This window comes from Dromiciops gliroides, chromosome 5 (genome assembly GCF_019393635.1).
Source record: "Dromiciops gliroides isolate mDroGli1 chromosome 5, mDroGli1.pri, whole genome shotgun sequence".
NCBI classification, from domain to species: Eukaryota; Metazoa; Chordata; class Mammalia; order Microbiotheria; family Microbiotheriidae; genus Dromiciops; species Dromiciops gliroides.
Window position 1 is genome coordinate 199,611,010 of NC_057865.1, and position 280,852 is coordinate 199,891,861.

At 41.3% G+C, this 280,852-nt stretch overlaps 2 protein-coding genes and 1 non-coding gene across 10 annotated transcripts; 1 reads left to right on the forward strand and 2 right to left on the reverse strand.

The window, feature by feature from the left end:
* The first annotated feature begins 25,134 nt into the window (after window positions 1–25,134).
* IQSEC3 (IQ motif and Sec7 domain ArfGEF 3) lies at window positions 25,135–192,891 on the forward strand. Of its 4 annotated transcripts, none has more exons than XM_043966976.1 (15): window positions 25,136–25,830; window positions 80,701–80,784; window positions 110,162–110,402; window positions 134,206–135,314; window positions 140,492–140,653; window positions 174,880–175,002; window positions 176,405–176,571; window positions 177,655–177,794; window positions 179,216–179,341; window positions 180,564–180,663; window positions 180,868–181,029; window positions 183,966–184,058; window positions 187,423–187,469; window positions 187,560–187,639; window positions 191,933–192,034. In XM_043966976.1, exons 1-14 carry the CDS (start codon window positions 25,250–25,252, stop codon window positions 187,632–187,634), a joined length of 3,210 nt encoding a protein of 1,069 aa, XP_043822911.1. In that variant the 5' UTR covers window positions 25,136–25,249; the 3' UTR covers window positions 187,635–187,639; window positions 191,933–192,034. The 4 variants fall into 4 exon arrangements, with proteins under 4 accessions (XP_043822906.1, XP_043822911.1, XP_043822910.1 ...); XM_043966975.1 differs by having other exon boundaries at window positions 191,916–192,033; XM_043966971.1 differs by lacking the exon at window positions 187,560–187,639 and having other exon boundaries at window positions 25,135–25,830; window positions 191,916–192,891.
* Window positions 192,892–214,185: 21,294 nt separating this feature from the next.
* LOC122730266 lies at window positions 214,186–214,313 on the reverse strand. The gene has a single exon (XR_006353457.1). It is a non-coding gene; the product is annotated as a U6atac minor spliceosomal RNA (small nuclear RNA).
* Window positions 214,314–226,485: 12,172 nt separating this feature from the next.
* Window positions 226,486–263,762, reverse strand: SLC6A12 (solute carrier family 6 member 12). Of its 5 annotated transcripts, none has more exons than XM_043966146.1 (15): window positions 263,739–263,762; window positions 262,553–262,805; window positions 256,346–256,480; window positions 252,026–252,166; window positions 250,833–250,920; window positions 250,228–250,360; window positions 244,232–244,366; window positions 241,072–241,175; window positions 239,814–239,938; window positions 239,384–239,496; window positions 237,293–237,430; window positions 236,866–236,968; window positions 232,540–232,640; window positions 227,447–227,617; window positions 226,486–226,929 (listed from the first exon to the last, which is right to left on the reverse strand). In XM_043966146.1, the coding sequence occupies exons 2-15, from the start codon at window positions 262,752–262,754 to the stop codon at window positions 226,792–226,794; spliced, it is 1,827 nt and encodes a 608-aa protein (XP_043822081.1). In that variant the 5' UTR covers window positions 262,755–262,805; window positions 263,739–263,762; the 3' UTR covers window positions 226,486–226,791. The 5 variants fall into 5 exon arrangements, with proteins under 5 accessions (XP_043822081.1, XP_043822077.1, XP_043822078.1 ...); XM_043966142.1 differs by lacking the exon at window positions 263,739–263,762 and adding an exon at window positions 263,414–263,505; XM_043966143.1 differs by lacking the exon at window positions 263,739–263,762 and adding an exon at window positions 263,368–263,424.
* Window positions 263,763–280,852: the final 17,090 nt, after the last annotated feature.

Consider the following 280,852-nt stretch of genomic DNA (forward strand, 5'->3'; position numbering starts at 1 on the left):
CTAAAATTCTAGCTAGTCTGTCTAAAATATCTAATGAGTGGTCACCAATAAATTATAAGCTTTAGCAAGAGTTAGACTTTTAAGCATTTATTAAGGAAAAGAAGAATTTGGTAAAGAGAGAGAGAAAGGCCTAGATTCCTATCTATTAAAGGGAGAGCACATTTCTAGCTCCGCTCTCCACCAGAGTCCAAAGGCAAGAGCGCGAGACTGAGCGCCAGTCTCTTCCTTCCTCCTCCCACTAGCCCGTGTCACTTCCTGACTCCTGGTCTTGCCCTCAAAGACCTTCCCTTCATGGGCAGAACTCTTCTACAGTAAGTATCCAGCAGGTGGCGTCATTCCAATCGTTACAGAAGTCATGGGTTTTCAGTCAGTATAGGTTGGTGTGATGTTTAGAGAAAGGTTTGAGAGACATAATTTCTGGGCAATTTAATAGTTTTATTAATGAGGTCAGCATGTTCATTAATAAAAGAATGCTCATTTGGCCATCTCTCTTAAATCGAAGACCCCTGAGAGTGATGGGCTTACAGTTTATATGCAGTTTATACATTTTATATAGGTGTTCCTCAGTCCGACTGGTTAACAATCAATGAGAAAATGAATATTACAATGAGAAGGTGGGCTATATTAGAATGAGGGTATTGGGGTATAGTGACTTGGATCACCCAATCTTAGTCAGAGACATCAATTTCCACATCATCTGACAAAAGGGAAAATCTACATTTCCCCAGACCTCTCTGAGCAAACACAATGAACAGGAATGCACCCATTAGCCTAAACTTTGATTAGAGCCCAGCCATCCTGGCTGGGTAAATCTTTTAGAAAAAATTCCCACACTGGTTGGTTTCTGAATGACACAGTAGAAAAAAGGAAAAACCTTGGTTCTAGTATGATAATTAGTTATTACATACCAGAGAGAAATAATAATTTCTCACCCCGGATTCAAGCAGAGGCTGGGTGACCTTTTGGTTCTGACTATTGTGGTCCCTTCTAACTCTAAACTATGTTTCTGAAAATTGATCGTACAACTTCTGTCATGACAGAAAAGTCAAAAGTACCTAAAGTAGTTCTTGTGACCTAGATGAACTATATCCCAGAAAAAAAACAAAGCACTAGTAGATATGATCGCTAAACTTGCTGTTGCAAGAATCATGAACTATAGGAAAGGTCCCATATGATTGAAGATAGGCAAATGCTATTCCAATTTTCACAAAGGTAGGACAAAGTCATTTTCAAACAATAGGCCAATGAGTTTGAATTTAAATCATAGCAAAATTATAGAAATGTGTTGTTAAAGGAATGGTTTGTGGTGGTTTATACAGGGAAATGGTGGTCACTAAATGCTAGCGGGGGTTAATTAAGAACAAGTCATGCCAGTCAGTCATTTTCCTTTTTTGTTTGGAGAAATGCTGTAGACATTGTATGCTTGTATTTCAGCAAAGTATTTATCAGTCTTTCATGCTATCCTTGTGGACAAAGATGAGAGATGTGTCTTAAATAATGATAGTCACTCAAAGGTCTATAACATTTTAGATGATAGTATGTTTATTGTAGATTTGGAACTGGTTGAATGACTAGAGCCAAAGTTTTGTCACTAAGAGCCTGTTGTGTAGTTATCCTAGAAACTGGAGCTAGAAGGGATCTTAAAGGTCATGTGTTCCAATTTCATAAATTCATAGGTAAGGAAATTGGGTATGTGATTGAGGTGATTTTATTCATTCATACAGGTAATAAGTGGGAAAGCTAGGATTTGAACCTACGTTGTCTGACTCTAATTCTGGTTCTTTCCATTGTGCCACAATGATGGAGGAATAGTTTAAAATAGAGAATGGGAGGAATATTTGGAAATAAAAACAAATTATGACTTCTGCCTGAAAGTGAGCATCTGGTCCTAAGTAAATTGAGAAGGTAAAGAAAACAGTGCAGGAGGATGGTCATACATATTTTTTAAATCAGTAAAATTTAAATCAGATGCCCAAAAGTTTGCCTGATGAAAATTGTATTATGCAAAAGATAATCTATCTATCAGGAATTCAGTTATCAGGAATACTCTAACTTGTATATAGCCCAATACTTATAAATAAGCTATAAAATGAAGATAATATCCACAGTACTTATCTATCACAAGGTGATGTGAAACTCAAAGGAGATGATGTATATAAACTCTAAACTTTGAAGTGCTACATACATTTCAGTTAATAACATTAGCAGCAATGATGATGATAACAATAACAATAATAGTAGAGGAAGAAGATGGAAGAAAAAGGAGGAAGAAGATAAAGGAGTAGAAAGAGGAAGAGGAATAAGAGGAGGAGAAAGAAGAATAGGAGAAAGATGAAGAAGATGGAAGAAAGAGAAGGATAAGAAGAAAGAGGAGAAAGAAGAGGAAGATAAAAGAGGAGGAGGAAGTGGAGAAGCAGATGTGACCTGGACAATTCTGTCTCAAGATATTCACATAACAAAGATAAGAAAAGAAAAACACAAAGAGGGAGAGGCAACCATGTGCTCATAGTCACTATAACCAGGTGGGAGATAGGGAAGTGTCTTTTCCCTGCTCTCTGCTCTGGTAAACAGCTGAAAGTAGTTTTCCTCCTTGCTGCCCAAAGGAAAAAGTCATAAAGGGGCAGTTCACTCCTTTTGTATGCCCACTGAGTTCTGGCTTAGCAACCCCTGAGTCATCAATTCTTTTTTTTATTGAATAGAATTTTATTTTCCAAAATATATGTAAAAACAAATTTTAACATCAATTTTTAAAAAATTTGTATTCCAACTTCTCTTCCTCCTCCATTCCCACCCCCACCCACTAGAACTCAAGCATTTCAAAGTAAGTTATACAAAAGTCAAATCATCAATTCTTTAAACTTCGGCATACAAAGCATTGAGTTGTTGACCAGAAGTAGACTCAACCCTCCCCTGCACTGGCAGCTAAATGGCACAGTAGATAGAGCACTGGCCCCAGTGGAGTCAGTAGGACCTGAGTTCAAATCTCACTTCAGACACTTACTAGCTGTGTGACCCTGGGCAAGTCACTTAACCCCAATTGCCTTAAACATCTAGGGCCATCTCCAGTCACTCTGATATACATCATACAAGATATATATCTTGCCACTGGACCTGATGGCTCTATGGAAAGAGTGAGGTTGGTGACCCTGCACAGCCCAGCTTCACTTAAATCCAATTCAGTGCAAGTCATAATATCATGTCCTCTTTGGGAATGAAGGACAAACAACAAAAACAATAAGACTCACACCAAGCTTTCATGTGATCACTTGTATTTGAATCAAGTAGAGAATATCACCTCATATTCCCTAAACTGGCTCCTCATAAGTCAGTCTATGTTTATTCCATAAGCAAAAAGGCCTCTCTTTCTAAGCAGGGAAAATAAATAAATAAATAAATAAGTTTTACATCTTTTTTTCTTAAGTAATTTTAGGTTGGGACAGACCTTTACAAGCATCAAAGCAAGCACAAGCTAAAGGAAAATATTATAAAGCTTTGTTCCTTAAATTTGTGTAACTATTTGAGGATATATCTATAGACCCATTAGTAAGGGAGGTCTGGGCCTTTATAAAAGAGTGTTTGGCCAATTTGGCTTTTCAAGCTGTTGACTTTTTTTTTTAAAGATCCCTCCTGCATCACTCTCATTTCTCTTTCCATTTTTTTCCTCTACCTCTCTTACTTTATCTTCATAGTCCTTTTTGAGCACTTCTATGTCCTGAGACCAATTAATATTTTTCTTGGAAGCTTTGGATGTAGGAGCCCTGACCTTGCTATGTCTTCTGATGGTGCACCTTGATCTTCTTTGTCACCAAAGAAACTTTCTATGGTCCACATTTTTTTTCTGACTATTAATTTTGCTAGCCTATTTCTTGACTTTTAACTCCTTCTTAAAGTGGGGCACCGCTTCCAGGATGCACTGACCCAAGCTTCAGGGAGTCCCAGGTGGATCAATTTAAGGAGAGACAGTTCTCCACTCATAAAAGACTGTTTATTTGTGGAATACCTAAGAAATATGCTTAGTGAATGGCACTAGAAGAGGTAACAAAGAATGCCTAATGGACAACTAACTGGAAATGCCATATGGGTCTAGTTTGATTCATTAGAATATCAAATTTATACTAGTGAGAGAGTGTAAGGTGGGATATGGATAACCGGGGATGTTTCTGATCAATATGAAGAGCTCTTCCACCAAACTGACAAGATTACATGGTATGACCTTTGGTTAGGTGGCACCTCCCCATTGAATGTAAGCATGGTCACTGGTGCCATATTGATTAGATTTAAGAGGCTAGAAGCTGCTTCCTGATGATTAGCTGGTATGGGAATTTATTGTGATTTGGGGACCCTGCCTTTGGGCTGAGATTAAAAAGCCTTAGGCCCTCAGGGGTTTTCTCTGTGTGAGACAGGCCTTGGAGCCTTAGGGCAAGCCAGCGGGGCTGGAAGGCTGTGAAAAGCCCCAGCTCCCTCCTCCCTGAGGGGATCTGCCCCCAAGATCCCAGGCTTGCCCCTGGCGGCCCCTAGAGTAGCCATGTGGAGGCCCTGGGTGTGCAGTGTGTGTGTGTGGGGCAGCACGGCCCCCTTTAGTCCTGGGCTGGTATGCAGGGCCCCTAGAGACCCAGGCCATGGCCCTAGGCTGCTAACCAATTAGCTTAATGTGTGTGGGAGCTTGGCCCCAGGGTTCCCAAGGAGAGAGGCCTTTTATATACCAGGGGAAGTTAGATGGTATGGGGGGACACTAGAAGGAGGATGCCATCAGAAGAGGGGGATGCTAGAAGAAGGTCGGTCGATACAGAGGAGGCTAAGGAGGTGCAAAGAGGACTAAGGAAATGGTATGGAGAGGAAGAGTATGCTAAGGAGATTCAGGGAAGGATGCCAGAGAAATGGTATGGAAAGAGAGGGGGCTTGCAGTTAGACGGTGGAGGAGGATGCTACAGAGATGCTGAGAGGTTGTATTTTACTTTTGTTGCCTTTATCCCTAAGTTTATTCACCTAAATAAATCCTTTGCTGTTAAATGGAAAGAGGCTGTTTGCTTATCAATTTGGGAGAAGCAGTTGTGGGAATTTTTAAACGGCCCTAACAGACTAGCTTAGGCAATTAATGGCAGTCAGATAGCCAGCCAATCAAAAGTCCACAGATTAGGCCCAGTTACTTAGAATAGTTTTACATTGGCTAATAATAATAATTGCCTCTTCCCCTTCTAAATTAGTATTTTACATTTCACTTTGGCTCTATCCTATCCAAACAATTCTCTTCAGATCCATTTTTTTTTTATGGCAAGCCAAGCTAGTAATTAAGCTCCTTCTTGTTGGTGCTGGTCATCCTTTTCAATCCAACACAGAATTTGATATTAGTTAGAAAGGACTTCTCAAATTCACAAAGTTGCCCACAAGGATGGACACATCCATATCTCTCTAAGTGTTTGCTCCCCTCTCATAATGCGGAAGAGACACTGAAGATCCAAGGTGCAGGCTCAGCCTACCTCAACCCACAGAAGTGCTTTAGTGCTTAAAGTTTGTTATTTCTTGGAGGTTTTGGAAAAAGGCACCTTCTTCAACTCCCTCACTGGATGTCTAAAAAGGGAGAGTTATTTTCCACAAGGGAGAGTAGAAGGAAGAGAGTGAACTGGAATCTGGTTTTCTTTTTAAAATAGATATAACTCCAGCCTGGCACTATTCTGGAGCTAAGGGGCCAATAAGGGGATTGATTTATCATTGCAAAGCACCAGATTCTGTTAGCACTGAACCAATGAAGGTCAACTGGAATCAGGCAGAGAAAGTATACATGCTCCAGAGGGTCCAAATCTGATTAGAGATTGAAATTACCCATCTTTTAAAAAATTACATTTTTTCCATGGAATAAAAATCCATTTTCTTTCCCTTCTATTTCTCCCTCAATTGAAAAATAAAAATAAACCCCTTATGACAAATATGCATAGTTAAGCAAAACTAATTCCTTGTACTGGTTATATGTACTTGGAATGCACCATTTCTCTGTCAGGAGGTGATATGTTTTATCAATGGGTCTTCTGGAATTTTAATTGGTCAATGCTTTGATCAGAGCTTTCTTTTGTTTTAAATTTTAAAGTTTTAAGAAATTGTCTTTATGATGTTGTCATTATATAAATTATTCTCCTGGTTTTACTCACTTTACTTTGCATCAGTTCACATAAGTCTTCCTAGGTTTCTCTGACACTGTTCCCTTCATCATTTCTTTTTCTTTTTTTGTGGGGCGATGAGGGTTAAGTGACTTGCCCAGGGTCACACAGCTAGTAAGTATCAAGTGTCTGAGGCCAGATTTGAACTCAGGTCCTCCTGAATCCAGGACCAGTGCTTTATCCATTAGGGCACGTAGCTGAACCCCTCCCCCTTCATCATTTCTTATGCACAATAGTATTTTTTTTTGTGGTGCATTGTGGGTTAAGTGACTTGCCCAGGGTCACACAGCTAGTAAGTGTCAAGTGTCTGAGGCCAGATTTGAACTCAGGTCTTCCTGAATCCAGGGCCAGTGCTTTATCCACTGTGCTACCTAGCTGCCCCAGCACAATAGTATTCTATTACATTCGTATACCATAATTTGTTCAGCCATTCCCTAATTGATGGGTACTCCCTTAGTTTCCAATTCTTTGCCAATGCAAAGAGAATTGCTTATTTTTTTTGCACATAAAAGTTTTCCCCCTCTTTCTTTGATGTCGTTAGGTGTGTAGGCCTAATAGTAATATATTTTTTTTAATGTATAAGGTATTTTATTTTTTCCATTACATGTAAAGATAGTTCTCAACTTTTGTTTATACAAGCTTTACAATTTCATATTTTTCTCCCTCCTTCCCCTCCCTCCCCCCTCCCCTAGACAGCAGGTAATCTGATATAGGTTATATCTATATATCTCTATACATATACATATAGATATAGATATATACACACACACACACATATATATATATATATACACATAATAACATTAATCCTGTTACAAGAGAAAAAATCCGAGCAGTGATGCAAAACCTCAAAATAGAAAAAAAAAACAACAGCACCCAAAACAAAAGAAATAATATGGTTCAATCAGCATCTATACTCCACAGTTCTTTCTTTCTTTTTTTTTCTTGAATTTGGAGATCCTCTTCTATCATGAGTTCCCTGGAACTCTTCTGTACCATTGCATTGGTGAGAAGAATATAGTCCATCACAGTAGGTCAACACTCAATGTTGATGATACTGTATACAATGTTCTTCTGGTTCTGCTCATCTCACTCATCATCAGCTCACATAAGACCCTCCAGGTTTCTCTGAACTCTTCCTGCTCATCATTTCTTACAGCACAGTAGTATTCCATTGTATTCATATACCACAACTTGTCCAGCCATTCCCCAATTGATGGGCACCCCCTCAACTTCCAATTCCTTGCTACCACGTAAAGAGCAGCTATAAATATTTTTGTACATGTGGGTCCCTTTCCCCCTTCCATGATTTCTTTGGGCAAAAGACCTAAAAGTGGAATTGCTGGGTCAAAGGGTATGCACAGCTTTATCGCCCTTTGGGCATAATTACAAATTGCTCTCCAGAATGGTTGGATCAGCCCACAGCTCCACCAACAATGCACCTAATAGTAATATTACCAGGTCAAAGGATATGAATAGTTCAGCAACTTTTAAGGCACAGTTCCAAATTGCTTTTCTAGAATGGCTGGACCAATTAACAGCTCCATCAACAATAGAATAATATGCATTTATGTATCTGTTTTTTCCTCAGGACCTCTAATATTTGTCATTTTCTGTTTTTTTTTTAGTCAACTTTGCCAAGTTGATAGATGTGAAGTAGAAACTCAGAGTCACTTCAATTTGCATTTTTCTGATTATGACTATTGATAGCTTGAAGTTCTTTCTCTGAAAACTGTCTTCCATATCCTTTAACTGGTTACCAATTGGGAAGTGTTGATGAGCAATCTTTTTAATCTTGTCCCTTTACTACTATCTTTCACAAAAGATCACTTATCTGAGCCAAACTGATTTACCTATAGTTTCTGGAATATACCAAGTACATTTCCATACTCATGCTTTTGCTTATGCCTTTAAAAAATTCATTCATTTATTTGTTTTTAATTTAAAGGATTAAAACAAGAATTTCTATAACATAGTATAATAAAAAAGATCATTGTACATGAAACTGCAAATCTATTATGTACAATTTGTTATTCCTTATAAATATATAATAAAGTTATCATGTAAATTTCTTTTGTTTCTTTTTCTCTTCTCTCCCACTTTTTCACATCCTATAATGTCCTATCCCCACTATCTAGCATCCCTCTTTTCTTCAAGGTCCATTTCAGCCTTCTCTTTTCCAAGAAACTTACCCTTACTACTGATCACTCTACCCATCAGAGATCTTTCTCTCCTCTGGATTTATAGCACTTAGGATCATATGAAATCTAGAAATGGAAGGAAACCTAGAAAGCATTTAGTTCAATACTGTCATTTTGCAGATGATGAAATAATATAATGGCTAGAATATATATATCTATATCTCAAAGTGGAGCTTTTACAAAGAGGAATATATTTACTTTAGGAGATATAATCACAAATATATAAACAGACACTCCCTACATGCCAACATGTAGGAGGAATAATCCTTTCCCCTGCTCCAGTTTCTGGGGAAGGGAAGGTTCATAGTTTAGCTTGGTTTCCATAGAGCACAGTCTCAGTTGTAAGTCCAACTCCCTAGGGGCCCGAGTCCCTGGCACCTGGCTTCTCAAGGCTTCCATGCCAGGTTAACTGCAACACCCTGCTTGCAATTCTGGCTCCATGATCATCATGTCTTGAGCTCCTGGTTCATGAAGATCACCTTTGGCAGCTGAAACTGAAGAGGACAACACAGAACAGAAATACCTCCCCTTCCTAGGCCCATTTCTCAAAGTAAAAGAGAAAGGGCGGGGGAAAGACAAGTCCATCCGCCCTCTCATCTATTCAATTCATGATCTCCATGCTGGGTGAAGAGACTAGATGCACAGCTGAAAAGATGGTGGAAAAAGGAGTGAACAGCTCAGATGCACTATTTTTAAAGATATAGATAGATAGCCAATCAAGGATTGGTAGGAGATGAGGTGAGCTCCATGCTAGGCAAACTGAGTATGCTCAAAATCTAGGTTGCATATAAATGCAAGATAATACTGTGAGGTAGATGTTATTTATTATTAGCCCCATTTTACAGATGAAGAAACTGAGAGGTTGTGACTTCCCCACAGTTACACAATGATAGTGGCTGAGACAGGATTCAAACTCTAGTCATCTTATCATATCAAAATATTTCTAAGCCTAGTGCTCTATAGACTCTCCTACTCAGCATCTCAGGTCAGAAATATTAAGTGACTTACTTATCCAAGGCAGGTAGCAAGCAGCAGAGCCAAGGTACAAAACCACATGCTATTGTTCATATAATTTATTTGTTGCTTAACCATGCCCTGTGATATCTCAAGTGTTAGTTAATAACGTTATTATCCATTATTATTAAAATTATATCTTCTAGTATTAATTTTGTCTTCCTATTTCTGTATCATGTCACTTCTACCATATTACCCTGAGTCTTATTTGCCTTTATATCTTCCCATAGCACCTTACACAGGGCTCCATACATTATAGGATTCATTTTCTATTTGGTTAAAGGAAGGAACAAGCAAAGGAATAAATCAATTGTGTTGAATAAGTCTGGGAGACAGTATATAGAAGACAGCAAATAGATTTACTTGGCTGGAAAAGAGAGTTTGAGCCAAAGAGTAATAGTAGATAAGAGAATTCAGATAAGGGGAGAGGCATTGATGAAGGACCCTGAAAACTATGATGAAGAACTGGTGTGAATAGAAGCTACTATTAACCATTTTTACTGGGGGATCCTGACTTGGACTCCTTAGAGAATCTAAGAATAAAGGCTTGGTGGCTGAACCCTTTGCTTGAAGGTTCAGGGTATTATTAATAGATCCACCTCTCTCACATCCTCTAAGAGAACCATAGGTGCCACTTCACATCCCCAGGTGCTGTGTCACCCTGGATAAAGCTTCTTCTGCAAATTATCTCAACCCAACATGATCAAATCATCTCATTTTGGCATATTGAGCTCATGTGCTTTTGGAGTAGAGGGGCTTGCAAGATTGGGTTGGTTCAAGTTGGAGTGTAATGAAAGTGTAACCCAGGATTCTGGGTAACACCTTCCAAAAGAATAACATTTTTTTTTAGTGAAGCAATTGGGGTTAAGTGACTTGCCCAGGGTCACACAGCTAGTAAGTGTTAAGTATCTGAGGCCGGATTTGAACTCAGGTACTCCTGACTCCAGGGCCGGTGTTCTATCCACTGCGCCACCTAGCTGCCCCAAGAATAACATTTTAAAAATAGAAGATATAAAACTTAGAAACTTACAAAGTGCTTTCCTTATAAAAACCTTTTGGGTATTATTATAGATGAAGACACTGAGTCTCGGGGCAGCTAGGTGGTACAGTGGATAGAGCACTGGCCCTGGAGTCAGGAGGACCTGAGTTCAAATTCGACCTCAGACACTTGACACTTATTAGCTGTGTGACCCTGGGCAAGTCACTTAACCCCAACCGCCTCACAAAAAAAAAAAAAAAGACACTGAGTCTCAGAGAGGCTCAATAGCTTGCTTTAGGTTACACAAATAGGAAATGACAGAATGAGGATCTTCAAATCCAGGTTCGCTGACTCCATATCCAGTGCTGCTCTTTCTGACTCCTCACTGTATTAGTGTCTAAGGAAGCAAAAGGCCTTTAGTAGGAAAAACCCCTGGATGTCATGAAAGCCTCCACACTCCATCTCTACGGAATCTCCAGAGGTCATTTGATCTATCACCCTGTCTCTGAATAGGATGGCAGCCAATTTGTTCCAGATGGAGGGAGTTTATCTCAGCCCACACATACTTCTTCATAATTTTGGATGTAGAATTCTGCAATCTGTTTTTTAAAAATCAGGCAGTGTGCCCAAAAGAAGTACCATGAACTATATTTTTGTGTTAGAGTATTGGTCAAGGGGAGACACAGCATGAATTTAGTATTTAGTAATCAACTACATTTTTTTTGTTGAATTTTAGTTTAGCATCCAAGACTAACTAACTGGGGCTAGTACAATATCTTCTTTATAGACAAGTTATGTTCAATCTTCTTTGAGAAATGATTAGAATAATAGCTCATATTTTGGAACTATACCCAAAGGGCTATAGAACTGTGTATACCCTTTGATCCACCAAACCACTGCTAGGTTTATATCCCACAGACATCTCCAAAAAAGAGAAAGACGTATCTGTACAAAGATATTTATAGCAGTTCTTTTTGTGGTGGCTAAGAATTGGAAAACAAAGGAATGCTCATAAATTGGGGAATGGTTAAACAAGCTGTGGTATATGATGGTGATAGAATATTATTGTGCTATAAGAAATTACAAGAAGGATGATTTCAGAAAAACCTGTAAAGAGTTGTATGAACTGATGTATGGTGAAGTGAACAGAACCAGTAGAATGTTGTGCATAGTGATAGCAATATTGTTTGATGAAGAACTGTGAATAACTTAACTATTCTCAGCAATACAATGATCCAAGACAATTCCAAAGGACCATTGGTGAACATACTATCCACCTCCAAAGAAAGAACTGATATTGATGGAACACAGACTGAAGCATGCTATTTTTCACTTTCTTTCATTTTTTCCTTTTATTCAGGTTTTCTTGTATAAAATGACTAATATGGTAATGTTTTACATAATTGTACATGTTTAACCCATATCCGATTGCTTACTGCCTCTGGGAGGGGTGAGAGGAGGGAGGGAAGGAGAGATAAAAATTGGAACTCAAAACTATAAATAAAAATGTTTATTACTTAAAAAAGAGAATAGGGGGCAGCTAGGTGGCACAGTGGATAGAGCACAGGCCCTGGAGTCAGGAGGACCTGAGTTCAAATTTGACCTCAGACACTTAACACTTACTAGCTGTGTGACCCTGGGAAAGTCACTTAACCCCAATTGCCTCACAAAAGAGAGAGAGAGAATATAGTAGTTCCTTTTTAGTCAACAACTACTGCTCTTAGAATGGTCCAAGAGGGCAGTTCCAGTACTCACCACATCCAATCACTAAGCAGCCTTGGAAGGCAGGTGATACACTCAAGAACTGGAATCCTTTTTTTCCCCAAGGGGAATGTTCTTAGATTATGGGAATCCTGGCTGGTGGTTAGTAACAGGAAACCAAGGTTCTTGATTTTCCTGGATGACTGCAAGTCTGACTTTGGCTGAACTGCCCTGCCTCTTTTATCCATGTTTGCTCTGATAACATAGCGTCACCTCGAGTTCTCTCTTGGAACAGAAATCTGGGGATATGCCAGGAGTTCTGGGGAGATACAAAGAGTAAGACAGAGAATTTTGGAGTTTAATTCACACTTAGGACATGTCTTAAGAGTGTGGGCTGAAAGGTGTTACATGATGTGTGTGCAAAATAATTGTCAAGAAAGACAGCTTATTCTTTTTCAGAGAAAGAGGACACAGTAGTCTCTTTCTCTGAGATGGCTATTGTAGGGCAGTGATCAGCCATTTACAGAACCCCTAGGGTGAGGAGATGCCTGGGAGAGAGGCCTTTGTGTTAGTCAATTACTCAAATAAATGGAGCCCCAAACCAAGTATTCTTGAGAGTAAGAAAGAGAAGAGATAAAGAAGGGGGAGGCATGATTACTGATTTCAGAAAGCTTAAACTAATAGTGAAGTGAAACTCCTATATAAATGAGATTGATATAAGACCATATATTCCCAAAACATAACCAGCACAAGCTAATTCTAACTGTATAGGCCGGTGTGACATATGTTGGCCCGCAAGATACTATAGGACATAGTAGCACTAGGACTGTTGTAATTAATCATGGAAAGCTTCATGGAGAAAGAGTTCAAGGAATTTTGAGTGCCAACAATGTCTTCCCTCTTCCTTGTCTCTGCTTATGAAAATCCTACCCATCCTTCAAGCTCTAGCTCAAAAGTTTCCTCTCTTGTGAATCCTTTGATTCTCTTAGTTGGAAGGTATGTTATTATAGAACAGTGAACACATCTTTTTTTCATATGGGCCCATTTGATCACTTCTATTTTTATTCTAAACATCTTGAAAATAAGAACAATGACTTATTTATCTTTTTGTCCCCCAGCACTTTAGATCATCCACTGGACAAAGTATGCGCATCTTAAATATTGAGTGAAGGTATGAATGAGCAAAGTTTAAGGAAAAGAGACATCATGAGACGGTGGAGAGGATGTCTCTAAAAGGGTAATAAAACTGAAAATATGCCAAATGATATGATGGTATACTTAGAGAATCTTGGAGAACCAAGTAAAAAACTACTTGAAACTATTAACAACTTTAGCAAAGTTGCAGGATATAAAATAAACCCACATAAATCATTAGCATTTCTATATAATACCAACAAAGCCCAGCAGCAAGAACTAGGAAGAGAAATCCCATTTAAAATAACTGTAGACAATAAAAAATACTTGGGATTCTACCTGACAAGACAGACACAATTATAAAACGCTTGTCACAAAAATAAAATCAGATCTAAAATTATCAGTTGCTCATGGGTAGGCTAAGCCAATATAATAAAAATGACAGTCCTACATTATTGTGCTATAAGAAATGACAAGTAAGATGACTTCAGAAAGGCCTGGAAAGACATATATGAAATGATGCATTGTGAAGTGAGCAGAACCAAGAGAACATTGTACAGAGAAAGCAATATTGTTTGATGAAGAACTGTGAACGATTTGACTATTCGCAACAATGCAATGATCCAAGACAATCCCAAAGGACTATTGATGAAACCTACTATCCACCTCCAAATAAAGAACTAATATTGATGGAACAGACTGAAGCATGCTATTTTTCACTTTCTTTCATTTTTTCCCTTTTAATAAAGTGTCCTTGTACAAAATGACAAATATGGTAATGTTTTACATAATCATACATGTATAACCTGATTTTTTGCTGCCTCAGGGAAGGGAGAGGGGAGGGAGGGTAAGAAGGATAAAAATTGGAACTCAAAAATATAAATAAAAATATTTATTATTTTTTAAAATGACAATTCTATCTAAATTAATTTACTTATTTAGTGCCATACTGATCAAACTACCAAAAAACTATTTTATAGAGCTAGGAAAAGTAATAATAAAATTCATCTGGAAGAACAAAAGTTCAAGAATACCAAGGGAATTGATGGAAAGAAATGCAAAGGAAGGTGGCCTAGCTGTACCCAATCTCAAAATACATTATAAATCATCAAATCTATCTAGTTCTGGCTAAGAAATAGGGTGGTGGATCAGTGGAATAAATAAGGTACACAAGACACAGTAGTAAATGACCATAGTAATCTAATGTTTGTTAAACCCAAAGACCCTAGCTTCTGGGATAAGAACTCACTATTTGACAAAAACTTCTGGGAGAACAGTATGGCAGAAACTAGGTATAGATCCAAATCTTACACCATATACCAAGATAAGGTCAATATGGCTACGTGATTTAGACAGAAAAGGTGATATCATAAGCAAATTAGGGTGCAAGGAATAGTTTTCCTCTCCAGATCTATGGGGAATGGAAGTATTTTTGACCAAACAAGAGATAGAAAGCATTACAAGATGTAAAATGGATAATTTTGATTATATTAAATTTAAAAGGTTTTGCAAAAACAAAACCAAGGCAACCAAGATTAGAAGGAAAGCAGAAAGCTGGGAGACAATTTTTACAGTAAGTGTCTCTGATAAAGGCCTTGTTTCTCAAATATATAGAGAACCGACTTGAATGCTTAAGAATACAAGTCATTCCTGAATTGATAAATGGTCAAAAGATATGAATAGGCAACTTTCAGATGAAGAAATCAAAGCTATCTATAGTCATATGAAAAAAATGTTTTAAATAACTTTTTTTTGGTAGGGCAATGAGGGTTAAGTGACTTGCCCAGGGTAACACAGCTAGTAAGTGTCAAGTGTCTGAGGATGGATTTGAACTCAGGTCCTCCTGAGTCCAAGGATTGTGTTTTAGCCACTGCACCACCTAGCTGCCCCCTAAATCTCTTTTGATTAGAGAAATGCAAATTAAAACAATTCTGAGGTGCCACCTCATACTTATCAGTTTGGTTAACATGATAGAAAAGGAAAATGACAAATGCTGGAGAGGATTTGGAAAAATTGGGACACTAATTACACTGTTGGTAGAGTTGTGAGCTGATCCAACTATTCTGGGGAGCAATTTGGAACTATGCTAGAAGGTCAATCATACTGTGCATACCCTTTGATCCAGCAATACCACTATTAGATCTATATTCCAAAGAGATCATAAAAGAGGGGAAAGGACCTACATGTACAAAAATATTTAGCTCTATTTGTAGTGCAAAAGAATTGGAAATTGAAGGGATGCCCATCCATTGGGGAATGGCTGGACAAGTTTGTGGCATATGAATGTAATGGAATACTGTTGTGCTATAAAAATGATGAGTAGGTGGATTTCAGAAAAACCCGGAAAGACTTACATGAACTGATGCTGAGTGAAGTGAGCAGAACCAGGAGAACATGTGTACAGTATTATTTTTTAACGAGTACTTCTTACATTGATAAATGTAAATTTTACAGTTTACAAACAATTTAATGTGATTTCATTGGATTGTAACAACCCTGTGACATATGTCATGTAATATTACTATCCTGGTTTTATAGACCAGGCAACTGAGGCTTAAACAGGGTAAATAATAGAATGTCAAAGGATCATCTGGCTCAGTCCTTTCATTTTGCAGATGTGGAAACAGAGGCTCAAAGAGGTTAAATAAGATAATCAATTTAGAGGTAGAAGAGACTTTAGAGGCCATTTAGTCCAAATCCCTCATTTTACAAATGAGAAAATGGGCCCCCAAAAGGTTAAGTGACTTGTCCAAGGTCAGACAAGTTGATAAATTCCTAGATCTGGAGTTGGAAGGAATCTTAGAGGCCATCTGATCCAACCCCTTTATTTTATTTTATTTTATTTTATTTTATTTTATTTATTTATTTATTTACTTACTTATTCATTTATTTATTTACTTACTTACTGATTTATTTATTTATTTATTGCAGGGCAATGAGGGTTAAGTGACTTGCCCAGGGTCACACAGCTAGTAAGTGTCAAGTGTCTGAGGCCGGATTTGAACTCAGGTACTCCTGAATCCAGGGCTGGTGCTTTACCACTGCGCCATCTAGCTGCCCCAACAACCCCTTTATTTTAAAAATGATGAACATGAAGCTCAGGGAAGTTGTAACTTAATCATTGTAATAGCTATCATTTATATAGCACTTATTATGTGCCAGTTACTGTGTTAAGCACTTTACCATTATTATCTCATTTGATCTTCACAACAACCCTGGTTTGGGGAAGTGCCATTATTATTCCCATTTTACAGATGGGGAAACTGAAGCAAACAGAAATTAAGTGACTTGCTCAATGTCACATGGCTGATAAATGTTTGAGCTGGATTTGAAGTCAGGGTTTCCTGAATCCAGGGCTGGCACTCAATCCATTCCACTATCTAGCTGCCTTAGTCAGAGTCTCTTAGTGCTTTGGTCACAGTTGCACAGGTATTAAGTATCAGAGATGAGTTAAACAGATCCTCTGACTCTAAAACCCGTGTTTTCTCCATTGTACTGTGCTGCTCTCTTGCACAGTGTCACAAAGCTAGAGCAGGGACCAATGCTTTGACTCTTGGTCTAGTGCTCTGTAGGAGTGAAAACAGGCAATCAATCCATAGTTGATAAAGTATATAGTGTCCATTGTGGATGAAGAAGCATGGCATGGTGAAAAAACAACCCATGGCTTTGGAATCAGAAGACTAGGCTTTGAATCCTGCCTTTTCCACTTACTATGTGTGTCCTCATTACAAGGGCAAGTGATTTCACCTTTCTGTGCCTCAGTTTCCTCATTAAAGAAGGATGAACTTGAATTAGATTATTTATTTATGCTCTATATTTGACGAATCAATGGAAGAGCATTTATTCAGTGCTTACCTTGTACCAGGTAAGTTGTACAATGCAACACATGAAATGTATAGGAAGTGCCTGTGTGCCAAGACAGTGGCTGTATTGTGCTAAGTGCTGGGGACACAAGAAAAAGATAGTCTTTGCCTTCATGGAGCTTACACTCTAACAGAGGAAGACAACAAATTAAGCTGAAATAAAAAGTAAGCTGAAAGGTGGGGGTTGGAGGGGCAAAAGAGTCCAAAGCAAGCAGTGGATCTGGTGGGGAATGAAGAGATGGCTTTAAAGAAGACTTCTGGACCCTCTTTAAAGGGAGGCTTTGCGAGGAGTTTTGTATTCCACCTTCCATCCAGCCATTGGATTAGAGGGACAGAGGCAGCTGAGGGTACTGATGAGTACGAAAGCTAAAGCTATTTCTGTAATGATGAGTTTCCTGGTGGTAAAATTATGGTGGGAGTGGAGGGTGTGGGGAGACAGGATGCTAGTGAGTTGAAACCAAGCAGTGTAGCCAGTGGGAAATGAATCAACTATGTGACAGGTACTGTTCCAGGGGATGGAGATATAAATTGAAAAGAGACACAGTTCTTGTTCTCAAGGAGGTTACATTCTAATAGGAGGTTGCAAAACATATAGAAGAGTTTGGCAGACAGGGGAGTTTGAGATGCCCAGAGTGGAGAAATAGATGTGAAGCATTGCCTAGCCTCAGATAGACATATTAGATAACACAAATTTTCACTCGCTCAGCCATTAGGACCAATCAGCTTCAGGGCTGGAATTCTGCAGTTTGGGTGAGTTAACTTCCCCAGGGAGAGGAGGGGAGGCAGGGCCAATCCATCATTCAGTCAACAAACATTTATTAAGTGCCTTTTATGTGCAAGACACTATGCTAGGTACTGGGAATACAAAAAATGCATAATATATAATAAATACATAAAAAGAAAAGGTAAAACAGTCCCTGCCCCTGAAGAGTTTACATTCTACTGTCAGGTAATGGAAACTAACCCATCACCAATAGAAGAAGGGCTTAGAATGATTTCACTGAATTTCAATTTGAAGGAACCTAAAGAGTCATCTGGTCAAAGCCATGCCTGAACAGGAATCACCGTGAAAGCATAACTAACAAATATTCAGCTTCTACTTGAAGACATCAAAAGCTGCCTATTACAGTTTGGGGTCAGCTCTAATTTGTTAGGAAGTTTTGTTTTTGTTTTTTACTTTAAGGTGAAAGCTCTCTGTCTATAATTTCCATCTAATACTGCTAGTTCTGTCCTATGGGGCTGAGCAGAATTAGTCAAATACCTTCTCAAAATGACAATGCTTCAAAGGTCCCTTTCCATTCTAAATCTGTGATTCTATGCTCCTGTCAAATCTCATTCCTCCAACCGATCTTTGCATAATGGAGCAGCTAGGTGGCACGGTTGATAGAGCACTGGCCCTCGAGTTAGGAGGACCTGATTTCAAATCCTATTTGAGACACTTACTAGTTGTGTGACCCTGGGAAAGTCACTTAATCTCAATTGCCTCAAACATCTGGGGCCATCTCCAGTCATCACTGGACCCAGAAGGCTCTGGAGGAAAGCACGACCCTTCCTCACTTAAATCTAATTCACTGCAAATCATGACATTACCTTCCAATGTCATGGTCTTCTTCAAGAAGGAAGGACAAACGACAACAGCATAATGGGAATTGTACCCATCAGAGCATGGGCAGAAGCACCCTGATTGTTTTCAACTGACTATATGTTGCTGCCTCAGCATTGAAAGAATTAGGCACTTGGAATAATGAAGCAATCCTCTTATGATGGTGTTGAGATAGGGGATAGTTTGAAAGAGAGCCAGCTTCTGATTCATTCTCTACTTTCTATTCTCCCATGTGGCAAATAGCTCCCTTTCTTTAGACTTCCCATGAGGGGGTGGAGATGATGTTCTTTCTCCCAGTGTTGAAAAAAAACCCAACAAATTTCAATCACATGGTAGTTAAATCATGTGTGGGCTTAGGAAAGTTGAGCCTGAGCCTTTGGCCCTGCAATGCCTCTTCCACTTGGTGTTTCTCTACTTGATTGTAAGCCAGTAAACAGCAGTCCTGAGAAAGATAAGTCTACCTTTGTAACTTAATGAGTTTGAGCGTTCCAGTGACACTGGCTCCCTCAGTAGGAGTTGACTAATGTCAGGGGGAGTTTCTGCACTGGAGAGCATCAACTCCTGGCCAGGTTTCCCAGAAAACTGGGACCCGGAGGGAGTTGTTTGGACAGTGCAGAGCCAAAGTGAAATGGAAAATGCCAATTTAGTAGTCCCTCAAAATGTTTTATATTTTAATAGTGTTAAGTTTCACTAGGGAATACAGAACTAATTATAAGTTACTATCTGGTTGTAAGTTTTTGTTAATGAATATGTGCAAAAGCCTTTTGTTTTTAGTATTTCTTTTGAATGGAGGAAATATGTGATTCATATTATACATTGAGCACCTCTCTATTTCCTATTTTAGGGAAATCCTAGACATGAGTCAATACTTAAGCATTAAGTAATTTTCCTTGAAGTTCTGGGATTGAATATAAGGAGTCAAAAAGTGTGAAAAAAGGAGCCCAATTCCTCTCATTAGAGGTCAGTCTCCCCCCTTCCCCCCCCAGTCCTTAACTGAATCACTGTGAGCAGAGGAAACCTTAGCAAAGAAGGAGAAGGTACAGTGCCCAAGCCTATACCTCAGGCTAGCAACAGTTTTAATTGTTAACTATTTTTGAGCATTTTCATAAATTATTCTTACTGCATTGTATGTCTTCTCCTTCTAACCAAATCCTTTCCTTCTCATAACTTTGTCCAAAACTTTCTCCAAGTCTCTCAAGACTTCTTGCTTTGTCTTTCTCCTTTCACTTTTCCTGCTCCCTTCCTTAGGCAGCAAGGTCCACATAATCAGGGATATTTTTTTTCCTTTTGATGTCTCCCACTACACTGTTCAGTCCAGAGTTCTGAACCAAGTAGGTCTTCATTATTTTTACTGGTGGTTGTTCATGTGGTGTGATGTCCTGAGGACATAAAGCTGAAGCAGATCTTAATATCCTTTTTTCAATTTGATTCAACTCAATTAAAAAAAGAATTTCTAGATGCTGATAGATATCAGGGACCAATCAAATCTTAGTTGTATAAATGTGGCAATATACTACTTCTGCCATCTGTTAGTAGAAAGACTAAAGGAATTAAAATCAGGAGACCTGGATTCTTCTTTTTGCCACTTACTTGATGCCAAAAAATTTTTGGGTGGTGGAATTAGAGGACAGAGAAAATTTAAGGACTGTGTGGCCTTGAACAAGTCACTTTTGGAACATGATCACTCTGGCCCCCACTACCTTAAGGTCAGGGTTGTTCTATTTCTCCCTTAAGGTTGTCTAGTTACTCTTAAAAGAATTGAGGGTATCTACCTATTCTCTCTGTAAAGAGCTCCAGCAGCCACCCATATTATTTCGTCAGTTGTAGGGTATGGCGCCCTGACCCCAATTTTATTAACCACTAACAGTCAGATTAGCTTTTACACAGAAATACTAACTTCAAAAGTTGATCACAAATAAATAAACTTATTTTCCCAACCCTGGAGGCATAATTCTCCTGCATTTTTTCACCACCTCAGTTTCTGGGGAGGGGAAGAGTTCATACCTTATCTCAGTTCCCAAAAAGGATGGTCCCAGTTCCAAGCCCAACCTTCTTCTTCCCTCTCTTCCCACCCTGACTTGAATCCCAAGCACCATGGCTTCTCAGGACTTCCATGCTAGGCTGGGTTCATATTCCTGAGGAGATTGCCTTGGCATATGAAACTGAGGAGGACAAACAAAATGGAACAGAAACAAACACCCCCAGGCCCATTTCTGAGAATTGGGGGTAAAAGAGGAGGAGCAAGGAAAGGAAACTCCTTCTCTCACAGGCTCTGTTCATGGTAGACAAGGACCTTCACCCTCTAGATGAAGCAATAAGAGTTGCCAAAAAGCGCCCAGAAGAAAGAGAGTGAACAGCTCAGTCTTGCCAGTTTTAAAGATGCAGGAAGCAAATCAAAAGAGGCTACCTTCATCCATGGGGACACAAAGGGTTGGGCACCTTAGGCAAACTGGCCCTTTAGGCAAAAGGTCCCTCAAGGGGATCACCATGTTAGGAGAATTGGGTATGCCCAGAGAAGCCTGGGTTATACTTTACTATTCAGTGCCTCAGTTTCCTCATCTGTAAAGTGGAGCTTGGGTTACACTTTGTTAGTCTGAGTCTCAGTTTCCTCATCTGTAAGATAGTAATACACTATCTCACATTGTTGATAAGTGCTTTGTAAAACATAAAGTTCTAGATGAGTTATCCTTATGAACAATGATCATGGGTGCTTCATGGGGCACAAAATTACGGAATCTTAGAATGAGAAATTTCAGATGATGTCTTCTAGTCAAACCGGATGGAGCAAGATTTTGGACATCCCCCTAGAATATGGTTATCCAGCTTCCAACACTTCACTCCTGGAAAAACGTTATTTTTTTATGTTGAGCTGAAATCTATATCTTGGCAACTTCTACCCAAAGACTTGTGCCCTCTAGTATCTCTCCCTTATGATAGCCCTTCAAATATTTAAAGAGAACTATCATGTCTCCCTTAAGACTTCTCTTCTCATTTATTTAGCAAACATTTATTAAGCACCTACTACATACAAGGCACAGTGCTATCTATCTACCAGGGATACAAAGATGCCCCTGCTGTCAAGAAGCTTACATTGTATTGGTGTGAAAGAGTACATACATAGACAAATAATTACAAAATACAAACAAAGTAAATGTAAGGTAAATTGAGGCAGGCAGTAGAAAAGGAAGGAAAGGCACTAACAACTGAAATAAGGATTGTTGGTATAGCATGAACTCCACAAGACTAGAATTCTTCACTATCTTAGATTGGGGGAGGGGGGAAATCATGATTATGCAAATGTGAGTCTAGCCCTTATTAGACATCTAGGTGGCTAGGCAGCATGGTAGATAGAGTGCTGGGCCTGGAGTCATGAAGATTTGAGTTCAAATTTTATGACCCTAGGCAAGCCACTTGTTTACCTCAGTTTTCTTAACTATAAAATGGGGGTAATAACAACAACTCAAAAGGGTAACTGTGAGGCTTAAATGCAAAAGTATTTGTAAAGTGCTTAGCACAGTGCCTGGCATTTAGTAGGTGCTATATAAATGCTTATTCCTTTCCCTTTATCATTGTGTTCTCTACCAATAGACCAGGACTCATAAATCAAGCCTAATATTGCATAATTAGGACAAAACAGCAAAGTTAATAATAAGGAAACAATACTTCCCCCTCCATGACCATCCCTTTACACAAACACAAAGAAGTACAATTTTCCACAGACACCAAAGTGACTGAAGGGAGAGGAAATAGTGTTTGGAGAAACTGTCAAGAATACCTCTCATAGATCTCTCAGCAACCAGAGGCTCACAGATGCTTTACTCCACTTCCAAAGCCTCCTGTTCCTCTCTGTCTCTGAAACTATCACTTACTGTTCCTCTGCTAAGCTGCTGCTGTTATATACTACTTTGTTGTTTCTTCTCCACTGACATGCTACAGTTGTCCTCTGGTAGCTAAAACTTCTTTTTAAAGAGGATATTGTTGCTCTTATGTGAGACCACCCAGTCAACTTGCCTGAGGCTGATCAACACATTTTGGGGCTCTTTTGTTAGTGAAGGACATAGTTACATCCAAATGAAGCTCAAGAGAGCCCCTGAAGTCAGTGTCTCCCCCCACTTCTGGTAATCTTTCTCCCCTCAAGGGGCAGTTTCCTAGTCTTCCAAATATTCAGATTGTGATAACTAAATTCCTTTAAATTAAACTAGTACTAAGGTCTTGTGAATTATGCTGAAGTATCTATAAACCTCAAGGGGGCACTTAGCAAAATTGGTGGGGGAATAGAAGCCCCTCTTTACTGACACCAAGCCAAAATCCCTGTCCCCCTTCATTAGTTCCCTCCCATAACCTTCCTGGACTCCCTACTTGGAGGGAGTTTACAAATAGTAACAATATAATAAATAATAAGATTTTCCCATACCAGAGAAGGGAGTTTTGGTTTGGGGAGTTGATCCAAAGGTAGACAGTTGACATTCCCTTTTTTGAAGCAAGGTCACTATCAATCTGGTTACTTTTTCCCAGAATAGGAGGTGGAATGCAGGGCAGTAGGGCAAATTGCGAGATGGTCTTGGTGGACAGCTAGAAGGGATGTGAAGCATACTCTTGTCCTCAGGCAAACTAGATATAGTGGGCTTGGTGAGTTAGCATATCCTCTCCAAACAAGGCAGCTCAGCCTCAGGGCAGGTGCTCCCAAACTGAGAACTTTAAGGGTCCCTGGGACCTCGATGAGATTTTAAGTACTTTACTCCTACAGTGTTGGAGAATACCACCATAAGGCCTTGGATAAAGATTTTATTAGAGGTTGAATGAATGAATATCAGGTATCCATTAGGAAAAAAAAAAGGTTTACTCCAATGGCTTTCTGGAAATGTTCTAGCATGTTCTGTATTTTAATAGTTATTAAATCAAATATGTGAATGAAATACATGTAATAATGAATAAAGTGCTAGACTGGAGGCCACAGAGAACCTAGGTTCAAATCTTACTTTTGACACTCTGGACAATTCACTTAACCTCTCAGTGCCTCAAGCAACTCCCTGGAATTCATCTGCTAAGTAATAGTTGGGTCACATCTAGTGGAGAGAGTTCATACACTGGGGTTCCTTCAGGCTTATGAAATCACAGATTCATCAAATATAGGCCCAATGTTGTGCTATGCCTTTACTTCCAGAAAAAAAAGTCTCATTTTCCTTGACTGTGAAAAGAAAAACTTGGACTAGATTTCTCTATGTTCCCTTCAAGCTAAAATATTCTATAATCCTAAGTAAAAGACATGATTTCTACTCTCAAAGAACTCTCAATAAGGAGCATAAAGGGAACAAAATTGAGAATAAGGGGATCTAGGTACTAGTCTTGGCTCTATCACTGATTGCTTATGTGGCCTTGAACAAGACGATTTACCCATCTCTGTTTTCTCATCATAAAACTTCAAAAGTTGAACTAATTGGGTGATCTTCTAAGATCTCTCCTAGTTCTAACATTCTAAGAATGCTAGAATTTATCTTTGGTCATGCAAAACCAGGACAGGCATTTATAGCTGTAGGATGGATTTTGGCTTCAAGGTTTTCCTTCATCCTATTATTTGTTCCTTCTCATGGGTTATAAAGTGTCCACAAGATCTTGAGGAAAGAACAAGGGTGTTTGAAGTTCTAAAAAGACCATTATTGAAGTTAAAGAAAAGTCTGAGGGGAAATTTAATATAACCTTCTTCAGTTCTTAGGAAGGGTGTAGAGGAAGTTTATTCTCATTAGCAAAAGGCATTGCTCGAGAAAATTCATTCAAATCACAGTGGGGAGTGTTTGTGAGTTGGGGTGGGTGGAGGGGAAAGGGGACAAGTCAAGATAGAGATCACCAAGAAGTCCTCACAAATATGGGTTAAGCACTAGAACAACTAACCAGGGCAAAGAATTGGATCTCCTTCCCTGGAGATATTTAAAATGTCTATGATGGTTTACAAAAAGCCAAACTTAACACCAGGGAAAGAATGGGGTGACAATATGGTACATCTCTTCTTCCCTCTCTCATTTTATACCATCCCCCTTCTTTCACTTACTCCATCTTTCCTTTTCCATAGTATCATCGTTAATTGCCCTCCCTCTTTAGTCCTTTTTTCTCTTCCCTTCTTTCCTCCCCATTCATCTCCTCTTTTCCTCTTTTAGTCCCACATTACTTTCTCCAAACCTCTTTTTCTTTCTTTTGTTTACTCCATTTCCCCCTTTCTCTCTCCTTAGGTCTATACTAGCCTGTTTCTTATCTTTAGATCATTTTTTCCTCTATTAATTCTCTGGCTTTCCTCTCCTGCTTCTTCCTTTCCCTTTCCAGCTCTGCCCTCCAGAAAGCCTATCCTCCTCAGAGAGATGGGTGGGTTTGGGGCCGGAGTCCCGCCCCTTTCGATGCGTGAGTGTGTGTGTGTGTGTGTGTGTGTGTGTGTGTGTGTGTGTTAGTGAGTGTGTGTGTGTATGTGTGTGTCCATGACGCGGCAGTGATGGGGAGGGAGGAAGGACAGGGAGGGGAGGGGCTCATTCTACCCGGGCTCCTCCGCTCTCCGCACTCCTTCGCTCTCCACCGCCACTGAGGCGCAGGCTGGGCTCAGGCGGTGGCGGGCCGGCATGGAGAGCCTGTTGGAGAACCCGGTGCGTGCTGTCCTCTATCTGAAAGAGCTCACGGCCATCGTGCAGAACCAGCAAAGCCTCATCCACACCCAGCGCCAGCGCATAGACGAACTGGAAAAGCGGCTGGACGAGTTGAGCGCGGAGAACCGCAGCCTGTGGGAACAGCAGCAGCTTCTGCAAAACCATCCTCCACCTGGGCTGGTCCCCCAGTCACAAGCCCCGCTCCAGGCTTCCCAAGCTTCTGCTACGGCCAGTTCCCCAGAGCCTCCCCAGAACCAGGGACAGCTCTCTACCATCGCTCCACTGCCACCGCGGGCAGTGGCTGTGCCGCCGCCGCAGCAACCACCACAGCCGCAGCTGCAGCAGCCAACTCAGCACCACGGACAGCTCGCAACACAACCCCAGCCGGGCCCCAGCAGAGCATTAACACCCCAAACACCCCACCAGCATACCGCGGTCTCCGGAGCTGCTGCCGATAAGGAGAAGGAGCGCCCCCCTTGTTGCGCTGCTGCTGGAACCCTCCTCCCCCACAAACCCCCTGCCGCCCTCGGCAAGGGCGTCCTAGGCAGGAGACCTGAGTGAGTGGAGAAGAGGGGACCAGGGCCACTGGGGAGGGGGACAGTACGAGGAAGGAGAGTCCAGGGAAAAAACTGGGGGAGGGCAGTGGAGAAAATGGGAAGCTGGAAACCCAGGAGAAATTTGAAGTGAAAGGGGAAAGATGGGTGCTTGGTGGTTGAAGTAGGTAGGAGTGTCTCAAGGGGATTTGGGGTGAAGAAGAAAAATATTAGTGTTCGAAAGAAATGTAGCGATTAGTGTTAGATTAAGTTGAGGTGAGGAGAATGAACGGTGAAATGGTAGAGTCATGTTTAAGTGTATTGAGAGATGGTTGAGTCGAAGGGGTAAGGTTGATTCTGTAGTTGGCAAAAGATAGGGGGTTGTTGGGGGGCATAATATTGGGGAAAGAGGATCAGTGTTAGGGGATTAAGAACTTAGGCAGAAAGATTTAGAAAGAGGTTAGGGCCATAAAGGAGTCTGATTGTGAGAAGGGTTTTTGGTGAAGAGGTAAAGTGGAGGACATTAGCAGGGGGCTAAGGAAAGTAGAATTGGGGCATAATGGGGAATGGAGTAAAGAAGACAAGGAAAGATTAGAGAAGAGAAGAGAAGAACATAGGCAAGCAAAAAGAAGGTGCTATGGTAAAGGAGTTGGGAACAGTGAAAAATGAAGGAAGCAAGCAGGAATGCCCCCAGAAGGGGAAAAAATAAATCAGCTTTCAGATTGATGCATGGAGAGCAAGAACAGGGAGCTACTCCAGTAGTAGTCAAAATCCTTTCCCCTGATTGTGTTGGCACCTTGCCCCTGAAAAAACCAATAGCCATCAAAAGAGGCTAAAGAAAATCAGCCCACCCAGCCATTTGTAAAGCTATGTTCTAGTTTTAGCTGTTTATTGCCGACCCAGAGAGCCTCCCTTTGCTCATGGAGGAAAGATGTCGAGGGAGATATTTGACAAACAAGGTTGACTTTTGCTGGTTATGCTTAACTGTGCAGTTGGCAGCTACAAATTCTGAGTTCCTCAACTTGAGTTTTCAGGTCAGAGATGCTCTCAGAGATGAAAATATTGAAGGTTACAAGCTTTCTCTGTCCCTTTCAAGGTATTCAGGAACTTCTTTAAAGTTCCCCTTTGGAAAGATGTGAAAAAAGGAACTAATTTATTCTCCTTTCTCTGTTATGAGGAAGGTACTATGGTACCATGTTTCCTCTCCTGAGTGAGGCAATGGGAGGACTTTATGGAAGGCACATTCAGGGGAGCGTCATGTTTGATCTTTCTCGGTAGTGTTGCTGAGGGAGTTTGTGCACATGTGTGTCTGTAGAGAGGTTAGGGAACGTAAGCAGTAATTCCATTTGTGTTCTGGTTAGATTCAGACACTTCATGACCAGGAGGATTTGAGGGACTTGATGTGTGTTTTCTTCCCATTCGTGCTCTAAAGTTAGGGCATTTGGAGTTTCACACAGAATCATTGTATCACAGAATATCAGAGTTGAAAAGGAGATCAGAAATCATCTAATCCTATTCCATTTTGTGGTTGAGGAAACTCAGGACTTGAGAGACTAAAAAAAGTTACCAAAGATTACATGGGTAGTAAGTAATGGCATCAGGATTCCAGCCTGGATCTTTCTATTTTAATTCCAAGGATTCACTTTTGCTCTAAAGATTAGGAATAATAAAAGAAAGACCTTTTTGGAAGTAGTGAGTGTTAAGGAGTAATGGGCATAAAGGAAGGTGAAGGATCAGTGTAAGCTATGCTGAGGCCCTAAAATGATGGGAAATAAAGGAGAAGGAAAAAAAAAAGGCAAATAGGAGAGGGAGAAAGGGAGAAGAACATGGTGTGGAAAGGAAAGCCTGAAGTTGTGGGAGGACACCATTTTCTAAGGCAACCCATTCCACTTTGGGACAGCTCTGATTTTAAGGAAATTTTCCTTTACATTGAGTCAAAATCTGCTCCATGTAATTCCAGCCATTTCTCCTAGTCCCCTGGCCTGAGTCAATTCACTTTTGAGACAGACACCCAATCCATCCTTACCTGTTGGAAGCAGACAAGCCTAGGAGATCTTAGCAATCTAAGAAGGCTGAGCAATCTGAAAAATTTTGCTCAAGTCCTTGCTAGACTCAATTTTCTGTCTCCCACTGCATCCCCCCCACTTCCCACATGGGCCTTCCAGTTTCTCCTATGTCTTTCCTTTTTCATAGGTTAGCTGAATGGTTTCTCCTCGACATTCACGGCTTGTCAGAATTTTTTTTAGAGGAGGCTCTATAAGCTAGTCCTTAGGCAGGGTGAAAGGTGAATTAATAGGGACCTGACATGCTTTACTGATTGATTTCTTGTCCCTGAAGGTTGTTATAGTTTTTGATGATTTTGATTTTTGGCCTTGTCTTTTCTCCTTACCTTTGTCTCTTATTGCCAGACCCAATCTCTACCTCCTTCTCCCACCCTATTTCTGGGAGTTGCATTGTCAGCAAGAACCCAGAGTCAGTGGCTTCCCTGGGTTAAGGACCCCTACTATTTATCCTTAGCACCTAGTCAACCTAGATAGTACAGAAAGCCCAAATTCTTCTACCCAAATACTGCTGCTAGAAACCCTGGGCTGTCAAGAAGCTTCCTGTTCTATCTTCATGTCACCCAAGAAAGAAAGAAAAAGAATACATTAGTTTCATTGAATCTCCTTTCTCTTTTCAGTTTTGAAACAAGGGGTGATTGAGGAGGGGTAGGAAGTTGCCATAGTTTTCTCTAGGAGGGATCTTGGTGTTGATTGCCCTTACCCTGCTTGTCATATACTCCATTTCTGCCCATCTGCACATAGAACCTCAAGAATCACCATTTTTTTTTTACTATTCCTCAACTCTCTCAAGGTGCCTACTCCCTACTATATCCTACTCCCACTATAATTCAACCTCTGGGTTTTAACCTTCTGCATCTTATTTGTCCAAAAGCCTATGCCCAATGGTCCAAGATCTGATTTAGCCAGGAGCACAGTGTGTGTGTGTGTGTGTGTGTGTGTGTGCGCTCATGCACGCGCTCACCCTCTTTATGAGGTTCTTCCTTGTGGTGTTCTTTGCTGCTCAGATGGTGAAAGGAAGCAAAGGCAAGTTTGTTCATATTTTCCTTTTCTGCCTGCCATCCTTGCTATCTTCCCCTTATCCTTGCTGCAGTGTCATTGGCTTTTGTGGAAGAGAATGTTGGTTAGGTAGCTGAGAGACTCTGGGAAACAACTTAGAATACAACTTATCTTCCCCCTCCCCAGGTTTCTCCCACCTGCCATATAGGCTTAGGGAAGCCTATGACTGGGGACTATAAAGGGCTTCTTCTCTCTTTCCAACTGATTAATCACCCCCATCTGTATTAACATGCAGCTTGAGCTTTCTCTTTCCTTCCTTCCTTAGGCTGTTGGAAACACAAAGGAATAAGTCTTGGAGGGGGAGAGGTCAGGCACAAAACAGTTTAAGGTGTAAGGGAGTAGAATGATGGGAGAAAGCAGAGTAGAGATGTCATGGAAGGACAGAAGCAAGTAAGAGGGGGGATCTAGAGGACATCGAGTTCTTTTTTTCTGCCTTCTGGCTTTGGCTCTCACTAAACAGGCCTCTTAACTAAAGCATGAAACACAGTTTGATCATTTTTATTTTTTCAATCAAGATTCCTAACATCCATAGAATTGATTATTCTTTCTTTTCCGGCTGGAATCAGAATCACAGCCTGACATGGCAAAGCTCTTTTCTTGCCCACTGAGCTGAAAGACTATGGCCTGTGGAAGTTGCAAATTCTCCTTCCCTATCTGCCTTGGGCACCATCATGGCTAGGTATGTACATAGAATCCATTAACACCAGGGCAGGCTTAGATGGTAAGGTCTTATTGGCAGGGTATGAGACTAGGGGATGATAAAGTAGTTGTATAATTTGAAGAAGTGGGGAAGATATACTCATCCTATTCTCCCCCTTTCCCTCTTCTTTCTCTTATTTTGTCTCTCCTTTTCCCTCTCTTCTCTCTACATTTCTTTTCTCTTTCTCTCTCTTGCTTTTTCCCTTTAGCTCCTCTTCTATCTCTCCCTCCCTTTCTCTTTCCCCCTCTTTTTTTCTATCTAGCTATCCTTTTCTCCTTCCCTTTTCCCCTTGCCTTTTCTTTTCTCTCCTTCCTTTTCTCTCTCGCCTCTTTTTTTGGTCTTCTCTTTATTTTCTCTTCTTCCTTCTCTTTTTTCTTTTAGCCTTTCCCTCCACTCCCAGGCCATTTTCTCTTTTTCTTTTAAAATATTTTTATTTATGCCTTTTGTGTCTACAACATAGCCATTTATGGAAAAAGACCACATCCTTCTAAAACCCAGCCTCAGAATGAATCCTCCTTAGTAACAAAGAAAAATAATTTAACTAAACCATCTTTAAGTATAGTATGTATGTTCCTCTTTTTTTTTTTGCAGGGCAATTAGAATTAAGTGACTTGCCCAGAGTCACACAGCTAGTAAGTGTCAAGTGTCTAAGGCCGGATTTGAACTCAGGTCCTCCTGAATCCAGGGCCGGTGCTTTATCCATTGCACCACCTAGCTCCCCCCATATATGTTCCTCTTGTGACACTAATATAACTCTATGGGAGGTAGTTTCTATATTTTATATACACTGATGTGTGTGACTAATATAGGTGATAGATATGGGAAGGATGGTGATGAGTAGGGGTGGGAGAGGGGAATCCTTCATTCTATAATATTCTCACTCATAATCAAGTCGCTGAATGGAGAAGTAGGTATATGAGAGTAACAACATGTACACTAACAAAGCAATGTAAAATGAGATTTATGTATTCCCACAGAAAGCAACTGCTTTTACTCCTTTATCATGGGCTGGCTCTCTTCTGCCCCAATGGGTTTTTCTTCTCTGGTTGAGGGAATTTTTGATTTACTTCAAGTTATTAATTTTTTCCATTTACATGCTTTTCTTTAAATCAGTTGGAAGCTGACTAATGACTATAGTTATGGAATGAACAAAATAGTTTGTGATCTCCAGGGAAGAAATCATTACTATGTCACCATCTCTTCATTCCTCTCACTAGAGACTGGATGTGTCTCCCACTTTTCCCAGACTGACCAGTTTCCCCAACTTCTATCTAAAATGCTAGCATTGATTATGCAACAAGGGTTAGTTGCCACTAATACATATATACAAGCATATGTATAAATAAACGCATTAAAAAACCAGCATATAGGTGTACTATATATGATACACACATGGCATACATATGTGATATACACATATATGTATATATGAACAGATTATTCAATAGTGAAGGAGAGAGCAAAAGATTGCAGGTAGACCATTTGTTGGGTATAACATGGACAGTGCTAGGCATTTCTGAGCCCAGGGACAGAAAATGGCTTTTTTGCATAGATTCCTTCCCCTTCATGAGAAAGAGACAGAGATAGACCTCAGAATAATTGTTCAGTTAGAGGAGTCCTTCAGTCAACAAGCACTTACAGTGTTTCAAGCATTGTGCTAAGCACTGGGGATACAAAGAAAGGCAAAATCATTGTCCCTCCTTTCAAGGAGCTCACATCCTAAAGGAGGAAACAACATGGGAAAAATGTGTTTACTAGTTGTATATCATGCTAATGGAAGGTAAAGGGGGGTACTCTTTTCTCTGACTCAGAGGCTAAGGAATGGTAATGTTTCTGAAAGGTGCTTAGGTCATTTCACCAATCATTGTCCTTATCAGCAATTGATGATAATCTTTCTAGTTGAAAACACGGGAGTATGGAGAGGAACAAAATCCCTGTGTACTCATATCTCCCCTCATGGTGCCAAGATGGAAAATGCCCCACAAACTCCAGACTTACTTCTTTACTTTCTTCTTTCCAGTGTCTTTCTCCTAGAATTTTCTGAAAAAGTCCCATAATCCCCTAGTTGTACATCAGTGCTGGCAGATTCTAGAGAAGTGTGTCTCATCTCCATGACAATTCTGATGCATGACTGCACACCCAATACAGTGATCTTATCTGACAAGATAACATTCTGCCCTTGTAGCCCACCACCTCTCTTCCTTGAAAACAGAAGTCTTTTTCCCCCCAGTTACTCAGTGCTTGGCTTCCTTTTAGTGATTCTTAAATTTGTTGTTGTAGTCATTGTGTGTACAATGTTCTTCTTTTAGTCTTGTGTATTTCACTGCATATCAATTCATCCTATGTTTCTCTGAAGTTCTTATATTCATAATTTCTTGCTATACAACAATATTCCATTACTTTCCATTCCATTCTATTCATAGACCAAAGTTTTTCTATCCACTTATTAATACAGGCACCCACTTTCTTTCCAGTTTTTTGCTAAAATGAAAAATGTTGCTATCACTATTTTGGTATATATTATGATTTCTTTGGGGGCATATGCCTAGTAGTGGGATCAATAAGTAAGGGAAATAAACAATTTTATATTTTTCTCATATAATGTCAAGTTGATATTCAGAATGATAGGACCGATTTACAATGCCACCAACAGTATATATGTATCTGTCTATGTCTTTCTTGCCACATCCCATCGGAAATATACTATTCTATTTTTTTTTGTTATCTTTCCCAATATGCAAAGTGGGAGGTAAAACCTCAGCATTGTTTAAATGTACATTTCTCTTATTATTAATGACTTAGAGCATGGCTTTCAAATGATAATTTATAATGAGATGGTGGTATGGGATAGGAACATACTTGATGGATGTCCCAGTATTGCAATAGCAATAATGATCCACACCTGGCTCATTTATCAGCTTTCTGCAGCCTTAGTTAATTAGGCAGGGAGGAGAGTGGGAGATTGGAGATGGTATTGAACAAAATTTGGCCACAATGTGGCACTATCCTCAAATCATTATCCAAATTACTTTGTCCTATGGCATTCAGTGTTCATGCACTGGCAGATAAATAATACAATGGGTAGGGCATGGACAGGACTTAGAGTGAGGAAGATTTGAGTTTAAATCCTGCCTCAGACACTTACTAGCTATGTGACCCTGGGCAACTTATTTATCTGTGCTTTATTTTCCTCATCTGTAAAATGGGTCTGATAATAGCACAATAGTACAATAGCACAGGATTGTTATGGGGATTAAATGAGTTAACAAATGTAAAGCTTTTGCAAACCTTAAAGCACAAAAAGGCTATAACATTCCCATAGGTCACCAGAGGGTTCTCAACCTGTAAACTCTTAGACAACTCCCCGCTCCTACTTCACTTACCTTACTGGGCCTGTCGCACAGTATTGGCCATATCTAAAATTGATCTAAGGGTAAGGAAACAAGAAAGTGGAAAATAACTCTGAAATGTGAAAATTATAAAATTCTTGATTTGGCTCTGAGCCCCCATTCTACATTTGGGAAATCTTCTGCTTCCAGTAGACTAACTTTATTTATAATGATTGACAGATGATTTATGAAAACATAGTAAAGTGAATAACTGTAAAAGAATCATATGTAACAAAATTATAAAGAAATTACTTCACTTTGCCAACAATCCTTTTTACAACTTTCATTTCTCCTAGGGAAAATGGAGGACTAGAGGAAAAATTATATGGTAAAAACTCATCCAGATTAGCCTTGCAAACAATTGGAGAAAACATGGGGGAACCTCTAGAAGTTGGGATTCCTTTGCCAGACCAATCTCATAAGTGACTGAGGGTTTCCAACAGCACTGTTCTTTCTCCTAGTAACATCCTGTTGGTCCTGCATTGCTTCTTTGTAACAATAGTGGTCTAGTCCCATCTCTATTCCAGGTTTCCATCTTTGTCACTTCAGCTCTCCAGGTATTGACCCAGCTCACTCTGCACCCAAATGGGGCTACGGTGACACTGGACCTGCACCAAGCAATAAGGAGCCTTTCTATCTCTAGCTGCATGGAAAGAATAGTATGGAATGGGATGGTGGACCAGCAATTTCCCTCCAGAACAAATATCTCAAAACATTCAAAAGAGGGAAGGACTGAGTTAAAAATTGACAAGAAAATTATCTCCAGTTATCTGGACCTGTCATGATGCCCCCATTCCAGTTCTTAATTCACACTCGTATGGTCATTGTAGTTACTGCTGCAGGAGTTTATTCAAGTGCAAGCCTGTTTGGAATTCAGCAAAGCTGAAAATTAGAAGGGACAAGAGATAGAGGTAATGAAATATTAAGGGGAGGCACTTTCAGATGTAAAAGCCGCACTCCATGCTTACATACTTATATGTGGGGATAAGATAGTTCAATTGCATATGGAAAGGCAAAAAGAGAAAATGAAATTGCCTCCCAGGATATTGGCTAACTAGTCCTCTCTCTAGGGTAGCTAGCTGTCAAAGTGGATAGGGTGCAGGGCCTAAAGTTAGGAAGACTCATCTTCCAGAGTTCAAATCTGGCTTCAGACACTTACTAGCTGGGTGGCTTTGGGCAAGTCACTTAACCCTGTTTGCCTCATTTGTAAGATGAACTGGAGAAGGAGATGGCAAATAGTTCTAGTATCTTTGTCAAGAAAACTCTAAATGGGGTCATGAAGAATCAGACATGACTGAACAACAAAATTCTTCTTTATCCAGTAAGTAATTTGCATAAGACCCAACAAGAACTAGATAAGTGTAACAAAGGTGTTCACCACAAGTAAAGATGAAGACCCTCTCTGAGAGAACCTTGATCTGATGCAGAAGGATTATTGAATAGGAGAGGCTAGACTCCTTTCTATCTTCTGTCAGGAGATGATAAAACAGAGCAAAGGACTTGAGGGAGTCAAAGAAGAGAGGCTTATGTCAAACCTAAGCTAAGTGTTACTGCCCTTTCTAAAAGAGTGCATTATTACTCTAGCTGAAAGGAGAATTGAAACAGTCCAGCTGAAAATAGAACCAAAACGTTCAGTCAAACTAGAGGCTGGAGGTGATGAAGACTGCAGCAAAAAGTGCATCCAGGAAGCCCAGTGAAACCAGAGAGAGGCACTGAGGCTCTGATTTTCCAGAATTGGGAGTTGAATTGGCAATACATATTCCCTATTCCCTACTCCCACCCCCTAGACTCTATGTGCATCTGTGAGCTCCAAGGGTTTTTTGGGGGGAAATGCTTTGCTGTTGTTGTATATGCTTTTTATATAAGCTAAATGAATCTACTGTCTAATTATTAGGACTTGAAGTAATAGGTATCTCTCTAGAGACTGAATCTGCCAATGACTGTATGAGTTGGGGGAGTGAATTCAGAGATGATGCTACATATTTAGTTGAATTCTTTTGAAAACTGTTCATATGCTTTACCATTTGGCTCTTAGCCTTTCCCTCTATCTGTTTTCCTCTTCTTACATTATCTTCCTATCTCCTTTTCACTATCCCACTTCCCTTCTCTATTTACTCTCTTCTCTCACTTTCTTCATCTCCCTCTATACTCCTCTATTCTTTTATAGTGAAAGCCCACAGGCCCCTTTTCGATCTCTCTGGGTCAGTCCACTAAACCCACCTGCACCAATGCTGGCAAGTTAGGATTTCCAAAAAGGAATGATAGCTGTTCTCAGCATCCAAGGATAGCCCTTGTGGATAACTCTGTTTCTACTACTGTACACTGTATTCCCTGAACTACATTGTGGCATGTTTCCCATTGAACAAATCAGCCAGCTGACATCATTAACTCTTAATCAAAATATTTGCCAGACAGAAGGCAAAGCAAGAATAATTACAACATGACATGTGTTGTTGTTTAGTGGTTCAGTCATGTCCGATTCTTTGTGACCCCATTTGGGTTTTTTTTTGGCAAAGATAATGGAGTGACTGCGATTCCCTTCCCCAGCTCATTTTGCAGTTGAGGAACTGAGGTAAACAGGCATAAGTGACTTGTCCAGGGTCAATCAGCTAGTAAGTATCTGAGGCCAGATTTGAACTCAGTAAGATGAGTCTTCTTGATTGCAGGCCAAGCACTCTATCTACTGAGCCACCTAGGTGCACACAATATAATATAACACCCATAAAACTGAGGTATCTTCTCTTACCAATACACACAGTGTCTACTGGGGAGAATGGTCATAAACTTAAAAGTATCATGAAAATGAGACACAAGTGTAGGGAGGACATATGCCTAGAGCAATTCATACCTCTGGGACTATAGGCAATTAATTTTTTTTCTTTTCCTCAGGAAGACTTCAAACATAAGTCTTTTGATGGATGTGACTTTTATGTTGGATAAGTGGCTTTGCTTCTAAGTTGGGCTGCTCCAAAGATAGAGGACTCCACTGCTAATTTGGGCTTCTTCATGGCTGGACTACTCCACCACTAAACTGGCTACCTCTCTGCTGGGTAGGAAAAACTTCTCTTCACTATTGAAGTGGAGTGAAAGGATCATAGAATTCTCTGACTTGGCTGAGTGTTACAGTGCCATTTTCAGTTGCAGTGTTACAGTGCTCCTTTCTGTTGAAATGTTATTATCCATTTACAGTTCTTTCAGCTGGAGTGCTCATTCAGAAAGGATAGCCTGGGATCTGTTGATCTTTTCCAGTTCTGTTCCCTTGGTTGGACTCAATGGTTCACACTCCCAGACAGCAGGTGGCTTTTTCACTAGGCTCTGAAGTATTTTCTTAGGTCTACTTTACTGATCCAAAGATGGATCCTTTCAGTGAGAAACCTTACTCATAGTGATCAAATTCTCACATCTGCTGACTAAGCCATAACTAGGCAATGTACATTTGTCCAATAATCACAAATACAGTTCTGAGATTCCTATTTTCCCAACTATCAATACCAAACTCCTCCAGTCAGTTATATACAAATTATTTGCCAACTAATGGGACAGTATGGCTATCTTTACCTTGTCTCTCTGTGGGCTCTTTTCTCAGACATACAAGTTTCAAATTTGCAAACATTAAAAATCTGAAAGGTGCACCCCCTAAACTTTCAATTTCTTTTTTCACTTTTTCTCTCTCCTTTTATGTTTCAATCCTCCCCTTTTTCTATTCCCTCATCCCTTTTACTCTCCCATTTCTGTCTCCCTCTTCCCTCTCCCTCTATTTTCTTCTTTTTCTACTGTTTATATTTCCTATCATTTCTCCTTCTCTCTTTCCATTTCTCCCATTCTCCTCTTTTTTAATCTCCCTTTATTATTTCCCTTTCTCATTTTATCTCCTTGTTCTTTCTTCTTCTCCTACCTTTCCCCACCCTCTTTCTGTTTTAATTTCTTTCTCTCCTTATCCCTTCCTCTGTCTTCTCCTTTCTCTCTTCCTTTCCTCCTCATTTCCTTTACAACTTTCCTTCTTTTCCTCCTTCTATTCATTCTGCAAGGGTAATATTGCTCTCCTCTTGATTCTTCAGTCTCTAAAGGGTGAATTTTAGATAGTTATTTGAACTCCTTGGCCTAATTCTAAACAGAGAAAGAAAGGGGAAGCAAGCATTTATATAGTGCCTACTATGTGCCAGTCACTGTCCTAAGTGTTGTTGTTGTTTGTTTGTTTGTTTGTTTGTTTGGTTTTTTACAAATATTGTCTCATTTGATTAAATGATTTAGAGAACTGCTGGAACTCCCTTATGAGCCTAAGAAGTTCAAGATTCTTGTGGCAATAAATGTTTCTATCCCTGCTGAATTAATATTGATTGAGTATTAACACAAAATGTCTCAAAGAAGGCACTACAGGTAGACTCAGACTGATTTATCTTGGGGGTGGAGTGGGTGCATCAAAGCAGCTATTATAGGTATATGCAGGTCATTCTGTCAGTCTGTTCTATATTTTGAGTGCCCCCTATGTGTAAGAATATGTACTGGGTATTGTAGGGAAAGGAAACAACAGACTCCCTCCCCAGAGAATGCATGTTTAATGGAGAAAACAGAAGAGGCATACATACAGACATGTAGAAGAAATGGCACATGCCCTTCAGAAACATATGTGTGAATTCATCACAGACACAAATTGCTCTACAGCATGCTTACTTGCCAAGATTTTGAAGTAGAACAGTGAAAATCATGAACAGAAACTGAGATCTCCTTCTCTGATGTAAGGGGTCTGATCCAGAGAGTCAGAACAGAGAATTAAAGGTAGTGAAGTAGAAGATAGGGCCCACTGCCTTAATATCGATGCATTGACCCTAGAGCTGTATTGCCAAACGATATAGATACCTTTACAGATATCCCCTCTTGATCAATCAATAAACAAATCAACAAGTATTTACTAGGCCTACTATGTTCCAGATACTGACAGGCACTGGGAATACAAAGACAAAATTAAGTCTTCTCTACCCTCAAGAAGCTTATGCTCCATCAGAGGAGACAATAGGCACACATGCACACACACATAATAAATACAAAATAAGTACAGGATATTTTAGAGAGAAAGGACAGTAGTAGTTATGGAGGTCAAGAAAGGATTCATGTAGAAGTTGACACCGAAACTGTGTCTTAGAGGACTTAAAGAATTCTATAAGCCTTCAAAACCTGGCTCCACAGGGGGCAGCTAGGTGGTGCAGTGGATAAAGCACTGGACCTGGATTCAGGAGGACCTGAGTTCAAATCTGGCTTCAGACACTTGACACTTACTAGCTGTGTGACCCTGAGCAAGTCACTTAACCCTCATTGCCCCACAAAAAAAACAAAACCAAACCCCAAAAACCCCAAACCTGGCTCCAACATCTCTTTCCAGCCTCATTGTACATTTTTCCCCTTTCAGCACTCTGTGATCCAGCCAAATTGGCCTTTATTCTGTTCCTCATATACTACACTTTATCTCACCTCTCTTTACCTTTTCAATGTCCACCCCCATGCCAGGAATGCACTGCTTCCTCACCTCTGCCTCATAAAATCCATCTCTTCCTTCAAGGACCACCTTCTACAAGAGGACTTTCATAATTGCTCACAACTACTGGTGTCCTCCCATGTTCATATTTAATCACCTAGTCATATATATGTATATGAATATATGTGTATATATGTACATATATACAGATTTGTATGTATGTGTGTATATGTACATCTATATCTATGTCCATATCCATACCCATACCCATACCCATATCCTATCCATCCACATCTGTATGTATGTGCTTGTGTCTCCTCTGTTAGAATATAAACTCCTTGAGAGTAAGGATCATCTTGTTCTTTGTATGTGTATTTGCATTCCCAATGCCTAACATTTAGTAATTATTCCATAAATGCTTGTTAATTGATTGGCATGAAGCAAATGTGAGGGAAGAGATTATTCCAGGCAAGAGGGCAAAGGCCCAGAGAGGGAAGATGGAATGTTGTGCATGAGGAACAGTAAAAGAGGCCAGTTTGACTGAATAATAAGGGAAGGCAGAAGAGTCACATATAACGAGGCTCTAAAAGGAGTTTGGAGCCAGGTTGTGAAGGGTTTTAAAAGTCAACAGAGGAATTTTAATTTTATCCTAGAGGAAATGGGTAGCCATTGGAATTTACTGAATAGGGGAGCCTAACATAAGGCTTGAGCTTAGGAAAAATCACTTCGGCATTTTGTGTGGGTAGATTGGGGTGGGGAGAGACTTGAGATAGGGAAAGAAATTAGGAGGTTATTGCAATACTCCAGGAGAGAAGTGAGAGGGGGAGGAGGAAAGGAATAAACATTTATATAGCACCTATTATATGCCAGGCACTCGGCTAAGGCAGAGCTTTATAATCATCTCATTTGATCCTTACAACCCTGTGAAGTAGGTGCTTTTATTACCCCCATTTTACAGTTGAGACAATTGAGGCAAATAGAAATTAAGTGGCTTGCACAGGGTCACACAGCTAATAAATGTCTGAGATCGAATCTGAACTCATGTCTTCCTAACTCCAGACCTAGTGCTGCCCCCTAGCTTGGATTTGAGAGATATTATAGAAATAGAAATGGCAAGATTTGGCAACTGATTGGATATGTGGGATTTAGGAAAGTGGAGCATCAAGAATAATGCTGAGTTTGTAAACCCAGGAGACTGGAAGGATCATGATACTCATGAAAAAAAAGAGAGAGTTTAGAAGTGGAGGCACAGCTTAGAAGTACAGTGGATAGAGCATCAGCCCTGGAATCAGGAGCACCTGAGTTCAAATCTGGCCTCAAACACTAGTGTGACCCTAGGTAAGTCACTTAACCTCGATTGCCTTAAAAAAGGAAAGAAGTGGGGCAGATTTTTGTTTGGTTTTTTTTGGGGGGGCAATGAGGGTTAAGTGACTTGCCCAGGGTTATACAATTAGTCAAGTGTCTGAGGCTGGGTTTGAACTCAGGTCCTCCTGAATCCAGGGCCAGTGCTTTATCCATTGCATCACCTAGCTGCCCCAGGGCAGATTTTTAAAGAAAGAAATTGTTTCTGTTTTGTACATGTATTTGAGATGTCTGTGGGATATCCAGATTGAAATGTCCAATAGGCAGTTGGTAATGAGGGACTGGAGCTCAGGAGAGAGCCTGGGGCTAGATATATAGATCTGGAAATCATCTGAATAAAGATGACACTTAAATCTCTGGGAGCTGTTGAGGTCATCAAATGAAAAAAGAATAATAGGCCATGTGGTATTCTTCCAGTTAGGGAGTGGGATATGGCTGTAAAGCTAGTAAAGGAGAGAGACTGAGGAGGGAATTAGACAAACAAGAGGAGATAGTGTTACAAAAACCCAAAGAAGAAAGAGTATGCAAGAAGGGGGTTACAAGTGTCAAATGCTTCAAAGAGGTCAACAGGGGTAGGGATTGAGAAAAATGTCATCAAATTTGACATTTAAGAGATCATTAGTAACTTCAGAGAGAGTAGTTTCTATTTGAAGGTGCAAAAAGTTGAGAAGTAAGTGAGAGGAATGGAAATGCAGGCAATGGTTGTTTTGGTAGCTTTTTCCTAGGAGTTGAGGAAAGGGAAGAAAGAAAAGGTATAATAACTTGAGGGGATGGTAAGAGAGAGTGAAGATTTCTTTTTAACAGCAGGGGAAATGTGGGCATATTTGTAGGAATCAGGAAAGGAACCAATAGATTAGAAAGAGTTGGGGATGATTGAAGGGCCAATCTTCTGAAGAAGATGTGAAGGAATGGGATCAAGAGTACCTGTAGAAGGGTTAGCTTGGAAAAGAAGAAAGACTCACTCATTTTTATAGACTATAACAAAGAAATAAAGAGTAAGCAATGATAACAAAGGGTTTTGAGCTGAATATTGGAGAGAATGAAGAGCCCATGGTAAATGGCTCGCATTTTTCTCAGTAAAGTATGAGATGAGGTCCTTAGCTGAGAGGGGAGGGAGAAGTTTGAAAAGGTTTGGAAACAGCCCCTGTGAAGAGTGTCATTTAACTAGTAAAAGGATTACCTTTGCTTCAGTGAGTGCCCAGTCGAGGTTAGGTGGTATAACTTGTATAGCTCCATTCATCAGTCTATGAGCAGGAGGCAGATGGTAGAAGTAATCCAGCTTCGGGGTTTTGTAAAGTCTGAACAGTGACAGTACAAGAAGATAACAGATTTGGGAATTAAGGACAGTGCAGAGTTGAACTGCACTTCTAGATAGTCTAGAACCATGTTACAGGCCATGTCCAAAAAATGTATCTTGTTCTGCATGTTAGTTCATTGTCTCTTGGTCAGGAGGTGGGTGAATTGTTCATCATTAGTACTCTGGAATCATGGTTGATTATTTTGTTGATTAGAGTCTTTAAGTCTTTCAAAACTGCTCATTTTTACATTGTTGTTATAGTATAAATCGTTCACTGGATTCAGTTCATTTCACTCTGCATCCATTCATACAAATCTCCCCAGGTTTCTCTGAAATTATCCCTTTAATCATTCTGTTGCACTCATATACCATGCTTTTTTCAGCCATTCCCCAATTGAATACCCCTTTAGTTTCCAGTTCTTTTTTTTCTTTTTGCGGGGCAATGAGGGTTAAGGGATTTGCCCAGGGTCATACAGCTAGTAAGTGTCAAGTGTCTGAGGTCAGATTTGAACTCAGGCCCTCCTGAATCCAGAGCTGGTGTTTTATCCACTGTGCCACTTAGCCGCCCCCTCCAGTTCTTTACTATCACTTTAAGAAGAGCCTCCACAAATATTTTGTACATATAAGACCTTTTCATCGTTCTTTGATCTCTTTTCCACTTTCAACACCCACATTTAGTAGACTGGCAATACTGAGGCCTACAAGAAGGAATTAACTTGCTTAAGTTCACACAGTTAGTTAATGATTCCTAGTCTATTCCTCTTTTTTTTTTTTTTTTTTGGCTAGGCAATGAGGGTTAAGTGACTTGCCGAAGGTCATACGGCTAGTAAGTGTCAAGTATTTGAGGCCAAATTTGAACTCAGGTCTTCCTGACTCCAGGGTCACTGCACCACCTAGCTGCCCCATCTATTCCTCTTTCTACCACTTTCTATCAAGTGAAGCTAGCTCAGGACTTTCTCAATATGTAAACTGGAGTAGCCTGATAGGTCAGTAGTCACCACTGTAGTATGTATTTTTTGGGTGTGCTTTTTCTCTCTCTCCCACTGACTCACTGATACCCCAAATTCCACCGTTAAGTTTTCTTTCAGAGACAGATGTATGGGGTTGGGATTTGGGAAAGGCGGGGTGTAGACTTGTGGATGCTCTTCTTTAGAGTATCTATGCAAAAGCACGTTTTTCCCATAATACCAGGAAGTAAAAGAAATTGAGCAAAGAGCCTAAGAAATGAGATAAACATTGCTTCCTTTTTAGAATTTTTATAGCATTTATTTTTATAACACTTTCTTCCTCTTGGGGACTTTTCATGAGACTTTGTCGAGGCATGAGTTAGAATATGTGCTTTTTACCAGTGGAGGCTAGTGTTCTCTGACACAACAAGATTAGAGAGGAAGAGCAATAGAAGAATCCCAGAATGGCAAGGAAGAGAAGATGGCAGACCCCTCTGAGTCATGTCATTCTAGCAAGTGGACCCTAACTCTATCTCTAAGCACCCAGCTAAAGGGGAAACTTATTGGAGCTAAAAAGGAAAAAAAGGCATTGGGCTTGGAGTCCTGAGCCCATTAGTTGTTGGGGAAAGATTTAGAGAGGCTATCATTTCAGAGCTGGGGAAGGTCATGGTGGGAAGCCTTGGGTTATGATGACAAAGTAGGGAGCTCAGACCTGAGTTACCTCACCAGGGTTCCAGGGGATGTAATATTTGAAGTGGTGGTTGTTTGATTTACCTGACACATGTAACCTTCTATTTCTCCCTCATATGCCTAGCTTTTTTCAGTTTGGCTGGATGGCCTGCTCCATTGGTAGTAGTGGGTGTGAAGTTGTTGTTGGCGAAGGGGATGATGGGCCCTTCTCCATAAGATTTGCCCCTCTAGATTATGGCTTTCCAGGGCAAGGTGGGGATTATGGCTTTCCAGGGCCAGCTGTTGTTCTGGGATGTAATGCTATTCCCTATTAACTTTAAAGAGAATGTAAGATAGTAACATGAGAAAGAATATGTAGACCAATAGGAATCTCCCTTTTTACTTTTGTGCTAATTTTTCAGTCCTTGTCTGGTGTTCAAGATTCTTGGGTTCTCATCTGTTCTCTGCCCCAGACTTACTAAGTAATTCTAGGCAAGTTCATTTTAAATCTAAAGTGCTCAAAGCCAAAGTCTGGAACTGACAAAGAAAAGAAGTATTAACATTGTCAAGACAACTTTGAAAAACTTGGGATGTTTGATCAATGCAATGATCAACCATGATTCCAGAAGATAGATAATGATCTATGTTTTCTATATCGTGACAGAGAGGTCATAACTCAAGATGCAGAATAAGACACAGATTTTTGGACATGGACAATGTGAAAATTTATCTCGACTGACTATGTATATTTGTTATGAGTTTTGTTTTTCCTTTAAATTGCAGGTTGGAGAGAAAAAATAAGTACTTATTAATGGAAAAATAAAGACAAACAAGAAAAGAGGTATTATAAGGACACTCAGAAAGAAAATAGACTTAGATTGCAGCAGGGAAAAAAACCCTAGAACTCCAAAACCACCAGAACTATGAGATACCCACAATTGATGACTAAGGGAGGTTCTTAACTCTCTTCTCTACTAAGGAGATTGAAACCACCTAGATTGAAATTCAATTTACTTCCTTCACTCCTGTAAAACTTCATCTCATTTTTTTCATTCTCAGAAGTGATCACTTCCTTACCATGGTTAATCCATCCACTTATACCTTTCATTATATCCCCCTCCTGCCTCCTCTGCAACCTTGCTCTGACAGTCATCTTCTCTCTCTTGCATCGTCAATTTTTCCTCTCTAATCCTGACTCACAAGCATGTTTGGGTCTCCTATATTCTAAAAAAAATTAAATTCTCTTTTCTAAATTTGAGTCTCCTCTATTCCCTTGAGCATGCTACTTACTATAGCTGGTTATCCCATCTTTCACTATTATTTCACTGCCAAAATCATAGAAAGAAGAGTCTACGATTGATCCATCTATTTCCTTACCACTCACTACCTCATCCCCTTTGTAATCTGTTTCCTATCCTCACCATTCTCTTTTTCCTTATTACCAAAAAATAAACCAGATTAATAAACATCACCAAATACAATGAACTCCTTTTAGAATTTATCTTCTTTAATCTTTCTTTAACATTCAGCACTATTAACCTCCTTTTTGTTTTTTTTTAAATGTATTTAAAGTTTTGCATTCCAAATTCTATCCCCCTTCCCTCCTCCCTCCCTGAGGTGGTAGGCAATCAGATATAGGTTATATATGTGCAATTATGTAAAACATTTTCATACTAGTAATTTTGTATGAGAAGACTCAAATAAAAGAAAAAATGAATGAAAGTGAAAAATAGCACACTTCGGTCTGTATCCAGACAATTTCGTTCTTTCTCTGGAGTTGGATAGTATACTTCATCATTATTTCATCTTTCTTTGAAGTGGTGTACATCAATCCTTTGGGATTGTCTTGGATTATTGTATTGCTGAGAATAGATAAATCATTCACAGTTCTTTATGGAACAATATTGCTGTTACTGTGTACAATGTTCTCTTGTTGTTACTATACATCAGTTCATATAAGTCTTTCCAAGTTTTTCTGAAGTCATTCTGCTTGTCATTTCTTATCACACAATGATATTCTTCTACAATCATATGCCATAACTTGTTCAGTCATTCCTCAATTGATAGGTATCCCTTTGATTTCTAATTCTTAGACATCACAAAAAGAACTATTATAAATATTTCTGTACAAACAGGTCCTTTTTCCTGTTTTTGGATGTCTTTGGGATATAGACCTAACAGTGGTATTGCTGGATCAAGGGGTATGCACAGTTATACCCTTTAGACATAGTTCCAAATTGCTCTCCAGCATGGTTGGATGAGTTCATAACTCCATCAACAGTTGACCTCCTTCTTAGTTATCTCCTCTCCCTTGTCTTCCATGATGTTGCACTTACATGGTCCTACCTCTCTAACTTATCCTTTTCTGTCTTCTGTCTCTTCATCTATTACTTTATTACTAAGGGTCTTTGCCTCAAGTTTCTGTCCCTGCTTATATTATCTTATCTCACTTATACTTTCTCCACTGAAAGGCTCATCCAATCTAATGGCTGTAGAAATTGGCACTTTCAGGTGAACCCCAACCTCTCTCCAGAGTCCCAGTTCTCACTTCTTTTCAATAATCTCTCCCTAGCTCTCTATTGACCTTTCCCCTACAAACTTACTCATGTCTTTCACTTTCTTAAAAAATTTCCCTATGATTTTACCATTCTCTCAAGTCATTATCCTATATATTTCTTTTTAAATGTTGAGCTTATAGAAAGAGTAGTTTACATTTACTTTCTCTCCTTCTGGCTTCTGACCTCACAACTCTACAGAAATGTCTCTTTCAAAGCTTGCCAAAGATTTAATTGCTATATTTCATAGGCTTTCCTCAGGTCTCTTCCTCCTTGACCTTTCTCTAGTTTCAGATGCTGTTGGCAGCGACTCTCAGCCTGGATATTATCTCTTCCTTTGGCTTCCATGACAGGGCTCCTTCCTGAATCTTCTCCTACCTCTGTCATTGCTTCTTAAGGTCTCCCTTGCTGGTTTCTCCTCTTCCTCTCATCTGCATGAGTGAAGTCCAGGCCTCTGTTTTGTACTGTATTCTCTTCTCTCACAACACACTCTTGTATGTGCTTCTACAGATTTAATCATCAGCTCTATGGTGATCAGAAGCAGTGTGAAATAGTGGAAAGAGAAAAGGCCTCAAAACCAGGAAAACACAGGCTTAACCCTTGCCTTAGAGACATCCCAGCTGTGTAAACTTGGGCTTTAGGTAATTCTCTAAAGCTACGAGGTGCAGAGGAGGTTTGGACCTGCGTTTAGAGGAGTTTCTTCGCTCAGGAGTTGCCTATACTGCTAAAATCACAGGTCCAGTCCCTATTGCCCTTGGGTGGTAATTCCTGATTCCCATCCTTCTGAGCTCCAGGCTCATATTCCAAACAACTGATGGCTAGCTCTACTGGGAAATCACTTCAGAACTTCATACTCAAGATTTCCCAAATTGAACTCATCGTCTTTTCCCTTAGTCCACCTCTCTTTCAAACTGCCCTATTTCTATTGAGGGCACTGCCATTTCCCCAGTTATTCAGGCTTAAAAACTCACAGTCATCTTTGACTCATTCCCCTCCTTTACTCTGCCCACTACATCCTATCAATTATACTTTCACCACATCTTTTGTACTCATTTCTTTCTCTCCACTCATACTGTCACTATTCTTTTCAGGGCCTTTATCTCTTCTAGTGGTAGCTGGAGTCAGGAAGGCCTAGGATCAAATGTGGTGGTATTTACTAAATGTGAGATACTGGAGAAGTCACTTAACCTCTGTTTGCCTCAGTTTCTTCAACTGCAAAATGGGGATAATAAGAACACCAACCTTGCATGGTTTATTTGTGTTTACAAATAAAATAATATTTGTAAAAGCCATGAGCACAGTGCCTGGAACATAGTTGGTGCTATATAAATGTTTATTTCGTTCCCTTCCTCTTTCTTTTCTGGATTAGATTATTGTAATAGCTCTTTCCTTCACACTGCTGTTGAAATAATATTCGTAAGGGGCAGGTATGACAAAATTACTCCCAAGGCAGTTAGGTGGTACAGTGGATAGAGGGCTGGGCCTGGAGTCAGGAAGACCCAAATTTCAAGGTGCCTCAGACACTTACCAGCTGTGTGATTCTGGGCAAGTCATTTAACTTTTTGTTTACCTCAATTTCCCTAACAGTAAAATGAGTGTAATAATAACACCTATCTCCTAGGGTTGTTGTAAAGATGAAATGAGATAATATAGTGCTTAGCACAGTACCTGGCATGTAGTAGGTGCTTAATAAATGCTGTTTCCTTCATCCCTGCTGAAAAATTTTCAGTGCTTGCCTATTTCCTATAAGACAGAAATTGTTAATCTGCTTTGCTTGGCCCAAGGGGAAGAATGAGGAGCATAGGTAGAAATGGCAGAGAGGCATGAGGTAAGGTTAAACATTTGCTAATGCCTAGAGGTATTCAGAAGAGCTATGAGCTGCTTCAGGAAGATTTCTCCTCACTGGGGTCTTGAAGCAAAGGCTTGATGACAAGATGACGAGCATGATGTAGAGGGGATTTTTGTTTAAGATGGCTTCTGAAGTCCTTTCCGACTGAGACTCTGTGCTCCTATGGTAAATCTAAAGTAGAAATCATTATCTTCCCTTAAAACTTGTACCTCCCTCTAACTTTTCTATTTCTGATGATAGCACCATCATCCTCCCAGTAATACAGCCTAGAAACCTTGGAGTAAATTTTGACTCATCTCTTTTTCCTCCGCATTTCCAATCAGTTGCCAAATCTTGTTAATTTTATCTCTGAGGTATCTCTGGCATCTCTCCCTTCCTTTCTTCTCCCTAGTTCAGACCATCATGACTGTAGACTGCATTATTGAGATAGCATTTTAACTGGTCTCTCTGACTTCAGGCTCTCATTTCTTCAATCTGCTTCCACTGCTGCCTGAATTATCTCCCTTATATTTCTTATGTTGACATTCAAGTCCTTCATATCTGGTTTTGGCCTACCTTTTTAGCCTTATTTCACATTTCTCTTCCCCTCCAAACTTTTAGATTCTTACCAACAAATAAGTACTCTTCTTCCCTGATTTTTTTTCTGCCCTGTCCAGTCTCATGCCTTTTCGCAAATTCCCTCTCAAGGATAGACTGTATTCTCCCTTTCTATTAAAATCCCTTACTTCCTTCAAGGTCCAACTCAGGTGATACCTCCTATATGAGGCCTTTCCTTATCCCTTCCAGGTGAAAGTGATTTCTCCCTCCTCAAATTTCTCATAACACATTGCCTGAATTTCTTCATACTTCTATCTTCTATCATACTGTTTTGTTCAGACTTGAGGTTTCATTGGTTTAGGAAACTGCCAATGAGGAAACTTCCACATACACAGATTGACAACTGGTTCTGCAACATATCATGTTTTGCTTTGGGACACTGAAACCCAGATTCACATAGCCAATACTGAAGTGGCCCTTGAACCCTGGTCTGCCTTCTCTTTATAATTATCCCATTAAGTTGTGAGTTCCTTGAAGGACAGAGGCTGTGTCTTGTTTCATTTTTGAATACCCAGTTCCTAGCACAATGCTATAGCATAAGCATCAAATACATGTTTATTGAATGAACTGAATTTATTTAATTGAGGAGAGCAAGGCCATTTGTCTGGGATGAATGAACCAGCACTAACTGCTCTAGAAAAGGGGTTGGGAGGATGGAGAGATCAGATGAATACTTCAGTACCCTTTCTATCATAGCTATTTCTGATTTTACGGATTGTGTATCAGTTACAAAGGAACAAACTGCTCCCATTATCCAACCTAGTCATTAATAGATTAAGCTTGGGGAGTGAGAAGAGGGAAGGACTATTTGATTCCTTCCCCTTGTCCATGACAGGGCTCCACACCTGTCCAGTTTCTCCTCTCCCCCTTCCTCCTCTCCTCATTTGATGACCTAGCTTATGACTCAGAAAAATACATTTCTGTCTGAGGAAAAACCTCTCTCCCCTGGACTTCATCCTAGCCCTGGAGGCTTTACAAGAAGGAGGGAAAGGAAAGCTGTTCTGGGCAAAGCTGCTGACAGACTGCATGGATTCTCCCTAGCCCACTCGCTCCCCTCCCCTCTCGGCTCTCTCCCCAAGATCCCTGGTTTGCGTGGGCAGGCGCAGGCAAACACCCAGAGCAGGGATGCCGAACGAACGCACACTGCAATCCTCTCTCCTTGGTGCTCATGCAGCACCACCATCACCACCACGCACGCACACACGCACATACACACACGCGCGCGCGCGCGCGCGCACACACACACACACACACACACACACACACGGAGTGTCAAGGTGCTGAGTCATACTTAGCACTGCACAGAATTCTTAGTCTTTTCCCCTCACTCTTACACACGCGCGCGCACACACACACACCGTGGTTCTCCACACACACATGTACATGTATGCACACTGGAGCTTACAAACATATAAAAAGCTCCACACAATCCCAGGACTAAATGAATAAAACCATTCTGTTATTCATCCCACACCTCCTCACTCCAGCTTCTAGTCGCCTCCTGCCTGCGTCTCACACTCTTTCTCTCCTTGGTTTTCCCCAAAGCAGCCTGTCTCTATCGTTTCACTCCTCCCTTTTCTTTCTCGGTGTCTCTGTCTGCCTGTCTGCCTGTCTGCCTGCCTGCCTGCCTGTCTGTCTGTCTCCCTCCCTCTCTCATTCTCTTGTTCTCTCTGGGTCTGTCTCTGTCTCATCCCGCCGCTCCCCGCCCCGCTCTGTTTTCTGAGCACAGCTTCTGGGAGATCCGCTCTGCTCCGCCGCCTCCTCCCACGCTCTGCTTAGAGGGATTCTGCGGGGGCTTCCACCCAGACTCACGACCTTACTGTTGCTGCTGCTCCAGCAGCCAGACAGGAAGCCCACCTCATGGCCGACTGCCAGCTCTGGATGGGGCTAGTTTCCTACCACCCTGTTATCTCTTCTGTAGCCCCTTCCCCAGGACTCCACACACTCCCAGAATTCAGCAATCAGAGTTGTGAATGAACATTCCCACTCCCCAGTCTTTGCAGGCAGATAATAATAATAGCTGATTCTGGATATAGTGCTATCTCGTTTGCTTCTCCCAGCAATTCTGTGGGGGGTAGGGAGCGCAAAGGAGTATCGTTCCTATTTTATAGATGAGGAAACTAAGGCTCACAGAAGTTAATGCACTCCTGTATTAAGACCTATAACTCGGTTTTTCTGACCGGTTTGAGAGGTTGGTCTCTCCATAGGGAAAAGGAGAGTACTGAAAGATCAAAGGGGGGAAGTGAGTTGGAAGTCAGGAAGCAGTCATAACCTCTCTGCCTTCTATTCAGCATCCTCTTCACAATAAAGCGCATTAGTATGGATGGGACTCGCCTATTAAATCATCTTGTTTTTCCTTATTCTCAGTTAAATAACACCAGCTTCTTTTGCCTTTCTTCTCTTTTCCATAGAATGTTAAGGGACCTCCGAGGTAATGGTCCCAAACTAAACAACACAAAGGATTTTAGACACCCCCCCCCCTCGATTTACGGATAAGAAAACTAAGATCAAAGATTGACCCACTTATGGTTAAAGCAATTGCAGGTCTCAGAGCTAGAATTTGAACACAAGTCCTCTAGCTCCAAATTCAGTGCTCAGGTTATTACATCATGCTGTAATCCAGTCTCTGCTTGAACATCTTCTGTGAAGGGGAACTACCAGGTCATTAGGCAGCCCACTTAATTTTCTCACAGTTGTTTGTAAACATTTCTTTTATGCTGAGATGAAATCTGCCCCCAAGTATCTTTGACTCTTGATTCTAGTTATGACTTCTGAATCTATATATAAAAAAAATAAAATACTTCTGTGTTAGAGCCCTTCACATTTTGGCTTAGGGTACAGGTTCCAACTGAAACAGGAAGGTAGACTGAGTCATATTGTAATGGGAAGGGCTCAGGAAATGGGAATCCAGAAGATCTGGTTTCTCATTCTGATTCTGCCAGTAACTATGTGACCTTGGGCTGCTCAAGCCACACCTCTGGTTTTTTTCCCCTTAGGTGGAAAAAGGGAGAATTGGATTGGATCAATTAGATGATCTTTAAGCTTTTTGGGGGGCACTGGAAGAGACAAGTATAGTACAGGCGTGGGTGCCCAGTCCCTCACTTTTCTTTATTTTATCTTTATGGGCTGGCTTGATCTCACGGACAAGTCAGCATTTCTAAATTGGGGCAGCCATGTTGCTCACTCTTATGGTTCTAGAGATAACTCTGGTAGGGAGAATATACTCATACTACTAACAACTGTAGTTTCTTCACTTTCCATTTAAAAAATCAAGCCAAGATGACACCATTAATCCTTAATCAGAAACATTTATTAAACAGAAGGCAAAGCAAGACTATCATTCCAATCATAAACCTGGGAAATACTCTCTCACATGTCTACAGAATTACAGAACCATATCAAGGAGCCACATGACAGGAAACATATATGCTTGGAGAAACTCAACTCTGTAATGTGGGCTTTGGTGTCTTTTATCTATTCAGGGATAATCTGTATAACAATTCACTTGTGGGTCAATCCAATCTTCTTCTGGGTGTCTCTACTCTTTTTCTATGAGGAGCTTCTTTTTTTTTAAATCATAAAATTATTTTATTATTTTCCAGTTAGATGTAAAGATAGTTTTCTTTCTTTGTTTCTTTCTTTCTTTCTTTCTTTCTTTCTTTCTTTCTTTCTTTCTTTCTTCTTTCTTTCTTTCTTTCTTTCTTTCTTTCTTTCTTTCTTTCTTTTCTTTCTTTCTTTCTTTCTTTCTTTCTTTCTTTCTTTCTTTTCTTTCTTTCTTTCTTTCTTTCTTTCTTTCTTGGCAATGGGGGTTAAGTGACTTGCCCAGGGTCACACAGCTAGTATGTGTCAAGTGTCTGAGGCCAGATTTGAACTCAGGTACTCCTGAATCCAGGACTGGTGCTTTATCCACTGTGCCACCTAGCTGTCCCCAAGATAGTTTTCAACATTTGTTTTCATAAGATTTTTAGCTTTAAATTTTTCTCCCTCCCTCCCTTCCCTCCCCCCTCCCCAAGACAGGAAGCAATCTGATATAACTTCTATACGTAGAATCACATTAAACATATTTCTGCATTAGTCGTGTTGTGAAAGAAAAATCAGAACACAAGGGAAAAACCTCAAAAAACAAAAAGCAAAAACAATAGTCAAAACAGTATGGTTCAATCTGCATTTAGAATCCACAGTTCTTTTTTTCTGGATGTGGGGAACATTTTCCATCATGAGTTCTTTGGAATTGTCTTGCATCATTGTATTGCTGAGAAGAGCTAAGTCTATCACAGTTGATCACCACACAATGTTGCTGTTACTGTGTACAATGTTCTCTTGGTTCTGCTCACTTCACTAAGCATCAATCCACTTAAGTACTTCCATGTTTTTCTGAAATCTTACTGTTCATCTTTTTTTTGTTTGTTTGTTTTTGCAGGCAATGGGGGTTAAGTGACTTGCCCAGGGTCACACAGCTAGTAAGTGTCAAGTGTCTGAGGCCGGATTTGAACTCAGGTACTCCTGAATCCAGGGCCGGTGCTTTAACCATTTCGCTACCTAGCTGCCCTTTGTTCATCCTTTCTTACAGCACAATAGTATTCAATTACTTTCATATACCACAACATGTTCAGCCATTCTCCAATTGATGGGCATTCCCTCGATTTCTAATTCTTTGCCACCACAAAGAAAGCTTCTATGAATATTTTTGTATATGTGGGTCTTTTCCCCTTTTTAATGATCTTTTTGGGATACAGACCTAGTAGTGGTATTACTGGGTCAAAGGGTATGCATAGTCCCATAGCCTTTTGGGCATTGTTTCAAATTGCTCTCCAGAACGGTTGGATCAGTTCACAACTCCACCAACAATGCATTAGTATTCCATTTTTTCCATAGCCAACATTTATTATTTTCCTTTTTGTCATATTAGCCAATTTGATAGGTATAAGATGGTACCTCAGAGTTGTTTTAATTTGCATTTCATGGAGCTGCTTCTTTACTGGATTTTCTTCTCCTGGGCTACCACAAACAGTGCCATCCTCTTTCTGTAAAAGCTGTAATCCTAAGTCTAGTATCTGCAGAGCTTTTTCAGGTTGTCTCACTTGGTTGAGTACTGACAGGTTTTAATCTCTTAGGGAGCAGGTAGCACTAAAAGTTCTGAGTTCTGTTGTGGGACCTCAGAAAGGGTCCCTCCTGGTTTCTGGTCCAATAATTCTCTTAGGTTTATTTTGACCCACTAAGAGATCTGGTCTTGACTAATCCTACTGTTCCATGGCAGGGTCTCTTGTGTCTCCTCAGTGTAAAAGACCCAAATCTACATTTCTATTATCCAAGCCACAACCAAGCAGTGTATATATTTTTCTTTTTTTGCAGGGCAATGAGGGTTAAGTGACTTGCCCAGGGTCACACAGCTAGTGTCAAGTGTCTGAGGCCGGATTTGAACTCAGGTCCTCCTGAATCCAGGGCCAGTGCTTTATCCATTGTGCCACCTAGCTTTTCCCTGTATATATTTTTCATAGTCACTAAGCAATCCTAGATATCAGGGACCCCCAGTTATCAACATCAAATTCCTCAAATTGGTTGCATACAAATTGGATACTGTTGTTGTTTGTCCTTCATTTTCAAAAGGATACTAAGAAACAGGACACTCTAGCTATCTTTACTCTGAGTGTCTTTTCTCTGTGGGCTGCTTTTTAAATATTTCTTCTCTTTGTCCTCCTTCTATTAATAAAACTATCCAAATCAGAAAGTGTCACCATCTTACACAATGTTCAGAGAAGACACAGTTCCTCCCCTTATTTAGCTTGCAGTCTAGTCAGTAAGACAGACAACTATATTATCAAATACCCACTGTAGGCAAAACACTGGATCAGAAACTGTGAGAAACAGAGAAAGATATAATCCTTCTGTTTAAGGTCTGAAATCTATGAGGAAGTTCTCACTAGCATATTAATTATCATAGGCTTTTGGAGCTAGAGCTAGAAAGAACCTCAGAAGCCTTTGGTCTAGCCCTCTCATTTTAAAGCTAAAGAAACTGAGGCTGAGAGAGGTTAAGTATAGCATAATATACATAAGTGCTGAGAGGATGTGGATGGAGTCATCCAAGTTGGGTGCATTAATCAGAGAAGCCTTCCTGAATAGAAGTAGTTTTGAAGAGGGTGTCTCAAGGTTCTCCAGTTCTGGGGATGTGTCTGAGCAATTCTCTTGGCCATTTATAGGGCAGTGTCAAAACAAGTGCTGACTAGGGGCTTGGTGATAAGGATACTAGTTGAAGACCGTGTTGGTGGAGTCGTCCTGTTCTTCTCAATTGTATAGAAGAGCCTTCCAGACCCAATAAACTATGCTGCACTGCATGATCTGTTCTCAAGGGGCTGGAAAACTGGGGTGGCACCAGGCCCACCTACAAGTGGCTTGTATTGTTCCAGCAAAATGGGGTTGGCATCTGGCCTACTGTGGTATGATAGACTGTGGCTACAGGCCCGGGGCTGTGACATAAGCAGCCGTGTTATGAGTAAGATATCTAGTCATGACAGTAAGACCCATGAGTGTCATGTGGGTCTTAGGAAGATCTTCAGGCCAGTAGATTTGTCTTGTATCTCTCTTTCCTGGCACTACCTGCTTTCCATGGAGCCACATGCATATATAGAAACGTAGGAAGGATTTTGTTTTCAGGACTTCTTGAGTATTCTAACAAAGGATATTCTGTTTATCTGAGAAGTCAACGCATATGTGATTGTGTATCTATGCACAGGGGTATGTGTGTGTACTTTGAAGGTGTTTGTGTATGTATGTGGGGGGCTTATGGGAATTCATGCATAGCTGTGTTGGTGTGTTTGTATGAGGATATAGGTATGTGTGTTATATGGATATACAAATGTATATGTGTATGCACACATGTGTATATTAGTTTAAATAACTCTCCTACTTACATTTGTCATTCATTATTTTCCTTTTCTGTCATCTTAGCTAGTCTAATAATTGTGAAGTGGTCTCTCAGAGTCATTTTGATGATCATTTTTCTAATCATTTGTGATTTAGAGCATTTTTTCATATGATCTTGGGCAAGTAACGAGGCATTTGTATCATCATCTGTAAAATGAAGGGCTCAGACTATGATTTTTAAAAATAAATAATTTTATTAATATTTTATTTTTATATCACCCGTGTTTTTCAATCTGTCCCTTCTCCCCACTTAGCCATTCCTTATAATAAAACATTAAAAAGAAATAAAAGGGGGGAAAGCAGCTAAGTAAAACTAATATATCAACTGATTCTAACAATACATAGAATGTTGCATACCCATACTCTTCTATCTGTAAAAAGAAAGGGGGAAGGTACATTCTCATATTTCTTTTTTTTTTTGTTTTTGTTTTTTGGGGGGTTTTTTTGTGGGGCAATGAGGGTTAAGTAACTTGGCCACAGTCACACAGCTAGTAAATGTCAAATGTATGAAGCCGGATTTGAAGTCAGGTACTCTTGAATTCAGGGTGGTTGCTTTATCCACTGCACCACCTAGCTGCCTCCATTCTCATTTTTCTTGGTGTGTTTTTTTTGCAGGGCAATGAGGGTTAAGTGACTTGCCCAGGGTCACACAGCTAGTAAGTGTCAACTGTCTGAGGTCAGATTTGAACTCAGGTCCTCCTGAATCCAGGGCCAGTGCTTTATCCACTGTACCACCTAGCTGCCCCCCATTCTCATATTTCTTAATCAGTCTGCTCTTTATGGTTACCCACCATTCAGTTTTGATTTTTGTTTTTATTATTCTTTCCATTTACATTTTTGTAGTCATTGTATACATTGTTTTTCTGGTTCTACTTATTTCTGGACTTTAATTTTTAAGGTCTTTTCTAGCTTTAAGTCTTAGGATAAACCTATGATGACAGCATGTATATATTTGGCCTTGTATTTGGATCCAGTCCACATGTGTTTTATATAAAGAGTGATAAGTATAATCAGTGTTTACTTAGGTCATCTGCTTCTTAGTGAACTATTCTATCTAGATCTAGACCTTTATCTGAACTGGTTTGCACCTCAACCCTAGTGGCCTTTGATTACAATGGAAGTTTGGAGAGAATGTGAATGACTAGCAGTCAGTAGCTATCATCCCAGCTCCTGAAAAATCAACAGTAAAACCTCTAGTCTATGTGCATGATGGATTAGAAGAAAGAGAGTTGGAAAGAAGAGAGCTTTTGATTTGTGTTTTCTGAAAATTAATGAATGCAGGCTTCTGAGAGAAGTGCTGCCTAAAGGGCTTAGTGGTCCTCAGAAGCTGGAAGGGCAGCAGCTGCCTGTGGACAAGCTATAGTCTGATAATAAACTGATTGAAGATGGAGCCATGAAGACAGATGATCCTGACTAGGCCTGTGGAGCTGTGATTAATTCTGGGACTTCCTGGAGAGGTTCCCTCCAGGCCTGATCCAGGCTGGCTTCCTTTCTCTCTTTCTGTAAATGACTGGGAAGCTACTGAACTTTGGGAGAAGCAAGTCCTGTCCCTAGGAAAGAAGGGAAAAGGTGAGGGGGGTGAAGGAAGAGCTGCTTCAGGGAGATTTTGGATTGTCCAAAGACATTGAGTTTCCTCTTCCCTAAGGTTTCTGTAGTACATGATATGTTTTTTATGTTTGTATAAAGAAATGTGGGTTCTTTTTCAAAAAATCAATATTATTTTATTTTCAATTCCAAATTCTCTCCCTCTCTCCACTCCTCCCTCACCTATTGAAAAGGAAGAACATTTCAAATATGAAGTAATGAAAAAATATATTTCTGCATTAGCTTATATTCCTGAAAAAAAGAGAAAAAAGTATGCTTCATTATTGACTCTAAGTTCATCAGTTCTATATCTGGAGGGAGATAGCATTTTCTTTTTAAGTTTCTTCTTTGGAACTGGTGGTGGGTTATTGTATGGATCAGAGTTACTAAGTCTATCACAGTTGATCATCTTTAAAATATTAGTATTACTGTGTTCTGCTTACTTCCTTCTGTATCAGTTTATACAAGTCTTCCTAGATTTCTCTGGAACCATCAGTTTCACCATTTCTTACAATACAGTTGTATTCCATCACATTAATTTACCATAAGTTGTTCAGCCATTCCTCAAGGGAAAGAATTGGTGATAAGGTTCCCTTCAGTTTCCAATTCTTTCCAAACACAAAAAGAGTTGCTATAAATATTTTTATGCATTTAAGTTCTCTTCATCTTTCTTTGAGTTCTTTAGGGTATAGGTCTAGTAGAGGTATCATTGGATCAAAGGATATTCACAGTTTAATAGCTTTTTTAGGCATAGTTCCAAATTGATGCACCAACAGTGCATTAGTGCACCTATTTTCCCACATCTCTTCTAGCATTTGTCATTTATGTCATCTTACTTAATCTAATGGTTGTGAGGTGGTATCTCAGAGTTTTTTTAATTTACATTTCTCTAATTATTAGTGATTTAGAGCATTTTTTCATGTGAAAATTGATAGCTTTGATATCTTTCTCTGAAAACTGACTGTTCATATTCTCTGACCATTTATCAATTTGGGAAATAGCTCTTATTCTTATAAATCTGGCTCAATTCCCTATATATTTGAGAAATGAGACTTTTATCAGAGAAATTTGCTGCAAAGATTTTTTCCAGTTTCCTGATGAAATGTGGACTCTTTAGAAAACATTTGAGGCAATTCTAGAAGTAGCCCAATGAAGCAGAAAGATCACTGGACTTAGAACCGGAAAACTTGAATCCAAGTTCCGGTCATTAGGAGTATGACCTCAAGGAAATCACTTTGCCTTTGAATGTCAATTTCCTTATCCATAAATGGGGATAATAATAATATCAATCTTTACCCTCAAGGTTTTGTGAGGAGGACATTTTATAAAGCTTTATAGAAATGTGAGTAATTATGATCTTTTCTTCTTGGTACCATCTGTACTAATCTGTGTACTTTGCACCTTTGGTTTCTGTAATGCCTCTCTATGTAAGGGATGGTACTGATGATTAGGGAATAATGCAATCACTTGAGGATGAATGTATGGCAGGACCAGAGTCTGAAAAGGGAACTTTGCAAAGAAGATGCCAGAAAGTGGGGGCAGGTTTGAGAAAGGGAATGCTTCTCCACTTCTCATAGTCAAAGATGGCAGCCATATTTAATGGAGCTGATGCCAACTTCACAATAGGAACAGCAGGGCATTCCAGGAAAGACCAGCTTAGATTAGTGACTGGTCATTTTCCACTAAAGTTCTCAGACACAACTATCAACTCTAGACTTCATAAATTCATAATACTCTGCTTCATGGACTGTTTATAAATTCTATAGATTTATCCTTGCCATATAATTTCCCAAGAGTAGAGGTGACTAAAGCCTATTCCTCCTGTAGTTCCTGCTTTGTGATATTCATTCTTGGGGCATCAATCATTCTCTCTCTGCTCTTTAATTTCTTCCTTTCAACTGACTCCTTCCTCACTTCCTTCAAATGTTATGGGTTCTCTTCCATTTTTAATCAACCTCTTGACCTTGTCATGCCTTTGAACCACCATCCTATATTTTTGTTCTCTTTCATTGCATACTCAAAGTGTTCTTATGCTTGCTACCCCTCCTCATCATTTAATTACTTCTTAATTCCTTTAAATCATACTTCAAAAACCCCCCAACACTACTAAAAGTGCTTTCTCAAAAGTAACCAACAATCTCTGAACATCTCAATTTGATATCCTTTGCTCAGTTCTCATCCCATTTGACCTCTCTGTTAGCTTTTGAAACAGATGGCAATTAGTTTCTTGTGAATACTTTATCCTTTCTTGATTCCGTGATACAGCCCTGGCCTTTCCTTATTCCTTACCTGTATTCCCTCCATCCCCCACTGCCACCTAGCCACCGGTACCTTTCCCTATTCTTGAAATTACCTTGTATATTCTTCTGTATATACCTGTTGTCCTGCAGTTGACTGTTTCATCTTTGTCTCTCTATTTCCAGTGATTAGCAGAGTTCCTGGCACAGAGTGGATGCTTAATAAATAATTATTGATTTAACTGATTAGTTGTCCTCTCCTGGATCTTCTACCTTTCTAATCTCTTTTGCTGATTCATTATCCATCTTCTGTTCCCTAAACAAGGAGTTCCCTCAAGTATCTTCCCAGGAATATATTCTCTTCTCTTTCTGCACTTTCTCCCTTGGTGGTCTCATCAGTTCCCATGAATGTGAGTACCATCTGTATGTAGATGTCCTATAAATGTATATAACCAGCCCTAATTACTCTCCTGAATTCTAGTCCCACATTGCCAACCAACTGATAGACTTCTCTAAAGAATATCTCAAGAATGTCATGCTCAATATATCCCAAATAGAACTCATCCTCTTCTCCCTTAAATCTGTCCCTCCTCCTACTGAATTTTAATTTGTTTTTAATTTTTATTGCTCTCTTTTGTTTCTGTCACCTTCATGTCACAAAATCCTTCTCCCTATAAAAAAGAATAATAACAAGTGTATCCTCCCTATAATAAAAAAGAAAAAAAACCAAGTTTATTAATATGAACCAAGATATCACTTGAGTCTTGAAAATGTATACAATGTTCTACACCCATAGTTTCCCACCTCTATAAAGAAGAAAGAGAAATGCAACTCTTTTCTGGGACCATTTCTGTTGCTCATTATAATTACATAGCATTCATTTCCTACCCACCCCAATTTTTATTGTTTGTTTCCCATTCCCATTGTTGTCATCGTGTACATTGTTTTATAGTTTCAACTTCCTTTCTGTATCAATTCATATTGTCTTCCCATGTTTCTCTGATCTCCTCATTAATTTCTTATATCACAGTAATATTCATTACATGAATGAACCACAACTTGTTTATCCATTCCCAATCAATGGGCATCTCCTTTGTTTCCAGTTCCTTGACCAAAAAAAGTATGGTTATGAATATTTTGATGTATATAGGGTCTTTTTCCCCTAGTCATTAACCTCTATGGACTAGCAGTGGGGTATGTGGATCAAAGAGTATGGACAGTTTAGTAATTTTCTTTGCATTATTTCAAATCACTTTATAAATAATTAGATCAATTCATAGATCCATCAGAAGTCCCTGTCTTTCCTCAGCCCCCTCTTCCCCAATTTGCTTTTTTTCATAGGATTTTAGGATCATAAATTTAGATCTGGAGAAACCTGGAGGCCATCTAATCCAGTTTCCTCATCCTTCAGTCAAGTTGCCTTAGGTCACACAGGGTAGTAAACATCTAATCTAGATTATAGTTTGGGATCACGTCTATTCCTTATTTGGATAGTAATTCTGCTCTATTATAACCAAGAACAGTGCCCAATCTTATCTTTTTCTAATTGTTTTTATGGAATGAACCTTAATATTCCCTGTATCTGTTGACTATCCTTCTTATAACCTTGTAATTATTCTTGACTCTTCCTCTCTTCTTTCTATGTCCTTTCAGTTACCAAAAGCCTGCCAATTCTAGAACCAAAAACAACACTCCCATTTATCCATTTCTCCCTGCTCACATAATGACAAAAATCCTAGTTTTGGCCCTTATAATCTTTCACTAAGACTATTGTAATAATTTCCTAATTTGTCTTGTTTCCAGCCTCCCCTCTCTAATTCATCACTTCATGAAAACACTGAAAAGCAATGAAGGGGAAAAACAAGTTTACATAAAGGTTGTTGAGAGGTTCAATTAAGTCAGTGCATGCTGAGAACATTTGAGGATGAAAATGGAAGAAAAGACAATAAGCAAAATAAAAATGGAAAAGATCTGTCAAGGTTTCGATAATGAATTATTTTTCCATAACCTTGTTCGATGATCCTCTTATTATTAATATCAAACAAGGCATAAGACATGGAAACAACTGAGCACCCAAGGTGTTTGCCACCATCATGGGGGATGTTCTTATACAAAGGGCAAGCATAAATGGCATTCCTTGGGGCAGCTAGGTGGCGCAGTAGATAGAGCACCGGCCCTGGATTAAGGAGGACCTGAGTTCAAAGCCAGCCTCAGACACTTAACACTTACCAGCTGTGTGACCCTAGGCAAGTCACTTAACCCCAACTGCCTCACCAAAAAAAATAATAAATTTTTAAAAATGGCATTCCTTATTAAATAATGAAGCCATCTAGATACTCCTATCTGAGGATAACATTGTGCTGATTGCACCAAGTCCAGAGACTCCTAAATGAGACCCATTTCTTTTTTTGGATAGGATTATTAGACAAGTGGATCGGGGAATGCTATAAACATATATTTCAGCATAACATTTGTCAAAGCTTCTTATGCTATTTTTTTTTAGTGAGGTAATTGGGGTTAAGTGACTTGCCCAGGGTCACACAGCTAGTAAGTGTCAAGTGTCTGAGGCCGGATTTGAACTCAGGTCCTCCTGAATCCAGGGCTGGTGCTTTATCCACTGCACCACCTAGCTGCCCCTCTTATGCTATTTTCGTGGACAAGATGGAAAGATGTAAAATAGATGATAGTACAGTTAGATAGATTTGGAACTAGTTGAAAGACCAGAATCAAAGGATACTAATTAATGACACCAAGTCAATTCGGAAGGAGGTCACTGGTAAAGAATCCTAAGGATCTATCCTTGGTTCTTTGTTCTTCGGTATTATTCTTAACAATTTGGACGGTAGCATAGCTAATTGATGGCTTAAGGCTTAACAACTTTGTAGATAGGTAATATGAGGCTAGAAGGATATGAAAATATCTCAGCAGTTTAGAATATTATACAAATATATTAAAAGTAGGCTTGATAGTGATAAATGTAGTTTCCTTCACTTGGGTTAAAAAAGATCAATTTTCCAAGGACTATATGGCTGGACAGGAATTTATTTTTGTTAAAGATCAGGGATTTTTAGTGCGTTTCAAGTACAATAGGAGTAAAAAGTGGAATATGATAGCCAAAAAAACTAATGTTATCTTGGTTTGTATTAAAGACAGTCGTAGTATTTAGAACAAGATAGAGGATAACATTTGTTGTTGCATTTTTGTTGTTGTTGTTTATTCTTTCTTGTGTTATTTCCTTTGTTCTGATTCTTCCTTTACAACATGATTAATGTGGAAATATGTTTAACATGATCGTAATGTATAGCCTATATCAGCTTGCTGGCTTTGGGAGGGGGTAGGGAAGGGAGGGTGAGAGAAAAATTTGGAACTCAAAAAATATCTTTATATGTAATTGGAAATTTTTTTAAAAAAGTCACTCAACCTCTCCCTGTCTCAGTTTTTTTAACTGCAAAGTGGACATAATAACTATACCTACCTCCCAGGGTTGTTATGGAGATCAAAAGAGATAACATTTGTAAGGTGCTTAGCATATTGTCTGATGCGTAGTGACACTCAATAAATGCTTATTTCCTTCCTGATGGCACCACTGTAATCCTCCTTGGTCAGACTACATCTAGAATGTTGTGTTCAGTTATTCGCTCTACATTTTAAGAAAGACATTGAGAAGTCAGAGAGCACTGAGAAGAGGGCAATTAGGATGATGAAAGCCTTCCAAGATCTGACAGTATAAGAATTAGTTGAAGGAGCTATTTGTTTAATCTGGCAGAGAGAAGAAGAGATCCCAGTCTTCACTCATTGGAAAAATTGTTATATGGCAGAGGAATAAGTCTTGTTTTGCCTGCCTCTGGAAGATGGAAATAAGAATAAAAGGTGGAAAGTTCAGAGAGGTACATTTAGAGTTTATGTAAGGAACAACTCCCTAACAATTAGAGTTATCCAAAAGTGGAATGATCTGCCTTAGGAGTCAGTGGGTTCCTCCTTCATTTAAGATCTTCAGAAAGAGGCTCAATGAATACTTTGGCAGGGGTGCAGTAGTGGGGATTCTCAGCTAGATGATTTCTGAGATACTTCCCGACCCTGAGATTCTGTGTTTGTGTCAATCTTGTTCTCTCAAGAGTTTCATTCTTCCTACCAGGGACAGCCCTATTAAAATTCTTCATCATGACATGTAGTAGCAGCAAGCATGTTTTATTTTGTTTTTGTTTTTGTTTTTTTGTAGGGCAATGAGGATTGTGACTTGCCCAAGGTCACACAGCTAGTAAGCGTCAAGTGTCTGAGGCTGGATTTGAACTCAGGTCCTCCTGAATCCAAGGCCAGTGCTTTATCCACTGCACCAACCTAGCCGCCCCCAAGCATGTTTTATACTGGAATAAAACAATTGGCTTTATAGTCAAGAGACTGGAATTCACATTTTGGCTCTATCCCTTATTGGCTAGATGGCCATGGGCAAATCACTTCATCTCTCTGGGCTTCAGTTTCCTCATTTGTAAAATCAGGGGTAGTGGTAGGCTTGGTTATTTCTAAGGTCCTCCCCATCTTTAACAATTTATTACTCCATAACTCGATTACTTCTATGTTATATCACATCGCACCAAGGAATAGAGAGATTTCATTTGTTTGTCTCCTCTCTCACGCCAATCTCCACCCCACATTGGGAAGGGTGGGTAGATGAAGTGTGAAAAGAGAATTAATATTACTTCTGATAGTTATAGCAGCTGAATTTATTCCCCAGGGATACTGTTCCTATGTGGAAGAGAGGTAATTATGATTTTAATTACCTTATGGAACTTCATAATTTTTTCCAAGGAATTTTACAATATTATCACATTTGGTCCTTATAACAACCATGCAAGATAGCTGGACAAATGTTGCTATATCCATTGCTCAGGAGAGAAAAATGAGGTCCAAAACTTAAGAGAAAAAAAAGAGAAAAAGCAGCTGAGTTAGACCAAGTATATAAAGGGGAAATCCATGCTAGAGAGAGCATTGAGAGACTGATATAGAAAGTGTCTAAAGGAGGGAAGACACTACAAGTATAGAAAAAATCTAACACCTTATTAGTACCTTAAAAAAGGAGGCTAAGAGAATATCAATAACTACTCCTCTATATGTCTCCCATCTATTCGAAATCTTTTTGAAGATCAGCTATACAAAAATTGAAGGAAGCCTTGAAGAGAGTATTCACAGGAAACAAGCCAGCTTTTGTAAGTGATAGTCAACAATGGAATACACATTTGCCAATTCACAAATAACTAAAAGTTGGAAAGAATATAATATCCAATTGTGCTTATTGTTGGTTTTAAAAAATGTTTTATTAATATCTTGGTTTCTTTCTTTCCAAGCCACACTCATGCATGTGCATACACATACCCTAGTTTACCTCCAAAAAACCTTTCCTGATTAACGTCACTTACTAATGATCACTTAGGATCGTAAATTTAGAGCTGGAAGGGATATTAAAAGGTCAGTTAGTCAAACCCTTTATTTTATAGAAGAAGAAATCCACCCCCCTCCCACAAAGAGCCATCCTTTATACAAAGATTTAAAAAAAGGAGGAAGAAGAGAAAAAGAATGAAAAACTTATCAATGCACTTTAAAAATTCCAATAATATCGTCAATGTTCCATATGCATGGACCCCCCAAAGGAGTTGGAGAGGGTGTCTTCTTATAACTTTTCTTTGGAGTTAAACTTGTTTTTTATAGTTTTGCAGCATTAATTTTCAATTATTTTGTGGTTTTCTTTCCATTTCCATTGGTATAGTAATTATTTATATTGTTTTCTTGCTCTGTTTACTTCACACTGCATTAGTTCATTTAAGTCCATTCTTCTCAGTATTCATCATATTTGTTGTTTCTTACAGCAAAATAGTATTCTATTACATTCATGTACCATAACTTGTCTAGCCATTCCCCAAAATACCTACTTTACTTACAGTTGTTTTCTACCATAAAAATGCTACTATGAAGGATGTAAAAAATATGTATATATACACACATATACATACATACATACATATATATGTGTATATATATATATATATAATAGTATATATATATATGGAGCATTTCTTTCTTTTTTTTTTTTTTGGTGAGGCAATTGGGATTAAGTGACTTGCCAGGGTCACACAGCTAGTAAGTGTTAAGTGTCTGAGGCCAGATTTGAACTCAGGTACTCCTGACTCCAGGCCAGTGTATGCACTGCGCCACCTAGCTACCCAGCATTTCTTTTTAATGATAGTTAAAATCATTATAGTATATGCCTAGCAGTAGAATCTCTGGGTCAAAGAGTATGGGCATTTTAGCCACTTCATTTGGATAATTTCAAATTGCTTTCCAGAATGGTTGTATCAATTTACAACTCAACTAACAATGTATTTAAGTGTACTTGTCTTTCCATAATCCCTTCAACACTGACCCATCCCACACTTTTTCTCCCTGTGAAGTAAAGCTGAAGGTTGTTTTGAATCGCTTTTTCCTCATTAGTATTTGGAGCATTCTTTCCATGGTTTTCCAATAATTTGCAATTCTTTTGAGAATTGTTTGTTACCACTGGCAGATGTCTTTTGGCTTTATATTTTTCTGTTAACTGTCTGTATGTATTGGACACCAAATCATAATCTGATAAATTTGGTATGAAGATTTTTATTCCATTCTACCTCTTCTATTCTTATTTACAATGTATTGATTTTGCTTATTGTTTGTCGATTATAGAGAAAACATAGGATTCAGTAGAACAAAATGCTACCATAGATATTTTCAATCCATACAACAAATCATTCAGGACTCCTTGGAGGATATAACAACAGAAATAATCCTTTTTAATGACCCTCTTATAATAAACATAAGGTGAAGTATAAAAGAGGGAGATATATGCTTGCCAAATGTATTCACCATGATAATGGAGAAATGCTAGCACATTTTCTAGATGTTCCTATTTATGGATGACGTTATGTTGACTGCATCAATCACCAAGGCATTGCAGAACCTCCTGGAAGAGATCTGTAATCACTCAAAGGAGTTTGGCATATTCGTACGCATAGACAAGACCAAATAGAGTATCCATATGTCCAGACTTCAGCATACAGTTGTGTAGACACCCTAGTGAGTATGTCCAGTAGTATGTATACTTGGGACAAATAATAACATATGCACAATGGACTGACCTGGAGTTGAAAAAGAGAAGGGTGGACAGGGTTGCCTTTAGGAAATTTAAGGCTCTTTGTTGACTCTAAGCTTCATATGAAGCAAAGGCTCCTTTGTTCCATATAAAGATCATATGGCATTGAGACATGGAGTGCCACTGCCTCCAGAGAACTAAAGATGAGCATCACACAGAAGGTAAAAAAAGGTCCATGGTGGATGTGAGCAGGCTGCAATATATAACCAATAAGGAACTTCAAAGAAGAGGAAGACTAAAAGATCTTATCAAGGAATTGTTAGGAAGAGAAGATGGACTGCAAGATCAAGGAAACTTCTAGATGTTGGGAGAAAACAAGGAAAGCCTTGGAAACATTGGGTATACGCCTTTTGGAGGAACATGGACAGGAGTCATAGAAGACAGGAATGTATTGGGTGTGATTTGAATCATTGAATTGGATCGATGAGATCACAGAACCATTTGAGTATTTGAATATTACTGTGTGCTAGCCACTCAGAGGACAAATGCAAAAAGTGAGAGATTCCCTGCTCTTGAAGCAGGACCAGAAGTTAAGAATACCCTGAAGGACCAAGCTGAGCCAATTGACATGGTGTCTTTTTTAATTTATAAGGCAAAGAAAATAGAAATAGGATGAAAATTTTAATTTCAAAGTAAAATTATAATAAGATTTTTGTGTTAATTGATATGTCTGGGACTCCTAGTGTTAAGGAGGCTTACATTTTATTTTATTTTATTATTTTAGGAACCTTATGTTTGAATGGGGGGGAGGGACAATATTAGAATGATGGTGACCAAAGGTGCAATTTGGTCAGAGAAGTCAAAGGGATGGTGAGTTGATCCAGAGGGAATGTTACCATTCAGTTTCTGTGTTAATGGTAAAGGGATAGTAGATGCCATGGGCAGAAGGGCACATAGTAAGATGGCTGAAAGGGATATGAAGTCAAGTGTTTACCTCTGTGGCCCTCAGTTCCTCCTCCATAAAATAGAGGGATTGAACTAGATGACCCTTTAAAATCCCTTCCAACTCAAAATCTATGATCTTGAGTGGGGTTAATCAGAAAAGGTTTCTTGCAGGAGGTAAAAAAAATTAAAGGAAATTTGAATAACAGTCTCTATCTGCCCTATAAAGATGGGAAACTAGGGGTGTGTGGAGGGGTGGAAAGAAAGAAGGGCAAAGACAGTTGATAGACAAAAGCCAGAGGAAGCTGAAAAGAAATGATTCTCCTTCCATTGCCTTCTTGTAGGCAATCTGAGTGAACACTGGACTAAGAGACCATGTTTTCATGTCCTGGCTTTGCTACTTATTAGCTGCATAATCTTGGGCAAGTCACTTAATTTCTGAGCCTGGACCTGGAGTCAGGAAGACCTGAGTTTAAATCCAGCCCCAGACACTTACCAGCTATGTGATCATGGGCACGTCACTTAACTTCTGTCTGCCTCAGTTTCCTCATCTGTAAAATAGTAGGAATAATAGCACCTGCCTCACAGGGCTGTTGTGAGGATCAAATAAGATAACATAAAGTGCTTTACAAACCTTAGATACTATATAAATGTGAACATTCATTATTATGGTCAAGTGCTGTGTGACCTTGAATAAATTATAGCTCTTCTGGGTCCATTTCTTTATTTATAAAGTGAAGGGGTTGTTCTAGATAATGACCTCAAAGGTTCCTCCTAACTTTAATAATCAGTGAACTGTCCAGTCCTTCTTTCCACTTGAATAAACAGGATGGTTTTCTTCTTCCTGCTCTTTCCTATTTTAATTTTTTCCCAGGGTAATCCTCCCTCATCCTGTCCACTGCAGTGCAGCATGGCATAGATGGTCACCTCTTATAAACTATTTTTACCACAGTATAGAGAGATGCTTGGGGGCAGAAACTAAATATAGATCAATTAAATTGCAGGTGTGATCGTCTTCTTTGACTCAATTAGCTTGACACAGGTTGAAAGCATTAATCATTCTCTTTTAGGTACTTCCTGTTTCAGCCTTGGTGAGGTAGAAGGCTGCTGTTTTAGCCCTAACCCTTGGCATCACTATACTTTCTTGCTTCCATCCTCCAGTTTAAGGATAAGCTGTTTCCTCAGGTCCTTTGGTTCTGAGGGAATCAGCTTCCTTTCTTGTCTGGTCCATCCCCCTACATCCCCTCAAAGTCACTTGAAACCCTTAATATGTGATTGTTGTCTGGGCTCTGCCCACAGAACTAGCCTTTTTCTCTGGTCTAGGCACTCTACATTCTGCTCAGCTCACCAGACCTGAGCCTCATGTGCACATACTGCATTCTCCCCAGCTCTCCATTCTTTTATCAGGATAAGGGAGTGGAAAGAGTCATGGGAACATACATCAAGAGCTGGAAGGGACTTCAGAAGCCATCTAGTCAAACCCCCTCCCCCATCTTTAAAAAAATAATTATTTTATTTTTAAAATAATAACAATTTTTATTTAAAGTTTTGAATTCCACAACTTATCATTCCTTTCCTCCCTGCTCTGAGGCAGTAAGCAATCAGATATAGGTTATACATGTGCAATTATGTAAAACATTTCCATATTAGTCATTTTGAACAAGAAAACTTGAATAAAAGATAAAAAGAAAAGAAAAGTGAGAAGTAGCCTGCTTCAGTCTGTGCTCCATCGATATCAGCTCTTTCTTTGGAGGCGGATGCTATGTTTCACCAGTAGGGCCTTTGGGATGGTCCTTGGATAATTGTATTGTTGAGAATAGTTAAGCCATTAACAGTTCTTCATCAAACAATATTGCTGTCTCTCTGCATAATGTTCTCTGATTCTGCTCTCTTCACTATACACCATACAGGTCTTTCCAAGCCTATCTGAAATCATCCTGCTTGTCATTTCTTATAGCATAATAATATTCTATTACAATCATATACCATAGCTTGTTTAGGCCATTCCCCAATGGAGGGGCATTCCTTTGATTCCAATTCTCAGCCACCACAAAAGAGCTTGCTATCAATATTTTTTGTACAAAGAGGTCTTTTCCTCCTTTTTGTCCAACTCCCCTATCTTACAAAGGAATAAACTAATGCCCGGGGAGGTTAAAGGACTTGATGACAGACATACAGATATTAGAGTAAGAGGAAGCATTTGAACCCAGATTCTCTGACTCCAGATCCTGTGCTCTTTCCCACTATATCTTGGATTCAGAAAACTACTGTGTAAATCCTGGTTCTGACACTTGCTATCTATATGACCTTCAGCAAGAGCCTCTCAAAGACTTTGTTTTCTCATCTGTAAAATGGTAATACGAGTGGCAATGTGGTACTGTGAATCGAGCATTGGCTTCTGAATCAGGAAGACCTAGGTTCAAAGGCTGCCTCTGACACATACTGGCTGTGTGGCCCTGAGCAAGTCACTCAACTTCTCACTGTCCCCAGGCAACTCTCAAAGTGTACAGGAGGTGAGGGGTCTTCCTCAAAAGGAGCTCCTTACAAGCATGATGCTACCCTACAGGTACCATCAGAAACAAACAAAGCAATATTTACACTTTGTAAACTTGTAAATGCTCTGTAAATATGAGTTATTAATCAGGGGGTATGCTAGAGCCAGACTGAACTAGGGTCTTAAGGCAATTCTCAATGTGAACATTTCCAAGTTGGAAATTGAGCAAATGCTACAAATTGGGCTAGATTTATTGTTTTGTTGATTGTCTAGACTAGATTGTTCTAGTAATAAAGAAAATATTAATACTGCAGATTAAACTTTAAAGTGCGTTGTGCATACTTTGGGAGGGGATCCAGTTGTTAAAAATTTACCAGCACACCACTGATTCATTATCCTTGGAAATGCTTTAAGCTTCTTTATGAATGTCTCCAGGAGCTCTTGGGTCCCGGTTCACATCAGCCCACTAAAAATTCTCATGGCTCAGGTCCTTTTCTAAATAGGAACCACTGAATGCTATTCAAGGCAATGCTTAGATATAGCCAGCACAGGAGAAAGACAAAGTCTTCCTATGCACAGGGGATGCTCTTTCCATACTATCAATGGGAAAGCAGTCATACTCCTAGGACTGCATTCTAGCTGCCCTTTACATCCTCCTCCTCTGCCCCCTAAAGCTGCCAAAGATGGTTCCTTGCAGAGCGCTGATGGAACATGCTGTTTGGAGATGTCATCTGCTTGGGTCATTCCCTCTGATTAGCTTACAAGCTATTGTTCATTTCCTGGGATATTTTCTTTGATATGTTGCCAACTGTTGGCTCTTTATACACAATTCTTCACTGAGTCAATGCAGTTTGCTGTTTTTTTGCTGAATGCAGTGTCCTCTGCAGTCTTTCTCCACATTAGAGTTGTTGCTGCTTTTTTGTGAACATGCCTTGCTCCAGTCCTTTTGTGAATCAGCCCCTCAGCTTTACTAGATGAGTGCTAGGATTTTTTCTTTAACACAAAACTTACATATTCAAAAAAGATTTATTGAAAGGTATTCTTTATAACTGACAGGGGCCTCCAGAGGGTCAGAGATGAAGGTGCCAGAGGTGGTCCTTCAAAATCTCTAAATCTGCATCCGGTGAGTAGCCACTACAAATATCCCACAACTTTCCCCCTTTTTGTATAGGGAAAAGTCCCATTCTGACATTAGTTAATCAGTTTTTCTCATTTCCAAAGATCCAGGACAGTGTTTAGAGGGAGAAGTAAAGTGTTATCTGTTACCTTTGCTATTAGATCTATACTTTTGGGATCTTTGAACATTGTAATTGGTCGTTGGGGAAAGGATGGAGAAAGCAGATGCAGGGAGAACTTCTGACTTACCCATCACTAACTTTTTATGTGTTGTTGTTCAGTCATTGCTATTGTATCTGACTCTTCATTACCCATTTAGAGTTTCTTGGCAAAGATACTGGAGTGGTTTGCCATTTTCTCCTCCAGCTCAATTTACAGATGAGAAACTGAGGCAAATAGGGTTAAATGACTTGGCCAGGGTCACACAGCTAGTAAGTGTCTGAGGCCAGAGGGAGATGAGTTTTCCTTACTCCAGGCCTGGCGCTCCATCTACTCTACCACTTAGCTGCCCCCAACTTTGTACTTACTTTCCTTGGCATTCAAGGCTTTGATCAGTCCCTGAGAAATCCTATCCTGCATGGTAGTCATGAGCTCATACAAAGACAAAAGGTGCCCAAGTTTATTTGTGGGCCAAAGTTATAATTTAACTCTTCACTCCCCTGACCTACAGATGCTAAAACATGCTGTAGGCATGGTGAATGGGTTAACTTATTCAGTATTTCTTGTATTATTGTCTCTTGGATCTATGAAATGGGCCAGCATATTCTTACTGGGTAACTAGAGTAAGCTTTACCATATCCCGCAAGTGGGTCCCAAAGAGGACATGTTGTCTGTCTTTTTAAATGCCTTGTTTCCTTCCTTCCAGCAATGAATTCAGTCATGCCTGTTATTTAGGTTGGAATGAGAAACTTCCTTTCAAATCCATCACATACCTGGCCGCTAATGTGAGAGCCATGTAAATTATCTTGTAGCTGACTTCATGCTGTCTGTTAATTCTCTTCTATGTTTCAGTTACTGTGCAGCCAGCCTCTTCCCCATAGCAAGAAGGTCACCATTCTTTTTTGAGTGTTTAACTCATAGTAAGACTGAAGGAGTTGAGAAAGGAAACTGGAGGCCTTTCCCCTGGATTCCCATGGACGCCAAAGTTACTGTTCTCTCTATACATTCATTCAATCCCCAAAGCCTGCCCTAGATGTCTCATCTTTTTTTCCTTCATAACATTAATGCACTAGATCACTCACACTTATTTATATCACGTCCCTCCTGCACCATACACTCTGAGATCCTTTATAAACTCCTAGAGCTTTGGTGAGGGTTTTATTTTGGAGGAGTGGGAAGGGGGTAGATAATCTGAAGGGAGGGACAATGTGTATGATGAAAAGTCCATAGGATTAGGAGTCAGGGGCCTTAGAGTCTGATCTTGGTTCACCCATTTAGTGAAAAGAGAAATGAGTGCATAGTCAGAAGACCTAGGGTTGAATCCCACTTCTGCATTACCTCTCTGAGTTTTTACTTCCTCACCTGTGAATTGTAGGTTTGGGGCTAAATGATATCTAAGGCCTCTTTCATCTCTGAAATGTTGTGATCCCGTGTAGCTGTGTGACCTTGGGCAAGTCATTCTATCATCCTAATGTCTCACTTTTCTCTTCTGTAAAATGTAATGTCGGCAAGATGAATTCTGAGGTTCTTTGCTTTTCTGACATTCCATGATTCCTAAGGGCCAAATACTGTCCTGCAATTATTTTTTACTTACTGGATTAGGTACAGTTCAGGATTCTTCAGAAGCAAAAATCCGTTCTGTGATTCTATGATTACTTACCCTTGCTGGGATTTCGGTGAGTGGAGCTCAGGAGAAGCTAAACATTGGAAGTAAAGTTTCTGCTTTAACACAATTTGTCCCAAGGCAAGAAAAGTGATTGAACCTTGATTCAGCTGAGGATTCCAGGACTATCTCTACTTTCCTCAAAGGGATCGGGACCCCCAAACATTGCCACCTGGACAGACAATGTGCTTCTCCTGCTTGACAAGGCTCTTCTTGTTTTCACTCAACTTTCCATTTTAATGAAATGGGAAGACAGCAATGTTGGCTTTATATCTCCCACCCTGCTAACCCACGATGAGCTAAGAATATAAAGAATCTAGATGCAAAACTCTTGGGGAGAGGGTGTGGGAAAATAATAGTTCATCTTTAGTCCTTCAATAAAGGACTCGTTTCCTAACAGTCCTATAAAGTGGGGAGTCCATTTACAGACGAGGAAGCAGATGCTGAAAGAAATGATTTACTTAAGGTCACATACTTGGGGAGTGCCACGAGCAAGGAACAGGGCCCCATCTTCTGATTCCTGTCAGGCAGCCAGGTGGTGGAGTCAGGAAGACCTGAGTTCAAATTTTGCCTCACACACTTCCTAGCTGTGCATCCTCTTCTCCATAGCAAGGAGGGGAACTGGAGGCATTTCTCCAAGGAGCTGTGTGACCCTGAGCAAGTCACCCTGTATTTGCCTCCATTTTCTCTTCTGTAATATGGGGGGTAATAATAGTGCCTGCCTCCCAGGGTTGTTGTGAAGATCAAATGACATAATAATTAATTGTAAAGCACTTAGCATAGTGCCTGGCACATTAGTAAGTGCTATATAAAGTAAACTAATATTATTATTACTACTTGACAAGGACATTACAACTGGGGATCATTTGTGAGCATTTGAGAAAAAAAGATAAGTTTAGCTGTAAGAAATTGTAAGGAAATCTTTTGGGGGGTCTAAAATAACTTATTCATGGGTTGATTACAGAAGTCTTCCTTCCTTTCTGTCATTTGAATTGGCTGTCATTGGAACAGCTGACCTGGCCGCATAGCTTTTGTCTACTTGCTCAGAATCCTACAAACCCGAATGTTTACCCTAGAATCCTGAATAGTGTAAAGTAGATTGCTGGTCAACCTGGCAGCACCTTATGGACATCCAATGTGAGTGGAGTCCTGCCCAAAATCTTATTAGAGCGATTCAGAAGAGAACTCCCTCCAACCTGTGTCATATATGAAAGGAAATCACTGGGGCCCAAGGAGGTAAAGTGGTTGGTACTAATTATAACAGGATGATTCACGAGAGCATGAGCTTCCTTTCAATGGAAGTGTTCAAGGAGAAGCTGGATGACAACATGCCACTTGTGTGGTAATGACAGTGCATTTGTTGGCAATGTCTCTGGTTACTTCCAACTCCCAATATCAGAGAATCTGAGAGTGGGAAGGGAGAATATTTAGTCTGGCCCATGTATGAATAAGAATTTCCTCTAGAGCAGACCCACCAAGTGGCCCTCCAGTTTTTAGTTGAAGACCATCGATAAGAGAACATCAACCAACTCCCAAAGTGGCCCATTTCACTTTTGGGTAGCCTTAATAGTGTTTCCTTGCATCAAACCAAAAAATTCTCCTCAGAGCCTCTCCCCTGCCCAATTGTTCTTAGTTCTATCTTCTACAGAACAAATCTGACAGCTCTTCCACCCAATATCACCACAAGCATTTGAAGATAGCTACCATCTCTGTCCCCCCTTCTCAAGTCTTTTCTTTTCTAGGTTGCCCAGTCTTACTTCCTTCAACTGATCATCAAATGGCAAGATCTTGAGGTGTTTTGCCATCCCAATCACCCTCCTCTAGACACTCTTTGGCTTATCAATACTTCCTAGACTGTATCACTTGGAACTGAATATAATATTCCAAATGTGGTGTCATCAGGGAAAAGTACAGGGGGACCTCCCTAGTCCTAGGTATTGAGACAGCGTAAGTATTTTTGGCTGCCAGATCATATAGTTGACTTGTATTGCATTCACTAAAGCCCCCAGATCTTTCTCAGACAAGCTACTCTCTAGAAATGTGTTTCCCATCTGATACAAGCAAAGTTAATTTTGGGCCTATTAAATTAAAATTAAATTAAATTGAGCATCATGTTAAATTCAGCCCAATATTCTAACCTTTCTAGATCTTTTGGTGATTCTGACTTTGACATCTAACATTGTTAGCTATCTCTCTCAACTTTGTGTCATCTACAGATTTTTAAAGCATACCATTAGTAGTTTTATTCCAAGTTACTCATTAAAAATATTAAGCAATAAAAGATCAAAAATAGACCCCCTAAGACTTTCTACTGAAAACCTCTTTCCAGGTTACATGGAGCCATAAATGACCACTCTTTGGGTCCTGCCAGGCAACCTGTTCTCAATTACTATATTGTCATATTATTTAACCCATATCTCTCCATCTTTTCTAGAAGAATAGGTAGTATGACACAATTTGTCAAATGCTTTCCTAAGATCTAGGCAAACTAAAAATGCAACTTTCCTTCCCCTACCACCCTAGGATGCCTATCAAAAAAATGAAATGATGATAGCTTGACATTACCTGTTCTTGATGTAGCTATGTTGTTGACTGATCACTGTTTCCTTTTTAGATATTTACTAATTACCCTTTATTTATAATTTTGCCAGGAATGTAAGTCGTGATCATTTACCTACAGTTTGTAGATTCCATTCTCTTTTCTTTGAATATATAGATCAGATTGTCCTTTTGGAGTTCTTTGGCACCTCTATAATTCTTTTTTTTTAGCTTATAATTCTTTATAACCTTTCAAAGCTTCCCTGACAATAGCTCAGGACGTCACAGGAGTTAGGGTTTTCTGTATATAGGATGCAACTATTCTGGGTTCTAGTGACTTGAAATCATCCAACATAGATTTTGTCTTGCTAGTTATCTTGCATATCGACTCCCTATTGGCTACTTCCTGTTCTATTATTCCAATCTAAAGTTTATTTTACTTGGCAGAGAAATAAGAAGCAAATAAGAATGGAGCAGCCTTTGCTTTCCAACTTGGAGATTCAAGATTGCCTCTCTTGGAGGACGCACTTGAGGCTAGTGATTTCATCCTGGATTGGGGATGACAAGTCTGCTTCTCTTCATGGGATTTGGCACCTAATGGGTTTATTGACTCTGAAGCTGTGCTTCCAGGGAAGAGCAGAGAAAGAGGGACTGTGCTGCTTGAGAAGCCACAGGAAATGCAGGGCCCAATGGAAAAGCTGAGGAATCATTAAGAAGAGGGGCAGATTTTCTGGCTCAGAGCTTATTCAACAGGATAGTTGGACCTTAGGAATAGGCATACTAAGCGGTCCTTTGGCTTCTACTTGGTGGTATAGCCTCTTTCTTTGTGGTATGACTTTCAGGAATGACAAGGTCTTCTATTCTCCACCTATATGCCACACTACGCATTCTACAAGTATGACTTCAATACTTTGGCTTTAGCTAAAAAGGTTCTTTGCCCCTTTCTCAAAATACAAATAGCCCTTGGAAAGGTACTCTTAAGGCAAGGGTTTTTAAACTATTTTTTATCTCATGGCCTGCTTTGGGCTATCTAGTGAAGCCTATGGAACTCTTCTCAGAATAATGCTTTAAATTTCTTTTCTTTTTCTTTTTGAGGGCAACGAGGTTAAGTGATTTGCCCAGGGTCACACCTCTAGTAAGTGTCAAGGGTCTGAGGCTGGATTTGAATTCAGGTCCTCATGAATCCAGGGGCTGGAGCTTCATCATTGCGCCACCTAGCTGCCCTGCATTCAACAAAACTTTTATTAAATACTTACTGTGTATAAGGAAATGGCAAACTACTCCAGTATCGTTGTGTCAAGAAAATCCCAAATGGGGTCACTGAAGAGTTAGGACACAACCAACAATAGCAACGTGGGTACATATAATATACATGCTAATGAAGAAGCATACAAATACCTATGACACAAGGGGATTAAGATTAGTGAAAAGAAGAGCTCCAGGCAAAGTGGAATGGAGAATTTGAGGAAGGCTTCATGGAGGAGGCAAAGACTTAAACCAAAAAAGAATGGGAGGGGAATCCATTCCACTTATGGGAATCACTTGAGGAGGAATGAGAGAAAGAGCAGAAAGTGAGTGGACTCCAGAGAACAGTACAATGTGACTGGTATATAAAGTATTTCAGAGGGGGGCAGCTAGATGGCGCAGTGGATAAAGCATGAGCCCTGGATTCAGGAGGACCTGAGTTCAAATCTGACCTCAGACACTTGACACTTACTAGTTGTGTGACCCTGGGCAAGTCACTTAACCCGCATTGCCCTGCAGGAAAAAAAAAAAAAGGTATTTCAGAGGGAGTAGTGAGATAGAGCTTCTGAGACAGGTTAAAGCCAGATTATGGAGAGCCTTGAATGCTGTTTTTATTTGCTAGGAAATGAGAAAGCACTGAAGGTTTTGAATGGGGGCCAGGAAGGCAAAGGGAAGAGAATAAGCATTTCTACAGCATCTATCAGCCAGGCACTATGTAAGCACTTAACCCTGTTGGGTAGGTACTGTTATTATCCACATTTTGCACTTGAAGAAACCAAGGCAAACAGGGGTTAAATGACTTGAGCAGACGCACATAGCTGGATTTGTACTCCTGACTCCAGGCGCAGCGCTCTCTCCACTGTGTCATCTAGCTGCCTAGCCAGAATGGAGGCGTGACATGATCACAGTGGCATGTGAGGAAGCTGATTTTAGCACACAGTGTGAAAGGAGAAAGGAGAAGTGAGGGCCAGAGAAAGGGCGGTCTCGGCGGAAACTGAGCAGAGGGATTGGATGTGAGCGCTATTATGGAGGGAAAATGGACCAGATGTGGCGACTGATTGAATTTCCTATGGGAGAGAGAGGGAAGACTCAAAAAATGATTCTGAGGTGACAAGTCTGGTAGAATGGGAGAACAGTGGTGCCATCAATAGAAATAAACCTATGGGTGTTGGGGGAAAGAGGGTGAGTTCAGTTTAGACATGCTGAGTTGGAGGTGCTGCCGGGACACTTGGGTGGAGATATCCGCTAGGCAGCGATGATGCAGGACTTTATCTCCAAGATGCAGTTGGAGGTGGAGATGTAAATTTGGGAGTCATCCGCAGAGAAGCAATTAATTGAAGCCACAGGAGCGGGAAAAGTTCACCAAGGGAGAAACTGTGGAACAAGTCTGGTGTGGATTCCTTTAAGGCTTTACTCTAGTTACCAAGACTACAATCCTAGCATGCACTGCTCAGCCTCCTGGAGCCAGAGAGAAGTTGGGAGGGATCCTGAGAACTCCATGGGCCCAATTAAGGGAAGGAGTAGGAAAACGACAGTTCTGTGTTATGTAAAATTGATATGGCCCCAGGAAAAGACTAAATTGGTGCCATCATCCTGAGTCAAAAACAGAGAAGTAGTAACTGCCTATGCAGGGAAGGTGTTTCCTGGGAACAGGGGTATATTATAATGACGGTTAAGTGACTTGTCCAGGGTCACAGCAGCAGTAAATGTCAGAGGCCAGATTTGAGCTCAGGTCCTCCTGAATCCAGGGCTGGTGCTTATCCACTGCACCATCTAGCTGCCCCCCAGAATGTGTTTTAAGGGAGTGGGAATTTTATCAGAGTGGACATTCCTCTTCCGTGAAATTCTGAGGACTAATGGGGTTGGTGATAAGGATTCTGTTGGTTTGATTACAGGTTGCTTATGGTATTTGGGTTTTGGGGGGTTTTTTTTTTCTGATAAAAGTATTTTATTTTTTTCCAGTTACATGTAAAGATAGTTCTCAACATTGTGTTTATACAAGGCTTTCCAATTTCAGATTTTTCTCTCTCCCTCCCCTCCCTCATCCGTCCCCTAGACACTAGGTAATCTTATATATATATATATTATATGAGTTTGATGTTATTATATATTTATATATATAATAACATTAAACTTATTTCTGCATTAGTCATGTTATAAAGAGAAGAATCAGAGCAGTAAGGAAAACCTCAAAAGAGAAAAACAACAGCACCAAAAACAAAAGAAATAGTATGGTTCAATCAGCATCTATACTCCACAGTTCTTTTTTTTCTTTTCTGGATTTGAGATCTTCTTCCATCATGAGTCCCCCAGAATTCTCCTGTACCATTGCATTGGTGAGAAGAATCTAGTCCATCACAGTAGATCAACACACAGTGTTGATGATACTGTATACAATGTTCTTCTGGTTCTGCTCATCTCACTCATCATCAGTTCATGCAAGTCCTTCCAGGTTTCTCCTGAACTCTGCTCATTGTTTCTTACAACACAATAGAATCCTGCTTATGGTATTTGTAAGACATGCAGAATCTGTTTTTCTTTTGCCCAATTGTAAATGGAAGTGCCTTGCTTCCTCGGCTGTTAGGCAACTATCTAGTGTCCTAGGCTCTATGGGGACAATTCTGCTCCTTCTAGTGGAAGTGGAAGTTTTTCCTATTCAGCTACTCAGTGTTTACCCTGTCTCTCTCTCTTCCTAGTCCTGGCCTCTGAAACTTCCTTCCTTCTCATCCTTCTTCCCAGGCGGTGACAAAGCAGATTAGCATTCACAAAGTGCCCCGGACACTTAGGGTTGTTGTGGTGGCTTCAAGAAATATTGGTTCTACTTTCTGCTCTGCAAGAGGCCTTGGCCAAGGCATTTCCCCTTGGACTCTGTTTTCTTAACTTAAAATAGGGGTGTTGGGGCAGCTAGGTGGCGCAGTGGATAGAGCACTGGCCCTGGATTTAGGAGTACCTGAGTTCAAATCCGACCTCAGACCCTTGACACTTACTAGCTGTGTGACCCTGGGGCAAGTCACTTAACCCCAATTGCCGTCACCAAAAAAAAAATAGGGGTTGTTGAGGGGCAGGCTAGGGTGGTGCAGTGGATAAAGCACCAGCCCCGGATTCAGGAGGACTTGAATTCAAATCTGGCCTCAGACACTTGACACTTAGTAGCTGTGTGACCCTGGGCAAGTCACTTAATCCTCATTGCCCTGCCAAAAAAAATGGGGTGTTGGACTAGAAGAACATCTTTCCCAGCAAGGCAGGAGCTCTGGACTTTGAATGAAGAGATCTGGGTTTGAATCCAAGCTAGCTGTGTAACCTTGGATAAAACACAACCTATATGATCTTTTTTTCTTCATTTGTAAGGAATAATAATAAGTGTACTATCCATCCCATAGCCTTGTTGTGAGGAAGACACTTTGGAAATCTAAAAGCAATATATGACTATGAGTTATTATGATAGTTTTTCACAGCACTTTTTATTTTTTCCTTTTGATCGGTGAAAAAAGGAGGACGATAGGTAGGACCCAGGGATGGGGGAGGGACCATTTTTTCTGGGAAAGAGCAAGTTTCTACTGCAAGAAAGGATAGCTGTCTTTTTTTTTTTTTTTTTTTTTTTTTTTTTTTTTTTTTTTTAGTGAGGCTATTGGGGTTAAGTGACTTGCCCAGGGTCACACAGCTAGTAAGTGTCAAGTGTCTGAGGCCGGATTTGAACTCAGGTACTCCTGACTCCAGGACTGGTGCTCTACCCACTGCGCCACCTAGCTGCCCTGATAGCTGTTTTCTAATCTCAGCTTTGTCACCAATTTAGCCAAGTCACTTACCCAGGTCTCTTTACTCCCAAACAAACATGATGCTTAATCTACTACCCTATACCTTTCTTCATGTGGAGAATTGATTCTACTTCTGACCATCATGTCAAGTCTCATCATTATTTATATCTTGAGTTTTCTACTTGCAATGCAAAATTACATGCAGAAATGCATGTGTATGTATGATTATGTGAATATGTGATTATGGAGCAGCTAAGTAGTGGAGTGGATAGAGTGCCAGGCCTGGAATCAGGAAGCCTCATCTTCCTGACTTCAAATCTGGCCTCAGGACACTTACTAGCTGTGTGACCCTGGGTAAGTCACTTAACTTCTGCTTGTCTCAGTTTCCTCATCTGTAAAATGAACTGAAGAAGGAAATGTCAAACCATTCCACTATCTCTGCCAAGAAACTGCAGATGGGGTTACGAAGAGTTGGATATGACTGAAATGACCGATAAAACGGGAATACACTTTAGTTTCTGGACATTACAGACACTGCATTAGAGAAAGAGTGTCGTGGGTGATAATGATAGCTTCACATTCATGATCAATTGAAGGCTTTACAAAGTACAAAGTTTAACATGATGTACATGTATACCTATATCAGATTGCTTGCTGTCTTGGGGAAGGGGGAGGGGAAGGAGAGAAGGAAGGGAATAAATTGTAATTCAAAACCTTATAAACTACCTTTCCATGGAATTGGAAAAAAATAAAATACTATTAAGTAGAAAAACAATTTCCTCACAAGCTACTTGTAAAGTAGCTTCCATAAAGCATTACTTCCCTATTTTTACAAATACGGGAACTGAGGGTATAGAGGTGTTAATGACTTTTCTTAGGGCTTTGTAGTAGAAGTAGGAGAAGCAGGTTCCAAGCCAAGTCAGCCTGAGTCCAAGATCAGTGTAATGTCCATTGTATGCATGTTTTGTGGGAAAGAACAAGTGGATGAAAAGACTACCAGAGACTGGGGGCAGCAGCCTCTAGTTCTTAACTTAGTTCTTCCTCTGTCCTAGACCAGTGACATCAATTGTGTACAAAAAATGCCTGCGCATAATGATTGTGTTGGTGGGATCTGTGGGGTCCTGCAGCTCTAGACAGAGCTCTGACTAGCTTCTGCCTCCTGTCTGCAGGAATGAGACTGTGCTGCACCATTCTGCTGTCCAGCTGCTGATGCCGAACAGAAACCTGCATCTTCAGACCTGGCCTCCCCAAAGGTGGGAATTGGATGTCTGTCTCTGTCTTCTACCATGTTTGGGTATTCCTTTGGACCTCTCCTGTCTTCTTTGCTACCTGATCAAACCCTTCATTTTCACCCTCATATTCCTTCCTTCTGCTTAATTTTCATCTTAATTTCTTACTTTTCCCCTTTTTCTTCACTCTGTTCTTCAAGTCACTTAACCTCTGCCTGCCTCAGTTTCCTCAAATGGGAATATAATAGCATCTACCTCATGGGGTTTGTTGTGAGGATCAAATGAGATAGTATTTGTAAAACTCTTAGCATAGTGCTTAATAAATGCTTATTCTTCTCCCCTCTTCCTAGACCTTTTGGGGAGTAGAGCACCTTACCCCCTTTTCATTCTTTAAGTGCCATGTGAACTGAATGAAAACTAATTAGGCTTAGTTTAAAATAATTTCATACCTATTCAGATAATGGGAAAATAGCCTGGAGGGGTTTGAAAAACCAAGTGTAGGGAATTATGGTCCCAGACCTTTGCCCTCAGAGAGGTGAATGCATAAGTCTAAATTTGGTTTTCTTCCATAAGGAGAAGTATAAGAAGTATATTCCATTTATAGCTATGTTCCAAGAGGTCCTAATCTTCCCCTTATGTTCTCTCAATATGAGAACATATATTTACCTCACTCACTTATTCTGAGCCTTCTCCCCCTATTTTTTCCTTTCCCTGGAGAAAGAACAGAAGGCTGGTAAAGGACAAAACTCCAGGCTCTCATCCTAGAGCACCTTTGGGGATTTCATCTTCATTCTTAGGATTTAGAACTTGAAGGGAGCATCTAGTTCACACCCCTCATTTTACAGATGAGAAGTTGAGGCCCAGAGAATAAAGTGATTTGCCCAAGATCACACAGTTAGCAAGTAGTAAGAGCCTGGATTTGAACTTACATCCTCTGCTTAAAAATTCTGTGTTCTTATCACTACTGTGCTTTGCTTTCTCCATATTTCTCTCCTCCCATTCCTGAATCATTATAGCATTCTAACACCCCTCCAGTCTCATCTGCTGTCCCCCTGCCCCATCCCTGAAAGCCTCTTCTGCTCCTCTCTAGCCTAGGAAGGTGGGTAAGGAATGGACCAGGTTGCAGGTATTTTTTGGCAAGAAGTGGGAATATGATTGACTTCAAACTCCAGAGAAGACAGGGACTATTCAAGTTGGGAGGCTATGGAATGAGGCTTTTTCTCTGGAGGTGAGTTTTTTCATGGCGCTCTGGGACCTCCAACATATATGGGGATCTTGTCTCATGATTTGGGATGTGTTAGTGGAAATCTACCATCTTGGTTCCTGTGAAGACTGCCATTTACCTTTCACTTTGTGGGATATCAGCTAGGTTTGGGACCTCTCCCAGAGGGAAGTGTTTTTACTTCAGTTTTGTGTTGATTTTGTTGGGAGCCTGAAAGCCCCTCCCTTCCTTCTCCCCTCCCCCTAACCCAATGAGGGGTGGTTATGACTTGTCCCCAGGTTGGTCCAGGGCTCTGACCTCGCTATCCATTTCTGCTTTCTCCTAGATCCTGTTGTTCTGTCTGTCTGTTTGTCTGGCTTGTAGCTTTCCACAGTGTTTGTCTGTCTATCTGTGTTGTCAGGCCCTCTGATTCTCTGGGAGGATCCTGCCTCTCTGTTATCTTGTCTTGCTGCCTTAGAGAATCTATATCAGCCTGTTTGCTTCTTGACTTCTCAAGGGGGAATTCTACTTTAGTGTATTGATATTGCCTTCCATAAGACTTGCATCCTCCTCTGCCCCCTTAAATCTCAAGTCCCTGGGATGGGGCATGGGATGCCCTTACTTCTCTTCAACAAGAGGAGGCTGTACCCTTGGGGGAATTCCAAAGAACTACACACCGTTAACTTCTTTCAACCCTCTCTTCCCAATCTTGTGTTTGGCATAAGAGGAGGTGCTAGGACTAGGAGTTCTAGCAGAATTTGCTAACCAACATCAGAAGGTTGGACATAAAACCCCTAATGGCCTCTCAGAGTAAAGTCTCTTTGTAAATCCATCCGATTCCCTCCAATTCAGCCAAGCTCCAAGCACAGTAAGGCCTCCCAGTGCTGTCCCTAGGATAAGCCATTTAGGCATCCTAGTGACTCAGAGAGGAGTCCAGAAAAAAATAATCAGATCTCACCATGGTCTCCTCAATGGTTCTGGGCAGGATAAGGTAATTGGGTCTCGGCTTTTGGATGGTCAGATCTCCCCTTGGTTTGATCAGATTATAGAAAAAGATAATGACATTTCTCCCCAGCTTATGTTGCATGAAAGAAGGGAGGACAAGGGCTCTGGGAGAATAGAAGTAGATCCAATCAGAGGAGGTCTGTTAGCCCACTTCTCGCTCTATTCATGATCCTGTGCTTGGTTCTCTGTTTTAATGAGGGCAGCCTTCATGAATACTGTGACTTTATCCTGTGTGGCTGGTTTTAGCCAATTGGACCATCTAGGGGAAAACTGTCAGAGCTGGTCTGTATTATCCCCTCCATCCCACCCTCCAAATGTGGGGCTAAGCAGAGTATCTTTAATTAAGCTATCTGGGTGCTGGTAATGTGGCTTGTCACCCTAAGCCGATTATTTGGTCCTGGGATTAATCGAGTGTGTAAAGGGAGAAACAACTCATGCTTTTAGCCAGCTAAGGATTCAGGCCTGGTGGCCCAGCTTCTACTCTCTAGGGGGCCCAGGAGGACCCCTTCCAGGAGAACAGCTTGATGCTTGTGAAGGAGAGTGTGGGAAGAGGAAATTGTTGTCTTCACAGGACAGAGTGGGGAACTAGGAGGGAATAGCATCAGTTCTTTTCTGGTAGAGAGCAACAGGCAGAGAAAGAATTCAAGTCAAGCCCGTAGGAAGGGAAGGAAGTCACAAAGGGTGAGCATCAGGGGCCAGAGCAGTGGGAAGCAGTTTACAGGGCTAGGCCAGTGTCCTCAGAGCATGTGGAACCAACCCCTCCTCTGCTGAGCCACCAGAGAGAATTTCCAGGGCCTTGAACCACTATTGTTCCCTTTGTCCCCGGGAAAGGTAGGCCCCTTGGCCAGGCTCTCACTGGGTGATTTAGTGACGGCAACACCTCCTGGTGGGGTCGGTGGGGCTGGGGCTCTAGTCACTGTCCTATTATTTGGACCCAAGGAGCACTAGAAAGAACTCTGCTTCCATATGGGCTGAAGAGTCTAGGCTGCCCCAAGCCTGACTTGCCCCTCCCCTTCTCCTTTTCCCCAGTTAATGGCAGGACTTTATTCCGGGGAGCTGAATAGGCCAGTAATTGCAGCCCTACTTTTCCATCCCTCTGGCTCCCCTCCCCACTCCTCGTCCCCCATCTCTCCGTGACATGCCAAACAATGACCCAGGAGCTGGCCAGGCGCCTCTCAGCAGTGAACAGAATTGCAGTCCATTTGTCTCCGTGGGTGGCAACGGGCCCCGATGAGGGAGATTGGTTTCTATTGGAGTAATGAGAGGAGGCTGCTGCTGGGATAAAGCCAGAAGCCGCAGCTGCTTTTCTGGAAGGGGAGGCTCCAGGCCCAGGGGGTCTCTCCCGCTTCCTGAGAGGGGTTTCAGAGCTGGAAAGAAAAGGTGCTGCTAAAGAGAGCACCCTGGGAAATTGGGAGCAAGGTCTGGGAGGCTTCTGCAGTCCTTAAACCTCAGAGGCAGGCAATAGTATTCTAGAGCAAGAGCAACGGCCTACAACCCCATCATAGGCCAGGAATCTCCCCCTCCCCTTGACCTTCTTTCTTGGGAATACTTCCTTCCCGCCAATCCCCCACATCCATAGCCTAGAAGCTAGAAAAATGCTCAGTGGAGTGCTCAAGAGGAATTTTTTTACCCATTTACAAATTGTACAACCCTAGACTTTCTATTCTCCTCAAACCTAGCATGATGTTTAAATTTCAGTCATTTAAATAAAAAATATATATATTATTTAGGGTCCTGTGCTAGCAAGGTGCTATGCCAGATACTGAAGATCCAAAGATAATGAATAGTCCCTACCCTGACGAAATTCATGTTCTATTGGAGATACAACATGGAGACAGATGAGTAAATACAAGATAATTTGAGAAGGCACCATCACTAGGGAGCTCAACAAAAGGCTCCCATATGTGGGTGAGATTTAGGATTCTAAGAGGCAAGAGTGTTGAGGGAGTATATGCCAGCCACTGGGGAAAATTTGTGCAAAGGCCTGGAGCGGGGAGATAGAACAGAGAGTCCAGGGAAGGCAAGCAGGGCCCTTTGACTAGAATGTAGATAGAGTATATGAAGGATAAGGACCAGACCTGCAATTCTATTGGTCTGGGGAATTCCCAGGTGAGGAACCTCTTTCCCTATAATGCTCATCACCTCTTCTGCTTGTCCAGGTCTCTTACAGAGCGGTCTAGAACACTGGGAAATGATTTGCCTAGAGTCACATAGTCAGGGTTGGAACTTGAACCCAGGTCTTCCTGGTTTTTGAGGCTGCCTCAAAATGTAAATGGAAGTAACTTGAAACCAGTCTAAAAAGGTAGACTGGAATCATATTGTGAAAGGCTTTACATGCCAAGCTGAGGCCTTTGTATTCTCTCTTTTTTTTTTTTTTTTTTTTTTTAGTGAGGCAATTGGGGTTAAGTGACTTGCCCAGGGTCACACAGCTAGTAAGTGTTAAGTTTCTGAGGCCGGATTTGAACTCAGGTACTCCTGAATCCAGGGCCGGTGCTTTATCCACTGCGCCACCTAGCTGCCCCTGTATTCTCTTTTAGAGGCAATAGGGAGCCACTGATGGTTAGCTTGTGGTTATTTCATTTGGGGACCAGCCCTTTGTCCTACCAAGGCCAGAGGAGTTGGGGGTGAGTATATTTGGGAGAGCTCTCTTTCCAATGGAGGCAGCTGGACTAGGGCTCCTGGGGAACGGACTGTGTTAGTCTGGGTTGGGGGGAACCAGGAATGAGCCCCTGGCTAGGTTGGGCAGAGCAAACATTTCCCCTTTTCCTGGTTGTTCTCTGAGTGGGGTTGCTGCTATCAGGGCTGAGGTATGATCAATACAGCCTGGCCAGTGTTTACTCAGCGATTATGAAGCAATTAAATTCTCAATCAATACAGTTTAAACTTCAAGCAGACGAGTTCTCCAGGCCTCCTGTGCCTGCTCCATTAGTCACAGCCCTGGCTTGGCAGCTGCTGGGAGGGAGCCTCTGGCTTGGAGCTGGGTGTATGTCAGTTCTTTTTCTTCTCATCCTTCCCTGCTGTTCAATGCTTAGCAAGGAGGGGGCCTTCTATTAAGCAAGTTGAATGAATTCCCAAGATGCTATTGGGCAAATTGCAGGGGCTCAGGCCAATGCAACTCAGGTTTCCTCATAGGCCATGGATACCTGTCCCAACCTACCCCACTCCATTTCTTGGCCTCTCTTGCCATTGTCTCCCAGGAGAATCTTCAAACCAGTACCAGGGAGTGAAGGGGTGAGGTCAAAGGAGAAATATTCTTATTCCCATCAGGGTAAAGTTTCCTGGGACTCTGTATCTTGAAATCCAGGACAAACAGCTATTAAGTAATGTAATGATTGGAATGATGCCACCTACTGGAGACTTGCTGTGGGAAAGCTCCACCATGAGGAAAATGCCTCAGAGGGCAAGGCCATGTGGCTTTTCCTTGGTGTCAGGAAGTGACATTTGCTCATGGGTGCTGTCTATCAAGGCTACCAGCCAATCAACTTGAAGAGCCTCCTATTTTCTGGGAGGAGACCAGAAGGAGGAAGGAGGGCCTGCGCAGAGAGCTCTCGCTCTTTTGGGTTCCTGACTTGATGGTGGTGGTGGCGGCAGAGGACTTCACAGGAAATTTGAGGAAAGATAGGAATGCCAGGCTGTTGGAATTCTGTTCTCAATCTTTTTCTTTCTATTTTTCAATAAACCCTTAAAAACCTAAACTCGTTTTATCAGTGATTTTAGTCAGTTTCCCCCAAAACTGGGGGAACAGATTAGAATCCACATTTAGAATCTTAAATTACACAATTAGTAGGGAATAATAATAGCCAATATTTATAGAGCTTTAAAGTTTGTAAAGCACGCTATGTGTTATTTCATTTGAGATTCACAACAAACCTGAGTAGTACAATTCTCTTAACTTTACAATGAGAATGGGGCTGGATGTGCAATTTGATCTGGATACATTATAGCTAGTGTTTAAGGCAATATTTAAATGTACTTCTTGACTCTAAGGCCCAATAAGGCCTAGGCCATATGACACCTTGGTAACCTGGTTTGGATACATATATATATATACACATACATATATACACATACACACATATACATATGTGTGTTTGTATGTATACACATATGAATATATGTCTTCTTAGAACTGGTTTCTTTTTTCTCAGAATCCCTTTACTTCTAGTAATTCTACTAGTGTTTCTGGCCATTCTGTGAGAGGGGTCTTTTACCTCAATCCTAGAGGCTTCTCTCTCTCTACCAATCCTTGCTAAGAATTTCCTCATCCTCAAACCATGAGCAGTGATGGAGGTCCCTTTAACTTTTAACAAAGCTGCTATGCTGTTTACAGTATCAACACATATATGCAATACTTTAAGCCAAAGAGTTTGCTGGTATTTTAATGAATAAAAAAAGTCAACAAAGAGGTTTTGAAGATGGACATTATTTAATTTCAATTACTTTAGGAGACAAAGAAGACAAGAGAGACATGTTATTTCACAGCTTTTAATTCTGGTTAACACTTCCAGGGTACAATGTATGGGGTATCACTGAACTCTAAGTGAATGCTGATCTACGCCTCCTTAGTGCTGAAAGAAATTTGGAGGTGGTAGACATTGTGTAACAAGGTCATTGTGTAACAAATGCATGTTTGGATTTGTTGAGACACAGCTTCCTTCTCATTTCACCCTTAGCATTTGTCTCAAGGTAGAAGCATACAGGGCATGACAAAAGTACTTTATTTGACAAGTTTTTTGTTTGTTTATTTGCTGGGAAGTATGGACTAAAAAATACTACATATAGATAGACAACAAAAGAGATTTTAGCTCACTTCATTGCAACTAGAAAATATAGTTTTACATGTCAGGAAGAGGGATTTAGATGCAAGAAAATCTGTCTTTCAGAACTGAAAAGCATTCTAACGTGTTACTCACTGAGGTTCATTAGCTCCCTTTTGTAGTGATATTAAGAAGTAAGATTGACAGGTGGGGGCATAGTTCATCCTTGAGATAGTGGGAACAGTACTTTGTTTCTATGAGTTTTGCCTATGTTTGTTCATTTCTTACATTTGTACCCTTGTCTCTTGGGTCTCTCTAAATGATCTCAGTTCAGAGAGGAAGGAATGATGGCTCTACGGGGAGATATTCATGCCAACAATTGGGGGTGTGCGAGGTAATGAGAGACAATGGCATTAGAACATTTGAATGGATCTAGGTGATTGGAGGTTGTGGAAATGGAACAGACAGGAGAATGGCAGTCACATCCAAGGGAGGGAGAGCCAGGTAGGCCATGCTTCTCCCTCCCTCATCTGTGTTCTTGGGCAACTTCTGTGTTTTGTGGGACATGACCACTGTCTGCATATATAACAGTCTGAGCTCCCTTTAGGTTCCAAGGGTCACAAGAGTACCTGGGTTGCTTCCATAGACCCAAATATTAGAATGAAGATTCTCTGGCAAAGTTCTGTTTGTTTGTTACTGTTGGATTCATGATGGGAAGGGAAGGGAATAAGGCTTTATTAGGCATCTCCTGTATGCCAGGTACTATGCTAATCCCTTTGCAAATATGATCTCATTTAATCCTTATCACAGCCCTTGGAGTTAGATGCTATCATGATCCTCATTTTACAGATGAAGAAATGGAGGCAGACAGAGCTTACGTAAATTTCCCAGGGTCATATAGTTAGTAAGGGACTGAGGTAGGATTTGAATTTAGGTATACCTGATTTCAAGTCCAGTACTCTATCCTAGCTAGTCTTAGAGAAAAAATTGACAATGTGAATATGCTAAGAGCAAAGGGGCTACTAACTTTAGATGGAGAAAGGAAATGATTGGCGGTGTCCGCAATCCAGGAAATACTTTATAATCATAATTACCATCATCTTTACCCAAGAGTACCTACTGTTTTCTAGTGTGCCATTACTGGAGGTCTTCAAGTATAGACTCACTGATCACTTATCAAAAGTGCTGTAGGGGACTCCTACATAGAAACAAGTTAATGAAGATGACCTTACAAATCCCATCTAACTATAAAATTCTGTAATTGTGCACTGAACATTGTAGAGAGGAATAGAGACAGAAGTTTTAAATAATAGACCACTACTGATACAGATGATGACATGGAGAACAGACAGACATTGATGACAATAATGAAGAAAACAAGAAAGTCTGTTTCCACTTTGTACCTGACAAGTTCCTGTGGTGGAATGGTGTTTGGTCTGTAGCCTTTTCTTATTTCTTCATCTACATAGAGGATTGGAAGAGAGCAGGTAACCCAGCAAGGAGATGATACCGGAGATGCTAAATTCAGTCATTTGGCCCTAGACTGGGCACCTATTTTATATGCTAAATGAAGTGGAAAGATGATGATAAAGATGAAACCATGTGACCTTAGACATGTCAATTAACCTATGTGGGTCCCAGTTTCCTTATCTATAAAATTTACTTTCAATCTAATTTAAAAATACTGCTTAACTCATAGGGTTGTGACAAGGATTAAGTTAAAATGCTTTGCATAGGCAAAGAGCTATATAATCATTATTATTACCTACATGCTATTATTACTGAGTTATTATTATTGTCATATTTGTAACAATTCTTCCATAGTTTATTAACACTTTAGTAATAAAAACATATGAAGTAGAGAATTGCTGTTTTTCAGAGAATAGGAGTCAATGTCCAACATGCCCTGTAAAGGAAGGACAAAACATGACATCAAATTGACTCAAAAACAAATTCATTTGCTGGGAGTAGGATGACAGAGATCCTGAAATACAAGACTCTACAGGGGAAAAGACTCTAGCATATTACCCCATTCAGGAGAGACAGAGATGTTAGGAGACCACCCCTTCCACTCTCCCAGGCAGCAACATCAGGGCAATAAGAGGTTGCCATAGGGGATGAGATGGGGAGCCAAGTCAGGGAAGATCTTTCTTGGAGTGCTTATGCTAGGAAGTTGGTAGGTGAGGAAATGTACCATCAGGTAGTTTCCTATTTTAACTGATATTCTTGCTAACTTGTTGCTAACTTCGGTTGTTTCTACACTGATGAAGGAGTATACATGCTTCCTCTAAATTTTAGTGCCCTGGGACAAAGCCTCCATTGCCCTGCCCCAGTTATAGGGCTAATCATCCTCGTTCCTAGGTACCTCACAATTGATCCTGTTCTCAAAATGTGGCCAGTCAGCATTTTACTTCATCCCTGCCTTTTCTTATAGCAAGTTCCATTTCTTTTTCTCATTCCCACCACTCCCAATCTTTGGGTCATATATTCAAGGCTGACTCATTTTGAGGTATGATATTCTTTCTCTCCACGGGACATATTCATTGATGTACTCACAGCTTTATAATATCATGCATATAGTACTATGCAGGAATATTTATGTAGAACTTCATCAGAAACTCTCTCTTGACATGAAGAACCTAGGTAGACGATGGGGATTTTCTCCCTCTTTTCCTTAGTAGCCCTGACCCAGGAAACCTTGGGAAAATGCATTCATGGTATAGCACAGCCCCAAACACTCTGAGACCAACACCTCCTCCCTACTCACAAGTACACAATTTGCAAAATTAAAAAGAAGAAAGGAAAGCAAAAATCCTTAAATAGATAAATGATACAGTAGACAGATCACTGACTCTTGGAGTCAAAGAATTTGGGTTCAAATCCCAGCTCTGATACTGTGATACAAATTGCCTAATCTCACTGAGCCTCAGTCTTCCCATCTATAAAATTGGGGTGGGGGTGATTGTACTACATTGTCTCTGATGTCTCTTTTTTTTTTTTTTGGTGAGGCAATTGTGGTTAAGTGACTTGCCTAGGGTCACACAGCTAGTAAGTGTAAGTGACTGAATCTGGATTTGAACTCAGGTCCTCCTGACTCCAGGGCCGGTGCTCTATCCACCGCGCCACTTAGCTGCCCCTTCTGATGTCCCTTCTAGCTCTAGATTTTATATTTCTTTGATTAATTAGTTCTCAACTAATAATTCCCAAGTCTAAGAGAATACCCAGAGTCAATCACAGAGCTGAATATGAAGGCTTCCCTGGTGGAGTACCTTCTCCCCTCCCACCCTGGTGTGGCCTGCTGGTCAAATGGAATGAGTAGGGCATTCTCCATCTCCCCTTTTCTCTATTTTTCCCTCTTCCAGGACAAGATCAAAAGAACTCTCGGTCTAGATGAATGCCAATTTCTTTGCTGTGAATACTTACATGAGGCAGATTTCAAGATGTTCATGGCTTATTACTTAGTTTTATGAGTTGTAGCCAAATAGGCATCAGCTACTGGCCAACATTCTAGTAATTAGGCTCACTGTACAGTGGATCACTGGCCTCTTAATTTAGGCTTTTCTAGTATGATGGGACCTATCAGGATATGTTTCCCACTATTATAAACATGAAGAACTAAAGCCCAGAGTTACCTCCTTGCCAGATGAGACTTTGGAGGAAGACTTTTATAGAGAAATAAAAGTGGTACCAATATACAGTTACCACCAGCAGCAAAGAATGGATTGATTCTTTACAGGACACAGCTAAAAGGTCAGTGCTGGAACAGATGTATCAATCACGCTCCTCCTTCTCCCACATGTGTTTAAGAAAGCATGAGGCTGCTAGAGAATTTGACAGGAGGTCATGATTTCAGGTATGGCCCCATCCCTATAGCTGTTCAAAGAGAAAAGACACTTGGTTGGCCATTCTATTTTTTACTTTCTAAGCATCTGGAGGGAAGCAGACTTTCCAGTGACAGAAGCCAAGAAAGTGCTTGGCCAGACTTAAGACAATTGTAGGGACCGTGGGGAGAAATGGAACAGCAAAGATTTATAATAGACTAGAATGTGCTAAGTAAGTGTCAGAGAACCAGAACATATTAAAGTGAAGTTGATGGGATTGGCCAGGTGTGAATCCCATCAGCCTCAGGAACTTTTTAGTGTAGGATGACCTTTTGCACTCTACCTTCCCTACCCCCATCCAGGAGCAGAAATTAATGACTTGAATGAGAAGCAGTACATGGCAAGTGTCCAATTGTCCAGGTGAGTCTGGGAGGGAATTTTTTTGACCTCCAGTTTCTGTCTTTTGGAAAACACTCAAAAAACAAAAGAGCTCCTGAAAATGGTATTTTCATCCTGTGGCAGGTTACCTTGAGGATAATCTTTCTAAGAGACTGGGTTCAAGAGTTCCCAAGATTCTGAGAATTCTTGAGTCGGAGGTTGAATACTGACCTCCTAGGAGATTTCCCCAACCAAGTGCTCCTTGGAGGAGAAAGGGGAACCTCTTAAAGAATTGTCTTGCAGTTATTGTATGGGGAGAGAGGGGACAAGAGATCTGGACCGTGCCAACCCTTCTATTGCTACGAGTTGCCCAGACAGTTCAGGCTCAAAGTCAATGCAAAGCATTTGTTCAGCAGTCCCCCCAAATAACTTTACCTTAGGGGATCCTTAATGGACTATTTGGGCCCTTTCTGTTTCTATATTTGTCTTTCTGTCTTATCCTTTTTCTATGACATGTGAAATAAAGGTTTTCCCACATTTATGACTCATACTACATACTGAGTGCCTGTGAGGGAGTTGAGGACCCACATTTGGAGAACTTTGACACAAGATTTGTTTAGTACAGTCTAAGGTTGGTGAGGATGTGAGAGGGAGACAGAGACAGACTCCTGGTGTAGGGGTCATTCTCAAGTGTAAACACAGTCTATGTGAACTAAATTTCTGGTGGAGTTGATCCATGGGTCACAGGAGTATCACGCTCATATGTATGGACTGAGCATGAGCTCTAAACCCTGGAACGAAAGGGTTTTCAGCAATGGGGAAAGAGGCTTTGTAAAGCCAGCATTACTAGAGTTGAAAGCAGCCTACACTGACTAAGGCCTTTGAGGTAGGTTTAAGTGCTGGGGGGGAGAAGATTCCTAGGCCTAGCCCTGGGCGAGGGGGAAGATATGACTTCCAGGAGGAAGCCCAGCAGAGTCTCAGAGCTCAGTTGGGGGCCCTGATACAACAAACAGGAAAGCACCCAGTTGTTTACGCCTGGCCTACGGTTCTCCTCAGCTCTAAGGAAGCACCAGCCTCTTTTGGTGGGAGGGGCGCTCAGAAAAAGCAGATTTTCAGCTGCTCAAAAAACTCCATTCATATCACAGAGGACTGTTGGCTTTAAAAGCTCAGTATTGAAAAGAGAAAGATTCTGGGAACAGAGGGACTAATTTGGGGAAGACATCAAAGGAGCTATGAGCCTTGATGAATGCCAACCTATCAGGGTGTAATAGACTAGGAGAGAAGATTTCCAGGCATTGCAGCAAGAAAGAAATTATTTCACCCGGCACTGAGCTTCACAGACAAGGACGAGATTGGATTAAGAGCAGGGTCATTTTATGGATGAAATTTTCTTGCCAGTGGGAGATGAGGCCAGCAGCTCTGATGAGAACAGAAGGGAGAGAAAGCTCTGTGGGGTTTAGTCCGCACTCAGGAAGTTTGGGGAACAGAGACTGCTCCTGCCCTTGTTTCTGGAAAGGTGCCCTGGGACTGGAGTCTAGGAGACCTCTTCCCATGTCCAACATCTTGCAATGATCAGCAGTCTCAATGGGAGTCTGGATCCCTGACTTCTCAAACTAGGGGTTCATTATGAAGTTATGATGAAGTCGGACCAGCTCAGGAAATTACCATTTCTTAGGCTAAAATTCTGGATTACAGGATGCTCAGATTGGGGGCTGTTGGAGAGGAAATGTTCAGGAACTCTTATCATTTGTTCACATTATTTATCTCTTCATGGCTGCCATGTTACACCACTGCCTCTCCAAGACTGATGTCAGGAACTCAACTTTGTCTAAAATCTCTCAGACTCTGTGGATGAGGAAATGCCTATATCTGCCATGTGCTTTTGCCCCACTCATTAATGGCTCCTGAGGACTGACTTCCCCCATTTCCCACCTGCTGTACTCTCAAAATCCCTGCAGAAGAAAAACAGAAGGGGGGCAGCTAGGTGGCGCAGTGGATAGAGCCCTGGATTCAGAAGGACCTGGGTTCAAATCCGGCCTCAGACACTTAACACTTATTGGCTGTGTGACCCTGGGCAAGTCACTTAACCCCAATTGCCTCACCAAAAAAAGAAAAAAAGAAAAAAAAAGAAAAACAGAAGGGAAGAAGGGAGGAAAGAGTCTATATGTTCCCTTCTATAGGCCAGGAAAAAGGGATGGCTCCTCCAAAAACAGGCAATCTTACAATAGTGAGAGCCAATCAGTTCATCTTAAGGACAGCTCCAGTGACTGAGACTTAATGAGATGTCTTTAGTACTCTCAACAAGATGTCACTGGGTATGTCATCCTCTTAGTTGGGAGAAGCTTTTAAAAGTCCCAAAGGCTCAATGCCCTATTAGCTAATCAAGGATCTCCCTTGAAAAATGCTTCTTACAAAAGTTGGAAGGAAGTCTTTGGCTTTATCTTGGGCCACAGCAAGCAGGTAACAGAGCTGAGGATTTAATAGTATGGCAATGATACATCTGATGGAAAAGGCACTAGTGCAATAGACACTAACAGAAGTCTGGCCATATCTTCAGCTTTTTTTGGCCCGGATCTTAATTTTTTTAGCTCTAGTTTTTCATTCTATGAATCTGTCTGGTTTGCATTTTTTCTACTGTCATTCCTTTAACAAATTTTATTGGTACTTTATGTTCAAATCACCTACATCTCTGAATAAATCCCTCCTTCCTCCCTCTCCCAGAGAGCCATTTCATAAAAATATAGAATGAGAAGGGGCAGCTGGGTGGCACAGTGGATAAAGCACTGGCCCTGCTGGGAGTAGGATGACAGAGATCCTGAAATACAAGACTCTATAGGGGAAAAGACTCTAAACTAGAAAGATATGTAATAAGTATCTCACTCAATAAATTGAGTTCAGTGTAGGGTCCAGTAGTCAGCTAGTGCTCCTCACTCAGCACATCTTCATACAACAAACCAGTTAAAAACTAACTCATATAGCAAAGTATTTATTTGACACAGAATAGGAAGGCATCAAACCAAAAAATAATAAAGGAGGAATAAAGCTGTAGAATCATTCTTGTATTCCAAATAAAGATGGATATAGTTCTCCATCTCCCGTACCTCAGATTCCATAAGGGAAAGGAAGCACATTTCTAGAAACTTCACATATAGTGTAAATAAACTCTCTTGCACGATCAATTGGGAGAGGGGAAAGATCTGGCCATTCCATATCTCCTCTCAACTTGGGCTTAGTAACCAGGATGAAAGTGACATATGACATATGACATATTCATATTTGTTCTGATGCAAGGTGCTGCTTGGTCCTATGCAGAGTCTAGCTTCCAGCTCTCATGATGTCAGGCTATTCCAATGGAGCCCTTGACTCTGGCCTCCTCTTGCTGACCTTGCTGGATGGATGGTGCCATTCTAGAGTCATCCACATGACTCTCCTTCCTTTTTAGTCTTCTAACATCACAACAATATGCCTGGCTCCCAAGCATGCACCTCATTGGGTTACAGTTCTGGGAACTCCAAGTATGATGGAAAATACAGAATAAGAAACATGGAAATGTAGACAGGAAAGGCAATCCAATGCTCCCTTAGTCCAGGTAGTTTGGAATTAGACCTGTGCCCTAAGAAGATGATTTTGGACACTGTGTAAGATGGATTGAAAAGTGAGGGGAGGGGGCAGCTAGGTGGTACAGTGGATAAAACACCGGTCCTGTATTCAGGAGGACCTGAGTTCAAATCCAGCCTAAAACACTTGACACTTACTAGCTGTGTGACCCTGGGCAAATCACTTAACCCTCATTGCCCCACAAAAAAGAAAAAGAAAAAGAAAAGAAACAAAGAAAAGTGAAGGGAGTGGAAGCAGGCATACCAATTTGGATGCTATCACTGTAGTTCCTATGAGAAGTGGTAAGGGCCACGTGAAGAGAACATGTGCTTGGGAAACATATTGTTAGGATAGGATTATCAAGACCTGGCAAATGATTCAAGAAATAGGAGGGAGGAGGCTGTATGGAAGAAGGAAGAGCCAAAGATGACTCATATTTTGAATCTGAGTGACTGTGATGATGGAGATACTCTCAACAGAAACATGGAAATCTGGAGGGGAGGCAGGTTTAAAGTAGTAGAGAAGTTCTTTATGGACAGGTTGAAGTTTCAGTTTTCAAAAGGACATCCAGGTGAAGATGTCCAGAATGAAGTTGGGGATGCAGAGCTAGAATTCAGGAAGAGATAAGGAGGTATAGATGATCATTGAATTAATAGGAACTGATGAGGTCATCGAGAGAGGATATAAAGAGAAAAGAGATCCTTGAGAGACACCAAAGCTTAGGGGGGTGGCAGTTGGTGAATGATAATCCAGCAACAAAAGATGATAAAGAACAGTGAGATAAGTATAAGGACCAGGAGAGAGAACAATATCACAGAAGCCAAGCTATTAGAAGTATCTAAAAGGAGGGAATGATCAATAGTGTAAAAAACCACAGAGGTCAAGTAGGATAAGGACTAAGAAAAGGTTATCAGATTTAGCAGTTAAAAGTTGTTGATGACTGTAGGGAACACAAGTTTATGTAGGCAGAAACCAGACCACAAAAAGCTAAGAAAGAAATGTGATGCTTGTACACAGAGTTTAGTGTAGAAATACACTAATAGGGACATAGGCAGGGGCTGGGATACAGGAAGGAAAAGTTTTAAGAGAAGGTAGGAGACAGTAAGAAATTCATAAGCAAAGCAAACTCCAGGTGATGGAGGTGGCCACATATGTAGGGGTAGGTTAAAAGGAAAGGAATAGAAAAAAACATGATCAGGAACAGGGCAAGGGGGTGGGAAGTGGGGCAGTAGAGTGAAAACAGATGCCTTCCAATTATAGATCACTAATGTTAAACTCATTCCACTTTAATCACCATCTTCTTTGTAAGATAGAGGATGGAGGGCTATATATAGGACAGAGTACAGGAGCATAATACAATGGAAGGAAATACACACATAAGAATTATAATCCTGAATAAAAATAGGATAGACTCACCCACACGTGGAAAAGGGTAGCAGAATAGATTGGCAAGTAGAATCCAGCAATATGTTGTTTATAAGAAATCGTCTTGCAACATAAAGATTCACTCAAAGTTAAAATAAGGGGCCAGAGCAAAGTCAGTTACAATTCAAATAAACTCAGAAAAGACTTGGTGACAGTAAAATTAGAAATGGTTATAAGAGACAAACAGTGAAACTACACTAAACTTACAGACCTTATATATATTGGATCAATATAAATACTTACCAGATATGTACCAAAAGGCATAACATCTAAATACTTAAAGGAAAAGTTAATTGAGTTGCAAGGTGAAATAGTGAAATGATAATATTGTGAAACCTTGATTTTAGACCTAAACATATCTAACAATAAGATAAACAAGAAGTTGAGAACCTAAATAGAATTTAGAAAAGTTAGATATAATAAATTTCTGGTGATTACTGAATAGGAGCAGGAAGGATTATACATATTCATATTTCTGCATGTCACCCAAATAAAAATTAATCCTGCACCAGAGAATTAAAAACTTCAAAAAATAAGCATAAATATTAGACTCATCCTTAACTGGTCACAATTCAATGATATTCAATAAAAGGAATGGATTGAGGAATGGATTAAAAGTTAATTTAGAGAGTAATCCTAAAGAAATTAGGTCAAAGAACAAAGCATAGAAGTAATAGGAATAACAACAATGAGACAGTATACCAAAATTTTGGGGATGCAGCTAAAGCAGTCATTAGGGGAAATTTTGTATCTCTAAATGCTTCCATCAACAAGAGAGAAAAAGAACAATTTATTAATTTGGACATGAAAAAAATTTTTTTTAATCCAGAAAAGTAGCAAATCAACCCCCCCAACTAAATACAAAATTAGAAATCCTAAAAAGCAAAGCAAAAAACCAAACCCAATAAGAAAATATTGAACTGAAAAATAAAAATAAGAGATGGGTTTTGAAAAAAAACTACTAAAATATAAAAACAGCTAGTTTGATTTTTTAAAAAAGGTATTAAAAATGAAAAAATAGAATTTATAACAACTGAAAATAAAATAAACTATAAGAAATTATTTTTCCCAATTATATGCCAATAAGATTGGTAATTTATATGAAATGGATGGATATTTATCAGAAAAAATGTCTACATAAATAGAACAAGAAATAGATTGTTTAAATAATCCAACTTCAGAAAAAGACATTTAAGCAGCCACAAATGAATTCCTAAAGGGGGAGAAGGAACAAAACCAGATGGATTTACAAGTGAATTCTATCAAACCTCCAAAGAACAGTTAATTCCAATATGACATAAACTGCAAAAATAAGAAAACACATTCATCCATCCCAGACATCTTGGGACATCTTGCAGTAAGGCTGTACCCCCATTTAAATTTCAGTGAAATTGAAGGTTGGAAGCAGCAAAATCAAATATATAGAAATATAAAAGAGAAGCCCTTTGGGATATAAAGGAAGATCTCACACCTAGGAAGGAATTAAATCACTAAACTGCATATGAAATGGTCATCACAGAAAGTGAACTTCCCCATAATACAAAACGTCTCAGTGCCCTTCTCCCCAGCCACTCATCTACAAGGGACTCCAATAGGAGTCCAGGAAATGTAACTGAAATATAACTATATGAAACCATGCTCTGAAAAGGAGGAACCATCAAATAGAAGAGGCTAGACTTCTCCCAAGTCATCATAAGAATTCTCCTGAAAAAGAAAAGACATCAGGGCCTTGCCTCCTACAGTTGCCTTGGTTATGAGTGATTTCCATACACGTCTTTGTTTCTTCAGCCTACTTGTGGGGGAGTGAATCCAGAGGGAACAATACAGACTCATCCAGGATATTTGGGGGCCCTTTTGTATATGCTAGACCACAATGGTGAGATATTTTACTTAGACACTTTTTCTTGGGTGCCCTGTTTTGGCAGGGACACACTTTCTTCTTCTTTTGTTTTAGTTGTAGCTGGACAGTCTGTTTCCCAGGTTGTTTCTTTTATTAACCCAATCAATTCCATGCTTAAGTACTAATAGCTGTTGAATTGGACATATGTTAAAATATGGAGGCTGATATGAGCAATATGGATGTTGCATTCTTAGAACACTGAGGTCTAGAATTTAGTCTAAAGCCACACAGAGGACTCCCAGTTAAAGGAACCACAGGGCTTGAGAGACAAGGATATTGAGAGCATTTTATAAGATGTTATTGCAACTTTGAAGAGATGTATTCACTAAAGTGAGCAGAGCTGGGAGGACATGGTGCATAGTGACAGCAGTATTGTTCAATGAGCAATTGTGAATGACTTGACTACTCTCAGCAATGCAGTGATCCAAGACAATCCCAAGGGACTAATGATGAAGCTTACTATCCACCCCCATAGAAAGAACTGATAAAAAGAGCACTTGTGGATTGTACATATATAACTTGGCTGTGGTCTTGTGGAGGGGTGAGGAAAGGGAGGGAGGGAGAAAAATTTGGAACTCTAAATCTTATGAAAATTAATGTTGAAAACTACCCTTACATGTAACTGGAAAAAATAAAATAAATGTTTGTTGCTAAAAAAAAAAAAGAGATGCGTTCACTAAAGCAATATAAGGAAAACAACAAAATGTGGCCTGCTTTCTTAAATTATCCAAGAATGTGGACCCTTCCAGAATTCCTGGATGGATAGAAGTGTCAGAAAAGTATCAATCCTCTCACAGAGGATGAAAGGTTATTGAATGGGGTAGTCTCCATTTATCAATGAAAGAGTATCTGGGGGCAGATTATCAGGGCTGATATGTAAGGAAAAGCTATCTGAAGCAGCAGGAACAGCTACAAGTCATAACAAACCGTTACACATCACGGTCTAAAGTGCTAGATCACAGTGGAAATGCAGGCCTAGGTTAAGATTCTTCTCAGGAAAGGACTCATACTGCCCTAAGGAAGAAATGTGGAATATGTGGGTCAGAAATGTGAACTTAAGCAGTAGAGCACTTACAGGCACCTGCAATGGGGGAACAAAGAGGTAGATCACTAGCAAGTCAAACTTTTGGAACTTCACAGAGCCTGAAGATTTCAAAACCCTGTAATCACGGATGCTTAAAAATACAAGAAAAACAATAGCGTGGGGAAGGGGGAAATAATACAAGGCATATGCCAAGTTCATTTATTCTACTACTGAGCCAAAGGGAAGAAAGGCCCTTCATGTTTGTAACTTAAGTGGACGGCCAATTACATTGATTGATAGAGGAGCAATAAAAATCTGAGGAAGCCAATGGGGCTACTGTTAGTTAAGGTGAAGCCCACCATGTGGGTTTAAGGCTCAGCACAGTCACTCACAGGGCTACCCATAAAACCTGGATAGCAGTAGCCTCTTTGGGATCACTCCCCCAGCTCATTCTGGCACAGGCATGTTGGGTCTCCTGGAGTGGCGTTTGCTACCTTGGTTTATAGGGGTAACTATGTTGGTGACTATTCCCCTAATTCTAGAGCTCATGAGCCCGCACTGGGCTTCCTCTGAACTTGAAGCCAGTAAATTCAATTCGTTTTTAGAAAAGGCATTGAGAGAGAAACAGATGTAGACAAAGACAAAAAAGATAGAGATAGAGACAGAGGCAGAGAGAAAGGAGATCATTGATTAAGCATTTGCTCTGTATCAGGAACTTTGCACTGATCTCTGAGGACACATAAAAAACAAGGAGCATATATTCCAATGGGGAAAGACGACAGATAAAGGGGAGCCAGAACGAAGGCAATAGTACAATACAAAGTCATATGGGTACATGATGTGGAGGTGACCAGGAGCTGGAATAGAGGCCTGCTTTCCAGAATGCCTGGCCTAAAGTTTACCTCTTAGAGCTGAACTTAAGCTGTATTTACTTAAATAGCACAGTAAGAACAATAGTTACTAATTACTTCCTTCAGCAACTTGGGGCATGCACCCCTACAAAGACACCAGAATCCATAGTAGTGAGCGAAGAGTGGGCATGTGCTTTAATGAACAATGGTATCAGGGCAGCTAGGTGGCACAGTGGATAGAGCATTAGCCCTGGAGTCAGGAGGACCTAAGTTCAAATCCGGCCTCAGACACTTGACACTTACTAGCTGTGTGACCTTGGGCAAGTCACTTAACCCCAATTGCCTTACCAAAAAAGAAGAAGAAGAAGAAGAAGAAGAAGAAGAAGAAGAAGAAGAAGAAGAAGAAGAAGAGCAATGGTATCTAGACACATGTATAGGGAACACACGGAGTCAAGGCAATTCACAACTCCGAAATAGCCAGGCCTTGGTGTCCTCTCTTTCTGAGAGCTTTTACCAAGTTCACCACAGAGAGAGGCATTGTTTTAGTGGTGAATGAATCACTCCCCTGCCAGGCAGCTTTGCTCTTCCTTAGAGGGCCTGGCAACTCAGCTGAATGGGTTCATCCACTGCTATACTGGGCCTCTGGATTTTCCATAGGGTGCTGCTGCATTTCTGCTTGATCCACTGAACAACCCAAGCTTTCTGGGCAGGTCTAGCCTCCTTTGGCTTCATCTGCTATTTTTTTTAGCTGAAGTTCTTTTTTTTCTTTTTAACAATGGCAGCCAGCTTTGGCCTAGACTTGGCAGAAGCCTCTCTCCTCTTTGACTTGGGGCCTAGGTCTGAAGTCTGTCACCTGCAAGGAGGAGGGGAGGGGTCTAACCTCTCCTTTCTGACAGTTCCTCAGGATTCAGAGCAGGGCTCATTTATGATAACCCACCAATTACATTGATCAGATTGGAGTTCCACATAGATGAATAGTTGAAGGGGAAAGATAGAGGGACAATCTATGATGGGGAAAGGTCACTATCTGCTGGCCCTTTCACATGCAGTCTAGTCATTGAAGTCTCAGGTCCTTTCCAAGGTATAGGATGTTTACCCACAAAAGGGCTTCCTCCCTGTGTCTGCCTTTGCCCCTTCCAAACTTCAGTTTTGCTGAAATCTAAATGGGGCCCACCCTTATATTTCTACTGCTGCTCCTCGCTGCCCTCTCCCCTACACCCCTTTTATTTTTATTTATTTATTTTTTTGTGGGGCAATAAGGGTTAAGTGACTTGCCCAGGGTCAAGTAAGTAACTTGCCCAGTGTCAAGCTAAAAGTGTCAAGTGTCTGAGGCCGGATTTGAACTCAGGTCCTCCTGAATCCAGGGCCAGCGCTTTATCCACAGCACCACCTAACTGCCCCCCACACACACCTTTTGCTTGAGAATGGTCATCAAACCCTTGCTTCTGGAAAAGACCTATCAACTGCCCTATGGATCTACTGACTATTCCTCTGCTTTTACTGACAAAAGTTCCCTTCCCTATATGTGTTGTTTCCCCCTATTAGAATGTAAGTCCCTTGAGGGCAGGGATTTTTTCCACTTTTATATTTATATTCTATCACCTCACACACAGTAGGCACTTAACAAATACTATTTATTCATTCATACAAGACACTTTCTAAACTCCCTCATTGATTTCCTCTAACCAGTCACATGATCTCTGTATTGAAATCCCATCCCCCCAAGTCAATCTGCTCCCCTATTTACCACTTTCCATACTCCAATATTCTCATTCAGGGGTTCGTATTCGCCATACTTTCTTCCTGTGCCCCCAGTTCTGTGCCAATAGCTGTTAACCAATCCCTCCCCTTCCCCGTACCACCGAGGGAACTCAGAGATCTGAAAGTAGCATTTCCCTGATGTCTATTCCCCCAGCCCCTAACTCTTCTCCACCTCCTCTGTCTCAGAGGAGACAGAATAACCTCCTTGAGCTCTTAGCTCGATACCTCTTGTCTGACTGTAGTCAGTGAAGCTGTTGGTGCCTAGGGAGCCTGGGAGACAAGAGCAGAAGTGGCAGGGAGAGCCAGAGCCAGAACTAATGTCGATCTAGCTTCCCACCTGCCCCACCCCCCACGAAGATCCATGAGCCCCTCTCCCTGCCTAAGGGTGGCTGTGTGAATTGTGATGCTCATGCAAGCTGCCATCTGTGCTCTTCCCCCCCCCCCATTCATTCTCTCTCTGGAAAGGTCATGTTCTTTTCCTTCTGTGTGAAGGTGATAGGATCTGTCTTTAGAATGTTACCTCATAGAGAAGAGAGAACTGTGGGGGATTGCACCAAGCCAGTGGACCCTCTGGTAGCCCAGGGGCCAAGGATTAAAGCCACTAGAACCTAAATGGAAAAAGAAGAATAAATATTCTGACCCCAGGGAAGGAAGGGAGGTCAAAGTAAACTAGGGGAATGTGCCCCCCAAAGTAGTCATGGTCAGTGACATTCTAGAGAATCATGTATGTGCTACAATGGGGTACATTCTGAATGTGTGTGTGTGTGTGTGTGTGGCTCACCCAGTGGGTCAGATCTTACAACAAAGGGGAAAAAAAAGAAAGAGGGAAAAAAACTAAGTTCAGCAGAAACAACCAACTCATTAATTATGTCTGATAGTATATTCAGCATGTCACTCACATCTGTAAAGAAGGAAAGGACACTATTAGTTAAATAGTAACCCAACATCTTTCTGCTCCCATAGCAGGCTTCCTCACTCAGGATTCCCCCATGCCCAAGAATATGCTGGGTTCACATGCAAATGGTATGCCTCTGTTCATATGCCTCTGACTCCCCCCTCTCCCTTCCCCGCCTCCTATGCCTTTCACTTCTCATAATTAGATGTTACATCAGGCTTATGAAGAGGGGAAAGGCCACTAGAATGGGAATGAGAATTCATAGAATCACAGATTGTCAGGGCCAGAAATGACTATAGCCATCATCTGGTCTGTTTCTCAAGTGAAAATACTGATGGGAAGTGACTTAGGCAAGATCTCACGGATGGCCAATGGCAGAATCAGAACTGGGATCTGTGTTGTCCTGACTCCCAAGTCCTTGCCAGAGTTGTACCAAGGAGTAATGAGGTCAAATGGACCTGAAATTCCTTTTTTTTCCGTTAACATCTGCTTGGCCTTGGGAAGGTCATGTCACTTTTCTGGGCTTCAATGTCCTTGTCTTGAAAAGGAAGGTTTGTCTTAATGTCCCTTCAGTTCTATCTTCTATGTTCCTGTAATCCCATGACTTTTATTAAAAGTACTTTTTCTTTCCATATTGGTCATAAGCTCATTATAGAGCCTTGAAAAGCCTTTAGGGTGAAAGATGCCCTAAAAATTAGAAGCTTGTTCTATTTGGAGAAGAGAAGACCAGGAGTGGGAGGAAAGAGATTGAATAACCATTTTCAAGTCCATGAAGAACTATTCTGCTAGTGATAATGAATGGTCTTCCTCGGGGTCCCCAAGGATTACATGGTCTTATGCTGAGAGCAAGAAATATTTGAAATGATCACTTCAGAAGAACTTCCTTATGTTAGGGTTATAGGAGTTAAGAACTTAAAAGATATAAGCTTCTTAAGGAGAGGGACTGGGTCATTTGAAAAACCTTTGGATGGCCAGAAGTGTTTTTGATGACTCCAAGCTTATCCCTGAAACAATAATCCATCTTCTTATTATCACTATCAACCTAGTGATCCTGTGGGATACAAGTCAGAGTCTCTAAAGAATGAAAGTTATGGGTCACCCCTATGGCCATTGGTGGTTATAAGTAGTCTGAAGCAAATTACCAATGAAGATTGCACAAGAGAAGTGACCTTAAAGTATAATGTCAGAAAAATGTACCACCAGAAGAGGACATGAACCTCTAGTGCACAGCTTGGGTCCTCCATTGATACCTACAACATGTCAAGAGATCTAGGGGAAGGCCCATAGCACATTGTATGGACTCTCTGTTGAGGTAGTGGAGGACATGGACATCACAAGATGACAAGACGTGGATGAGTTGGGATGTAGTTGGTGGTATAGTGCACTGGGCCTGGAGTCAGGATGACCCAAATTCAAATCCGGCCTCAGACACTTACTTGTTATGTGACCTTGTACAAATGACTTAATCTCTGTTTGCCTCAGTTTCCTCAACTCTAAAATGGAGATAATAATAGCACCTACCTCAATAGGTCATCTATAAAATAGAGCTACTAATAGTACCTCCCTTGAAGGGTTGTTGTGAGGATCAAATGCTATAATATCTGTAAAAAGTTCTCAGCACAGTGCCTGTCACATAGCCACTACACAAATGCTTATTTTCCTTCTTTTTCACTCCCACATCTGCGTTACCAGAGGGAATATCTTCATAGATTAGATCACAGGTCCATGAAATCATCCCTAATACCTGTCATGGTCCCCTATATAGTAGGTGCTAAATAAATAAATATTCATTGACTGACTGAACACTTACAAGCTATGTGAACTTGAGCAAGTCACCTATTGTCTGAAATGGAAGCAGGGGGAGTCCTTTCCTTCTGAGATGATTAAAGCCTTGTCCTGGCTGGAGGTAGTGACCTAGATTAAATGTTCTCTGCCTATCCTCCCCAGCCTCAGGATCCCCAAGGCTATTAAACAGCCTGATGTAATAAAGTCGGATCAATATGCATGAGCAGCATGAAATGGTAGCCAAGATTAATCAATCAGCAACTATTTATTAAGCATCTTCTGTGCACTAGGCACTATGCTGAGTTTAGGGGACACAAGTACAAAACATGAAACAATCCATACCTTCAAGGAGTTCAGTTTATATCCTAACAGGGGAGACAATAAATATATACATGAGCATTTACAGAATAAATGTAAAGAGGATAAATACAAAGCAAGTCTACAAGTGCAAGGTAGCTTTGGAGGGGGGGCACTATTAGTTACAAGGATCAGAAAGGGCTTCATGCAGAAGATGGTGCTTGATGGGGGCAGCTAGGTGGCAAAGTGGATAAAGCACTGGCCCTGGATTCAGGAGGACCCGAGTTCAAATCCGGCTTCAAACATTTGACTCTTACTAACTGTGTGACTCTGGGCAAATCACTTAACCCTCATTGTCCTGCCCCCCCCCCAAAAAAAAAATTTTGCTTGAGAGGTAGTTTATGAACCTTATGGTGAGGAAGGAGTGCTTTCCAGGCAGGGGGCGGGGTAGCCAGTACAAATGCACAGAGATGGGGGTTAAAGTTGAATGCATGAAGAAAATAGAGGCCAGTTTGGGAGTATTACAAAATATGGAAAGGAAAGCAATATAAAATGAACCTGGAAATATAGGTTGGTGAAAGGTTGTGAAGGGGTTAAAAAGCTAATTAGAATGGTTTATATTTTATCCCAACTAAAGCAAAAGGAAGTTACTAAAGTTGATTGAAAAGATGAGTGACATGGTCAAATCTACATTTAGGGAAAGGGATATTATTATCAGTGAACAGAATTTTGGAGAGAAGAATAAGGGAGACTTAGAAATAATCTAGGTGAGAGGTGATGGGGGCCTGAGCTAAGAGTGTAACTGTGTGAATAGAGAGAAGTTGGATGCAAGAGATGTTATGAAATGGCAAGATTTGTCAACTAGATTGTATATGTGGGGTGAAAAAAATGAGATTAGGATAATGCCAAGGTAATGAATCTGGGAGACTGGAAAAATATTGGTGCCTCTCATAGAAATAGGGAAGTTAAGAAGATGAATATTTTTGGGAAAAAAGAAACTTAGTCCTGTTTTGGACATATTGTGATGTCTAAATTACCCCTTGTTCTATTGGTAATCATCCCTTGACAAATCTTAAGTCCTGGCTTATTCTCATCATGTGCTTCTTTCATTCCTATTAGTTTGAGATGTATAGCTTCCAATTTCTAATAAATAATAATAATAATAATAATAATGAGGGACTGAAGTTCAGGGGAAAGGCTGAGGCAGGATGTGAAGATATTAGAATCATTGACATAAAGATGATAATTTAATCTATTAGAACTGGTAATGTCATTGAGAGAGAGATAGTGAAGAGAGAACCTGGAACCTAGAACCTAGGACAGAGTCTTGAGGAAGGTTCAGAGTGAAGGCATGTGATCTCTCTCAGTGATAACCCAGCAAATAAGACTGAGAAGAGTCAGTCAGATGAAAGGAAAATCAAGGGAGAGAAGCATAAGGAAAGTTGAGAGAGGAGCAAGTATCCATGAAAAGAGAGAGCAGTCAACTATATCAAATGCAGCAAATGGGTAGAGAAGGAAGAGAACTAAAAAAGACAATCCAATTTGGCAAATGAGATCACAGGAAACTCTGGAGAGAACAAGTTCAGCCAAGTGATGAAGTGGGAATCTGGACAAAGTAAGTTTAGTCAAGTGAAGAGATGGGAAGCCAGATTGCAAAGGAGTGAGTGAGAGGAGAGGAAGTAGAGGCAGATAGTATAGAGAGCTTTCCCCAGGAATTTGAGAAAGGGAGGAAATGTATAGAATGATAGGTAAAGGGATGGTAGAGTATACTGAAAGTTCCTTAAGGATGAGAAACACTTGGTTATGTTGGAAGGAAGTAGGGAAGGAACCAGTAGGGAGACAGAGACAGAGACAGAGACACAGAGAGAGACAGAGACAGAGATAAAGAGACACAGAGACAGACAGAGAGACAGAGATAGAGACACAGAGACACACAGAGACACACAGAGAAAGACAGAGACAGAGAGACAGAGACAGAAAGAGACAAAGAGAGACACACTGAAAGAGACAGAGAGACAGAAACAGAGATGGAAAGACAGAGACAGAAAGAGACAGAGACCCACATACAGAGAGAGAGAGAGAGAGAGAGAAAGAGAGAGAAAGAGAGAGAGAGAGAGAGAGAGAGAGAGAGAGAGAGAGAGAGAATGATTGAGGCTTCAGTTTTCTGGAGAAGATAGGAAGAAATCAGATCAAGGGCACATGCAGGGAAGGGTTTGCCCTGGTGAAGAGAAGCCCACATTATTATCAAAGACTGGGGGAAAGGATAAAGGGCTTTGAGATGAAGAAAAAGAGAGCTCACGTCAAATGACTTCAATTTTCTCAATAAAGTCAGAGGCAAAGTCCTAAGCCAAGAAAGAGGTGGACTAGGGAAGATGTCAAACTGAGAGAAGAAAGTTTGGCAAAGGTTCTTTGGAAGTGAAATAGGGAATCAATTAGGGAGGGAGAAATAAAAAAGATGGCCTTGCTGTTGAAGTTAGCATGAATACATGTTGTGTGACTTCCGCAGGTTCCATTCATCAACAGAGGAGTAGGAATGGAAGAAGCACACAAGGAGAGTAAGCCAGGGCTGAAATTTGACAAGAGATAATTGCCAGTAGGGGCAAAAAGATAAAGAGCAGAGGACAGTGTAGAGCTGAATTGGCTCACTATAGGGTCAAGATTGGAGAGAGGGGGAAATGAAGACAGTCCATAAAAGAGAGAGGTGACGGTTAACAGAAACCATTGGTTTCTGCCTTGGTCATATATCTGGAGCTCCCACTCTGTGCATATTACATGCAAAGATGAAGTAAGACATGTTCCCTGCTCCCAAGGCCTAGTAGGGAAGTAAGACAGAGAAACCTTGAATTCTAGTTACATACAAATAATATGTAATATAATAAAAAATAGTTCAGTGAATAGAAAAGGTTCAGACAAAATGCAGTGGCATGTTTGAGAGTTCCTCCTGCTAGAGACATCACAGAAGGTTTCCACATTCCTCAGTGGTATCTCAGAGCAAGAAGGGGAGGTCATTGGCCCATCCAAGTGGTGGCTTCAGGGCAAGTGGGGAAGAAGTTGAGCAGACAAAGAACAGATATACTTTGATCCAATGGTCGGTTCATACCAGAAAATTCCCATTCAGACAAATCACCAACACTGTGCTTAAGTGCTTATAGGCTTATGTGTGAGTATAATTACACCCTACAACTCCTTACCCAACCCCCACTTCCCTAAGCATTTATTGTACCTATCGCAGGTCTCCCTATTTCTAACACTCTTGTGGTTCAGGTTTGAGGTTGGGACAAAATAAGGTAATTGTGAACAGGTCACTGAACAATTAACAAAAGGAGAATTACTTTGCCTTACAGCAAAGGATATACAAAGATACAAAGGCCCTTAGGATGAGACTTCCCCTTACCCCACTTATCATCTCCATATGGAAGACAGGCAGGATATGGTAGGAGGCATGGTAACTTGCATGGTCTTCAGAAATTCCCCATGTCAGGGAAGCCTCAACTGACTGTGGGTGGGCCTTTTAATGCATTTAGGCAACCAGTAAGTTTCATCAGGGAATAAAGGAACCAATCAGGTCTCAGGATAGCTTTGTTTCCTTTTAAGGAAAACTAATAATCTCTGTTATAGGAGGGAAGGAGGAAGGGTGGGTCTAACATGTTATGAGGAAATACTGGTAGGTTTTAGTCCTGTAGTCCAAACTCATATAGGACCTGCCCACTTCCCCACGGGCTACTTTATATACCATTGGCCCAGCCACCTTACCCCAAAAGAAATGGAAAGAACCAGGAAGATAATATGGACCTGGGCATTTCTTCCCTAGGCAATACATGAAAATGGCAATGGATTTGGAGCCAACAGGTATGGGTTTGAATCTCATCTCTGCAACTTACAATCAGTGTTACTTTGAAAAATAAATAACTTAACCTCTATGGATTTCAGTTTTTAAATTTAGATGACCTTTAAATTTCCTTCTAGCTCTAAATCGTATCATTTAAATGTGACTTGAATAGGCCCAATCGAGGGAGACAGAAAGTTCTTGTCCAAGAGAGAACCACATAATAATCTGGGCAAATCCCTCTGAGACCAGGAAGAGTTTTCAGGGTTTAAAGCCAATGGAAAAATGCCCAGCACATTGTGCCAATTTCTTCAATGTTAAAATGAGTTCATCAACCTCTCTGTATAGTCTGGCTCATGCCCTCTTCATGTTGAGTCTGACTCTCAGGATCCTCCCTTCCTGAGTCCCACACTCATTCTCCCAAGGTCGCTGAAGGTCAAGTTCATCTCTCTGACTTCCTCCTCCTCCCTCCATCCTCAGTCTCAGTGTCCTAGAGAGCTTGGACCATTCTGGGTAGAACGACTTCTAGACCTCAGGAAAGGTAAATCCTGAGGATGTCAGACTATTAGATTGTCCAGGGCTCTGACCACTATGATTTCCTTCTACCCCATTGGGAACAGCACCCAAAGTGTAGGTTCTAAGGCCGGATTGCCCTTAAAGTTGTGTGACCAAGGCAACCTTCCCCGATGTGACACCTCCCATCTTCAGAGGTGACGTGTGAACTTGGGGAAAATCACTTGCCCTCTCTGGACCTCAGGTTCCTCCTACCAGATAAAGAGTTCCAGCCTGGGTGGGGGACAAGGGCCCAAGCACTCCATCTGTACACACCCACCCCTAACCCACTCCCCCAACCGAGCACCATTGCATTTTGTTTACAGTGACGACTCCTACACCCACGCCGGGGGTGGCACAGAGGACCCTTCGGCCAGCAGACCCAGCGCCCAGGAGCTGCAGGAGGAGGAGGAGCTGCTAGGGGCAGGGGGGACCTCCGTGCTGGCAACGAAGGCCAGCCTCCACCACACAGCCTCCCCTGGCCGGCAGCAGCATGCCAAGGTGCTCTGCTCCCATGCTCCTGCTGCCTCTGATTACGAGCTGTCCCTTGACTTAAAGAATAAACAGGTACCCAGGGCCTCCACGGGGAGGGAGGAGGGTGGGGAGGGGAGGCAAGAAGGGGCCCTGTCTCTGGGGATTGTCACTGTGGTTTCAGGTGCCCTGCCCCTCCCACCCACCACCTCAAAGCCAACTCCTCCAAAGAAATATTTATTTAATTGCCCCCAAGTTGAGCCAACCAATGTGCCCATCTTCCTTGAGGAATCTTTCCTGCATCTTTCTTGGGAACCTAGGGCAGAGTCCCACCAATATCTCCTGTCCTTTAATTCATTGCAATCCAGGACCTCCATACAGCAAGCTGAGCAGATCTCCCCCGGGGCTCTGGCCATTGTTGCCCTGTGCCCCTATAGGAAAAGCATGAGAAAGTCAGGTCATTTGACAACTGGGCAAATGCATCATTACCTTCTAGTGAAGTAAGAAGATCATAGATACAGAGCTGGAAGGGACCTTAGAGACAATCTTATCCAACTCCCTCATTTTAAAGGTGAGGAAACTGAGGCCCAGGATGGTGCTTTGCCCAAAAAGTCGCACCAGTATTAGTTGTAGAGCCAGATCTGACTCCAAATCTGTGCTCTTTTCCATTGTGCCACAAAGTTCCTACACTGTGAAGAGAGCACAGAGCATATGCCTGTCCAAGATCTAGATGGATCTTGAAAGAACTGAGAGGGGAATGTGCTCCTAGGTTATCTTGGGTTGGACCCAAAGAAGGCAATGTGGCATAATGTCAAGAGCACCAGATTTAGAACTTGAAGTGTTGGTTCTATTACTTAACCTATTTGGGGCTCAGTTTCCTCATTTAAAAATAAGGAGGTTGAGTTAAATACATACCCACCCACTCAAATATAAGATTCATGAAGGGCCCGGGCATGAAGAGATGCTCCCAGATTGTTATCTTTGGCTCCTGTTTCCCTAATTGTACGGTGTGTGTGCCTGGGTTGGGGAGGAATGAAGATAGGAAAAGCTCTTGGCATAAAAATAATTCCAGATTTTGACTCACTGTGAGGGTTGTGGGGATGTGGGGAATAAGAGGGCTTAAATATTTTTTTAGTATTTTAGCAGAAGAAGTTAGGGAGAAGCCTTCTTGCCAAGATAATTGCCTGAAGGGAAGGCAGACTGCCCAACTCTCATATGCCTACTCCAGCAAAGTCCTGAAGTTTGCACCAGGCCAAATAAAAATCCAGAAACCCTATGAGAAACTACACTAAGTCAACTTCTTCTATACCAGAACTGCTTAAGAGGTCAGCCAGAAGTCCAACAGCAATAGAAATGGAAGCCCCTCTAGCAAAGTGTGCACCCCTGTGACAAGAGATGGGTCACATGTAACTTGAAAGGCTCTGTCTAGAGGCAAGAAGAATGGAGGGCTCCCCTGAAAAAGGTCCAGGGTGGTCAGAAAGACCCAGAGTTGGGGACCTCAAAAGACCTGGGAGAGTGGCAGAAGACAGTGACTGGAATGACACAATGTCACCACGGCATTCAGACCAGGAAAGCTGAAGGTCAGGGTTGCTAACACTTCTGAGATCCCAGAGAGGGCCTTGAAGATCCAGCATTCTGAACCTGAAGATCCAGGGAGTCCTAATCCTGGGAGGTAAAGGGAAGTGTAAGAGCCCAGAGAATTCAAGGTGAGACCAAGCAATCGTGAGACCCCACCAAGCAGGAGCAGGATACAGAACCTGGCCTTAGCACAAGGCCCAAGTTCAGGAACTAAAGTTGGAGAGATGAGAAAAAAAAACCCACCAACTAGTATAAAGAATTATTTTAAAAACTAGAGATTCTCTAGTAGGAATGAGAAATGCTATAACAACTGCAAGCAGAAGAAAAAAATATTTTCTACAAGGATGACTTGAATTCTTAGAAGAAATGAAGCAAAAGACAAAAATGAAATAAAATCTCTGGAAGAAAGGATAGGAAGTTGAATAAGTAACTTAGAAGAGAAGCTGTTAATTCTTTGGGTTTTGTTTGTTTTTGTGTGGCAATGGGAGTTAAGTGATTTGCCCAGGGTCACACAGCTAGTAAGAGTCAAGTGTCTGAGACCGGATTTAAACTCAGGTCCTCCTGAATCCAGGGCCAGTGAGTTATCTACTGTGTCACCTAGCTGCCCCGAAACTGTTCATTCTTACTCAAAACTCTGAAAACTAGACTGAACCACAGAGATATCAATGGCTACATGAGATAACAAGTAATGTTAGAACAAAATCAAAAGATTGAAAAAAATACAGAAAAAAGAGAGATAACATATAAAAACAACAGATGTGGAAAACAGGTCAAGGAGACATAATATAAGAATCTTCTGATTCCATGAAAACTCATTTTAAAAAAAAACTTGGCTACTATATTCAAGAAATATTAAATGAAAATTGCCCAGATCTATTAGACTCAGAGGGCAAAGTAAAGATAGAAAGAGTCCACTGATCACGTCCTGAAAGGAACTGCAAAAGGAAAAGTCCCAGAAATGTCAAAGCAAAAATCCATTGGTCCCACATCAGAGAAAACAAAAACACTCTTAGTATCAAGAAAAAAAAACAATTCAACTACCAAGGAACTACAGCAATCACATAAGACTTGGAAATGTTTACAATAAATGAGAGGAAATCTTAGAATGTCATATTCCAAAAGACATAGACTTACAACTTAGAATATCTTACCATGCAAAACTAAGTATAATCCCAAGGGGGTCAGGGTGGACCTTTAATGGAAATGAAGACTTTCAAATATTTCTGATGAAAAGACTAGATCTAAGTAGGAATTTTGAAATATAAACACAAGAGTCTAGAGAAAACTAGAAGGGCAATTGGAAGGAGTATGTGCTATGTAGTGATAAATTCTAATGGAGAGAGAAGTAACAAGTATCCCTTTCAGAATCTTATGACTTCAAAGTGTATTGAGGGAATTAGATAAGATAATCAAAGCCCCTAGGGATAGGTTCGTTCAGTAAAAAGGAACACACTGGTATATACAAGATAAAGAAGGGAATACTATTTCTCATGATTGGGGTATGTGAAAAGAAGAATATATAGACATGGAGGGAGGAGTGGGTGTCAGATAAACCTTGCTCATCTCTCGAAGGAGAGTTGAATACACAGTTTAGTGTAGCAGCACATCAAACTCAACAGGTAATGGAGGGAAGCAGTTTAAAAGGAGGATAATACTGGGAGGGAATAGTCACAAGCAAATCCAGGTCCTGGAAAGAATTTAAAGGGAAAAGAGAAGAATGGAGAGAACAGAACAGAATAGAACAGAGGACAGGACAGGAGAGAGAGAAAAGAAGACAAGAAAAAGGAGAAATACAATCTAAAGGTGTATCTTAGATTTCCCCTTAGATAATTGTGGAATGGCTGAACAGATTGTGGTATATGAGTGACAGAATATCATTGTCATAAGAAATAATGGAAAACACAATTTCAGAGAATCTTGGATGTTATGAACTGATGCAGAGTAAAGTAAGCAGAAACAGGAGAATCAAATATATAAAGACAACACTGCAAGGGAAAATAGCTTTGAACAACTTAAGAACTATGACCAACCACATTTCTAATAGACATAAGGTGCAGAAATCTACATTTTTTTTGGACATGGTCAATGTGTGGATTAATTTTGCTTGACTATGTTTATTTATTCAAAGCTTTCCTCTCTCAGTTTTTAACTGGGAGAGGAGGAGTAGAAGAGCAGGGGTTAGCAATAGGGATGCCCCCAAAAGGCCCATTTTAATATTTTTAAAATACACAGAAGAGAATAGAAAGAATTTCAGAAGGAAGCACAGAAAAGCACAACAGTTTTGAAAGTAATATGGAGAATTTATGACACTCTTTTTAAAGAAAATAAATGGAATGAAATAAATGGAAATTGTGAATGCAGTTTCACAGAGATCTTTTTTGTGTTCTGCTGTTTGTATGGAAGTGTAAATTTTATGTTTAAATTAAGAATTCTGAAATTTTGTTAAGAAGTTAAAGTAGTACTATGAAGTACTGTGAAGAAGGGGCACTGGAGTGAGGGTTAGAAGACTTTTGTTCCAGTCCTGTTTCTGTCACTGTGTAACCTTGGAAAAGTCACTATCCTTATTCTGGACTTCTGTATCTTTATATGTGAAATCAAAGGGAGGGAAAAGGGGATTGGATGAGAGTTTGTATGGTAGAAAGAGCAATGGTTTTGGAGTAAGGGAACCTGAATTCAAATTCCATCTGCTATTACTTCTCTATTCTAAACACCGAGAATAAAAGACCATGGGCTTTGAAAACTATATTAGATCTTGTAGCTGCTAGTGAGTTAAGCAATTCCCTGAACTTCTCTGAAATTTACTTTTCTCTTGTGTAGAGTGAAGACATTGAACTAAACAACCCCCATGGTGCCTCTTATGAACCCTAAGGTGGCAGGGACAAGGACTAGACCTGTGATTTTAGTATATGAGTGAAGTAACTCCTACTAAATGCAAGTTGGTGTCTTCTCTGAAACTTGTTTTTTTTCTCTCAAGTACTGAGAGGTTAATTGACTTGTCCAGGGTTGCACAGCCAGTATGTGTCTGAACTGGGACTTGGACCCAGGACTTTCTGGTTTTGTGACTGGCCCTCTACTATACTCTATAACTTCTCCCTTAAAAGACAAATAGGATCAATGTAAAGTGTTACATAGATTTGAAAATTAGCTTTGAAAGTACAGGGTGAGGGAGACATGATTAGACAATGGATCTGGAGGTATCTGTGGGCTGCAAGCTCAATATGAGTCAGCAATGAGATGAGGCAGCCAAAAATGCTAATGCAATCTTGGACTTCATTAAAGAGAGGCATAGCTTCCAGGAAAAGGGAGAGTGTAGTTCCTCTGTACTCTGCCCTGATCAGACCTCCTCTGGAATATTATGTTCATTTCTGGGCGCCTAGCTTAATGACATTGATAAGCTGGCACGCATAGAGGAAAGGACAACTAGGACAGTCAAGAGAATCAAGTCCATGCTGTAGGAGAATCGATGGAAGCAATCAGGGATGTTTAGCTTCAAGAAAATTCGGGGGTACATGATAGATATATTCCAGCGTTTGAAGGGCTGTCACATAGAGGAAGTATTAGATTTGTCCTGTTTGGACCAAGAGAGCAGAACCAAAAGAAATGGGTGAAAGTTGGGAAGGGATAAATCTAGGCTTGATGTCAGGAAATACTTCCTAATAATGGGAGCTCTCCCAAAGTGGAATGTGCTGCCCTGAGACTTGGTGGGTTCTCCCTCTTTAAAAGTCTCCAAGCAGAGGCTGAATGTAGATTTGTTCAGTAGTTATAGTGGAGTTTCCTATTGGTTATCAGTTGGATTGAATGACTGCTAAGGTCCTTTGCAGCTCTGAGTTCTATAATTATATTCTGCAAAGTCTCTTCTGTGAAAACATTGATTCTAGGACCACACTGACCATCCCAAAATATTGGATGAATCCTCTCCCTCAAACCCCTGTTTGCCTGAAGCCCAAGGTTGTGCTCGTTCTTACATTACTATCATAATCCAATGCATCTTACTCAGCACTAACTGTTCTTCTGTATTTGCCTACTACACATTCCAGGATCCAAGTGAGCTTGCTAAGAATTTATTCACAAAGAAAGAATTAATCCATAAATAATACAAAAGGTACAAAGAATCAGTGTATAAAAATAATTTTGTCAGTGGACCTGCTGGCCAGATTTAAATGTGCTGATGGTTTCCTGTTGATTCTCATGAGGGGGTTGGCTGGTGCATCATGAAATATAACACCATTTGGGAAAGAGAGAGAAAGAAATGTGCAGCTTCCTTTCTTTCCATCTCCTGCCAAACTGTCCTGTTCTAGTTCTCTTCCCCAGAACCCTCTGCTGGTTTGGGGTCTGCTCAGAGCAACTCTCCTGGGTTTACCCTGCTTATATGTGTGAAACTCTGTGTCTCATCTGTAGCCAACTGCTACCCACATATTCCCTGAGTATCGCTTACTGCTTCCTCACTTGTTTTATGCACCTCCTTCCTCACACAATGGGCACACATAATACTAATAATAGCAACAATAACAATTTAAGGTTTGCAAAGTACTTTATAAATATTATTTTATTTGCTCCTCATAAAAACCCTGGGAAGTAGGTGATATTATTATCCCCATTTTATAGTTGAGGAAACTGGGCCTTATAGTGACTTGCTCAGCTAGTGTCTGAGGCAGGATTCAAATTCAGGTCTTCAGGACTCCAAGTGAAGCATGCTATCCACTTGCAATGCCTATCTGTCACTCAAAGAACACATAAAAATGTGAAATTCCTCATTATAATTTTGAACTCCCCTTCTCCTTCACTTAACCTAACCACCTGGTTAGCTCATTGATGGGAAGGAAGAGAGAGAGAGAGAAAAAAAGGAAGTTCATGGTATAAAGTTTAGAGACATGCTGGGGTGACAAGTCTAGGATTTGAGGAAGGCCGTATGGGGATTAGAATGATGTAGTAGGATGCATTTGGCCTGAATTCTAGTTTCCCCTCCACCATTAACTCACTCTGAAACTTTAGCCAAGTTAACCTTTCAGGGTCTGAATTGCCTTATCTATAAAATGGCAAGGCAAGGGTCCCTTTTCCTCAAGGTTATCTGTGCTCCTGTGTGAATCTCTCCCGTGGAACTTTTCTTGGCTCTACTCCCACAAACTGCCCAATAATAATTATTGGTATAGTATAGGTTAATCATAGAAAAAATTATGTCAGGTAAAAAAGACAGGTGTTACTATTCCCTTTTTACCAGATGGGGAAAACAAAGGCCAGAAAAATGATCTGATTTACCCAAGGTCAAACAACTGGTAAGAGGCCAGGATTAGAATCCAATTCTTTGAGTTCAAGTTTAATACTTTTTCCGCTGTACTAACCATTTCATGAAGAGTTGGACATGACTGAATAACAACAACAACAACAAAATGTTGCCTTCCATCAGGGCATTCAGAGAGGTGGCATGGTATAGTGAAAAAAGTTCTGGGCTTGAAATCTGGGTTCTAGACTCTCTTCTAAACCTTGGGCAAGTCAAATAACCTCTCTGCCCCAATTTCCTCATCTCTTCTAGCTCCGATTCTATGGAATATGCAGAATGGGGCTAATAATAGGCTGCTAGAAGGTATTGCTATTCCAAATCTGAAAGATGATGCTACCTCATATGCTTCCCATTATCCTGACCCAGGCATTGAGGAGGTCAGAGTCAGTATTCAGTCTTAGCAAGTTTTTATACTCACTTAAGGGTAAAATGGTGGTCATCACAATGGAGTAACGGATCAAGGGAAAGGCAATGGATGAAAGGAGAACAGAAGGAACCTTACTCCTTGGCACATGAGTAAGAGTTGCAGAACTGTGGTTATAGGCAGTTGGGATCTGGGGGAGAGGGAAAGAATCTTCTTTGACTCATCTTATTCATTCCTCTACCTCCATATCTGGAGGAACCCTAAACTCTCTCAAAAGAATGGACACTCCAACTCCATTGGATCTGTGATCTCACTGATGTCAATACTCTGTCCAGTGATGTCAATAGCAATCTGTTTGTTCCTGGCCATCTTGGGTGACTCTTGTCCATGTCCTCCCATAAATCTGGAAAGGGGGTATCTATCAATGTGTTGGGAGTCTTCTTTTTGTTCTTCTGACACTGAATGGATACCGATGAAGTATGCCATGTGTCCAGTGGTTAACCCTCATTACTCTTACTATGCCACAGGCCTGTCTTCTTTCCCTATCATACAGTTCTCTGATGACAGCTTTTATGCAGTTTCTCCTGCTAAGGAGAATGGTCACCCATCCTTTAATTAGAAGCTATCCAACAAGGGAGATTTTACAGTCTTGCTCAGTTACCTAGTCTGTGAAGGGTCCAGAGAGAACCTCTGTCTCCCTCTTTGTGTCAAGCCTAAGATTTAGAACAGACCTCTCTTCTGTAGGTTTCTCTAGCTATCAAGCCATATCTGAACATTCCAAATCCCCTGTGACCTCTGTCTTAGCTGGGGTTTTCTTGTCTCCCTCCCCCATGCCTACTTTTTTTTTTTTGGTGGGGCAATAGGGGTTAAGTGACTTGCCCAGGGTCACACAGCTAGTAAGTGTCAAGTGTCTGAGGCCGGATTTGAACTCAGGTACTCCTGAATCCAGGGCTGGTGCTTTATCCACTGCACCACCTAGCTGCCCCCCATGCCTACTTCTTGTTTCTCCTTTTCTGGGACCTAATTAGCTTCCTCACCCCGGGACACATGGACTATGACATTAAACATCATTTTTTTTAGGTTTGGTTTGGTGTGGGCAAGACTTCAGTTATTCCATATAGAGTTTTAAAAATTATTCTTGCTTTCTAATTGTCATTTTGGAACACATTGTTGCTGGTCAGCAAGTCTTTTATTACCAAAGATAATTACTTTTTTAGAACCTATACAATTTTTTAAAATCTTGGCTTCCCTTTCTCCTTCTCCTTCTCCTTCTTGCACTTGTATCTTGGGCCCACCTACATCTGGCTGCCTTTTCCTCCCCTGTTCCTTCTTTCTGCTCTCTGAGTCACTGAAAGTTATTCACTTCACTGAGGCTGTGGAATATGGAGCAGTCTTCAGTCGAGAATTTAGAAATTGTATGGCAAAGTATGATTTGGGTTTGAAAACACTCATCTAAGTTGCAGAAGAAACCTTTAAACATGAGTTCTGACCCTTCCTCCAGGCCTAATGTACCTCACATCTGACCCACGGACACAGTAGCTATACATGCTAGGAGGTCTTGACAGTCAATCTCACTCCATCCCTACCCCTACCCAGCATCAATATCCTATCCAGCCTAATCAATGTGGGCTCCATGACCCAAGCCATCAAAATGAAGCCTACTAATTAACATGAAGAGGCACATTAGAGAAATAGAACCTTGTTCTGGGGCTCCCTCACCTCTGGTGTTAGCTGAAGACAGCTGTTTAGGGAGGAGTGACTAAGCAGTAATTACTGATGATACATGGGGCTTGGAATAAGTCAAGAGATATGCTCCCCCCATCCTTGCATCTCCAATCTGCCTTTTCTCACCTCTGGAGACTTGCCTTCTCTTATTCAACCCTGTCCCCCGTATTCTGTTTTCTGGATACTTATTAGAGAAATGAGATAAAATCAGAGTTAGGCAAAGATCTGTGAAACTGCTGAGCTAAAGACAGTCAGGAAGAACTCTGTAGGAGACATTAGACATTAATGACAGCTGAGTCCTATGGACCCTGCATGGGCAAGGCAGGCTCTAAACGCAAATGACTCTCAGGCAAACAAACGTTGTCTACGCTATAGCTACTCCTCCAAAAGCTCCCTTCTGGCACTCTGTTAAGCCTTTTATAGTTCCTCGATGCCCCCCAGTATGTCAAATTGTCTGGGTTTCCTGGGCTGATCATTTTAGCATAATGGGCTTATGTAAATCTTCCCATGAATCTCATCTCAGACATAGTAATACCCTGATTCTACTCTCTCCTTGGTACCTCTCCCTCCTGTTCCCTGGCTCTTTGCCTTTATAAGACACAGATCTGGAATTTCCCAAGGAGGGGGAGTAGGGGTGACAGGCCAAGAGTGTGGGACATTTTGGTTGAAATACCTATGGAGGACCTCCTACTCAAGGTTCTCCCTTCCACCCATCTCTGAACCTCTAGCAGCCCTGATGGACTGGGCATGATAGCAGAGGCTGGGATAGTGGAGTGGAAAGCAATGGACCAGGAATAAGGTGAACTGGGTTCTAATCCTAGCTGTGCCACTAATTGTGGGAGCCTAGACAAATAACTTTACCTTTCTGAGAAAACAAATTTGGCGACAGAACACTTTGGGGAGTGACATATAAGAACTGGTCTGAGGGATTTGGGAAGAGAGAATAACTCCAGGACAAAGTGGGAAGGGAGAGTTTGGGGGAAAATACAAGAAAGTCAACTGATTTTCATACCACTCCAAAGATCACATGTAATAAGCATTTTATATATATATATATATGAAATTTAGCCAAGAAGATATAACGTGTATTAAGTGAAGGCAGCATGTAGAGGAAAGAGAACTGAGGACTAGCATTTGAATAGAGATATAGCACTTGCAATGGTTCTGCTAGCACAGATGCTCTGTGATCCTGGGCAAATCCCATCCCTTCTCTGGGCCTTGTTTCTTCATTCATAAAATACAAACTAGATGATCTCTAAGGTCCCTCCCAGCTCCAATCCCTACAATCATGGGACCTCCTATTGACATTGCACAGGACAAAAGGATTCCATAGGACAGTTTGGCAAATGTAGATCTCAAAGGCAGTTTCTAGCTCAAATGGTATAGGATGTTTCTAAATCTCTTCTGGCTCTGATACTATGCTTCCAAATGAGATGATTTCAGAGCTCAGCATAGTGCCTGGTATATAGTAGGTACCAAATAAATGCTAGTGACTGACTGCTCCTGTCACAGAGTCCTAGTCTAGAGCTACAAGATATGGATATAGTATTTCAATCTAGGCAGCAATAACGGTAAAGGGATGAGAGATAGAAAAAGCTTGTGATATGGGGTTTTTTGGTTTGTTTTTGTTTTGGGGGGGAATGGGAGTTTTTGGGCAGGGAAATGAGAGTTAAGTTCCTTGCCCAGGGTCACACAGCTAATAAGTGTCAAGTGTCTGAGGCTGGATTTGAACTCAGGTCCTCCTGTATCCAAGGCTTTATCTACTGCACCACCTAGTGATGTTTTATTTAAAAGAATGATGGAGAAAATTCATTCAAGATATATATATATATATATATATATATATATAAAGCATCCACCACCTGAAGAGTGTTGTCTAGGTGTTAAAGGAGATACCAAACATAGATAAGATCTGGTTTCTGTCCTCATGCAGTTTATCATCTAATGGTGCGGGAAGGAAGGGATAAGTAAAAACTAAGTGATGTCTAATGGGTAAATGGATGTTAATGTTTGGGAGGATCAGGAAAGGCTTCACGGAGGAAATGGTATTTGAGCCAAATCTTGAAAGATGGGTAGTATTTCAGTAGGCAGTAGTGGAGGTGAACATGAGCATGGAGTTCCAGGTAGAAAGGACAACAAAGGTCAGAGAGCAGAATAGACTAAGATATGTACAGTAGAAGACAGATAGTCTGGTTTTGCAGCACAGCACACAGAGGGATTTACTATAACATAAAACAGGGTGGTGCCGGATAGCAGAAGGTCTTGAATGCCAGGCAAAGGAGTTTGAATTTGATGCAGTTGCTAATAACAGGTCAATTAAAGATTTTGAGGGGGCGGCTAGGTGGTGCAGTGGATAAAGCACCAGCCCTGGATTCAGGAGTTCCTGAGTTCAAATCCGGCCTCAGACACTTGACACTTACTAGCTGTGTGACCTTGGGCAAGTCACTTAACCCCCACTGCCCCGCAAAAAAACAAAAACAAAAACAAAGATTTTGAGCAGAGTTACCTAGCCTGATATGTGCATAAGGAATGATATAAAGGATGAAGAAGAGGCAGGAAGACCAGTTAGGAGGGTTTTTTTTGCAATAGTGTTGGTAAGTAGGGGGCTTGGAATATGGTTGCAGCAATAACAATTAAAGAAGGGATGCATGTAAGAGATATTGTATAGGAAGAAACTAGAAGACTTGACAGAAGAATAGAATATTAGACAAAATGATACACTTGGCATGGAAAGCCATGGGTTCAAATCCTACCTCAAACATTTCTCAGAGACTCTGTTTCCTCATCTATAACAAAGGGATAATAAAACATCTTCATTGTTGAATAATGTTGATAAAATTTCTCCTGTCCATGTCACAGGGCTTCTGTGAGGATATTTGGTTGGTGTTGTGGTTCAGTCATTTTAGTCATATCTGACTCTTCATGACCCAAAAGTGCTTTACAAACATGGAATCTCTATCTCTGTCTATTGAGAAAATCAAATTGATATTGTCTCTATTTTTGTAATTGATTCCTCACTGTATCACCTCTAACATTTTGTATAACTGCCTGAGGCATGTTTCTTTGTCTTTGAGTAAGTTCAGAAATTCAGTCTAAGTTTAAAAGTTGAGTTTCCCTATAAATCACCTTAATTAAAAGAAACCTATTCTTGCCAATGGACGAAACCAATCAGAATTTCCTAGTAACAAGATGGAAGGAGGGATTGCTTGCTCTGCCTTCCCAATTTCCATGCAATCACATTGTCCCCCCATTCCTATAATATTTCAGGTTTTGTAACAAATCATATTGTTTTCTCCATCTAAGATGCTATCTTCTATTTTTTTTTGGATGCTCCTCCTTTTGTCTATAAAAATGATCCGTCAGCCTTCATTCGAAGTCTTTTGGCTTGCTGAAGAGCTAAAAACTCCTTTTACTGGTATCTGCTAGCCTTACCAATAAATTGAATATGCTTGGAATTTTGTTGCCTCAGTTTGCCTTAATTTCAATAGCAACAGTATCCATTTATCTCTTTATATAGAAATATTTTTATATATGCTTTTTTAGATTAAGAATTGTTTCACTTTTTTTTATATTTGTATCCTTAGCACCTAGCACAATGCCTGTGATTTAACTGGTGTAGAGAACTTCCAGTATTCACACTGCTTCTACCAATTCAGATCAGTCACTTTTCTGTACCTTTTAGTTTGGTCACTGAGAGAGAGTTTAAATGACTTGCCCAAGGTCACACGGCCAATATATATCACAGTTGGCAGCACTTGAAAATCCAGGTCTTCCTGCCTCTGAAGCCAAATCTCCAAATCCTGTTCCTGGCCATAAATGTGAATTGCTATTTATTATTAACAGATTGGATATAAGAGATGATGAAGGGGGGGAAATTTTTTACAGTAAAATTTCAAAAAGAAGTAACTAGGTGGGGGCAGCTAGGTGGCGCAATGGATGGAACACTGGCCCTGGATTCAGGAGTACCTGAGTTCAAGTCCAGCCTCAGACACTTGACACTTACTAGCTGTGTGACCCTGGGCAAGTCACTTAACCCCAATTGCCTCACCAAAAAAAAAAAAAAAAAAGTAACTAGGTGAATGGTGATGTCCCTGGCTAAAATAAGGGGAACAGATTTGTGGGTTGTGTGACGTCAATAAAGGTGGGACATCCGGAGATAAATGTCCCATTGGAAACTTGAGGTCTAAAGTTTGGGAGGAGGATCGGGCTTTGAAAGTCTGAGATTGTGCTTTCTGAAGTCATGGAGGGGAATGAGATCGGCAAGGGAGGGAGAATGGAGAGAGAGAGAGAGATCAAGGGCTAAATTTTTAGGAACACTGATTTTAAGGGGTTGGGGAGATGAAAAAAAAAATCCAGAGAAAAGACAGAAGATTTCTTATGGGGAAAGGAAGAAAACCAGAAGAGTTTTGTTTCAAAGAGACAAAGAGAGGAGAAAGTATTTAATAATATGGGAAACTGAGGAAAGCTCGAGGATGAGGACCAAGGAAAAGCCTTTGGATTTGGCACCGAGGAAATTATCGGTGTCCTTGTCAATTCGATTCAGCTTAATCAACTTTGAGCACTTCCATGCAAGCCACACTGCTAGAGCTTGGGGAGTGAAAGATGAAAAACAATCACCCTTTTCCTTAAGGAGTCTAGTTAAGAGGAAAACCTCAGTGGGACACTGGGAATGAGACCCAGATCGCAGAGTTGAGTGATGAGGAAGCATATGTGGTGGTCGTTCAGCTGTTTCCGTCATGCAGGACTCTGTGACCCAATTTGGGATTTTCTTGGCGAATATATTGGAATGGTTTTCCATTTCTTTCTCCAGCTCATTTTACAGATAAAGAAACGGAGGCAGGGGCAGCTAGGTGGCGCAGTGGATAGAGCACCGACTAGCCCTGGAGTCAGGAAGACCTGAGTTCAAATCCAGCCTCAGACACTTAACAATTACTAGCTGTGTGACCCTGGGCAAGTCACTTAACCCCAAATGCCTCACTAAAAAAAAAAAAGAAAGAAACTGAGGCAAATGGGGTTAAGTGACTTGCTCTGGGTCACACAGCCAGTAACTGTCTGAGGCCAGATTTGAACTCAGAGAGATGAATTTTTCTGACTCCAGGGCAGGCACTGAGCTACCTAGCTTCCTGTATGCTGGAAGGGGCTACAGTGAAACTAATAGAAGGGAGATAGGACTCCTTGGATGCTCCCTTGGATACTCTTCAAATTTAGTTAAAGTAAGGTATTGATTAAGCATCTATTCTTTGGCCAACACTATCTATGTGGTGCTGTTGTTGCTTTAATGCAACAGGTATTCAGAGCAGAGAGAAATTAGGCTTGAGTAATAACAACAATGATAACAGCAGCTCACATATTTATGGATTTTATTGTGTACAGATCCTTTCTTCATGGCAACCTCATTAGGTAGGTAGTCAGGCAAGACTTCTTGAAGGAGGTAAGGCTTCAGATGGACCTTGAAGGATAGGTAAGACTTGGGCAGACAGAGAAGTTTTCTCATTCTACAGCATGAGTGAATGCATTCAGTTTGTGGGATAGAGAGAATGTAGCCTACCTTACAAAGAGGGATTGAGTTGGAGAGAAGCAGAAAGATGCAAAGGTAGGCTTAACCATCAAAAATAAAAGCTATCCTTAATAGCTAGCATTTATATAGGACTTTAAGGTTTACAAAGCACTTTACATATGCTATTTCATTTGATCAAAAATAAATAATCAAATAAACATTTTACTTTTACCTATATTTACTAAAGTAATTTAATAAACAAAAGATAAGTTATTTTTATGTCCACCTCCATGATCTAGATTCCAAAGTCTGCCTTGAAATGTATTCAATTTAATCCAACAAGAAATTAAGTTGTTATTATTCATCCTTCATACTCTAAAAGGCCCAATGACATCAGAAGGGTGATGTCTTGACTTGTGAATGCACTGGGTTTAAGTGATGCAGAGCTGCACAAAGTCATCTGCCTCACTATCTCTTCCAGTGTCATCAGAGTCCAGTGGCAAGACAAGAGTCAAGATGACTGGCAATGGCCCAGCAATTACTAAGTGCCTACTATATATAAGATATTATGCTAAATGCTGGAATGGTAAAAACAAAAGTAAAAAAAAAATCCCTGCTCTTAGCATTCTCAGCTGAATTCATTTTCCCCACTTCACCTCCTCACCTGCAGAGTATGAGCATCTTCCCTATTCCTTTCCAGCTCTGATTCATGTTTTGTTTTCCTCTATTTCGAATGTAAGCTCTTTGAGGTTAGGAATCGTCTTGTTTGCTTTATTTGTATCCCTGGTACTTAAGTGGTTAATAAATGTTTTATGTCTCAAGGAACTTGCATTCTTCTTAGAATAAAATACGGATATGCAGAAAAATAAATTTAAGATAATTTGAGGAGGAAAAACAATTCACAACAATGGGGGAAATCAGGAAATGGTTTAAACAAGAAGTGGTCCCTGAGCTGAGACTTGGAAGAAGCATTGAATTCAAAGTTTACAGCAGTCCCATGTTCCTTTATCTAGTTCCCAGACCAGACCCACCTTGACCAGGCAGCTCCTGCCTCCCATCTCACTGTGGCTGTACAAAGCCTATTCTCTGTCCCAGACTACCTTCTTCCTTACTTTCATCCCCTCAACCCTACACAAAATGTCCCACTCCAGGTCTACCCACTTCTTCCACTGTGCTCCCTGAAATGTCATTCTTCGATTTGCAAATTTGCCTTCATCTTAAAACTTTTCCTTTTAATCTCTCCATCTTCTGGCTCTCACTGAGACCTGGCTCCTTCCTGATGATGCATCCCTGGCCACCATTTCTATTACTGGTTACACTTCTATTCATATCCCCTACTAGCACTAGTCATGGTAGGGAAGTCAGAATACTCCTTCCTCTCCATTGCTACTTCCAGATTCTCCCTCTATCATCATTACTCAGTAACTTCTCCTTTGAGGTTCATTCAATCCAGATTTATCAACTATCAAAATTCTGGTAGCTGTTATCAATTGACATCAAAGATATTCTTCTTCCTTCCTCAGTAAGTTCAGTGACTAGTTCACAGTCTTTCTCTCCATTCCAATATCTGCTCTCATTTTTGGAGACTTCAACATACATATTGATACTTTCTCAAATAACCCAACTTCCCATATTTTCAACTTACTCATTCATTTCCCATGACTACTCCTCCACCCCACATTAGCTACACACAGAGATGGTCATACTTTTAATCTCGCTATCATCCACAAGTGGTCCCCTTCTCTGTTCATGAACTCTGCAATTCTTGTATGTGCCCTCCCTTTTGTGACTAAATTCCTTGAGAAAACCATTCCCACTCATTGCCTCCACTTCCTCTGCTAGTGATCTCTTTTTTGTTTGTTTGTTTGGTTTTTTTGTTTGTTTTTAGTGAGGCAATTGGGGTTAAGTGACTTGCCCAGGGTCACACAGTTAGTAAGTATTAAGTGTCTGAGGCCGGATTTGAACTCAGGTACTCCTGACTCCAGGGCCGGTGCTCTATTCACTGCGCCATCTAGCTGCCCCCTGCTAGTGATCTCTTAATTCCTAGATCTAATGGCCTTTTATCAGTCTTCATCCTCCTTGACTTCTATTCAGCCTTTGACACTCACTGTGGATTCCCTCTCCTCTAGGTTTTCATGACACTGCTAGTGTCCTCCAGTTCAATCCCACTTACTGTGGAGGTGTACCACCAATATTTTATCCTTAGCACTCATCTCTTTTCCCTCTACACTATCTCATTTGGTGATCTTATCAGCTCCCATGAATACAATTGTCACCTCTTTGTGCATGATTCTCAGATCAGTTTACTTGTATAATCTCTCCGCTGAGCTCCAAGTCTTACATGACCAGCCATTTCTTCACCATCTCAAACTGGATGTCACATAGACATCTTAAATTCAACATGAATTCATTAACTACCCCCATCCAACCCAACCCTCCCTTCTTCCCAACTTTCCTATTACTTTGGAGAGCACCACTTTTCTCCCAGTCACCTAGGCTTGCAGTCTAGGATTATTCTTGACTCCTTACTTGTATTCAGTCCACATATCCAATTTGTTGTCAAGTCTTGTTGTTTCCACCATCATATCTCTCCTATAGGTCTCCTCTCCTTTCACACAACTGCCATCCTAGTGCATATACTCCTTTCCTTGTGCCTAGACTTCTGTGATAGCCTTCTGGTTGGTCTCCTGGTCACTAGACTGACCTCACTTTAATTCAATCTCCATCAGCTGCCAAAGTAATTTCCCTAAAGCACAGATCTGACCATGTCACTCACCACCTCTTCCCCCTCCCCAAATAAACTCCTGTGGCTCCCTGTTATCTTTAGGACCGAATATAAAATCCTATGTTTAACATTTAAAGCCCTTCTCACCCTTATCCCTTACTCCTTTCCCAGTCTTCTCATGATTTACTCCCACCAATGTACTCTACAATGCAATGACACTGGCCTTCTTCCTTGTCTTTGTACCTGACATTCCCTAGCCCAGCTCTCTGCCTTTTCACTGCTGTCCTCCCTTAATAGAACGCTCTCCCTTCTGATTCCTGGCTTCTTTGGCTTCCTTCAAGACTCAGTTCAAATCCCATCTTCACCAAGAGCCTTTCTCTAGTCCCTCTCTCCTCTTCACCTCCCTCACCAACCAATTTTTGTGTCTTCCCTCTAAGATCATCTTCCATTGGCACTATATAGTGCACGCACGTAGTTATTTGTAGCTTGTTTCTCCCATTGAAATGTTAGTCCCTTGAAAGCAGAAGACGTGTTTTTGTCTTTCTTTGCATCTTCAGTGCTTAGTACAGTGGCCGATACATAGTAAGCACTTCGTCGATGCTTGTAGGTTGACAAAAAATAAGCAGAGGTCAGGAGGGAGTGCATTCCAGGCATGGCAGTCAGCCTGCACAAAGCCATGGAGATTGGAGATAGCACGTCAAGTTTGGGAAATAGCTAATAGACCAATTTAGCTATAAAGAAGGGTACATGAAGCGGGAGGGGATATGAAACAAAAGATTGGAAAAGTAGCCAAAGCCTCATGGAGGGCTTTCAATGTCAATTTGAGGAGTTTGTATTTTATCTTAGCAACAAGAAGATTTCTGAGCTGGGGGTAGGGGTGAGGGAAGAGTGGAGCAATAAGGCCAGACTTGGTCTATAGGGATATCAATCTGGCAACTACATGAAGGATGGACAAGAAAGGGAAAAGAATGAGTCAAGGAGGTTAATTTGGGGGTGGGAGGTAGTGTAGTAGCTAAAGCAAGAAGTGATAAGGACCTGATTTAGGGTAGTATAGATGTACACCATTAGAGACAACTAGGTGGTGAAGGAAGGGTGAAGAGTGCTGGACTCAGGAAGACTTGACAACTTAAAAAACAAGTCGCAAAGCACATTTCAAATCTAACCTTGAACACTTAACTAGCTGCGTCACCCTGGGCAAGTCATTTATGGTCTATTGTCTGTTTCCTCAACTCAAAATGGGGATAGTAATAGCGCTTCCCTCTGAGGGTTGTGGTGAGGATTAAATGAAATAAGATTTGTAAAGTTCTTAGAACACTGACTGGCACATAGTAGGTGCTTAAGAAATACTTGTTTTCTTCCTTGTATGAATGGAGAGAAGGTGAAAGCAGGAGATGTTGTCAAGGTAGAATCCACATGACTCAGTCAGCAACTATTAGAGATATGGGGATGGTAGGGAGGGAGGAGGGAGAGGAGGAAATAGAGGAGAGAATTAAGCTTAACTCTAAGGTTTCTAAGCTCTGTGACTGGAAAGGTAACCTCAGAGGAAATCTGGAGGAGAGATGGGTCTGGGGGAGGGACTTCATGAGTTCCATTTCAGACATATTGAGTTTGATGTGTTTATGGGACATCTTGGTGGCAAGATCCAAAGGGAGGAGTTTTGACAGGACACTATGCCCTTGTTTTGCAGACAAAGGGCCTGAGACCCTGAGAGATGCGAGTTAACTGGTCTTAAATCACAGAGGCAGTAAGTAAGAGAGGTCAAAGTCAAAGCTATATATTCAGGGTCTAGATCCAGGCTCACCTTAGACGCCCACCTCCCAAACAATCCATAAAGTCCAGTTTTATCTCTGGATGGCAAAAATTGCGTATTGCCCCTGATCTGGAATTGACCGGAGAGTCAAGAGCCTAGGAGTAACAGGTCTTAAATCCGTGTAATCCCAAATGAGGGTTCAATTCAATTTCTTCATCTTTCTACCTCCAGATAGTGTGGAACCCTAAACATTCCCAAGATAGGCACTTCTAATTAAAAGCCAAGCAGCAAAGGACTTCACAGCCTTCCTTATGTTTTAACAACCTGATAAGGACACCCTAGGGCTGTGGGGTTTCCCTAAGGAACTGAAAAGGCAGGATAGTGATGTTGGACAAACAAGACAGGAACTAAGCTGGGATAGACTCTTTATGTTTCCCTAGGAGTTGGGCAGGAACAAGAGATGTAGAGAAAGTGGGTGTATGGTTCAACTGCCCTTCCTCCTCCAAGGAGGAAAAAAAAAAAGCTTTATAAACCAATGCATCGATAAACATCTAAGCCCTTTTCTGACCACTGGGAAGGTCCCAGTGCTCAGCTGGAAGGACTGACCCTACTTCCCAAGGGGAGGGGAGGGTGGCAGGGTTGCCTTTAAAAGGAATACTTGGGGGCAGCTAGATGGTGCAGTGGATAAAGCACTGGCCCTGGATTTAAGAGGACCTGAGTTCAAATCCAGCCTCAGACACTTGACACTTACTTAGCTGTGTGACCCTGGGCAAGTCACTTAACCCTCATTGCCCCACCAAATAAAAAGGAATACTTATCTATCCCTGAATCCCATTGATGACTAGAGTTGGCCATCCAAATAGGCAAAGTATGCTGGTAGATTGATCCAAAAATAGCTTCCTTACTCAATTCCCTAAGACCTGAAATTTTACCATTAGAGTTTTACTCCTTTGTGTTAAGATTTTTCTTTTTTTTTTTAAGAATAGTATTTGGGGTAGCTAGGTGGCACAGTGGATAGAGCACCAGCCCTGGAGTCAGTAGGACCTGAGTTCAAATCCAGCCTTAACACTTAACATTTACTAACTGTGTGACCCTAGGCAAGTGACTTAACCCCAATTGCCTCACAAAAAAACAATACTATTTAATAGGCAGATGAATAGGAGAAGAGGGAATTACATATCAAAATTTTTCAGTTGCTAGAATAGAGTCAGAAGATCTGGGTTTTTAATTGTCATTAGCTAGCTATGTGATCTTAGCTAAGTAAGGCTGTGATCTTATTTGAAAGGGAATGCTTGGTACCACTCTGTGGTTTACACTTCTCACCAGGAGCAAAACATATTTTGGCAGCTGCTGAACAAGCAATACCCTTTCTGGTGGACCCATACTTCCCTAGTATCTCCTTAGCTTTGTTCTCCAAGTAGACCACTTTGCAGGAGCTTTGTGTGTGGTAGCAGCTCTTTACTGTCAAAGTTATTGAGTATGGGGCCTCCCATCAACACAAGGACCCACTGCTACCAAATGAGTATGTGTACTATACATGTGCTATAATATATTGTATAAACTATAGTACCAGGAGATTCAGGAAGTGAGAGAGTCTTCAGGAGCCACAGGGATAAAAGATATGTAATCATAATAATTGCTGGTGCTTGTATAGTGCCTGTTATGTACCAAGTACTGTGTCAAACTCTTTACAAACATTATTTCACTTGATCTTCACAACAACCCTGGGAGGCAGGTGCTACTATTATCCTCATGGTACAGATGGAGAAACAAATGAAGCAAACAGAGGTTAAGTGACTTGACCAGGGTCACACATCTAGGATGTGTCTGAGGCTGAATTTGAACTCAGGTCTTCCTGACTCCAGGCCCAGTGCTCTATCAGCTTACTCTACTCTATGTACTCTCCCCTTTGAGGAGTTCCTCTGTGATTTTATTTGAAAGGGAATGCTAACGCACACACAGTGGGTTCCTTCATGTCAGGGCAGGATAGGTGATTGCCTATTTGGTATGACTGAATTCTTCAAGGAAGCATGATCCCAGAATCTAACCTGGCCAGAGACGGGGCATTTCCTGAGCATTGGTTTGGGGAGTTGCTGCTATCAGGCTCCACCTTGTCATTCCTTTTCCAGAATCCTATGAGATCTCCACAAAGACTCTTGGTACCACTCTGTGGTTTACACTTCTCACCAGGAGCAAAACATATTTTGGCAGCTGCTGAACAAGCAATACCCTTTCTGGTGGACCCATACTTCCCTAGTATCTCCTTAGCTTTGTTCTCCAAGTAGACCACTTTGCAGGAGCTATGTGAACCCTCTTTTTTCTCCAAGGAGAATGCTGCACCAAGGAAATCTTCCCTCCCTAGACAATTCAGTGACTGAATTCTTGTATTCAAACTCCTAAATTGGAGTTACCCAGTTTGAAGCAACTCTCAAAACTGTGATGCTGTGATAAGATTATTCTTCTTCCCCTTGACATAAGGTTAGATTTTGGGAATCTAGAAAAAGATGGCTAGGTGGCATAGCAGATAGAGCACTGGGCCTAGAGTCAAGAAGATTCATCCTCCTGAGTTCAAATCTGGCTTCAGACTTACTAGCTGTATAACCCTGGGTAAATCACTTAACCCTTATTGCCTCAGTTTCCTCATCTGTAAAATGTCCTGGAATAGGAAATGACAAACCACTCCAGTATCTTTGCCAAGAAAATCCCAAACGGGGTCACAAAGAGTCAAACATGATTGAACAAAAAAGAATGCCGACAGCATTCCAAATCCCTTCTCTACATGAGTGTCTTTCAACTCTTTTTGGGGGGATTTATGCACATAGTGTTGCCATGTGTCACCTATGAATTACCAATACTGCTGGTGGAGGTTGGGAAGGGAGAAAGACATTCCCCATCCCCCTTTGCTGCACTTTGGTCTGGAAGTACAAGGAAAAGAGAGCCAATGGGCCAGCAAACAAGAGAACTGGGCTGTTTTGCAGCCCCCCCCCTTTGAGGGGGAGGTCCTCCTTAACTTTCTATTGCCAGTCATTTTAGAGGCAGTTGCAATCACTAGGAACCAAATAGAGGAATTCGCTGTATTCTGTCAGCAAGGTGCCAGGGCATATGTCTATCAGCCCAGTTCCACAGTGGGCACTTAATAAACATTTGTTAATTGATTGCTCTACATGAAGGGGTTGCCCTCCTAACAAATGGCTATATGCCCTGTGTTCTCATCAAATTGATTAGTTTCTCCCCTTTTCCCCTCCCACCCCCCACACACTTACACTAACAAAGTCCCCCCTCCCCACAAGAAAACCTCCCCCAAGGCCTATGACTGTTGTTTGAAATGTCAAATTCAGGCATTTGACTTAGGGGGTGTCCCTTATTTAAATGTAATTCCCCCCTGAGAGGGGTGGCATTACGGTACAGTGGAGAGAGTTTAGAATCAGAAGCCCTGGGTTAGTACTCCTGCTTTACTATTTATTAGCTGTATTATATTTCCTCCTCCCCTCTCTGGGCCCAGTTTTCTTATTGGGTAAAATAGAGGAAGCTTCTTTATCTTAGTATCATAGATGCCTTTGGCACTCTGGTGAAATCTGATGGAAGGAAATGCTAAATTTTAGTTAGAGGTTAGTGAAAATAAAGATGTTATTTTTTTCCCTATCCAAGTCCCCTATGTGGGACCTAAGATTAAGCATGCCTGAATCAGATGACCTTTAAGATCACCTCCTGCTCTAACATTTTGTGATTCCAAGGATACATTGAAAACTTATCAGTCATTGACTTTTTAGTGTGAATGAATGATCCCTTCCTGAAACGGGTGTTAATAAAAGGAGTAGGGGATAGCACAGAAACTGGGCTTCTGAGACTGAACAGAGACAAAAGTGGAGGTGGCAGAAAACAAACTTCGCTTGCAATATAATATTTTTTGTGGGGCAATAAGGGTTGAGTGACTTGCCCAGGGTCACACAGCTAGTAAATGTCAAGTGTCTGAGGCTGGATTTGAATGCAATATAATTTTGTCTGAGGTTAAGCCACCTTAGGAATGATGCTGTATCCTTCCTTCCAGCCCAACCTTTTCTCCTTAACCTTGTTTCCTCTGGACCCCAAAGGACCTCTTCCCAGGAATAGCTCTTAGCTCTCCTTTTATGGGTCCCCTGGAGCCAAAGGACCTCTTATCAGGGACAACTCTTAGCTCCCTCCTTTAGAGGTCCTCTGGATCCTAAAGGACCTTTCCCCAGGAATAGCTCTTAGCTCTCCCTTTTATGGGTCCTTTGAACCCCCAAAGGACCTTTTCCCAGGAATAACTCTTGGCTCTCCTTTTTTTTTTTTTTGCGGGGCAATGGGGGTTAAGTGACTTGCCCAGGGTCACACAACTAGTAAGTGTCAAGTGTCTGAGGCTGGATTTGAACTCAGGTACTCCTGAATCCAGGGCCGGTGCTTTATCCACTGCGCCACCTAGCTGCCCCTCTTGGCTCTCCTTTGAATAACTCTTAGCTTTCTCAGAGAAACAAGATTTAGCCTGGATTGTACTGGTCAAGAGCACAATCAGTCATTTGCCAGGTGGCCAGTGAGGGAACTAGCAATTTCCAGAAAGGGGGTGGGGTGTCAATAAATATCGACAGCAGCAATTGCTCAAACCCTCGGAAGGTTCTGTACCTTACTATCTGCTATTTGTAGGTAGCTTCACACCCCTAGCTGATATCATCCAGGACATACCAGCCCTTAGAATCTTCATCCCCATTGGTTCTACCACTCCAGGAACTCTGTCTACTGTCATAGCATCATGGCATTTGTTTTTCCCACCGGGCAGAGTTTGTTAGACTTGCCCCGTGACAGTCCTGGTTGGCATTGCCAGGACATTGGCAAAGTTCACCCCGATGATCATTTCTCTTTGTGTCTTCGCATAGCTAAGTAGCCTCAGGGAGTAGAGGCTTCTCTGGGTCCCCACATCCTACCACGGCACCCCACCCACTTTCTTTTTTCTCTGTGTCGTGTTGCAGATTGAAATGCTAGAACACAAATACGGAGGCCACTTGGTGTCCCGGCGAGCAGCTTGCACCATTCAGACAGCCTTCCGCCAATATCAGCTTAGCAAGAACTTCGAGAAGATCCGCAACTCGCTGCTTGAGAGCCGACTCCCCCGACGTATTTCCCTGCGCAAAGTGCGGGTCCCCAATCCAGAGACGTTTGCAGCAGAGAAGGCCCTGATGGAGGGCTACGGGCTGATGGGACTGCCTCTGGTCCGCTCTCCATCCCTGCCAGCCACCATCACCGGCACGCTCACCGAGCTTGAGGACTCCTTCACGGAACAAGTCCAGTCCCTGGCCAAGTCCATAGATGATGCTCTTAGCACCTGGAGCCTCAAGACTATGTGCTCCCTCCAGGAAGGGGGCTCTTATGAGATCCATGAGACCTTCCACGCTGGAGGGATGGGGCCCCCAGGGCTGGAGACAGAACTGAAGGAGCAGGAGGAAGCTGCAGAACTGAACCTGGAGGAGGAGGAAGAGGGCGGTGGGTCAGGGGGTGGGCTGCCACAAAGCAGAAGCACCCTCATGATGGCTTTCCGGGATGTCACGGTGCAGATCGCCAGCAAGAACATCTCTGTCTCCTCCTCCACAGCTGTTTCTGTGGCCAACTGTCTGGGAGGGCAAGAGGCTCAGGTTGGACTGGTCCCAGCAGCAGGCAAAGGGGAGGCAGAAGAAGCAGGTGGGGCCGAGGCTTCCGCTTCCCCTGTTGTGACTTCATCTGCTTCAACCACTGGGCACACGTGGACAGAAGTTGGGGCTGTCGGGGACATGAATACAAATGGGCAGGCGGCTGAGGGGGCGATGGGCGAGGAAGAGGAGGAAGAAGATGAGGTAGGGGGGTCCATCAAAGGGGGTGAGATAGAGACTGGTGACAACTCAGAACAACTGAGCAGCAGCAGCACCTCCACCAAATCTGCCAAGTCAAGTTCGGAGGTGTCAGCCTCAAAGGAAGCCCTACAGGCTATGATCCTGAGCCTGCCCCGATACCACTGCGAGAACCCGGCCAGCTGCAAATCCCCCACGCTCTCTACTGACACCCTTCGAAAGAGACTTTACCGCATCGGCCTCAACCTCTTCAATATGTGAGTCACGGGGCTCCCTCCCCTCTTCCCCACCCCCTTGTCAGGCCCTACCTACCCCATGGACTTCTGCTCCCCTGCTTAGATTGGGCAGGGGAAGTAGGTGGGAGTGAAGGATAGGAACATAGAGTATAAATGGGAAGAAAGACAATACGGGGAAAGAAAGCAAGGTATAGTAGAAAGAACACTGGACCAGAAGGCAAAAGACTTGAATTCAAGTTCTTTTTTTTTTTTTTAAAGTGAGGCAACGGGGTTAAGTGACTTGCCCAGGGTCACACAGCTAGTAAGTGTTAAGTGTCTGAGGCTGGATTTGAACTCAGGTACTCCTGACTCCAGGGCCAGTGCTCTATCCACTGTGCCATTTAGCTGCCCCAATTCAACTTCTGACACAGGCAAATTGTGTGACTATGGACCGGTCCCTACATCTATATGAGCTTCTATTTCCTCCTGATGCTATAGCTCCTTCTAGCTTTTAGAAGTTCATAATTACATGAGAGCTAGGAATAGGAAGATGAGATAGTAGAGGAAGCTAGATGGAAGTCCTAGAAGAGAGGAGGAGATGGGGAAAAGGGGGTGAAGATGATTATAGGAAACTAACGATGAAGCATGCTACCCACCTTCAGATATAGGTATGATACACCCAAGTTGCAGGAAAAAAAATTTTGTAAACAAATTTTACAGAATTTGTTTTGCTTGATTCTACAGATTTGTTACAGAAGTTTTGATTTTCTTTTTTTTTCTCAATGAAGGAGAGGGGAGCTGGGAAGGAACTAGGAGAAGGTTTGCCAAAAACAAAAAAGAAAGAAAAAAGGGTCACGGAAACATTTTTTAAATGTATAGAAGAGAAAAGAAGGAAGGCCAAGGAATCACAGATAAGTAGGATAGTTTCAAAATGGAAATGTTGAATTTTAATACATATTTTTAAAGAAAAACCACCTGTACGTAATAGAGATTCATAGTTTCATGTACATCCCTTTCTGTTCTACCAGGTATATGGAAGTCTGGAAGTTGTTAAGTTCTGAATTTTTTAAATGGGGGGAAAAGAGAGAGAAATGAGGTAAGAGATTTAGCATAGAGAGTGGAGAGAGACAAGATGAGCAAGATGACATACAGGGGACATGTGTTGGTGAGGAGTACAAGGGAAGGGGGTAAGAAATGGACTGGTAGGGGGGAGGAAGGGGAAGAACATGAGAGAGGAAGAGAAGGGGAATGAGGGGAGGTGGGGAACCAAATGTGCATAAATCTATTGCTTAGCCAGGAATATGCTAGTGTGGATTGCTGCCATGTGCGTGTATTTAGCCAGTCAGAAAGCTTCACTTTCAAAGAGGTAGTAAATCACTTAGCCTTCCATTGTCAGGCCTGACAAATGTGCTGATTTGTTTTAATCATTTCTTTTTTATAAGGGAGAGTTATTTGGGGAAGGCAGGGAGTGGGCAAGGAGAGGGAATGGGACTTACAGAGTGATAGCAATTTTTTAAAGCATCCACAAAACATTTATATGTATGTATGTATATATATATATATATATTTTCTTTTTTTTTTTTTGTGGGGCAATGAGGGTTAAGTGACTTGCCCAGGGTCACACAGCTAGTAAGTGTCAAGTGTCTGAGGCCGGATTTGAACTCAGGTACTCCTGAATCCAGGGCCGGTGCTTTATCCACTGCGCCACCTAGCTGCCTCTATATGTATATTTTTAAAGTGGAACTGGAACTCAGAGGAAAGTTGAGTCCATCAGCAAGAATTAGGCACTTACTGTATATAAGCACCATGTCAAGCATTGGGGATATAAACAAAGGCAAAAACAGAGACTGCCCTCAAGGAGCCTACTTTCTGAAGGGGTAAAACAACATGAAAGTGAGTCTTGAAGAAAACCTGGAGGTAGAGATAAAAAAGGGGCACATTCCAGAACAATTTGCGCCAAGGGACAGAGTGGAGGTGGAATACCAGGTGGGAGGAATAAGCAAACAGACCAATTTGGGTGGATCGTAGAGGGAAAGTAGGAAAGGATCAGGTTATGAAGGGCTTTAAATGCCAAAGAAAGGATTTTGTATTTTATCCTGGAAGTTGTGGTGAGTCCCTGTAGTTTGTTGGGGAGGCCCGGCCATTCCTAATCTGACAAAATCTTTTGTTTGTGCTCCACTTAAAAACAAAACAAAAGAAAACAAAAACTTACCCTTCTTTCATAGAAACACACAACTGTGGCCAGAGATCTCCTTCTCTTCCAGACCATATCAGACACCTGTGATAATGCTGGGCCCAGCCTCACACACATTTCTCTTCTCTTTGCTCTCATACACAGAATGATAGAAGCCTGGTTTTGAACTACTTTCTTACAGGACCTCAGTTTCCTCATCCATATGAAGAGATTGAAGTAGGTCTTAAAGGCATAGATGGTAGAAGTCAAAGTTGCCAAGGTAGATGACTATTTCCTTCCTCCTCCTTCCTTATTTTCCCTGCTGAGCTGCCTTCTCTCTCTCCCAAACTACCTTCCCTCCCAGTTTCCCCTTATTAATAGAAGGTCTAGGAGTAGTTGAAGTGAGCAGGAGAGATAGAAGCTGAGAGAGGAGGAAGGGACTCTGGTCAGAAGTGCTGAGGAAGAAGAGGGAGATCCTTTTAGAAACCTACCACATTTCTGGAATGTTACACAGGTTTTCCCATTGCATTGTGGGAAGATAGGTAAGGAGATGATTCATATGTTTGGTTTCAAAGGGACTTAGCAAGAGGTGGTAACCCCATCCCTAGCTCTTTCCCTACTCTCTTTCTCGGCATTGTTACAAACATTTTGTTTTTGTTTTTGTCTTTGCAGGGCAATGAGGGTTAAGTGACTTGCCCAGGATCACACAGCTAGTAAGGTGTCAAGTGTTTGAGGCCGGATTTGAATCCAGGGCCAGTGCTCTATCCACTGTGCCACCTAACTGCCCCCCCCTTTTACAAACATTTTGTAATAAAAATGCATGGTCAAGCAAAACCAATTCCCAATCTAACTATGTCTGAAAAGATATCGCATTCTACAATTTGAGTCCATCATTTCTATCTAGAGGTGGGTAGCATGCTCCACTGAATCACACTGGGATTCAGACTCAAGAAGTCTCATGCCTGGCCCTAGCCTCTGGGCTCCACTTCATTGCCTCTCTTAGGGGAGTTGGAATCCCCTTTCCTCAATTCCCACTCAAGCATATCAGTTTGACTGAAAGGGAAATGTATCTCAAGGGGAGGTTTCTTGGTGGGAGGGATCCTGATTGAGGAGTTGGGTGGGAGAGGGAGGAGAGGTATGGGAAAGCATGTTTTCTCTGAGATAGTAAAACAAGAGGAAGAAGCTAGTAGTAGTCAGAGATAATTGGAGTAATATTTCAGTAGGGTTTGTTTGTAGTAACCAGAAGGGGACCCTAGTTGTGAATGCGGAAGGGTTGGGGGGTCACCAGGGCCAGAAGAATTTCATCTTAGAGTAACAAAAGAAGTGGCTGATAGGATTTTTGAACTGGGATCACAAGCACTAAAGAACAGGAAATGGGCCACTGCAGAAGAGCGATGGATAAAGCACCGGCCCTGGATTCAGGAGGACCTGAGTTCAAATCTAGCCTCAGACACTTGACACTTACTAGCTTTGTGACCCTGGGCAAGTCACTTAACCCTCATTGCCCCACCAAAAATAAATAAATAAATGAATGAATAAATAAATAAATAAATAAATAAAAGGGGAGGGGGTGTAAGCAAGTGGAATCTATAAAATACAAGCTAATGAGCTTAACTTTAATTCCCTAAAAAATCTTGAATATATTCTTATACGGATGTCAGGGAGCATCCAGAATAAGAAGTAGTGATCATGAAGAACCAGCATGACTTCATCAAGAACACATCATGAATCACCATGCATTTATTAACCACCCACTATATACAAGGCAAGGTATTAATTACTAGCATGCTAAATCCTATCACGCTAACCTCATTTCCTTTTTTAGACAAGGTTGCTGGGCTTGTTCCTTTCTAACTCTTAAATTCTGTGATTCTGGGTATAGATTAAGGAAATACCATAGATTGTCACTTACCTTGAATTTAGCAAAACTTTTGAAGTAATCTCTGATGCTATTTTTGTGGACGAGATGGAGAAATGAGGACAAGAGTGTGCTGGAGCCAGCTGGAACTAGCTTTCAAGAGATGAGTATTAAAATTTCAGTTTGAACTTTAATATCTTGGAAATTGGCAAATGCTACTACATATTAGGGCTTGATTTACTGTTTTATTGATTGTCTAGATTTTAAAAAGTAATGGAGAAAATGTTAACAATGTACATTACATTTTAAAGTATGTCAGGAGCACTTTTTTCTGGAGAGCTGGTTGTTAAACATTTACTAGTATACCCCTGGATGTAGGCCAGACAATAGTATAGTTTCTATGTCAACTTGAAAGAAGGTCTCTGGCATAGTACCTTAGGGACCTGTCTTTGACATTGTGCTATTTAATATTGTTGTCAATTACTTGAATAAAGTCTGTACATTAATGGCAGGTTTATCGGATTTGCAGGTGACATGAAGCTAAAATGGATAGCTAACACATCAAATGTCCATCAGGTTCCAAAAATAATTTTACAGGTTAGAACATTGGGTCATATCTAATATATTAAGTTTAGTGGAGATAAATATAAAGTCTGATACTTGGCTCCAAAATATACATTTGACGAGTACAAGTTGGGGGAGGTATAGATAGACAACAATTGGTCTGAAGAGATGTGTAGAGGGTCTTATGTACAGTAACTTCAATATACACACAAGCAACAGTATGTTATGGTAGTCACAAAAGCTAATGTGATCATAAGCTACATTTAGAGAATTTGGGATTAGAGGAGATTCTTATTTAGAAAAGAGTTGAGGGAGCAGCTAGGTGGCGCAGTGGATTCAGGAGGACCTGAGTTCAAATCCAGCCTCAGACACTTGACACTTAACTAGCTGTGTGACCCTGGGCAAGTCATTTAACCCTCAGTGCCCTGCCCCCCCCCCCCAAAATAGATGTACATAGAAAAGAGTTGAACAAAAGATCCTCTGAGATCTTTTCTGTCTTCTGAGATTCTGTATTTTTGAGATCAGAGAGGAGTGAGCTCATAGGGTTTGGAAAGGATCAAAGATAGGTAGAGAAGTGGTAGCACTCCAGCTTACTCTTCCCCTGATTCCCTTCTCTATTTCCAGAAACCCGGACAAGGGCATCCAGTTCCTGATCTCCCGAGGCTTCATCCCTGACACTCCCATTGGTGTGGCTCATTTCCTCCTGCAGCGAAAGGGACTTAGCAGACAAATGATTGGAGAATTCCTGGGAAACAGTAAGAAGCAGTTCAACCGGGATGTGCTGGAGTAAGTGACCCTACCCCTCATTAGATAGCTCAGCATCTCTGTTGCTGCTCTCCTCTGTTCTCCTCAGTCACCTCCTTCTCCTTGTTCCCTTCCTCTCCCTGGTACTTTCTCTTTCTCCCTTTCCACAGACTGATGCAGTGGAAACAGTGGGGAATTTGGAGTCCAAGTATCTGTTCTATAATTCTAGTTTTGCTATAAAAGACCTGCGTGACTTTGATTAAGACCCTTAAACTCTCTGGGCCTCAGTTTCCCCATCTGTGATATGAGGGAGTTAGACTGGATTCAGTTTATGATCCTATGATCTTCATAAAACTGAGGTCAAGCATGGGAATATCTCACCACTACTATGTCAAGAAAGAAGCTATAGGCAGACAATCCAGAACAGGAATCTTGGAGCTTTTTTCTATTTTTTTTTAACCTCCCTAAAGCCCAGTTCCAAGGATACTTAGCCTCGGGCAACTCTGTCATTCAATTTCTCTTTGTGTAAAGTGGAGAGAATAATAAATACCCTGCTCAACCAACCCCTAAGGATAAAATGATAGGATCATAGACTTAGAGTTGAAGGGCATCAAGGTTTTCACCTCTGACATGATACAAAAAAGGGAGGCTGAATAATACAGTGGGAAGAGTTAGGAGGGCTGGCTTCACTTTGTGTGCTGTAGGCAAGTCTCTCCCGCCTTTCTTGGTCTAGGTTTTCTTATGTGTAAAAAGCAAGCCGGTAAGACCAAAAGATATCTAAGCTCCCTTTTGACTCTTGATCTCTTGGACACATGGGAAAGGACTTTGGAAGGGAACAGGGATTTTTACATGCAAAGGTTTCTTATAAACAGTTTTCAATTCTTCATGAGTAGATTCTTGAATCCCTGCCTTCCAGATACCCTTTGGCTTACCATCAGTCAGTTTTGAGTCAGAACATACAAACTGATTTTTATGTCATCGAAAGCAAAGCATCATGGAGAAAAATGAGGACTAGATGACCTGTAAAGGCCTTTCTAGCTCCAATCCAGTGGTGTTAAATCTTCCACCAACAAAAAAGCATCATGAAACACATTCCAAAGCCAAATTTAAAAATAATAATAATGGAGTTTAGAACACTGTGATGATTACCACACACTTTCCCTTTACGGTGGACTGCAGTGGAAGAAAGATTGGAAGAATGGAGATGTAGTAAATATTTGTCTTAGAAGCTAATCTGAGACAGCAAGATTGGAAGTCCATAACTGCCCTTAGTGAATAAGCTGAGGAGAGCTGAGGTATTAGGAGCCATCTCAGGGAAGAGAAAGGGTTAAGGGAAGGAGAATAGGTAGAAGTCTGTCCATAGAACTCCTTCTCAGTTCTCCCAAATTATGTCTGATTTCGGCTCTTTGCCCTTCAGGCTCTTTCTTCTCTAGCCAGGAGTTAGCAGAACCATTTTCCTAATGGTCTTTGGGAGAATTCATTCCTTTTATATTCTCATCATACCCTGCCTGGTACATCTTTTTAGGTTTCCATTTCTCTACCTGGCATCTATCTCTGTTGAAGTGTCCTAAGATGCTTTATCCATAAAGCACTGAGTGTATTGGGAAATACCAGACAGAGAAGTATCATGTGTTTCTTTTTTGTCTCTCCTTTCTTCTCCTCCCATTAATTTTCTTTTTCTTCAGTCCATGGTATTTATTGAAAGCTTTCACTGTGTGGAGCTCTATAGAAATTGCTATGGGGACATTAAAAAAGGCATTAAATGATTACAAACTTTCTCTTTCTCCCCTTCTATTCTATTAACCTTCCATTTCCCTCTTCTTTTCTGTCTTTTTCCTTTTTTCTGTTTTTCTCTCCTTGCATTTTCCTGGGGGGGTGGGGACCCAAGAGGAATGAGTAATAAAGTGTATCTATTTTCAAACTTTTTCCTTTTTTTCTACCCCTAATATGCTGTCTTTGTGGTATCTTTATCTCTTTCTGTGCCATCTACCCATGCCTTTGACAGTTATACTTCCCTTCTCATTTCTTTATCTATTTAACATGTTCTCACTCCCACCCTCCTTGCCCTACTATGTTACTCAGACTGTCTGTCTTTCTTGGGTTTTTTTGGTTTTTGATATGTGTATATTCTTAAGTAGATACCAAGCGACTCAGATCCTACTTTTCTAACATGCCCATTACATACTGATTTGGTATTTGGGGGAACACATGTTTGGGTTTTTAATGTTTTCCCCTCTAGCCTTAATCCTACTGAGTAGCATAATGAAAACTAATTGCCTCCCTGGGAGACTGTATGGGCTAGAGACTCAGACAGACAAGAAGCTAACTCCACCTCAGCTGAAGAATTCTTTTGGGGAAGGTAGACTGTTGTAGCACCCTTGGCTCAGGACCAGCCAGAGAACCAGAAAAGTTGGGGGGAGGAGAGTAAAATGCCTGCATCAGAGCCCCTCTTTTAGAAGAACCCTCATATCTCAAAGAGGTTGTGCAGTATACAGGGAAGAGTACTGGGTTTTGGGGAAACCCAGATTCTCAATAGGGCTTTGTTACTTCACAAAATCACAGAATTTCAGAGTTAGAAGGTTTATCTTCTGCAATCTAGCCCTGAACAGGAATCCCCTGGAAATATCTCTGATGGAAGAAATCCAGCTCCTCCTTAACCCCATTATTCCAGTCATCCTTCATAGCCTGCTGAATAAACCTCCCGGGGTATCTTGTAAGCATCTCAGACTCAACATATACAAAACAGACTCAGCTTCTTTCCTTAAGTTGCCTTACCCCCCAGATTTTCCTGTTTCTGCTGAGGGCACCATCATCCTCCCAGTGACCCAGGCTAATAACCCTGGAGTCATCCTTAATACTTGCCTTTCGTTCACCCAGATGCATCGCCCAGATTTATAAACTCTACCTCTACAGTATTTTTCATCAATCCCCTCCTCTCTACTTACAAGACCAGGAAAAGTTCAGACCCTCATCTCCTCCTATCAAGTTGTGGGCCATGGCCAGTCATCTTAACTTTTGTTCTGCCACCAGACTTCAATGACAATTCAGTTGTTTTCAGTTGAATACAACTTTTCATGATCCCACTTGAAGTTTTCTTGGCAAAGATCTAAGACCAGATTTGAATTCAGGAAGATAAGTCTTCCTTACTCTAGGTCTGGCACTCTATCCATTGCACTACCTCATTGCCCTTTTATCAAAGCTACCATAATACCTTCACAAGTAGCTTTCTAGTTCTCAGTTTCTCTGTTCCCCAATCTATCTTCCATGTGGTGTCAAAATTATCTTTCTAAAATACAAATCTAACTATTTGCTGCCCTCTTCAAGAATCTAAAGTGCCTCTAGAATAAAACATAAACTACTTATCTTGGAGTTTAAGACTTTCTTCAATCTGGCTCCCACCTATCTTTCTAGACTTATTTCATGTTATTTTCCCCTCATAACCTCTAGGGTCCAGCCACACTGGATGAAAACTTTGCATTTGGATTCAGAAGATCTTGATTCAAATATTGACCTTGCCATTTACTACCTATGTGACCTTGGGCAAGTCACTCTGATTCCCAATTTCCCTATCTTTAAAATAAGGGGTTTTCAAGAGAAGATTGTGCATAGAGACAGCAATATTGTTTGATGAAGAACTGTGAAAAACTTAACTATTCTCAACAATACAATGATCCAAGACAATCCCAAAGGACTATCGATGAAACCACCTCCAAAGAAAGAACTGATATTGATGGAACACATACTGAAGCATGCTATTTTTCACTTTCTTTCATTTTCTCTTTTATTCAAGTTTTCATATACAAAATGACTAATATGGCAATGTTTTACATAATTGCATGTATATGACCTATATCTGCTTGCTGCCTCTGGGGAGGAGGAGGGGAGGGAAGGAGGGATAAAAATTGGAAACCAAAACTATAAATAAAAATGTTTATCACTTAAAAATTTTTTTAAAAAATAAGAGTTTTGACTAGGAACTGTAATGTTTCTACTTCCTGAAAGTCATCTTCCTGAGTTCAAATCTGGCTTCAGACATTTACTAGCTATGTGACAAGTCACTTCACCCTGTTTGGCTCAGTTTCCTCATCTGTAAAATGAGCTGATGAAGGAAATGGCAAACTACTCCAGTATCGTTCCCAAGAAAACCCCAAATGGGGAAATGAAGAGCCAAATATGACTGAAATGACTCAACAACAAGGAATGGGTTTTTTTTAAAGCTTTAAATCTATGATCCTATGCTCTCTATTGATGGAGACTCACTTCTTTCCAAGGCAGTCCATTCCACTTATAGATGACTTTGATTATTAGGAAAACTCTCTTCACGTCAAGATTAAGTCTTTCTACAACTGCAACTTCTTGGTCCTTGCTTTGTCCTCTACTGCCAAACAGAGTGGATCTCATTTCTCTTATACCTGCCAGTTCTTCAGATATTTTAAGACAATCATCATGTCCCTGATAAGACTTCTTTCCTTTAAATGAAATCTCCTCAGTTCCTTCAACTTACCTTCATAAGACAACAGTTTTGAGGATCTTCACCATCTTGGTTACTTCCTTGTAGACATTCTGCACCTTGCCAACATCCTCCTTATAAGGGGAGAGCCCAGAAGTGAACAAAACAGCTCTGATATATATGGCCAGACTAGCACATGGAATAATAATGCTATGATCCTTCATTTTGGACTCTAGTTTTCTCTTAATGCATTAGATTTGGGGACTTCCATATTGCACTGTCAGTTTACACTGAGCTTGCAGTCTATTAAAATCCTAAGGTCTTTTTTAGATGAATTACTACATAGCTACATTTCCCCCATCTTGTACTTGTGCAGCTGGTTTTGGTTTGTTTGTTAGTTATCCCAAGTATAGGATTTTTCATTTCTCTCTATAAAATTACATCTTATTGGATGTCATTCATTCTATTCTGTTCAGATGTTTTTTGGATCCTGATTGGCATCCAATGTGTTCATTATCCTTTCTTGCTTTGGGTCATATGTAGGTAGATTTGATATGAAATATCCTTTATGTCTTTGTTTACATTGCTGACTGAATTGATGAGCAACAGACCCCTGAGATACTCCATTAGTGACTCCAAGTTGACATTGAATGTTATTTTTTTTTTTTGACATTGAATGTTTAGTGACTAACCTTTGGGCCTAGTTAATCAGGCACCATCAAAACCATCTAAATTTACAACCATCTAGGCCAGAGGTATCAAACACCACCCCCCAAGCCCTCCAAGACCACATGGTCCACAATACTCCAGAAAGCTACTGGAATCAGATTAAAATGTAATCAGGAAATATTTAACAAAAATGAATAAGACAGGGGGCAGCTAGGTGGCGCAGTGGATAAACCACTGGCCCTGGATTCAGGAGGACATGAGTTCAAATACAGCCTCAGACACTTGACGCTGTAAAAAATTATATTAACTGGGTCTTAATCTGTGAACTTTTAATTTAATATGGGAAGAGCCAATTGGGAGGCTCCCCCTCCCCCACTGCCTCCCAGACTGATAAGAAAAAAGATTAAAAAACCTCTTTAAAATTTAAGAAAAAGCCCTTTTTTAAAAAAATTAAACACAAAACAGGGTTTATTTAGGTGAATAAACTTAGAGATAAGGATAACAAAAAGTAAAATATATGACCTGACTGCATTTTAACTTTCTCTCCTGTACATCTCTCGCCTATGGGTGTGGCTTGCCACTGCTGCCTGCACTTCTACCCCCGAGCCACATCTCTCTACAATCGCTGGCCTTGCACTCACCGCTGCTCCCCTCTTAGCTGAAAGCTGCCCTCATTCAACTCACTGGAAACCCCTTCTTTTCTCATCAGCAGCCTCTTTCCTTCTCAGCTCCCCTGCAACTGCCACTCCTCCCTTCTCAGTGTCTCTACCCCCCAGGCTATATGTCCCCTCTCTCCCCTCAGACCTCCAGCTGGGCCACAAGCACCAAGCTAATTCGCTGGCACCCCCAGGGCAGGTGTCCAAGGCCCGCAAGGGCACAAAGCCCCCTGTGCAAGGCATGCTGAAGCCTGGGCACTGGGCAGAGGAAGCTGGGGCATTCCTGAGGCCCTTCTACACCCAGCTGAATGGGGCAAGGGCTGGGCTTATGTGCCTGGGGCAGTTTCAAGGAGAACAGTCGAACTGGGGGAGGGGCAGCCCATTTGGGGTGCCTGAGGCTAATTTTAGCCCTTTACAACACTAACTATCTGTGTGACCCTGGACAAGTCACTTAACCCTCATTGCACCACCAAAATAAATAAATAAATAAATAAATAAAACATAGTCAATATCACATTTAAAAAACCAAGTCAACATTCAGCCTGAAGGGATTCTTATGTAAGGATTAGTGGCCCCTGTTTCTATTTGAGTTTGACTCCACTGATCTGGACCATAGCTTTCCATCTTGTATACAAAGATAATTCAAAATAATCTGTCAAGTGCTTTGCAAAGTATACAAAAACTACATCTTCAGCTATATCCTTGTAAACTATATATATATATATATATATATATGTATATATATATATATGCGCATACACATAGCTAATCTATATCATCAACTATATACTTCTAGAAACAGCATCAAAATAGAAAGTGGAATTTGTTTAACACGTTCTGTTTTTAATGAAGCCAAGATAGGCAGCACAATCATTCCTAATGGCCACTGACCATTTTTCTAATATATATCTAAGAATTTCACCAGGAACTGGAATCAAGTTTTCTGGCCTATAGGCTGCAGATTCTTTCCCTTTTTGAAAATTGTGACAACATTGTACCTCTTTCAAAGATCAGTGACAGAAGCTAAGCAATCACATCTTGCAGTGACCATGAAGAAATCATTTCACATTTGTAGATCCTAGTTTCCTCATCTGTTAAATGAAAGGGTTGTAGTAAATAATTTCTAAGTTTCTTTCTTGCTCCTAGAATCTATGAATCTTTCATTCATTCACTTAAATGTATTGTAGCACTCCTCCCACTGCCCAGAAAGTTTTCCCCAGACATTTGGGGAGCACCATCCATCTATACTTGGATGAGACCAGGGATATCAAGTATATTCAAATCTTGTTACCCTGCCAAAAAACACTTCTGTGGCCAGTTATCACATTTTCAAACCTGTTGGATTTTTTTTTTTTTTTTTTTTTTTTGCGGAGCAATTGGGGTTAAGTGACTTGCCCAGGGTCACACAGCTAGTGTTAAGTGTCTGAGGCCAGATTTGAACTCAGGTACTTCTGAATCCAGGGCCGGTGCTCTATCCACTGTACCACCTAGCTGCCCCTCAAACCTGTTGGATTTTAAGGGTAAGATGACTATGATGTAGGTATCAAGCAAAGAGGGAGAAGGGCCCAGTGGGGTGAATGGTGATGGAATCCTTCCCAGATTGGTAGTGATCCTTTGCTCCTCAGATCTCAACCAACACTTTCTCTGGCACTCTCTAATGCACATGGTTTTGTGGCATAGATCACTGGACTTGAAGTCTGCATGACCTCGGTTTAAATCCCCCCTCAAATGAATACTAGCTCTGTGACCTTTGGGGAAGTCATTTAATTTCAGTCTTCTGTTTCCTCAACTGTGAAATGAGGAGGTTGGACTCAAAAATCTCTAAGGTCCCTTCTAACTCTAGATCTTCAATGTGTATTATATATAGTAGTATTTTTTGTATGTGTCTTATCCTCAAACTAGATTGTTACCACCCAGAGGGCAGGGACTATGTCATATGCTATTGGTGATGAGTCATTCCAGTTATATTTGGAGTTTTCTTGACAAGGGTGCTAAAATGGTTTTGGCATTTCCTTTTCCAGCCCATTTTATAAATGAGGAACTGAGGCAGACAGGGATAAGGGACTTGCACACAGTTCGGAAGTGTGTGAGGTCAGATTTGAACTCATAAGATGAGTCTTCCTGATTCCAAACCCAGTGCTCTATCCACTGCACCACCTAGCTGCCCAACTGTGTCATATATCAACTTTTTATCTTCTCCATCATGTAGTAGAGTGCTTTGCATAAGGTAGCTGTTTCATAAATTATTTAATAAATAATTCCACTGAATCAAATTGAAAGGGAGAAAGTTCCTGAGCACTCTTAGGCAGTCCTATACAATTCCTACAAGGGAACCCCCTCCTCACCATTTAGAGACTGACAATAGTAGCCTGGTGACCACTTATTGAGGTGTCCCTATGGTTTGATAGCTGTGGCCTGCTACAAGGTAGAGGCATGAAAAGGCCGGAACCAAGTCTGTGGGAGTCTTTTCATATACAAATAGCTACTTAATGAATACTTGTTGATGATGATGAAGATACCTAACAAAGGGATAAGAAGGTGGTGGGAAGCTTGTTGAGCTGAAAATCAGAACACCTGGGTTCTCTACCCCACACCTGCCACACTTGGCTGCCACAGAATCTTCCAAGATCAGACTTCCTTCCCCCTCCCCACAGTCCTTCCCCTTGACAACAGCTGTTCCTCCCAGGTCTTGTTTTCCTCTCTCCAGAAGGATTCATTGGGATTCCACTCGCCTTCCCCTCCCCTGCCTGATGACATTCAGTGAGCCGTATCCACTTTCTGCAAAGCCTTTTCCCAAATAAAAGGAAATAAATCATCCCAGGAGACAGCCACCAGGCCACCAACATAATCTTTTAAAAACCATTCCTGAATAGGACTGATAGGAGATAAACTGGCAGGGAGAGGCTGTTGGGTTTTTTATGTGTAAACAGAAACCTCACTCCTCCCTCTCCCTCTCCCCCTTTTTTTAGAGCACTCTTTCCCAAAAGGGGACATTAGTCTCTGAAACCATAGAGGACACAGGCCCTGGCTTCTTCACCAACCCTCCTGACAACTAAAATGATTGTCAGTATCAGAGGATTAAGAGCTGGATTTTACAGATGATGAAACAGCCTACAGAGGTGAAAATTTGTCACCCATCAGATCCAAGCTGGCTAATGGCAGATCTGGAATCTGAACCCAGAACTTCTGACTTTTAATCTAGAGCTCTTTCCCCTATACCACATATATTCTTAGCTTCATTATCATCTCTCCTCTCTATTCAAAAGGTCAAATGAAGAGTAGACTTTAGTAAGAAGGGAGGGGGATGTTGTGAAGCCCACACAGATTTCTTTTGATCTCTTGCATTAACATCTGGAGGGATTTTTACCAAGGGAAAACCAGTGATCGAAATTCCTGTGAAAGTATACAACAAGTGTATCGTCACCTACGATACTAGCCATGGAAAATTCCCATATGGGAGGAAACACTGAATTTGACGTCAGAGGACATGGGCTCAAGCCCCAACTCTGTTACCTGGGTCACCTTGGGGAGCCTACATTTACTCATCTGCTAAATAGACTCAGTGATCCCCCAAATCCTTTCCAGCTTTAAAATTATGATCTTATGATCCCACCATTCTCCCTGCTCCCCCCCCCCCCAAGTTTCAGAGGAATGAATCTTTGTGCTTCTCAGCTCTCATTCAGGGAATTATTCCTGCACTGGCAGCAAAGGCTTAAGAAAGGGTTCATTATGTACTTCCTGAAAAAAGCCCTTGGGCTGTTCTGATCTTCCATCTTGATCCTAGGGAGGAAAAATGGGGACAGCTAGGGTGGAGGTGAACGGGCTAGATTAGATAGGCATTGTTGTTATTGTTGTTGTTGTGTATGTATTAGCTCTTACTTAGAAACATAGAGCTAGGAAATTTGGCTCTGCTCTATTTCCCATCTGAAATTTTCGGTTCAGTACATTTGAAGGCCAGCCGTTGGAGGGAGCTTCTAGGCCTCTCTGAACATTCCCTCTCCAATCTGTGTTATTTTTTTATGTCCAAATTATATACGCATGGAGGATAACTATCATTTTCCTGAAAATGCGTCAAAGGACAGCTTCTTGTCTTGATGAACTGACACAGGAATGTACCCTGTCGGTTTCATTCCCCACCCCCATGCCCAAAGTTGCCCAATGTCTCCTTTGTAAAGTACAATGACACATTATTTCGAGTGTGAAGTTTCCATCACATTTCACTATTTCATTTCCATGGAAATGTGTTGACCAGAGTGTAACAGATTTGTTCTTCTTTGGGGACTTTCTTAGCTGAAGACGGGCTATCTGTCAAGCCTAAGATGATGGAAAATTCTAGTCTTTTCATTGAAAGAAAAAAAATATTTTGTGTATGTCCTGTTTTATTTGCCATACGGAGAGTCATAGTTTATTTTAGAGGAATTTACGTGCCAAATGAGTTGGATAATGAAAATTCATAGGATCATAGATATAGAGCTGGAGAAGATGGCAGGGGCCAACGAGTTCAACCCCCTCATTGTGTAGATGAGGTAACTGAAGCCTGGGGAAGTGAAATGACTTGTCCAAAATCACATAGGCAGTCAATGGGAGAGGTAAAATTAGAATGGGCAATCAGATGTTGTAGAAAGGATGAGGACTAATAAAGCTAATTGGATCTGGCAATTAGGAAGTAATTGATGACCTTTGAGAGAATTTCAGTTGAATGATAGGATCAGAAACCATATTATAAAGTGTTGGGGAGAGGGTATGTGGTAAGGAAATAGTCATCAAATGTAGTCATCTTTTGCAAGATGTTTGGCAGTGATGAAGAGAGACATAAGATGATGACTAGGTGTGGTACAAGTGCCTATGGAAGACTATTTTAGATCGGAGAGACTCGAACATGTTAATAGGCAGGTGTAAAGGAGCCAGAAAGGTAGCATAAGCGCTGGAGTATGGAGTATGGTTCTGAAAGAATCAAGCAAACATATAGAGAAGGATCAACCTTAGCAAGGAATAGGGATGCCTCTTCCTCTGAGACCATAGCTAATTGGAAGTCAAGGCATAATGGTGCTGAAATGTTTTCAAGGAGTGGAATAGAAGAATTAAGGGCTCTCTTTCAGGGTGGTTTCAATTTTCTCTATTAAAAAGACTAAGTCATCCATGGCTGTAAGTATATGTATGTGGGGGTGAGAGTGGGGGGGGGGAAGCGGTTGGGTTTTGAGTTTTTGGTTTTGAGTAGTTTGTCTGGATCATGAGGTAGGGAATCACTTAAGTAAGGCTTTTACATAAGCTTTCAGTTTTTCTTCCAAGGTAACTAGAGGTAACTTCAGAAAGTGGGCAAGCCATTCTGGAATCTGAAATTATACGCCCAAATTCCCTTCCTAGATAACTAGAGATGGAGCTCAGAAGAAAGATGGAAATATATATTTAGGATTTAGAGATAATAGTTGAGGGCAGCTAGGTGGTACAGTGGATAGGGTGCCATACCTGCAATCAGGAAAATTGATCTTCCTGAGTTCGGATCTCGCCTCAGATACTTACTAGCTGTGTGACCCTGGACAAATCATTGAAGCCTGTTTGCCTCAGTTTCCTCATCTGTCAAATAGGCTGGAGAAAGAAATGGCAAACTACTCCAGTATCTTTGCCAAGAAAACCCCAAATGAGGTCACGAAGAGTCAGACACAACTGAAACAACTGAACAACAAGAAGAATGGTTGAAACTGTGGGAGTGATAAGGCCATATTTTTAAAATATTCATTACTACCACTTGCTACCTCCCCTCCCTTCAACATACCTTTCCCTACATTTAAAAAATATCCCTTGTATCAAATTAACCCATCATGCAAAATAAACACCTAGAATGGCCATGTTTGAAAATATACATCTCACTTTGTATCTCATGCCCATTACCACTCTGCCAGAGATGGGTAGTATTCTTTATTATTGGCCCTTTGGAATCACTATAAATTGTACTAGTTCTCTGCACTCCACTCTGCATCAGTTTATACAAGTCTTCCCATATTTCTCTGAATTCTTTTTTGTAATTTTTTAATAGCTCCTATTTATTGCTTTAATTTCCACTTCATTGGTGGTGAGATCACCTTTTTCCTTTTTTTTTTTTTTTTTTTTTTGCAGGGCAATGGGGGTTAAGTGACTTCCCCAGGGTCACATAGCCAGTAAGTGTCAAGTTTCTGAGGCCAGACTTGAACCCAGGTACTCCTGAATCCAGGGCCGGTGCTCTATCTATCCACTGCGCCGCCTAGCCGCCCCTGTAATTTCTTATGACACAATAACATTATATTCATGTATCACAAATTGTTCAATCCTTCCCAATCGATGGGAACTTTATAGTTCTTTGTTAGCACAAAAGTGCTGCTATAAATATTTTGGTTTTGCAAATATGTCTTTTCCCTTTGTCTTTGATCTCTTAGTCAGTCAGTCAATAAACATTTATTAAGCACTTATCTGTTCCAGGTGCTGTACTAACACTAGGATAAAAAAAAAAAAAAAGCAAAAACTAGGTGGCGCAGTGGATAGAGTACTGGCCCTGGATTCAGGAGGACCTGAGTTCAAACCCAGCCTCAGACACTTGACACTTACTAGCTGTGTGACCCGTAGCAAGTCACTTAACCCCAACTGCCTCACCAAAAAAAAAAAAAAAAATCACTGCCCTTGGGGAGTCTATAATTTAATCTAATTGAAGTATTGCTGGGTCAAATTCACAGTTTGGCAACTTTGGGGATATAATTCCAGATTCCAGAATGGCTTGCCCACTTTCAGAGCTTCATCAATGTATTATTGGGTCTCTTTCCTGACATCCTCTCCAACAACTTTTTTTTCCCCTCACTCCATCAATCTGATGGGTATGTGGTAGAACTTTAGTGTTGTTTTAATTCTCACTTATCTGTTATTTGTAGTCTGGGGCATTTTTTCATATGGTTATTAATATCTTGGATTTCTTCCCTTGAGAACTGTCTGTTAATAATCTTTGACCATTTATTTGTTGAGGAATGGCTCTTAGTCTCTTATGTGTTTGGATCAGTTCCCCATATATCTTGAATATTAAAACTTTATCAAAGAAATTTACTGCAAATATCTCCCCCAGTTGTTTCTCTCCTAATTTTTTAACTTTATCGATTATATTTACCCAGCTTTTCAGTTTTGTATAATCAAAATAAATCATTTTGTCTTCTAAGATCTTTTTTATTCCTTGTTTAGTCAAGAATTCTTCATATATATATATATATATATATATGTATGTACACACACACACACATACATAATCCATTTGGAGTATATTGTGGTATATGATGTGAGATATTGGTCTAAACCTAATTTCTTCTAGAGTGCTTTCCAGTTTTCTCAACAATTTTTATCTTTACCCCAGTAACTAGAGTCCTTGTTTTAACTAAACACTTTGCTACTACTATGTTCATTCATTTTTGTGTCTTGTATACCTAATCTATTCCACTGATCAACCTTTCCATTTTTAATAGTTTTAACAATTACTTCTTTGTAGTTTAAAGATCTGGCATCTTTCCTTCCCACTTAAAAATGCCTCCCTTGAGCTTTTTTGACATTTTTTTCTTCTAGATGAATTTTGATGTTATTTTTCCTACCTCTCTAAAACAATCTTTTGGTGATTTGAGTTTTTAGCATTGAAAAGGTTTAGATTTGTCATTTTTATTATGTTGAGACAGACTAGTTATAAGCTTTAATATTTTTTCAATTATTTAGGTATGTATTTCTATAAAGAGTGTTTGTAATTATATCTATATAATTCCTATCTGTGACTTGATAGACTCTCAAATATTTTATATATTCTAAAATTATTGAATGGAATTTCTCTGTCTCTTCCTGCTGGAGTTTGGTAGTATAAAGAAAAGCTGATGGTTTTTGTGGGCTTATTTTATATTCTACCACTTTGCTGAAATTATTGATTACTTCAATGAATTTGGAGTTAAATCTTTAGGGTTATTTAAATAGACCTTTGCATCATCTGCAAAAATCAATACTTTTGTTTCCTCTTTGCCTATATTTATTCCTGCCATTTTTCTTATTAGTGCTATAGCTATCATTCCTAGAATAATGTCAAATAATAAATATAATAGACATTCTTGGTTTTTTGCCTGATCCTATTGGAAAGCCCTCCAACATTTCTCTAGTACATATAATGTTGTCTCTAGGTTTTAAAAAGCTCCTGTTTACCATATAAAAGGACATTCTGTTTATTCCTTTGCTTTTTAATATTTTAAGAAATGTATATTGCAATTTTCCAAAGACTTTTTCCATGTCTATTAATATGATCATGTGATTTAAAAAAAAACACCTTTTGTTGTTTTTATTATGGTCTGTTATTTTTATAGCTTTCCTTATATAGGACCAGCTCTATATTCTTGGTATAAATCCTTCCTGGTTATAATGCTAACTGTTCTTTTAATATGTGGCTGTAGCCCCTTTTCTAATATTTTATTGAATATTTTACACTAATATTCATTAGGGATATTTGGCCTATGGTTTATTTTTTCTGGTTTGTCTTTTTTTAGTTAAGGTAACATTCAAGACCATATTTATATCATATAACTATGGATATTAGTATAGAAGAGTTAGGTAGGATACCTTTGTTATTTTTCACATCATTTATATAATATTTGGATTAAATTGTTTTTTGAATATATGATAGAATTCACTTGTAAATCCATCTGGTGATGGGTTGCTGGTTTTTACCTTAAGTAGTTTATTATCTATTTCTATTTCTTTTTCTGAAATTGCATTGTTTATTATTTTTCTATTAACCTGGGCATTTTATATTTTTTGTCAATATTCATCCATTTCATTTAAGTTATTAATTTTTTAGAATAAAATTGGGAAAAATGGTTTCTGATAATTTTTTTTTATTTCTCCTTCATTTGTTGATGATTTCTTCCTATACTTCAATTGAATTTTTCTTTAATTATTTAGAGGCTTTGCCTTTTGGTCCATGTATATTAATTACTGATATTGATTTTGTGGGGACCAATTTTTAATTGGGGAGTGTTAGCTAAGTGGCTCGCCGCAATACTGGGGCAAGGAAGGAGACAGCCTCCCTCAAAACAGAGCAAGATTTATTTAACAAGAAACTTAAAAAAACCACAAACAGGATCAGTAGGATCAAAGGAAAGGAAATAAAATGGGGAAAGGGAAATTATACAACCTGAAAAACACCACCGCCAAGGAATCAGCTGAGAATACACAGCAGCACTCTTGTCGCCTTCCAGCTTCCAGCTAGAATGCCAGAAAAAAGCTTCCTTCCTCCCAGCACACCCCACACAGCCCCTGACCAATTGGCTGGCTGCTCTGACAGTCACATGACTGCCCTCACTAGGCTTCCAATCATTATAATTTTGCCAGGCCCATGTAGGCATCGGTGAGTGGTGATGATGTGAGGTGCCAGCACCATGGCAACGGCTACAACCAGTGGGTAGAGCACTGTGTGGTTTGCGGAGCCTTCGGCCAGTGCATGCCAAGGTTTTTTTCAAATTCTAGCCAAAAGATGGGATCATAAAAACCTCAAATAACAATTAATTCTTTACAATTTGTTATCTATGGTGTCTTTAAGTATAATGTAGTTACCCTGTTTATCTCTTAATTATTTCTTTTTTCATATTGTGACCTTGTTTGATTATTAACCTTACTTTTTTTTAAGTTCACCTGAAGGATAACAGATTTTTGTTCCAACGCCTTCTTTTAACTCTGTGTGATTCTTTATGTTTCAAAGTTATTTCTTATAAACAATAATTGGATTCTACTTTTGTATTCATTTTATCTTTTTCCAAATTAGGGTTGAAATCATCCCATTCACTTTCAGGATGATGACTCTTAATTGTGTATTTCCCTTCATCGTATCCTCTTGTGCTTTTTTTTTGGGGGGGGGTCCTCTTTGCCCCTAGCTCCTCTTTACAAAGAAGAAAATCTTGGTTAAAGAGAAATGTGCTTAATAATAGAGATCTATAATTGAAGTAATGTTTCCACACCACGGCTCCCTCTTCTTTTCCCCATTATCTTACCCCCAATCACAGTTTTTTTATTCCTTTTTTCCTTTCCTTTTAAACCTCCTTTCAGGCTTCTTCTCCTGACATTGAAATTGGCTTTGCTATGATTCATCTCTCACTGATTGAACCATCCCTTTTAAATGATGCATGAATTTTTATCTTTCAAGTGTATTTCTTATAAACAACACAATTGATACATTGTCGACTTCTGGTTTCTTATCCATTCTGCTACCTTCTTCTGTTTAAAGGTTGAGTTTATCCCATTCACATTCATGGTTATAATTATTAATTGTATATTTCCCTTTATCCTATCCACTTAAACTTTTCCTTCTCTTTACCCTTTACCCTTCTCTCTACAAAGAAGAAGTGGTGAATGACGTATGTGTACAACACTAGTGATCTATAATAAAAGTAATTTGCTTTCTTTCAACCGACCTAGCTTCCATTACTGAGGCCCATGGTCACAGATTCTGACCCTTAATTTTTGCTTTTGATCTTCCACTAATAAGTCACCTCATGAAAACATAGTTTTCTTTGGTTATAAAAAGTTCCCCATAGATTTTATCCTCCCTTTGAGACCCCTCTTTCTTTGAACCTGGTCCCACCTGCTTCCCTTTCATATATGATATATTTCTACACCAAATTGTTTATGCATATATGTATATACATATGTATGTTTAAACCTCCTTTATGTGGTTCAGATAAAAGTGAGGCTTACATGAAGCCTGCTCCCTTCCCCCAACCCTTTCCTCTGTATTTGTATAATCTTCTCACATACCCCAACTGTGTGAAATTATAAGTCCTATTGCCTCCTTTCTCACCTCTTCCCCAAGTATATTCCTTTTCCCCTCTTTTTGCCTTATTCTTTCAAAATCATCGAAATTGAACGAACCCATCCCTTAAGCCTTCTGTTTGTCTTATTTAACTCTCTCTATGACCCTTAATGACATTAGGGTTCTGAAGGGAATTTGTTTCTTTTCTCTAAGTTAGAATATAATCACTTTGTCATCATATACAGTAGTCCCTTCTAATTACTTGGATATATTTACCTTCCCAGGTTTATCTTACCTTCTGTTTGCATTTCATAATTTCTTTTCAGCACTGATCTTTTCATCAGGAATGTTTGAAAGGTCTTGGTTTTGTGGAGGCAGCTTGTGATACAATGGATAGAGCACTATCCTATGTCAGGAAGACCTAAGTTCAAATCTGTTCTGACATTTACTAGCTGTGTAATCCCGGGAAAATCACTTAACCTCTGTTTGCCTCAGTTTTCCCAACTGTAAAATGGAGATAATAATAGCACCTCAGTCTGAGAGTTGTTGTGAGGATCAAATGAGATAATATTTGTGAAAAAACACTTAGTACAATGCTTGCACATAGTAGGTGCTATATAAATGTTTATTCCCTTTCTTCCCCCTTTTTAAAAGATCTATTTCATTCATTATTTTACTTTTTAAATTTTCTAATTAAATTTTTTACTTGAAAAACAAGCAGTTATTTTTTCTTCCTCCAACCTTCCTCCCCCACTGGGGAGGAAAAAACTCTTGCAACAAATATGCAGTCAAGGGGGAAAAGTTCTCATTTGGTCACATCCAAGAACATATATTTTATTGTGTACATTTTGTTCATCTCCTTTCCATCAGGAAATGATGAAGACATTATCAATCCTCTGGAATCATAATTAGTCAATGCATTGATCAGAGTTCTTAAGTCTTTCAAGGTTGCTTATCTTTATAATATTGTTGTTTTAGTAGATACTATTCTCCTGCTACCAATCCATTCTCCTGTACAATGTTGTTTTAGTATAAAATTTTCCTCCTGCTTCAGCTCACGTTGACTTACATTGGTTCAAGACTTCTCAGTTTTTTCTAAAACTGTCCCCATCATAATTTCTTATGCTACAATAGTACTTCATAATCACATTCACATACTATAACTTGTTCAGGCATTCCCCTAGTTGATGAGTACCTCCTAATAAGGTTCCGGTGATTTGCCCCTATGAAAAGAGCTGCTAAAATATTTTGCACATGTGGGTGCTTTCTCTCTTTCTTTGATAGTTTTGGGGTTCCCTATCATATTGCACTCAGTTTTGCAAGTTGCTATTCTTGGTTGTAGACCTTTATCTTTCATCTATGAGGATATTGTGTTCCAAGTTCTTCTCTCCTTTATATTGGTAATTGTTGGGTCTTATGTGATCCTGATTGTGATTTTTTGGTGCTTGACCTCTTTCTTTCTGGTGGCTTGCAATGGTTTTTTGTTTCTTTCTTTCTTTTAGAAGCTCTCAATTTTGGTTATGACATTCCTGGGAATATAGGGTTTCTTTTAGGTGATCAATGGATTCCTTATGTTGTCATTTTCCCTCTAGCTCTCATATGTCTTGACAATTTTAATTTATCTCTCAAAATACAGTATCCTAGGGTTTTTTAATCATGTAGTCAATGATTATTAAATTATTTCTCCTTTATGTGTTCCTTGAGTCAGTTTTTTAAATAGTGGATATCTAATATTCTTTTTCAGTTTTTAAAAATGTTTCCATTATTTTTTTTATGGAGTCACTGATTTTTGTATGGTTCATTTTAATTTCTAAGCAACCTTGGAAATTACTTCAGTAAGGTTTACCATATCTTATACTCTGCCATTTATTATCCTTCTCATTCTTTCTTTTACAACTCTCATTTCATTTATAGTATCATTTTTTTAAAATTCTTGTTTCATTTCTTCCAGGAATTCTAGTGACCTTATAACCAACCTGTTTGAGGCTCTACTTATTGTTGTGGAATTATTTTCTTTTGGGTTTTGGTCTTGGATTTCCTTAGGCCTATAAAAGGTCTTCATTATCAATATTTTCTTTTGTTTACTCATATTTCCAAACTTCTTGAATTGGAATTTTGTGTCAAGGCCAGGCTCTGAGAACTTACAGAAATAATGGTGGAGCCTTATTTGGTCCTGATCAATTCTGTTGTTGTTCCATCATTTTCAGTCATATCCAACTCTTTGTGACCCCATTTGGGATTTTTATGGGCAAAGATACATTTGCCATTTCCTTCTCCATATCATTTTATAATGAGGAAACTAGACAAATGGGGTGAAGTGACTCATCCAGGGTCACGCAGCTAGTAAATGTCTGAGTCTGGATTTAAACTCCAGGCCTGGCACTCTATCCACTGCTACATCTAACTGCCCTCCTGATCAATGGTTTCCTCCAGGTACTAAATGCTGTGGTCTTCAAGGACCTAAGGGATAGTTAGGTTAGCTAGCTATAAACTTTCAGAGCTCCAGAATCCAATCAGATCACTGCCATACTGTCCTATGTTCTTCCAGCTCCCAACCCTGTAACAGGGTCAGAATGACACAGTTGCAAAATTCAAATATCTTTGAATCACCCTGGTGTACACTTGCTTTTTCTTATTCCCAGGAACATAGGTGCAGCAACAGTATCCCTTAGCTTCCTCCCAGTCCACATACTATAAGTCTATATATTTCACTTCCTGGTCTAGACTTTTCTAGCTGTACTCCTTCCCTAGTGACTAAGGCTTCTGGCTATTTCTTTGTGTGAACCTGGGCTGATAAAAACACCTGTAGTAATTTTTCCTCAGATGTCTTTTTAAAATAATAATAAACATTTTTTATTTAAAGTTTTGAGTTCCAAATTTTATCCCTCCTTCCCTCCATCCTCTCCCCCCTCCCTAAGGTGGTAAGTAATCAGATATAGGTTATACATGTGCAATTATATAGAACATTACCATATTAGTTATTTTGTATAAGAAAACTTGAATAAAAGAAAAAATGAAAGAAAGTGAAAAATAGCATGTTTCAGTCTGTGTTCAATCAATATCAGTTTTTTCTTTGAAGGTGGATAGTATGCTTCATCATTAGTCCTTTGGAATTGTCTTGGATCATCATTATATTGCTAAGAATAGTTGTCATTCACAGTTCTTCTTCAAACAATATTGCTGTCACTGTACAAAATATTCTTTTGGTTCTGCTCACTTCACTATACATTAGTTCATACAAGTCTTTACAGGCCTTTCTGAAATCATCCTGCTTGTCATTTCTTATAGCACAATTGTATTCCATCACCATCATATACCACAACTTGTTTAGCCATTCCCCAACTGATGGGCATCCTTTGATTTCCAATTCTTAGCCACTACAAAAAGAGCTGCTAGAAATATTTTTGTACAGATAGGTCTTTTTCTCTTTTTGGGCTGTCTTTGGGATATAAACCTAGTAGTGGTATTGCTGGATCAAAGGGTATGCACCCTTTTTATAGCCCTTTGGACATGGTTCCAAATTGCTCTCCAGAATGGTTGAATCATTTCACAACTCCACCAACAGTAGATTAGTTTCCCATCTTTTCCACATCTCCTCCAACATCCAATATTTTCCTTTTTTGTTACATTTGCCACTCAGATAGGTGTGAGGTGATACCTCAGAGTTGTTTTAATTTGCATTTCTCTGATCAATAGTGATCTAGTGCATTTTTTCATATTATTGTAGACAGCTTTGATTTCTTTGCTCAGATGTCTTGATCATTGTTCTGTACAGCAGTCTCTTTCTGATCCTTGATGGAATACCTCCACAGGAGCTGAGCTGTTCTGCTCCCATTTATTGTGCAGACAGAAGCTGGCTATGAAAAAGTTCTTAATTGTGTAACAAATAAGAAAACAAAGCCATAAATTAGTATTGACAATGTTTCAATAGGAAAAAGATTGTAGATGTACCTGGAATAGTAGTAAATAATGATGATATCACCTCTGTAACCTTATAGTTTATAAAACCCTTTACTCATTGTCTTCTCAGATCCCTAGAACACTGAACCCCAAGAAAGCAAAGTGCTTTCTCCTGGGCTATACACCCACCTTTACATTCCAAGTCAAAATTGCTCTCTCCACAGCAACCAGAACCCCATCGCAGCAGCTTCCCTGAATTTCACTGATTAGCTTTTCTTCTTCCTGTCTCAAAACCCAGAACGAATATCCAAGAGAGGCTTCTTTCCTCTATTCCGTCCCTCCCATTCCTCCTCCTCATCCTTTGTACAATTTACCTTTCCTTTTTCTAAAACAACTATTAAATTACTTCACTTTTGCAGAGTCTGTACATCCCCCTCAGGAAGTTACCTCCACGTTTTCAATTCTCATTATCTTCTCATTACAAAAATTAGCATAAACATTAGCATACCTACAACCCAATTACATTTCTATTACTTGGGTCTCCGCATTGATTTACAGAAGCTACTCTTATGATGTTTCAGGTTTTACTGGAATAAGTCATTAGACAGAATTCCTTGAGAGATGGAAACTTCCCAGGGGTAGCCCAGGATACGTGTGTGTGTGTGTGTGTGTGTGTGTGTGTGTGTGTGTGTGAGAGAGAGAGAGAGAGAGAGAGAGAGAGAGAGAGAGAGAGAGAGAGAGAGAGAGATTGGGCTGGGCAGGGGAAGGCTAAGGAAATAGGCTGACCTGTGCTCCAGCAATTGTGAACTATGATGTAGTCTGTGGGCCACATGCCTCCACTGCCAGAGCCCTAAATAGGATAAGATCAAATAAGAGACCTTTCCCTTAATTAACCTTCTCTCTGCTATAATAATAGCTCACATTTCTGTAGCATTTCATGAATGACAAAGCATTTTCCTTACAATATCTGTAAGGTGAGGTACTGTAGGGGCCAAATTTGATATGTGGAGAGTTAATTGGGTGGCTTGCCGTAATATTGGGGTTCAGAAGATAATAAGGGACCTCTAGGTCCAAAACTTCCTCCCCTCCAAACTGCCTTTTTAGATATCTCCCAGGCCAATAAGAAAGGAGCTTAACAGCCTCTTTTCCACAAAGGAACCAGCTTTTATTAATGGGAATAAAATATACAGCAAAGGTGAAATTAATAAAAGTCAAGGACAAGGGAATAGAGAAAAAGAAAAATGGATAATCCCCCTAACTCTAACAAAAGCCTATACAATCCCCAAACTTGCTTCCAGCTCAGCTAATTCAAAGAGCTGGGCTCCTTTTATTAACTCACCACCTGGGATCCCTAGTTTCAATGGGAAACAGATATGCAGCCAGCAGCCACAGGCAAAGCCCTCAGGAGAGCCAACCTTGACGGCCCACAGGACAAACCACCAGGAACAATCTCTCTTGTCCACTCCTGGAAGCTCACCGACCAGAAAGGACAGAGCTCCCCTCAGCGAGCATTTACCCCCAAAAGGGAGGTCCTTCAAACTGCCTGTGGAGAGTGGTTCCCCTGCTGACATCAGCAGCACACGTCACTCAGGGCAGGTCAGGTGTGGCTCATATCCAATCATCCCTAGCCTGTTTTCCAAACACTACTAGATCATTCAGGTGAAACCCCTAGGTGTCTGCCAAATTCCATTATTTTACCACAGTACCCAGGGTAAGAGTGATTATCCCCATTTCACAGATGAAGACCCTAAAACCCAGAGAGATAAGCAGGTGAAATTCACAGCTAGTAAGGGCATAGCTGGGACTCCAAATCCAATCCTGGCCTTTTTCTACCATACCACATTGCTTCTCTCATCTCAGCATATCCTTAAACATAATGGATGGTTGCCATTTTTAGCATCTATGGCACTGTGGTGTGTTAATAACAATAACTCACATTGATGTCTCATTTTCAGGTTTACAAAGTGCTTTCGAAAGTCCTTTCTTTCCCACTAATTCCTTTACCTGTGTGACTTGCAGCAAATGTTTCCCTTCCCAGGGCAATTTGCAATTTAAAAGAAAACTGGAGTAGAGGCAGAATGAGTTCATCTCTCTATGATATTAGGGACAAGAACAAGATGAGAAGGAGGGATGTAGCTGAGCCTCCCTTCAAATTGCTTGCAGCACCCTGGATAACCATCTATCATATGTGGGTATAAGGCCAGGCCTGTTCTCTACTCAGGTCTGCATCAACTGCGTCCCTGCGGCACATAAAGGAGAAGCCTGGTAGCTTCTAATTGTTATGGCTCTCTTGGATCCTAAAGTTTGCCAGGAATTTCTGGATTTTCCTGCAACATTGTAGCAGTGAAGGAAGAATGACTTTTGCCTTGTCTCCCCTCTCCAAAAACCAAGCAAACCCTCAAACCCTCCCTTTCCTCAAATAAAGTTTTCTCCTGAGAGATCTTCTCTCTACTGTAAGCATTCTTCAAACAAGCAGGCATCCTCTCCAGAGTCAGCTTCTACTGGCCACATTTCACTTTTTGGAAACTTTAGAGCATTTGGGGGTAGTGGATGGAATGCCAGGTCTGGAGTCAGGAAGTCTCATCTTCCTGAGCTCAAATCTGGCTTCAGACACTTACTAGTTGTGTGACCCTGGAAGAGTTACTTTACCCTGTTTGCCTCAGTTTCCTATCTGTAAAATGAGCTGGAGAAGGAAAAGGTACATCATTCCAGTATCTTTGCCCTAAATGGGATCACAAAGAGTTGGACATGACTGAAAAAAAAACAACTGAACAACAACAAAAAGACTAATAAAAACTACCTCACTGGTGATGGCATATTTTTTTAATTAATAAAGTATTTTTTTTCCCGTTACATGTAGAGATAGTTCTCAACTTTTGTTTATACAAGCTCTCCAGTTTCAGATTTTTTCTCCCTCCCTACCCCCTCCCCTAGACAGCAGGCAATCTGATATAGGTTTTAGATAGATAGATAGATAGATAGACATAATAACATTAAACATATTTCTGTGTTAGTCATGTTATAAGAGAAAAATCAGAGCAATGACGACAAACCTCAAAATAGATAAACATAAGCACCAAAAACAAAAGAAGTAGTATGGTTCATTCAGCATCTATACTCCACAGTTCTTTTCTTTTTCCTGGATTTGGAGATCCTCTTCCATCATGAGTCCCCTGGAACTCTTCTGTACCATTGCATTGGTGAGAAGAATGTAGTCCATCACAGTAGGTCAACACACAATGTTGATGCTACTGTGTACAATGTTCTTCTGGTTCTGCTCATCTCACTCATCGTCAGCCCATGCAAGACCCTCCAGGTTTCTCTGAACTCCTCCTGCTCATCGTTTCTTACAGCACAATAGTATTCCATTGTATTCATATACCACAACTTGTCCAGCCATTCCCCAATTGATGGACATCCCCTCAACTTCCAATTCCTTGCCATCACATAAAGAGCAGCTATAAATATTTTTGTACTTGTGGGTCCCTTTCCCTTTTCCATGATTTCTTTGGGCAAAAGACCCAAAAGTGGTATTGCTGGGTCAAAGGGTATGCACAGCTTTATCACCCTTTGGACATAATTCCAAATTGCTCTCCAGAATGGTTGGATCAGTTCACAGCTCCACCAACAATGCATTAGTGTTGCAATTTTTCCACAGCTTCTCCAACATTTATTATTTTCCTTTTTTGTAATTTTAGCCAATCTGATAGGTGTCAGGTGGTACCTCAGAGTTGTTTTAATTTGCGGTGATGGCATATTTTAAACTGATTCGAGTGACCCCAGAACAAGATTGTAGCTTCTACCTCTTAGGGCAGTAGATAAATGAGGTTTCCATTCTAAAAAAAATTTTGACTACCCCCACCATGAGCAAATGTTAACACATTTCTGACTAACACCTCTTCCTCAGCTTCAACATGAATGCAAGTTTCATGTCTTCTCTCTCTTGATCTTTTTCCTCCTTAGGCACCAATCTCTGATATGACTACTACTTTTCTCCCAACCTCCAATAGGCTCGGCCACTTATCACTTTTGTGTCCTTGATCAGGTCCCCGAACTTTAATGAGCCTCGGGTTCATTATTGGATTAGAGGACCTCTAAGGTCCCTTCCAAACTCTGTGATCCTTCATCTGCAAGTTAGATACTGGCTTGCCATCACAGAAGAAATGATGGAATTATTGTTGAACAGGCAAAGTCAGGAGTAATGCTTCATTTACCTGCAGCACAGACTGACTCTGCACACAGATCACTGTTAACAAGCAATTTTATGCAAGACTATACCTGTTTGTACTAATACAGGAAACATCTGTGCTTATGTTTCCCAAGCCCTTATGGGATTTTTGCATAACCCCCCTTGCATAAACACCTAGGAAAGAAACACCTAAAGGGGAGTCCTCACCCTAACCTGAGCCACTAATAATTCATACACGAATCAAATCAAACTCAGGAGACTGCTCTGACATGCTCTGTCTGAAGCAGTCTAATTAGTGCTCTTCAGTTGTCTCATTTGCATATCCATCTGAAGGCAAAGTGTCCTATAGATACAAGCTGTGCCAGATAAAACAGAGAATATTTGAGCTGGAAGAGACCTCAGAGAGCATCTCATCCAAGCTCTTTGTTTTGTGAAATGGGGAAACTGGTCCAGAGAGGCTAATGACTTGTCCATTGTCACACAACCTAATGTCACAAGACCAGGTCTTGAACTGAAGACTTCTGATCATCTTCCTACTACTTCTTGTACTCTCTTGCATTCTCTTACACTCCAGAATTCCTTATAACATTTTGGTGGCAGCTGTGTCTAGCTGTCAGGAGTGGCTGGGGGTGGGCCAAGCACAGGACGATGCCTACAAGATTGCTGGGCAGTCGCTATCCAAAGGCAGTTGCCTCCCCTTCTTGAAAAATGCTAAGGAGGATGGTTCTCCCACAGACTGAAGGGTAAATGCTCCACTGCCCATCCTCTGAGTGGGACCCAAGGGCTGGTGTGAAGCCCCGGGGTTGGGGCTAAGTAGTGATTAGAAGGTCTGTGCCAGAGACTCAGAGGAATCCTCAAGAATACCATTTTGGGGCAGCTGGGTGGCGCAGTGGATGGAGCACCGGCCCTGGATTCAGGAGGACCTGAGTTCGGATCCGGCCTCAGACACTTAGCACTTGCTAGCTGTGTGACCCTGGGTAAGTCACTTAACCCCAATTGCCCCGCAAAAAAAAAAAAAAAATAGAATACCATTTTGCTGGAGGCCAAGGAATTCCCAGGGCTGGCCAAGGTCACAGATGTGATCATATAACACAACCTCAGCTGTTGCCTGAGAACATTTCCTTTTACATGCACAGTATGAAGCACTTCCCTGACTACACCACAGGCTGCCCTCCTCTAAGTTCCCACTGTGAAGTCTCAGGAAGGGACAGCTCCCAGGTAGAGACTGCTTTAGTGCCAGTCACAGAATTCCAGAGAACAAAATGGCAGGAGGATGGCCTGGTAATGCATTGTAAATGTTCGATCTGCTTGCACTTTTTTTTTTTAAGTGAGGCAATGGGGGTTAAGTGACTTGCCCAGGGTCACACAGCTAGTAAGTGTTAAGTGTCTGAGGCTGGATTTGAACTCAGGTACTCCTGACTCCAGGGCCAGTGCTCTATCCACTGCGCCACTTAGCTGCCCCTGCTTGCACTTCTATATCCTCCTATGTCAGGGTCCGGAGACCCAGGGCAGGGGACCTGGGGGCAATGGGGGCATGTACTTGATGGGCTGTCTGGGAGCCAGTGGTTTGTTTGGGCTTTTTTAACCTCTTCTTGAGGAACAAGGAGCACCATTTGGTCTCAAAATCCTGCTTAGGGGTCAGATATTTTCAAATCAATTCATGTTTATTAAGCACATATTATGTGCTAGGTATTATGCTAGTTGGATACAAGGATGAAGAACCACATTCCCTGCCCTCAAGGAATATACGGTCTGGTGGGGGACAGGAAGCGACCCAGAAAAAAATGCTATGAGAAAATTTAAGGAGGGAAAATTAACTTCATTCAGGATAGGGTCTCTGAATCTTTTTTTGTGTCATGGCCCTTTTGGGGAGTCTGGGGAAGTCTACAGAGCCATTCTCTGAATAATGTCCTTAAATACATAAAATCAAACATATAAGTTTACAGGAGAAACCAATTCTATTGAATTTCCAGAAAGGGGACATGAGTCATCCACAGTCACACAACTAGGAAGTGGCAGACTTGGGATCTGAAACAATGCCTCTACTTCTTAGGCTCTTGCAACTTCCAGCTGAGCAGGCAAGGTCCCTGAAAGCAGCTAGGCTCACTTCTTCCAAACCTCCCTCCCCAAATCTCCTCTTCCCACACCCGGGCCAGCATCCTGCCCTTTGCGCCAACTCTGTTGTCACAGAACAGTTCCACCCCAGTCCAGTTCCCTCCCCTTTCCTCCTGCCTGAAGTCCTTTCCCAGTGGCCAGGTACGCAGGAGCTACGTATTCGGTTCTCTGTGTCTTGTGGATTGGGGAGAATTTCCACCTGACTGTGCTTCCAAGATCCCAAGGCCCTACCACACGTGGCCTCTTGCCTCATTACTGAAGCTTTTAGCTGCAGCCCCAGGCTTGCTGCATTGTCACCTGAGCAGAAGAGCTGGGAAATAGGCCATTGTGCTCCAATGAGTACATCTTCCTCACTTCTCTCCCACCCCTGCACTCCCTTTACCCACCCCCTGCAGATCCTAAAGAGTGCAGCTGCTTCCTGCCTCCTCCTCCACTCCAGTCTACCCCAATACTCTTGTCATTGTTGCTACCGTGGGGAAGTCCGTGTCTAGAGCTCTATAGATGTCACCCTGCACACTGAGAGGAAGGGGATTTAATGTATCTGGGAACGCAAAGGCCATGGGAGACCGAGAGTGCAGACATGGCCTGGGTACAACATGTGTTTGAGCTCTGTGCTGAAAGGAAGAGGTATCACGGCATAGTGGAAAAGACACCAGGCTTGGTGTAAGGGGACCTGGCTTAAATCTAGGCACTGCTACCTATCTCAAGTGTGACCTTAGGCAAGTGGCTTCTTAATTATAATAATAACAGACAATATTCATATAGCACCTACTATTTGCCAGGCATCTCATTTGATCCTCACAATAACTCTGGGATTTAGGTACTATTATTTTCCCTATCCCTATCCCTATCCCTACAGATGGGGAAACTGAAGCAAACAGAAGTGATTTGCCCAGGGTCACAGGTTTAGTAAGTTCCTGAGGCTGAATTTGAACTCAGGTCTTCCTCACTCTAGGACCAGAATTCCATACATTGCACCACCTAACTGCTTCTTTTTTCTAGGCCCCAGTTTTCTCATATGTAAAATTAGGTTTTCTCTAAAGTCATTTCTAATGTCTATGATTCTTGGGTTCTGACCCCAAAGGAAAAAGGAAGTGAAGCATCTTTGCCAAATGGGAGGAATGGCAGAATTGGGGTCCAATAAGGTGATATTCCATAGGCATAATATGAGTTCAAAAACCAACTTTTCTGGTTTAAGATAGGGAAAGTGTGGTTAGACATGGTTAGGTTTGGGAGGGTTTGTTTTTGTTTTTTTGCAGGACAAGGTTGCTGAGTGGAAGGGTTGTTGTTTGTCCTCCATTCCCCAAGAGGACCATGACAATGGGGGGATGTCATGACTTCCAGTGAATTGGATTTAAATGAAGGAAGGCTGTGAAAAGTCACCAGCCTCCCTCTATCCTCCAGAGCTATCTAGGTCCAACAGCAAGATATACATCAGGATGACTAGAGATGACCCTGGATATTTGAGGTAATTGTGGTTAAGTGACTTGCCCAGGGTCACACAGTAAGTGTCTGAGATGAGATTTGAACTTAGATCCTCCCAACTTCAGGACCACTGCACCACTTAGATGCCCCAAATGGAAGGGTACATAAATAAGGAAAGGAGAGAGGATAGACGGGAATGTGTGGTGGCCCCATTATCTAGTTCATAGGTGAACAGCAAAGCAATGCTAATTCTAGTCTTTCAGCGAGAAGGGGGGAGGGGTTTCAGATCACCTTCTCTCATAATGGGAGTTATGTCTCCATAGACAGTATCCTGCCTCAAGAGAAGGGAAATTTGAAGTCCTTTTGGCAGATGACACCCAGTGGGCTGCAAGCTTAATATAAATCAGCAGGGTGATGTGGAAGCCACAAAAGTTAATGCAGCCCACTAAAGCCTCCAGATCTTTTTCAGACAATCTGATTTTTCAACCCAAATAATGCCTACTGAACATCATCTCAATAGATTCAGCATATCTTCCCAGGCAAAAATTACACAAATCATGTGGTCCAATTCTACCACCTTCCTTTCTCATGACCAATCTCCTTTCTATTGACTCTGTCCTCTTATCTCTGGGTCCCTGTACTCCTTCCACTTCAGCCTTCTGGGTGCCCTCTACCAACAGTTCAATTTTTAAAATGTCCCTTCTCTTGAAGCAGGATATTGTCCATGGAGACATATCTCACCATGAGAGAAGGTGGTCTTCTACCTTTTTGAAAGAGTATAGAGGGGGGCAGCTAGGTGGTGCAGTGGATAAAGTACTGGCCTTGGATTCAGGAGGACCTGAGTTCAAATCCAGTCTCAGACACTTGACACTTACTAGCTGTGTGACCTTGGGCAAGTCACTTTACCCTCATTGTCCCACCAAAGGAAAAAAAAAAAAGAAAGAGTATAGAATTAGCATCACTTTGCTGTTCTCCTATGGACTAGATAACAGAGCCACCACATTCCCCTCTATTCTCTCCCTTCTCCTCATTTATGTAGCCTCCATGCAACAATCTTGTTCTGAAAAAAAATTGATTCACCCATGGAGGGTATTGTAGAGTCTTAATCCATGATACTTTGGCCCCGCTCCTCTGCCTACCATGTAGATGAAGTTCTCTTTTACATTTCCTTTAATTACTTTCCTGTCACCATAATGCCATCCCTATTAATAGACTCAACTGTTTCTACTTCTTTCCTTGGCTGTAACCAGAATCCTTTTCTGCCCATTTTTCTATGTCAAATATTCAGACACATGTCATTAGTTTTCATACATGGACAAAATTTTTGTTCCCAATACTGTAAGGGAAAGTTGGAAGTATAGAAAATGTCTTTCTTTTAGCCACATCCCAGCACTGGCATGGTGATTCCAAGTCAGTTTAGCACCCTGCCCAAGAGAGTTATTAGGGGCTTAACTCTTGTCTAGGTAGACCTCAGAGAGCTCCAAGTCAAGTGTAACTCCTTGGCTTCTTGTCACCAATCACCTCCTCTCAGCTCACACAGATCCTCTCTGTGAGACCCTCTGTGGACTGACTTGGCTCACAAGCATGTGTTAGATTACCTGGTGTAACCTAGTGCCTCTGCTTATATTTTATCTTTGTGGAGATCATGAGGATCATAAAAAGATAGAGAAAAACAGAGCAATTACTAATGATCCTGATATAGAAAATTGATTGCCCCTCCTCTCCTCATCTAGAGGCATCTAGGTGGCAAAGTGGAAAGAGTCCTGGAGTCACAAAGATCTGAATTCAAATCCTAGCCTCAGACACTTACTAGCTGTGTTACTCTGGGCAAGTCACTCACTGTTGTCTGCCTCAATTTCCCGAACTATAAAAATGGAGATAATAATAGCATCTACCTCCAGGTTGTTGTGAAAGTCAAACAAGATAACATCTGTGAAGCCCTTTTCAAACCTCAAAGTACTATATAAATACAAGTGATGATGATAATGTTACTATTGCAGTAGAAACAAGCCACACAATAGGATACACTTTAAAGAAAATAATGCTATCTATACTTTGGAGACCTCTGTCATTATCTGGTCTCTGTTCTGACCCTCTCCCCAACACACATGTACAACTGAAGTTCATAAAAGTGATCTGGGGAGGCAGCTAGGCGGCACAGTGCATAAAGCACTGGCCCTGGGTTCAGGAGGACCTGAGTTCAAATCTGGCTTCAGACACTTGACACTTACTAGCTGTGTGACCCTGGACAAGTCACTTAGCCCTCATTTCCCTGCAAAAAAGAAAAAGTGATCTGGCATAAGGAGGGACCCAAGATGTGCTGGGAAAGGTGGAGCCCAAGAACGAAAGAGGACCTCTGCTTCCTGACTAGGCTTTCAGATACAGTTTCCTAGCAGTAGCAGGGGGTGGCAAGTGGAGTTATGTATGATCCCCATTCCTATATCCTATTACTCTCTCTTAACCCTCATCCTGTCCCGTCTCTTCCTGTCATGTCCACACTTTATTCTGCTCTCTGATTTAGGCAGTGGACATAACCCTTAAGCCTCAGAGCCTGCCCAAGGTGGGCAATTCTGCGTACCAAGAAAATCTGTTCTGACACACCTTTATATGTCTATGGTCAGTCACAAACAATCTGAACCTCTCCGTTTCCTGATTTATAAGAGGAGGGAGTTAGACTAGATGATCTCTTGGTCCCTTAAAATTCTAAATCTATGAATCCTACAAAATTCCAGGCTACTAGATAGAGATTCTAGGGTTTCAAGCCCCTGATGGTCTTTCTTTCTCTCCTGAAAAAAAGATCAAGATTAAGTGGGAGGGGGCGGCTAGGTGGCGCAGTGGATAAAGCACCGGCCCTGGATTCAGGAGTACCTGAGTTCAAATCCGGCCTCAGACACTTGACACTTACTAGCTGTGTGACCCTGGGCAAGTCACTTAACCCCCATTGCCCTGCAAAACAAAACAAAAACAAAAACAAACAAACAAACAAACAAAAAAAAGATTAAGTGGGAAAATTTGTGTATGCCAGACATGGAAAAAGAGGCAGAAAGTCTTGTGGAAAGACCAGTGGATTTTGGAGTCAGAAGATAGGAGTTTGAGGCCCAACTTCCAACTCTTACTGCCCTGTGACCTTGGGCAAGTCTCTTAACCTTCTAGGGGCTTAGTTCACACATCTGTAAAATAAAAGGGTTGAACCAGACAAGTTCCAAGGCCCCTCCTGTGAATCCCAGGGAATGGAAGACAGGTAAGTCTGGCGCAGAGCCATATCCTCTTGTCAAACCAGTGAGCTCAGTCTATCTTGACAGAGCCTCTGGCAATCATGTGGCACTATAAAAATAACCAAAGGAAAGAAGATTGGAAGGGAAAGCAGGCTGGGGTGAGAGAGGGAAAGGGAAGGGAGGGGAGAGGAGCATGCAGCTCTTAGAGCTTCTTCAGCTTCATAAACTACCTTTAATGGCTTCTGTGATCAGCTTCAGGTTGAAGGAAAAGAAAAATCTGACAGGCAAATAAACAATTCTCCATGGATGGCTCATCTTGCTTCTTAGGACCTGGATTTTGCTTTCTTGGTGAACAGATTGCAGGACAGAGTCATCCCCAGATGGATGGAAAGATCCCTCCCTGGCAGAACTTGGACCCAGAAGTAAAAGTTGGGCAAGGGGGTTAGAGATCACAGGATTATAGGCTTTAAAACTGGAAAAGACCCAAGAAATCTGCCCTTTGTCATGTATTTGATGGCCTCTGGGCAGAAGCCCTGTAGGTGAAGGAGAGAGAATTCATCCTGTATTACCCAGAAGGCCAAGGAGTGGCCAAGGAGGGAAATGAGAGAGCAGGTCAAAACAAGGCAGGGTGTAGTAGAGAATTAATGATGGTGGTGGTGGTGGTGATGATTGAGCACTTTACAAACATTAACTCATTTGATCTCACAACAAAACTGGAAAGTAGATGCTATTATTACCCCCATTTTAGAGACGTAGAAACTGAGGAAGAGAGGCTAAATGTCTTGCCCACAATTAGACAACTATTAAAGTGTCCAAGGTCAAATTTGAATTTGGGTCTTCATGACCCTAGGTCAGGAACTCTATGTGCTTTATAGCCTAGCTGCCTCTAATAAGCAGATACAGATGGAGAGACTAACAACATTAAAAGTCCTTTCTATAACTTGTTAAGTTTTTCCAAGTGTGTTCTTGACAACAGTTCTATAAGGTAAAAACTGTTACATTCTGTTATTATCTCCATTTTATGGATAAAGAAGTGCAAGAGATATGACTTATCTGGGGTTATACAGCTAGTAAGTAGTAAAGCAGGATTTGAATTCAGGTCTTCTTATTCCAAGATGAGTTCTCTTTCTGCCATTCCAACAGAATTTCAGAGGTCATCTGCTTCACCTAGCATATGAACTAGAACCCCCTGCCTAACATCCCCGACAAATGGTCACCCAATCTCCTCTTCAAGACTTCTGGTCATGGAAGAAGAACATTGTACACAGTATCATCAACACTGAGTGTTGATCTACTGTGATGGACTATATTCTTCTCACCAATGCAATGGTACAGAAGAGTTCCAGGGAACTCAGGATAGAAGAGGATCTCCAAATCCAAGAAAAAAAAAAAAGAACTGCGGAGTATAGATGCTGAATGAACCATACTATTTCTTTTGTTTTTGGTGCTGTTGTTTTTTTCTAATTTGAGGTTTTTCATCATTGCTCTGATTTTTCTCTTATAACATGACTAATGCAGAAATAGGATTAATATTATTATGTATATATATATATATATATACATATATATATGACCTATATCAGATTACCTGCTGTCTAGGGGAGGGGGGAGGGAGGGGAGGGAGGGAGAAAAAATCTGAAATTGTAAAGCTTGTATAAATAAGAGTTGAGAACTATCTTTACATGTAATGGAAAAATAATTAATTAATTAATTGATTAATTTTTTAAAAAAGATTTCTGGTCATGGAGAAATAGCAATCGCTATAGAATGGCAGAAATTTCCACTTGTCATCCCCCCACCCCCACCCCCGCCCCAAAGCCGCCCATTCCACTGTAGGACAGTGACAGTTCTGTTAGGAAGGTTTTAGCTTTTTGTTTTCCTTTGCTGACATCAAACCTCACTCTGCCTCTCTGCAACTTTTACCCATTGTTCCTCGTTCTACTGTCTGTGGTCTGGTCAAATATGTTTTGTTTCATTTCATGCCAACAGGTAACAGCTCTTCGAATACCTGAAGATAACAATCAGGTCAGAAGATCTGGGTCCAGTCCTGTCTCTTCCACTAATGTGTTATATACTCCAATGCAAATAATTTCCACTCTCTGAGCCTCAGTTTCCTCATCTGTAAAGTGAAATAGACTTATAGAATTTAGAGTTGAACCTTAGACATCATCTAGTCCAATCCTCTTAATAATAATATAGCTAGCATTTAAGCAAATAAGGTTAACAAAGCATTTTACATGCATTATCAAGTTTGATCCTCACAACAACGTGGTGATGTTGGTGCAACAGATGATATTGGTGAGGAACCTTGAGGTCAGAGTAGTTGAGTAACTTGGCTATAGTCACAACACCAATAGAAGAGCTGAAATTTGAATACTGGCCATCTGACTCTTACTGTAAATGCAAGTCTCTTTATCACTTAGGGTGTTTCTGCTTATGGTGTTCTGTGATTCCAGGACTGTTTCATCTCGATATGCCCATCATCTAACATAGCACTTGGAATATAGGCATTTAATAAAAACTTGTTGGTTGTTTAATTCTTCAGAGGCTTTAGTACAGTGTCTTCATGCTCATTGATCAATGGAACTAGAGAGGATGATGGGATCACAGTGAGTGATAAAAGAAATTAGGGGTAGACCTTAGACTCTCCTTTCTTTTTCATCTCCCAACTCACCAGGCTATAAAAGCTAATTCTTATCAGCTGGGATGGGGTTTCTACATAGTGAGAGGAGAGGTCAATCTGTGTTCCTTATGGATGGACCTGGTTCTTTACTTCCCATTGACATTGAGAAGTTTTACAGAATGGGACCTGTTCTGACCATCTCCTTTTCCTATCCTATCTCTGCCCCCTACCAATTTCCCCAAGTTGTGTGGTGGATGAAATGGACTTTTCCAACATGGAATTAGACGAGGCTCTGAGGAAATTCCAGGCCCATATCCGGGTCCAAGGTGAAGCCCAGAAGGTGGAGCGGCTCATTGAAGCTTTCAGGTAGGAATGGCCTTGAGCTCTCACTCCAAATCCCATCTAATTCCCACAGTATCTGGGAAGGAAAATCCTGGAGGAGGGGGAGAGGACAAAGAGCCTCAGATACTGGGAAATGAGCCAACATTTAGGGACAGTAGAGAAGGAGTGAAAAAAGGTCAATACTACAACATTTGTATCTTGGGAATGGGGGAGGCAGGGTATCATCAAGACCATCTCCACTTCCCATCCCTCAGGATTCATCCATGTTAACCTGTCAGCCAATCATCAAGTCTTTGCTGACTGTCTATTGGGGCAAGGCTGAAACAGCAAATGTTTATTAAAACACCAACTCCATGTAAAGTTCTGTGTTGGGGATTGAGGGTGAGCTGAAAAGATAGATTCCCGTCTTCATGGAGCTTATAATATAGTACCGGGTAACTAGGTGGCACAGTGGATAGAGTGCCAGATTTAGTCAGCAAGACCTGAGTTCAAATCTGGCTTCAGACACTTACTAGCTGTGTGACCCTGAGTGAGTCACTTAACCCTGTTCACCCCAGTTTCTACATCTGTAAAATGAACTAGAGAAGAAAATGGCAAACCACTTTGCCAAAAAAACTCCCAATAGGGTCATGAACAGTCAGACAGGACTGAAACGACTGAACAACAACAATAAAAAGTCTAGTAGGAGGATATGGTACCAACACAGATACTCAACATTATACTACAAGTGCATTAAAGAGATACAAACATAGATCCCCCATTTCTATCATCTAGAACAACACAGGGAACATTTCCAGGAGGAGGAGGTGCCATTTATTTAAATCGGGTTTTAAAGGATGGTTAGGGATTCAGCAGAAGAGCAAGAATGTCATTCCACACTTAGAGAGCAGTATAAGCAAAGGCTAGAGAGTACTATGGGGCATGTCAAGGGATATAAAAAATGGTCCCTCCATCCTGGAGAATATAGTCTAGTTTGGGAGACAAGTAACATAAGAAAGGATAATTAACAATCAACAATTAACCAAGCAATCTATCCACATATACATATGCATGCATATATATATATACATATATGACATGGACACGCATATGCACGCTTGCATGTACACACATATGAACAAACAGGCAGGTACACAATATATAATAGATACATAAAGATCCATGTGTGTATACATTTATGCATGTATTACATATTATACACATGTGTGCAAACATATACATTGGGAATGTTACAAAGAGTAAGTGTTCTAGGACAAGATGAGGATCTGTCCTATATCTAAACACCCTGGGTTCCTATTCCATTCATGCCGCTATCTCACTTTTGGAATGTTTTTCCATACGTGAACCCTGTACTCTCCTGATGTAACTTAAGGAGAAAGAGGAGGACGGGACATCTCAGTGGGCATGTTCTGTGTGTTTCCCCAAGCCAGCGCTACTGCATGTGCAATCCCGAGGTAGTTCAGCAGTTCCACAACCCGGACACCATCTTCATCCTGGCCTTTGCCGTCATCCTTCTCAACACGGACATGTATAGTCCCAATATCAAGCCTGACCGGAAGATGATGCTGGAGGATTTCATCCGGAACCTGAGAGGTAAGAGGATGGTTCTGAGGCTGATGTTCTATAAAGTGCCAGAACTGTTAACTCCAAGGGCATGGTTCAGGGTTGGTGCAAGAGGACGTATGCCTTGAGTAGGACCTTCCTGGAGCAGGTACAAGCGTTGGGTCTTCTTGCCCATTCCCCTTCTACTCAACAATACTAAGGCTACCTCCATGAAACAGCCTGGGAAAATCTTTGTGCAGCCAGACACTTAACCAGAATTAACCAGGACCATCTTCCTGACCCCATGAGATCCAGGTTTCCACTATGGGTCATTGGACATATGTCCCCCACCCTTCCCATTCATTCTATTCCAGCTGACCTTTGTCAGCACAGACAGAGAGTCCCCTAACTCTCCTCTATATTTGTGACTCTGGGCCTTGGTTTCTTCATCTCTAAAATAAAGGAGTTGAACTAAAAATTCTGAGGTTCCCTTCCCCCTCTAATATTCTGACTCTGAGTGCCCCCGAGTACCAAGTCCCTTCTCATTTAAGCCAGACTAACAGTTTCATGAAGTCTACCAGCCCTAATTAACATTCTATGGGTCTGAGTGCCCCCAAGTACCAAATCCCATCTCACTTAAGTCAGCTAACAGGTCTTTCATGAAGTCTACCAGCCCTAACTCTTCTCAACTGCGGCTGGACCACAGAACTAGTAGTGGGGAACAAAAGAAGCCTGCCAACAGCAGTCCTGGGATTGGAGTGTATGTTCACTTTCCTCTTTCTTCCTTACTCACAGTTTGATTTATTTTAGGTCAAGGACAAGGACAAGGACAAAGACTATCAGCTTGGCTGACTTTAGAATCATCCTATTTTAGCTAAAGAAAGCATCAGATGTGGTTTTATAGGAGGAAGGGCTACCTAAAGGCATGCTGTCTCCCAGGCTAGGGAGCTGTCTTATGGGAATGATGCCATTGTCCTTTACCCTTTCTGGGGACTCAGTCACAATAGTCAGAGTAAGCCTTCCCTGCTTTCCACTGCGACAAAGACTCTTGTCCTGGTTCAGGAGAAGGTAATTCTTATCAAAGGCGGCCTCTTTTGCCTAGTTTGTCAGCTCCATTATGTCTTGTTTTGATAGGTGTGGATGATGGAGCTGACATACCCCGAGAGTTGGTGGTGGGCATCTATGAAAGGATCCAACAGAAGGAGCTGAAATCCAATGAAGACCATGTCACCTATGTCACCAAGGTGGAGAAGTCCATCGTGGGCATGAAGACAGTAAGTCTCAACCATCAAACAAACAACTAGATCACAAATACATAGGAAGTATCTGCTATTCTCTCCAGGGGACTATTGTCTCCTTTGGTTGCTGCTCCCTCCACCCCCAGGGTCTCTTGATTCCTCTCTCCTCCCTTTTGCTTTCTCTTGTTCATTCCACTCTGCCCTCCCCACCCACTGCCCACCCCCTTGCAATACCCTGAAGCAAGACAAACTGAGATGAAATGCTTCTTGGTGGTTCAGAGGGTTGAGTCACTGGGACATGTGGTTGAGGTCAGGAGGCTGTGGAATCTCGTTCCTTGGGACAGGATGAATTGTTCTGAGATGGTTTTAGGGTGATCTGGGGTGTAGCAGAGGTGGGGGGAGATAAGATGGACTAGGAAGAAAACCCTCACCCTAGAGGGTAAATCCTAACATCTCTGAGTCTCCTTGAGACTGGAAGCTTTGTGGTGGAATGAAAAAATGCCTTACTGAAGTTCTGACTTCTGCATTAGTGAACTTGGGTTCAAATCCTAGCACTACCATTTACTCACTGTGTGACCTTGGGCCAGTCATGTAACTCATCTGGTCCTCAGTTTCTTCATCTATGGAAGGAAGGAACAAGTATTTGTTAAGTACCTACTATGTGCCAGGCCCTACACTCAACACTTTACAAATATGATCTCATTTGTTCCTCACAACAAACCTGGAAGGTGGATGCTGTTACTATCTCCATTTTACAGTAGAGGAAACCACACCAGTCAGAGGTTAAGTGACTATTAAGTGAGAGAGTTAGACTAGAGAACCCATTAGGTCTCTAAAATTCTATGATCTTGTGATTCTTCATTTGGTGTAGTGGAGAGATCACTGACATCTGTTTTAATCCCAGCTTTGCCACTAATTAGCTATGCGACCTTGGGCAAGTCACTCTGCCTCTGCTTTTTCATCTATCAAATTAAGACACTGAACTATGTGATCCGCAAGTTCCCTTTCACCTCTAGCATTTTGTGGTTCTATCTTCAGTGGTACATAGGTTAATCAGAAAAAGAACACATGCCCTACCTTCCTCCGCTGCTCTATTCTCTCCTTTTAAAGTTCCTCTTTCACCTAAGCTGTCCTCCCTCAGTAATTCTTCACCCCAAATCCCACAGTGGAGGCATTTGACATCCAGAGGGCTGACTATGGCATAATAGGAAGAAGGCCCAGGGCTCAGATCTTGGCTCTCTACTATGTTTGTGATTTTGGACAAATCATTTAACCTTTTTGGGCCTCCATTTGCCTAGTTTGCTATCTTTTAAAATGAGAGTTGGACCAAATAATCTAAAGTTCCCTTCTAGCACTAATGTTCTGTGAGTCTGAGTCTGAGGTTGGGGAGCACTCCTTCCCCCTCTTCCCTCCCTCCATCTTCACTCTGATGTCCTTCCCATCCTCTCTCTGCCCAGGTGCTGTCAGTCCCTCACCGCCGCCTGGTCTGCTGCAGCCGTCTCTTTGAGGTGACTGATGTGAACAAGCTACAGAAGCAGGCAGCTCACCAAAGGGAGGTGTTCCTCTTCAATGACCTGCTGGTGGTGAGAAGGCCTGGGGGCCTGGGAGGGCTCAGTCATCACTCAGTGTGGCAATAGCACAGGAAGGCTCTCTCCTTTCCCCTCTCTCCTCTCTCCTCTCTCTCTCTCTCTCTCTCTCTCTCTCTCTCTCTCTCTCTCTCTCTCTCTCTCTCTCTCTCTCTGTCTTTTCTTTCCTCTCTTCCCTTCTCTTCTCTTTCTCCCTCCTCTCTTCCCTTCTCTTCTTCTTTTCTCTCTCTCCCCTGTCCCTCTCCCCTTCCCCTCTTTCTCTTTTTCTTCTCTGTTCTCTTTCATTCTTCCTCCCTTCTTACCCTCTCTTTCCTTCTTCCTTTCATTCTCTCATTATCCCTTCCTTTCTCACTCTTTTCCCACTCAACCTCCGATACCGTATTACTCCATATGTGTATATAAAAGTATAAATGTATGTTTGCATATGTACATATAAAAAGCTTCCAACATTTAAAACTCACAAAAAGTGATATGGGATGCTTCAGGAGTCAGTGAGTTCTCCATCACTGCTGGTTTTCGATCAGGGACTAGATGTTTTGTAGAAATCCCTATATGGACCTAAACAGGAATCCCCATTAAAACATCCCCAACAAGTGGCCATCCACATGCCACCTGAAGACCTCCAGTGACAGATAGTTCTTCTGAGACACACCAGGCTAGCCGTTAGACTAAATGACCTACATGATTTCTTCTGCCTCTGAAATTCAGGAATTCTGTGACAAGAGGTCATATTATAGCTGGCTTCCCCTGGGGAAGCTCCTGATGAGATCCATTTCTCCAACTTGAAGGAGGAATTTTCTCTCAAGCTCCATTGCCAGCCCTGTTCTCCTTTCCAGTTGATGAAAGTATCCTAACCATTATTATCAATGAAGAAATTTAGACATGGAAGGGGGAAGAGTTGTGCTAATGGTTTCACGTCATAATAGATAGTGAAGCTGGGAAGATGGCTGGGGCCTTGAGGAGAAGTTGGTTCCCTAACTTTGATACCTCTGTGTGTGTGTGTGGTGTGTGTGTGTGTGTGTATGTTGTGTTGTATGTGTATACCCATTTATGTGCATCTGTATGTGAGGGGGACTTTATTTGTATTTGTGTCTGGCTGTATCTGTGTGTTCCATGCATACCTGCATAATTATGTATATGTATATCTGCATGTATCTTTATGTGCTCTGTGTGTGTGTGTGTGTGTGTGTGTGTCTATCTGACTTTCTTTCTCGGGCAGATCCTCAAGCTTTGCCCAAAGAAGAAGACATCCTCTACGTATACTTTCTGCAAGTCAGTGGGCCTGCTAGGGATGCAGTTCCACCTTTTTGAGAACGAGTGTAAGTCCATCTCAGAGCCAGAGATGAAGACAGTGGGTGATAGTTTCAGGGGATGTGTAGGGGAAGGGAGGGTAATTCACGAGACTGCTGTAGAGAGGCAGAGGGCGAGTCTTGCAGAAGGCCCGGCCTCGCTGTCTGCCCCAGGCCGAGGTTTCCTCTCTTCCTTTCTCCCTACATGTGGGTGTCCCCATATTCATTTTCCAGATCATTCCCATGGCATCACACTGGTGACTCCAGTGTCAGGTTCAGAGAAGAAGCAGGTATTGCACTTCTGTGCCCTGGGCTCAGAAGAGATGCAGAAGTTTGTGGAAGACTTGAAAGAATCCATTGCTGAGGTTACAGAGCTGGAGCAGATCCGAATTGAATGTAAGACTGCCAATGTGTTCCCAGACCACACAGGGGGAGGGGGAGAGGAAGGAAATAAGGATTTTCTGTGGTGGGGGAGGGGAGAGGAGAGGGGGGAGTGGAGAGAAAGAGAAAGAAGGAAGGAGGGAGAAGAGAGGAGAGAGAGGAGAAAGGGGAGGAGAGAGGGGAGAGAGAGACAGAGACGGGAGAGAGAGACAGAGACAGAGGAGAGACAGACAGAGACAGAGGAGAGAGACAGAGACAGACAGACATAGAGAGCAAGAGAGAGAGATTCTCTTGGGAGGGCTCTTTTGGCAGGTTTAGCTCTGTAGAACCCCCACAGATGCCTCCTCACACATGACTCCTCCCTCCTTGCCTTTTTCTTTGCATCTCTCTACATCCTACCCCAACAGAGAAGTCTAGAAAGTAGGAGGTTGTGGACAATAAACCATTATGCTGCTCAGTTCTTCAAGTAGTATGTGTATGCATGTTTAATGAATAATAATATTTGTATAAGTTTGTCATAAAGGGCTTTCACATACATCATAAAACCACAACCCTTTAAAGGAAGTAGTCTGAGTATCAGAAAAGAGAGAGCTTAAGTAAATTACCCCAGACCACACAGCCAACAGGAGACCCAGTGAGGACTTTAACCCAGATTTAAGCAAGGAACCCCAACCGAATAAAGTATTTGTTTGATTCTGGCGCAGCTGGTGTGATATTTTTACATTCCAGTTCAATGTAAAAGTTATGTTTAGTTCCTAGTCGAAAGTGATTCACTAATTATTTTTTATTTAAGAAACATAAACACAGCCAGTCAGCCAGGCACGAACGTCCATTTGTTAAATTTTATAGTCAAAGTCTAGCAATGCTTTACACGTGTCTCAAAAGGAAAAAATTACTAAAGATAAATTAATTAAGTAAAGAAACATGAATAACTATTACAGATAAAAATATACTTCATGTCTGTCTTATAGCCAGCTGAATGGAAATATTTCTAAATTAATACAGATGCAATTTTTGGAGAGTGAAAAAGACTGGCCCCCTCCCCCTGTCTAACTGTGTTACTTCTTTAGGGGTGACACCCGTTGCTCTGCTTCTCTGAATCTGTGTTCTGACTCTCTCCAACCCTGTTCACCTGGCATTTACTAAAGGCAGATGAACTTTTTTATTCTAGAAAATTCCTCAGATAATAAGTAAAAAATTGAAGAGAAAAGTAAAAGAAAACATTAAAAATGAAATCTATCAAATGGGTGTTAAAACTGTTTTTACATGTAATTGGGGGGAAATAAAATGCTAAATAAACCAAAAAATAAATAAAATCTATCAGTTTTCATTGATTTTTGCTTCTGAAATTTACCCATTAAAATTTCCTTTCTAGGATTCATTTCTACAAGTCTATTCAGGGGGAAAAAAAGAGCATCTTCTTTTCACATATTCTTCCCCTGAGAAGAATAGATGGGCATGACACCACCTCTGCTCAGGTTCTGTTCTGATCTGAATGAAACATAGGAAATGGAATGGAAACTATTTAAATGCCTCCTGCACAAAACTTCCCCAAGCCCGACAGTGCTAAATGCAACCAATATTGTTTAGGGAAGGCCTGAGAAACAGATAGCTACTTCAGCACTTCAAAAACTCTCCCTGATTTTGTCACTATGGAGTCTCCCTTGATTAATGGATATCATGATTCCTCTATGAAAATACCTTTAATAAACAGTCCTTATGAGTTGTGTCCTTGTGTAGCTGTACATCTGTGTGTAAACTTGCATGTGATTGCATATGTATCTGCAAATACATGTCTGTTTGTACACACATGTGTGTGTGTCTGTCTATCTCAGGCCAAAAACATTTGTTGCCTCCCTGGTAGATAACCTCTTTGTCGTGAACCTCTTCGACTTAGCCAGGCTAGGCCTTGGATGACAGACACACAGTCCATCACTGGGATTTTCTTGCTGTGTGACACCTGAAAACTTGCATCTGATGGAACACGTGACCCACACATCATAATGAGACAGTAAAGTAGATCTTTAGTGGAGCCCTAGCTCCCCATCCCTTCCCAATCAATAGTAATATCTCTCTAGAAAATATGAATGCATAGATATTGTTGGAATCTATTTATAAGGTGCTAATCATATTATTCAGATAATGCAAAGAGCAAATGAGTAGGGGAAAGTGTTTGGCAGTAACAGGGAAGATAAGAAAAGGATAAAGAGAAAAAACCAGAAAAGTCAAAGAAAAAGATAAGGAAAAAGGAAGGGAGGAGAGATGAAAAAGGAGATAATTAGGAAAAAATGTCACAGAATCAAACAGAGCAGTCCTTTCAAAAGGGGCAGCTAGGTGGTTCAGTGGATAAAGCACCAGGTCTGGAGTCAGAAAGACTCATCTCCTTGAGTTCAAATGTGGCCTCAGATATTTACTAGCTATGTGACCCTGGGCAAACTGCTTAACCCTGTTTGCCTCAGTTTCCTCATCTGTAAAATGAGTTGGAGAAGGAAATGGCAAACCACTCTGCTATCTTTGCCAAGAAAATCCCAAATAAAGTTACAAAGAGTCAGATACAACTGAAAAATAACTAAACTGATTATTTGGGGGGGGGCTTAATTTTAATTATTTATTTGGGGTCAGGGAGAAATCAAAAGTACCATCACTGATCCTTTGTTTATATATCCTCTCATTCCTTGGCCTGATTATGGCAATGCTAGTCCTGGGGACCACATTAACAACAAGTTAGGGTGTGTTCAGTTCAGCTCCAGCTGGAGAAACAGGCTCAGGAAGTCCGATCGCCTCTGGAGGCCACTTCCTAGCCCTAAGCTCAGCATTTGCTTCCTGTGGCTCTATCTGGGATGCTGCTGCTCTTCCTCCTCCTCCCCTTCTCATGATATTTGCTCTTTCCATCTCTTCCCAACCTGCATCTCTTACTTTCTCTCTTTTCCCTCTGTTCTCCTATCCCCCAGGGGAGCTGGAAAAGCAGCAGGGAACCAAGACTCTTTCATTTAAGTCCAGTGGAACTCAGCCTGACCCACAGTCAAAGCAAGGATCTCCTACAGGTGAGCAACCTCTCCGCATCCTGGCCACCCAAGGCCAAATCCTTCCAACTCTTATTGGCTACAGAAAAGTCCCAGAACTTGGAACTCTATGAGGGACCCCATCAAGACCAATGACTTTGACTTCCTGGGGGATTATTTTGAAAGAAGCACTTTCCAAGTACCTCATTGCCCCTTTCTAATGAAGAGAGAGCTCCAAGATCACAGAAAGTGGAGGGGGAAAAACTCCCATTTTATTGAAGGGAAAACTAAGACCCCAAATGGTGTCTCATTTGAATGAGGTATCATTACCAGTCAATGGAGAAAAGCCAAGGCCCAGTTGTTCTTTCATCTAAGGCCTTTTTGAAAAATACAAAAACCCAGCAGTGCCCATAGTGAATTAGTGAAGTTATTCCAGCCAAAACAAAGAAATTATTTAGAAACCCCAGGAGGATATTATAGTTTGGTGGCTTAAAGAAAGGAGGCAAGAATAAGAGAAGTGTCCTGATCTCCCATTCATTTTAAGCACCCCAACTGTGCATTCTCTCACAAGTTAAATAACATGATAGAAGTCACTCTCTACCTCCCTGGACCTTGGCTTTCTCATCTGTAGAGTCAAAAGGGAAAATAAAGGAGAGAACTCAGCCTTGACTTGCCTCTTCTACATTTTGGAGTATTTGGCATCACACTTTCTATATTACCCTTTAATGCAATTTTTGGTGGGGCAGTGAGGGTTAAGTGACTTGCCCAGGGTCACACAGCTAGTAAGTGTCAAGTGTCTGAGGCCAGATTTGAACTCAGGGCCTCCTGAATCCAAGGCTGGTACTTTATCCACTGCACCACCTAACTAGCTGCCCCACCTTTAATGCAATTTTAAATATGTTTTCCCAAATCATTCAGTCCCACAAATCAAGTCAGTGCAGATTCCATGTTGGCTTTGCCCAAATGTCCCTGACCTAGCTCCCTTCTCCCTATAACCCTTGTATAACCCATCAGAAGCTACCATGAGCATCCAGTATTTCTCTGCTCCTTACCTACTTCAAACAAAAAGAGAATAGGAAAGAGAATCAGGGTTAAAACCTCTTGAGACAACTAGAATAATTATCTAAAATTCTTCCATAATAATGCCTGACATTTAGAGAGAGATTTAAGGTTTGCAAAGTACTCTTCCTTCCAACAATTTTGTGAAGGAGGTGGTTTGAGTTTTATCAGCCCCATTATGCAGAAACGAGTCTCAGAGAAATGAAGAATAAATGCTTATTGGATTGGATTGGAGTAGTTTATCCAGAATCACATAGCTAGAAGGGAGGGGGCGGGATAGAGGGAAACAAGGACAAGAGTCAAAGAAAGGAAAGTGGCCACTGTTGCGGGGATTCAGCTGCCTGGTCCTCTGTAATTTCCTTTGTTCTCCCATGGTGGTCAGTAGGCTCTAGGTTGAAATAGTAAATGGGAGACTGAGCCAGGCAGATGGTCATAACGATTTACTCAACTGTTACCAATATATGGGCCATTTTTTTACCTGAAGGTCTAAAATTATACCATTGTATTGAGACTCTCATGTTTAATGTCATTGGATATAACTGAGTCTGATGTGAGATCCATTTCTTATTGGGCTCACAGCCTGGTTTTCAGTAGGTTTGCCTTGTGTGGTAGGTACATGGGTCAGTGCTTGTCTACATAGCTATTTCAGTACTAAATCTGAAATGTGTCCTCATAGAGATAGACACCTCCTACCCTACCCTAGCTTGCCTCCATCTTTGATTTACTAGCTTCATTATTCTTGGCCATTGCATGCCTTTTCACCAATTCTCCAAGGACTTGAAGGATCTCAAGCTCCTTCAACCCTCTTTTCTAATGAGGAGCTCTAAGTTCACAGGGAGGGAAGAAAAACATTTTCATTTTACTGAAGGGAAACCAGACCCCAAACGCTGACTCACCTGAATGGAGTTTTGTTGCCAATCAATAGAGGAGTAAAGACATGCGTCCAGTGGTTTCGACATGTAGGATGGTTTTTCATTTATTTCCCAAAGCCCCTACCCTGAAATGGAATTTTCCTTTGTGCTTCACCCAACAGCAGAGTAGTTCCTTATGCTTCTTTGGAGGGAGAAAGAAAGGACAGAGCCAAAGGGAGGAAATTGGCCATTTAGAGGGTTAAAAGGTCAAAAGACTCAGCTGTCATCCCCTAGGATCTCTTCTGTTTTTCCATTGGGGGTCAGTAGTCCCCTATATGGAATGTTGGATTAGAGAATGAGCAAGGCACATGTTCCCAGCAGGGTCATAAAAATTTAGTACACCCTTGTGAATTAGAATAAAGGATATTGTCCCTTTCTTTGGTGAGTTTTTAACCCCATAGGTAAGATATAGAGAGATGATAGATAGATAGATAGATAGATAGATAGATAGATAGATAGATAGATAGATAGATAGATAGATAGATGATGGATAGATATATATTTGTGTGTATGTTTGCAAATATACATACATACAGAAATAGATAGATAGAGATAGATAGATGATAGATAGATGACAGATGATAGAAAGATAGATGGTAGATAAATAGATGATATATAGATATGGATGATAGATGTATATATGTTTGCAAATACACATACATACATAAATAGATGATAGATAGATAGATGATAGACAGATAGATAGTTGGTAGGTAGATAGAACTTGTTTCTCCATTAGAACATGAGCTCACTCTAAGTAGGGATTGTTTTTATTCTTTGTACCTGGCACATAGTAGATATTTAATAAATAAATAATCATACAGACATATATATGTACATATATATATAAAATAAGTGACTACACATATACATGTAGACAGACAGATGGATAGATATACAGAAAAACAACCTCAAAGCTGGTGTTCAGAAGACAGAACTTTATACCTGCCTTTATACACTGTATATCATATATTAACTTTATTGTTATCAGTCTTTTACTTACACTGACATTTCAGAGAATCCATGGTCTCATCCATGTAGGTAATCCCTTCTCTTTACACAAACAGATCCCAAGCCTACTACACCCTAGCACATTGTTCATGAGTTCCAATGGCCAAAGAAGTGCATTCCCTCTCATCCAGCTTCCTTGGCGATGCACCTCATTTAGGTCAGTCCTCTGATGACAGGCCTCTGATGTCACTTGTCTCCCCACTCCAACCAAAACCAGAACCTGCCCTCCCCTGGTATAACATCACAGACCCAAACTCATGCCATGGTATAATGAGTCGTCAGAGTAGCCTCCCTATAGTCATGGTAATCTTTGGGTTCTGGCCGCCTATGCTTGCCAAGTTGCAAAGATATTTCAAAGAAAGAGGGAGGACTGGGGCTTAGAGCACCAGAAGAAAACTCAAGTGGCATGATCTTTCTTTTGAAAGCCACCAAAAGAGAAGCTGCTGAGAAGGCGATGGACAGCACAGTGGAGGTAAGTAGAGGCCTCGTTGCTGAGGTGAGTGATTCTCTCCCCCCCTCCCCATCCTGTTCTTCTCATCTTCTCTGTTGTTTCTCTTCTCAGGTATTAATCAATGCCTCCCCAGCCCGACTGACCATTTTACCAATTTCGAGAGATACAATTAAAAGTTACTGCTAGCATGGGTAATGCCATTATTGCCACGCTAAATTAAGCCACAAGCATCTTCCACCTGTTTTTGTCCTTTTCCTCCCCCCGAGACATGTGACACTCGGGGCTGAGATCCCAGATTAACCCCATGGAAATAGAGCTGCTAGGCTCTCCCATGAAGATGCCTCCCCCCACCCAAACCTAATTCCCTAGCAGGCAGACTTCATTATCACTGCTGCCCCCTCCCCACCCCAGAGTGTTTATTTTCCCTTAGAACCCAAAGCTTCTATTCTCAAACTGCCAGACTCTCTAGATACTTCTAGGCTATCCCTTGACCTTCCTTCTACACCTAGGAGAAAGGAGTCCATACTCTTCCATGAGTAATCACCTCCAGAAAGAAAGTAGATGAATCTTCCATGGGCCAATTTCTCAAGGACTGGACTTTGCCACTTAAGAGACTATTGACCCTGAGGAAGGAGAAGGCAAGAAGCCAAGTTGGAGCTTCTCACTGAAGGAATACTTGTTTTTACCTGAAAACTGTACATAAGATTTTCCCACCTGAATGTTTTACTATCTTTCCCACTAGCGATGCCCCTTCCCCAAGAAAAGTACTCTTCTGGAGGATGTCAGGTGGCTAGTGGGGAAATGTGTACTTTCTTGGGAGTAGGGAGAGGAGAGAGGGATAGGGAAGCAGTAGCATCTGGCCATTGCCTTGTCCCAATAATACGCTTCCAGTGTACCATGGGCTCTGGAAATTCTAGCCTGGGGTCTGGTATCACTAGACTTTTCCCAACTTGCAGGGCAGAGGTCATCTGACTCTGCTGGTCCATAGGCCCATACCCCTACAATGGAAAGCTTTATCCGAAGAGACTTTCATTCATTCCACAGTCCAGTGATTCCTGTCTCCAAACAATGTCTTCCTGCCCTGTTCTAAACAGACTGGGAGATGCTCTGCCTCTCCACAGACGCCCTGCACAGATAGATGTTTCTCCCTTGCTGATCTGTGGGAGGATACATTGCCCAAACCTGCCTCATCTCTGGGACGTCCCCGTAGAGCATAGTGACCTCTCTGGTTCCTGATCCCCCAGCCTGCCACATGCCTCTTTCTGCCCCCACATACCTTTTTCTAAAGGAGGCACCTTTACACAAGAGGAGCTTCCAGCTCTGGCTGCTGACAAGCCCCCCCCCCCCCCACCAGAGTGGGTATTCCATCCACCCTTCGCATTTTCCTGCAGCTGCCCATCGCCTAGCCTTGCAGATAAACGCAACAAGTTCACAGTTCACCCATCTGTTCTAACAGTCCCACCCATGAACCTCATACAGTCTGAGCTGCCCAGAGAGAACCATCAAACCAGCTCTTAGGCCTCTTAGTTCTGCCTTAAAGGGCCGTGTGAGTATCTGCAAGGCTGCCCATCTCCCTCAGCCAGCTCCAGGGCCCCTGCTAGCCTCTTCTTCCTATGCAGAGTCTTGTCCTTGCTGCTCCCATGGCCTGTCAGTTGGTTCCCCCCACCAAACTTCCTTGTCCTTTGCCATCCCTCCTCATCACCTGGCCGATTCCCTCTGGCAGGCGCTTCTCCATCTTCTCTGAGCTATTCTTACCCGCTACCCATGTTTCATCTCGACTTTCTTTCCTTCTTTTTTTTTTCTTTCATCATCAGGGAGGCAAGAAGGGGAGAGTGTTGGGGGAGGGGTAGCTGAGTCAATGAGGTCTCTTGGTGAGCTTTGCTTTGGATGGACAAGTCATATTGCCTTCCATTTATCAACTATCAAAGATGGATGAAGAGACGGGGTAGGGTACTGGTGAATGGATGGTGACTGCTTCTCTAAGAAGTCATGTCAGTCTCATTGGAGGACACCTTCTTGAATCTCAAAAAAGATGGAGAGAGGAACAAAGGAGGGGTCAGGAGAGTCCAAAAAAGAGAAAAGAGGGGGAAAGTCAGAAAAGAGTAATATTAAGGGAGGTAAGACATTGGGGAAATGTAAGGAAGGAAAGGATAAGGGAGAGGTATGAGTGTGGGCAACAGGGAGATGAAGAAAGAGTGCAAGGCAGGACTGCTTGGGGTCCTTTCACACTTTTGCGTAGTGTGAGCATTCAGATGTTCTCACACTAAGAGATCTGGAGAGGGAGTAGCAAGGACTTGAGCTCCCCAAAACTCTACCCAATGTTCTGTCATGATAGGAATTTGCCCAGTTTCCTTCATAGATGTTGTCTCATCCTGGAAGGTGTTCCCAACAGGGAAAGATGGGACAAATGGTTTGTTGTCCTCCTCCGGCAGCTGTGGTGATTTCAAAACAAAACAAAACAAACTACTTCCTAAGCATTAAGAGATTTAAAGGGACCACACAACAGGGACAGCCTAACCTCCTAGCCATGTGGTTGGTCTCATGGCATTTCCCAGCCATTTAGGGCATGCTTCAGGGCCAGAAGCTGCTACTGGGGGAAAGGGACAGGGAAAGGCTCTAGCTGGGTATCCAAAAAGCAAGAATAAGGGATGTGCTGGGAGTAGTTGTTAGGAGGTGTTTTGTGTGGAAGAGAAAGCAACAAAGAATATTGCTTGGAGGTAGGAGAGAGAGGAGGGCCTCTGGTGGGAGGTGATAGACATCTGTTGTCAAAAGGTACAGAGACCGGGAACCTGTGGGTGAGGTCTCAGAACCTGGGATAAAGTTGATCCTAACTTCATGATCCCAACTTTTCCATAAAACCAAGGACACAGTCTTCCTGCCCCATCCTCTGGCTGCTGTTCTCTCATACCGGGTACAGCCATCTCCAGAGGGAAGGGATTAGGAGAAAGGCGCATCCAGAGGAAACATGTGGTCCTAGCAGAAAATGTACCTGAGAGATGAGCTGAACCAAAGTGTCAGGTGTTAGAGATACGAGGGCCCTTAATCAGGTAGACCTATCCGGAGACAGCATGGAACACTGTAGTCCACCGGAAATCTCAACACTTCCCATTGTTCAATTCTTTCCCTTTTCCCTCTCTTCACCTTTTGACCCACACTGTCCATCTGGAGGAAGACTACAAACTGGACCATCTACCCCTATGGATAATGGAAGATTTCCCTTGCCCATTAATTTGTTTAGAATCTTAGGATCCTAGACAATACGGTACACTCATTCCATGTCACAAATAAGGCAACTGGGGTTCAGACCATGGGTAAGCCTCAGTTTTCTCATCTATAAAAAGGGCATTAAGATACTCATAGTACCTATCTCAGTGGGTTGTTTTGAGATTTTTATGAGAAAATGAATGTAAAGTTTTTTGAAAAACCTTAAAGTACTATATTAAATCCAGTTATTAAATGACTTGCCCAAGGTAAGCAATAGAGCTGGGGCTTAAACCCAGACCTTCTAATACCTCATCTAGTATACTCTTTTCACAATTTCTGGGAGACTCAGCTTCCCCCCTCCCCCCAATAACCCATCATCTAACTAAACAAATCAATTCAGGGTCTCAGAAAGACATTTAGTTGAGCCTTAAATGAAAGGGTTTTCTATTTGAATTTTTAAAAAACAAAAATCAGACTCTGCTTGCGAATTAATGTTTCTTGGACCTGATGAGAGTGGGGAGGAGGAAGGGGAGGGTGCTAAATAAATAAATCAAATCTAAGGTGCCAGGCACGGAGGGATTTGAAGGTCCTTCCTGGCCCAAACACAGAGGAACTTTGAGAGACTCGATCTCTGTCAATACATCTGACCTCCTTTTCCTTCATAACACCTTTGTGAGACTGGAAGGGAGGCTGGGATGACTATCCCTTTTTGGGGGGAGAGAAACTGGTTTTAAGAGGTTCAGTCATTTGGCCAAGACCGCATGACGAGGCGTTAGGATTTTAGAGCTCAAAACAACTTATTTTGCAGATGGAGAAACTGCGATTCTAAGTGGGGAGGATCATGCCCAGGGTTCTACAGCTTTTAAGGGCAGAGCTGAGGCTCCTTGACTTCCAGGGCAGGTTTTTTGTTTTTGTTTTTGTTTTGCTTTGAGGTTGGGTTTTTGTTTGTTTGTTTTGGCGTTATGCCAGTGACGTCTTATGACAGATCAGGTTCAGACTTCAGACACTTTGATCTCTAGCCAGTCTCCCTTCAGAACAATAAAAGAATCGTTTAAGCTCAGTCGGTTAGTAAGCAGCAAAGCCCGTCCTTACACTGAAGCCTTCTGGCTCCAAGCCCAGTGGGAAGGTTGCGGGGCAGAGGGCACGGGAGCGGTCGGATGGGGCTGGAGGTGCGGGAAGGGGTGGAGGCTTAGGGTAGCCAGTCCTAGCAGCCGGGAATTGGTCATGTAACATGTCATGCTTCTCTGGCTGTTTCTAAACTAGGTGTCAATTCACAACAGGCTTCAAACGTACCAGCACAACTCCAGGCTGGGGCCCGAGAGGGGAGTGCCAGTGCCGCTGCCGCCACCGCCGCCGCCACCGCCATCATCGCCAGGCCTGCCTCCTCCTAACTCCCCAAGGGACCTGCTTCCGCCACCGCCACCCACCCCCCCGGGGACCCTGGTGCAATGCCAGCAGATTGTCAAAGTCATTGTCCTGGACAAGCCCTGCCTGGCCCGCATGGAGCCCCTGCTGAGCCAGGCGCTCACCTGTTACGCCTCCTCCTCCGACTCCTGCAGCTCCACTCCCCTTCGAGGCCCCGCCACCCCCGTCAAGATCATCCACCAGCCCCCCCTGCCCCCGCCCCCGCCCCCTTACAACCATCCACATCAGTACTGCCCCCCCGGCTCTCTGCTCCAACAAAGGAGGTATTCCAGTGGCTCCCGGAGCCTGGTGTAACCACTGCCCTTCCCCACCCGACCCCTAACGAATCTCGGCTATACCCAACAGCACAAATTTACGCCCGCTCCCCATTGTATTCCTACACCTCTCCCGGGAGCTCCTCCCCTCCAGATGGCTCCCCACCACCACCCCGACAGATATGCTTAGTCTCTGACTAATGACCACAGTAATTTTTTTAAAGAAAAAAATGATCAATGGCACCTCGGTCTCCCTCTCCCAATCCCACTTCTCCCCCTCAAACCTATTGACTCTGCTGAGACCCAATACCTGGGGAACCCACCTTAGGTCCCTCTCTTCCCTGCCTCCTCAGAGTCTAGTCGTGAGTGGGAGACTCCTTCCTCCGTTGACCTCCTCCCCCCCCCCCCAAAAAAAAAACCTCATCTATCCCCCAATCTGGACTAGAGGCTTACTCCCAACCAGGAATTCAAATGGAGTCAGGAGTTCCTCCATTCCCCACCCTCACTGTTCCTTCTCTTTCTGCAAAAGGTGAGGGATGGGTGAGATTGGAGCCTTTTTTTTTTTTTTTCTGACTTTAATTGCGGGTGGGGAAGCGCAGACAGGAGGAGAAGCCGACATGGCTGACATCATGACCAAAGGCTTCCTTGGCAAGACACTTATGGGAATAAGCTAAACTGGTCCTGTTAGGGTAGAGAAGGGGTTGAGTCACTCCCTTCTCCCCCTAGAGAATCCAGCCCCTATACACTTTAGACGATTAACCAAAATTAGGTCATAGGACCACAGAGCTAGACAGGACCTCAGAAACACAGCTAGTCTATCCCACTGCCTTCAGGCAAAACTACACCTAATAGTTGCAAATGTATCATTTATGAGACCCTTCAGAAGAGACTCTATAGCTTTCTTTGGTCATTACTCTAGACCAGTAAGTTCTTCCAAGCTGGATCCTTTTTGTGTGTGATGTCCTCAGAGAACAATTATCCTTTGTAGAATAATAATTGAATTCACATCTCTATAGCACTTTGTGGTTTACAAAGAGCTTTTCCTCCTGAAAACCTGTGAATTAAATAATGCAAGCTTTGTCCCCATTTTTTGGATGAAGAACTTGAGGCTCAGAGAGCTTAATTGCCTTGCCCATGGTCATTTAGCTAGTGTCAGTTAGCTAGATCCAGGTCCTTTGAGTCTAAAACCAATGTGTTCCACTACATTGTGATGTTTGACCCTAACCCCACCCGACCCATCTTTGAGGCCCAATAGACAAGTGACTTCTGGAGTGAGATAACCCTACTTGCAGCTAGTAGATAGCAAAATTTGGAATGAGGCAACCTCTCCCATCAGTTTCTTCCAAAATCCAAGCTCTCAATGCACTGAGACTGGATCAGGGCTAAGGCAACAGAGGTTTGTAGTAAGGTTGAATAACTCACTCTAAATAGGTCCATCCAAATGACTGTTCTTTTATGAACAACCTAGATGTCACTGATCCTGCCTAAATGAGTGTTTCTGGCCCTGATGTCATGCCTGTTTCTATACCTTTCAGCCAAGTCTCTGTCTCTTGGACTTGTTTGCCCTAATTCCCATCCTCTTTTATCTGGCCCTCTCTTTCATTTCTTATGAATCCAAACGTAATACAATACAAAACCCTGGGATTCCTCTGTAGACAGAAGTTCTCCCCACCTTGACCCGTCTGAAAATCATTCTTCATTTTAGGTATGGACTACTCCATCCACTGATAGAGCAGCAAGGCAAGAATCACTTTGAAAGGATGGGAATCTAGATATCTACACTGGGATGGAAAGGGGACAGGTATATCCAAGGAGTGATGGGAAATTAGGGACAATGGGTAAGATGAAAAATTCATAAATGGGAAGCAGAGCCAGAAGCATGGAGAGAAGATAAGGTGGGGGAATGGCTAATGCAGAAATCATGGATTGGAACCTGGGCATATGAGTAGAGTTATGAAAAAGAGATATAGACAAGCTTAAATATTGGGCTATGTCTAATAAAATAAAATTTCGTTTCCATAAAGTCTTACATGTGGGCTAAAAAAATAAACTTCCCGAGTACAAGATATAGATTTAGCGAGACAACCATTTATATTAAAAACAACAACTAGGGGGGTTACTGAACCACGACTTTAATATGAGCATGATGTGGCAGCCAAAAAAACCCAAAGCTAAGGTGATTTTAGACTGTGGTATGGGATCCAGGGCTAGGGAGAACATAGTATCTATTCTGCTCTCCTCTGGTCATAAAATAGCTGAAATATTGGGTTTAATTATGGGTGCCACACTTAAGAAGGAAATCAATAATCTGGAGCATTCAGAGGAAGGTAACTAAAATGGAAAAGGGCCTCAAGACCATGCCATGTGAGGATTAGTTGAAGCAACTGGGCATTTTTATCCTGGAAAAAAAGATGAGTGAAACATGAAAATTCCTGAAGGGTTGGTATATGAGTGAAGAATTAGACTTACTCTGTTAAGCAGCAGAGGACAAAACCAGGAACAATGGGTAGAAGTTGCAAATAGGCAAATCTGGACCCATCAGGAAAAGACATAGACTTAGCCAAAAGTAGAATGGGCTTCCTTGGAAGGAGTTATAGGCTCCTCCTTCAAGAAAAGGTTGAATGACCGATGGTCAGGTAGGCTGTGGGGGAGATTCTTATTTGGACATGGCTTAAACCATATCTATAACCCTTCCAACTCTGATTCTGTCGTCCAGCTGGAATATTGGGCTGATTTCTAAATGGTATGAGAAAGCAGGAAAGAATCATGGGGAATCCTGCCAGACCCAGGAGGTTAATGCAGTTGGTGATTCTCCCTCCTTTCCACCTTTGACCAGACCCTGGTTGCTCCAACAATTTAAGGATTTAATCAGCCAATCTGTAGTCTCCTTTCCTACTCTCTAGGTTCATGACCTTGATGTTTCTCCAAGGGTCTCCAAACTTACTGGCAATTTCTGAATTCCTAAAGGTCATTCCTTTTTCCACTCTTCTTCCCCCCTCCCTCTAGAAAAAAAAAATCATAGCCACATAGATCGTAAGAGCTGGAAAGGACTTTAGAAGTCATTCCATCCTACTCCATGTCACAGATGAAGAAGGTGGAGAGAGATGAAGGGGCTTACCTCACATCATATAGCTATTAAGTGGAGGAGCAAGGATATGATATTTCTGACTTGAATAAATGCTCATAGGTTTTAAACTGAAAGGAACCTTGGAAGTCAGCAGGCCCAAAGCTCTTATCTTACTGATGGGGAAACTGAGACCCCAAAAAGCTTAAGAGATTTGTCCAAGGTCATGCAAGCAATAAGTGGCAGAGGTAGAATTTTAACCCAGATCTTCCAACTTCAAATCTTGTGCCTTTTCCAATGTCCCTCACTCCCTCTCACTGCTTCTTTTCTAGTACATAAAAAAGAAGAATTTACAGAATCTAAAGTTGGAAGGGACCTTAGAAACTGTCTAGTCTCCGATGGAGAATCCCCTTTGTAACGGTGTTGCTAAGTGCTCCTTCAGCAGCCACATGAAGACCTCCAGTAAGGAGGGAGGCCCCCACCTCCTGAGGCAATTTACTCCACTTTTGGACAGCTCTAATTATTGAGTTGCAACTTTAACCCATTTCTCCAGTTCTTGCCCTCTGAAGCTTAAATACTTAAACATAGTTATCTTGTCCCTATTTCCCCTCTCTCTCCAAATCTATTTTTCCAAGCTAACTATTCCTTGCCTTGACCTGATGTTTGTATGGCATGGTCTCCAGTCAGCCCACTGTCCCCTGGGGATCTTTTTGACATTAATGGATATCAGTGTGCCCCCACTTTAAGACACATAGGTAGTCCCAGGTCATGTAGAAAGTCTACAACTGACATGGGAATAATATTAAAGAGTCATAAAAGGCAGGAGGCTCAAGGTCAGCAGAAATCTGGACCAGAGTCAAAGTGTGAGCTGCTGGCAATGTCTACATGCTACACAAAGTACTCTCTTACACTCACATCTTTGAAAGGTGTCTCTATATAAAACTCTATGATATCCCTTCCTCTCTGTCCACAACTGTGGACAAACAGTCCTACATCCTACCACATCTACACCATTGTCATCAACTGCCATAACTGAGCTCCCTGAAAACTGACCCATCCTGCAGCATTAGACCCCTGGGTTGTTCCTCCCCCATGGTAGTAGCTTTATAAGAGCACCAACTTTGGCAACTTAGACCGGGGCTAGGGCAGAATACTTCCTAGAGTATACATTTGGGAATGGCACTTAAAATACCTTTCCAAGGATATCTTCCTCTCCTCTTTCCATACCCCCAAGCCACACACACCTAGAACCCCTGACCAAGGACCAGGATATCACACAACAGCTATGGGCTTTAGTGTTCTTGATCGGCTTCATCTAAAAGAGATAAGTGTTGTGTAACCCATAGGATACAAGCAAGGACAGTACTGCCCTCATTTCCCTTACTAAGCCTTACCTATCTCTGATTCTAGAGAAGAAAAGCAGCTTTGCTTCTCCATAATCCATCTACAGTGCTCACAGTCATGTGTGAATTCATCAATCCCAATACCAATCCTGGAGGAAAAACTGAAAATCGGTTTCCACCAGGGATTTTCCCAGTCACCCCTCCCCCATTACCAGGCAGGACTCTGACCATCCTAGGGATCATTGGTGTTAGAGCTGTATGGGATCTTAAAAACCAAGCCCTCATTTTATGGATGAGGAAAATAGAGGCCCAGGGAGGTGAAGTCTGGGCTGGACATCAGCTAGTCCCTCTCCTAACTTTACCACACCTTTAGAGTCCTCAGATATTCCCTACCCCAGCAACTCTTGACCCTGCTCTTGCACAACCCATCTGAATGTTTCTCTATAGCCAACAGAACCCAGCAGCCTAGTTGTAGGCATCTGCCCATGTGTCTTTCTGTGTCCTGCTGTACATACATTGATTGTCCTTGCCACCCTTCAGCCCATAAGAGAGAAGCCTCTCTAGGGGAAGGCAGGGTGACAACACCATTCAAGAATCCAAATGGCAAATATTTTGTAACAAAATAGCCCAGAGGTATTTTAGCTGTTCAAATCATAGAGTTTTAGAAATTATATTGAAATATGTCACTTGCGCAAACCACGTTTCCTTGTCTTTTTTCCTTTCTCCTTAACCGTGGGGAACACAATGTTCCTTAAAGGGGATGGAATGCATGGGGAGGGAAGAGGGCAAGTTTTCCATCTGATAGATGGAAACTGAATATGAAGGAAGTGTCAGTGGTGAAGGCCAGAGGGGCCAGGAGGCAAAAGCAAATCCTAAATTCAGATGAACGAATTTTCCCCTAGGACTTTGTATGGAGCAATGAAGGAGATACTTTTGATGAAACAAGATTTCTGCCCTAGTGGAACCTGTAGTCTACTAATAGCTATAAAACAAAATACATGCTTGGTGGGGCTGCCTACTGCCACCCACCCTATGCTACAAAAATATGTCTCTTTGGAATACATACCTTTACAAAAAAGCTATCAAAATAAGGCACAAATAAAAGAAAATCACTTATGCCTAGACTTCCTAAGTCATTATATACTGAGCCGTGGTTCTTCAGTTCTGGTTTAACTCTATAATCTTCTCAAGATTGGGAGCCCCATACCATGAAACCCAGATAACTTTGTGACCCCAGAAGAAAATGGCATCTCTCATCCAAGATCTCCTCCCACAACTTGGAATTTGCCCACCTCTGGATAACAATGCAATGTGGTTCAAGTAATATTTATTATAATTGTGCCCATCATGTGAAAGGCCCTGGCAGCACAAAGACAAAAATGGAATTTTGTCCTCAAGAATCTTACAACTTGGGGGCAGCAAGGTGATGCAGTGGATAAAGTGCTGTCCCTGGATTCAGGAGGACCTGAGTTCAAATCCGGCCTCAGACACTAGACACTTACTAGCTGTCAAGTCACTTAACTCTTATTGCCCCAGAAAAAAAAAAATCTTACTACCTCCTGGCAGCTCATTTGTTCATTTATAATCCCAGGTTCTCTCTTGTCCACTTAGCCTTTGGGAATAAAGGAGGTTTTTGAATCATATAGTCATTGACTCTCCAACTGCTACCCCTAACCCCCCAATTTCCCTCAACCAAGGAAGTTAAGGAAATACAACATGGACAGTGCTCCCATAAATAATAGAATCCAAAATAGAATACACAACTCTGAAAATATAGAAAGACAAGTGCATTTGTCACAGGAGCCAAGGTGAAAGTATTGGGGGTGGGAGGGTAGGGTGAAGAGGTATAAAAGAAAGGTGGGGAAGAAATAAGTGTTGAGAGACTGGCCACTGACTGACTATAAGGGTCTCAAACCACTGAGAGAATAAGGAAGAGCTCAGAGGGGGCTATCAAGTTGTCACCAATCAAAGGACACCATATCATCACCCCTTTAGTATATTCTATGCCTAACACCTCGGGTGATTTATAACAAAGTTCAGTTCACAAGACTCTTCCCAAGGATACAGGAGAAACACAGAGAGAAAGCCACACAAGTACATGACACTCCCCAAACCATATTGTTCTACCATGGAGAGGGAAGGAAGGAGGATATGAATTTAAGGGCCTACTGGGTGTCAGACACTGTTATCAGCACTTTACAAATATTGTCTCATTCAATCTGCATAATAACCCTGAGCAATAATTGCCATTTTTATGCCAGTTTTATAGTTGAGGAAACTGAGGCAGACAGAGAATAAGTGACTTGCCAAGGGTCACATATCTAGTAAGTGTCTGAGGCTAGATTTGAACTCAAGTCTAACAATTTCAGACCTAGCACTCTATCCACTGTACCACCTATTTGTCTCTGTCTTTGTTTCTCCTAACAACACACAGTTCTGCTTACATAGGATGACAAGTCAGTCATACAACAGTACAGAGTCCTGAATTCTCTCTACATCTGTCTGCAGCATATAGGCAGCTTCAAAAATGGGAGAGAGTCTGGTTACTTCATCATCAGACACATTTGTAGCATATTGGACTTTCCTGCCCTTAATAGACTAACTGTCCTGGCCCCCTAACTATGGTAGAAGGCAGCATTGGATCAACCCAAGATGTTTCAGGACATCGCCTCCTGTATCCAAGAGGAACTATTAGGGCAACCGATACTTTAAGCCAGGTCATAATGTGCTCATAGTCATGTATAAATTAATCGATTCTAACACCAATCCAGAATCTGCCTTGAAATGGCAGAATTAGCATACCCCCTTCCTAGGAAATTGGAAATGTCAGGAGAAGCCTTGGGGCAAACACCACTCCAACTTCTTGAGGATTCACTGACCCAGGAACCTGAGGACACATCCACACTGAACTGTTCCTGCAGTCACATAACTTGACCCAGGTTGTCCAGAAACAGAATGCTCTGAAGGACTTGGGAGAATGATAAGAAGAGAGGTACCCACCTGCAGTGAATCTGTGGACACAAAAGAACAAATGCAAGCCACCTCTATTCTGCATTGGTGCCAAATCTTAGGTCATCTGAGGTTACTCTGTCCATCTCCTGTGTTTGAACTATCACAGTAAGGTTTATCCTTATTGAGTCCAGGAGAAGTATTATTCTCAGAATCTTGGGATGCTTTATGGAGATATAGAACCAATGTCAGTTTCAGTTGTATAATAATCTTTTTTTTAATCTAGGGATTTGTTACAAACCTAGAAGCTGGAGCTGGTATATAGCACAACCCATAGAAAAGGGGTGGAGAGGAGAGAAAGGAACTGGAGAAAGAAGACCTCAGGATACACCTAGAAGCCAGTAGTCATGGAAAATCTGGTTATTGGGAATGAGGTCCAAAGTCAAGATATACACAGGTACCATAGGATGGTACAATGTGTTGAAGCCAGATAGGAAATCAGGAACCAAAGACTGGACAAGAAGTCAGGAGCTAAAACAAATGGCTTCTGGAATTCAGAAAATGCCTGCTAGACATGGGTTCACATTGTCTTGTGTACTGGCCAGTTTGTATAGCTCCTTGCCCCATGAAGAGCTGACTTCTTAAATAGGTCAGTTTGCTGAAATATATTCACTAGCCAGATGTTAAGACTGGTTCAATTCTATAGCAAAATCTGTCTTCCTCACTGACTGACCTAGATGAGCTGTGGGTCTAGTCTAACTATGTAATCATGTGGTGTTCAAAATGTCAGTTTTATCCTATTTTAAGAAAGACCAGGCTCTCTTCCTTTTTCAAAGTCCATGCTCACTATTTGACCTCCTACTTACTTCCCATTTCCTGTCTGAAGGACTCTAAGATCATTTGAAGATCAGAGAAGAGAAACATGTCCTAAGACAATGGCATGCTTGATCATGCCTTATCATTCTTAGGTTAATAGCTTTCCCTACTTCTTCTGAGGAGTCATTTCTCAGTGGTCCTCCCCAAAGAATGGTTTTCCAAAATTCTATCATTTCAACTTTACCAAAGAAAAACTACTTTCATGAATAGTAAAATATAAGCAATGTTAAAACTCTTGGAGAAGGGTCCCTCTGTTTTTCCATCCCTTTTATAAGAGTGACCAAAATCATAAGAATATGCAAGAGACTCTAGGGATGGAGAACAGAAAAGAGGCATAAGATGTGTAGGCAAGGTCCTATAAGAATAATATTAGGAGTACTTATGAGATAATGATTATAAAGTGCTTAGCACAGTGTCTGACACATAACAAGCTCTATATATGTGTTAGCTATTAGTGTTATTATTACTAAAGCTCAAGATGAGCTGAGGCTTGTGAAGAATACCACACTAACTTTGTTAGTTAAGTTGGGGGCGGGGGAGAAGAAAAGCAAGAAGGAATGCAATTGTTGCTTTGTGTGGATGAGATGATAACTGACAGAAAGAAAAAGCTGGCCTACTCCTAATGCAGTGCCAAGCAAGACCCACCCTACTCTAGATTCTTCTCTTGCATTCAAGATCTATCAGCATCTGGCTTTCTGAAAATATTCTCAGTGGTCAGAATCACACTAACCACTTGACCAAGCCATCAATCAATTAACAACTATTTATTAAGCATTTATTATGCTAGGCAGTGTCCTGGGGAAACAAACTAAAAGCAAAAACTCTCCCATTCCTTAAGGAACTTATATTCTGATGATGGAGACAACATACCAGAAAATGGCTATAAAATTAGAGCCTAAGACAAAAACTTCCAATTTCTGTAGGATCTCGCACACCAGAGCATCCAATAATAAAAGCCTGGGGTGGAGAATCTCTTCAAGGGTTCTCACAAATGCAAAGACCCTGATTTTACCCCACAGATAGTTAATGTGCCCTGGGCTCCCTAACCCAGAGATAGGCTACACTATCATCCCCTTAGGGTGCTAGGATATCTTGAAGGGTTGAGGGTGTGTCTTTTTTACATTGCCATCAGCTTGAGCCCCCACTGGTTATGTTCCCCACCCTCCCCACCCCCCAACCACCACCCCCCCCACCCCCGCTGTTTTTAAATAGCAATTAACACTGGAATCCATTTAACCACTTAAAATCAATTAGCTTTTACAAAGGAACATTTACCTCAACCATATGACCAGAACAAAAGTACAAACATTTTGGTTCAAAATCAACACAGCTGGGGGTAGCTAGGTGGCACAGTGGATAAAGTAGTGGCCCTGGATTCAGGAGGACCTGAGTTCAAATCCGGCCTCAGACACTTGGCAATTACTAGCTGTGTGACCCTGGGCAAGTCACTTAACTCCCATTGCCCTGCCAAAAAAAAAAAAGTCAACGTAGTTTCTGTATAGCATTGGACCCACAAAGTTAACACCCATATATGACATTGCTACCAGATGAGTCTTTGTCTTCCTACTGTTGAACTAGGTCCTGAAAGTCACTACTTGCATAGTTACTCCTTGTGGGCATAGATACTGGGTTGGCTATAAAACCAACATGGATTTAGACTCCCAGAATCCTGAATTCATAGACTCACTGATTCCTGACCTTCTGAAACTCACAAAGTCAGAGACTCTAGGTTAATATCTTTTACTTAAAACAGAAGAACAAACAATGAGGCAAAGAACCAAGGACCATTTTCATAGGACCCACATGTTGGTCTCAGAAGGAGAGATCCCAAGACCACTCCCCTTTACAGCACTGTCTCCTAATGGATGCTATGAGTGAAGAAGTCAAACCACTAGCAAAGTTTTATGAAGAAAATGGCTTAAGAAAAGGACTGAGGTTCTGGTTACCTAGTACTTTCTGAAGGTACTTCCAATTTCAGCTCTGCGGCCAATCAAGAGATGGCTTCAGATTTACTCACCACATTCACCACAGGGTTAGCGAAGCAGATAGAGAATGTCTACACATGCTCCAAAATTTCTTCAAGACATTTCCATTATATCTCATAACAACTGTCCCAGAAATAGGCTCCCCAGCCTGATCCATTTGGGGAGTAACATCAGAGGTGCTCCATCATGTATGTTATCAGTCTCCTGTTACAAATAAATCCCTACCTGTCAGAGAATTACAATTCCCAGTGGTAGTTAAAGTAGTATAGATGGCATCCAAAGATGTTCACTTGAGTGGATCTCCATTCCCATTTCAGAGTCAACCATAGAGACTGCACGGTCTCACATCCTTTATTCCCCACCAACCTGGGGGACATGCCTCTCAATTGCATCAACAATATCTATAGGTCTATAAACTTGACAGAATTCTTCCTCTCCCCATGCCTGACACACAATTGTCTCTTTGGCCTGAAGGTTCCTCTGGGTGCTAACTGGGCAGATCTATTCAAATTACTCAAGGCTGTGTAGCTACTTCCCCCATCTCACCCCCCTGGACCCATTCAAAGTATGAGTATAGAACTCAGAAGGAGCCAAGAACTTTTTGACATTATGATGAGTGTCAGGGAGAACAAATTTTTATTGTCCTTCCTACTATGTAAGGGAAAATATCCTAGCAATTTGAGATGTACAAGAAGGAAATGAGCTGGAACTAAAACCTATGTCTTCTGATAACCAGTGCAGAGCCCTTTCCTCTTCACCACAACAAAGTTTTCTAAGTTGCTACATCATGGAGAGTTAGATTTGCCTCATTTTTCCATTCTTAGAAATGATCCTGACAGGGAATGAGTGAGGCAGAGACAATGTCATAGAAGACAGATATAGACATGGAATAACTAAAGGAGGAAAGAGACAGGAAGAAAGAATATGAAGCGTGTTTGTTTGAGGTCAGTAAGACTATAGGTATAGAGAGTATGCTCCCTGAGATCCAGATTCCATTTTGCTCCCTCTTCCAGTATTTCCCATATATCTGAAACCCCATGGATGCCTATAAATGTCTGAATTTCATCTCAGTTCTGCTCTCTGGATCTGTAGGAGTAGTCAGTAAGTTATGGTTTGGCTTAAGAACCCTATTGTCCATCCTCTCCTTCTGTCTTATTCCTCTTCATCCCTCTGCCCAATGTCTTCCCAAAGGGAACTTACTAAAACAGAATTATCTCTCTCTCCTTGGGAAGGTTGAAAAGGGAAGGGAAGAAAGAACCTGGAAAAGAAACTGCTGAACTGGGTGGGGGTGCCTGAATTCTGTCAAGACCAATTATGTTCCCCAGTCACTTGAGAAGTTTCATCCTCTGCCTTCAGAACCAATTGGGTCATAAGACTCTTTATCGTCTAGCTTTTTAAACCGTGGCTAACTGAATGTGGAGGGGAGGGGGGTCACAAAAATTTGACAACAGAAAAAAATTATGTACACCTCTTTTATATACCTATATCCCCGTGGTCATGTAAAAATTTCTAGGGTGAAAAGGGTTTGTGAGTGAAAAAAGTTTAAGAAGCCCTGCTTTAAAGCATCCAGAGCTCTTTGTAGAGAAAGGATTAGAAGCTTGCAAGTCATTCCCATAATGGTTAGGCAAAAAAGAAAATGGCAGGAGTGATACAGATCTGTCCAGTTTCAAGTATAAGCTATACCTAGAAAATGCTTTCCACACTCATTGTCTCCCCTTTATCACCTCCCATTAATTTCTCTGCCCCTTGTAATCTGTCTTTTGATTTCTCTACTCAATCATAACCATTCTATGCAAAGGTACTAATGATCTTTTTGTTTGTTTTGGTTTGTTTGTTCTGGACTTGTGATTTCATCTGGTTAGGGATAATAGAAATGACCATTTCTCTCTTATATTAATAATTAATATATTATTTGAAAGTAAGATTTTCCCTTTTCTATTTTCTCATTCAGAAATAAACCCCTATAGGTTATTCAGCTAGTCCTTATGAAGGACTTTGCTGCTGAAAGATGAGATTGCTCATATCTTTTGGGTACCTGCTTCTTGCCCCACCCAACTAGATCTTACAAGGAGAATCTAATCTAGATGGAATTCTTAACCCATCATCATTCATAGATTACTGACTGGGTGGAGGATAGATCCTTTTGAATAGATTGTCAGGCTGGATGAGCCTCTCTTTGTTCATGATTGAAATGATTAGTCATGTACCCAACTCCCCATTAGAATAGGCCTACTTCTCATTATAATATTCATTCTCTCATTAATTGTTAGCCAATCAGAGTTGATTGCCACCTGTAGGGAACACCCACTCTTTCAAGAGCATATAAGTTGAGAGGCCTCCATGATTTTGTCTTTGGTTTACAAAATAAAGCCAAATGACCATTCTTTTATTAATTATTTGCTAGTCATAATTAATAAAGTTAATTAGACAGAAATTATGTCTCTTGAACTTTTCATACATCACAGGGAGTTCTGGCGAAGAAATTCCATTTGTTAATGCAGATCTGCAACTGTTTTGTAATTTGGAGTCTTAGAGAGTTGCTGGGCACACATCCAATCATTTGCCAAGTGATTTAACCATGGTTGATTAACCAGTACGCATCAGAAATGTTATAAATATTATATAAATACATAATTTTATTATATATGTAAGCATATAATTATATAATATATGTACATGTTATAAATATTATAATATAAATGTTCTAAATATTCTGAATCTATGCCACTTCTCAAATCAGTGATTAACAAATTATCAGGTCTTTTCTCTTTCTTGACTACTCTATAGCATCTGACACTGTTGCTATATGCTCCTATACAATCTTCCCTCTCTGAGTTTTTGGGATATTGCTCTTTCCTGGATCTCCTCCTACCTGTCCACTCTACCTGAGAAGGCTACTCCTGTTTCTGTTAATGGATAACCATTCTTATCCCACTCTCTATGTTTGAGTATATTCCAGGGCTGGTTCCTGGGCCCTTTTCTCTATTCCCTCTTTGGTTTTTGTCCTTCGTTGTCAAAGAGGACCCAAAATGACATCACTATGTTGGAGTCAAAGTACAATGTGTCAACTGTGGCTGCTCAGACCAATACAAGCCTGGAAGGCTCTACCACAAGTCCAGCACAAATAGTCCATATGAACATTTGGAAGGGAGATATCTCTAAGTTTGCATATCTCATGTTTCTTTTGAGCCAGTGTAATTCTGCTTTCCTCATAAAGCACAGTATCTTCTTCAATGCAGGCATGCCATGCTAGGTGGTCCTATGCCAGTCTCCTATCTCACATAATCAATTCCAAAGTTTTTCAGAGAGACTTTGAGAATGTTCTATCTCTTCTTCTGACCTCCACATAAGTTCTTGTATGAGTTCTCTATAAAATAGTCTTTTAGGCAAACATATGTTTCATATTTCTCTTTATTCCTTCTTATGCTCTCTCTTCATTAGTTCCCATGAGTTCAATTATGAAAATTATTCACAAATATATCTACCCTTGGGGGTAGGTGACACAGTGGATAAAGCACTGGCCCTGGATTCAAGAGGACCTGAGTTCAAATCCTGCCTCAGACACTTGACACTAACTGTGTGACCCTGGGCAAGTCACTTAACCCTGATTGCCCCATCTCCCAAAAAAGGGGAAAAAAAGGAAAAAAACAAATATACCCACCCTGCCATCTCTATACTGTGCTTCATTTCCACATCAAAAATTGCCTGTTGGACCTCACCAAATATAGATATCTTATAGATACCTCAAACTCAACATATCACAAAAAATTCATCATTTACCCTCAAACCTAACCCTCTTTCTAATTTCCCTATTTTTGGTGAGGATGTCACCATCTTCTCAGCCAGGTTTGCATTATTTTCTACTCTTCTCTATCTCTTACATCCAATCAGTTACTAAGTCTTGTTGATTCCAAGTCTACATCTTGCATCCATTCCATTTTCTTTACTTACAAAGACATCACCCTAGTTCATTCATTCAATTAATCAATCAGCAAGCATTTAGTAAGTACTGTGCTAAGTGTGAGGGAGACAGAAAAAAAGTAAAAACAGTTCCTGTCTTCAAGGAGCTTACCTTCTAAAGAGGAGAGAACATGTATATAAATAGATAGAAATAAGATAAATATAGAGTAATTAGAAGGTTACTTTAAAGGGAAGGCTCTAGCAGGTGGAGAGACCTACAGGAAGTGGCATTTCAGCTGAGTCTTGAAGAAAGCCAGAGATTCTAAGAGATGGAAATAAAGAAGAAGTATTCCAGGGGTAGCTAGGTGGCACAACAGATAGAGCGCCAGACCTGGATTCAGGAGGAACTGAGTTCAAATACGACCTCAGACACATGACACTTACTAGCTGTGTGACCCTGGGCAAGTCACTCAACCCTCATTGCCCCTCCCCCTCCAAAATAAAGAGTATTCCAAGCATGAGCAATAGCTAGTACAAATTTACCAGGATGGAAAATGGAAGGCCATATGCGAGCAACAGCAAGTAAGCCAGTGTAGCTAGATACAGTAAAGGATAGTATAGTATACGAAGACTGGAAAATTGGAAAGGCCAGATTACAAAGAACTTTAAATGCCAAACAAAAGAGTTTATATTTTATCCTGGAAGTAATACAAAGCTAGCTAGGTGGTACTAGAGTGCTGTGCTTGGAGTCAGGAAGACCTGAATTCAAATCTAGTTTCATAAACTTAGTTATGAGACCCTTGGCAAGTTACTTAACCCCTGTTTGCCTCAGTTTCCTCAACAGTAAAATAAGAATAATCACAGCACCTATCTCAAGGTTGTTGTAAGTATAAAATGAGATAATATTTGTAAAGTGTTTAGCACAGTAACAAATAAATGCTTATTTCCTTTATATTGCAATAACCTCATAATTGGTCTCCTAGCTGCTAATCTTTCCCCTTTCTAAACCATTTTGCACATAGTTAACAAACTGATGTTCCTAAAACACAGTTCACTACCCTGCTCAATAAAGATCTAGTAGCCTTTTCTTGCCTATAGGTAAAATACAAACTCTTCTGTTGGCTTTTTTTTTCATTTAATTTTTTTTTCTCTTAACAAAAATCTTTTCCCACTTCCTACCTACCACATGGGGGGCGGGCGGGGGGGGGGAGAGAGAGAGAGAGAGAGAGAGAGAGAGAGAGAGAGAGAGAGAGAATAAGAGAGAATAAAAACAAAGCCCTTGTAACAAATGTTGACTTTATCCAAAAAATGTGTCATTCTGCATCCTGAGTCTATCTCCAATCAGTGAGTAGCATTCCTTTGGAATGCAATAGCTTAATTTTACATTAATCAGAGTTCTTAAGTCTTTGAAAATTCTTTATCTTTACAATGTTGTTATGGTATAAATTGGTCTCTTGGTTCTGTTCATATCACCATGCATCAATTTGTACAAGTCTTCTCAGATTTCTCTAGACTTACTTCTTCCCCTCTTTCTTTTAGCGCAATAGTATTCCATTACATTCATGTACCATAATTTGTTCAGCAATTCTCCAATTGATGGGGTACTTATTTAGTTTCCAGACCTTTGTTGTTCTTTTCCTCTTTCTTTGATTTCTTTGGGATATACCACTAGCAGTGGTCTCACTGGGACAAAGTATACACAGTTTAATAATTTGGTAGATTGAGTTCCAAATTGCTTTTCAAAATAACTAGACCAATCCACAACCTCACCAACAGTGCATTAGTGTTCCTGTTTTCCCATAGTTCCTCTAGCATTTGTCATTTATTTTTTTTTCTTTTTGGTCATCTTAGCTAATTTAATGGATGTGAAGTAGAACCCCAGAGTTGCTTAATTTGCATTTTTCTGATTATTGGGGATTTGGAGAATTTTTCATATGGTTATTAATAACTCGTATTTCTTCTTAAAAAACTGACTCTTCATGTCTTTTTGACTTATAATATCCTTTACAATCTTATAATATCCTTTACAATTCCAGCCTACCTTTCTAGGCTTTTTGCATATTACTCATCTTTATGTACTCAACATTCCATCCAAAGTGCCAGAATTATTCTCTGCCCAGTATTCATCTAGGTCACTCCTATAAATGTGAGTCCCCCCAGACTCTGTCTGTCCTGGGACTTCCTCTCTTTCTAGATTATTTCATTTGGTGATCTCTCTGCTGTCATGAGTTCAGTGATCATCTCCATGCAGATGATTCTCAGATTTAAGGATATATATATCTAGCCCTACCATATTTCCTGAGCTCCAGTTTCATATAATCAAATGTCGTTTGGATATTTTGAGCCAGATGTCCCATAGACATCTCAAACAACATGTTCGAAAAATAATTCATTGTTTTTCCCCTTAACCTCTCCCCTTTTCCAAACTTTCCCATTACTGTCAAGGGCACCATTATCCTCTCAATCACACAGACCTGAAATCTCAATATCATCCTCCTTCACACTCACTTCACATAATCAATATGTTGCCAAGTCCAATCATATCTACCTTCACAACATCCCTCATAAACTACCCCTTCTCTCCACTAACAGCCATCATTGTGGTGTAGACCTCCATTACCTCACTCCTAAACTATTGCAAAAATCTGTGATGTGAAATATACAGCCAGGTGGGTCATCCATTGTGATCTGTGTGCATGATGTTTGGTTACCTTAAAAAATATCCATCTCTACCTCCCACTGCTATTGGCTCATTCCCTTACTAAATCTCTCTTAGGATTCAAAAGTGGGGTATGAATATCTCAGAGATGAATAAAATCAAAGAAATTCCCTAATTGGCTCATTTGCACATTAGTCTCAGGGGGCAGCTAGGTGGCACAGTGGATAGGGCACCAGACCTGGAGACAGGTAAACCTGAGTTCAGAGCTGGCTTCAAACACTTACTATCTGTGTGATCTTGGGCAAGTTGTTTAACCCTGTTTGTCTCAGTTTCCTTATCTGTAAAATGATCTAGAAAATGAAACAGCAAACTCCTCTAGTAGCTTTGCCAAGAAAACTTCAAATGGGGTCACAAAGAGTTGGACATAACTAAAATGACTGAAAAATAATCACATTAGACTACTCATGTATAACTTACATTGAATTGTTTTAGTTATTTGGGGGTGGGTGGGGAGGGAGGGAGGGAGGAAGAGAAGTTAGAAGACAAAGTTTTAAGAAAATTGATATAAAATTTGTTTTTACATGTAATTTGAAAAAAATTAAATTCTGAAAAATAACCATATTAGTTTGAGCTAAGAAAAATCTCTTCTCCCCTTTGGTTTGTTTGCCTTCCATTCTCTCAGTCCCAAACTGCACATTTAATTGACTTGTATCAAAATCATTGTAATTGGCCACATACATTAAATCCAATTTTAAATAACATGGAAACACAAATAAACATTTAAAGGAACAGGTTTATACACACACATGAAGACAACACACACATTTTCCCCTCTGTAGAATCTTAGATATTCTCTAGGTCTCCTCTCCCACCTAGAACAGAGAGAGCTAGAGATCATAAATATTGTCATCATTCATTCATTTTTTTTTTTGGTGAGGCAATTGGGGTTAAGTGACTTGCCAAGTGACACACCTAGTAAGTGTTAAGTATCTAAGGCTGGATTTGAACTCAGGTCCTCCTGACTCCAGGGCAGGTGCTCCATCCACTGAACCACCTAGCTGCCCCTGTCATCATTCATTCAACCAGCATGACATACACACTTTATGCAGAGTAATTTCCAGGGAGGGGAGGGTAGCAGAGTGCAGCAGGAACATATAGGACCAGGTGAAGAAGATGCCACTTGTAATCCTGGTTCTCCATGGACTAGGAGAATGAACCAGTAAACCTGGGAAAATCTTGCTGAGGAAGAAGAGACTTGGCCAGAGGAAATAGAGCCATGGTAAAAACCAGGAGTAAAGAGAAGTGACCAGTGAACAGGGAAGACAGCAGGACAGGAAGATGGTCCAGAGAACAGGAATTGAGTTAGAATCAAACAGACATGTGGTAGACAAGTAATCAGTGTGGTAACCTGTTTCTACCTCTTCCATGACATTTCCTCACTGCTCCTCCTTGGGTGTTAACTCTCTCATAGTAGCCTGACAGTATCTTAGGGCTCTAGCATCCTGGGGGATGCCCTGACTCCACCGCGTGATGCTGATTTCCCAGGGTACCAGATCTTATGACTCTAGATCATTATAAAAAGACTGAGAACAAGGTAGTAGATAGACTTCCCAAACCTACCCCTGCACTTTCCAAATCTCTCCCCTTATAAAAGTCTCCCTAGGACTTCCAGGGTAGAGCCAAGATGGAGGAGGAAAGGCAGTGAGCTCCCGAACTCATGACATAATTGCTCCAAAAAACACCCAAATAACGCCATAGGAAAATGCCCGGAGCAGCAAAACTCACAGAAGAATGTGCTGAAATCATCTTCTAACCAAGAACGACTTGGAAGGTCAGAAGGAGGGAGCTGCTATGCTAATACAGGAGTTGGGCCCAACTCCACAGTCACCCTGACACAGACCCAGTTCCAGGAAGGCCTCACCAGAGAAGGAGACCCCCAGAGCCTATGAATCAGCTGAAGCACCAGTGTCATCTGGAACTAAGCTCACAGTCTGGTGAGTAGGCTGAACCCTGGGCAGGGGAGAGACTACAGGGGTCTATGCTGGTGCTAAGGCAGAACTTGAATTTTACACCCCTACTGAGAACCAGGAGGTAGGCTCGAGTAGCAGTGACCCAGGTCAGGGAGGGGCACAGGCTCTTTGGAGCTAACAACCACAACACACAAAGCTGGTTGATTGGCAAGTTGGTCTGGGGTCATCTAGGACCAGGAAATAGGCCGGGCAAGGGAAGAACCTGATTCTCCTTAAATCATACCACCTGGGACTTGTGCAGCTTGGGATACTGTAGCCTGGAAACAATGCCCCACTTTAAGGAGCTAAAAGTCTAGTAAAAGAAAGGCAAGATGAGCAGACAGAGAAAGGTGAGGACCATAGAAAGTTTCTTCAGTAACAAGGAAGACCAAGGGGTGCCCTCAGAAGAAGATGTCAACACCAGGGCCCCTATATCTAAAGCTTCTAAGAAAAATATGAATTGGTCTCAGGCCATAGAGGTGCTCAAAAGGACTTTGAAGATAAAGTTAGAGAGGTAGAGGAAAACATGGAAAGAAAAATGAAGGAGATGCAGGAAAGACAAGAGAAAAAGTCAACAGCTTGAAAAGTCAAATTGGCCAAATGGAAAAGGAGGTACAAAAGCTCTCTGATGAAAATAATTGTCTAAGAACGAGGATTAAACAAATGGAAGCCAGTGACTTTATGAGAAATCAAGACACAAGAAAGCAAATCCAAATGAATAAAAAAATAGAGGGCAATGTGAAATATCTTCTGGGAAAAACTGCTGACCTGGAAAATAGGTCCAGGAGAGATCATTTGAAAATTATTGGTCTACCTGAAAACCATGATTAAGGAAAGAGCTTAGACACCATCTTCCAAGATATTCTCAGGGAAAATTGCCCTGAAATTCTAGAAGTAGAAGCTAAAATAGAAAATGAAAGAATTCACTGATCACCTCCAGAAAGAGATCCCAAAAGGAAAACTCCTAGGAATATTATAGTCAAATTCCAGAGCTCTCAGGTCAAGGAGAAAATATTGCAAGCTGCCAAAAAGAAAGAATTCAAGTACTGTGGAGCCCCAGTCAGGATAGCACAAGATCTAGCAGCTTCTATATTAAAGGACCGGAGGGCATGGAATACGATATTCCAAAGGGCAAAGGGAATGGGATTACAACCAAGAATCACCTACCCAGCAAAACTCAGCATTATTTCTCAGTGGAAAAAATGGGACTTTAATGAAAAAGAAGACTTTCAGATATTTGTGATAAAAAGACCTGAACTGAATGGCAAATTTGACTTTCAAATACAAGACCCTAGAGAACCATAAAAAATGGGAGCTGGGGGACATACCTGGGGTCATATAGTGACTGTCTTGTGTCTGAGGCTAGGTTTTGGCTGGGATCCCCCTGGGCCCAGGGGTGATGCTTTGTCCACTGTGTCACTTAGCTAGATGATAACACCTTTAGGGTTAAATTGAGGGGTGAATGGAATGCACTGGGGAAGGGGGAAGGGCAGAGGTGAAATCCTACATGAAAGAAACAGGAAAAGGCTTAGGGAGTGGGGGAAGAGATGGGAGAGGAGCAGGGCAGTAAATGAATTTTATACTCATCAGAAAAGGCTCAAAGACCTTAAACTCATCAGAGCTGCCTCAAGGAAGGACTAACAGACACACCCAACTGGGTGGAGTAATCTGTTTAAGAGCCTAACACTTATCAGAATTGGCTCAAAGGGGGCAGCTAGGTGGCGCAGTGGATAGAGCACCAGCCCTGCAGTCAGGAGTACCTGAGTTCAAATCCGGCCTCAGACACTTAACACACACTTACTAGCTGTGTGACCCTGGGCAAGTCACTTAACCCCAATTGCCTCACTAAAAAAAAGAATTGGCTCAAAGACCTCAATCTCATTAGAACTGGCTCAAGGAGGGAATAATGTACACACTCAATTGGGTGGAGTAATCTCTCTAACCCTGCAGGAAAATAGGAGGGGAAGGGGATAAAGAGAGAGGGGCAAAAGAAGGAAGGGCAGAGTGGGGGAGGGGACAGACAGAAGCAAATCCCTTTTGAAGAGTGATAGGATGAAAAAAGATGGATAATAGAATAAATATCATGGGGAAGGGAATAAGATGGAAGGAAAACAGTTAACAATAGTAATCATGAAAAAGAGAAAAGGGGGGAAATTGTACAAAAAATATTTATAGCAACTCTTGGTGGAGGCTAAGAATTGATAATCAAGGGAATGTCCATCAATTGAGGAATGATGGAAAAAGCTGTGCTATATGATTGTAGTGGAATGGTCTTGTGCTACAGGAAATGACAAACAGCATGATCCCCCAAAATCCTGGAAAGACTAATGAACATCAATGTATAGTGAAGTGAGCAGAGCTGGGAGGACATTGTACATAGTGACAGCAGTATTGTTCAATGAGCGATTGTGAATGACTTAACTATTCTCAGCAGTGCAATGATCCAAGACAATCCTAAGGAACTAATGAGGAAGCTTACTATGCACCCTTATAGAAAGAACTGATTAAAAAGAACACTTGTGGATTGTACATATATAACCTGGTTGCAATCTTGTGGAGGGGGGAAGAAAGGGAGGGAGGGAGGGAGAAAATTTTGGAACTCTAAATCTTTTGAAAATGAATGTTGAAAAGTACATGTAACTGGAAAATAAAATAAATGTTTGTTGCTGAAAAAAAAAAGTCTCCCTAAAACAATCTCCCAAAGTCTCACCTTTGTATCCTCCCCACCCTGCACACACATGTTAACAGTCATCTCCCCTCTAATCTACTTTTCCTTTGTCCCACAAAGGGACATTAGATCTTTTTTTTTTTAATTTTACATATAAGGTATTTTATTTTTTCCATTACATGTAAAGATAGTTCTCAACTTTTGTTTATATAAGCTTTACAATTTCAGATTTTTCTCCCTCCCTTCCCTCCCTCCCCCCTCCCCTAGACAGCAGGTAATCTGATATAGGTTATATCTATATAGCTATATATCTATATATCTATATACATATACATATATCTATACACACACACACACACACACACATATATATATATATATATATATATATATATACACATAAAAAAACATGGTTAGATGCCACAGAGTAGGTGGCAATGCCTTAACTGTATATGTGTTGTAAAGGCCACTAGGACCTCTTGCATCCTTATCAAGGGAAGTGCTAACCTTCTCTCCTTTCATACAACAAGGGACATTAGATCTTAGAGGATGACAATTGGGTTTGCATCTGTCATATCTGATCTGGGCTGAGAGAAATACAGGGAGAAGTCAAATGGCTACTTGGAGCTCCTAGAGAGACATGACATCCCATGGTCATACCTTAAAAAAACATAGCATGGAGAAAGAGAAACCTTAGAGTTTCTGAGGACAAGGTTTGGCATTCTGGAGGAAATTCCTTTTATGCACCCCCCAACCCCACTCCCACCATCCCCCTAGGCATGAAAGAAGTAAGATTTGGCAGACAGTGACAAAGTAAGAGAATTACAGAGAGCCACAGCTCAGTATCCAGTAACCAATAAACATTTCCAGTTGGATTTTTGCTTATTCCCCTATCCCACCATTCCAAAAAAAACTAATGGGTTTTTAGGGGCAGCTAGGTGGTGCAGTGGATAAAGCACTGGCCTTAGATTCAGGAGGACCTGAGTTCAAATCCAGCCTCAGACACTCGACACTAGCTGTGTGACCCTGGGCAAGTCACTTAACCCTCATTGCCCTGCCCCGCTCCCCCACACAAAAAACTAATGGGTTTTGTAATAGACATGAATCAAAAGAAAAGTCTTCAGTACTTGGCCATAACTTTCTGAGAGATGCAAAAACTGAGGGAGTCTTAAAGGGACACGGTTTTTTTTTCTCTCACCCTGAAAGAAGAAAATCTCACGAACAAATATGAAAAGTTGAAAGAAGATAATGAGCATGTGATTTGATTTAGGAAGTTAGTGAAGCAATTATAGGAGACTAGAGACTAAGAGGTTTTGAAGTAGCCTGACTGGGCCGCCCCCAAATCTCCATGTCCTCTAGATGCCACATGGGATAGTGTGAAGCACTGAGGAGGGCCTATCTGAGCTACCAGTTCATGCCAACTTTCCATTCAAGAGAAGAGGAACCTGGAAAAATGTCTATCTCTCTGCTCCTTCTCACTTTCTAAGAGAGCATATATTAAATCTAACCTTTAAAAAACTCCTGTTCTTTAAATTTTGTTCCCAATTTCTGTTTTAATAGTAGTAATGCTGGATGAGTGGGATGCTCTCAGAAAAACCTGGAAAGACTTACATGAGCTGATGCAAAGTGAAATGTACTATGTACAAAGTAACAACAATATTGTAAGATGATCAGCTGTGAATGGCTTGGCTTTACTCAGCAATACAATGATCTGAGACAACTCTGAAGAACTTATGATGAAAAATACTATCCATTCCCAGACAAAGAACTGATGGTGTCTGAATACAGATTGAAGCATATTTTTTTTACTTTATTTTTCTTGAGGTTTTTTTGTCTGTTTTCTTTCACAACATAATATGGAAATGTTTTGCATGACTAAACATATATAACTTATACTGGATTACTTGCCTTCTTAAAGGGAGTGGGGTGGGAGGGACGAAGGAAGACAATTGGAACAAAAAGTTTTTTAAATGGATTTTAAAAATTGTTTTTACATGTAATTGGGGAAAAATAGAATTCTAAATAAACAAAAAAGTAATGGTGGCTTAAAGATGTGATTAATCACAGCTGCTTTGGTTTGCATGTTTCATTATTTGTGAATAAGGAATTGCTTAAGAGAGAGCAGCAGTAGCTGGCATATGTAGAGTTGAAAGGGACCAAGGACACGAACCCTTCTTGTTTCAAGATTTTTGTTTTGTTTTATGCTGGCATCTAGTAAGTAGGAAGAATTTTACTGTTATATTTTGTAAACTTCCCAGATCAGGGTAAAGAATACATGAATCTTGGGGCAGCTAGGTGGTGCAGTGGATAGAGCACCGGCCCTGGATTCAGGAGGACCTGAGTTCAAATCCGACCTCAGACACTTAACACCTAACACTTAACTAGCTGTGTGACCCTGGGCAAGTCACTTAACCCCAATTGCCTTAAAAAAAAAAAAGAATACATGAATCTTTAGGCAAATTGCCAGTTGAAAGTAGTTTGGCTCTCTCGTGGCTGCAAAGCTGAGATATTAAGTCATACAGTCCTCATTATTTTCAGCCATTCATGGTCAGATATCCCTCTGTAAGGATGGAGCCAAGGACAGTGGCTCAGGGATTGGAAATGCCAAATGGGAGAAGAGAAATGACTGAACAAGACAGGTGCTGCACACATTCCAAGAGTAAGGGCCAGAGGAGAGGGAGTGAGAACCCTATATAGTACTCTGGCAACTTTATCTTTCCCCCTTATATATAAAACAAGTCCTCAGAAACATATAACTACATTGCAGGAATCTCTGCCTTGGGCCCAGGAGATTTCAGGACATAGTACAGAAGACTCTCTGGGATCCTCAGTCAACTTCCACATGGAAGTGACCACCACTGAAAACAGTCTTATTTTGAAGGAGACAATGAGAGGGCAGAAGGATACAGGGAACAGGAAAGTTGAGGGCATCATTTGAGGTAGCCTTTCTAGGAGAATTTGGTTGAAGGGAAGTGGGATGAAGGTTAAAAGGGCAGGACCCCAGCAAATAGTTAAGGGGATATGACAAGATGACCAGCCCAAATTTCCCTCTCAGTCTCCCTCAGGCCTGGGATGCTTCTTTCTGCTGGGAAATAGACATCTTGACTCCTTGAGTCCTTCCACCCACCAGCCCTATATTTCAATGTTCTCATTTCCCATGACTCAGTGAACCTAATGATCTCAGTGCTAGTTCTGGAAATACTCTGGGAATTAACCAACCTGAAGGAAGATGGAAATATTCCAGGGAGACCCAACCCTACCCTGTACCCCAACTCCCAAATACTTTCCATAGCTTTTCTGGTCCTCCCATTCTTTCCAAATTACTTAAGTAATCTCCTCTTAGGGCAGGGAGTTCTTAACAAAGGTCTATGAATTTGTTTTTTGAAGAATATTTTGATAACTGTGTTTCAATAGAATTGTTTTCCTTTGCAAGCCTATGTGTTTTGTTTTATGCTTTTAAAAGCATTATTCTGAAAAAGGCTTCTCCAGACTGCCTTTTCCATCAGACACAAAAAAAGGTTAAGAACTCCTGAAACCCCACCCCACCCCTGCCCCGGTAGGGAATGAAAATAGATACTAACAGATCTCTGTCTTTACAGGGCATTTCCAGGTGCACAGCCTTGGCAGGGATAAAGGGTTTACCTATTGGCACAGGACAAGAACAGCACTCCTCTCTTTCTGCTGTTGTACCTTTCCTCAAGTAGCTGGCAGAGTTGGAGGCTTGAGTTATCAGTAGGACAAGAGGGAAAGAGATGTGAATGTAGGACACGGAGGGAAGGGAGAAGGGTACCATAAGTGTACAGATGATTGCTTATGAAGAACTGAGGAATGGAGGGATTAGAGCTCCTGGTGAAGCTGAACTCATTTAGGAGTCATAAGATAGAAGGAAAGATGGAGTGATAAAATATTATGATCAGACAAAGGAATCTGGGACTTCTGAACATAGAAGTTGAACACTTGTGAGTGATGGCATGATTAAAAAAACCCATTTAATTCAATGTACAAAACTCTAAGCAAAAACAGCTTTTTAGAAGTAGAATACTAAGTCGTTAACCTGTGTTCTTTTACCAAATGAAAATTCTTTAGTACTAATAAACTGAATGGAAATACCCCCTAGGACGTTTAAACCTGTCCATCAGAAATCTACAATTTAGTGTGAATTTATTTAATCATGTTGCTTTCTCCAAATGTTTGTCTGAAATCACAGCAAAGATTCATGCTTGGGCTTGGGAGGGGAGTTGGGAAACAGATATACTGAAGGGTCGTAGAGAATTTGCAAAGGAAACTAGGTGTCTAGAGGTTGAAAAAGAGGGAGAGGAGGGTCCCAGAAGTGAAGGAAGGAAACAAAGATAAGCTCTTTTATTTTCAGTGATGCCTTAGGACCATGGAGGTACAGAATCAAGGAATGCCAAGGCCTTAAAGGGACCTTAGAAGACATGTTATCCAGCCTCTTCATTTTATAGATAAGGAAACAGTCTTCTAGAAGGGTTTTGCCCAAAGTCACACAGAGATTACTTAGTCAATCAAGGATTCATATGGAGCTTTTCTGACTTCCTCCAAAAGTTATCTTCTATCACAAAGTGCTACCTGGCTAGGGAATTCTCTCAAGGGGTATTAGGATTTTTAATAGGATAATTCTTAAAGTTTGAAAAAAAACAAAGAACTTCAGGCAATGTGGCAGGTTGGTGGGAGATATTTGGGGACAAAGATGCCAAACACCCCCTCAAATCATGGACCTGTTCTGTTGTTGTTTAGTCATTTCAATTGTGTCCAACTCTTCGTGACCCCAAATGGGGTTTTCTTGGCAAAAAATACTGGAGTGGTTTGCCATTTCCTTCTCCATCTCATTTTACAGATGAGGAACTTGAGGTAAACTGGGTCAAGTGACTTTCCTAGGGTCATACAGCTAGTAAGTGTCTGAGCCTGGATTTGAACTCATGAAGATGAGTTTTCCTGATTCCAAGTTCTATCCACAGAATCACCTAGCTGTTCTACGTTCTCTTTAAACATGACCAACTCTGATCAGTGCCTTCTACTGTTGTTCAACATATATTTATAGGTTGATCTCATTCATTAATTTGCCTCAATCCACTAGAACCCACATCGATTTCCCTTTTGTAAATCTCTCTTTGCCCCTTAAAAGTCATTCAGACCCACAGATTTTTAGAGAGCCAGAAGGGGTTGTAGAAATCATAGGTCTTACAGCTGGCAGAGACTTTAGAGATGAGAGAACAAATGAGGCTCAGAAAGTTAAATGTGGTCATTTACCCAAGGATCCCTTGGGGCTTCCATTTCATCATCTGTAAAATGGGGTGGGGGTGGGAATAGACTAGATGGATTTTGAGGTCCCCAGCTCTAGCTCCTATGTGGCAGAGCTGGGACTGAAATGCAGGTCTTCTAAATTCTCTTCCAATAAGCTCTGCAGCTTCTCTAAATGACCTCCTACGTGGCCTGGTTCTCAATAACATCTTCATGGAAACTTTCACAGCAATGGAGATATAATTAAGTCTTGATTAACAAGGACTTACCAAATTTCAAAAGAAAACCTGAATTCATAAAAACACACACATCCATTGTGAGCTAAATAAAACCAAATAGAAAACCGAAGAAAAGAAATATGGGGAAAAGCTGACAACCAAGTGAAATTTTTAAAAATCTCAAACAATGAAGCTTTTTGTTGGTACGAAGATTAGATTTTAAAATAGGAGGATTCAAATTAGAATTCGAAATAAAGAGATTAGAATTTTTAAAGGAGGAAAAACAGTTCCATAGGGTTCATTTTTCAGGGTCATGGTATATACTTAATCAAGCTCTGCTCCCAATTTAATTTTTCTCCCCCTTCATGAAATGCAATCTTCTGTTTCTCTCTTCAGAATTAACTGGCTGTGGAATACTGACCTCAATTCTCACTCCCCGATTGGGCTGAATGCACTCATCTGAGCTAGCCAGTCCCAACCTGTGCCTGCTGATGAATGAACTAGCTGGCAGGATCAGACAAATCGATCCTCATTTGATTCTTAGAAAGTTAACAGAAGTCTCTCATGGTGGAGAAAGAAATGGAAAGGTACGAATAGTGTCTGCATGTCTCTAACATTTCCCTCCTAGTTATGATTCTTTTGAGTTTAATAAAAAATATCCCTCTCCTAACCCTGCTGTGTAAGCCCTCAATTGTGAGGATGGTGAGGAATGCCTCTGAAAGTTGCCAGGGAAGGAGCAACAAAGCACAGTCCAAGGATGCTAGTGGAGGAGAATCCTGCCCCTCCTCATTCTGGTTAGATACACAGCCAGGATGGTAATGTTAAGTTATAGAGGACAAACGACTCTCTGAGGGAGTCAGCCCCAGAGGTGGAAGAGTACTTATGATTCTCTTCCTTATACTGGCTATTAGGACAGTTACCAAACTTAATTATGATGCTTCAGGAAAAATACTCATGCAGCCAAACAGAGGAAAATTAATTTTAATGCTGTATCATCAGATTGAGCAGCTAAATGGAGTGGTTGATAGAGCACTGGGCCTGGGATCAGGAAGACTCATCTTTGGGAGTTCAAATCTGGCTTCAGACACTTACTAGCTGTGTGACCCTGGGTAAATCACTTAAACCTGTTTGCCTCAGTTTCCTCATCTGTAAAATGAGTTGGAGAAGGAAATGGCAAATCACTCCAGTATCTTTGCTAAGAAAACCCCAAAATGGGGCCATGAAGTTGGACACGACTGAAACGACTCAACAACAAAATCATTTGGTTTTTAATATTAACCTGTGATAGTCCCTTCTCTGTCAAAAGGACATCTAGCTGAGGAATGTCATCACATGCCCGCCCCTCCCAAGGGAGAAGGACTGGGCCTTTCTATTTGTCCTATGAACAGAAACTAAACTGAGCTGGTTAACACTACCAAGAGCTACTCCAGTGACCTTGTTCCCTTCATTAGAGTTTGGGGCAATCTGGCTCCCAAAGGAGAAACTAATCCAGAATAGAATGGTTCTCCTTGCCCAGATTGCCAGAGGCTGCTCAATTTCCTCAGCTATGCCTCAAGTGACCTCCCCCCACCACCTCAAGAATGAAGTAATGGGAGGGGCAGCTAGATGGCACAGTGGATAAAGCACCAGCCCTGGATTCAGGAAGATCTGAGTTCAAATTCGGCCTCGGACACTTAACACTTACTAGCTGTGTGATCCTGGACAAGTCACTTTACCCCAACTGTCTCACTTAAAAAAAAAAAAAATGAAGTAATGGGGAGGGAGCTCTTACCTCACCTCCTCATTAAATATCCACCAATCAGGGTTGCCATTCACTTCTCAGGGGAGGTCCCTAGCAGAAGAGAAATAGAGACTTTATCTTTGATCATTGAAAGAGATCACTGACCATCAGCTTGCTGATTATTGGCCGGCCTAATTAATAAATTGATTTTTAATACCTGGAACGTTGTCTCTTGGAATTTTATTCATGGCAAAACAAGGCATATTCCTGGAATGCTTATGATAAATGATTTCTATGTAATTGCAAAATATATTGTTCTGTGTAGTAAGTAATGTGTTTTTACTATGCAGTATGCTATTGTTGTATTGTGCTTCGTGGCTATCTGGTTGATAACAAGCAATTATACAATGCTTTGAGTGCACTCTTTCTATATGTTTCTTTGATTTGTATATTCCGATATGCAATATACAGTTGAAAGAATCTTAGCTTTGTAGTAAAAGGACCTAAGTTCAAATCCTCAATCTGATATTTACTACCTATAGTGACCTTGCTAACTGTAAGTGGTGGCCTTGCTACTTGTAAGTAGTGACCTTGGACAACTTCCCTCTTGCCTGGTTTCCTTATCTGTAAAATGAAGAGGTCAGTATAGATGGCCAGTAAGGCAAGGCTTCCAGTTTTCAGTTTATGAGCTTGTGTCATTGCTATATACATAAATGCCATGTTCCTGAATATATTTGGTCGTAGTGTGCAACTGTTATACATGCTCTGTCGTATATTTCATAAGACATATTTTTCTTTTATATATGCAACATTACATATGTTATGATTATGTATAATGGGTTACATTTGTTGGATATTTTATGGCAACACTATATATAATTCTACTGTGAAATCATGTATTTATTAGCTTCCTTCACATACATTGTATTATAGCTAATGGTAGCAAAACTGTGTTAACTATGTTGGCTTTGGTGACCAGACTAACAAGAGTAACTACGGTAATTTTGAAAACTGTGGTGGGGCAGCTAGGTGGTGCAGTGGATAAACATTGGCCCTGGATTCAGGAGGACCTGAGTTCAAGCTGGCCTCAGACACTTGACATTTACTAGTTGTGTGACCCTGGGCAAGTCACTTAACCCCCATTGCCCTGCAAAAACCAAAACCAAAACAAAACAAAAACTGTGATGTGATGATTTCTACAAATCTGTGATAAATGTGTGAAACTTGGTACACTGTGGGGTCACAAATATCTTGGAGTATTGCCTGTGATATGCTGGAACTGCAAAATCTTTGCAGGAAGGAAAGTAAAGGGTGGGACTCTGAGATGCTTTGAGGCTGTATATTTATACATAATAAAGACAAGAATGTGAAAAAAGGTGGTAGGCAAAGCCTGAAGCTGCTCCACCTGTGGGGTTTTTTGCTGTTCAGTCTTTCAGTCATGTCTGACTCTTCATGACCCCAATTGGGGTTTTCTTGGCAAAAGTATTGGAGTAATTTACCACCCTTCTCCAGATCATTTTACAGATGGAGAACTGAGGCAAAGATAGTTAAGTGATTTGCCCGAGGTCACATAGCAAGTAAGATTTGAACTCAGGTAGATGACTTCCTGACCTCAGGCCCCACACTTTAACCACTTCTTTACCTAGCTGCCTTTTATAGGGATTGGATTCTTTGTTTTCCTCCCTCACATTCATTTGGATGGGAGAACAAAGAATCTGGGATTTGGGGGGGAAAAAAAAAACACTGGAAGAGGGAGATACTTCAGACCCAGAGAAATTTTAGCAATTTATTGAAAGGGCATCCTTTAAGATGCAATTTAGGGGATAGAGCACCGGCCCAGGAATCAGGAGTACCTGAGTTCAAATCCGGCCTCAGACACTTAACACTTACTAGCTGTGTGACCCTGGGAAAGTCGCTTAACCCCAATTGCCTCACTAAAAAAAAAAAAAAAGAATTAAAAAAAAAAGATGCAATTTAGCAATCTGACATTAAGCAGGGAGGGCTTTCTAAGTCCTGCCTAGGTCAGGCAGAGACTTCAGATAGAGCCTTGATGAACAGAAATGGAGGTTAAGAAACAAATAAAGTCTACCACATATTTCATGATCTTGGCACTTGAAGCACAGAATTTCCTTTTGTCAGTTTCCTTTTGTTGTTTTTGTCAGTTTTCCTCTTGTCTGTTAGGCTCCAAGAATGGCCTGAGTCCTCTTAAGAAAAAAGCCCCCAAGGATCTTTCCCTAGTCAGATGACTGGGTGTGTCAGGGTCTGACATTTCTTTCTTTTTTTTCCCAAAAAAGTATCTTATTATTTTCCAGTTACATGTAGAGATAGTTTTCAACATTTTTTTTTTTAATTTTAGTGAGTCAATTGGGGTTAAATGACTTGCCCAGAGTCACACAGCTAGTAAGTGTTAAGTTTCTGAGGTCGGATTTGAACTCAGGTCCTCCTGAATCCAGGGCCGATACTCTATCCACTGCGCCACCTAGCTGCCCCTCAACATTTGTTTTTATGAGAGTTCTAGTTTCAAATTTTTCTCCCTCCCCCCTCCCCAAGACAGGAAGCAATCTGATTTAGGTTATATATGTACAATCATATTAAACATATTTCTACATTAGGCTCTGACATTTCTAAAAGAGCTGTAACTAAAGAGATGATAGAAACCACCTCTCTATGGTTTATAAATGAGCTTGGAACTTTAAGATGCTGTTTCTCTTGGCTCCTCTACCATATCCATCCACTTAGAAGGGAGAACTAATGTTTGCTGAGTCACTTTTTTTCTGTTCTCTGATGGCCTTCCTCTGGTGACCACTGATTCATATTAATTAAGCTTTTCTTAGAAATGGTGATAAGCAGATTCACTTCCCATTTTTCAGAGTTAACAGATTGTTTTAAATCAAGTTGGTTTGGGAGTTATTGACTAGGCATTGGCCATGGTTATCTTCTCATCTTTAGCCTTCCCTCTAATTTGGTGCACATAGATAAGATGATTCAGAAATACCCAAGGTAGCGATATCCATTCCTATTTCTTAATATATAGTCAATTTATTTTTTTGTTATGTTTTTCAGTGTATATCATGTCCAAATTTTGGCTCAGGATAAGGAAAAAAGTTTCTAACAATTAAAGTTCTCTAAAAATGAATGAGTTACTTACTATGGGAGATGATGAATATTTCATCCCTTGAAATAGAGGCTGGACGAGCACTTGTTGAGGATATTGTAGAGAGTATGAAAGCTTTGGGTAGGGGGTTAAACTAGATGATCTCCAAGGTTCCTTTTAGCACTGAAATTAAATTATTATAAGGAAAACTTACTCTTCTTGCCCATAAGATACAATTTGTGTCCAATGAACTCAGGGTAAGTGGGTAAGTGGGCTCTAATTCCTTGGCTGTTACCGCCCCAAAAATAGTTTCCACTAAACTGGGAGGTTAAATTGACTCTCTCTCTCTCTCTCTCTCTCTCTCTCTCTCTCTCTCTCTCTCTCTCTCTCTCTCTCTTCTTCCCTTCCTCTTCCTCTGTACTTATTCTGCCAAGCCCTGTCCTTGGAGAATAATTATGCCCTAGACAATAAGTACCTCAAACATCTACATTAGAAATTGCATTCAAGACTCAAGAAGAACAAATATAAAAGCTTATAAAACACACCAATGTTGGGAAACAATGGGGGAATGGGGTGCCCCGCAAACCACTGGGGTATTTGGATTCATGGAGAAGAAGAGGCTAGACCGTAAGAAGTATTCACTTTTCAGAAGTCAAGCTGTTCCAGTGGAAAGGGTTAGGGCAAAGTAGAAAGACTGTTTGTTGTAATTTCTTAACTCAGTATCTAGGTAGGTGGTAGATGCTTATCTCACTGATACTGTCACTAATTCTGGATGTGATGTGGGTCCTAAGGCCGGTCAGAGCACAAGCAGGTTGTCCTGGTTAGACTGATTTGGAGAAGGGTGTCATAAGAATGACATCATGAGTGGTGGTGGTGGTAGCAGACAGAAGAGGAAGATGGCCCACATGCAGCTAGAGCAAGAGACACTATGGTTTTTCCCTTCAAATTGCCAAAGTCCAGCAGGTTGTGCTTCTCTCCCCTCCCCCCCCCCCCGCCCCACCCCACCCTGCATTTCCCTCCTTTTCCTCTTGAGGGTCACAGTTGCTTTCGGAAAGAGAGTGTACTCCATACTCAGGTTGTTGGGGGGACGGAAACAAGTCTGCACTGTTGGACAAAGCCCCAGCATACTCATGCTAGTTATGGGTCTGGTAAATGGCAGCAAGAGGCACAGGAAGTAAAGTTTCCTTACATGCTGAAAATCTTCCCTTTCCCCATAAGGGGAAAGGAAAGAACATTTCTCTCTCCTATATCTTCTTTCTTGAACTTTCCCCAAAGAATCCCCCAAAGCAGTCTGCCAAAGGTCTGGCCATGAACAGGTACACAGGTTTCCCTTCTGTACTACTAATAAGTTTAAAAAGAGAAATGGAGAGTGGGAACTGAAGTGCTACACCTTCCAAAGGGAGTCAAAGATTGCTTCTAAGAAAACAGGAATCCTAGCACCTTGATCCTACTTCCAAAGGGGTTCACTGTGGTTGGTCTGATCTCAAAGGATGTTAACATACCCTGCTGCATCCTATGTGGCCAACATCTGCCATCTGATATTGAAGAGAGGTGCTAGATTGGGTATCCGAGCTCTCTTTGGTAAGTTCCCTGCCTTTTGGCTACCTTCTCTCTAGCTACAAGAAACTGTCAGAAGAATTTCTCTCCTACCCTGTGCAACTTGTTAACTCAACTCACTAAGAACTTCCAAATTTATTTCTATGTCTTGCTTTAAACTTTCATCAAAAGTAAAATAATTTGTATGAGTCCAGGTCAGGGATAAAGAAAGACCAAAGAGGGCAGGGGTAGGGTGTCTAGTTTTTTCTATGGTAATATTCCCCTTACCCAGCCTCCTGGTGCTGCTGTTTTTGATGGAATGAGAACATGGAACTAGGAGATCACTAATGAGGAATTGTTACTTCTGGAGATCCAGGCCTTTGTGAGAGTCAAAAGTAACATGGCAAAAACTTTCCTTTTGGTTAGTTCCCCTTACCTGGGGATAAGAGTTTCCATTAAGCCTTGGGGTTCAAACCACCAGATTCTAGATTCTGTCCTTTCTCCCCTTCCATTTCCTCTGTTCCAGGGAGAGACTGTTTCTAGGACAATGTTAAAGACCTGATTGCCTACCAGCCAATTTTAATGGAAGCACTGAAACACAGTGGATACATTTTCTAATGCTATCCCCATCATTTCATGTTTCAGTGGGACCCCCAAATTGGCATGTGGCATTTTTCATCTGAAATTCCCTTACAACATGGTACAATCCATTTATAATCTTCTCACCAGAGATGTGTTCCACAAGAACCCCCTCCCTACACACACAACCCATACTGCATGGGATATGGCAATTGAAAGGCCCCTCGGTGTGTGACATACTCCAATCAGATAACCCTCTCTCTAATTTTCATAACATACTGAATCGCAAACTTACTCTTTTCCCCTCACAAGATAGTGTATTCCGACAAGACATCCCATCATAATACGGCATGTACCAGTGGTGGTATCTTTAACCGAGTCATTTATGCCCATACAAGAAGAAGCAGTTAGGAATATAGCTGTACCACCTGAGGAAAGGATAGGAATTTGGCCCCTGCTACAAGGGAAACCATTTGCATTCCCATTTTTTGCTTGGCAGAATTAGGACAAAGGGATAAATAAGGGAATACTGATAAGAGGGGAATGGAGAGTCTCATTTCAAGTTTCTGGCCTAATAATCTCTCCAGGATCCCAGCATAGTCTACAGGTGAGTCTCCTTCTCCAAAGTCATCAGTCCCTCTTTAGCCGGAGAAGGTGAATAACCCAGGCTATGAACACCATTGGAACGCTGCTTGGGCTGCGGCAGATCCAAGGCTGGGGAGATAAGTTGTCGAAAGCGCTGTGGAGAAAACAGACAAGATGGAGGAGGGTAAAGAGGAAAACATTCTTAAAATCAGCCAGTCTGGTGTAAAAGTCAATGGATCAGTGAAATCTCCTTTCTCTTCCTACAACTTGCTGGATCAGTGGAGATCAGTCCATTGCCTGATATATGAACATGAGATAAGTGGAAATGACCTGGCACCTCATTCATTCACATTATGGTACATTCCAATGAAAAATGTCTTCACCCTTACCGTATGGTGCATTTCAATGAGTCTCTTTCACACATGTGCACACAGGTACATTCACAACACAGTGCCTCCAGTAGGACTCTCTCCCCTACTTACAAAATGCATCCTAAAAGAACCCCACTCATAATGTGAGATATGTCAGAGGGTGCCTCTTAGTTTTACACCATGATAGCATCCTTTTAGCATGAACTCTCAGGTCCCATATTTTGTTCCCTGTATGACTCCTCTCCGCAGTCCTTTTCTATCACCTTTCCCATCTTCCACCTCCTTCTCCTATCCTCTTACCTTCTTGAAAGAGCCTTGGATCTTCAGTAAGGCTATAATGAAGAAGAGTGGGACACAGACCATGGAAGAGAGTGCCAGCATCCAGCCAATTGAGTATCCCCAGGGTGGGTATACATAGACATTATTATATTTGAGCGGTGTGTACTCGATCAGGGAGAACAGAAATGTGGCCTGGGTAAAAGAAGAAGGTACAGTAATGGTTAGGAGGATGGCCCGTGACAAACCATTCACATTCATTTGAGAGTTGTACTTCCGAAGCCATCTAGACCAACCCATACACAAAAGAACTCATTATAACATACCTCTTTTCACAGGCTAACTCCTCAAATACTTGAAATCAACTCTCACATCTCCCCTGAATTTTCTCCAGGCCAAACATGCTCATTTCCTGCAACCAATCTTCATATGTCATGGACAAACCATTTGTAGCCTTGGATGCCCTTATCTGGGTATCCTCTAGTTTATCAATGTCCTATTGGAGGCATGGTGCCCAGAACTGAGCACCCTACTCCAGATGTGGTCTCATGAAGACAGAATGCCATGGGAAGATCCCCTCCCTTTTTCTGAAAGCTATACCTCTCTTCATGCAGCCCAAGATTAGTAGCCAAAGCACATATTGAGCTTGCAGTCCACTAAAAAACCTAGGATGTTTTGGTTTTTTTCAGAATAATTGTTCTCTAGCCATACTTCTTATACTTAAAGTTGATCTTTTCATATCCAAGTGCAAGTCTTTATTTATTGAATTTTGTCTTATCAGATTCAGCCTAGTGCCTGACGGTCATCTGGTGTGTTAGCTATCTTTCTCAGTTTTGGGTCATCTGCAAATACAATAAGCATGTTTTCATCCAAGTCATTGATAACATTAAACAGTATGGAATCAAGCACAGACCCCTGGAGTACTCCAGGAGAGACCTCCTGCCATCCTGACACTGAACCACTAACAACTACTTTGATATTAACAGTTACTGACCATTCAATCAGTTCTGAATCCATTGGGTTGTATTATCTTCTAATCTAGACCTCTCTATTTTCTCCACAAGAATAGTATGAGATAGCTTATAAAAAGTTTTACTAAAATGATCAACCACATCTCCACAGGACCAATCATGAAGCGCACTACCTCCCTCCTGGACTTACGATGCAGAATGAGACATATCTAGGGGCATGGAAATGTGTGGATTTGTTTTGCTTTACCGTGCTTATTGGTTACAAGGATTGTATCTTGTTTCTTTGTTTGGTGAGGAGATTTAGGAAAAAGAGGAAAACTAGAAAAATGTTACCAAAAAAAGAGAAAGAAATCAAAGCATTTTTTAAAAAAATACACCAAAAAACCTAAAAGGAAGTCCAGAGGGAAATACAGACAAGCAGGACAACTTTCAAAGTAACACACCAGATAAAGAAATATATGAAATAAATATATACATGTATATACATATATGTGTACATTTATATACACATACATGTATACATATTTAAAACAAGCTGTATGTAATTCACAGGTTTCACATATAATCCTCTCTTTCTATCCTAGCTCATAGTTGGAAGCATTCTCTTTTTCTGTGTCTATTAACTTCAAATAAAAAAATTTAAGCTTTGATAAAATCTAGGTGAATTATATCTATAGGATTCCTTCATCTGTTAGTTTAGCAATTCTATCAAAAAGGGAAATAAGTCAGTCTGGTATGACCGTGATGAAGACATACTGGATCTTTGTAATCATCACTTCCTTTTCTAGATGTTGGCCAAGTAATAATCCTTTCATGATCCTTTCAAGAGTTTTTCCAGGAACCAAAATCAAGCTCAATGGCATATAATTTGTGGGCTCTGTTCTCCTTCCTCCTTTCTTCTCTCCCTTTCCTTCTTTTCAAAGCTAGGACATTTGTCCATTTCCAATCATGCCATCCCTCTTCTGTTTTCCATGATCTTTCAAATATCATTAACAGAAGCTGGGCAATAACATTTGCCAGTTCTTTTAGGACCTGAGCATGTAGTTCATTTGGTCTAAGTGATTTGAATTAATCAAGGACTTCTAAGGGCTCTCTTACTATCTCCTTACTTATCTTGAGTATCATTTTCCTGTTAGTCATTTTGATGCTATTTCCCGTGCAAAGGTCATTATTCTTTGCAGAGAAAGCATAAACAAAATAAGAATTGAGCAGCTCTGCTTTTATCTCAGTTGTCAGTTATCATTTTCCTATTCATCCCCAGCAAAGGTCCTAACCCATCTTTTATCCTTGTCCTTCCCTCAACATAGCGTAAAATGCTTGTTGTTCTCTTCCCTCAATTCATTCTCAGTTTTAGCTTTACTAAAACAACTGGACCTTGCTACACTCATATCCATTATTTTACCTGACATTTCTTCCATCTTTTGTACAAAGCTACCCTCTCTATTCCCCTTTCCCATCTTTTAATTTATCCTAGTTATTTTAGGCATACCTATCAAAAGTCAAGGACCAGTCAGGAGTTTCATTCCACTAAGGATGAGATGATACCTATGAGGTCAAATTTGTCACCTTGTGGTAAGACATATAGTTGTTGTTGCTTGTTGCCTAAAATTGGAGCATTTGTGGAGAAACATTTGAGAATATAGAGTTTTACTGTTGGTTCCTTTCTTGATTTTTTTATCCCCTGTGAATTTCTGATTCTCTCAACAGTCATTATTTTTGTTGATGCCTACTCTTTATAATATCTAACCTTAGGGATATATGTAGGAAGTCTTCTCATGTTCCCAACCTTTTTTGGTTAAAGCCCTTTTGATTAGATTTACAAGATGTCTGTCAATAGCCTGTGTTAGATGTATTTGTCCAGGAATCTGTCAACCTTGTAAGCTGGGAGCCAGGAATCCAAGTTGCATTCTCAGATACCATCTTCTTGGTCAGCTGTTCACTTCCCAATTTAACTTTTTTTCTTTCTGCATTCCTTGGCTTCAATGGGCAACAGTAAAGAAAATACAATCTTTATGCGTATGGTCTTCAGTTTCTTGCTCAAGACTTCATAGTCAGTGGCAATACATTTTGGTACCTTCTGGTAATACCATTTTTGCCCACATGAATCATTAATGTGAGTATTTGTCATCCATTTTGATAAGTCTTGGGAGGTTCTCTGTTATTCTCAGTCCCAACCCTGCCCATCCTCTACTTTTCTGTGCTGCCAAGATATGGCAAAGATTAAAATACAAGAAACCTTGGAAATATGGAGGGATAGAGCCTGAGCATGGGAATGAGTCTGGAGCTCTCTTCAAAATGCAAAAAATAAATAAATAAATTCAGAATCATTGAATTTTTAAACATTATTTATGACGTTATTTAGTCTATTCTACTTCCAAGCAGATATGTACCTAATTATATTCTACCATCAAGTATGTTAATGTCTCCACCCACAAAGGTGACCTTTATTAAGGCATTTGAAGGATCAACACAAGTCAGATGGAAGGCTCTCCCGGACATAACTGTAAACAGATGGCAAATCCAACAGGGATTGGAAGAGGTAAATCTCTTTTGAGGGGAGTAGGGGTTGGAGAGCAGGGTAAGAGAATCAGTAAGTCCTTAACTTTACATCAATGACAGGAATAAGGAATGGAGGAGATATGAGGGAAGGGGAAATAGTGGGATAAAGTAGAAAGAATGCAATACTAGGAGTCAGGAACATATCAGCTCCAATACTTACTTGTTATATGGACTTTGGTAAGTCTATATAAGTCTCTCTAAGACTCATTTTCCTTATCTAAGTAATGGAGTTATATTTGTATACTCTATAAAGATAGTAAAAGTACTTGTAAAAGTACAAGGCTTTTGTGAGGAATTTGCTTTACAAATCTTAAAGTCCTATAAAAATGTGAGTTATTAAGATTGACTACATAGAAGCATACTAAGTCCCTCTCCTACCCCATTCCTAAAAGTCACTTGTATAATATTAATTTAGTGTCCTTAGTTAAAATATACATAAGGTCCCCAAACCTTATGTATACTTAATCTAAATCCCATGGAAACAATTTCACTCACTGAAATTCTTTTTCCTTCATTCTGATCAAATATCTAATTAGTCTTCCTTTTTTTAAAAAAAAATCAAGTTTAGGAAGAAACTAGAAAATACATGTAACTAAGATAAGATAGAGGGAATGTTCCTGTTATTAACCAAACAAAATTACCTTGGTTTTGGTTATACTCTGGACAAGACCTTTGGTTTCCAGAAAGAGTTCATCTCCAAGAATGGACCTCCCAACTTGGCTATTGTTCTGTTTGATGAATCAAAAACTCTAAACTGAACTTTCTGTTTGTAAAATATTGATTTTGTTTCTGAATACTATAAAATAAAGGAAGATTTTACCTGGATAGGAATAAACAAGGGAAACTATCAATGAATACTCCCTCTAAGCAGTAAAATGTATAAATATGTATAATATTCACATGTGTTATATATGTATGTATACCTGCTAATATATTCAGGCGATAGTTACACATATCATGTATGTATATTAATATATCCATCATTGCAATATATATGTAGTAATACTGTATATAAAATAATATAATATATGTGTGTGTGTATATATATATGGATGGATGGATGGATGGAGCGGAAGAGAGAGAGAGAGAGTATCCGACAGATTTGAAGTCAAGAAACACAGAGTACTAAGTTTTCCCTGTCACAAAGAATACAAAAAAAAGGGGGAGAAAAGGACCTTAAGAATGATGGGGAGGGGCAGCTAGGTGGCGCAGTGGATAGAGCACCGGCCCTGGAGTCGGGAGGACCTGAGTTCAAATCCGGCCTCAGACGCTTAACACTTACTAGCTGTGTGACCCTGGGCAAGTCACCTAACCCCAATTGCCTCACTAAAAAAAAAAAAAGAATGATGGGGAAAGATAGGCACAGAGGTAAAGACAAAGGTATTTAAACAAGTGAAAAGAGAAATATACATAAGATAGCAAGGGTGATAAGATTGGGCCTGAATAAATTAAATAAGCATGAATTAAGTACCTATCATATGCATACTAGACAAAGAAAATAAAATATATGATTTAGATTTCCTTTTTCCCTGCTTCCCTAGGAGTTCTAATTTGGGAGAAAAGTAGCTGGATTGGAGTATAACATACCAGGCAAAGTCCAGGAGTTATGAAGAGCCAGCAGATCTTTACCAGTGGCCATGGCCGGTAGCCGATCATGTCTTCAATATTATCATAGAAACGGTCAGCTCCTGGAAAAGGGGAAATAGAGGTAGGTGAAAGAGAATGGGAATGAGAGAATGATGCTACCATATGCTAGAAAGGAACTGTAACAGTGATTCAGTGTTCCTCCCCATTTGGAGATGGGAGGCAGGAACAGGGAAGAAGAAAGAGTCTTCTTAAAATTATCATTGAAAGAAAAAGAAATGGGGAGGGTATGGAGGTCTATAAAAGTGAAGGTGAATCAATGTAATATAAAGCCCTGCAGTCACGAGAGATACAAGTTCAAATTTTACCTCTGACACTTACTATGTATGAACCCATGGGAAAGTCCTTTAACCTCCCATAGTCTTGGCTTCCTCCTCTGTAAAATGGTGAGGGTCAAAGAGATATAATGTATATTTAAAAAGTGCTTTGCAAACTTTAAAGCCCTATATAAACATCACTATTGTTTTTAAAGAGCTCCTGGTTTGTCATGCATTGAAAATCAGAAGAATAGGAAATCTATTCTCAACTCTGCTAGCAAGTAGCAGCATGATTGTGAACAAGTTGAGTGACTACTGTGTCCCAAGTCAGAACCCTTTGTGTGAGAATTAAGTATAGGTTCAATAAAAAAGTAGAACATAGCAGAGAGTACTAGACTTGGAGTTAAGAAGACACAAGTTCAAGTCTCACCTCTCAATTCAATTTAAATAAGCGTTTTTAAAAATGCTTACTATATTCCAGGCACTCTGCTCAGCATTGGGAACTAACCATGTGATCTTGAGGAAGTTAACCTCTCTGAATCTCAGTTTCTTCATCTGTAAAATGGGGATATTAATAATCTGTAGTTGTTACCTAACCAGGTTGTCATTAGACTTAAATGAAATAGCTCACATAAGGATCTTTGCAAACTTTAAAATGCTACATAAATGTCAGCTCCTGCTAGTATCACTAATGATGGGGAAAACAATAATGTGATCTACTATTTGCCTAGAGACGCTGTGAGCTCTCATGGATGTGTCCAAGGAGAGGCTTGACAACCATTACTCAGGGATGATGTAGGACAAAGGTATCAAATGGGTACCTAGAGTGTGGCTTGAACCAGATTAAAAAACAGAATATTCTAACAGTCATTCCATCTATATTGATTATTAAGATACACTATATGTCAGGTACAAGACTAGAGATCCAAAGACAAAAGCAACAGTGCTTGCCCATATGCAGCTTACATTTCAACAGAAAGGGAAAGAAAATACGCATTTTTTAAAAAGTGATATAAAAATTGTGAGATTAAAATGTAATTGGGGAATATTGAACAAAATTAATTTTAAAAATTTTCATGCTGAACACATTTTAGTTTGTACTGCTAAACAGGACAAACAAAAGTAGGTATGTTATAGAGATTGGTCTATAGAATGATAAACATTTTGTATTTTTTTTAACATTAGATGAAATGAAATTTCTTTTAGTCATAGTATTTACTCTACCTGTAATGGCCCTCAAGAAGCTCTTGTGTAAAAAAAAAGATAAGATAAATGTAGTTCAGAGAAGGTTAAAATGAATTCAAAGCTAGCTTTGAATTAATTTTTTTAAATCCTGTGTTGAAAGCATAGCAGTAAAATGAGAATTTAAAGTGCTTGAATGCTGTTTTAAAAATAAGCAATTAAAAAAGATGAAATGTTTCAGTTTATGGTCTAATTAGACTGCTTTAGACTGTATCATGAATCTATAGCTTACAAAGGAAAAAAAAGTACCAATACTCTGTATTTAATAAACATTATTTCTATACTTCCATATGCATAACTCCATATGCTTTTATAATAGTCTCTGAAGGGTTAGGTTCAAAAGGGGGAATGTGTAACAATGAAACTGCTATTCCACATTTATTTCACTATATATAATTGAATGATGAAGTGGGGGGGGGGGATGATAAGTAATTTCCAAGAAAGTAATCCTTCTATAGAGCACTGACCCTGGAGTCAGGACGAGCTGAGTTCAAATCTGGCCTCAGACACTTGACACTTACTAGCTGTGTGACCCTGGGCAAGTCATTTAACCTCAATTGCCTCTCACACACACAAAAAAACCAGTAATCCTTCTGTCCTGAAAATCATAGAAGAAAAGTAGAGGAAATCTGGGCATATTCTGCCATGCAATGGAAATTTAGAGGAAGCTACCTTTTATTATATTAATATTTTTATTAAAATGTAATATAAGTAGCAATATAGAAACTAAACTTGATCAGTGAATTTTCACATTTAAAGGGATTAATTTCATCACAGAATATTTCAGTCATTCCATCTATAACAATCAATAAATTGAGACTTTGTTAAGGTACTAATATGGGTCAGATACTAGAGGAGAGATCCAAAGACAAAAGCAACAGTGCTTGCCCATATGCAGCTTACATTTCAATAGAAAGGAGAAGGAAATAAGTATTTTTTTTAAAAAGTGCTATAAAAGTTGTGAGTTGTTAAGATTAAATATCTAGTCACATACTAAGGTCCTTTCCTCATTTCTAGGTATTACTGTATAATATTAATTCAGTTTCCTTAGTTAAGTACTTGGCTCCCAAGTTTTTTTGTTTTGTTTTGGTTTTTTTGCAGGGCAATGGGGGTTAAGTGACTTGCCCAGGGTCACATCAGTAAGTATCAAGTGTCTGAGGCCGGATTTGAACTCAGGTACTTCTGAATCCAGGGCAAGTGCTTTATCCACTGCGCCACCTAGCTGCCCCCAGCTCCCCAGTTCTTAACCTTGTTGTTCAGTTGTTTTTCCATTTGTATCCAATTCTTGATGATTCCATTTGGGGTTTTCTCGGCAGAGACACTGGAATGGTTTGCTAATTCCTTCTCCAGCTATTTTCCAGATGAGGAACTGTGGCAAACAGGGTTAAATGACTTGTCCAGAGTCACACAGTTAATAAGTGTCTGAGATCAGATTTGAACTCAGGAAGATGAGTGTTCCTGACTCCACGTCTGCCACTCTATCCACTGTGCTACCTAGTTTCCCTACCCCAAACTTTATGTATACTTAATCAAAATCACAGAGACAATTTCATACAGTTAAATTCTTTTGCCTCCATTCTTATCAATATTTAATTAGTCTTCCTTTTAAAGAAAACAATCAAATTTAATAAGAAATGGGGAAATACATGAAACTAAAATAAGAGAGGCAGCTTGGTGGTACAGTGAATAGAGCACCGGCCCTGGAGTCAGGAGTACCTGAGTTCAAATCTGGCCTCAGACACTTAACACTTACTAGCTGTATGATCCTGGGCAAGTCACTTAACCCCAATTGCCTCACTAAAAAAAAAAAGAAAGAAAGAAAGAAAAGAAAAAGAAAAAAAAGGAAACTAAAATAAGAGACAGAATGTTCTATCTAGCATAGAATATCCTAACATCAATAATGTTAACATGGGGGCAGCTAGGTGGTGCAGTGGATAAAGCATTGACCCTGGATTCAGGAGAACCTGAGTTCAAATCCAGCCTCAGACACTTGACACTTACTAGCTGTGTGACCCTGGGCAAGTCACTTAACCTTCATTGCCCCGCCCCCCCCAAATTAAAATAATGTTAACATGTGATTTGGTAGGTCAGTATGCTACATGCAAGGATCCTATTGTACTTTAGTGGCCCCCTCCCCAATTTCTATTTGCGTTTGACACTAATGCTGTAATGTACAGTCCCGCATTGGGGGAGGTTGGATAAAATAATCTCCAAGGTTCCTTCCAACTCTAATAGCAAAGTAAATAATGACTTCAGCCCTATCTCCGTGTAGAAGAGAGCAGTGCTATCTCAACACAGCCAAACTATCAAACTTTCATGCTTCATTGTGACTTTGGTTCTCAAAGGCTGTGCTGGCAGAAGGAAGTATCTGGCAGGTTCTCCCAAGAGTGGTATAGACCCAGCAAGAGACTGCATGCCAGGCATTCGAGGACCAGCCTGGCTAGATTCAAAGAGACCCATCCACAGAAGCTTAACCGGCAGATGGTGGCTTCCTTTTTTTTTTTTTCCCATGAAACTCATGAAGACTTTCTACCTTTCTACCAAGGAAAGGAGAAGTTGTTTTAGTGGAGGGGGTACCAATATCATGAAGTTTTTGAAATATGAGAGAAACATCATCACTATAGCTACGAATTGCTAGATGACGATTGGTGGGAGAAGAGGGGCTGGATGCCAATTCATCAAGACCCTGCTCTGGTCTGGGCCTCAAATATTTCACATCTCATACCGCTGCTATACCCACTCTTCTCCCCTCTCCATTCCCCATGCTTACCGTACACCCAGCTGATGCAGACCACCTCGAAAAATGAAAGGAAGAGTAGGCACATGCCACTGGAGGCGTAATAATCAAACAGCTGGAAAATGTACATTCCACCCTGTGAAGAAAATAGCAAAGCTGAGCTCTTTGCCAGGAAGAATGCCCAGGGCCTGGGATAGGAAAACCCACCAGGGACCCCTATATACTTATAGGAAAGTGGGTCTTTGAGCACAGAAAACGTCTGGGCAACTTTGGGGCCTGGCTCTTGTGAGGTTCTTCCTCATACCAAGTTGGGGTGAGTGCCTAGGGATCCAGGCCCTGGACAGAAGGTGCATAGGGCCCCGCCCCACTGTTTTGTCACGGGCCAGACTACAAATGGACAGGAGGAGGCTTCATTAGAGTCCTTCTGCAGCTTGGGCTCCAACACACCTGCCTCTCTTACCTCGGTGACAAGAAGCAGGCCAATCAAGTAGCATATGACCGCGATAATGAGGATGAGGAGCTCCCGCCTCCCTTGCTTCCGTAGCTGTCTGGGGAACATGTCCATGGAGGCCGTCACCAGGCACTCCACACAGACAAACTGTGGGTGGGGGAGGGGAGGAGGTTGGGAGGGGAGAGGGGAAGGTGAGAGCAGGCTATTCCCCCTCTTCCCCCTGTCCTTACCCCACCCCACCTCCCGGGGAAGGCCCCCTTCTGCCACTTCCTCTTTCCCTCTGACACACGCATCCTCAGATGTGGGAGGGAATGGGGGCAGTTGAGGAGGGGGAGCTCAGGGTAAAGCAAATTCTGAAAAAGTGGCCATTCAAGTATTATTGGGAAGAAAAGCCTGCAGATGGAGCTAATGTCTTCCTCCGTGGTTTCATCATGGCAGAGAGGACCCTGAACGCTCAAAGAGGTCATGCCCTGACAGGTCCCAGCAAGCCAAAAAGGCTCAGGTAGGCAGCATCTCTCATCTCAGGGCCGAGCTGGCTCAGGTCACAAAGGCTCATCACCAGAAGCTCTGCCTGTACGTGTTTTGGTGGGTTTTTTAATTTGGCTTTTTGGTTACAGTAAATCATGAACCTATCTCCTGTGTCAGGGGAGGGGAGGGCACATGTGCATGAAATCAAACCACAAATCCGGAAACAAGCATGACTGCAGATTTTTGGATCTAGACCAACCTAAGCCTGGCTAGGGAGGATTGCACTGTACTCTGGCCTTCCAAAGTGGCTCCTCAGATGGCTGGAAGCACTGGCCCAGGAAGTGGATAAGAGGGAGAAAGAGGACAAGAAGAAAATGGGAAGTGGTTGGAAGAGAAGAGCATTGTGAGAGACAGTCAAAAAGGAGCCTGGGCTAGAGAGCCCACAAGGAAGTTTGGGCCAACCTGTTTAACTAGGTTAGGGGCATTTTAGGATATGAGAAAGAAGAGAGAGAAGGAAGGAGAGAAGGGAGGAAGAGTGGAAGGGAAGGAAGGGAGAGAGGGAAGGAGAGAAAGAAAGAAAGAGAGAAAGAGAAAGAAGGGGGAAGGAAGGAAGGAAGGAAGGAAGGAAGGAAGGAAGGAAGGAAGGAAGGAAGGAAGGAAGGAAGGAAGGAAGGAAGGAAGGAAGGAAGGAAGGAAGGAAGGAAGGTAAACCCTAGATAAGCTTTAAGAAAATTTCCCTGTGACTCAGAGGTGAGCATGTAATGAACCAGAGAGCATGAGAAAAGCCTGATTCTTATCCTTTAGGAGTCAGTCTCCTCCCAGACGAGGTTGGGGTCCTTTGGTGGGAGGTGGTACCTCCTTCCTGGGTTACATGCTTTACAGAAATATAGAGGGGTACACACTTCAACAGCTACTTACCCTTCCTTCCTTTCTTCTTTCCTTAGGCCAATACTACATTTGTCAAGTCCAGGTTAAGGGAACAGGATGGAAGAACCCATGAGGAGAAGGAGGTATCAAAAAGGGGCTCAGGAAGAGAACAGAGAAAGCATGCTACTTACCTAGAGGGAGAGGGGAACTAGGCTTAATACAAATCTAGAGAGAATTTGGTCAGCAGGCACATCTGATGGAAGGGTCCAGGAGACAGAAAGATAATCATAGCACACATATGCATGGGGAAGAACCCTAGTTTTGGAGTAAGGGGACCTAGATTTGAATCTTGGTTCTGCTAATTATTATTTGTGTGAATTTAAGTCTCTTCTCCTTTGGACTTAGTCAGAAGTTGGACTAAATGACTTTTAAGATCCTTCCAGGGGCAGCTAGGTGGCGCAGTGGATAAAGCACCGGCACTGGATTCAGGAGTACCTGAGTTCAAATCCGGCCTCAGACACTTAACACTTACTAGCTGGGCAAGTCACTTAACCCCAATTGCCTTACCAAAAAAAAAAAAAAAGATCCTTCCAGTTCCGAAACCCATCTAAATGGCAAGGCCCAGCAAGAAGAGCAGTCGAGGAAGCAGGCACCATGAGGGGAGAAGGCCCAAGGTGGCAGGAGTTTGTCACATTACACCTGTACAAGGAAGGAGCTGAGAAGTAGGGGGAGAGAGAAATAGGCGCATGTCTCTGACACCCTTACCTGGCTATCCAGTCCTAGAAATATCAGCATGATGAAGAAGAGGCAGGACCAGAGCTGAGATAAGGGCATCAAGGTTACTGCCTTAGGAAATGCAATGAAGGCCAGGCCGGGACCTGTGAAACATCCCAATGAGCAGGGGTGAGGAGCTTCTCACTTTTACCCTCCACCCAGAGATCCCTTTCTCCAACTGTGAATGAGTGGACACCAGGACTGGATCCTGGGACAGAACCAAGAGATGAGGAATTAGTTCATTAACATAATTTCATGGCCCAAGTCCCTCACAAGCAAGATGTGGACTGTAGGAACCCCACTGTACCTTTTGCCATGTCTGGGACTCTGGGTAAAGTGGTCAGGGGAGATGATCCAGGGTGCATGTTCTCACTCACACCCTTCCTTATAATATGATCTCCTAAAACATTTCGGCACATACCTGATTCTGCCACCTCAGAAATGGGCACCCCCTGTTCCTGAGCCATGAAGCCCAAGACGGAGAAGACAACAAAGCCAGCCATGAAGCTGGTCGCACTATTCAGAAAGCAGAGGGCGATGCAGTCCCTGGGAGAAGAAGACCACAAAAATGAGAGAGAACAGAGGAAGAGAGAAATAAGGAGAGACAGAGATGAAAGGAAGGAAAAAAGGAAGGAGAAAAAGAAAAGAGGAAAGGCGGGGAAAAAGGAGAAACAGAGATAGGGTCAGTCTCTCCTAACTCCAGTATTCTTTCATTACATCATGAAACCACTCATGTCTTCTCTACTATCATGTCCTCCTTAATTTTTCTCTTCTCTAGGCTAAACATTCCAAGTTATACATATGACATGGTCTAGGGTCCATTCACCATACTGATTGCTCTCCTTGGGATCCACAATATCTGCCAATGTCCTTTCTAAAATGTGACATTCAATATAGAACAGAGCACAACAGATATGATCTGACCAAAGCAGATTAAAAAGGAACTATCAATTCATTTATTATATCTGTCTTAATGCAGTCTAAGATCTCATTGTCTTTCTGGCCACCAAGTCAATATTATCTATTCTTGTTAAACCTATGGTCCACCAAAACCCGCGAGATTTTTTTCATGTGAACTAATGTCTAGCCATGCTTTTTCCATCTTTTACTTGGGTGGATGATTTGTTGACAAATAAACTCTTAGAGTCATAGATTCCATTGACAGAATAGGATCTCTTTAGATCATTTCAAAGACTCCCAGCTTCAACTAATCCCTCAGAGGTGAGAAAAGAAGTGAAATCCTAGTAAAGTGAGGTTGGGATAATTGCCTAAGAATTCCTACTTGAGTAGAAACCAGCAAAAAACTTTCAAGCTGACTTTGGCTTTTTTTACCACTGGAAACCTTAACACTCTATGTCATATTGTCATATCCTGGGTTTTGTAAACTGAAATGGGATGCAGAAGCCAATTCTTGGAATCTATTTTAGACATAAAAATCTCTAAGTGAAACTTATGGTTAAAAATCTTCTCTCCTCTACTACAGAGAAATAGATACTCCCTCCTCTTTCACTCCTTCACTCAGCTCTTATGAGATTCAATAGCTCACATAATCAGCTATTTCTTGCTCCTAACCTAAAATACCATCCACTTCAGCTCAAGTCAATTTCCTCTTGTTTAATCTTGGGATCCAAGAACTTGGAGGAACAGCTAAGAAGGCCAAAGGGTAGATAGGTTCCTACTTGTAACAGTTGTTGTGGTACTTGTTGTAGCTGCCCAAGGCTGTGAGGCAACCTTGACAGATGGCGAAGGAGAAGAAGATCTGAGTGCCTGCATCCATCCACACCTGCAATCAATCCAAGACGTATGTGATCAATGAGGAGAGAGGTAAGAGCCCAGAGCTACACTAAGGGGAAAGACCAAAGACATCAATGATTAAGCATCATCAGGAATCTGGTTTCCAGTCTCAGCTCAACTTCTGAGGTGCTAGATAATCTTTAGAGCAGTTTTCTTTCCTGAACTTAAAATGAAGGAACCATGACTTCTTAGGATAATGGATGTTCACCTACAACTTGCATGCTATGGCTATTACGCAAAATAATGTTTGCAGGAGCAGCTGGGATAGTTGCTACTGTCATGACCTCTCCCTGGCTGCTTTTTTTAGTCTGCTGGATGCCAGTTCTGCCCAATGTCAGCAAGAGCTGACACCCCTCTTTCCCTGTGCCTGGCATATCAGAAGAATCACAAGACTATAATATTTAAAACTCAAAGGGATCTTGTCTAACCTCTTCAATCAATCAACAAGCATTTATTAAGCATTACTATATATACACTGGGTATACAAATTCAGAAATGAGACAGTGACTGTCCTCAAGAAACTTACATTCTACTAAGAAATACAACTTAATCACAGATAAGTATAGAATATATGTGTATATACATATATAGGTATGTATACCACATATATATACATATATGTATGTATAGGATAGGATAGTAGATATGATATGATATGGTATAGTATAGTTTAAGTTAGTATACTATACTAAACTTTACTACACTATACTATAGCATATTATATATGCATATATACATATACATATGCACATATATGCCACATAGTGATGGGGAGGAGCATTACCAACTGGAGGAATAAGGTCTTTTGAAGGAAATGATGCTTGAGATGAACCTTGAAGGAAGCTAGAGATTCCAAAAGATGGAAATGAATAGAGAGAGCATTCTAAGCATGAGGGACAACCTGTCCAAAGGTGAGAGATGGACTGTTTTGGACAGGCAACATCAAGGAAGCCAATTTGGTTAGAGTATAGCCATGAGTATATGTGTGATCATCCTGGAAAGATGGGTTTTATTTTACAGAGGAGAAATTATTTGCTTGAGGTCATACCAGTAGTAAAATTCACTTCTTCTGACTCCAGATTCAGTGCTCTTTCTACTATACCACTGCCTCTCAAATAAAAATTCCTTTGGAGATGAAGCCATCTCTAAATATACTAAGCAAATCTCAGTAGACTCTTGTATATTGTATCAATAATGAAACTGAAACTAGTTATCCCGACCAAGTTTAACAAAATGGTTCTATTATACTCAAATAGACTTCAGTTTTCAATGGCTATTTCTTCTAATTCTCCATCAGAGGTTGTATCTGTTTTGCAGTCCCCAGACAGAAACGTAATTATAGACAAGCTTCTAAATAGAGCCAATCATTTTTACTCTTTCGGCCACAGTCAGCCTTCCATTTCCAATGGACATCATCCCATGCTACAAATAACCTTGGGTTTTGTGGTTTAAACCAACAAAAACAGGCCCATCCCACAGCATATATAGCTAAGAAAAAAGATGCATGGTAAGGACATCGTCACCCACCTCACAGCCTATGGCTCCTTAGCTCAGATGTTCCTTAAGTATAGATGCCCTGACTTTTTGGTGAGGGAGTACTTTCCTGTTTTGAAGCTTTGAGACTTCTAGAAAAGTGAGGTGGCGGGGGGGTGGAAGGAAAGGATAGAGAGGGAAGGTAGATGGAAGTGCATGGTATAAAAGAAAGAACACCGAACTTCTAGTCAGAAAACCTGGGTTCGAACCCTGATTTTGTCACTAACTTGCTGCAAGATGAGTAAACAACTTAACTGAGCATCCATTTTTCCATCCCCAATATACCAAATGCTCTCTAAGGCCCCTTCTAGCCCTGAGATCCCAAGTCCTTGAGCCAAGGGAGGAGGAATCATTGAACCTTGAAGCAAGGGAGGGGCTACCATGCAGAATGTGCTTCCTTCCCTTCCCCAGTTTGGGAATCCCAACTCTGCTTACTGCAGAAAGCAGACTGTGGTGAAGAGGAAGACAAGCCTTGCGGCAATCAGCTTGGAGATACTGCCAGGAGATTTACTTATAAATCCTTATGGACTGCTTTAATATGAGGGGCTAGATAGGTCCTTCTGAGATCATGCAGACCATTCCCTTGCATGTTAGGACTTTTAGGACAGGACAATGCAAACAAGGAAAGGTCCTGTGATTTTTCTCTTAAAGAGCTGCAGAAAAGGCATAGCATAGCCTCATTTTAGCATTTCACAGAAATCTAGAATTAGAATCTTAGTATTGGAAGGGGCTCCAAAGGTCATCTAGTTCATCTCCTACCAGATCTGGGATATAGTAACTGCTTGAAGGCCCGAAGAGATGGAGGATGGGGGAAGAAGAAAGCAATAGGCATTTACAAAGCACTTATTACATTCCAGGCACTGTGCCAACTCTTTACAAATATTAATTTCATTTAATCCTCACAACAACCCTGCAAAGTAGGTGCTGCTATTAGCCCCATTTTATAATTGAGGAAACTGAGGAAAACAGAGGTGAAGTGACTTTCACAGGATCATACAGTGTCTGAGGCTGGATTTGAACTCAGATCTCCTTGACTTCAGCCCCAGTACTCACTGTCCCATCTACCTGTCTCAGTGTTAGGTAACTCACTTACTCCTAGTACAGCCCATTTTGTTTTTAAAGAGCATTCATTGTTATAAAGCTTTTCTTCAGTTGCACAGAAACTTGCTTCCCTATATCTCCCATTCATCATTTCTAGTTCTGCCCTTTGGGACCAAGTGAAACAATTTTAATTCCCTCTTCCAGTGTGTGACCACCCTTCAAACATATGAAGGCAATCATCATGTCTCCCTTATGTCTTTGCTTCTTTCCATTGATGTTGCCTAAATTCCTCCTATTATAATTTTAATTATACTTTGGCTGATGCTTCTCACTCTCCTGGTCATCAAAATGTCCAAATTGCCGGGACTAATTGAGATTACAGAGAATGTTAGAATTTCTACCCCCAGCTCCAAGGCCAATGAATGATATGGGGAAGGATGGTAGGGCAGTTGTACTCAGCACGATACCCACCTGGGGGTCCTTGAGGCGAAACAAGTCTGGTTTTAGGTAATACATGATCCCTTCATAGGCCCCAGGAAGGGTGACCCCTCGAACCAGCAAAATGATCAGCATCAGGTAGGGGAATGTAGCTGTGAAATAAACCACCTGGAGAGGAAGGAGGAAATGATCATTCACTGATCTGGGTCGCAGGTTCATGGAATTCTAGAGCTGGTCTTGTCTTTTCTGGGGCCATTTTGTTCACTGAAGGTCAGGAGTATGCTGGAGCCAGCCCAAACTAACACAAGGTAGCTGATTATTAAATTTTTGTTATGAGCCTCAGAAATTGGCAAACACAAAAATACTTATAGCAGTTCTTTTGTGGGATACCCATCAGCCAGGGAACAAGTTGTGGAATATGATTGTGATAGAATGCTATTGTGCTATAATAATGAACTGATGCAAAGTGAAGTGAGCAGAATCAGAACATTGTACATGGTGACAACAATATTGTATGATAACCAACTGTGAATGACTTAGCTATTGTAATCAATACAATGATCCAAGACAATTCCTAAGAACTTATGAAAAATGCTATCTACCTCCAGAAAAAGAAGTGATGGAGTCTAAATGCAAATTCAAGTATACTTTTTACTTTTTTTATTTTTCTTGTTTTTTTAAAAATCTGTGTTTTCTTTTGCAACACAAGTAATATGAAAATATGTTTTGCATAACTGCACATGCATAACCCATATCAAATTACTTGCATTCTTAAGTGGGGGAGAGAGGAAGAGAATTTGGAACTCAAAATTTTTTGAAAAACGAATGTTTAAAAATTTTGTTTACATGTAATTGAGAAATATTTAATGAAATTAAATATATTGGGGGGAAGAAATTGGCAAACACTACAAATGATCATTTTGTTGATTGTCTAAATTTAAGAAAGTGATGGAGAAAACATTAAGGTAAATTAAACTCAAATGCATATCATAAGCACTTTCCTCCCCTGGAAAGCCAGTTGTTAAACACTAAGCAAACACACCCTTGCCTAAAGTGCTAAAAGGAGCACTGGACTTAGATTCGGGAGAGCTGGATTTAAGTTTTAGCTCTATCACTTAGTGGTGTGACCTTAGATATATCACTTCTCACTGGGCCTCAGTTTTCTCATCTGTAAATTAGAAATAATGCTTGCACTATCTCACAACAGGTTATATCCTCGGCAAACCACAGAATACTGTAGAAGTGTGAGTTGTTATTACTGTATGGCCATAACCACGTGGTTGATGGTCCATGATAACTAAGATGGGGCAAATGGGGCTTTGTCCCTTTTAGAGAATGGTTCACTGATAACACATAGTGATGGTACTTCTTCAGCAGCATAAGAACAATGGAATTTAGCACCTAAGTTAGCAAGAATAATTCAGCAGATTGAGCAAAAATTCAGCAAAATAAGAAGCTGCCCCATGGATCTCTTCCTCCTCCCCATATCCTGCAATTTAGCACCACCCTGTTCCTGCCTCCCTACCCCTGGCAGAGGCCTCCCTAGTAATGGACTCACAGTATCCCAGGGCCTCTCAATTTGCCTTAAAAAGGGAATTTAAAGGCACATTTCTACAGAACTCAAAAAAGTTTTCAATGAATGTTTTTGTTTTTTGTTTTTCGTTTTTTTTAGTGAGGCAATTGGGGTTAAGTGACTTGCCCAAGGTCACACAGCTAGCAAGTGTTAAGTGTCCGAGGCCGGATTTGAACTCAGGTACTCCTGAATCCAGGGCCGGCGCTCTATCCATTGTGCCATCTAGCTGCCCCAGTTTTCAATGAATGTTAAAAAAATAATAAATTTTGTTTTTTAAAGGCATATTTCATATGCCTGTATGGGAGAAGAAAATTTTGTGAAGTTTGGCCTGGGTGCTAGTTACAGTCCTGTGAATGCTTAAATGAATCATCATGGAAACAGAGACAAATCTGGCCCATCCTCTGTCCATTTGTGGTCCTCCTGCCAACTTCATCTGTGAATGCTCTTAGAAAGATGTGGCTCATTTAGGTCTCATGTCAAGGCTTCTATGAACTCATTTCATCCTTAGTGCTTTTTTAATATTTTACAAGGCAATCATGCTTATAATCTTCCACTATTGTCCTCTGTAGATTTTCACAAATGAATTCTTTTGGTTGTTTTTTGTTGTTGTTTTTTAAAATAGTATTTTTATTTTATTTTTTCCAACTACATGTAAACATTTTCAACATCCATTTTTGTAAGATTTTGAGTTCTAAATTTTTCTCCCTCCCTTCCTTCACTCCTCCCAAAGCCAGCAAGCAATCTGATATAAATTATACATTACAATCAACTTAAACATACACACATGAATTTTTATTCTACGTTGGTGTTGGCTTTGTTTGCCATGGCTCCCTCTGCTTGGAACCTGGGGACAGGGGTGGGGAGCCATCAAGTGTCCAGACTCTTTCTGTCTCCTTCTTATCCTTATCAATCTTTTGCTGGGAGTGTTGATAATCAAGGTCAGTATATTTGTGTTTCTTTCATTTTGTACTTCTAGCATTGATGGCTTCTTCTTTTTTTTTTTTTTTAGTGAGGCAATTGGGGTTAAGTGACTTGCCCAGGGTAACACAGCTAGTAAGTGTTAAGTGTCTGAGGCCAGATTTGAACTCAGGTCCTCCTGACCCCAGGGCCGGTGCTCTATCCACTGCGCCACCTAACTGTCCCCTGATGGCTTCTTGGAATAGATCAAGCTGAAATTTCTGGAGTTAGATTCATTTTCTCATCATTATTCTTTATTCTAATTTCATGCTAATTTTTACATATTCATTTCTATTTCATTTCATCACAGAGTCAGAGATAACAAAGCCAGAAGGGACCTTAGATGACATTTAGTCCAAACCCTTATTTTACAGAGGAGGAAACGGAAGCCCAGGAGCTCACATGATCTGCCCATGATCCCACAGCTAGGAAGCACAGTGGATAAAGTACTGGGTTTAGAATTGGGGAATCCTGAGTTCAAATCCAGCTTCTGATTCTTACTAAGTGTATGACCTAGGGCAAGTCAATTAACTTGTTTGCCTCGGTTTCTTTGACTCTAAAATGAGGATAATAGTACCTGTCTCAAATAGTTCTTATGAGAATCTAATGATATAATGCTTATAAAGTGCTTAGCACAATGCTTGACACATAATAGGCGCTGTATATATGCTAGCTATGATTGGTAATAGTAAATATCAGAGGTAAGATTTGAACCCAGGTCCTATGACTCTAAAGCCAAAGCTCTTTCTACTGTACCATGTTTCCTTAATTGGAAAGAATTGGACATGACTGAAAAATAACTGAACAAGTCGAGGGAATGTTCACACTGATGAGATCACAGATCTCATACTCAATGGAATGTTGAAAAAGTAATCACAGTATAAGAGCTGGATGAGACCTGAGAAATTACATTGTCCAGCCCTTTCAGTTTGCTGCTGCTGTTCAGTTGTTCTTCAGTCATGTCAGACTCTTCATGACCCCATTTCAGGTTTTCTTGGCAAAGATGCTGGAGTGGTTTGCCATTTCCTTCTCCAGCTCATTTTGCAGATGAGGAAACCGAAGCAAACAGGGTTAAGTGACTTGCCCAGGGTCACACAGCCAGTAAGTGTCTGAGGCTAAATTTGGACTCAGAAAGATGAGTCTTCCTGCCTCCAGGCCCCATGTTCTATCCACTATGCCAATGAGTGCCCCTTTTACTTTACACATGAGAAAATCTTGGTTTCAAGCCTAACTCTGCAGCTAGATGGTATAAGTGGATAAAATGATGGACCTGGAGACAAGAGGATCTGAGTTTAAAGGCAACCTCACTGATTGGACAGTTCATTTAACCTCTGTCTGTTTTAGTCTCATCATCTGTGAAACAGGGATAATAATAACACCCGCCTCCCAGGGGTGTTGGGAGAATCCAGTGAGATAATATTTGTAAAGTGCTTTGTGAACCTTAAAGCACCAGATAAATGCTCCTTATTGTTATTGTTACTGTTATCTGACTTTATGCAAGCCACCACCTCCATGTGTCTGTAAGTGGAAGGAATCAGGCTATCAAGGATTCTTAACCTGAGATCCACAGAGCATCCATGAACTTGGACAGGGAAAAATACATCTTTATTTTCACTGATGTCTAATTGAAGTTTGACGTTTTCTTCGAATATGAATTTTTTTTTAATTCTAAGAATCCATGACACATGCTTAGACCTCTCCCCCCCCCCCGGCCCCATACACATTCATCCAATATCTGCTCTCTCCATGCTGGACCACACAGACAGTATGGTATAATCAGAAGCACCATCTGTCAGATCTATGACACAGGGCCCATGATACAAAAAAAAATGTTAAGTACTCTTGGGCTAGATGTTCTCTAAGGTCCCTTCCAGCTTGAATTTTCATGAAGCTGAGGTGCTGACAAGCTTGTTCAGTCTCCCTTAGCCCCAAGAAGTCAGCCCAGAATCTGAACCTAGATCGTCTGACTTAATTCCAGCGCTCTATCACCACAGATACATTATGACTCCCCTACTACTCTCATCTCCAGGGAGACCCATCCTCTGCAGGTAAAATTCATGCTAAAATATCTTAAAGGCATCTGGACAGCAGCTGGGGAGATAGGGGATTGTCCGTGCCTCTCACACATTTCAGTGGATTCTGTGGCTGCCAAGGCAGGATTCTGGGGGTTGGGAGACAGAGGGAATCTCCATTACCAAACTCTTCAATGCATGCTTTTTAAACTCCAATATTAGCCCTCTTTCTAGCTCAGCTGCTCCCAAGATGCCCCTGATTAATCTGGGACTTTCCCAGACACAGATCGGGCATTTGCCCAGTGAGCTGTGAGGGAATTTTCACTTTCTGTACTTTTCCAGGGCTGGCAGGGAGGCAGCATTGGTGGGCTGAGCCACTGGAAGCTGCCTAGTGGTCTGTCACCCCCATGGGGGTGCACCCCCTCCCTAATTCAGGGTTCTGGAAACACAGAAGGTATGGGGGAGGGAGCAGCTGTTTTTCCCACTTCATTGGATCATCACATCAACCCTGAAAGGTAGGTCTAGTATTATCTACATTTTACAGTTAAAGAAACTGAGGTAAACGGGTTAATGGACTTGCCCTAGGTCACACAGCTAGTAAGAGTCTGAGGCTGAATTTGAACTCAGGACTTCCTAACTCCAGGCCCATAGGAGTAAGGAGACCCAGGACCTAAAGTAACTCTCACTCCTCCCCCAACTCTTTGTCTTATGATGGGGAGAAAGACAAAGACATAGGGGAGGGTGCTTGTGAAAAGTCCTAGTTTCTTCCTGGAAGGACTTACATAAACTGATGCTGACTGAGCAGAACCAGGAGAACATTGTACACAGTAACAGCAACATAGTGGGATGAACAATGGTGATAGAGATGGCTCTTCTCAGCAGTGCAATAATCCAAAACAATTTCAAAGAACTCATGATAGAAAATGTTCTCAACGTCCAGAAAAAAGAACTGTCAATTATGAATGCAGATTGAACCATACTGTTTCTACTTTTTGGACTGTTTTTTTTTCCTTTTTTGAGGTTTTTCCCTTGTGCTCTGATTCTTCCTTCACAAGACGACTAATGTAGAAATATGTTTAATGTGATTGTACATATACAACCTATATCAGACTGTTTTCCATCTCGGGGAGGAGGGAAGGAAAGGAGGGTGGGAGAACAATTTGGAACTAAAAATCCTGTGCTGAAAACTATCCTTACATGTAACTGGAAAATAATAAAATACTTTTTTTAAGAAAAAAAAAGTCCTAGTTTCTTGTTGCCATTTGTATTTTGCATAAGGAGTTAATGTGCTGCTGTTTCTTCATCCTGTGCCTTGTTTAGTCTAAACTATGAAGAAAACCTCTGGGAAGGACTTCACTTTCTGTGGGCATCTCCCCTCTCGTTTACATTCTAGAGTTGCCAAAGGAGATCCTTTTTAATGTCCTGCTGATGTGAGGAGAGGGAGTGAACGGTGTCAGGGAGGAAGGAGCAGAGAACAGGGTTCTTACCTTCCCTGTCGTCTTAATCCCCTTCCAGATGCAGAAATAGCATATGATCCAGGCAAGCAGGAGGCACAAGGCCAGCTCCCAGCGCAAGGCCCCTATGTCATGGATGCCTGTGCTGATGCCCAGGACCCGATTCCTAACAGTCATGAGAAAAAAAATGGGAGAGATAAGAGTGCCCGCTGGACTCTGGCTACCTGACCTCTGATTTGGCAGACCCCACAGTTCTTGTAGTCTACCACCCTCCCACAGCCATTCTGGCCATTAAGGACCTAAGACATCCTCCAATCCAGTCACCTCATTTGATGGATAAGAACACCAATTAGTGATTCACACCCAAAGTCACCCAGTGAGTTAATATCAGAGACCCAAGTCTCTTAAACTCTTATCTGGTGCTTCTGATTATATCATATTGCCTGTGTGGCCTAGAGAGGAAGAAGTGGATTGTGTGTGAATGTGTATGGGGCAGAGGAGGAGGGGGTAAAGGGGTGTAAACATGTGTCAGGAAGAAGGCACAAGAATCCTGCCCCCCTTTTCCTGTTTCCTCTCCCAGGCCTCAGATATCTGGATTCATTTCCCTGACATGAGAAGGGAAGGGCCCAACTACCTACTCCCAGAACTCGATGACTGGTGAGGTGCTATTCTCAGATGCCTCTGGGCTACTTGAGCCTGAACAATTCAGAAAATCCACACAGTGTTCTGCAAAAGACAAAAATTATTAAATGATATAATTGTGTGATTATAGAGTCAAACCTAGAAAAGATCTTAGAGATGAGCTAGTCTAACCCCATTTTTTTGGAAGGGAAAACTGAGGCCCAGAGAGAAGAAATCTTTTTTGTCAGAGTTCTCTGTTAGCTATGGATGAGATGGGGCAAATATTTCCTCCTGCCTCTCATTATTGCTCTAGCACCTTTGAACCCCCAGTCACATCATTCCCCAACAGAAATCAGGCCAGGACCAACCACCAAGCCCACTGTTTCCTAAAGTATCTAGCCATTGGCTCCCTAGATTATGTCTAAGGAGTCTGTTTTCCTTCTCCTGTCATCTGCCTCGGGCCTATCCTTAGTGAACCTCTTGGTTCCTTATTGTCATTAAGTATTTGAAGGTCTTTTGTGTGGAAAATGGTTTATACTCATTCAGCCTGACTCCAGAAGGCAGAGCTAGAAGCAATGGGTCAAGTTAGGCTTAGTTGAGGTGAGGAGGGAGAAAAGGAGGTAGAATAAACAAACTCCTTAACTAACCATTAGAGCTATCCAAAGACGGAATAGGTGGCCTTAGGAGACAAAGATCCACAGGAAGCGGTTGGATAACCTCTTGTTGGGGATGTTATATAGGGGATTCTCGTTCGGTTAGAATTTGGACAGGATGACCTCTGTGGTCCCCCTTCCAACACTGTGATTTGATGGCCACTTACTTCTCCAACCCATTGACATAATTCATAATTCTAGTCTGGTCTTCTAATGTGTCTCCCCACTCCCTTAGCTTCTTAAACCTCAGCAAACTTGATCCTCCTACACTGGGTGAGGAAGGTAAGGCTCACCAACTACATTTTACAGATGATAGGAATGAGGCTCAGTAACACCAAATAATAGGGAGTAGGTCGACAGAACCAGAACCAGAACACAGTTCTTCTGGCTCCAGGTTTAATATCCTCTCTACCGTGCTATGTCATTCTCCTGGTGTCTCAAATGACTAACAGGAACCCAACTCTGGTACCCTAGATTCCCTAAGACAGTGCTACATTTGTGACCCAGAGGCCCAGTCCCAAGGGAGACAACCTTCTCAAATGTGGCCTAAGGCATACCTGTGTTCCAGAAATTGTTACAAGTCGTCCAGGGCAGCTGTGAAGTGAAGGAGCTGAACAGGTAGAAGAAGGCCCAGGCAAGAATAATGATGTAGTAAACATTCAGGAAGGCCTCAATGACAACAGAAGCAACACCAATACCTGCCAGAATCAGGCAAGAGAGGGTAAACACCACAGAGAGATGCCCATCATGGTCAGAAAATACATAAACACCATCTCCCCTCTGTGTATGGCAGTCAAAACCAGATAGATGCAATATTAGCAACTCCCATTTCTATATAACAGTTTACCCAGCACTTTATGCAAAAATATTATCTGTATTTTTTTAAAAAGAAGAGGAAACTGAGGCTCAGAAATGGGAATTAACTTAGGGGGAGAGTGCCATGGTGTCAAACCTAGGTCTCCTGAATTTAAAACCAATGTTCTTTCTATTACACCACATAGCTTGTCGTGGCTCATATCCTCAAATAACTAAATAACTTTACATACTGCAGGTGTCTGTAGGGACACAAAAAAATAACTATAATAATTGTAAGTATATTGTATTTTGCATACATTAACTCCTCACAAAATGCTTTGCCAAATTAACTCCTTGAGTCTCACAGTTCTATGAAAGTAGATATTACTCATCGTATACCTGTCTTACAGATGAGAAAATTTGGTTCAGAGAGGCAGTAAGGGTTGGAGGCAGAATTCAAAATCAAGTCTTCCTGAATGCAAGTCTAGCATTCTATCCACTATCACATGCTGACAATCTCCAAATGACAATATTAACAAATACACAAGTAGATCGTGTCAGTATTAGAATTATATTTGTTTCAACCTATGTTTAATTTTAGGATATAAAGTGCTTCCTTGGTTCCATAGTAGCATCAAAGCATAAAGCAAAGATCATTGCTCTCATAGAGGACGGTGAAGAAGCCTCAAGTGTAGGCGAGATAGCGATCCACTCCCTTACCTTGGACAGCTCTCCTGACTATAACTCATCTGGAAAACCCAAACGTTTCAGAGCTCTCTGCATGTGCTTCCTGACAACTTTAATTTTGGTGTCGGGAGCGAACATCAACTCCAGAGATTGTTTAATGTTCAGTGTTCCACAATAGCAAGAGTAAACATGTGCTTGAGAGGTCATCTCATTTTCAATTCCCTGACTATCTTTTCCAATTAACCTGAATTCCCTCTACTTCAAGAAAAAAGACTTTTCTTGAATTTTGCTTTAAACTGGACCTCTGATCCTCTGGTGAAGCTGCAGCCTGTTGCTAAAGACAAGATGGAAGTAACATTTACATGCAGAGGGTCCAGGTGAGCTTTGAGCCAAGATATTCTTCAAGTGAAGTGAAGTGAAGTGGGATAAGAGAGAAGTGAGGGAAATTGGGATCATGGGGAAAGAGGGCTGGGTCCATGGGGAAGGTAATGTATCCCAGGCTAAAAAAGATTTTCAGTACACACGTATACACATGCACATATAGACAAACATCTTTTCATCCTCTCAGACACATGCTCACCATGAGGAACATCCTGTCCTGAGGCATTCAGAACCTGACCAAACAAAGAGATGTGGAAAGAGAGCAGAAGTGGGTGGAGGAGGGAAATAGGTGTGAGCAAAGCACTGAGCTTCTGTGTGTATCCATGGGTGTGTGCCTCTGCACCCTCACTATGGACATTGGTGCTCCTTGGCAGGATGTCAACCCCATAAACAGCGCTTGAGAGGAAAGTATTCACTTGGGTTTTTCCTCCCTTCATTAGGAGAGAGGGAGGAAAGGAACAGACTAAGTTTTTCAGGGATACTGAAGATGTTTGTGTGGAGGGATGAGGATGGGAGGTGCATCTGTATCTTTGAGTAACTTGAGAAGCAAAAAAGTATATCATCCCTTCTCCCTCTCTAGTCTTCAATCTTTCCCTATTAGTTCCTTCCTTCCCGGATGCTTACAGACATGCTCAAGTAATTTTTGTTGTTGTTGAGTCATTTCAGTCATATCTTATTCTCTGTGACCCCATTTGGGATTTTCTTGGCAAAGGTATTGGTTTGCCATTTCCTTCTATGGCTCATTTTACAGGTGAGGAAACTGAGGCAAACAGGGTCAAGTGACTTGCCCAGGGTCACATAGCTAGTAAATGTCTGAGTCCATATTTGAACTCAGGCCCTCCTGACTCCAGGGCTGGCATTCTATCCACTGTACCACCTAACTGCCCTTCCTCCTTACTTAAGAAGTCTTTATTTGATCCTACCATCCCAGCTAGTTTTTGTCCTTTATCTCTGTTCTTTTTCTCAGCTGAACTTCTTGAGGAAAAAAGAGGCCTTCTATACATGGTGGTTCCTCTTCTTCTCTTCTCACTCTCTTCTATAATTTCTACAAGACCATAGACATTTTAGAAGCAGCTAGGGGTGCTGGATCTGGAGTTAAGAAGATCTGGGTTCAAATCTGGCCTAGCTGTATGACCTTGGGCAAGCCTTTTAACATCTGTCTGCCTCAATTTCCTCCTCTGTTAACTGGATAACAATAGTACCTACCTCCTAAGGTTGCTGAGAGTCAGAAAGACCTGTCATTTAAAACTGAACTAAGACTTTTGGAACACCTGTGTTGTCTTCTTCCCCATTAGAATGTGAGCTCCTTGAAAGCAGAGACTGTCTTACATTTCTAGCTCTATCCCCAATGCTTTGCACACAGTGGGCCTTCATAAATGCTTTTTCATTTATTCAATAGAGAATATAATTTTCTGCCACTAAAGATATTTGCATTTATGAAAAGTCATGAAAATGCCTCTTTGTTCCATTTTGTGTGTCATGGAGACAGTGTGCTATGGGAGAAAGAAGATTTGGGCTCCAAGTCGAGCTTTGCAACTGAATACCCAGGCAACCTGGGCTGATCACTAAAACTCTCTAGGCCTACTTGAAAAATACTCTAGCAGCTCTTTTTGTGGTGGCTAAGAATTGCAAATCAAAGGAATGCCCATCCATTGGGGAATGGCTAAACAAACTGTGGTATAGGATGGTGATGGAATATTATTGTGCTATAAGAAATGACAAGCAGGATGATTTCAGAAAGGCCTGGAAAGACTTGTATGAACTGATGTGTAGTGAAGGGAGTGGAACCAAGAGAACATTGTGCACAGAGACAGCAATATTGTTTGATGAAGAACTATGAATGACAACTATTCTCAGCAATACAGTGATTCAAGACAATCCCAAAGGACTAATGATGAAGCATACTATCCACCTCCAAGGAAAGAACTGATATTGACTGAACACAGACTGAAGCATGCTATTTTTCACTTTCTTTCATTTTTTCTTTTATTCAAGTTTTCTTGTACAAAATGACTAATATGGAAATGTTTTACATAATTGTACATGTATAACCCATATCTGATTGTTTCCCACCTCAGGGAAGGGGCAGGAGAGGGAGGGAAAGAGGGATTAAAAAATGGAACCCAAAACTATAAATAAAAATGTTTATTACAAAGAAAAAGAAAAATACTCTAGAGTTACTTTCTAACTCTAAATACTGTTGGGATTTATATTGCACCCTGTACATCTGCCTATCTTACATACCCTTAATCCAAACTCTCATTGTCTCTACAGTGGGTATGTAAAGGCTGGGAGAGCAGGGTTGGAATATCCCACAAGACAATGTGGCATAGATCCCAAGAAGTACCACCTGGAGAAAGCCCCTTTACACTCTGAAAGAATAAAGGCCCCCAAAAAGAAAGGAGACAATGCATCTCTCCTTTCTTTTCAGAGATGGGGAATTATGGATGTGTGTATACACATATATACATTTATGCACATATGTGAATATATGGATTGTGTACCTATATGTGTATATATTATATACATTATATGTATATAATGTATAACATATATATGTACATATATATAATCAGGCTTCTTGGATGCATTGGTTTGTTTTGCTGAATTATTCTTTCTCCTTTCTTTTTATTCTTTGTTACAAAAAAGAAGAGATATATTTGGAAATGCAACTGATGTAAAAACAAATTATATCAATAATTTGTTGGTTTTTTAAAATGAAAGTCCACCCACTCTTCAGCCAGACAGTATAAGGAAGGGAATATGGCCGGATTTCTTGCAGACTTCTTTAATTGGCCCATCATGGCCTGAGGGAGACATTTAGGTCGAGTGTGAGAAGAGAGGGACCACAGCTAAGTGTACAGTAAATCCATCCTGTCATGTACAGAGGCAGTGCGCAGGGGGATAGGAGGAGCAAAGAGAGTGGGAACACCTATGAAAAGTGAGCAAAGAAGACAGACCAAAGAAGAGAGGAGAGGAAGGGTAATGAGGGAGCAGGAAAGGCTGGTACTCACCTTCAAAGAGGGGACAGATCTTTTTCCAGGCTGTAATGCTGCCCTGACTGGTATACTGACCCAGCGCTGTCTCCAAGAAGAAAACCGGGATGCCGCAGGTGAAGAAGAAGATGGAGTAAGGGATAAAGAAGGCACCTGTGGAAGGAGAAAAGAGCCCAGAGCTCAGGCAACACCTTTATAGTTTTCTTTCTCACCCTTTCTCCTTCCCCCATCTCTTCCTCTCTTGCATATGAACACTCTCCCACCATCCCATGTTATTCCCTTGCCCCTCTGCTCTTCCCCCTCCACATATACCACCAACCCTGTCCCATACTGATCATCTGGACAGAGATCCCCTTGGAGAGGACTTTCTGCATTTGGAAAATAATCCTGGAGTATCATGGGACTTCAAGCAGGTATGGAATTTGGTACATGCCTATAGACCCAAGCCATCAATCAATTGACTTAAGGCTAGGCCTATAGAAACTCCAGGCAAGTATTAATCAATATATTGACAAGCATTTATTAATCACTTACTGTGTGCCAGGCAGTGGAGATACAAAGACAAAAGTAAGAGTCCCTGACCTCAAGGAGCTTACAATCTACTGATGCAATTATAAAAAGGGGTCTACAAAATTGATCCAAGACAATCTGTCGGGGAGACTACTGCCTTGCAGCTGGGGGAGAGGGAAGATGGGGAAAGGCTTCCTGTGGATATAACACTTGAGTTGAGCCTTAACTAAACATAAGGAGGGAGTAAATTTCAAGGATGGACAGCCAGTGTAAGTCACAGACACGTAAGATGGATTGAGAACAGGACCTCCCCCCCCCCCACATCTGAGCACCAGAATTGGTTTATACAAGGTCCTAACTCCCCTTAGACCACTGCTTTTGTTTCCTGTATAGACAAGATGAATTATTCTTTCGTCAGCACAATGCTAACAAAACCACCAGAGGAAATTTGAGGAAATTTAAATGATTTTGAGGTAAGATGGTTTGCAAGGCCCAAGGCCCAAGGTCTTTATCTTCGCTCCCACCCTTCCCCCACCCCAAGGCAATTGACCAGTTGTCTCATTCCCTGCAAGGTAATCTACTTTTAAAGAACAGCAAGGACCTGAGATTCTGGAGATGGGCATTTAGGGTGGGGTTTGAATTGTAGAGATTTGCCTACACAGATATTTGGAGGTAGGATAGACAACTATGGCTGTCCAACTAACCTTGGACAGACTATGGAACATAAGTTGAGAGCCACCCTCCAGTTGGGAGAGGGTTTTGTGTAGGCAGGAGTGTATAAGGGAAGGGAGCATAGTGAGTGACATTTTACCCCCTCTTCCTCTCCCTTTCCCTCCCCATCATCTTTTTTTTTTTTTTTGGTGAGGCAATTGGGGTTAAGTGACCCGCCTAGGGTCACACAGCTAATAAGTGTCAAGGGTCTGAGGCCGGATTTGAACTCAGGTCCTTCTGAATCCAGGGCCGGTGCTCTATCCACTGCGCCACCTAGCTGCCCCCCTCCCCATCATCTTATGCACTGTAATTCTGTTCTCTCCCTAACCCCCTCTTACTTCTCATCCACCTCACCCCCAAATCATAACAACCCACCAAGTTCCCTCTGGTAGAATAGCCAACACTGTCACTCCCTGCTTGTTCCCACTCTGCCCCTGTTGCCTTTGGGCATGGACCACAGTGGGCTTTCAGGCATGGTTTGTTGAAGGTAAAGTAACTTGGAACACACACATGGATCTAGTTAGATTAAGGAACTTCAACCCCAAGAGTGGGAAGTTCTCCCACCACAGTAAATCAAAAACTTGTCTAGGACTTACACAGCAGATTAATACTAGGGAGTTTATCAGGGACACACAGAGGAAATGTCAGAAGTGGGTTTGAACCCAGGTCTTTCTGAGAATATCCATTAAATCACGATTCCTCTTGAGACACAAAACCCTCTTCCTCACTGTAAATGCCTGTCCTAGGCCCTCTTCTCTTCTTCCTTCACATATTGGTAACCTCATCAACCACCATGGATTTAATTATCATCACTATACAAGTGATATCAAGCCCCAGTCTTTTCCCTGACCTCCAGTCTCACATCATCAATTGTCTGTGGAACATTTCAAACCAGACACACCTTAAACCCATTAGGTCCCAAACTTAACTCATTATCCTCAGGGACACCCCCCCCCCGCCCCCGCCAAGTTCTCCTCTCTTTCCAAATTCTGTCAGAGGCACTGCCATCTTTCTAATCTTTCATGTTTATAACCCAGGTATTTTCCTGGATTTCTTATTCTCCCTCTCCCCACTTATTCAATCAGTTGCTGAATCTTGCTGTTTTCTTCCCTTACCATATTTCGCATCTAACCCCAGGCTCTCTCATCACCTCTTCCTGACTCTTGCAACTGTCTCTTAATTGGTTTCTCTGCCTTAAGTCTCTCTGCACTTTCCAGTCTATCCAAACCACTGCTACCAAAGTCCTTTCCCTTAAGCACAGATATGAGCATGTGATTCCTCTACTCAACCATCTTCAGGAGCTTCTCATTGCCTCTAGGATAAAATAGAAATTTCTGTCGGGCTTTTAAGGCCCTTGGCAATCTGGCCACAACCTATCTCTCCAGCCTCAGTGGACATTAATCTTTCTTCTCTGCTCTATGACACAGTCAAATGGACTTTCTCTCTATTCCTCAGGCATGCCATCTCCCATCTCTGTGCCTTTGCAATGGTTACCCCACATGCCTGGAATGCACTCCTTCCTTGGCTCTGTCTCAGGGTCCCTCTCATCCCTCAGGTGTCATCCTTTCCATCAAGTGTTTCCTCCTCCCGCAATGTATACATTTACATTTGTTAACTTTTTATTTTTAGGGCATAGTCTTATTATATATGAACCTATCTCCTCCAATCAAATATAAGCTCCTTATGGGAAGGGATTATTTCATACTGTGTACTTGTATCCCCAGTGCCCAACACGGTGCCTAGCACTTAATAAATCCTTGCCGATTGGCTCACCGATTGATTTCTTCTATCAAACACTCTTCACTACAACACTGACACCCCGGACAGCCAGAAGCTCTCTCTTCCTTTTCCTTTCCCTCTTCCCCATTCTTCTTCCCTTACTACCCCGCCCCCCACCCCCCCAAAAAAGAAACCTGAGAAAAGTGAAACATAGGTGCAGTTATGGTATAGTGCAGGAGTCTGAAAGAGTTGAGAGACCCTGGTTACTATATAGCATTAAGCAAGTCATTTCTTTTGTCTGGGTCTGTTTCCTTACCTTTTCTATAGGGGAGGGTCCTAGGTGAGCTCAGGAGGCTTAGAGCTTGAAAGGGACCTAAGACATTATCTAGTCCAGTCCTCTTCTAACAGATGAACAAACCAAGGGCTGTCAAGTGATTTGCCTAATAGAACATGGGTAGTAAGTAACAGGGGCAGTTGGGTGGCACAGTGGATAGAGTGCCAGGCCTAGAGTCAGGAAGACTTCCTGAGTTCAAATCTGACCTCAGCTTTAAAAACAAATGTTGAAAATTGTTCTTACAACAATTACCAAACACTTCACGCAAATCAAATCAGATCTAAATAATTGGAAAGATATCAATTGCTCATGGATAGGCAGAGCTAATATAATAAAAATGACAATTCTACCTAAATTAATGTATTTATTCCTTGCCATACCAATCAGACTACCTAAAAATTATTTTATAGAGCTAGAAAAAATAATAACAAAATTCATCTGGAAAAACAAAAGGTCAAGAATATCAAGGGAAATAATGAAAAAAATGCACAGGAAGGGGGGTTAGCTGGACCAAATCTGGAGCTCTACTATAAAGCAGCAGTCATCAAAACTATCTGGTACTGGCTAAGAAATAGAGTGGAGGATCAATGGAACAGTCTAGGAAGAGGAGACACAGTAGTAAATGACATTAGTAATGCACTGTTTGATAAACCCAAAGACCCCAACTTCTGGGATACGAATTCTGTATTTGACAAAAATTGCTGGGAAAACTAGAAGATAGTATGGCAGAAATTAGGCATTGACCAACATCTGACAACTTATACTAAAATATGGGTACATGATTTAGACATAAGAGGTGATACCATAGACATAAGAGGTGATACCATCTTTGGAAAGGAGAGCAGTTTATGACCAAACAAGAGATAGAGAATATTATTATGAAATGCAAAATGGATGACTTTGATTACATTAAATTTAAAAGATTTTGTACAAACAGAAGCAATGAATCCAAAATTAGAAGGGCTGCAGAAAGCTGGGAAACAATTTTTATGGCCAGTACTTCTGATAAAGGCCTCATTTCTAAAATATATATCTAAATCAAATTTATAAGACTCCAAATCATTCCCCAATTGAGAAATAGTCAAAGGATATGAACAGGCAGTTTTCTGATGAAGAAATCAAAGCTATCTATTGCCATATGAAAAAATGCTCTAAATCACTATTGGAGAGATGCAAATTAAAACAACTCTAAGGTACCACCTGACACCTATCAAATTGGCTAATATGACAAAAATGGAAAACAATAAATGTAGAAGCTGTGGAAAAATTGGAGCACTAATGCATTGTTGGTGGAGCTGTGAACTGATCCAACCATTCTGGAGAGCAAATTTGGAATTATGCCCAAAGGGCTATAAAGCTGTGCATACCCTTTGACCCAGCAATGCCACTCTTGGGTCTTTTTCCCAAAGAGATCATAAAAAAGGGAAAAGGACCCACATGTACAAAAACATTTATAGCTGCCTTTTTTGTGGTGGCAAGGAATTGGAAATTGAGGGGATGTCCATCAATTGGGGAATGGCTGAACAAGTTGTGGTATATGAATGTAATGGAATTCTATTGTGCTGTAAGAAACGATGAGCAGGTGGAGTTCAGAGAAACCTGGAAGGACTTGCATGAACTGATGATGAGTGAGATGAGCAGAACCAGAAGAACATTATACACAGTATCATCAACATTATGTGTTGATCAACTGTGATAGACTAGATTCTTCTCACCAATCCAACAGAACAAGAATGTTCCAAAGGACTCATGATGGAAAAGGCTCTCCAAATACAGGGGGAAAAAAAGGAAATGTGGAATATAGATGCTGATTGGACCATACTATTTCTTTTGGTTTTGATGCTATTGGTTTTCTGATTTGAGGTTTTTCCTTTGTGCTCTGATCCTTCTCATATGACATGACTAATGAAGAAATAGGTTTAATGGTATCATGTATATATGACCTATGTCAGATTGCCTGATGTCTAGGGGAGGCGGGGAGGGAGGGGAGGGAGGGAGAAAAATTTGAAATTTGAAATTTATATAAACAAATGTTGAAAATTATTTCTACATGTAACTGGAAAATAATAAAATACTTTTATTTTTAAGAAAGTAAAAGAAAATTTTTCTTACATCTAATTCAGGGAAGATAAAATAGTATTTTTTTTTTTAAATCTGACCTCAAACACTTCCTAGCTGTGTGACTCTGGACAAGTCACTTAACCCTGTTTGCCTCAGTTTTCTCATCTGTGAAATGAGCTGGACAAGGAAATGGCAAACCACTCCAGTATAGCTGTCAAGAAAAGTCCAAATGGGGTCACAGAGAGCCATACACAACTGAAATGACTGAACAACAAAAGTAAATAGCAGAGAGATGATTTGAACTTAGGGCCTCTAATTCTGAATACAGATGATCCCTAATGTTCATCTCAGTGTTAAATCAATAGGGTTTTATGAGCTTGTTAATTCAAGAGGATCTCCATCCCCTTCGACCTCTGTTGCCACCTCCTTAACCTCTGTCCCCACTCTCATTTGGTCTTAGTGGAGATGTTCAGCCTAAAGATTCTGTGGGGGTATAATAGCTGGTGTCTGGAAAAGGTTGCCCCTCCCTACCCAGAGGTCTTCAAGACAAAACTGGACCACCTCTTGTTAGGTATGTAATCCTTCTTGGATTGCTTTTGGGCATGGTTTGCTGTTAGGTATGTATTCCTTTTGGGGTTCTTTTAGGGTATGGTTTTCTGATCCAACCCTCAAATTTTCTGTCACCTCCCACCACTGTCTCTACCTCCTAATCTTTGACCCTACTCTGTATCTCCACTTTCACTTTTCTAGAGGCACCCAAAGAGTAAGGTAGGTACAGAGGGTCACTTAGCTGCGAGGGAAGGACAGAGCAGGAGGTAACACCAGGTTTTCAAAGCAGCGTTTCTCATCTACTCCCTGCTCTCGCCCTGCCTACCTCCAAGTGAACTCACCACCTCCGTTTTTATAGCAGAGATATGGGAATCTCCAGACATTGCCCAGGCCAATGATCTCTCCAGCCACTGACAGCACAAACTCCATCTTATTAGTCCACTGGCCACGATCTCCGATCTTTTCCTCCTCTTCCTCCTCTCCTTCGGGGCCCCAGGAAACCATTGGGGGACCATCCTCCTGGATCACCACCTTCCCATCCATTGCACAAGGAGAGTGCTGAGGAAAACAGGAGAGAGGAAGAAGCAACAAAGCCTGGGAGGGGAGAGAAGAGATAAGTTTTAAAACTCCTTGAGAACAGGATCTATGTCATTTCGTCTTTGTTTCTCCAGCACCTAGGATTGTGATTTCCACAAAGAAGTTGCTTACAACTCACTGTGTGACCTTGAGTAAGTCATTTCCCTTCTCTAGGGCCTCAGTTTCCTTATCCATAAGATGAGAGGTTTGGATTAGATTATCTCTAAGTTCCCTTCCAGCATAAACCTTCTGTGATTCTACAATAAATATCTGTTGAGTTTAAGTGAAGCCCTCTGCTCCACCTCTTCCCCACCAGCAGCCTTTGCTCTGTTCCCATCTCAGGAGGTTTTTGTCCCCAGACCCCCAAGCCATCTAGCAATTATTGTCACATTTGACCCTCACTACCCTGGGGGATCAATCAGGTGCCAGCATTGTCCCCATTTCTCAGGAGAAGCTGAGGTCCAAAGAGCAGCTTGCTCATAGTCACACAGCATATTGAGGACAGAGTAAGGGTTAGGAAGCAGGGCTCTCAATTCCCAACCAGGGACTCTGATTTCTGCCACCACCTGCCAGGACTAGCCTTCTCTTGAAGATCTGGGGCTCAGCTGCCTTAATCGGGCCCTTACCTAGGTCCCTGGTTGGGGAGAAGAGCAGATGATTCTGTGGGTGATGGGAGGTCAAAGAGCAGGCATGACAGAGGTGACTGCACCCCTCCACCCCCACCAGCTGCGTGCTCATTCCCATGCCAAGGTTAACGATTTTCACAGGGTAAACAGGGGAGCCATCTGAGCCTGGGCATCTGATTGGGAGAACAGAAGGTGGAGCCCATAGATAAAGCCTGAGGAGAAGCTTGGGGGAAGGGGAGAGGCGAAGAGTTAGGATGGAGCCATCGAAGGATCAGGGAATAGAGGAGTTAAAAAGGATCTGAGGGGTCCTCTAGTCCAACCCTACCTGAGTGGGAATCCCCTCTACAGCATGTCAGACAAATGGTCATCCAGCCTCCACTTGAAGAATTCCACTGTCTTGTGGAAATGGGATTAGACTCGTTTTGTCCTGATGAATCTCAGGAAGAAGGAAGATGGACTTTTGAAGAAATGTCAGGTTCTGTTTCACCCATCCCTCTTCCTTCCCCTGGTCCCCCCACTGTGCTGGAGAAGGGGAAGAAAGGTCAGCAGTAGAGCAGAAGTCTTCACCCAGATGGGTATCCCACTACAATGTTGACTGGCCTGTAGGACAGGATCATCTACCCACAGCAAGAACAAATCACCCAAATACCATCCAGTATTTCCAGGGGACCTTTGGGGGGGTCACTGCTACTCCCTCTCCCCTTCCTCTTAAAGCAAGCAGGTCATATCCCTGAACCTCAAGAAAAATGGCCCATAAGCCTCTAGGGTTATTTCATCCTGCCACACCATATGGTAGAAGAGGCACTGTTTCTATAATCAGAATACCCGAATTCAAGCCCTGGTCTTGGGAGTGATTTGGGCAAATGACTGAACCTATCTAAGCCTTAGTTTCTTCATCTATAAAATGGGAATAATAATACTTGCCCTATGGTTTCACAGGTTATTGCCAGGAAAACATTTCATAAATCCAAAAACACCAAAGAAAGTTGAGGTTGTAATTGTTATCATTGGCATTGCTCCATTAGATCATGGACCTCTGGAGTGTGGGAGGCTGTTAGATAGAAAATTCTCCGTGTCATAAATTTGTGCCTATAATTCAGTCTCTCAGGTCAAAGCAACCAGGAAATGAGGCCAACTTTGCCTTATATTTTTTTAACCATTCCATCCCTCGGTCATTCCAGCTACCCTCCTCCCAACAGTAGAGAAGGGAGAATGATGCCCACCTTTGCTTTTGTGCCACAACCGTCCCCTCCACGACCATCTGGGGGTGGTAGAAAAATCAAAGAGAGCATGTCTATAAAATGATCTGTACTTCTCCAAGGCTCTAAACTAGGAAATACAAGGGATTCTTTCTATTAGGGAAGATTCTGCTTGTTTGTTGGTCTCTTTAGCCCAGGCAACAGCCCAAGTTGAAGTCAGTTAGAAGGGTGTGGGCCAGGGCCACCTGAGGTTATGGAAAATTTTGAAGGTGACTTGGAGGGTGCAGGTTATAACAGGAATGATGAAGCACGCCAGGTGTGAAATTATAGTGAGAAGCTATACTCAGAGGTTTCCTCAGCACCTTAGCTCATGGGGGGAAGATGTGGCGGTAGCAACAAAGAATGGGACTGCCGAGGGTCTTTTTTGCCTGGGTTGGGGGATTAAGGGAAAGAAAGGGAAGGGAGGATTTGCTGAAAGATGAGGAATCATGAGATGCTTGAGGTCTTGAGGACTCACTCACAGAGCCCTATCCAATCTTGGATAAAGCAGGCTTGCCGGTAAGCAACATAATTCAGAAGTCACTCAGAGTCTTTGGGACAGTTTCCTAATCTGTAAAAGGAAGTTAATTATACTTGCTCTGCCCACCTTCTGTCATCTAGAAGAAATGACTGGGTCAACTTGAAAGCACTAGATGAATGGCAGTTATTAGCATTACCACTCAGCCTTTAACAGAGCCTCTAAATATGCCCTCACCTTTGCCCCCAAGATTGCTAGGGAGGAGGGTGTATTGGATAGAACCAAAGAGGAGAGCTGGAAGGGACCTCAGATGCCATAGAGCCCAATCCCCTCTTTTTCCTGATGAGTAAACTGAGACCCAGGGAAATTAATTGACTTGCCCAAGGCCACACAGACATTTTCAGAGTTGAGTTTTGAACTTATACCCTCTGATTCCAGGACCAGTGTACCACAATCAACAATTCACAATTTTAAGTCTTTTTTTTTTTTTTAGTGAGGCAATTGGGGTTAAATGACTTGCCCAGGGTCACACAGCTAGTAAGTGTTAAGTGTCTGAGGCCAGATTTGAACTCAGGTACTCCTGACTCCAGGGCCAGTGCTTTATCCACTGCACCACCTAGCTGCCCCCAATTTTAAGACTTTTTAAAAAGTTTTTCAAGTGAACATAAAACCATTGCCTTTATGGAAAGTATACTAGGCTGAGTGAAGAAACCTGAGTTTAAACTCATTCCATCACCTTAGGTATGTTGTATCTATTTGTACATATTTTAATATTCAATTTTGTGTATATATGTCTTTTTCCCCCATTGAAGGCAAATGCCTTGAGGGAAGTGACATTTTTTGCGTGTGTCTTTATATACCCAATACTTAGATTAGGGCCTGACAATAATAAGTGCTTAATAAATGCATGATGTTCTTGAACCCCCTGTTTGGGCCTCTATTTTCCTGTCTGTGAAATGGGAAAATAAGTCTTACCCTACCCCCACTCCCCCACCACAAATGTTGTGAAGATAAAATGAAAGGAATATATAAAAGAGATAGTGTTTTCTTTGTTGTTGCCAAGCCTCAGGGTGGGGCAGCCATCAGAAGTCCCAAATGCCACCAGTCCCCAAGAAGAGTAGCCTGGATGAAAGCCTCACTATTTCTGAGATCTCCTATTCTCCAAAACTGGAGAATTCAGACTAATTCAGAGGTTCTTAATGGTTTTATGTCATGGATCCTTTGGTAGTCTAGTAAATCCTATGAACCCCTTCTCAGAATAATGTTTTTAAATACTCTATATGTCTATATCTATATATGTGTGTGTATATGTGTATGTATACATGTACACATATAAACTAATTATATAATATATTTTATTTATTAAATGATTGCATATATGATTATAAGGGGATATATTATTATAATCATATATATGATTACACATATACACATATATATACACATATACATATAATTACAAGGAAAAACAATTAGCCTATAGTACACAAATAAAAAAAATGTCTTTTAGGTTTACAGACCCCAAGTTGGGAACCTCTGGATTTAGGGTTTGGGGTAGGGTGGATAGGGAAAAAGGGAGCAGGGCCTCAAGACAAAATGGAAAACAATGTGGGCCCTGGCCTGCGGAAGCAAAGAGGCCCAGAAAAAGCAAAGAAAGGCCAATATAGATCAAAGGGGGAAGGGATATGACAGGTAAGAGAAAGAGGCTAGCTCAGAACCATTTTTGCACAATGCCAGTGGGAAAAGTAGCTTAAAAGATAAAATTAGATTTAGGCTACATTTGAGTTAGCTCTTCTGAAAAGAAGTAGTATTTTATATATGAGAAGAAACCAAGGGAAGATCATCAATCTTCTTTCCTGGACTACATTTTTAAGTAGGAAAGAGAACCCATTTCCCCATTCTCTGTGAATAGTTTAGGGCCCATACTTCCCATAAGGCAAAATATTGGCCAGTATAGTCTCTAGAGATATCCCCATGCCCTGTAATCTAGTATGCCATTCTCAGCTTGCTCGTATCACCTGTTCAAGCCAACCACCTTTCTACTTTAGGAGATGAAGTCCGGCATAGGAGAAGGCAGAGGGGAAGAGAAAAGGAGAAGGAAAGGGAGGGAGAAACCTGCTCAATTTTGTCTACAAAAAGAGGAGCTCAGTCCCACGCTGGGCTCAGCCAAAGTTGGAAGAAACCCAGGAAAGTCCACAGTTCCCCAGCTGCCTTCCCAAGGACAGTAGCCAGAGCCTGGCTCCAGGGAAGAAATATCCCTGTGCACCCTGCACTTGCTCCCTCACCTCCCCATGCATTTGGGCAATGTCCACTCTCCCAGTGCCCACTGACTGAAGCTTCCAGGGATGATAGATTCCCTTTTCTCTGAAGCCCTGCCCGGTCTCCACACCCACATACCAGTGCCTGTTTACACACACACACACACACACACACACACACACACACACACACACACGCATGCACATCGTTCCTGGTCACGTCCCTCTGCACACACATACCTGTGCTCACGGCACCAAAACCTGAGGGCCTTCATCCACATAGTACGTCCTTCACACCCAGTGGACAAGTTTGTGCCTATACCTTCCCCCCCATTCCCCACTCTCTTAGTCCACCATTCTAGCCCCGAGTCTCCTGTTCCCACTCCAGGTGACACATGCATTCTTGTACATCCCCTCCTGAGTCATCTCATTTAGCTTCCTTCTTCTCGGTGAGGCATATTACACCTAACCCAGGATGGAGGGAGATACCTCTTGATATGTCCCACCTCAATATCCTGGTTTTATTGCAGCCCACCTCCCTCCCCCCAATCCCAGCTAGGTCCTTAACCCACCATAGACCCAGCTTCCATCCCCCCACTACACTGGCTAGCTTGTTGCCAGCCAGTCTTTTTTCCCACCTGGCACCTCTCTGTTGTTCTCTTCTCCTTATCTCCCCCTTGTTGCCCATCACATTCTGTTCCTGACCCCCTTTCCCTCAGGGCATGGTCACCTCCTTTCTTTGGCAGTCTCTCCACCCTTAATCTTTCCTGTCCAAATATATCTATGTCTTTAGAAATCCAGGTAATGAGATCGCGATAGAGGGCAATGACATTTCCATGTCAAGATTCCCCTAGAACTAGATCTTGGCTTTGCTCTCAGTGTATGAGGGAGAAAGGACGCCCAACTCCCTCTCCCCCTTTCTCCCCATCCCATGACTGACTACTTTCTAGTCAAGGATCTTAAAGCTTAGCTAAACCTCCTCTAGTTCAGAAAAATTCTTTCTGAAGGCAGCTTTCAGAGTCTGGGACAACAGTCCCAAGTCCTCCATCTCACCTCAGTCCCAACTCCAGGTTCCTGTGGTCAGCTCAGCCTTGGGCCATCGGGTCCTTGGGACAGGCACTCAGGAAGCTGCTGGCTTGCAAGAAAGCCAAAAGAAAGGGGGCCTGGAAAGGAAACACCACTCCACCTTCACTCCTCCTACTTTCCCTCCCACCTCCTGAATCCCATCAGTTGTCCCAGGACTCCCAGACAGAAAGCTGCTCTGTGCGTGTGTGTGTGTGTGTGTGTGTGTGTGTGTGTGTGTGTGAGAGAGAGAGAGAGAGTGTGTGTATGTATGTGTGTGTGTGTGTGTGCATGCACTCGTATGTCAGGAGGGAGGAATGGGAGTGGAGAGGTGGCTGACAGAGAAACACCACCAGCGACAGGAGGGACTGGCCAAATGTCTGTGAACCTGATTACAACATCCAACCCCAGGAAGTCGAGTCTCTTGGGGTCTAACCGACACCCCCACCCTCCTCCCCCACCTCCCAACCCCTCCATGGGTACAAGCCTAAAGGTTTGCTTCTTCACAACTGAACTGAACTGCTGCTTCTAAAGGGCCTGGTAGACCCTTGTTACCACTACCACTCATCTCCCCTTTCCTCTCAAATCCTTCCAGTCCAAAAGACCAGGGATGGGGATGAATGGAGAGTGTGGTGCCTAGTCCTCTCTACTAAAGGCAGCAAGGGCTTGCTCACTGACTCCCAGGCCAGGAGGGGTGGTCTGGCGGTTTTTGGCAAGGGACTGGGAGGTGAGCCAATGCTAGAGCCACTGGAGTTTTCCACAAAGCATCAGCTTTCCAGACAAACTTCCAGAGAAGCACGCTGAACTAAGAACCACAGGATTGGGCTTGGAGTCCCTATCCTATCCCTTACCAGCCAGGGTGAACATGCACCACAGTTTTCTCCTCTGTAAAATGGGAATAATATTTGTTCAATTGATATCACAGGGTGCAGGTGGGAAGACAAGTGCTTTGTAAATTCTAAAGTACTGAATACAGGAACCTTCATTTTTATTACTAGAATTATTATTGCCACCCCAAGTGAGTCCAGAGTGGTAAAGACAGCTCCATCGAGTGTCAGTTTCCCCAAAATTAAGAACCAAGGGGGAAGTTAGGTGGGGCAGTGGATAAAGCACTGGCCCTGGATTCAGGAGGACCTGAGTTCAAATTCAGCCTCAGACACTTGACATTTACTAGCTGTGTGACCTTAGGCAAGTCACTTAACCCTCATTGCCCTGCAAAACAAAAACAAAAACAAAAAAAACCAAAAAACTAAGAGCCAAGAGGCTTGAGACAGTGCCCGGCCTCTTATTCCTAATCTATAAACAGATGGGACCCATCTCTAATAGTCTTACCTAGTCGGCGCTCAGTAAAGATTCTTGGAAGAAATAAACTCCTCTGTTAAATGTAGTATTTTTTTCTTATTTTTTTCTGTTCCTATATCTACCATGAAATAATTACTTTCTTGAAGACAGAACGTCATAAGCTGTTATAGTGCCTAGCACTGAGTCTTGACCACAGTGGTCACCCAGGTCATGATGCTGACATGTCCAAAACCCACTGTGGGACAAGATAATACTAAAATAATACTGGCTGGCATGTATACACATGCATACACACACAGATAGATGGATAAATCATAAATTTGTAGCTGCAAGGGCCTTCAGAGTTTATCTAGTCCTATCCTTTCCTTTTTTTATAGATGAAGAAACTGAGGCTTAGGCAAATTTTCCCATAGTCACACAACTTTTAAGTGGTGGTATGAGGCCAAGTTTTCTGATTTCAAGGTTTTGGTTCTTTCCATTACACCCCACTGCTTCTTAAACTGACTCTATAACCCAAAGAAACAAAGACAGAGGCAGAGGGGGAGGGAGAGGACGGAGTAAGACAGTACATTTCCTTTCTCATCTACTTCCTCTTCAAATATGAGTTCTTCCCCATTCAGGATGAAGTGTGAAGTGAGTGAATCATGGTCTGTAACTTTCCACAAGGCCACCACTCTATGTGCCTTCCAAACCACAGTCGGCATCTTCCTGTAGAGCTCTTCTGTAGAAGATATACAAAATGATGCCCAGGTAACAGAAGCTGCTCATTTGATCAGCACCTACCCTCCAAGACAAGGGTTGGGAGCCTGGCAACCTTCATTCAGGGAATTTTACATGGCATCCGCCCACAGGAAAAAAAAAAGCATTTTGATTACCTCTTTGTTCAGTGTGCCCCTCAGCCCAAAAGGACCCAGCTGGGAATTTGAATCTCTCATTTATCTCCCTGTCCTTCTCTTGCAGGATTGTTCTATCCTTACCCTCACCCTGACCCCAATCCCAGCTCGCTTTAGATTATAAGCTCCTAGAAGGCTGGAATCATTTCTTCTTATTAGATTCTTGGGGGAAAATGGATACACAATCTGTGCTGCTGAGTTGCTGAGAGCCCCTCTAAGAAGGGAATCCTGGGCTTCATCTCCATTTGAAAAAATATCTACTATGGGCAAGATGTAGTGCTAGGGATCACAATGACAGGAATGAAACCACCCATGCTCTCAAGGAACTTACATTCTAGCTATGGGAATACAACATATACACATAAGTAAATCCAAGGTAATCTGAGGAAGGAGAAAGGATTAACATCTGAGGGTTTCAGGAAAGACTCTCAGTTTAGGGTGGTACATAAATGGAACCTTGAAAGAAGAGAAAGATTTTGAGAGGCAGAAATGAGGAAGGAATATATTCTAGGCATGGGAGAAAGCTTGTGCAAATGCCTAGAAATGAGAAATGGAATGCAAAGTTTGTAAAATAGCTAGAAAGCTAATTTGGCTAGGGTGTATGAAGGGAATATGAAATAAGTCCAGAAAGGTAGATGGAGGCTAAATTGACTTTAAATGGCAAGCTAAGGAGCTGGTATTTTATTGGAGTAGGGGATTATTAGAGAATGGAGAACCACTGAAGGATTTTAAACAGGGAGTAGAAATACTCCAAGTTGTGTCTTAGTGAGATTCTTTCCTGCATCTTTATGGATTGCATTGCTTAGAGATTAGAGATTGCAGAAATTTGAAGGAGATAGACACGACTATTAGAATAATTCAGTAGAGAGGTGATGAAGACCTGAACTAGAATGGTGGCCATGTAATTAGAAATAATAGGATGGATTTGATTGATATGGGAGTGGAATCAACAAAACCTGACAATTAATTAGATATTGAGTTGGTGGAGGGAAATTATAATTCTCTGATTACAAATTCAAGTCATTGGAAAGATAGTGGTGCCTTCAAAAAATACACAAGTTTAGAGATGAAAATAGGAAAGTTGGGGCATGATGAAGATGATCAACTCTATTTTGTACATGCTGAGTTTAAGATATCTCTGATATATCCAAGTTGAGACCTCCAGCAAGCAGATGGTAATTTGAAACTAGAGCTCAGGAAAGTGATAAGAACTGTCTATAATGTACATGTAGGAATCATCTTCTGAGCAATGACAATAAGCCTATAGGAACTTATGAGATCACAAAGGAAGAGAATATAAAAAGAGAAGATGGCTGGGACAAATGGGACAGTCACTGTTAGGGAATAGGAGCTTAAGAAGTAGTGCTCACATAGGTAGAAGGAAAAGTAAGAGAAAGCAGTGTCGCAGAAACCAAAGGAGGAGAGAGTATCCAGGAGGGAGTGGCCGACAAAATAAAAATCTGCAGAGACATCAAGGAGCCTCCGAGGAATTAGAAAAATGTCATTAGCTTCAGGAGGTAAGAAATTAGGTTCAGTAGGTAATCTTGAAGAAAGCAGATTCAGCCAAGTGGTGGGGTCAGAAGCCAGAATGCAAAGGGTTGAGAAGTGTCAAAGAAGGAAAGGTCATGGGTGTAGTAGATGGATTTTTCTAGCAATTTGGTTGTGAAAGGAAGGAAATATATAGGACAAGATGATAGCAGGGTCAAGGGAAGGGTTTTTTGATAGGCAAAAGCCAAGTATTCTAAAGCCAGCTGAAAAGAAGAGAAATATGAGAGAATGAAGTTGGGACAAGCTACCAGAGGAGATGGGAGAGGATGGGACAAAGGGCTGAAATAGAGGTTGACCTTGACATCGGGAAAGATACATCTTCCTCAAAGATTAGAGTAAAAGAGTAGAAGATATATGGATAGAGAGGGGGGTTTGAGGTATGGAGTAGGAGAAATGAAGGAGTTTGCATTGATGGACTCAATTGCCCCAGTAAAATAGGAAATGGAATTCTTTTCTGAGAGAAACAGAGGGCAGAAAGGGATGGAAGTAGAATAAAGGACTTAAGAAGAGGTGACAAGGGAATAGTCTTTTCTGGGAAGCATGATTGGAGCTCAGTGCAACAGTTGAGGTCCAGTTGAGTAGAATATGAATTTGTAGTGGTCCCAGTCCACAGAGGTTATGTAACTTCTTCAGTTCATCATGTAAGAGTGAAAATAATAGATGGAGGGGCAGATAGGTGGCACAGTGGATAGAGCACTGGCCCTGGAGTCAGGAGTACCTGAGTTCAAATCTGGCTTCAGACACTTGACACTTACTAGCTGTGTGACCCTGGGCAAGTCACTTAACCCCAACTGCCTCAACAAAAAAGAAAAGAAAAGAAAAGAAAAGAAAAGAAAAGAAAAGAAAAGAAAAGAAAAGAAAAGAAAAGATGGGGGCAGCTAGGTGGCGCAGTGGATAGAGCACCGGCCCTGGAGTCAGGAGTACCTGAGTTCAAATCTGGCCTCAGACACTTGACACTTACTAGCTGTGTGACCCTGGGCAAGTCACTTAACCCCAATTGCCTCACTAAAAAGAAAAAAGAGGGAGAAGAATAGATGGATTGGCTATGTAGGAATAGAACTTGATAATGTGAGTTTGGTGAGGGATTCAAGGGTAGAGGACAGTGTGTAATTGAATTGTTCAACAATAAGGCCAACAGTGGGAAATAATGTCAGTAAGAGTGATAGAATGGAAAAACATGAAAGGATAGAGTCACTGAAGATCATAGTGAGTATGAAGAATAGATTTAATAAGAGTGAGGAAGAGAGAGAGAGAGATGAAGGGGTAAGTTATTATCAGTGAGAGGAATTTAAAAGTGTAGAGATCATGGAAGTGGTACAGTTATGGGAGATAGTGAAATCTAAGATATGACCGTCTTTGTGAGTACCTAACATGAAGTAAAAATATAGGTAGTTCATGGGAGTTGAAGAGGCTGACAAACAGGAAGGCCAAGATATTTGAATAGACATTAATAGTGAAGTGCCCAAATCTAAGGGGCACTTTAGACTTTGGAGTGAAGTAGACTGTGAAGTAGGTACTTGGATTCCTTGAAAAAGGAGGGAGAATGACTTAGAGTTCCATAGTTGTAGCAAGGGAGGAATTCTGCTGTGTTATAGAGACTGATGGTATGAACCTCAAAGGAGGAGAGGATGTAGAGCAACAGTGGCAGCTGGAAAATCTGGAAGAGGCTGTGGAGAGCAAAAAGTAGACTGATCTCTCCTCCTGTCCTAGGGTAGGAGAACATTAGAGAAGGAGCAACTCACAGTGGAAAAAGTGGAAGAATACAGTATTTTTATGTCTTCTTTAGAGCCCGATTTCTGTGCACCCTAGAAGATGAAAAGAGAATAAGATCTTAGAATCATAGTGCTAGAGCTGGAAGGAGCTCAGAGACCATCTAGTTCAATCCCTTCATTTTACAGATGAATAAAGTGAAATTTGGTGAGATTAAGTAATCTATAAAAGATTACACAAGGTAGTAATTTTCCATGGTGGAATTTGAACCCAGGTTCTCTGACTGCCCTTTTGATTAAACGACACCACTTCCCTTGCTGAGGAGAGCTGGGATGAAAAAGAGTCTTTTAACATTAAAGCAATTCACAAAGGCATACTAGAAGAGAAAGGCAGAGTAGGGACAGAAGAAGGATGGATAGAGAGATAAGAGGGTGGGGAGAGGCGCTGACACAGTGGATAAAGGGCTAGTCTTGGAATCAGGAAGATCTGGGTTTGAGTTACACATCTGTCACATTCGACCTGTGTTGATATGGGCAAATCGCTTAACCACTTGATGCCCACAGACAACTCTCTAAAATTACAAGATATAAAGGAGCTGCTGGTGGAAGGAGCTTCCACATCTGTACTGATGAAATCATAAGTTTGAACTCAAAACAAAACAAAACAAGAAACCAATTCACAAGAATTTAAGGAAATAGGATGTGAGAGTTTACCAGACATGGCATGGGGAAATAACCAACAAATTGTTGCCTCCATCTTCTAGGATCCCATGGTGATGGAGTTTCATAATGGTATGGGAAGAGGGGCATCAGTTTCCATAGTTTTTCACTCTAAGATCCAAGAAGGGCACAGGCACAGGGCTGTTTGTCCTAGGCATTTGGGTTAGTAAATACCTAGTTAGATTCCCCTGGGCTGGGCTGAACTCAAACTGTGCACTAATGTCATAGCCTCATCCCAAAATGGCAGGGGATGAGGAACACTCAGAAGATAGCTTTCATTTGGGATATGTATTTAACTCCAAGTATTTGGCAGTTCTGAGTTTCCAGTGCTACAGCATTAACACTTCTCTTTTCTGGAGGAGAGCTACCTTATTTGAACTTACAAAGGGATGTCAACACTCCTGCCCAGGAAATGGATAGAATATTTGACTTTCCCAAAGAAGTTCTACCAAATGGTGTTTCTGTCCTGCTCTATTGTCTGTGATCTTTGTCTGATAACATTTGTCTAATGTCCTTCCGGGTTCAAACCTACCTCCTGGCCTAGCTACATAGCTATATCTCATATCCCCTCAAAGCATGGTCAGTTCAAGCTCAGGATCTCTGACGAAGCCAGTCTAGCAACAATCAGATAGTGTATTTAAATGAGGTGGAAAGCTACTGGAGATAAGCAGCCCATCTTTTCAAAGAATTAAATTTTCAATAGCACCTTGGACAGTTCCACAACCCAAGTTGAAAGGATTTAACAGGGTTTGAAGAACAGAGCCAAGTCAAAATGTTAGCCAACTAAGTCATCCTGTTTCAGGAAGAGCCCAGGATTGCTCTTAGAAAGTCCTCTTGCTCACCCCTCTGCTACCAGATGAACTTCAATTGGCAAAGACCACATTTAGCAGACTTAGGGGTTGTGGTGCTGCTGCTGCTGCTGATGATGAAGACGACAATGACAACTAGAATTTATTTAGCACCTACTATGTAGTAGCTCTGTGCTAAGCACTTTACATTTATTCTTATTTGATCCTAAGAAAACCCTAGGAGGTAGTTGAGGTCACATTTGAACTCAGGTCTTTCTGCCTCCAGGCCCAGTGCTCTATTTACTATGCCCCCTAGCTGCAGTTCTGTGGTGTTACACATAAAGCTTTTAAAAATAAATATATTTAGGAAGCAAGTTGTTATTTCCAAGTCATGTGGTAGTTACAGGATAGTGTAGCAAATGGGATCAATTTTCTCTGACATGTGGAGGGAAGAGGGAGATCAGAACTTGAATCCTATAGATTCTATCTCTACAAATATCTCTCACAATCATCTTTTCCTATAAACCAGAATGTTGAACATAAGTCCCGCACTGCTGCCTGCAGTACTCCTGAGTGTGGCCCAACAAATTCAAATGTAATTGAGAAATATTTTACAAAAGAAACAAAATTATAATAGAATGTAGATGTTAACATAAGGGTAGCCAGTTGGTGCAGTAGATAGAACTCTGGGCCTGGAATCAGGAAGACCTGAATTCAAATCTGGCCACAGACACTTACTAGCTCTGTGACCCTGGACAAGTCACTTACCCCTTATTTGCCTCAATTCCTCATCCATAAAATAGGGACATACTGAAGAAAGAAATGACAAACTACTATAGTATCTTTGCCAAGAAAATTGCATGGACAGAGTCCACAGGGTCATGTAGTGTCAGACATGTGGTTTTCTAAGTCAATATGCAGCCCACAGGGATCCTTAGGTATGGTTAAGTACCCCCTCCTTTCTATTTGATGTTGACACCACTACTCTAAATTACCATTGCAATCACATGAAGTCATTATCTGAACTATTTTAATAGTCTTCTGATTCATCTTCCAGCCACCATCATCTCTTCCTTTCAAATACAATTTTTATGCTGTAGTTCAAGTTAGTCTTCTTAATCTGATCATGTCACTCCTCTACTCTATAAAGTCTCCAGGCATTTCCCATTGATTACTCCTGACCTTGATATTCAAGGTCCTCCTCAATCTAGCTTCAACTTCTCTCTCCCATTTTTCAGTCATTCCTCTCTATACCCCACGTGTCAGCCAAAAAGTGATTGCTTTTGTTCCTGGGCCATCCTCTCCCTCATCTGTGTCTTTTCTCATGACATCTCTCTTATCTGAAACAAACTTCTTCCTCTACTCTCAGTCTTAGTCCATTGAAGTTACTTTATTCTTTGAAGTTCTAACTCAGGTGTCATCTCCTGTAAGACTTCTCAGGTTTCTCTTTGTATCTCCAACATTTTTACCTTGTACATCCATAGATGTTAAACAAATTTTTATTCAATTGGATTTGATTGAATCTTCGACAAGGGGTATTCTTCTTTTTTTGTGGGGCAATGAAGATTAAGTGACTTGCCCAGGGTTACACAGCTAGTAAGTGTCAAGTGTCTGAGGTAGAACTTGAACTGAGGTCCTCCTGAATCCAGTACTTTATCCACTGTGCCACCTAGCTGCCCCAAGGGGTGTTCTTCTTGCAGGTTCAAGGTAATATTCAGATCTAAGGCCATATCTAGGATTGGGACATTCAGTTTTCCCCCAAGCACCTACCTGTTTTCATGCCTTCCCATATTCTCCACTCGTTTTATTTTTTTGTGGGGGGAAGGAGGGGCAATGAGATTTAAGTGACTTGCCCAGGGTCACACAGCTAGTAAGTGTCAAGTGTCTGGGGCTGGATTTGAACTCAGGTCCTCCTGAATCCAGAGCAGGTGCTTTATCTACTGCACCACTTAGCTACCCCTACATATTCTCTCTTCCATAGAAAATACACAGAGAGAACCTTGAACAACCCTAAGATGCAAAAATTGAAGGTCTACATGTTCTCAACAGTCTTTCCTTCCAGACAGCATGTTTCTTGGTGTAACAGAGGTCACTCATTTTGTGACCAGAATCTTTTGATTCCCCCTTCTGGTTATTGTAGCTATGAACTGGATAAGGTGTCCTCAAGACTGCCTGAGGGGGCAGGAGGTGACTCCTCTCAGCAGACTTTAAAAGGAAAGGTTTGGTAATCTAAACCTTCAAATTCTTTTAAGGGATTTTTTTCAGCAGAGGGCTGATTGAGCCTAAAAGTAATTCCTATAAGTAAAATGAAAACTTTATGACTAACCTTATAAAAATTGAATGAGACAAATTCTGTACTTCCTTGCCCAAGGGTCATGGGTGAATTGATGACTAGGGCTAGGGAAATTGAACCAGGATCTCTTCTAGCTCTTTTAAGTTTTGTTCCATTCCAAAGAACTAAAGATTGAACGATGAGGGTGGGATTGTTGTTTTTGGTCCTTTATTCTCAAAGAAGAACAATGACATCATGAGGGTGATGTCTTAACTTGAAAATGAATTGGATTTCAGTGAGGCAGAGTTGTGCAAAATCACCAGCCTCATTCTCTCCTACAGAGTTATCAGAATCCAGTGGCAACACACAGGTCAAGATGACTGAGGATGACCCCCTGAGGGTGGAACCAGAAGTTCCACCAGAAGAGGGTGGGAATGGAGGTAGAGTCTGGAAATACATAAAGTTAATGTCATGGATCAAAGAAGATGAACTTAGAAGGAAGTGAGTCTGGAAAAACATAAAGTTAATGTCATGGATCAAAGAAGGTGAACTTAGAAGGAAGCGAGATACCAGGCATAAATGTCAGTTACTTGACTCAGGGACATTATTCTCAGCTCTTCCCTAGCCCTCAGTGGTCACCTCTTTCCCATGCACAAAATGGAGAAAGCGGAAGAGTCTGGAAAAATGAGTTCCCCTTTCTAATCACCTTGGACCTGGCTCCTATCCATGAATTTGAAGGTTGAATGGAAGGTGTGGTTTGACTTCAATGATGCACAGGCCATCATAGATACAAGAAAACTATTCCACTTCTAAAAGAAATGCTACAGGGGCAGCTAGGTGGCACAGTGGATAGAGTATTGGTCCTGGAGTCAGGAGTACTTGAATTCAAATCCAGCCTCAGACACTTAACACTTACTAGCTGTGTGACACTGGGCAAGTCACTTAACCCTCATTTTAGAAAGAAAGAAAGAAAGAAAGAAAGAAAGAAAGAAAGAAAGAAAGAAAGAAAGAAAGAAAGAAAGGAAGGAAGGAAGGAAGGAAGGAAGGAAGGAAGGAAGGAAGGAAGGAAGGAAGGAAGGAAGGAAGGAAGGAAGGAAGGAAGGAAGGAAGGAAGAAAGAAAGAAAGAAAGAAAGAAAGAAAGAAAGAAAGAAAGAAAGAAAGAAAGAAAGAAAGAAAGAAAGAAAGAAAAAAAGAAAGAAAGAAAGGAAAGAAAAGAAAAGAAAAGAAAGAAATGCTACAAAGTCACTACATCCTCACCTGTTCTCAAGAAATGATATGTGAGTGGTGAGGGCGTGAGAGATAAGGGCTGACATAGGGGTGAGGGAGAAAAGTCTGTGTTTATTTCTGGTTTTGTAGATATGTATGTGTCTGGGCTTTAGCAGTGATGCTTAGGTAAAAATCTGTGGGGGAGGGGTGCCCCGTAGAGTTTAGAAAGAGATGTTTGGAATCGCTCATGTATGCTCAAGTGAGAATGTTCACTTGTAGACCCGTATAACTGTCCTACTAGACTATAGATTCTCTGAGGACAAGAACCACATTCCTTTCCCAGTGCCTGTTACAATGTTTCTTGAATATGCTTGGAAGCAAGAAACAAGAGACAAGAGAACCTGCACACATGCATGGGCTACTAAGGTACCAAAGGCCCAGAGGCCAAAGCAGGCAACTGCCATGTGTTCAGTTGAGTAACCTCTTTGCTACAGTAAGTCTTAATTGCTCCCATTTCTATAGGCTGGAAGCCTGGACGGTCATTCTTCTATTTACAGGTGTGTGTATCTGGGTGTATGTGGTGCCTTTGTGGGAATCTACTTGTCTTTTCTCTCCATTCAGCTACCATTTGCCTCAGGGGCTCCTCCAGCTGCCTTTCCTTGAGAATTTTTATTCTCTGGTTAGGCGTGACTTTTAGACAAGCAAGCCAAATGTCATACCTTTTGTGTCTCCATCTATCTGGGACTATGGGATCCAGTGTATGCCCTTCTTGGCAGAGGAGGAAGGTAGGGCAGGGAAATTCCACTAGACATTCCCTCCATGCCCCTACAAGGGCCTAAGACCTCTCCCTAACCCAGGTAGCAGTGTTAAGAGGAACCAAAACCCAGACACAATGCAGGTTTATAAATCAAGTCTCTTGACTCCCGTTCTAGTGGTGTGTCTATTAAGCCAATAGACCCAGGTTGTGCTTATGAATCTCCAAATCACTTTGCCCCACCCTCAGCACTAAACTAGAGGATTTAGGAAGGTCTTTGATACATTTTGGCATTATGCAAAAGAATAAACAAATGAATGTCTATTTCATAGTCAGCGCATGGGGCATTTGTGTGTATGTGTCATCTGACTGTAGTACTAGTCTCAATCTCTGGGAACTCTCCCACTTTCCAGTGGGGAAAACACTCCAATATGTGTATCTCAGTCTCCAACACATGTGGCCTTGACATATGCAGGTACAAATAAACAAACAAGCAAACAGACACACGTGACCTTGGTCAAGTCACTTAACTTCTGTTTGCCTAGGAGGCAGCTAGATGGCTCAGTGGATAGAGCACTGGGTTTGGTGTCAGGAAGACCTGAGTTCAAATCCAGCCTCAGACACTTACTAGCTGTGTGACTCTGGGCAATTCACTTAACCCTGTTTGCTTTAATTCACCGAAGAAGGAGATGGCAAACCACCCCAGTATCTTTCCCAAGAAAACCCCATGGGGCCATATAGGGGGTCATGAAGAGTCAGACATGATTGAACAACAAATCTCTCTCTCTCTCTTTCTCCATACATATATATTTTTCTGTGTATATCCATATATACACACACGCTGAGGCCTAGGGATATGTGTGTATATGTATACATGTATGCTGGATGATAACAAGGCAGTACAGACTTTGAGAGAAACAAAACTGAATTGGAGCAGGGAAAGGAAAATACCAAAGAGAGAGAAGGAAAATGAGGAGCTGGGTGTGGCTTAGGGGCTGCTCCTGGTAGAAACAGCAGCTTTTTGTGTTTACTAGCTCAGCCAAGGGCACCTTCCAGGTATCAAGGCTTCCGCTTGCATCTAATGGGCAAATCAATCCCACTCCCTTCTCATTCCCTAGGTTAGGGTGCCTTTTGCTGGGAAGCAGTGAAGGGAGCAGAGATGAGCTGGTTTGAAGCCTCTAGTCCCTGGATGTCTGGGAAATGGGCTGTG

Coding starts and splice junctions, on each gene's coding strand:
- SLC6A12 (XM_043966146.1), bottom strand. CDS start 262,754: ATGGATGGGAAGGTGGTGATCCAGGAGGATGGTCCCCCAATGGTTTCC. Junction 236,969..237,292: donor GCCTGCTTCTTGTCACCGAG/GTAAGAGAGGCA, acceptor TTTTCTTCACAG/GGTGGAATGTACATTTTCCA. Junction 227,618..232,539: donor TAACTCCTGGACTTTGCCTG/GTATGTTATACT, acceptor TCTTTTACCCAG/GCCACATTTCTGTTCTCCCT.
- IQSEC3 (XM_043966971.1), top strand. CDS start 25,250: ATGGAGAGCCTGTTGGAGAACCCGGTGCGTGCTGTCCTCTATCTGAAA. Junction 176,572..177,654: donor TTTCATCCGGAACCTGAGAG/GTAAGAGGATGG, acceptor TTGTTTTGATAG/GTGTGGATGATGGAGCTGAC. Junction 181,030..183,965: donor GGAGCAGATCCGAATTGAAT/GTAAGACTGCCA, acceptor CCTATCCCCCAG/GGGAGCTGGAAAAGCAGCAG.